Source organism: Struthio camelus, chromosome 1, assembly GCF_040807025.1.
Source record: "Struthio camelus isolate bStrCam1 chromosome 1, bStrCam1.hap1, whole genome shotgun sequence".
In the NCBI taxonomy this organism is placed as follows: Eukaryota; Metazoa; Chordata; class Aves; order Struthioniformes; family Struthionidae; genus Struthio; species Struthio camelus.
In genome coordinates this window covers 26,042,811-26,286,603 of record NC_090942.1, presented here as the reverse complement: position 1 = coordinate 26,286,603, position 243,793 = coordinate 26,042,811, and the positions used below count along the sequence as shown (strand labels likewise).

Sequence of the window (243,793 nt, the reverse complement as noted above, 5' to 3'; positions counted from 1 at the left end):
ACATGGTAAGGCCAAACTAAACTGAAGAGGGGTTGTGACAATGAAATAGTTTAGTTTTCACAAAAGAAATGAAAGACCTTTTGACAGGACCCAGAAGATTATGACATTTCAATTTTGTATTTGGGTTTTACTGGAACAGAAACTGGAACAGTTAACTTTTGTTTTAAAAAACAGACAAAATGCAGGATGTGAGACATTAGAAGCAAAAGCGATTGTTCTTAGAAGAGGAATGCTTCTTTCCCCTTCTAACTGCCCTTACAGACTGGTCCTTTCCTTCAGATTTGCTGCTTTAATTCCAGTAACTCAGTGACTGTCTGGCTTACAGCAGTTCCACACATTCCCACTGTTTAGGAAGCTCTTTAAGAAATGTCCTCTGGTCATATCGGATCCCTGGCTTAGTGGTTGCGCCTTCCTCTTCACAGTAGTTCCCCAACAGGAATGCTCACCACTTGCTATCCCTCTCCTCCCCTTCTCATTCTGAGTTCTGAAAGCTTTTCTGAATTGGTGCTGGGGGTGGAGGAAAAGTGCCTGGTGGGAGGAGGATGTCCCAATACATGGAACAATTGGTGAGCCGAACAGGTAGCCTCCATTGCAAACGTTTGAGCAGGCACTGAGTGACTAGGACTAAGGTGATGATACTGTTATTCAGTTTCTTCCTACTGGTCATTTCCATTCACTTTTGCTTGAATATGAGCAGCAAGAAAGAACTGCAAGATGATACCGCTATAGAGCACATAAAGTGCATTTAGAGCCCTTCAGCAGGTAAAAGACAGTGAACAGCTCTGCTTGCAGCAAGAGTGCATGAGAAAGTAGGAAAGTATTTCTGCAAATATTTTCCATATAGTAAGCCTAGAGAATGTAACTGGGGAATGAAAAGCCAGTAAGAAGGGCCTGGATCACCTAAAACGAGGGACAATTCCCTGTGTTAAAAGAAAAGAATGATTTTGAGGGCAGACAGAGCTGACATTAGAAAAAGTATGTAGGAAGACACAGAAGAGTTTCTTCTCCTGAGAGCGGAGAAAGGAAGGACCAAAGAATTAACTGATCTATTTCTTCCTCCTGACATACAAATTTGCCTTTTATAAGACATTGGTCTTCAGCTGCTTTTCCTAACCCTCATGTCAAGCAGACAACTATTACAAAAAATAGTATTTGTGTTTCATTGTCATCATTCTGCCAAAAGATAGTGGTAAAGGCTGGGATACAAAGGTATCTCTCTAAACAAGTAACTCAGTAGGATCAAACTTAAAACTTTAGGGAAGCTGGGGTGGCTTCAGCACAATCTGATTCAGATCTGATGATCTGAATATCAAGCTTGCTGCTGGCTAAAAGGTGAAGTCCTGTTCCACCCCCCTGTTTTTCCATGCTCTCTTACTCACGTTCTCCTGCTGTTTAGCTTGTACCAGTGCTGGCGCCCACTGGACTTCTCCAAGAGCTGATGCAACTCACTAACCTGGCAGAAAACCAGCCCAGCTGCACAGTTTTTTCTCAGGGAAGGCTCTGAGAAGCACAACCACAAGGGAAGAGGAGACAGAGTACCAAGGAAGGAAAAGATGAGGAGCAGAGGTAAGGAGGAGAGGCTAAAGGACAAGCAAGACTTTCCCCTTTCAGTGGCAGGCAGTTACTGGACTGGCTGATACGCCCACGGAACTGAAGATCTAAGGGCATCTTTCTTGGCGCGGAACATGAAACAATGTCACAGCGCTTAATGAACTGCTAAAAATTTGCAGAGTAAAGGTCTAAAATGGAGTGTACGTCCTTTGGTCAGATAAATGAACGCATCTGCTTGTGTAGTTGAGATCATTTGCTTCCATTTACATAGCCACAAAAGATTAAATAAATCAAACAATAATAAAAAGCAAAACAAAAAGAGGAGCCTCCTCTAGAACTTCTCTTCCATTAACATCAACTATTTTGCTTCCCAAGGATTTGCAGAGTCTTCTCTTCTAGCCTGCCTTCATTGTGAGCCAAGAACAAACAGTCAAGCCAAAGTGGGATTAAGGCGTGAATCCTTTTTCTCTAGAGCGTTCTTTAAAACAAAATTACAAAGTCATTAGGGCCTACAGGGCTCTATGCATGAGAAAAGGGGATAAAGTCTGGGTTTTTCCATGCTGGGTTTAATTTAAATTTCAGTAATTGTATTGAATCTTCCAATCTGCAGAAGAGTAATGAAATATATTACTCCTGTTTTCTTCACTCTGTTACTCTGTGCCAGTCTTCTTCATTCACTGCTCGTAATGGGACCACACACAGGATTAAAGACACATGTAAATCTGATTGTAATGTGGATTGAATTCAGGGTGAAATGAAAAATCATAGAGGGTGTGGCTTGATAGGCTTTCTTCAGCACAGTTTAATAGATGTTTTGCTTGCATATTTACAGTGCTGTTAATGCTTATTGTTCATAGACCTTATATCCTGTATTTAAAGTCAGTGGGAATTTATGGCCCTTGGCATAGTTTTTGGCAAGCTGGAAAATAAAAAAGAAACTAGAGTTGACCATATACAATGAAAATTGCATACAGGTCTGTACTGTCAAGGTGATAAACATGACTGCAAAGGCTTGATGACCAGTTCATTTACAAATCATCTGTTTGAGCTTATTTTTCATGTGACCTTATTTATCACTGAAATGGTTATTAGGATTCTACAGTTTGAAATTTGAATCTTGTTCTAGAAAACAGCAATTCTCAATAGGTTTTTAGACATAATTTCTCCTTGGCAGACTTTATATAGTGAAATTATTGGGGCAAAATGGTTCTTATTATACCAAGTCCCGATCTTACATGCACTTACACATAGACTTAACTTTATTCAGAGTTGCAGAGTGATTCATGTTAGATCGCTGAGTGAAGTTAAGCTTGCACATAGTGGATATATTCAGCTAGCCATAAATTCCTGCTAACTTTCTGTGCCTAGTATTTTCCTTTTGGCTAGCTCCTGGCAATTACCTGTCCAGGTCACTACTTAGGCCATCTGAATTACTCTTCAGTGGTCCCTAGCTTTCACGCTGACAGAGACTTGGGCAAAACAGAAAATGTGGGAATATAAGCTTAGCTGTTTTAAAACCCCAGTGATGGTGAATGATGCACATTACATGCCTGCATGGCATATTGGCTAAGTCCTTTCAGATCGTAGTCTCTTGCAATTTTTAGCAAGTTTCGTGATTTTCCTCTCCTTTTGTCAGTGTCACAGTACCTTTGAACACTTATAGTCTATTCCAGATGATGCAGATGTAGTTGGGATTCTGGCTGCAGGCACCAGAGATCACTCTTTGACAGTCATGGTTGGTTGTTTTTAACAGAAGTGATCTCTGCAGGACCTGAGCTCCCTTGCTTTATGCAGAACAGGACAGCGGCCGCCTGCTGTAGGCAGCATCCAGGCAAGAAGTCCTGAGTGAGCAGCAGAGGAAGGAACACAGCACGGTAAGCAGGCCAGAGAGCCCTGAATCTGTGCAGTGGAGGCAGTCATAGGAAGGAAGAGGTCCAGGAATCTTAAACAGAAAATTAATCCCAAACAGAAAATTAATCCCAAATTTGTGCCACATGTGCGACAGAGGAGAGTTGCAGCTTTCTGCTGAGAACTTTGAAATATGTACATATACCTGTGAGTTTACATATAAAATAGCCACCAGCTATTTCTGAACTTACAGCTACTTACCTTCTAAAGTTTTTTCAATAGTATGTACTGAAGTACTTTCTTATGAGTATGGGACTGAGGAGGCCTGACTCTGACCACTCATATCCTTTTCCTAACTGAGTAGTTAACGTCAGGGGAATTAGTCTGCATTTGCAATAATCCTACCTTAATTTCTGTAGTGTCAGAATGCATTCAAGTAAGCCAGTAGACATTTAAGCCCAGGGACATGTTGGAAACCTGATGAAAAAGATGATAGGAGTCATGTTCACTGCACTCTAGCTGTGATTGAGCTAGAAATAGGAAACCTATTTACAGCTTAAGAAATGTGCATTACATGCTATTGTCAGGAAAATAAACCACAAAACATAAGGCAGAAAAAGCTAGCTCGCTCCTTGAAACATCTTGAAAAAGTGGAGAAACAGAAGGCTGACCTCCAGAAGTATCCAGGAGGTGGAGTGATCAGTTTGGCTTCTGCTGATCTCCCTTCCCTCTTTTATTTTCGGAATATCTGTCTTGAGGCAGTAAACGAGTAAAAGCCATCAGCTTGTTCTGAAAACTCTGGGCCTATGAGGGATCTTGGGGCTGCAGGCAGGATGAAGTGGCTCTGAGACAGGTGAGGAAAACATAAAGTTAAAACTCCCACTTATGAACGGGAGGGAAAAATGGCGTAGGACAGGAGAGAGTGCATAGCTCCTTGCTGGGCTGAAGGTAACTAAGGGAGTGGGGTAGAAGAGGTACAGAATTACTTTGGTCTAATGTGGGGCTTTAGGAAGGGCCTATGATCTCCGTATCATGAGGCAATCCTTAATCCAAATCTTTATAAGTGATTTGATCAAGTTCTCCAGCAATAGCATGGGAAGCTCTGGCTAAAATCCCCTCACTAAATATTTGGGAGAAATTGACAACCCCGCAAATGCCAGTGGTTATGGGCCCAGAAGTCAAAGCGTGCCAAAAACCACAGGACAATCTCTTAAAACAATAAAACAACTCTCCTGTGCTCTTCTCCTCTGTTTATGGGGTGACTATAGCTCCCAGGCTGGCTGTAGTGTCTCTGCACTACTCCTTTGATGTATCACTCTCCATTGTACGGCATATTCTACCCTGAAGTCAGCTGCAGGGAGCCCATGGTTTTCCATGGTGGCTTGGTGGCTTGGTGGCTTGTCAACTGCTTTGCAGCACAGGCTGGTTGGAGCAGGGCCTGAGGATGTGACCTGGTGTGCTGGAAAGGAGGGAACGTGAGCAGCATGTCTCTGGAGACACAGATGGCAGTTTCTGTGTGGATGGAAAGCTTTCATCACTGGAGAGTAGAGGCAAGTTTTGTACTCCTTTCCTGCTCAGGATGGCCTAGGAGTTAAATTCAGACAACTCCCAACAGGGAAGAGTGATTTAAATAGCAGCAGACAGAGAACTAAAATGCAGTGTATATGACAGCTGAAGTTCTGCCTGAGTTGTTGAATCACTTGCACAGCCTTTTTTTATATGTGCAAATTGATGGCTTTAGCTCAGAAAAAAAAGAATTTGAAAGCTGAATGAACACCAACAAATCAAACATATATGTGCTGTTGTCCTCACTGCTGTATATAGGCATCTAAATTGCTAGTGCTGCTGTCACTGTCGTATTGTGTAGGTTGGCCCAGGATTATCATAACTGACCAGCACTCTTTTCTCACATATAAGGCAGTGCTGGAAGAACTCTTTCTTTTCAAAAATAACTAAGAATAGAGGATAAAATTGCTGAATAGAATATAGATATTTTTAGCAAGATGAACTTTATTATATGAGAAGTTTAGGTCTATAAAGATAACATTGAGTCCCTCAACTGTTCCTATCTGTCTCGTCCCTGTCCTGTGTCGGCAGGGGGAAGTAGTAACTAAGATCTTCTGTGACTTAGATACCAAGTGCTTTCACTGGAGTATTTTTGTCTGCCCTCCTTTCCTTCCCTCTTTAACATTAGTAAGAAGTTTTTATTTATATACTGCTATGAAATATTATATATACCATGGAAAATTACTGACAACTGCTTTGTCAGAGATACTTAGGAAGTAAACCTGCTTCCTTTTATAACATTTTTGTTAATTCGGATTATAATATTGCAGGTAGCGCTTAGATTTTTACTGTCTGTAAGATATTATTATTGTTTCAATTAGATTCATTGCTGTAACAGCAGATTTCTAAAAACTGCAGTGATGGTGGCTTTGAGGCATGCAGTGTGAGCAAGGACACCTCTTGTTCCTGATCTGGATCTCATGCTGTGTCTCCAAACCCTGTGCCTGCTCAGAGCTAACTTAGCCCCACCCTCTGTGCAGCCCAGCCTTTATTTATATGAAATCTGTGGTCCAACTGGCTTCAGATGGTGTGTGTATGTGCGTGTGCCTGCCTTCTGAGTGTGTGAGACGAGCTGGGATCATGAGCCAGGGTTGTTCCAAGTGGTTTTAATCAGCAGCCCATTAGAGGAGAATGGAAAACTTCTAACAGGATAAGAACTGAGTAAGTAAACATAACTTTGAACTCGCAATCCGGACAAAACAAATGCAAAGGGAAATCTTCATAGCCTGTCAGTTTTCAGATAAATGATCATTTAAAGAGAGAGAGCTGTGCATGCTGACAGGAAAGAGGCAATTTAAAAGGACTGGAATGAAGGAAACTGTAAAAACAAAGTGGGAATTGAGAATGCAAGAGAGAAAAAACAGCAAACGATTGTTCACAAAGTTGGTATACTCTCTTATTCTTTTCAGCTGTGGACAGGATATGTTAAGCTTTAACCTCTTGCTTTCTTGGATACTATTGCGTGGCTGAATAGTTCCTTCTGCCAAGTTAGGGGAGAAGATTTCTCCTCCTCACCTGTTTGCCTGCAGGTCTGTTCTATAAAGAATGCCGTATAGAAAGCTCAGTATGGCTTTTTACAAACCCTCTTGTGACACTGTGTTGTTTACTGCTGTTCACTTCTTGTTTTTTCACAGGTTGTTCCTGTATCCCTCATGGGAAGGTTCTTACAGACCTCTGCTCCTTTGGAAGCTGTGACTTCTTGCCAGGCACCATGAAAGAATTCAGAAGTAGAAATGGAGAAAACTGACTAGTTTTGGAAAATACGTGCCTTTGCCTTTTTTATCCTGGCAAAAAGAGGCCACTTTGACTGCATCTGCAATGTGCCGAAGGGTGAAGTGAGGACGGTGGAGAGGCCATGGTTTGTGGACAAGTCCCCAGGTGTCGCAGACTTTGCCGCCCTCGTCCCTTCCTTCTTGCCTTAGTGGTGGCCATCTGTCTGTTTTGCCAGACCCTGAGTCCTCTCATGACCAGCAGCTTTCTTTCAGCAGTTGTTAATGGGATTTCACCAAACAAACAGACTACAACACAGCAAGGAAGATATAAGGAGGTCTCCACAAGCACCACTCACTGCTTCCTCCCTGTCAGTAATTCGCAGACAGTGAAAAAGGTAAGTCAGCTGGAGCAGAGTGCTGAGCAATTAGCATGGCTAGGGACAGTGAGTCTGGCAGGATCATATAAGTCCAGCTAAAATTAGCCTAAGATCTGAGATCTGTATACAAACAAATGAGTGATCTAATGACCATGGCATATGTTCAAGCACATCTCTGTAACTAGCTCCTCAGCATGGTGTTATTAACACATAAATCCTAAAAACTTTTGACTGAAACATTGCATTACTGTGTGACTCCAGGGAGATTTCAGTTTGCTGCACAGACTGCATTTTATTTTGGCTTTAGGAATCGGGTCAGAGACTTTATAGTACAGACACGTAAATCAAGAGCCAATGGAGTTTCATGAAAGTGACTGAGGCTGTTAATTAGCACCGAAACTGCAGTTGCCCTGTTTTAAAGTTATCTGTTGGCCAGTTTTGAACTTTACTGGGATTCTGCTGAAAAGCTGAAATTAACTGCATTTGGAAAAAAAATAAAAATAAAAAGCTTTTCACCTTTTCAAATCACACTGTTTGCTTTTAAATTCCTTGGCCCACAAATTTTACTTTGTCCTTAGGTTACCTGACCCCATGTTTATTTTGTATAGAGTTCCTAAAATGGGTGTTAAAACCTAACAGATGCATACACTGTTATTTTAGTTGGAAAAATGTGGTTTGTTAAATGTTCCAGACTGAGGTAGTTATTTTTACTCTGGAATCTGTGATCAGCACTAGCACAAATGCTTCAGGTTTTCTTCAGTCCTGTAGAGTGTTGCTAATAGTGCAACAGAGATCTTATTGTAAAATTATCATTACGCTGGCATTTGATGTACAACCGTATCAGGACTATAAACATTAAACCATGACTTCACTCATTATGGACAGCATCCACATAAAGATTTCTAAAAATAATAATAATTTAGAAGGCTTCTTGCTTGATTAGACAGGGCTCAGTCTGAAATGTCAACAATATTGATTTTGGGAGGGCAGCTGTAAAGTGCATCTGTTGCAAAAATTAAAAACAGATATGCGAAATAACTTTGGTCTGAACTCTTTAACCTTAAGTCTTTAAAAAATGGATTTTTTTGTTGTTTTTGTGAAGGTCGGCGAGATTTTTCTTACGACTTCCAGAAATCTACTCCGTATTGCATTTGTCATAATTGTATATTTTAATGACCCTTTAGTGACTAGGTGCTCAGATTTGGGTTTGTTCAACTATATGACAAGAAGAATTACAAATTAAAGGGAAATAAGCACATCTGACAGCGTGGGTTGCATTGTTTTATGACGTGTGACACTTACAGTCCATTCCTTTTTCCTCGTTGCTGTTGAAACATCAAAGAACATTTCATATTTTACATTTAGCTGCTTAAACTGTGTAAATTGGTGTAATAAGGGCAAATATTGGTTAGCATGTTGTTTGGCTGAAAATATCTGTAATTTCTACTTTCCCAATTTGTATGAGAAAAATGCAGATTGACATTAAACTTGGCATGCTGCCTGTTTGAAATGAACAGGAAACTTATATTCTTACAATATGCTGTACTTGCTGCCTTCCAGCATGGATGAGTGGATGTGACTATGCATGTACTGAACCCATAGTACAAATTTAAGTGCATGTGTTAACCCCGTTAGGTATGTTGTCCAGTCCAGTACTACTCTTAACACATTCCCCTTCAAGTTCTGAAGACCACCCATAGCTGGCTTACTATTTGTCTTGAGAGTTTCCTCTAGAGCTTTATGAACAAAATGTCTTGCACATGCTGGGATGTTACTCCCAGTTGCGCTCTCAGTTTCCAGAGAATATTCTGCTGGTTGTATGAGCCAAATAATATTCTCAGGGAATAGACATGACAAACATCTCTAAAAAACTCTACCACTTTGCTTTGAAAGTCTGTTCTTGAACTGCATACGTTTTCTCATCCATTGCTTATTCAGTGGGTGAATTCAGCTGAATTGTTATCTTGTTTATTTTGTTGGGTACTCAGTAACATCTAAGACAGATGTTATAGTTGAAACTTTACTCTCTTGTGTTTTACAGTCACATGGCCACCTACAATAGCTAGTTTGAAAACAAGTTTTCATTAAAGCTGCTGGTTTAAATCTTCATGTGTAAACCCGGACAAATACTGTAAAATATAGTCCAAACAGTGTTCATATTTTTAACAAATTAGTCACACATATTCTTACTCTATAAATAGTCAAGAAAGCAAATTTGTTAAAAAGAATCTGATATGTAGTTAAATAGTAACTTAAAGCAAACACTGCAATGTGTTTCACGTAATCAGAGTTCATGCATAAGGTTTAAGGAAAAGAAGACTGTGCTGGAGGTATCATTCTTTAGATGATAACTGCTGCTTCTGGGATTTGAGTCATATGTTGCCTTATGTCAGGCTGTTGAATCTCTTCTGAGTGGGTAGGTGCAGGCTTGATTCTTGCTTCCTTCACAGAAACAGTCAGTATTGTGTTGAGTGTGGTGTGAGAATTTGGTTATATTGTTATTGTATGTGCAAAATCCCCTTCCAGCATCTGATAATTTCTGCGTTCAGGGTACGCATAGCACAAATGGCTCAAAAATAGAAAAAAAAAAGCTGGTATTGCATCTATTATGAGACATTGGGGGAAGAGGAGAGGGAGGTTTGAAAGAAAGTGCAGCTTTGCCACTTCATCTCCGAGTTTGAAATCTATCTTATTATCTCGAACTTTCCCTTCCAAAAACATGGAAAAAGCATGGGGCTGGAAATTGCCAGTTTGGTCGGTAAATGTGTCTTTCACTACATGGAAAAAGCTCAGGGATGGAGCCATTACCATCAGGCACATAGAGCAAGTTTTTGTTTTTTAACTGCAAAAATTTAATTCACAGCCTGAAAAACCTGAAAGTTCAGCTCATGGTACTTCTCTCTCAGGTATCACACACTCCAGTTTTTTAAAGCTGCTCGAGACCTAATCCTTTAGACTCATTTTCACATGCATAGAGGTGAGTGTTTTCTAGTATAAAATTAAATGTTAATATCTGTAGCCTGGAGAACAGAATTCTTATTTAAGAATCTCCACTTAAGTTTAGGAATCCAGCTTCAGAAATCCACTTTTAACTCCTTGCCCAATAGTATTTACCAATTTTTTATGGTTTTTATTTTCAAAGAAACATAGAAACATAAGAGTTAAAAATATATACCTCCAGCTAGCTTTTATTTTTCTGTTTAGCATCTGCCTGATTGTCAATGTTGAGCATACAGTACGGCACCCTGAAGGCTGAAGTTCATGTGATGTTTTGGAAAATGTAATCGATGAATTTTCCTCAACGCTTCCAAAATAAGGAATGTAGGATTGAGGTGGATGGCCTCAATACTATTGTAGTGAAGAACTTAAGGTCTTTAATGACTCTGTCCTCACAAAACTCCAGTGCGATGGAGAACCGATGTCTATATTGCACGATCCTTTGTCATATAGAGTTGGCAGTCTAGGATACTGGAAACAAGCTAATGCAAAGTACATGTAGTGGAGCAAGGACCTCAGATCACCCATATTCCTTAGTCTGCCATTCTGGACCATTTTCATTTTGTACTGTAGCTTTTGTATTGCATCCCCACCTCCCCACCCCTTTTAAGAGATGAGGCAATAAAAGCCTGACAGGAAAACATCACATCCAGCTGCATCCAGTCTTCAGATTCTACTAGACAGACCTTCCGCCTGTATGAAAAGACTTGTGAATATATATAGTAAAGAGGAGAGTTGGTGCTGCAGCATCGAAACTGAAACAGGTATCAACAGAAAAAGCCTGTACAAGCTCCGTGTGTAGGTTTGCATGGCACAGTATTGTGTCAGAAATACCTCTGGTACCCAAGAGATACATAACCTTTGCACTCATCCTAACTAATTTAGCTCTGCTTTTCAGCTACTTCAGAGGAGAGCTAATTAGCTGGTCACAGCTGTGTTTCCACTGTCTGAATTAACTCAGCTAGAGCCAGCTAAGGTGTCTCTCCCCTTTACTGCATTTTGTCCAGTTAGATGTAATAACTTTGCAGTTGTAAGGATGCAATGAGACAGTATTGTTTATGTGCTAGGCAGTGTTTTGGCATACTAGTTCTCTAACCATGACCAATGTACAAGAAAGCAGAATGTTAAGGTTGGCCTTGAAGGAGATCATTTCATGGATATACACTTACAAGAGTCTCTCCTTATATCCCCTAGCCATCTGGTATCACCTGCGAAAAAGGAAACAAGACATGCAGCTGATTATTTGAGAATTTAATAAGTAGGTGATGCTGGCATCCTATAGATGAAAAATAATAGGCAGGGTGTCAATAAGCTGTCTTCACTTTCAAGGCCTTCAACCTGCTGCTTACATTTGATATGACAGATATATCTCCAGGAAGACCTGTAATGAGCAAATAAGGTGGCTGAACAGGAAGAATGAGAAACTTATCTTTATGACTGCATTCTGAACAAATAGGATAGGATGACATTTACTGGGAATGGACAGTCTGAAAGATGCAAGATAGTTGTAGCTTGGATGTGGCCATATCTTAGAGACTATGTAGAAAAAAAATGGAGAAACAGAATGTTTTAGTCATAACCAAGATCTAGAGGAAGTTCCAGCTGAACATCTTGTACAGGTTACAGGCCCAGGCAACTATACTTGAGAATCAGCAGTGAAATTACCAAAGAGTTAAGGAATTGTTAGCAGAGTTTTGGAAATGCAAGGTGGAATTATTCTCTCTTTCAAGGTCCACTCTACCTTGTCAGAGCCAGACATCCATACTTCACAGTCAATTGAAATAACTGCCCCAGGGCAAAATTAATCAAAACTTACTGCAGACATTTAAAACAGATCTGATGAGCTGCAGCCTCTAAAGACATATGTCTTTTTTTTTCTGCTGATGTTTTGGACGTAATATGCTTGCTGTAGTCAGAATGAGAAGGGAAGAAGACGGCAGGAGAGGAGCGCCATGGAACAAGGCACAGAAAAAGGAGAGGCACTGGCTGGGGTGAGATGTGGGAGGCAGAGTATGGAACTGTGCCTATAAAGCATTAGTATCCTCAGAGGTCTCAGAAGAGATAGTGCACGTAGCGGTTGGCTTGCATTGGTGAAACAGAAAGGAAGATGGAATGGAAGTGGAAAGAAAAGAAGACCAAGACTGTAGTGGGAACAGTTGAAATGTAGATGTAAGAAAAAGGAGAAATGAAGCTGGAGGATGGAATGAGAAGGAATAATTTTTGCTACTATGCAGAAATCAAGTGTGGTGACAGCGCTGGATGGAAAAGATTACATTATGCATTATATGGCTTGATACATTTTTGAAGTAAATTTAATCTTAAAATAGGCATTTATTTTATAAAATACACTACATGGATGAGAACATTCTTCTCTTCACAGAAGAAGAAAGAAAGTGGAAAACCTAGCTATTATGTAACCTCAGTTAATAAAAAGCAATTGACAGATAGTATGGTATCAGGAACTGATTTCATTGAAATGATACTACATTCACAAGACAAGGGATGCACCCTGCAAAAGTGGAACATATATATTTTTTTCCTTCTCAGTATAAAATGCAAAAGTTACTGAGGAGACAGCTATTTTTACTGCACTGATAGAGATATTTTGGTGATAAAGAGCAAAGCTATTGTGATAGCAGTCAGGAAAGAGGGTGTGGTGAAGACTCCTTACAGGAAGGGAACTTTGAGAAGGATACATCAGCAACATGTCCAGGAAGGGAAACATAGGTCGATACTTCATTGGAGTCCTTTCCTCGAAATTACACATTGTGATAAGATGGTAGGGTTTGGCTCATAGTCTGTTCCTAGTACAAGGCAGTGGATTCCATGATCTGCATGCAATCATAAAAAAAAAAGGCATTTTGAAAAATAATTCTGTATTTCCAGCTCAATGTGCTGGTGATGACTATGCACATAACTCCAGTTTTGCTCTTGGACTTATGAAGTCATCAGAAATGAGCTATCGAAGTAGGTGCCAATAATTTAGTTGCTTGTTCTATATTTTTTCAGCCATTTCATTCTACAGCCCAATTCTTTCTGATTAGGAAATCTAGCAATAGATAAAGCCAACACATTTAAACATCCTCTAGAAAGTGAAACAGGAAATTAACTTCTCTGTTGCTTCCCAGTATAGGAGATATATGCATTTCAAATACAACAGCAGTAAGAACAACTATTTCCATGCGCTGTTATGCAAACACTGAAAAGAATTTAAAAGTCATATTTGGAATTAATAAAAGTCTTTACAGTCCTGTAAATGAGCCACTTAGGATATGAGAACCACATCTAAAGCTTTTGTTATCAATCTTCCTATTAATGATACTTAACATTAGTGCAGTAGTGTCTGGGAGTTCCACTCATGGATTGTAGTGTTGTTGCGCTAGGTAGTATCTAAAGCGAAGGTAGATCCACACTTCCTCTGCTGGCTTTCTTCCAGCTAAATGGGATGGAATTTAGGCAGTTCTCTGCCTGTGAATATTGCTAATGATGGCAAGTGTTGTCTGTGTAAGGCTAGTTCTCTTTCACAGTATTTCTGTTGCGCTCCCCTGTCATGCAAAGGGCTTTCAGTTGGCACAGTAGCACTTGTATCTCTCTCTCTTGCAGCAAGCACCTGTAGAAAGTGGTGGGGAAAAAGTGAAGGTACAGTCAAGTTATTTGAAGCTATTGGACAAGACTCTAGCAATCTTGGGTAGCTTGATAAAAGAGAGGCTGCCTGTAAACTGCACAGGGACTAACGCAACAAGAACTGGGTAGCTGGAAAAGATGATGCACAGCTTTTGAGTTCTTCCCTGAGAGATGCTCAGCCAAACTTAGGTTGGGCCATTATTTCAGGAAGAAGAATTTTGTTTCCAAAGTTGAAGTGATGGTCAATGAAATTCTATGGCAATAGTTCAAACTGTATATTTGCTTACTTGCCAAGCAGAGACAATGCATCAATATTTATGGAATTATGTAGTCTTCCTGGAATCTGAAAAAATGCCAAGGAACTGTTTTTCTCCCCTCAACTTGAAATATCTTTGCTATTTTCTTCTTGGCCAAAGCAACAACAGTAATTACATATCGTGGAATTTAGTTACTGACCCAATTTTGGAATTTAAATTGGAACAACCCAGAAATTTTGTAAGGAAAAGGAAAGCTTCAGAAACTAATACAATCTATTGTATCTTTATACATTCATAACCTAGAATTGGATAAACTGATTTAAAGGAAAATGTCAAAACATTTTCTCCTTAGTAGCTACTTGGAATTTGCAGGTAGACAGACCTAAGAAGTACAACTCAGATATTAAATATCTATTTTCAGTCAGACAAGGATAGTTACGTAATTCTTGAGCTTTCATATTATATAAACTACATTGTTTATTTGGTTTGTTAAGGCCTCCCAGGAATATTTCATTTGCTAGATCTTTCAAAATTCATAATAGATTTTATGGAGCTCTTTTAAAAGGCCACTGCATTATTCGTTTGTGTTTTTCAGATTATTATACAAGCTGAAAACAAAATTACAAAATTAATTTTTCTACTTTTTTATTTACTTGAGAGTCCGTCATGATTTCTTTAGACTGGTTGTTAAGGCTGTGGATCATCTGTGTAACAGCCTATTGCACTAAAATGAGGTCAGTGACTCTGCTAAGTACAATGGTTTCAAGCTGTAAGAGCAGGTATATCATGTCAAAGCTGACATTTGCCTCATCCTAAATCATACAGGAAATCTCAGCTTTGCTGTAAAGCCTCATTAATTTCAGTGGAGACAGCCACACTATTCACCAGATAAGACACGGGCCACAGATGTTCTTTACTAATCTCTTTCACATAGGTGTATTGAATTTGTAATAAACTGACCTGCTTACAAATAACCTGAAATTTCAAATTGGGAAAGAGGAAAAAATTGATTTTGTCATAAAAACATTTGTTCCTTAACACTTTTTCACAAACATTGCAAATGTTATGGATCCATTTTTCTAATCTAAGCCTGCTGCACATTGAAGTTACATGAATAGCGAAAAAGTCAGAATCATAACATGACCAAATATACAAACAGATTATTTTAATCTATTGTACTCTGCTTCTTCTATACCAACTCTCTGTCCAGACTGCATTTTTATGGTTGAGAGAAGGTTCTATGAAAAACAACAGACTTCTATAGAAATATGACTGTTATTGCTATGATACTGGAAATTCTGAAATACTTCTACAAGTAACTAGATCAGCATGGTTAGTGATGTAAGGCCTTTTCTATAGAGCTTCGGAAAAAATTGTGGAATCACTTGGTACAAACGTGAAGTTGCCCAGAATCTTGTAATACTCTGTAGCTAATGGATAGTTTAAAAAAAACCAAACAAGCAAACTCAACCTAAATTGCCCTGGCTTGGCAAGAAAACAGAAAGAACACGTTACATCTTGTAACCTGGATTGCAAATAGCTCTGAAAGGAAAGGGCAGAGAAAATAAATCTGGCAATGCTATACATGGGTCTGAACCAAACACCATAGATGGTGTTGAGCTACACCACGTTATTGAATAGTGTCAGATTAAACATCAGGTCAAGCTGTTAAATTTAGCAGCCTGAATTGTCTCTATGCCCCAAAGATCCCATCGTCTCTAATTGCTTTTTTGGAAGGCTAGTGGACGAAAGCGACTCTTGTTTAAAGTTTGGACAACAGGAGCGTGGGAGGGTGCACACGGGAGCGTGTCCCAGGCTAGGCCTGCTTGAGTCTTCCTAGCTCTGCCCGAGGAGGTTTTGGACACCAGCAACCCCAACGTTTCTTCCAGCCGTCTCTGAGCCGTGTGTCCTAAAGACAGCTCTCCAGGCCATCTGGAGTAGATTACGGCGTGCTCTGTGTGAGAGGGCAGTCGTAAACCCTTCGCGTGTGCGTCAGAGGCGGGCTGCTGGAGGAAGGCTCCTACGCAGCGCCAGGAGCTCTTTGCCTTTATTGTTTTGTGGAAGTGACTTACATCATCGCTATTACTTGAACGTTCTCTTTTTTACTACTGTCAATGTCACTAATGGGCAATAACTAGCTACCAGTGATTTTTTTTTTTAATGAATGTTTGCCTGAGAGCTCTAGCCCTCTCTGGCTGACCGTGCCGTTTCTTGCCCATCTCTGACATTGTCATCAGCCAGCAGGCAGCCCCCGGCCCGGCCCGGCCTGGCCCGGCCGGCGCGAGGCCACCAGCCCCTGCCCCAGCGACAAGGCCGAGGGCGGAGGGGACGGATGAGGGAGAGGCGCGCGAGGGCAGCTGCGAGGGGCTGGCGGGCGAGGAGGCAGCGCGGGGCCCCCAGGAGAGTGGGGTCGCCCGCTCGAAAAAAGAAGGTAGGCTTTCTTGTTGGAGAGCAGAGGAGGAGTAAGAAAGGACTCGAAGCTGCTAATTAAGATGAAAAGACGGTATTTCTGGGGAGGAGAGAGGCCGTTGACATTGTGAAGAGAGCTCTTACGTCCCGCTGTGGCCTGGTGAAATAGGTGTGGTCTGCGAGGCAGGGGCCAGGATGAAGTAAGCCCTATGAGCTGTTCTCGGAGTATCTCTCTGAGGAGAAAATAAAAATGTTGCTGGGTGCTTGAAATAGAAGCTAGTAAAATTTGTTTTAAACAAAATGCTTAAGGAGTGACGCTGCAGGAGCTTTTGCTGTTGCAAAGAGGGGTGTTTTAGTAGCAGCCTTTTCAGAGTGATTCCCAACGTTAAGCATGCAAAAAGCATGATAACCAAAATATCCACTAGTGCGGAGCGGGGCACACAGGGTCCAGCAGTGTCTAAGGCAGGACTCTCACTCCGCAGAGCAAACACCCTCAGTCGCACCGGGAGGGACCTGAAGGGGACAAGGGATAATTGCTAATGAACAGCTGGGTACTGAACGTGTCTTGGGCTCCAGCCCCTCTATTCGCCTTGCGTGTCCTTAATTCACCCTGCAGTGTTTGCCAGCACGACACGTGTGAGATAGATAGAAAACTGGATCCGCTTGCAACATAAAGCTAGAGGTGTCTCTCTTTGCTGACTTTCTTCCATGATGCAAGCGAAATGGAGAGTAGAAAATATCTGGCCGAACTGCCTCTAATGTTACGCAGCATTTCTCCGGATGAGGCAGCAGCAGGAGAGAGAGGGAGCACGAGGGGTTGGGGGCAGGGCGAGGGCTGTTTTTAGGAACAGGGAGGGAGGGAGAAGACATAGGAAAATGGGGAAGAGTGACTGCCGGTGGCTGCTGGAGTTACATGAGGCAGGAAAAAAAAAAAAAGAGGAGAAGATGGAGGGGCAAAGACAAAATGGGAAAGAATAAGCAGGATGTGCTGTGGTGTGGAAGAAGTGTTTTAAGACATTTTAGCGTTGAGCTTACGGCCAAACTAACATGTTTTAAAAATACTGCAAGGACAAGAGAGGACATCTGACAAGGTTACGTAACATAATTCCTGTGACTTGATCATTTGCTATTTATGCTTCTTCCTACCGGCATGTGATCAACATGTATTTGAACATCCCAGTGTCTAAAGTAGCTTTGGGTTACACATTTAGCAAATACACACAGAAGACTCTGGCTGGCAGTGTTGTGGCTAGATAAATTTCAGTCTCTCCTCATCAATTACGCTGATCCTTTTCACAGAGGATGTGTGTTCCAGAATAAAAGCAGAAGTGGCATTAGAGATTCAGGGCTTTAAAACAGTGCATACTCCTCACCGCCACAGAGAAACTTACACTTTAGCCAAGTGTAACATAAAACTACATCCTGGACTTGGCAAAGAGTCTGCTGAGAGAGTGCCTTTATCACTAGCTCCCAGACCTATAAACAACTGGACACATCTTGAATAGCCTTTGTTTATATCAAAACATCTGTTACTCTTTTCAGTGTGGTCTTCTTTGCAAGAGTGGTGGTGCCTCCTTTGTGTAGCACTTCCAATGTCCAGTGATAAGCTTATTAAAATTAGAAGTCTTGGCATAACTTTTAATTTTTAAAGTAGATATTGGTGACTACTGCTGGGTTGGAATTCATGCACTTGCCAAGAACTAACTTCATATCCTGAATTAAAGCCCTTAAATGCTAGTATGTTTCAATAGAAAAAGAGAAATACTTTTCGCCAAGAGAAAATCTTGTTTGCTAATGACAAATGACATTTTTATTGCAGAAGAACAGCTAGAATATTTCAGATATTAGTTACCTGTTTCCCACAGGGAACATCCTATTTTTATGCCCTGTGTAACTCACACTGGATATACCTACCCCCTTTCCTAAAGAATTAGCTGCAAGGTGAGAGAATTCCCCAGAATTCACTCTTTTCAGACCTAAATGTCACGCTCACACTATAGGTCCAGTCTGTAGGACTGTTTCTGTGTGTGTGGGTGGGACGGCTCACTTCCCTTTTTCCTTGCAAGAAGCTCATATCTCAGGTTATTATGGGGAGGAAGGGTTTTCTCTAAAAGTTGTTGTCACTAGGCCCTTTGTGGGAAAGACACTGAATGGCAGACAGACCAAGAGTTTCTTAGGATTCATTGGAGACATCATACACCTTTCTCCTTGCTGCTATATACATGTCTCTCTGCCAGTCCTGCCACGGACTGGATCATGTAAGACTAATAGCCTGTGGAAAGGTAATAAGGTACAGACAGGAATATACATAATTTTCAAGAGGCACAGCAATCTACAGTACTATTTAGGCTTCCCCTGCATCCTTCTATCTCAGTGTTCTTCTTTCCCTTAATCATGCTGCATATTAGAACTTAAACCCCTGTGCTTACTGTCTGTGTAGGACATACGTTCCTTGAAACAGCTGGCATGAGACCCATCAAGCCCTCTCTGCCAGGTGACCCACATATCAGCCTCAGACCATGGTCAAAGTCACCTGCAAATACCATTACCAGCTCACCTGGGCAGATTGGTTTTCAGCCCAAGATTTTTCCATGTAGGAAAGACTGTGATTTAAAAATTGTCCATTGTTACCCTAAGCTATGAAATCTTTCAAATGTCAATCTAAAATAAAGATAGAAAAAAAATGGAGAGGGCAGGCAAAATGGAGTTTGTGGTCAGAAGTTCCTAATATAAGAAGAATTCTTAAATTGTACCAGAAATATTTCCCAGATTGTCACAGTAAGCTACTAGCTTCTTTTTGTGAAAAATAACAACCATATATTATAATCTTGAGAGGTGCCTTATCTTACAGCTGTTGTCTTTGTGTTGTGTTTGCTGTTAGATTGAAGACTCCATTCTCCAGTACTATGGAAGCCATACCAGAAGAGCAGTTCTGTATGCTCCTCCTGCCAACAGTAAAATCGAACGTCAGATCTGTCAGCGCATCCTGGCACAACATGGATATACAGTTACAGTTCTTGAAAACAGGAGATTGACAGAAGGGCCCAAACATGAGGGCCATTATCACAGTAAGAATGATGTTAATTACTTAATTCTTTAATTACCAAATGTTAGCTATTGATCCAACATTCTTCCACTGAGTTAAAACTTAAAATGTCTCAATATGAATTAAGATTGCAAACCAAATTCTAGTCCTTCCCAGTTACGCAGCTAGCTTTTCACAAAGATTCTTCCATTAGATGCTTCTTTCTATTAAAAAAAAAAAAAAACCACAGCTGAGTTAGTACTGAAAACTAAATCAGATCAGTTCTGTTCCTGATGACTTTTCATACCAGCTTCATCAGTATATTCACTTGGTGATTTCCAGTAGAACATTGCATGACAACAAATATATGCTACATCTGGTTCTTTTTCTTATGCACACTAACAGGAAAGCTATATGCAGAAAGGTAGGCTTTTTGCCTGGGTAATGTTTTGATATTTTTATAATGTATATACTGAGCACATTAGAGAACACATATAGAAGAAGGGCATTTTTCACTTACAGCTAAAGATGAGGGGAATCTCTGTAGATTCTTAGTTCCTGCTGAAATTCTATCCATAGTTAAAGCAGGCTACTGAAGAAACTTTTGTCTCTTGCACAAGAGATTATATCCTTGTGATGTAAAGTCATACTGTGGAGCCTCACAGAGGAGCTTTGGACACCAGTTAAATACACACTGTGTTTAAGTGCTGTTGGACACACCTTAGAGATAAGGACCAAAACTGCAATCTCAATTTGATATTCTTTTGGAAGCCAATTTAGGGACTGGAAAGCATTAGAAAAAATATACAGACCACTGTGTCAGCTGAAAAACTGTGTTTAGCTATTTCTCATAGTAAAGAGAGTGCCACTTGTATCTTTCTAACTTCAATAAGTTCCTGGGGTTATCAGAGAACATCAGTTTTGCTGTATGCTTTAACCAACCTCAGTAGTTTCATAAATTAAAAACATAATTATTTGGCATGCTCAAAATTCCACCACAAATTCAACTTTCTTCAAGAAACTTTCTTGAAAATGAGGTTCATGCGGTTTTCCTGTCAGGCTGCACTGAGAATTAGTAAATCGTCTTCACTTCAATCTCTTTTATTTCAGTCTGGTTTCACAAACATGTCTCAGCCACTCCTTGCCTTGAGTAATGACCCTCACAGAGTGACAAGACACAGCATGTCTGCAGGTTTTGCTGCTGTCAGATGGGCTTCAGAGAAAAGGTGCTATCTCTGGAGACCATGTGCACCATCTCTGACACACTTTTGTTTCAACTGGCTGAGGAAGTGGTAGGACTTGGAAAAAATACTATACTAAAGTTACTACAGTGGCCAACTCAGGTTCACATTCTGCAGCACAGGTTTGTTTGTTACTCTCCAAACACTGCATCTGCAGAAATCAAGTTAACTGTGGATATTTTACAGGCTAGCACCAGTACTTCCTGCAGTATTTTTCTAGTAATAAAAAAAAAATAAAAATAAAAAGGTTTAAGGTATTTTCCAGGACCATCCTACAGGTTCCAGCATATGTTAGAAGTATTGAAAAAAATCAAATGCTTGCCAATTTAAGGTAAAGTGTAAGACTTCACTGATTCCATTTCATGGCAATGTAGGTCTGCTTTTAACTGTTCCCTGTGTTATGTAAGTGCCTAGCTTTTAAAGTCTTGTTTTAAAAACAAGAAGTAAGTAAAAGAGCATGTCTGCATACCAAACTGATGATCTTTTCTTAGAACTAAACAAGTTATGCTCAAAGTTGTTTTTCTTTGCCATTAAATGATGGGTTTCACTGCTCTGGATGGTATAGTACTTGATACACCATACTTTGGAGAAAGGTATTTTGAGTTATGTTTTTTCATAATGTTTTCCTAATAGGGTGCTATAATTTATAAAAAATATGTTCCTTGGAGTCTCTATTAAAAAGATATAGATAATGGACTGAGAAACATAGATCATGAATGTTGTGAAAAATCTATAAAAAGAGTCATTCCTTCTTACTTGGTATTATTTAGCTGCTCTGTTTGGTGCTTTTATTTCTGTGCAGTTTCAGTGCAGGCTGTCTTACTCATGTATCTTTCAAAGTTCACTCAAATTTCTAAAGGATTTTTTGTTTAGAATGGCAGTGAGCCAAGAGACTAGCTGAAGTCATATATGGGAAAAAAAAAATCACTACAAAACATTCCTAACTTTTTTGTGCTGTCTGATTATTAATTTTGGGACCAGTTGAGCTCCCATTTGAAACCCAAGTGTGGCAGCTCTACACGCTGATCCTCCACACCTGGGCTGCAGGCACTATTTTGAGTTCATGGCTGCCATAGAGAAACATCAGGAGAATGTAGAAATTTTTCGCTTCTTAGAGACCAACCAACATTTTGAGTTCTGGAAACTGGAAATTAGTTGGCTAAAAGGTAGCACGTACCATCTTCTTTTCAGGCAACAGGATTGTGGTTTAGGGGTTTCCTATGAAAAATCCATGCAAATACTTTCTACAGTAAATATAAATTATTCAAAACCCGAATTTTTCACTGAGAGTTTTGTCAATAAATTCTTAAGCAGATTTGCTTGAGCAAAAAGTAGCTGTGCTTTCACTCTTCCTTTGCAATTAGTCCCACATGGTACAGTCCATGAACTGATGATATATGCTCTAGTCCTGAGCGGTTTTGAGACTGCCTTCTTCACCATCCAAAAATTAGCCCGTTTTGATGTAAGTTTGAAAACATCTCATTGTGCTGCTGCACAGGAGACAGGGAAGTGGTACTGTTTTATTAGCAGGTGACAGGATAGCCAAGTTCTGTGATGAGCTGGGATTACCACCTTGGACATGAAGCTACTGCTAGGGGAAGATCCATTTAGGCATGTTCAGTGTCCCCAGTATGTCTGGTAACTCCATAGTAAAACAGGAAGTTCAAATCAGGTCAGATGATAGCTGATCAGATAAATATCAAGTTGTAACTGCAAGCACCTCTATAAATGGCACACTTCTATTTTCTAGTTAGGCAAAAGATGGCATGCTTGGTATTTTCTTCCTTCCTTCCTCCTCGTCTCTTCCTCACATTTGAGAATCTGCTCACGGAGGCATAGCATCTGGGACAGGTTGTGTGTTTGTTCCAGTCTCGGAGCAGGTTTGGAAGCAGTGTCACACAGCCTCAAGGAAAAGAACAGAAGGATTAGAAGAAGCAGTGAGAAAGCCCTATACCTCCAGGCTTTCTCCTGGACGTTTGCCATGCTGAGCCGCACAAGTCACAGGCCTTCCTTTGCCCAGCCCAACGCAGAGCGGTTCTGCTCTGTCAGAGATGAGTGGGATAAACTACTGTCTGGCTTCAGAGCACCCTTAGTCCTCCTGGAGTGGCAAACGCTGGAGAAGAGCCTACCAAAGATTTTCCAGAGTCTTCTGCCTTCTTCCTTTTCCTTCCAGTCAGATAATCTGTCATTTCAGGGTCACAGCAAAGATTATTAGGGCCTATGGCTCTGGGATGCCCTGCCAGCAGTTTCACACAGCTCTCCAGCTCTCAGAAATTGATGTGACTAAAATGCATTTCTGCCCTCCGAACATAATTTGTTCCTAGTTACTTTCTGCTGTCTGAACCTTCCCTGAATTCCACACCCTCCCCACATTATGCCTTCTAAGATAAATATACTGCTTAAATCTTTCCTGCCATAGCAATCAGGTTTTCTGTCCTTTGCTCCATATGGTTGCCTTATTAGTCAATGGTGACCCTCCCTTAATAGGCTTTTCCTTTATTTCTCTATTCTTCACTTTTACTGGTAGTTAGGCAAATCTCAAAAAAGATATGCAGGCTCCAAAAAAGATATGCAGTTGTATGCTACAAATTTGACCTATCAACTTTAATTCATTCTATAGTAGCATGCAAAGTTCTGTTGTTCCAGCCTCTAGAATTTAAAAAGGTTTTGTATATCCTTAATCGTGGCCAGTGAGTTTCGCCATGGAAAAAAGTGCGTCTATTCAGGCTGTTGGCAAACCAAGTGCAGCATATCATTAGATGTTCCCTACTGCCTTAGAATGTTAATTTTAATAATTTATTGGAAGTTTGTGCAATTACAATGGATGACTTTTAAAAAGAATCATATACCATTTCCTTAGTATTGATTTTACAGCATCATTTCCTATTTTTGGAATACTAAGTGAAGTATTTAAACTTTACTGTGGCTTCTGCTTGCACTTTGAGTGACATCCACTGAAGATGAAATTTTGGCCAAGCTGTTAAAAGGATGGTTGCCGTGCATATATGGATTTGGGTGGTTTTTTTTGGTGATTTATTGTTCCATAAGATAAGTATTGAATCCAGCTTAACTCTGGTCGATATTTACTTCTTGAGTCAATAAATCTTGATATTTATTTCAACTGAAATCAATACCAGCTTCGTATTGTATTCATTCACTTGAGATTGTTCAGTGAAGATCATACTCTATCTATACTTTTAAATTTAAAAATATTGCAAACAATATAAGGTCTAAATTTATTTCCTTTTTGCTAGCTTTACCAGTATGTTTTCACTGAGCTCTGTTCTGCTTTCTGCCATGTTAAGGACGTGCTGTGTTTATGTTCTTTTGCTGTGTAGATTAAGCCCTCGTTCCAGTAACCATGAGGATGATCAGGCTTTTTGCAGCTGTGGGAGCAGTGGCTGGGTGGAGCTGTTCTGAGAACAGGAAGGAATAAGTGAGACAATAGACCTGGTTGAGCAAATCCAAATGGCTCCTGGCTCTTCTCTTTGTGTGCTAGGGTCAAGAGATCTGTCTGGCATTTAAGGTGACATTAATGCCATTGTTTCTCATGGCATACTTAAGAGTTTTATTTTTACAGTAAGTAGTGAATAATCCCTCACTGTGAGGGCAGCCTGAACGTTTTCATTTTGCTGTAAAACGCTGATTTGAGGATTGTTGAATTGTTATAGCAGATATGGCTACTGCTGGCTTGCTCCTTGGCTCTCTGGATACAGCGCTTCATTGCTTCCTTGCACCTAGCAGTTGCCTCCCGGGGAAGTGTGAAAAAGCTGCTGTATGGGGAACATCGAAAAACGTGAACAGGTAGCAAGAGAGCAGAGCAGGCTCCGGTGTTCAGCACACATCAAGTGCTGCTAGCTGAGGGTTTCAGTCTATGGCTGGATGTTGTATGACTGAAGAAGCAGTGGAGAGACAGATGATAAAAAATCTGCCTTACCTCTCCGAAAAAGCAATTTTCAAGATCATTCTTTGTCAGTTTTTTGTTTTGTTTGTTAGCTCCTTATGTATCATTTGAAAAAATTGCTCTTAAAATAAAATCTACATTTTTCACAGAGAGAAAATAACTGTGTCTGTCCACTTCTAGTCACAATAGGCCTAGAGGGCAGACAAATGTTACCACACCAGCATTAGAGATGGAGAAATTAGGATAAAAGCTGAATCTTGTCTCATGCCATATGACTCGCTGTCAGAACTAGGATGAAAACACATGTTGCTTGCTGTTAATCTTTATGCTATTTCTCTAGCATATTGTATCTGCTCTAGTACGCCTGACTATTCATACTTTTAACCAGAGGCTAAATCAGCCAAAGAATCAGCTTAATTGCTGACATCTGGCCAGAGCAAGGTAGGAACTTGCAGAAGTGCTACTTCATAAGCGCAGCCAGTAATACTTTCCTCGGGGCTGCTAATTAGTTTAGTGAATAAACTACAGCCATGGGTTTCAGAGGCCCCCAAGGCCATGCCTGGTGACTGTCAGACATTTACTTTTCATTTTCCAAGACACTATATCAGCAAAAGTAGTGATAATTAGAGGAGGGGATAGAAACAGGGGGACACAGAATTGCTCTTAAGTGAACATAAACACTGAGAGTACTGTGGGAATGGAGGTACTTGTTAATGTAAAATATGAAAAAGTCTGCTGCCAAGGAGAAAGGAATAATCCATTCTTCATGTCCATGTTAAATAGGACATGAAGTAACGCAACAAGGAAAAAATTAGATTTAATATTAGGAAAGCTTTTCTAGTGGTAAGGCTAGTGAGGCAATCAAATAGATTCCCTCGAGCTGTGGAATCTCTGTACTCGGAGATCTTTAAGTATTGGATAGAGAGATTTTATTGAGTGTAGTGTGTCCCCTTGTGGGGTAACAATATGGATTCACAGACCTTAAGTCTATGAGTGCCCTAGAGGAAACGAGGCAGATAAGAAACTGAGTAGGGAAAACGCAGTGATTTCTAAAGCACATGGAGAAGTTCCAGGTGCAAATCAGCTGTGACTCAGGGCTTGAACTGAAGAATAAGGACTGTGTTGCTTACAGCATCTTTTTAAAATGCAAAATATACTCAAAAATACAAATCTATGAGAAAATATTCCTGACAGGTGTGGGGAAAAGGGAAAGGATCATAAGGTCAGTGATGCTTAGAGTATAGCCATCTGAAGTTTGAGGAGCTACCAAAGAAAAAATGTACTTCTCTGAAATAGAAACAGCTTTAGTGGGATCGTATGTAAAAACCAGTTCTAAGGGAACAAAATCTCCTCTCTTAGTGAGTGGAGTTTGAAATACATTAACAGGAATACGTAACATGAGTTCTAACTTTACTTTTATTTCTTTTTTTTTTTTATTCGTAATTGTCCACAGTACAGTTAGAAAGAGATCCTACTTGCTGTTACAACCTTAGACAAGTTTCCATGAAATCCAACTAACTTTAGCAAACAATTATAAAGAGTAAAGGCCTCAAGGAAAATTGCTGATGTGTTCTGTAAACATCTGGTTGCCATTTTCAATTACAAGGACCAACCCACTGAAGGAAGTAGTTTAGTTTTTTTGGAACAGAAATGAGACACTGGGGTTTTTGTTCTTTTTCATAGCAGAGAGTAAAGGAAATGTCAGGAATAGAGAGGTCACTAGATGCTCAGCTTTTATAAATACAAAAGTCTCTGAGAAAATTAAAGAAAATTGAAATCAGGTTCTGAAAGTGTAAACAACCCTGTGGAGGTAAGGTTAAATAAGCAGGACTGGTGATCTTAGCAAGCCAGCAAAAGCACAAGATCCATTCTGTCATAAATAAGTCATTTAAAGTGTTGTGCAAAATAATAATGGTGAGGCTGGCCACAATAGTATTTTGTGGGTTACAATATGCATATCTTCAAACCTAGCAGCTGTAACTTCTTTTCCAAAAATCTCTGGTTAACTGCTGGTACAAATGTATAGCTGACAGTATACAAAATAGGTTGGTTTCCTAATGCAAAATATATGTCATTTGAGTCCTGTGCAAAGCTTTGACAAGTAAAACATACATTTCAGAAGCATTCTTTTTGTGTGCCGTTCAGCAAGGAATTTCCTGGACAAGCAAAATACTTAGAAACGTGGTGATCCTCAAAGCATAATGAATTACAAGCATACTTAATGTGTTTGTTAAATTTGTTCAACTTCTGTAAAATGAAAGCTCAGTATACTTTGAGGGAAAAAATATATATCAGAAACACACATCACTTTGGTCACTTCTTAATTTTGCTTTTAGCAATTAAGTCTGGCTATTTGCCAGTTTGTTGAAAGTGGAAGCCTAATCTTGTGCCACAAACGTTATTGGTTTCAGTACAAGACAGATGTGTTTCTGACATGCCCAAATAAATGCTGTTCTCTAATAGGATTCAGTGGTTTCTTGTTACGGAATCTAAATGCATTATATTTTTTTCTGAACAATATGTGTTCTCCTTCCTAATTATTAACAGAACATATTCATGTTTTCTGGCAGAAAAGCACACAAACTATTTCTTTGTAGAACTAAAATAAACACCCTGCAGAATTGTACTAAAGACTGTTTCAAAAGCACTCTTTTCCTTGAGAAAAGTAAATTCTTTACTGGTAAAAAAAAAAAAAAAAAAAGTGTGAGGACATTGAACTTTTAGCAAGTTAAAAACAAAATATAGCATTTATTCGTAAAGTTACCAGACCTATGTTTCTTTGAAAGTTTTTTTTAGTCACATAAACAGAACATACAGTCCAATGGAGAGTGCTATGTGTTGGGCGGACTTAGAACTTACAATAATTAAAATATTTCAGCTGTTTGATTACACAGTGAGCTAAAATTAAATCTTTGCTGGAATAAACTATGTCATGTTAATAGAATCTGAAAAACACCAGTGTCCAGGCAGATAGACACGTCGGCCAAAGGCAGCATCAATGTGTAATTCTACTGAAATTAAAGAAAAATGAGGAATTAAGGTAGAGGTGTACAAGCTTTATAATACACTAGTAATATGCAAATCCTTTAAAAGTAGTTTGAGGCCATGTTTAGAAAATGTTGCCTATAGGATAAGAAGGTAGCAGCAGAAAATGGTTTATTCAAGATATTTTTAAAATGTTGCCCTCATTCAGTTTAAGAAATGAATCCTGGCTTAATAGGGTTCAGGCAGAGACCCTGCTTTATAAATACATATGTCTATTCCTAAACTAATATAGGTGCTGAGAGAACGACAATAACTCTAGCCAGAAGCTTGCAGGAGTCTTGTCAGAGCAATCTGTCTAAGGGATTGTTGCGTCAGTGTTGCCCAGTGTTTTGGCTGCTGGAAGCTGTATACCCTTGTTTGTTGAGCTCGCTGGCTCTGAGCCCTGATCACCTTTGAGAAGTGTGGTGTCTTTCATCATTATGCGCCTGTTTTAGGTAGAAACATTCATATATCTCTAAAACCAAACCAATGTTTTTTTTTACTTTAGCTACCAATGACTTTTATTGCTTTTGGCTAGCAAAAAGCTATGTGCTTTATATGCTGCGTAGGCCTTTATAGTAATTTGCAACTAGACCGCCCCAGTTCTAGATTCAGATTCCAGCTTTTCCAGCTGCAATCACTTCCAGCTGACAGCTCTTTTGAATGCTGCATCTCCAAAATGTTCCAGACAGCGAAAGTGCAGGAACCACCCACAGGTTAGAATGTGTTTCTGAAAGTTTCATGCACCATATTGCTGATGCAATGGCTTATTTTTCACAAAATGGAAACCTTTGCCTTGTGGGGGAATGATTATTTTACCCTTCTGATGTTTATTTTACTCCCTCAAAGCTGACTTTTCAAAGGAATATTGAATATTCTCTTACTCGAACCCTGAGGTTGTCCATTTGGATGCATTCCTAGTTTGCAGAGATGTTGAAGAGAGATAGAGCTTCTCTGACTTTCTCAGAAGTCAAAATGGTTTGTCACGATAGCTTTCAAGTTTCTGAAAAAGTTATTTCATACAGAAATGGAATATCAAAAGTGATACCTCTTCTCTGATTATGAAAAAAGAAATAAAAATATAAATAATTTCTGTCATTTTTGGCAGGTGTGTTTCCTTACAAAACAATGTCCATTTTTGATAACTAGAAAGTAGGACAAAATATGGAAAGGACTTGAATTAAAAGTAACAATGTAGTAGGACTTGAAAAGAAGACTAGCAGTCTTACTGTGTGGAAAGAGTAAAAAATATATCCTTAAAGTATTTCCGCAGTGCTGGCTCACGTACGTAAAAGTAAAATACATTCATACTTTCAGAGAGGAAAGGGCAGAAAGTCTGCATGGTATGCATTTTGGAAAGTTTGCAACAAATGATTCTAGGCATTAAAAGTTTCTATAACATGCACATGTTGCAATGACTTTATTTCTGATATTTGTGGTAATGCTTTCCAAAACAAATGTTTAGCTATAAAAAGGAGTGTCATTTTTAATTTATAGCAACTATTAAAATGTGTATGTACAAAGAATATGCTAGGTTTTCTTCTACATTATGTAAATGCAAGACGAATCTGGCCAACTCACAATTATTTTACAGTTGGACTAAAGCTCTATTGATGAGATTTTGGACAAAAGACTTCAGTGTAAAATGGTAAAATACGACAGAATAATTTTTTCTTTGTATGGAAGCAAAGCACACTGTTTGCTACAATTCATTGTTTTTATTTTTTTTTAAACAGAAGATAGATATGTTGATATGTATCCTATTTTAAGTACTTTGTTAAATAGGCAGACAAGCAAAATCAAAACAAGATCTAGCTATTTTGGACTGCATCTCAAAAAGTACTTAGCTGCCTAAATGGTAGTTAGACACTTAAATATATATTTTATATATATATGATTTATCATATACATATACATACATGCATATAGATATAGATATATTTATACCTGGCTCCTAGCAACTTTATAAAAAGAAAAAAAGTCCTCAATCCAGTTTTTACAAGCATAGTGAAGCTTGATATCACCGCAACCTTTCTAGAAGTCAGTCTCCAACAAAAAAATAATGGAGGTAATTTTCTGTGAAGAGAGAACTGAAAACAGGGGCTTTACATACACAGAATCTGGCACATGTTAATCCCTTTTTTCACTTGGGCTGAAGTGTTATGGCTTTAAAAAAAATGCTAGAGGACAGCTGGAGAAGGATCTTAGAATAGGAAGAAAATAAAGCTATTCTCAAGAAAGTATTGCTATAGAAGTTAACTGTAGATTCCCCTTTATGATAGGATGATGTATGAGTTAGGAGAAAGTAGCAGAGTGTTTGTTTTGTTTTGTTTTTCTTCTTTGCCCAGCTCCACAGCATATCTGATTTACATCGCAAATACTGCAGTGCACATTTTCTGCTGATCTAATAATATTTTTTTTTTCCTGTTGGCTTCCAAAAGTGAAAGGTCTGACCCTACATTTTTTTTTAAATGTTTTGGAGGGATAATTTCAACATCTACTATAGAGTTCATGTTCCATGGGCAGTCGACACAGCTGTCATAGTAATGTGTCTGTATCACCTACTTTCACTGGCCCATAGCATGCCAGGTAGGTAGTGCTGCAAGATGGCATAGGATGCTGCAGAGAAAGCAGTGTCCATGGGGTGCTGTTGGAAATCTCCCTTATATTAGCCACCACTTAATTACTGTCACCATGGCTTCTCTGGCAGTGTCTAACTCATAAATAAAGTGGGCCCATTCCTTGATCCTGAGGACAAGTGACACTTGACATGGCTCATGTCCATGAATGTAAACTCCCTTTTCCCCTAAATGAGGGTGGCCTCATCTCTGCTAAGTTTTGGGAACTGTCACTGGCTTGAGCTGTGACTCCTAGACCGTGCCTGGGCATTGCGTGGCCACCCAGGGAGAAGAAGACAGTTAACCAGAACAAACAGTTGCAGGCCAGCACTGTTTAGTTTAGTTGTTGCCTCTCTTCCTGAGTTTCTTCCTTGTAATATTCTGATAGTTTCCTCTAGTTTCCTACCTCTCAGGTATGAAGAGATCATTAATTTATGCTAGTACAGACTGTCTGAGTGCTGTAAATGCACAGAAGAGTTCAACAGCAAACAAAAGGCAAATGTGTAGTTCTGAACCACTGGCAAACACATCAGAGAAATTCAAACACTCAGGCCTGTTATTTCAGTGCAGCTACCATTCAGACTGTTAAAAATATATATCTTTGTTTCTTGCAGAGGCAATCAAACACCATACTTTTAGCATTGCAATTATAACCTTAGTACATTGAACTAAAATGAAATGGGATGTTAAAACAGATAAAGAAACCTACCTGTTTCTTGGGTGACCTTACCATGAGGCTCCTACGTTCCCATGGAAGGGGGGAGAGGCAGTTTTCTTGGCTCTAGCACAGTTCTTGCTCTTTAAAGTCAAGGATGAAATCTCATTGCTGTCATCATCAGAGGCCTTTCTCTCTCCCAGGTTTGTCACGTTTTCCGTCCTGTTGCAAAGAGGATGGGTGTTGTAGAAGGGTTGGGGTAAAGGGAAGAAAGGAAATTATACTCAAAACTGGATGTTTTGTTTCCTCTCATACAACCCCTTCTTCGAAGGCACTACTGCCCTTTGAATATCTTCTCCAGCCTCTGGCTCTTTCCACTTATCAGGTGCTCCTTCCCAAAACACTGAGACTCTTCCTAGTAAGAGTAGCAGGACCAGCAGGCTTGGTCATAATTTGGTGGAGAAGATGCCTTTTATTTTTCTTGTAGCTCCTATGTTCGCAATCATCCATTGCATTCCTTCCAGTGTGTCCGATGTTCTTCCGAGTTTCACCCAGGCAAGGTAAAAGAGCTTCAGGCCTAAATTTATGTGGGTGCCTTTTTTCTGCAAAAATCATTTGGAGTTTTAGCAAAAGTTTCTGTTACATAACTTTTTTTTTCTGTTGACTTGACTTCAATTAACTCTACCTGTTCTTCATCTGACTCTATATTCTAGCCAAGTGGAGGTTTTTCTGTCCCCAGTGTGTTTTTTATTGCTGTATGTGTTTCTTTTCTTCCTTTTTCACTATGCTCTATGAACTACAGAGGTAACTACCTGACATCTTTAAACTGCTGCTTTTCCTTATACTGTTTGAAGTTTAAATAAAGCTACTTTAAAACAAACGGTGGAAAATTTTGAAGAACCTTGTAAATATCAGACCAGAGCAGGTATGTATGGCACACAAAGAGCAGCATTAAAGAGCACAGTCAGGTACTGAAAAGCTATGAAATACACTCTTTGCACCTTCCATTTGACTCACTTGCTCATGTTCTATCCTTCCATTTCATGACTATATGCTGCTTTTTCACATGACTTTGCCTCAGGGTGCACAGGGCAGGAGCGCTAAATTTTTTCCTGGATGTAGTCCCAAGAGTTATCTGTCAGAAAAAACTTGGATCAAGTAGCAGCAAGGGTTGTCCAAAGGGAATTGTATCATATAGAGTCTTTCCTTGGCACAGATCAGAGTGGAGCTTTTTTTCCCTTTCCTCCTTGACATGGAGAGAGGAGAGCCCTCCTCCTCACTGCATGAAGCAGAGTGGTTTTCACTGCATGAAGCAGAGTGGTTTTCCTGTCTTCCCCACATGGGATGAGTTCCTCTGTCCCTGCAGGAATGAACGCTTTCTCCTGCCTTCCTGGCCTTTGCACCTCCGCTACAGCTTGGAGCTGTGCCCTTCCGCCCGTCAGGGAATCAAGCCCTCCTCTTTCCCACCAGCACAGAGCAGAGAAGAGTTACTCTGGTGCCATTTATACGTTATGTGCACTTATTTTCACTGAACTGCACTGTTTAAAAGAGATGTGAGTTAAATCAGAGGTTGGATGCACATGCAAAAATCTGGTGATGTTTTGATTTCTTTGGTCAGTGCATGGCTTACCACCATCTCTCCTGCTCAGCTGCAAACGCTGTTTACAGTGCCAAGATATCATTGCAAATTTTCCAGCACCTGTAACAAATGGAGCATATGGACAATAACTTCCTTAACTGCATAGCTGCCTTCCCCATGAGCTTATTCTTCCCAGTCCCGTCCATGTATCTCTCAACTGCATGACCCTCCCTGCATAGACTCCTCTCCTAGTTTTCACCTGGTTCCTCATCCCAGTCCATCTTCAGTACACTGACTCTCATCTCTCAAGCTGTCATTTCTGTCAGACAGTTTCCTTCACAGTAGGTAAGGAAGCACCCACAAAGATGGGTTAGCTGAGCTTGAGTAGAACTATAAGCAGCTAAGTATATGCTTGAATTATGTACTAAGCACTTCTGTCCCAAAGAAGAAGGTTAGGTCTCAGTCCCTCAATACTTCCATGTGTGAAAAAGAAACATGTCTAGCAGTTTTGACTGTGGTAACCTACCTGGTGTATAAAAGTATGTATAGTGTTAAGAGTTCCAATATTTGGGCCTAGACAATAGTAAAATGTTGTATATTTATATCCTTGAGCAACTAGGAATATAAGCCTTTTTAGCTTGCTTACGAGCAACGCATATCATGCTGGATCACTTTGGTCTTACTGAGGCTTGCTATGCAGGAAGTACCCACGTGTGGAGAGCATAGCAGCGTAATCAGAAGATTCATCCAAAGCGCTGAGTGTAAGCATGGAAGTGAAATAACAGGCTTGAGTGTTTGAATTTCTCTGACGTGTTTGCCAGTGGTTCAGGACTACACATTTGCCTTTTGTTTGCCGTTGAACTCTTCCGTAGCTCACAAAATATTTAAATAGCATATTTTCATAGCTTGAGTTCACAGATTATTCCATGAAAAAACCTATAGGTTGTAAGAGTTACTGTCAAGGGTAGAACTAGGGCAGAAAATTATTTTTTGCCTGTACTGACCCTCCCTGATAAAATAAGAACCATGTGGTGCATTTTTCTTAAATACTGCAATACCCTTCTACCCAAATCAGACTTTTGACTGTATATTAGTTATTTTTATTTCCAGTATTTTATTCATTCTTTGGTTGCACAGAAAAAATGTGGATGTGGTTTAATAATATTGCAGTTATTTTGTGCACTACCTTTTGATGTTCTATGGACAACCAGTTATCCACAGATTGAAAAACAGTGCTTTAAATCATTTGCTGCAGGTCTGCAAATGCCTCCATGGTTGTTTCTTATAATGAGGTAATTTGTTGATTGCAGAAAGGATTGTAAATATATTGTGTGAATGAATGTGATATAAATGGAGAAACATTGATTGTCCTGTCTCTTCACCATTCTTGTATTTATGTCTGCAATTTATTTCTTTTGCTTCTTTTAGAGAAAATCTTCTGTGTTTTACTAGCAATTAGCCCAGTGAGGCAGCCTTGGTGGACTTGTTAGGTAGGTCCCAGGCAGTTTTGTAGTCTGAGACCAGGTAGAAAAAGAAAAACATCTTTTCCAAATTTGAGAAGACTTCTTTGGGAAGAAATTGGTAACTCTCGGCTTGCTACACTCATATTGTTTACTCCTGTACTTTTAAAATTTCTGCTTTGGGTTAAAAAGAAAGGCAACCTTGCAGCCTGGCCCTTCCTAAGATAAGGAAACAATAATAAAATAACTTTCTACTTTTTTTTTTTTTTGAATACACGAGTGGAAGCACTATGCCTCCCTATTTGAGGTTAGATCTAACATAACGCTGCAGTATTTGCGGAAGAGGTACAGAATAGTCAAGCAATACACTACTGCCTTTATGAGTGATGCACTGTTAGGACCTCGAATAGCTATTTCATTCCCTAAAGCTGAGCTCAGATGTGACTTTGCATTAGTTCCTGAGCACACGGCAACAGCTATCCAGGGACGGATGAGCTGTCCTGGGAATTAGACTGATTCTACTTGCTTCATGCCGGCCTCTCCTCCACAAAGAATGGTTCCCTTGGCACTTCAGATCCTCTTAGTTATAGGGCAGCTGAGTCAAAATAAAACCCTGATCGTCCTCCAGAGGGGTGAATAGTGAGTGTCCTCAGGATTCCTGCAGCCTTTCCCTGGCAGCCAAGAGACTTTTCCTCATTTACATAGACATACAGAGTATTTTGTGAATGAATTGACTGTATCCATCTACCTTAGCCTCATACATAGAGTGTTTTTTTTATAGTTGTAATACTTCACTATAATTTATGTGCGAAAAGATTTCAGTCTAGTTTGTCTAGTTAAACAGGTGGTTACTGCTCTGGACTGTGCGTTACGGGAGAGTACAGTCAGTCTTAGCAAGTCATATGGAGCATGCTGTGAAAAACAGCAAGAGGTTTGCACATGGATAGATGAACAGCTGCCATCGAGAATAGTACAGAAAATAATCAAAACCCTCATCATCTTATCCTAGACTATTTTCCTTTAGCATAGTGAGCATTTCTTCGTTGTTCTGGCAGTGAATTCAAATTGGTGATAACTGTCAACTATCAAGAGCCACATTTTAAGAAAACGACTTTAAAAAGTATAATACCTTAAATAAGCACTTTCTAAAGGGAGAAATTCCTGCACACCTATGTGTGAGACATTCCTCCAGGGAAAACCTTACAAATGAAACAATGATGATAACAACATTTAAAAGGGCAGATTGTTAACCAAGAGAAAGTATTCAGTCCAACAACAAGTGGTATTCTAATAATCACACAAGTGCAACAGCCAAGCAGCCATAACCAGAAATAGATTTCAAACGATATTTTTCCCTGGAACATTATCAGTGAAGCTCAGATCATCAGAGGTGTAGAATTCTCACATCACCAAAAAGCATCTCAGAGCCCTGTGCTGCTCATGTGAGATGCTGGTAGGCAAAAAATCCAACCCGGAGTCCAAAGTCAAGCAAAGAGGCAGTAGCAGTCTTTCAGCAGCAGCCTTCTCCTGGTAGCTCTTTAACTCTCGATGAGCAAACTATCAGCTCCCTATAATGAGACCATGTTGCAGGGCTGAAGCCTGCTCCATAAGACAAACTACTCAATCGTGCTTTAAGTAAGTGAAACAGTTGGATCTGAGCGCAAGCAGCTACCTCCAGAAATGCGCACCTCCTCACCAAAATCAGTTTAATCTGTGCTCCCTTCATTATTCTGCTTTAGCAGAGGATTTTGGCATTTTCCCCTACAGACTTTGAGGAGCCATGATGCATTAGGCACTAGGCACTATTACATTCATCATAAATTTATTTACGGATCAGCATTTCAATACGCCCAGAATGTATTTGAATAAAGTTTACTATGTCAGAGCTTGGAAGAACACTTGTATATGAAAACCTTCACTTCAAATCCCAAGCAATTCAGGGTTGCCTGGAAATACGCTTCAAGAAGAGCTGAGGGGGATTTTTTTTTTTTTTTAAATATATTCTCTCTGAATTTATGTACAATCCAGCATCTCGCTTGACAGGGTTTCTATAGCCTCCTGAACTGACTTGTTCCAGTACTTCATCCTTACAGTTAGAACATTTTCTAGATTCTTTACTGCAAATCAAAATGCTTACTTTGTATCCTAACTCCAGTGATCAAAGAAAACAGTTGATTTTGGATGGGTAAAAGTTGAATGATCTTCATTCAGCAGAATGATCTTCTATCACCCTGACTTCATATTGGAGAAAGGACGTCCCAAAACATCAACATTTCCTTAGATCTTTACTCATAGTTCAACTGTTCCAAAGCCCATGTCATTCTTGTAATCCTCTACTGAAACTATGTTTTCCAAAAGTGAGTACAGTCTTACTGGTGGGTATGACCAGCACCAACTGGAGTGGAATGATTACCTCCTGTTCCTTGTATATAACACCCATATTCATGTTTGGTTGCAGTTCTGAATGTCTGCAAAGTTATGATTATAATGAAAAAAGTCTTTGTTCTCCAGAATACATTCAAACTGCAATACTAATGGGGGAAATTCAGCACTTTCAGTCCCAATAAATTTTTTCCAAAAATTCAAGTTATTTTTTTGCAATGGTATTATTACACTGTTGATTCATGTGTGATTGATGAACTTAGTACTTTTCTGCAGTATTGTTCTGCAGTATTGTTCATTTGTATCTGTCCATCTGACTTCTTCCAAATTATGGAGCTTTGAACTTGTCTTGAATTTCCTCAGGTTGAATTTGGACCGTTTATCAAAAAGATTTTGAAGTCTGATCATGTCTTCCAAAGTGCTTACATTTCCATTCCACTTGGTGTCATTTGCTACTTAGAAATATACTTTCTGTTCCATCACTCAGTTCATTAATTAAAAAATGGAGCAGGACTGAATGTATAGTCGTACATCCTTTGAGACTATACTCAAAAAAAAAAAAAATCCACTGTTAGTGTAGAATTGATTTTTCAAATAGCTGTGCACTCACATTATAGTTGTTACATGGAAAAAGTGTCAAAAGACTTAATAATAAAGTAAAACTGTTTCATCATGGCTGTTTCCCCTTTGTCCACTAAGTCAGTTACTCTGACAGAGCAAATTAGACTGGTTTGACATGATATGTTCCTGGCAACATGTTCCTGTTTCTTATCATTTTATTGTCCTCTAGTGCTTATAAATTGATCATTTTAATGTTGATGGTACAAGAGAGTGCAAAATTGCAAATTGCCTAGAAATTAAAATAAAAATAAAGCTGAACAGCATTTTAATTTTCCAGGATTAATGACGTGCAGAAAGATATTAGCATAAAAATGAAGATTATATTAGATTTTCAGACTTATTTTATTTAAAAAATCAGGATGATGACACTAGTACTGAAAAATGAAATTTCTGCCTATGCTATTGTAATGGAACTGTCTCATTCATTTCTCATTAAATATAATAATATTTTTCTGTGTATACACATAAGAGATTAAAAACTCCATAGAGTTGCATACTTAGCACATACCTAACAGGTTTCCTTGCAAAATCCAGCTTCCAATGCCATAATTTATGGGGATAACATTATAATTTCAAAGTTAGGAACAAGATACTTCATTTTAGAAATCTACTTTCTCCTTCAAAATTATTGAAGTTGATCCATGGAACATTTTTGCTTTAAGCACAAAAAACCACTAAATCCTACAGCTCTTTGTTTGTTTTTGTTCAGCTGATTTATGATATCAGAAGACAAAACTCTCTGTAGAATATTTTTATAGCAAAAGTAAATATTTTTGTTAGTCTCTGCATTGCTATTTCCATCATTGGTAAAAACATATTTGTTTTTCTCCTTAGATCGCTATCTTTTGAATTATTTTTCCACATTAACCATTTTAATTATTCCAAGTATCAAGCCAGAGTAAAAGCCAATGAAACCACTGGAATCTAGATTAAAATTATAATTTGTACATTGTTTGCATTTTGACCGTTAAGTTGCATTGTGTGTGCTGTCACTTCCGTTGCGAATTCAAGTTTATTATGGTCTTGCTATATTTTTTACTGAGCTGTAACTTGGCAATTTCTAGGCTCAGTGTATGCTTGAATGTCACAAGGTTAGCTACATGAACTGATGCTGCAGGTTTTACACGGCTGTGCATGTGTTTAAATCTGCCTCCATAGGCCACATCTGCCCTTAACTTTTCCTATGTCTGATGAAGGTCTGGGGAGAACCTGATCTCTTAGTGATGTAACCCATCTTGGCAGAGGCCTCTCATGTAGACAGTTATATCAGCAAAATGACACTCTCACTAGGATCATTTGTGTCAGTCAGGAGGCACTGAGGAGTAAAGAATTGACAAAAGACAGGCAAATAAAAATGTCATGCTTCCAGTATAATCCATGTCCGCATGAGAATCACCTTGCCTCTATAATAAGCTGTAATTCTGTGGGTGAATGTTCCTTGTGCAGGCAAGCTCTGTACCATCAATGGGCTGAACCAAAAAATCTTGGCTTGAAAGATGCTTGGAGAGGGCATGAGCAGAAAATTGCAATTCATCATTGCAAGTTGCCACTCTTCTGCTTGTCCACTGCAAATGTAAAGTAATACAAGGCAGCAAAGACCATCTCCCTGAGGTGGGTCTTCATATTGTTCAGCTGGTCTACTACTGCTACATGCTGAGCTCCATTGATCTACCTAAATAAGGCAAACAGGATTTCACTAAGCATAGACAAAGCCCTTTTTGTGGGAAACAGTTCACAAAAATTGTTAGTAGTATTGCTTTTAATTATTCAGAAATGAAATATCTATTTTAATGTCCCAATTCAAATATCCTCTCAAAGCCCACTTCTGGTGTGCAATCTGCAAGAAATTAGCAATTTGCAAGATCATGATTAGGAGGAGGAGTAATGTAGCCATTATTAATATTTTTTCATTAAACATCTCTAAAAGCTTTTTGAAGCATCAAGTTTATCTGTACAGCTGTCTTATTCCTGCCACTTTTGTTCTTCCTTTCTTGTGCGTTGTTCTAACTCACATATTGTATCTTGCTTTATTTTAGATGTAATCTCTGTGAAAGGGATCTTCTTTTGTGTTAAAATACAGTGCCTGATGCTTTGGGATCCTTTGCCTTGGTAATGTGCTATTACCACAATATGAATAATAATAGCTCCTCTTTACTGAGTTATGGTTTTATAATTATCACATTTCTAGAAGGGAGACAGGCTCATGGTCTCATGATCATAGATGTTCATTTTCGTCAAAAAGCTAAACTGTAAGGGATGACGTGGGCAATTAATAAGCTATATCTGCTCACAGAAGAGTCTGCTCCAGAACTAAATAACTGTTACAACACATGCCTCTATCATTTTGGTTTTCCAAGACCATTTTTTCAATTGTAGTTGATTCAAAATGCATTGATATATTTAAATAGAAATCAGAAAGCTCTGTCAGCCTGCATCTGAGAGACAGCACTAGGTGTACATCGTTTCGCTAATGGGAAGTCTCCTGTTTTCTATAAATAGGCATGTTTCAGTTCTGATTGTTCTGTACTGAAGTAACTGGGTAGACATCTATTTACCCTAAACAGAAAACACAAATAATGGCAGGCACTCAAACCAGACTGAAAAATTGTTCCTAGAAGTTAACTGTTCTACTTCCTGGGCATTGGTTCAGAAATGAGTAAGGTCGGAGAGCCCTTTTTTTCCTTTTTTTTTCTTTTGTACATTCATGTCGATCACTCTGCTGTGTCCTAAAGGCAAATGATACACAAGGCAGTGTATATTTTGGAGTCAGGGGTCAAATTCATCCCTGGCCAGGATGTGTAACAATAAACAAGGGAAGGAAATGAACTGCTTCTGGGAAGCTGAGTTCCCTCCAGCACCCTTTCAATTTGCACACAGCCAGACATTGTGCTTTATATGTAATTATAATGATTTAGTCAAAGGTGTTTACCAGTCAAAGGCATAACATGCTGCTTATCTGATAATTACATGGCTGGTCAGGACCATCGAGTAGGTTCTTAACACTGTCAATCTTTTGCACTAAAACGAAGTGTTTCCTCATATTTTTTTATACCTGCAGTTTTTTTTTTTTTGTTTGTTTCACAAAGGAGCATGTAGTGAGTCTGCCTTGCTTGAATTTCATACGCCTTAATGCAATTTTATGCAATAATACTGATTCTTGTAAAACTGAAGAATTCTTTACAGTAATGGATAGAGTGTAACTGAAAGTTCTGCTCTAGCTTTTTGAAGCACTGCTTATAAGCATTAAAAAGGTGCTAGTTATTTTCATAATCCTGAATCTATTCTGCACATTCCATTCATTACTGTACTTAATGCAAATTGAGTGTTAAATCTCCTTAAGTGAAATCCTCAGCCTGCCTGGTGTTTGAGAATGGCGATCAGTATGGGAAAGAATTACATTTTGGAGAGGGAAATCAGCCAGAATAATATCTCTGTAGCTGTCAGTGGGACCAAATTTAGGGGATAATCTTATAAAATTAAAGGTGCCACAGATGGGTAGCATAGAAAGGAAATAAAATGTATGTAATCTTCCCAGCCTTGGAGGAAATGAAGCAACCAACCAATCACTGTAATAGCTACCCTGAAGAGAGAGATGATTAAATGCTGTACCCTGCCTTAGATGCTTTACAGCTTCTCTGGCTACCCTTTCTGTTTGGCAGTTTTTGCTTCTGACTGGCACCCCATCCCTGAAATGATTTCCCATTTATTGAATCTATTTATACTGTCCTGAACAGTTACAACGATTCTGTTGATTGTTTCAGAAATGCCACCATCTCTAAATAATCTAGATCTCTAAGGCTGTATTCAGAAGAAAACAAGTGACTGCTTCAGGTGGCTGACCAGGCTAGTTTGAAGCTACACTGGGCATCATATGCAGCATGGGCAAACTCCTAGACCTATATATATCTTCTAATCCATAATGGTGTTTTTATTGATGCAACTTAGTTTTGGCTCTTCTTCAGATAGTCACCTCTGATCAGCTCCAGTGATACTTGTTTCCTGATAATAGAATCCCATGGTCTCACATGTCAGCTTCCCCGCAAAAAAGAAGAATTAGTAATGAAGAATATAGCTATTTTCTCATTACAACTCGATTTCCGCATGTTCACCAGTTCTAGAAGTTGGCAATCCAGTGTCTAATATTTAGGAAGCAGCTATACCCAAATTCAGGCTAAGAATTACTTCCTGTAAAATTTGCTTCTCAATAACAGAACAGAGCTCAGAAGATCGTACTACATATTGTGCATGTGTGCTACAAAAGGAGTTAAGGAGTTCAGAAAAAAAGGAACAGAGTAAAGCAGGATAATGTTATTCAGCTTGTTCATCTCTAAATGCTGTTGTCTCAGGCAAGACCCCACGGGGCTGGACATCAATAGGCATCAGTAAGTGCCACGGGTGTAATAGGAGGTGCCAACTGTGAAACACCTAAGTATACTTCCAAAACTTGAACTGTGATATGAGTATAATATGTCTTTTGTTCCCTCTGCCACCTGTGTAGCTGTTGATGTATTTACCACCCCAGTAGGTTGCTGTTCTACAGGATTTGGCTCTAATCATTTTCCATTCAAACAGCAATTGCATGATGTTTTCTTTCTCAATATGCTTCTTTTCTGCCAGGTGACATGAGCCCTTGGGATCTTCTGATCTGCCTGTCTTCCAGAAAAACTGGTGGTAGTAGCTGCTTTGAAATAGATGACTTGCATCATCTAGAGTTATTCCAGAAGGTACATGATTATGTGTTATTCTTTATGGGAATGAGGGGACAGATCTACCCAAAATTTTCAGCACCCGCTCACAAAAAAGGAGTATCTGATGCTGCATTTTACAATGCAGCAACATGATTTAACAACTATAAAACATTTTGTCAAGTTTCAGACCTCCTGAAAGATACTTATGACATATCAACATTTAATTCTTCTTTATATCACATCCAGAGATCAAGAGTAATTTCTTATTTGGATGTAGTCTGATATTTTGGGTGTAAACATTTCAATGTAAACACTGAAAATTGTTACAACAAAGTGTCACATTTCACTCTTCTCCAACCTGAACTTGGCCATCCCCACACAGCAGGTCATGCAGAAAAAGGGTCTACAGAGGTCAAAGGAAATTTAAACAAGTATGCCATTGGAAAAAGAAAATTTAGAAATGGGGGGAAACAGCTAGCAAATGCATGCAACTCTTTCTCAATAACAACTTCAGCAGAAGATAAAGCTGGACTAATTCAGGCTTCACATCTTATATCATTTTTGAGTTTCATCTAATATATTTACTCCATTGTAAACATAACTCAGGCACCTCTCCAGGCAGTGACAGTGCCCCTACAATTGATAATGTGTGAACTGGACTGATGTCCTCATCCAGGGCCTTCACAGGAGTTGGGTTCTGCTCTGGCACAACAATCTGCTTATTCACTGTCCAAAGCTTCACTGGTGCCAATATTTACTTGTATTTTCAGGATTGCTTTTTTTCGCTTGAGCACGACGTGGGCACAATTTATATTACTTAAATATGCACATATCTAAATAAGAACCTCATCTGGTGGTGAAAATATATGTGACTTGCTTAAACTGAGGTCTTTCTTTGTTTGAAAACATGTGACCAAACTGTGGATACACTTTGGCTCATACTTCAATAAAGTGGCACTTATTGTTGTAACACCCAAAATACCGTCTCTGATCTATAGACTTGGGAGAGACAGAGGTGCTTTTAAAAGTGATGTAGTTCAGCTACAAAGCATATTCACAGAGATTCAAAAGAACACTGTGTGTCCAGAGGACCCAGAGCTGGGAGCACATTTAGGTCCCCTGGGGCAGAACACAATACCTCAGTGGATGCAAAACGAAATTTTTACAGCAGTTCAAAATACAGCAGTATTTGTTAAAAATATTGAAACTTTGGTTGCAGGTGAGTTCAGATAATAAAGCTTCTCAGGCTTCTGCAAACCATTTTTTTCTCCTTCTACTGATTAATATTGTATTTGAGTTTGTAATAATCTGCAATGTAATAATCCTCACAGCACTCTGCAATGTCTAGAAGTTTCATACATGGATAATGGAGACATAAGGTGATCAAAGGAGTTGTCCAAATTCCCTCAGGAAGTCTAAGCACAGCAGGGACTTAAACCAGATGGCTCTAAATATTGGACTAACATTACTGTCTGCTGGCATGTCCATAAACCGTTCTTTGTAGTAGAGTCTGGATATGGTTTAGCTACGTTAGCTTGCCATTGTGCCCAAGCACAGAAATTCAAGAAGCAGAGCTCTTTAACTCAGGTATGGACCCAGGCGAAGGTGATGAAGCTGTGTGGAGCTGCAGACGGCTTGGCTGCTCCCGCAGTGTGCTCCTCTTCACTCCTCCTTCCCAGGCTGTCACAGCACACGTGGGATTGCTCTGGGTTCACCCACTACTGCAGGCATGCTGCATGTGCTATTCCTACACAGTGAGAGACAGTGATTGGTAACCAGCAGAGCATGAGGAAGCTGCAGAAATGGGATGAGGATGAGAGAGAGGCATAAGTCTGAAACTTTGTTGTGTGATGGCTATGGAGGAAGAACTTATATTTTAAGTTCATTATCCCACACTGCAGGGATGGAAAAATTGTAATTCCCTACTGACACTGACACAAGTATTTTACATGAGGTGTCTCTCCCTGATAAATTAAACGCTGAACCATTTAAGGCTCCAGAAGAAAGAACAGTTTTAAAAATGAAATTTCTAAAGCTTCTCTTTTTTATGTACAGGTGAACCTAATTCCAGAAATTCAGCATTTCCTTTGCAGAACAGAAGGATTATGCGAGCTAATGACAGCCTTTTCAGGTAACTTTCTAATTCCTTAAAATCTACATACATGGTGAAGGTCTTTTAGTATAAGTCTTAATAGGAGGTCTCCGACAGGAGACAGTCAAGCTCATACTTCCTTTGCGTTTTTAGTCATGAGTACATAGAAAAAAGTAAAAATGGAACAAGAGTTCAATTTCAGACACCATTTAAATGTAATTTACAGTTAAGCAGTATATATTTTCAGCTTAAAACATTGCATTATTTAGCCATTGCATACTGCAGAAATAATTCAGACAGTAAGTGTCTTACTTTTGGACTGTCTTGTGTTAATATAAAGTATTGGTGTTTACACTACAAAGCCATGGGTTCAATGTAATATGTTTGTTCAGCTTTACAAAAATGTTGTGGCATGGAGAAAGAGTAGGAGTGGGAGTTTGGTTCCCATCCAGACATAATTTACTGATAAAAAGCCTTTGTATATTAAGATCATCCACCAGAAAAGTTTAAAGGTTATGGGCCAGTTGCCAGAGAATTCTAATTTACTATGGGTGAGATTCAGCTTCGAAGAGAACCTGGACAAAACTCTTATGCGCTGTATTACATCTATTTAAACTGCAGAGAGACTCTCTGTGATCTCACTTATACCACTAAGTATCCAGCAACGGTGCTATTTTGGATTTATGATCTAACTTCACTATATAAACTTTGCTTATAAGAAAGCCTAGTTTATAATAGTCTGATAACAAACCCCCCGCATTTATTACTTTAGTTTTTAGCTATGTTAGGCAGGTTGTTTGGTCTGATTTTCTTTCCTTTTATTTTTTCTCCTTTTATATATATGCTATATTTTGCACCTAAGGTAGGATTCATCACATTTTATTTAACCATTTATAAGTTAGGTATCTAGTCAGATTGCACCAGTATTCTAGTCTTTCCTTAAAGTCAGTGGAGAGAGAGGGGCACCTTCAAAGAATGATTCATTTTGTCCTGGTAAGTGATATATTGTGTTTTGGTTGAGTTCATCATAAGTATGTCTTCAGTGATGCATAGTGGCTTGATTCCCTTGCACTAGAATGTGAATTAGAAAGCATTCTGATATAATACCAGTTTCAGACAAACCTGAGCCGATTTCTAAAAATTTCAGGGGCTTCAGGAATTGCTAGTTCCTATTCATGTTGTAACAGGCTGCCTTTGAAACACACTGGTTTGCCCTGATACTTGGAGAAAAGCCATTTGCAATAGTTTTTCTTATTTTACTACCACAAAACCACAAAGACAAGGGCCACTCACCACACACAGAGCTTTCCCCTTAAAATATGCACATTTCACTGGTGTCCATAAACTGTGGTACAAGCCACTCTGTGTATGTGGTATGTCAAGCTGTCCAGTAGTCTCTCCTCTTTAGGTAAAGGCAATTTGTAAGCATCTTATTCCACTTCTATGTTATTACTGTTTTCCCAGCCAAGGACAAAGCCTTCCTGACTGACGCTGAAATCCCCTTGAAATCAAGGTTGTTATGTGTGCCCAGCACTAGGGGTCTGAGGATCCTGTTCACTCCGTAACGGAGGATTATTTTAGTTTGCTGAAGTGCGGACAAATGTCAGAGGCCCCAGCATTCAGTAAATAAAGGCTTTAATCAAAATTAACAGCCGATTTTAAAGTAAAAGGAAATCCGTCTCTTAAATCTAAGTGTCTCCGCATCAGTGTGTGCCCTAGGGATGGAGGTAGTGAGTTAAATACAGGGGCTTATGCCACTTGAGACTCTCCAGTGAATCCAGGACACCCAGTGGGATGGGCAGATTTGGCAAAGACCCCATGTCCTTCTGAACCACCAGCTGGAGGTTCAGAGGGATATCCTAAGATATCTTAGATGGCAATAGATGTCTGTACGTGGGTAGCTGAATCTAACAGTTGGTATCTAAGCTCTCATAATTAACAGAGGTCCAGTATGGAGTTAGCAAAGTCCAAAGAGTATTTAGTTTACCAGCCAATACCGGCATAGTTAAGAAATTGCCCTCTAGACTACACTGACTGTGTCAGCTGTAACTATAATAGGAACTTAGATCCTGGCACACATGGAATAGTCTTTGTATAGACATCAAAGCGTTAAGTGTCTTAATCCAGAGCTTAATCCTATGCAGTATCACTGTATATGTGATATCTAATTTACTATGGTTGAAATTAACCCATCGGAGGAGAAATTACAATCAAAAGGTGAAATTATTTGATTTCAGTGTAGTGGTCAAGAGGAAAAAAAAGGCATAAATTAAAGCAAACTTTAAATAGATAGTCTCCATCCTCTCCCATCTATCAGACATAGCCATCTCTTTCCACTTCATTCCTTTGCTTGCATCCTCTTACAGATCTCTCTGCCCAGCAACAGCAGAGTTGCTAATTATTAGGATTTGTCAGGTCTTCAATTTTAAACTTATTTGGGGGAAAAACAGTTTTCATCAATATTTCCTCTGTATCAGAGATTATTTATTTTCATATCAGTGGTATATTTTTGCTCTTGTGTCTTTTGAGTCAATGGGGATACTCTCCATTTCCTGTTGAAGAGGATCAGTTGGTTTGTTATTGCTGGGTTTGTCATTTAGCCAGCCCCCCAAGGGTCAAGCAATTTACTGAGAAAGAGAAGACACCAAGTTGCTGCTCTGAGAATTATATCATCTAGTTAAAGACACAATAAGTCATGGAAAGGAATACCAGGGAGCAAGGCTGAGAGGATAGGATAACTGGATTTACAATGGGTATGACTGCGTAGGTACTGATAAGCAGTGGGTACTAGGGTAAACTCTTTGAAGAAATTATTCTATCTGTTGATATTGGTAGACCAAGATTTTTGTTGTGAAACAGCTGAGCTGTTTGTTTTGTATTTAAGAAAGTATGCCCTTATCCCTGTTATATCAATATGGCTGCTGTGAAGAGAATGAGTTGTAGAGAATATTATGTCAGTGTTTGTTTCTTTGTTTCAGCTCTGTAATAGAAAATCTTTTTGCCAGACTGAAAATTTAGATTGATTCTTTGTGTATGGGAAAAGGTTATGGACTTATCAGTAGTGATGATTCCTTTTTAAGCGGCAGGAGAGAAGCTAGGGAGAGAAAAAGGATAAGAAAGACAGACTGGAGGATGAGGAGTTTAGAGGAGCAAAAAAGAGCATGCGTGGGTAGATTGGATGGAACAGGAGAGTGAAAGAGAGGAAAGCAGTTGCTGGCAAATGGACACACATGGCAGTGGGTTTGTGGTGAGGCATAAGAATGATAATGTCTCTTAAAATTCAGTGTGGAACAGAATGATGAACGCATGCTGCTCAGGCTGAAAAGATTAATTTCATTCCTGCTTTTAGGCCAGGAGTTTTTAACCAGATGCCTGTGGCCTGCTCCATGTCATTATATGGGGTTTGGGCCTCATGGAGGTTGTGGCATGGCTGTTGAACGACCAACGAAAGCTCCTGGCATTTATTGCTCTAGTTGGCAGAGCTGCAGCTGTTGTGGAAACCTATGAATCAAATTTTCCTGCAAATAACCCACACCTGGAAGCTCTCTGAGGTTGGAGAATGACTGGCAAAAGATTTTCAGGTTTTTAGACTCACTGCCCCACTGCAGGTGGGGTCAGGACTGGACTTGGTTGGTACTACTCTGTCACCTCAGTTGATGGAGAGGACTAAGGTCCACAAAGTGAAGAGAAACCCAATAGCCTATACTCAGTTTAGGGCACAGGAAAGACAATCTGGTGCATGCACAACAAACACTGTCTTTCACAGGTTTTGCCCAGGAGAATAGTGGGAACGCATACAGCGTTGAAAGTCTCCCTGATTTTCCTGTTCCTAAGCGACCAGAACGAGTCTATATTTCTGTATAAGGATTTGTCTTGCTTCTTTGCCAGGGCCCAGCCTGTGCCATTCATGGCTGTTCTTCTTTGTCCTTCCAAATCAGTGATTTTTTTTTTTTTAAGTAAAACTTTTCTCTTTATGTCTCCCTTATGGGTTTCTCTTTATTAGGGTCACTAGTCAGATGCTTTATTAGTGTCTACAAGTCCTGCATGCTCACTTGCTAACCTGTGAGCTAACAGCGTTTATCACATGAGTGAATTTGGGGTAGACACAGTCCTAGTAAAAACGGTTGGGCAGGAGAAAGAGGAGGAGATGGTACAGGTGTGTAACTGTGATCTCAATATGTGATATGTTTATTGTCTGGTGCTAACTGAGGAGCTAATGCCCCTCAGCCTTTCTCTCCCGCTGCCTGGCAAATCCGCACCTGCCTTTCCCCAGTGTCCCTGAGTTACTCTGGAGCTAGCAGGCAATGTGATGACAGAGGGTAGGGAGGAAGCAAGGGCACAGTATGGTCACAGAGCTCATCATGCTCCTTTAGCATTGACTACTTTATTAGGTGGTAGCTAGCAGCACACAGTGGCAGGGGTGTTACTTGTTTTTCTTTTCTACTATCTTTGGTTTGAATCATGTTGCCATCTGACATCAGTAACTGAGGCTGAGAGACAAGAGTGGCATTCCTCCTCTTCTCCCACTGTCCTAGCGCTCTCAGCTGTGGTTTTGTAGCAGGCAGTAAGAGTAAGCAAGTAGCTAGCTGTATTCAGCTTGCAACACTGCTTACAGCTGCTCTCGCACACAGCTGCTGTGGCTAACTGTCACCCCTACTTGGACCTTGGATCCAGGAATCCCTGTGGAGCCACCTACGTGAGAGAGAAATTATAGATGAAATTTCTGTTTCAATAATTCAACATCTCTGCAACAGGAACATGCTTCTTTAAAAAGGGTTGTGCTACTTTTGCCAACTGGTCCTTAAAAATATCTGCACATGAGAGTGATCAGTTTTGTGTCCATTACCTTTTTGCTAAGAGCCTCAGAAATGGCCAACAAAATCAGCGTCTGTCTTTTTTGATGTTAATTTGATTATGAACTACTTAGGGCAGGATGTTCTCTGTTTTACAACAGGGTCAGATCCCATCTGGGACAAAAACATACTTCTGTAATAACAACTAATATGAGGAGACAGAAAAGAAGTAAAGCAGCTAAATGAATTTAATTAGTTGGCCTTCAGTCACATACTATTATATCTTCTACTTTGTTACTAGTACAGAATGATAGTTGTGGGTGTAATCATATAACAGCCAACATTATCACTGAGGCACTTCTTCCAGTGTTTTATAGCTTATCTGTGAACTTAAGTTCTAGTTTGAAGGCTGCATGCTCAGGATCAAGCCCTTTTGGAAGATTTTGAAATAACCCTGTCTTTTAACTCTGAGGATGCTTTAGGAATGATGAAGCAAAGACTGTATTCAATACATACTGTTTTCCACACATCTGCCAAAACAGAGAAGCAGAAAGCATGGTAAATGATTAATCTAAGCTGAAGCTGTATTGGCCGACGTTTTTAGAGGGGAAAATAAACAACATACACATCTGAAAATGATGTGCTGTAGTGTGGTTGTCTTTCTCGCTCTGAAACTTCACAGATGTTTTCTAGACATGGATTCCAATTCACAGTTTAAATTCATTTCTATCTAGATCTGTTTTGCTATATATATATATGTATTTTTTTTCTATATTAAATGTATTTTACGTAGTCACTGTCTAAATTTCCAGCAATAACTATTAACTAATCTCCATTCTCAGTATTCAGTATGGGATACTTTGAGGTTAACTGTATTAGAGATGGAGAGCTCATCGCAGTTTTTGAATATGAAACCCTTTTAATGACAGCTAAATTAGTTCTCAGTAGTGGCTAGGCTGTTGAACATGCAGAAATGTGTACATCACACATGAAGCTAAAGGAAACGTGTAAAGATCATGACAGGAGTGTTAAGTATCAAGCAAGAAATCCCATTCCTGTGAAATTAATGGAAATGCCAGGACTTCACTGGGGCCAGGATTGCCCCTAGGCTTCCTAGCCTCCTTGACATACTCAGCACCTCCTTTTGAGTTTCAAAGCCATCCCTTTTCTAAATGCATAGGTTGTAAAACTCTTGAGTGTTACAGAGCAACCTTCAGGCATAATGTGTAAACCATAGGAAAGTACTAATCTTTGTTTTAGAATCTTTTCATCAGAGGGGTCAAATATTTAACAAAAGGCAATTAAATGGAAAGGGTCTGCTTTCTGTGACAAGTCTGCAATGACCTCAAACCACAGATGGATAGTAGTTCAACTAATACCATCCAGCCTCTGAAATCAACACTGAAAAAAGTGAACTTTTAATGGTAATCACTTCCATGGTTATACAGATTAAAGCAGGCTTGCTATGCATGCTGTACATGTCTGAGCAAAAGGTACTGGATAGTAGGCTTTATTTAGACCATAATTCCCTAGAGCTGGAGGTGCTCAGGAGCCTGCCTAAGACTCTATGAAAGCTTTTTAAACGCTTCCTGATGTGGATCAATTTTTGCAGCTGTTTAACATGCCTTTCAAACCTAAAAAGACTGGAAAATCACCTATCTGTAAATATCTAAAGAAGAATTAGTTGTAAGCAATCCAGTTTATCCAATCTCTTTCAGAAATAAGCTCCATATGCTCCAGCTGCCCACACTAGTCAGGCAGATGAATGATCAAGGTGCAGGATGCAGTATAAAGTTCTTCCAACACACCCAGAAGCCCTTCCAGTGAGCAAGCCTGGAAGGCAGGTAGCGAGAACCTGTTATCAGGCCTTTGCGAATATTATTCTGTATCAGCAACTGCTGAGAATTGATGCGAGATGATTATTATTCTCTCCTTTTTTTCCAATATTAAAGAATTTGAGATCCTGCTAGAGACAAACAGCCACTATGAAAATCTAGGAAGAAGTTCAGAAAGTTTCTCGACAGATGGAAAATCTCCCATATAGTTCCAGAATTAATATCCTTTCCTGTTCTAAAGAGATGTTTTTCCTGCTTAAAAGAAAATCAATCAGAGGAAAACTCTGCAAGTGTAAATTTTTTGAGCTTACAATGCCCTATATGAAAAAAAATTAACAACCTACTGAGCTCAGAACAAAGCACTGCACCTTAGTTCGGTTTCATCCCATCTCCGGTTTTATGCTTCATGAAACAACCATGAGCTTCCAAAAGTGCCACAGTTGCTCTTGAAATGTTTCTAACAGATCTGACAGTTGATGGGCAGTTTAGAAAAAAAAAAGACCTCTTTCCCACAGAGACAGAAGTCTCAATCGTTCCTTGCTCCGCATTTTAAATGTATCACATAAAGGCTCTTTCAATCCTGAATGAAGTAAAAAAAAAATTAACAAACAAAACCATACTGTAACCCTCCTTGCAACATCCATGGGTATTAAAACAAAGGATAAAGAAGAGAACACATCTAATTTGTTTTCTATTTCCTTTTCTTTCAATTCAGTATTACTTGCCTAGTTCAGCAAGTAGGAACGTCTCCTGTTGAGTTAACTACCTTTGCAGATCACCACATGTTCAATTAACCTAAGTATTCCATTCGCCAGCAGTGCCTTTATACGTATGGCAACGGCCATGTAAACAATTATCTGGCTGTGCTCCAGGAAGTCTTAATTTGTCCAAAAGTGCTTCTAGCTATTGGTAAACCTTTTGCTCAGCCACATGTTGTTATCTCTTAAATCAGCTATTCTTTATTGTGCATGGGTTGCATCTCATGTAACACTCAAGAACTCTTGGGCCAAAGACAAGTAGATAACTTGGGAGCCAGAGAAGGGGGGGAAGCAACAAATCATAGCCTTGATAAAGCATTTGAAATGCCTCTCTCATTAGATATCAGTGTAGCTGTTGTTGCTGTCCATTGATTTGTTTTGATTCTGTGGTACTCCATTAGACTGCAGCTGAAAGGACAAAATCTACCTCCAGTTCATGTAAAAAAGGGGCACTCCAATTTTTTTTTTGATCTATAGGTGGTGACTTGCTTTGGTGGATCTTATATCTCTCACGTATGTCCCCTCTCGGGGGACATTATTACAGTTGTATTCATTGATTACTAGGAGCACATTTACCAAAGTAAGGGATTGTCCTCCCTCGTTAGCTCTGGCTGATGATGTGCATGCTCTGTGTCATCTCAAAGGAGCAAGTGTCTTGTGACATCTCACTTCCCATTTCTCCTTCCAGCCACATTGTGGTGGCTCCTTCCCAGGAGGATGCTAACAGAAAACCAATAGAAGTATATAAAGCATCATACAAAGAGGATGATATGTAGCATGAGGAATAATTTAGGAACTTTTCCTCTTTTTTTTCTTCTCTATGCTGATAACTGAGGCCCTGAATTTGTGTAATCTTTTCTTCTTTGAGAGAGAGCAGGTTTTCATTTTTTTCTTTCTTACCCCAAGGCCATTTTCCAATGACTTACGATAGTACTAAGGAGCTTCTGCCCAGTTGCTTGAGAGTTTCAGGACAGTTCTGTTTTTCATCTGTCTCTTCCCATTGTTTTTTATTCTGCTGCAGTAAATGGTTCACTAGGTAGTGAAAAATCAATTAACATCAAAGTAATCCTTTGTATTTTCTGAAAACAGCTAAATCTCTGATTTCAATCGGGGGTAAATATGGGTACAAACCTTATTTCATTCTTTTCAGACTCAGGCTTGTGAGCTAATACCATGTTGGTTAGTTGTTGCCCTAGCAACACAATTAAAACCATACTTTAAAAAGAAAAAACATTTTCTCCTTTCTCTTGAGTAACAAACTGAACAGCTATTCTCTGCTATCCTATTCTTATTTTAATTGAAATATTGGCTTTATTTTAAATAAGAAAATTATGTTTTTTGTGTTTCCCTTTTCTCAACATCACAGTCATTTTAATGAAAGTAATTCCTGAAAAATGTGCATCTTTGACAAAATACAGTTTTTCAGATCTGAACATTTTCAGATAGCATGTCAGATAGCAAAATACAGCATTTTCAGATGCTCAGCTGGGGAGAGAAGACCTGTCATTCTTATTCTTTGCATGGTTCTGTTAATGCTGTTGTGCAGCTATGGCTTAATGTAAAAGGTGTATATGTTACAGAGAGCTTGGTCTGGAACCACAGTTGTGCTTCCTTTCAGTTGTGTTCTGTAGCCATCAAGGTAGGACAATCTATCTCTCTTTTCTGCATCCCCTGGCCAGTACTCAGAAGTTAGCCTGGATCACTGGCATGGACTTCAGTGGGTTGTGTGACTCATGGTTGGTAGAGCAGTGTCTTGCTGTTTGAAGACCTACTTTATGAGTTTTGATCTCCAGAGTCTGTGCTGAGCTCTTCCTGATGGATGTGTTAGTACCAAAATGCAGTGGAACAGGGTGCAGTTGTTTCTCTGACTCTGTAGATACTGCCACACTGGAGGATTGCTTTTTTCTTTTTCTTTTTCTTTTTCTTTTTCTTTTTCTTTTTCTTTTTCTTTTTCTTTTTCTTTTTCTTTTTTTTAACCAACGTAAAAGTAAATCAGTAAGAGATCTCTGAAGTCATCCATGTACTGTAACATGCCTGTATGTGTTTTAATAATTCTGGTTTTGCTTGAACACCAAAGCTGTATAATCAGACTTTATCCTCTGGGATTAGCAATTCCAAGTAAGTAGCTTAGTTTTCCTGTAGAGTCAATGAAAAAAACAGATCTTTTCAGAGGGCAGTTCAGAATCTGTATTTTTCTTAGCGCTCTGAGGATGGGTTTCTCTCTGCATTGACTAAAGGTGAAGGCTAAAAATACTAGTTTGCTAACACAGGCACTTCAGTTAGGTAGCTAAAATGACACACAGGAATCGGTGGAGTGGGACCTTTGAAAGTTGCCGCAGTGAAATGCCGTTGTCTTTTTACAGGGTGGATATGGAAAAAAAGTAGCACTTGATTTAGTAGGTCTGCTCCCTGCACATATTCAGAATCAAGTCTGCTCAATAAATGACTCAGCGTGAGTTTATTGCTGTTATCACTACACAGCCACGTAGACAGACAGTAGTCGGTTTTGTCTCTGTACCATCAGTAAACAAAGTTCAAATAAATTATAATGCATAATGCACAGACACAAAGATGCCACTGAGTGTATAATCTTATGAGGTGCTGTATTAAGGGAGGGATTTTGATTAGTAAAACGTTTACTCCTGCTGAGTGGTGCATGGAAGGCAAAGGACCAGCTTAATTTTAGATCCCAGTTGAGCTTGGAAGGCTGAACTAGTCTGATCTGATGAACAGTAAATAAACATAGACCATCAAAATGATATTTTAACAGGAATTGTATGAAAATGAATAGTTCTTTTCCTTGAACGTCTGCTCACACCTGAACCAGAAATACAACTCAGTTTTATATTTAATATCATGCACTGAAATGGAGACTACATGCATTGAAAGAGAAGCTATACAAATAACTTAATAAAATTAGCAAAGTGCATTATAACATTAAAAAGATAAGTAACGAGGTCTGGGAATAATGTGAACAGCCTGACTTGTTCCTGACTATTACTTAAGAATTTGAAATGTCTAAAAGTGAAGTGCGTTAGAGTTAATGAAAACCACCCTGCATGAAATAATGACATAATGTAAGGGCTTTGTACCGGTTTATCAGCACAGTAAAAACAGAAAATACATGCAACCCACTGATTGATATCACATCACAGTTTGATTATTATTAATATTCACATGCCTCAGTAATCTGGAGGACTCTGGTACTTCAGTCCTGCTCCCACTGGCAAAGCTTTCAATGGCAAAACTCAACCTCTTGTAGATTTCAGGAACCAACGAAGTCTATCCTTAAACTGTGAAGCTAGAAACAAGAGTATATTGTTATTTACTGAGCTGAACTGAGCTGACTTCATGATTACAGCAGCAAAGTCCCTTGGTCCTTAGTCAGATAAATGTCCCATCAACATCAATTGTAATTAGGGCAGTGTGAGAAACACATCTTTTGGTATTCTTCTACACCTAGGAATAAAGGATTTCTTTTTAGAGGAAGCGGGGAAGGGAATGCTTTTTCATATGCAGTACTCGTGCACACACATATAAAGTGGGAGTTATGGCTAAAGCTCTCAGCTTGCAGCTGGAAGGGGGTGCTTGGTGGGTATAAATCTCTCTGCTAGCAAATCCAAAAGGGTTTATAGTCTGAGCACTGGTAACTTTACAATTTCAGCTGATTCTGGTAGCTCCTCTCTGCCTGTTGTGTTTTACGCATTTTGTTCTTGCAAGAGATTCCCTCTCCTTTGGATGCCCTACTGAATTTCTTTTCTATTCCCTTGGAACCTTTTCAGAATTGCACCTCCCAGTTGCCACCCCAGAATGCTCTGGTCAGCCTGGGCTCTCAAAGGCCAGCACTGCAAGCAACATGTCTCAGAGTTGGAAAAGCAGTGAAAAGACACATGCTGCCCATCCGTGGTACTTGTGGAACCAGACCAATAGTGCACAGCTGTAAGATATGATACTACTCTATCATGGACTGTTTGTGTTTCATAACGCATTTTGTTAAGAGTCAGGGAAGCAGAACGTAGACTCGAGCAGAAGAAGCACTTGCATGTATCATATCTTTTATACTTTTTGTTTTTGTAATAGCCAAGCTTGTACATGCTTTGTGCATGAACACCTAAGCTCTTTTGCTGAGGGCATTTAAAAACCTTATCTACCTAGTATATAAATACAGGTCCATGGACGCCCTTGAATGTTTAGGTCTCCTGCTGGCTGAGTCATTTCCTGTTCCTATCCTACCTTACTCCTACCACAGACACATATTCCTTTGCAGAGAGACCTTCCATTAAGTGAGGCCCTAAGAAGTATATGAGAACGGGCTGTCCAAATACTGCTTCTTCTATTACAGTATTACATAAATTTTCTGGTCTGGGGCCCTACCATTTTTCAGGGGAAAGAAAAAAATCTCTTTAAGATGGATGTTATTAAACTCACTTAACAGATGGCAGAACTGAGGCCTGGAAAGGCTACATCTTGCCAAAGATTACACAAACATGGACGGAGAGCACAAGATTCCTGTGTCTTTTACCACTAATCACAGTCTTAGAGACCCATCATTTGTATACTCATTCTCTTATTTCATTTGTTATGAGGTACATTGATATTTGGAGTTCTTAACAGAGAGAATAATAACCTAATTTGTCAATATACCCAAGCGTAGCTCAAATTTCCCCAAATAATAAGCTATAGGTTTTTAATAGGTTTTTCCTTCCCCCTGCCCCGTCTATAGCTGATTCTTTTTGCGCACGCTATGCGAGCACTAGGCCTATATCTAGACAGCCATGTTACTCCCAAATGAAAGTTAGCTTGGATAATTCTTTTATGATTAGCTGATTTATTAAGTGCTTTTCCTAGTCATAATTTATCATAATATTTGGAGTCATAGCTTGAGACTTTCCTCCCTGAAAGCATTCAGTACCCACATGTTAGTGGCCCTCTATTAAACTGAAGACAGTGCTTATCATAATGCAATCTTTTCATAGATTTTTTTTTCTGACATCACCACAGATCAGTGCTAATTTTGGATACTTTGATTACGCAGCTCTGTTACTTCAGCTTCTTGAATTTCTTTAATATTTTAGCCTCCACTCTGAATGTCCTGGGCTAGTAATGATTGCTTTTGCAAGAATTACAACATGCCCACAATGCATTTACCCTTATGTCCTCTCAGCCATAACTCCTTTCTAACATAGTTACTTTCTATGTCTGGAAGTTAAGATTGAAAAGTACTGAAAGCGTGAAAAAGACTTGATGTAAAGTGTTCTTCCAGCTTGCTTGGTTTCATCTGTTGTGTTACTTAACTGGGGAAAAAAGGCAATTATTTTCTTCTCTAATTTCTATATTCTTATAGCTCACTTTCTTTTTGACAGATGTGCAACAGCACTTCCATGATGCTATGTGTAATTATTATTACTTTCCAGGAATCAACTATCAATTCCTCGAGACCACAAGGACATGCTTAAAGCTCAAGACCTTTCTGTCATCATCAAAGCATATGTGCTAGTCACATCTTTAACACCTTTACGAGCATTCATGCATTCAGCTGGTACTATCTGGCATCCACCCAAGAAGAAGCACTTTTCTGTAAAGGTAAAACACTTTGTTTCCTAATTGTTCCACTCTTTCAGGCAAAGTGTGGAGACAAAAAACCAGATAATATGGTTCTTCACTTTCCCCCCTTCCTTATTTGCAGTCTCCAGCTGACAGTGAATATTCTCCTCAGGTACAGCTTTCATTTCTCAGAAAGGGTGGGGTTTAGTTCACAAAAGAGGGAAGAGCCAGCTTACACAATGAGGGTTATGAAGGACCCCGGGGTTTGATTGCTTAAATGCCAATTTCTGTCGCTGACCTTTGACAGCAGTTGCAAGGTTGGAGTTTTCTCTAAAGCTGCCGTCCTGTAATGCCCAAGCGTTGACAGTGTTGTAAAAAAGGAAAGTAAATATTCAAAATGGTTTGTTTAGATTTTTTTTTTTTAGGTGCAGTAAAACAGAATCGAAGAGGGTCAGGGCACTTCCAAATAAGAGGAAGGAAGTATACCAGGGAGAGGATTGGCTTCCCATGGTCTCTAGGTTTTATGAAGATGGATGTTTCACAGCTGCTTTAATTGGATTAACTCTGGACATCTCCAAGTGGCTGGAGAGACTCCTTTCTCTCTAATTTGCTCAGCGGTACTACAGACTACCAAGTGTACTTTACCAGTCGTTTGATCTTTCAGCAGCTAAGTGTGCTTGCAGCATGGCAGCTCTTCATGAAGGAACTACAGTTCTGTGGCTTCTTCTTTCCTTTTGAAGGAATAAGATCACAAAGTAGAGGTGATTTCTCAAGGTCACGTAGCTCAACTTCTGCTGCGGCACCTGAAGATGGGTCCCATATAAGCTTCTTGGGCTAAGAGCTGGTCTTGGCTTCAAATAAGGGTGAATGTTGTGATATCACTGTCAGGACTCTTTTGATGGTGCCAGCCCTTGTAGTGTTCTGCAATTTGAGCTATTTAAAAAAGTGCCTAGTCTAAGCTAATTATCTACCCTCTAATTCTGGTTATTGGAGAAACAGACATCTCTAGAGAGCAAATCATCCCACCGAATTTAAACACTAATTTTACAATGAGATTAATTTTCTGCTAAAAATACCTGCTCCCTTCCCAGGGCTATGACCACCTTAGAGAAGGTGCCTACATTGTAGATGGCCAAAATTAAGGGAGATGAGCCTGCATCCATTTCTTTCCCTCTTCAGAAGCTATGGAAGTCCACAGAGACATACTATTTTGCAATTCCTCTATTACCCTTAGGAAGGCCACTTCCCCACTTCGAAAGCTTGGATTTCAGTTTTGGTTTATGTTTATTAAAATACCACAATGTCCAGCAGCATCACTATCGTTTCTGAAGTAGGAACACTTTAAAGGTGAATAGTCATTAGCAAACGTGATATAGCACTGGAAAATAATCCCTTCTGAGAGCAGTCTGCTGAAAGGGATGCCAGCTACCATTTACAGAGCACTCTGGCAGATGAAGAAGTGATAAAAATGATAGATTGAAGCAGCAGCACATATACAGTAGTTTCAATCTAGTTACTGCTTCTGTGCTATTGTAACTTCCACAGCTTAGGCAGACTTGTCAAAATGGAAAGAATCACACAAAAATTAGGCACCAGAGAAAGTATGTTTGTAGTGATGTATAGATTTAAATATATATTAACAAAATGATGGAGAACAGGATGTGTAAGGCTGTCTCTAAGCATAAACTGTGCACCCTATAAAGATCTTAGAAGAAGTCAGGATAGGAGAAGTGAGATAGTCAGTAATCTAGCAGTCGGAATTTACTGATAGCCCTACTGGGAAAATCATATTGAGGCTTCTGCACTTGGTGCAGAGGCATCAGGCAGGAGGTGCTAGAAAAGATATTCTCTGTCAGATGTTACTTGTGAGGAGGTTTGAATTAAATCAGATCCATTATGTTTATAAGCATTCAATTTCTGTCAACTCTAGTGTGAAGGAAGGAAAATTGTTCATTACGTTATGAAGCTCTAACCTGTCAATGGTTAATAAAGACAGAAAGGATCTCTAAGACTTGTTCTTGCACTGATTGACAGTGGCCTATTAGTGTCATGGGGAACTGAACATGCCTCCAGAGGAGACTTTGGTCTTGAAAAATTTACTGGTGATGCATTTTTCTCTAGAGTAGCTGACTGAATTAATCTTTTAAAATGAACAGATGAGAATAATTTTCACCTGCTATATTGCCATCACAGATATGCTGCCTTCAGTAATGTTGCAAAATAATTCAGAGACCTGTTCAGTGTATAGGAACCTCTGATCAGCAAATTTTCTCATACCAGTATAATTAAACCATTATCAATAAGAAATTGATCCACAGTTGTGGTTGACTTTGGTTACAACTTTACTGTCACAAACTCAGTATGTTAAGTGTAAAGTTTGATCTCCTACGCACAAAAAAAGCCTTTGTGGTTGCTAGAAGTAACCAGAATGTGGTGAATATGAAGGTGAGATTTTTAAAAAGATAGAGGTGTATCAGAAGATCCCCAATGATTTAGAGAAACGGTGTAAAGAAAAAATAGACGTTTTAAATAATTAAATAATACTGCAGTACTCCGCTGCTTCCTTTTTTAGTAAATTATTGTGAATGATTTTTGCAACTTAACTTTACTTATCCTAATCATAGGGACAGGACTTCCCAATGACTTTTGAATAAGCATTGGCTAAATGGCAATTCAGGAAGACTTCAAGTGCAGCTTGCTTACCAGCTGCTGAAGTTTTCTCTGGATTATACAGATTTTAGTGTCTGTGTTCAGAAAGCAAGCTAAGAAAAGAAGCTGATTTCTAGGCTGGCATGAGGATTTTGTGTGTGGTCAAGTGGTGGCAAAAGTGCAGCTCCGGATTTGGGCCCTGATTGTGACGATGCAGGAAAGGCAGGGGACAGAATAGCTTTCTGCCACACAAATATTTTGATATGAGACTTGTATAATGGCCTTATTTCCTTGAATAAATTTGGATAGCCTTATTTTAGACCATTTGTCCTTTGAAAAATTAATAATAAAATAAAGGCTTTCTAGGTAAACAGTTGCATATGGTACAATTTAAGGGCTAGGTCTCAATAAATGTGAGCAATAACTCCCTTCATATAAATGGACGTTATGCATGTGTATTGAGCAGAAGCCTGAACCCTGAATGATCTTACGTTTGATAGAAGCTCATGTGTGAAACCTTCATTTCTAATTAATTATCTCAAAGTTTGACAGGCTATGAAGTACTCATCTCCGTTGCCTAGCCATTAACCTTTCCCAGCCTGTTCCCAGTTCTTAACAGAGGAACACAATTTCATAGACTTCTAGTTTTCCATGTCCTGCATCACCTGGGGAGAGTCTCTGTGCTGCAGACAGCTTTGCACTGCCCCTGCTCTGGCTCATTGTCCATTTGTTCATCCAGAATAGATCATCAGGTGCATCTTGGGTTTAAAATCCTTGACAGGTGTTCTTGCATCACCCTAGATGTCCCTAGCTGAAAATATGCTCTTAAATGATTTTCAAATCATGCAGTAAAGTGAACATATTCAATTAAAGCTGTTTGCTATTGTTTAAGCATGCTATGGTATAAGTCGCTATGACTGTCACTGAAATTCTCTCTCTTGTGTAGTATGAATTTGAAAAATTGCATCAACAAAACCAGGCCAGGACCTGTCCAGGAAATAAGTTTTTTAACATGACCTGAAGATCTGGCTTAGACTAAGGACACTGTGAAATTTAGCTTGCAGTATTGCCCTCTCGTGGCCAATATTAGTATTACTTCAAGTCACATAAATACACATAAATATCCACAGATATTTAACGTGAAATAGAATTCAAACATTCATGCAGATAAAGAGCAAAATGTTTAGAAATAGCAGAAAGACTCCAAATTTTTCCCTTTGTTTTATTTTTGAATTGCCTACTATCTTCTGTCTTTTAGCAGGAACAAATGCAAAAGAAAACTACCATCAGCTCTTTTGTTGGATTAGATTAGAGGGTTAACTGGGAATAAAATTAGATTTGTGAATTAGGTTCTGTAAAAATTTATCATACGCATTTAGACGTTCTTGTAAGTAGCCTATGTAGAGAGTGAAGTTCTCCGGGGTTCCCCTTCCTGGAGGACAGAGCGTAACAGAGATGCTATCTCTGTTTTCTGTCCTCATAACATCTAAAACCCTATCTTTTATTTTTTCACTAATACCATATAAAAAGTGTATAAAAAGGAGAGATCAAAGACCTGTTTAGTCTAACATTCTATTTCTGGCAACAACCAAGAAAGAAAGCATTAAAAATTGTGTATTTTGTGCAAAGTGTAAAGCTTTTGTGTAAAGTGATACTCCCCCAGGCAGACTCTCCCAGTTTCTGGCAGCCTGAAGTATAAGGCACACTGAACTGGAAGTGGAATACGTAGCTTTATATTTAATAAGCTCCAGTGGAATTTTCTGCCATGCAATTTTCTAATTGATTTTTGAATCTATTTATGTGTTCGATCTTCTCAACAACCTGGAGCAAAGAACCTCCTCTGATTAGTTATGTATTGCATGAGAAAGAACTTTTGTTTGCTTTAAAAGTTCTACTTGATTATTTAATTTATGTCACTAGTTCTTATCTTAAGAGAAGGAATGAATAGTTTTTCTTTCTTTACCTTCTCTGTGTCTGTGCCAGTCTGTCATGCAGCACACAAAGAGAGTTAAAATTCTTCCTGGAGTTTTCTTCTGCTCTCCTCACTATAAGCATCCTAGTTTCTCTAGTAAGAGTTCTTTTTTCACTATCTATCTCTAGACTGATTATTCCATATAGGAAGTAGGTATGTCAGAAGTAAGCCTTTTCTCTCTTATCCAGGCCGTTAGCTCTCTGCTCTTCCTGGTCCTCAGATTTTCTGGCTCCAGCTCTTCAATCCAGGCAGCTCTGTAAGCATGCCTCTCTGTGGCTCCTAGGTTTCCCGTTCTGATTCCCCTTCTCATCTTTTCCTTTTTGCTTTCCAGATTGCCTTAATCAAGCGGAATGAGAGCAGCTTGCTCTATAACATGGCATTCCCTAAAACGAATAGAAGTGCAAGACGGGGCCCTTGATTTGTAGTGCTGCCTCAAGTACTTAGTCCTAAAAGCGGGTTTCTTCTCTCTCCTCCCCAAAGGAGACCACGTTTCAGATAGGAAAATAAAACACTATTTTTAGCGCCTAATGCATTCCTTTCTCCTCCTGTAATCTGACATGAGGCATATCTTTGATGGCAGCAACCCTGGCCAGCCAGGGTCTTTGATAGAAATAAATTCAAATTTGGGGGAAATACCTACTTCTTTGAGGATATTAGGACTCTGTTCTCCTGGAAGGAGCTTGTTGTAAAGGTCCAGATTTGCCTCTCTCAATGAGTTGAGAAATGCTGTGAGTAAATCGTCTTTACTGTTCCAGTGAGAAGTCAATGCTGGGATTAGTAAAACATTCTTAGTTCAGTCCCTAATTTAGGGACTCAGAGACCCTAATTTAGAGGTTACTGAAGCTAATGAAAAGCTCGTCATTGACTCCAGTGATCTTTGAACTTGGTCTTAAGAGCAAGTTTGCTCGTGGCCTTTTCTCCTTTTTTCACCAACTAAGGTTTAGAATAAGACATTCAGGGACAACCACTGAGATGAGTGAGTATTTGACCACTTACTTAAAACCTGAAGAAAAACAAAGAATATCTTCCATGTAAGTAAATGAAAACAGTGCTAAGGAACAAGATTTGTTTGGCCTGAGCTATTAAATAACCTTCCTTTAAAATAGCTTATATAAAGAAAAAATATGCATAAGTAGGAAATTTACTGTATAAACTAGCTGAGTAATGTCCTGGCTTCCTCCTTTATCAAGTGCCATGTCAGAGGTTCAGAGAAATGGTACAACATAATAATAAATCAGGGATGGAATAAACAGAGCTGCCTAAAGCTTGTACTATAAACTTACTTATAAATTGCTGCACTGTTTTCTCTGTGATACATTCTGGAATCATTGCTTTTGATTATGGGAACATTTTTCTTGCATTACACATCTTACAACTTTTTCTATATACTGGAGAGACAGTGTGTAGGTCTGTCTATGCTAGCAGGCAATACAGGGGATAACTCCATTGCAAAATATGTTTTCTCTGGCCTTCTGCATGGAACCAGTCTGTATTCTTGGAGGCATCTTAGATGTACAGATAACCTCCACATATGTAGTCAAAAAGATTCTTGTTTGTGTGTAAATGGATGTTTCTGTATATATAACAAATACTTACACCCAAAAGTATTTGGACTTAGTGGGGAAATATCACCAAATATAGATCTACTGAGAAGAAGAATGTGCAAAAATGAACTGATAATACAGAGCTTATACTGAAAAAGTTATCAGAGATTGATTGGGCTGATTAAAATGAAAACTTCTTCAGCTATTTTCAAAGAGAGGAGGCTACCTTAAGTTTTTTGAATCCCTGCAGGCCCAGCCAGTCAGAAAGACAATGACAATTCCAACTGCATAGCAGAACAATGTGGAGAGGACATGCTCATTATTTCAAGAAGAGTCACTTTTTGTAACTGAAGGTCATGCTTTGGTTTCCTCAGAAGCAAACATTACCCTCAAATATGTTATTGATAACCTTGTTGTCTAGTTTTGAAGGACTCAACCAGGGACCAGCAAGGTCCTTTCAAAATGTATTCATACAAATCCTGTAGTATGATGCACCAGATTCTAAAACGTAAATATCAGCTCCCATAATCTTTCATCTTCCACCTCCTAGCCTCTTGAGGTGTCATGTGGTGAGTTGAGAACTCTGTGAGTGAGTTTAGCTACATCCCCAAAGGTGAGATACTCTTGCAGGAAAAAAAACCTGAGCAGTTCATGTAGTTTAAAAAAAAATCAGGTTCGAAGAATTTTATTGATTTGTTAATGATATGTAATTAGCTGGCAACCAGCGGACTATACACTCAAAATTAATAGCAGTAATACCACAGATAAACCACAATACTAGACACTTTAAAAAGGTTAATAAACACCTATAAATTTCTAAATATCCTTCTATGTGTAATCCCATGAAGTTCTACTCACAGGCACCCCCCACCTGGTTTTGTGCACACCCAGTCTCACAGGCAGCGCGGGTTGCAAACATAGCCCCCCTCTTCTGGGGGTGCAGGTTCCCAACTTGCACATGCCTCTGGTTGCACCGATGGGTGCTCCAGCTTTATGCATGCTCAAATCATGTGTACCCATGTAGGACCCATGCCAACGCTATCTTCTAATGCACATGCCACTGAGAAAGCCCCTCGTGACATGACACGCGCACCCTACAGGTCTGTCCCTACTTGCTGCACTCTGTACCTCACTGCCTCAGCTGGATACAGGTTCCTCATGGATAGGCAGCTCTGTCTGATCTAGGCAGAAGTTGTGATGCCAGTAGGCCAGCTTCTGCCAGTGCCGGACTACGTTTTGACTGCTGCTGTTCCCAGTCCAAAGTCTTTCCCCCTGCTACAGATTTTATGCTCCTTTTATATTTTTTTTCAAGCTCACTCGTTCCTTGTTTCAAGAATCACTTTGTAATTTCCTGCTTAGAGTTTAATGCAGTCGATGCAGCTTTCCTCTCTAACGTGATTAGTTTTGGGCAAACAACTGCCTAGACAGTTTCATATATTCCAGTCACACAGGTTTTGTTATCCCGGTGATTTTGTCAAAGTTAGGCTGTGTGAGCATTCCCAGTATATACTTCTTACCTGTCTTCAGTGTGTATTCATTTAGATTCTTTAGATTCATTTGTAATCACTGGAGGGACAGAGCAGTTTCAGATTACAATTAATTTCACCATTCTGAATGACCCTTGGATGACATAAATCATGCTTTTCAGCATGTGTGTCCTGCAATGAAGTATAAAAAGAGTCTAGACATTTAGTTGATGCATAGATATATGCCATGCAGTCTTCCAGGGTGGGATTCCTCTCCAGATTACAACATTTAGATGTCTTCATGTGAGCTGTGCCTCTGAACTTCTATTACAATCAACAGAAAACTAGTCCATGCAGTCAATAAATGCAGTAGTTTTAATTTTGCATTTATTCCCATCGCTAAGTTTAATTAAGGAGAATCTTACTGTTTTGTCTTGTCGTGAGGCAGGACTGAGCTAGAAGGCAATCCCAGAAGGATAGCCACAGTTTGTTTTTACTACAGTAAAATTTATTAACATCTTCTACAGAGTATTAGAAGTATTGGAGTAGTCCAACCCATGTAGTGCACATGCTGTGTCTGTTGCTCAACACACTCGGAACAGACCTCTTAAAATAAGGGGTGGCAATAGAAGGGACTGGGATACTGCTGGCTAAATCAATTCTGTACCTTTTCTCAGGCAAGAATCCTCAGCTAATCCTCAGCCAGCTGGCCCAGACTGCCCCAGAACCTCTCTTGAGAAATGCATTTGCAGGAATCATGCCAGAGGAGTCTCTTCTTAAGGGATTGCTACAGTAACCATAACATCTAGCCCAGTGGATGGCGCACTCTTCTGCTCTCCTTGTGTCCATGAGTCTGTGCACGCAGGTTGAAAATGGGAATTCTGTTGTCAGTTAAATTGTATTTTTCCTGTGTATTGGGCCTTAAACTGTTGGTTCAGGGTATTTTTTGAGGAGTCGGTGGAATCCATGTCGCTGAGATCATAAGGCTTATTTTATTTTAATGCCTGCAGATTTTAAAAAGTGAATGTCAAAGTGGAAGGGGAAAAAGCGTTTTAGAATCAATGTTGAGTTACCCAATTAATTCATTTTTTTATCAGTAGCTTACCCTAAAGCAAAAGTAGTTATCAGATAGCTAAATGTCAGTGAGTTAATCTTAAGAATATTTATGTTTCTCGTTCATTCTGCCTTTAGAGAAAATGTGTGCTTGATCCATGTCATTTGGCTGCATTTACACATTTTCTAAAAGGCATTATATAAATATGTGCAACATACCGGTGACTGTATGCAGCCAGCACGTGGATGAACACTTGTAAGCTCCTGAGAAATTTTGTAGTTCTCTATACAATGCTGTCATTGTACAGTATAAATGTGCATGTGTGCATTAAGTTTTACAGCCTACTAAAATTTAATCTCTGTTCCTTTATTCAAAAATTTACCAGCCAGAGGTCAGCTTTCTCCCAGAGTAAATTCTTGTGATTCTCACCAGATTTTTTCCATTCTGTCCTCCTTTTGGTATTCAATTCTGCTTTTAATCAGACTGTCAATAATGAAATTGAACCTGACTGGAGCAGGTAGTTTATTTCCTTTGAAGGTGAGAGAACAAACGTTGGCAGTGGTCACGTGAAGTAACCTTTAACTCAGTGAGTTAATATTTTGCAGTTGAACACAGATATTTATAAATCTTTGTTGGGCAGTCTTTTAGGAGAACCTGAAGTTCCTGCAGATTTTCATACTTTATCACCCCAAATCCATATATCGTACTTTTTTCTCATCAGTTGCTAAGAGTTCTTTAGAATCCTTAGGAGTCAAACTTAATCTGAATCAGTTTGAATAGGATTTTTTTTTATAAATTGAAATAGAACCTGGACTATTTATTTTTCTGATGTCTTTGTTGGTCCTTAACTAAACTGACTGTATGTTTGTTTTCAGTCTTTGGCTTAGAATAACCATTGTCCTAAAGCCTGACATCTTTTATTGAGGACCTGTTGAGCAATAGGTTTTTTCAAATCTGCCTAAGGAGAGCACTATCTAAAATGCGAGTCCTGGGAGGAGCCAGCATAATTTTTATGCCTCTTCTGTTGAGAACAGTTTGCTGTTATAGCCAGCAACATGCTGTGAGTGCCTTTAGGGCCAACTAGCCTATCTTCCTCGTTCTAACTAGAAATATATATGTTATTTATCTGTTGTATTGCATGTGCCCAGGAATTCATTTACTTAGGGGAGCTTATCTGCCTGTCTTGTCCTTCCTCCTAGTATTCTCTATCTCTCTTTGTACAATTCTGCAGCTACTTATGCTCCCCATGCAGAGAAACAACACATCTTCCCCTTTAGATCCTCAGTTCCCTCAGTACTCCTCAGTACTGCCAGATTTAGGAAATTAGAGAGGAGCTGCAAGCTAGTGTAGGAGTAATGTCAGTAATATCCAGGATCTGTCTGAGAATCTTCATCTTCTTAATTTTTGTACTATTTTGTGGGAGATACACAGCTTTGGTGATCCTAGTGCTGGGGAAGCTTATACTCCTCCTCAGCCTGTTGTGGCAATAAAATAAGAGTGTGATCTGAGGATATGCATAATCTCTTTCTACATAGCAGTTCCAGAGCTCTTTTACCCTGAAGATTCATGGAATTGCAGAACAAATAGGAAATGTTCTATGACATAAAAATACAGTGTGATTAAAGATTGCAACATAATGCAAATATCCAAAGGGCAGAGCTGAGGTTATATGTGCAATCATTACTTTGTAATTTCCTGGCAGTAAAAGTTTAATTTTATAATCTTAGTAATATGCAGGGTTGTTGTTGGTTTGTTTTTTTTTTTTCCTACTGGAATTTCAAATAGCTTTGTCAGAAGCAGAAAAAAGAGTTGCGGGCATTGCAACCTTCAGCCCACATCTGTGCATGGGACACATTTCTTTCAGTTAGTAAAGCTTAGGAAGGGAACTACTTGTTAGAATAAAACCAGAGGTGATAAGAACAGAAAGACAGCCAGGCCAACTTCCTACCTACCAGTTTTTTCCCAGCATAGCAGGATGGAGTTACTGGCACTGAAGAGAGCAAAAGGTAAAGGAGGACCAGCTCATGTTAGCTTCCTTTCTCATAGCTGACTGATACAGTATCATTTGAAAACAGTTTAGTGTGGAAAGTGCTTATTGCATTAACTGCAATATGCTGCCTGAAAAAAGCTTGAAACCATTCATCCATGCCAGTGCAGACGAGTATATTTGGCAGTATTTGTGCTCCCAAGTGGAAGCTCCCACACTGTCTAGAAAATTCTTTGGACACTAGTGTACAGCAGTATGTTATAAGGAGATCTGGTGCCAGCACAGTGAACGCATCATGCTGTGGATCCAGAATATCATGTTAGATCTTCGTACGGACTTCTGCTAAAGGCCAAGCTTTGTTAATCTGTCTGCAATGAATACCTGATCATGACTGGGGAATCAAAGGCAAGTAGAGAGATCAGTCCCCTGAGTTGCTGCCTGCGTGCTTCAGTTGTGTTACCCTAGCAGGACAAGTAGGACTGGATGGTGGCAGAAAATATGTAATGGCTTTTCTAAGTCAGTTTAGTAGAGCATTTCATGGAAATGATGAGAAACTTCTTTTTTTTCTTCTAAGTAGCAGTACAAAATATCTTCTGTGTGTACCATACGTGCTTTATCTCTGAAGACAGTAATTTGACACAATATAAATGTATCTGTTTGGTAATATAGTACTACTAAACTATCTAATAGTTTTACATAGTTTAGAAATTAAGCAGTTCTGTGATGTGTGATAACTAATGGAAATACAGTTCAAATGCAGCCCATTTCTCTTATTAGCACAAAAGACTAATGCAACAAAATTGCCCCTGTGCCACTCCTCTTTGCAGCTCTGTGTTGCTCCAGTTCTGCTTCACTGAATCTCTGTCTCCAATGATGCAAAGGGTGAATGTGCATGATGATGAAAGCAGCTGAGACAACAGTTATGCAGGCCTGCCTGTGAACATGTCACTGGGAGGATTCATATAGCTAAAATCTTTAGCATATGCAAGATTCCCATCAAAACATAGGCTGTGGTGACTGATCATTTTTTTCAACATCATCTTTCTTATATGTACTGTTTAAAGCAAGGATTTACAGTCAGAGTTCAAGTGCACAGCGTGTTACTGTGTGTGCTGTTACCATGAAGTTCTACTGCTGAAGAAATTCGGTGTTGTAGTTTCTGTTGTGCAGAACCAGTTGAAAGCAAAACATAAGATTAGACTGTGCGTCAGTGATATTTTTAAAGCCATTATTACAAAGTTTATTTATCAGAGAATCACAGAATCACAGAATGGTTGAGGTTGGAAGATGAGAGATCCATGATCTCTGGAGATCATCTGGTCCAAGCCCCTTGCTCAAGCAGGGTCATCTAGAGCAGGCTGCCAAGGATTGTGCCCAGATGGCTTTTGAGTATCTCCAAGGAAGGAGACTCCACAACCTCTCTGGGCAACCTGTTCCAGTGCTCAGTGACCGTCACAGTAAAGAAGTTTTTCCTTATGTTCAGGTGGAACTTCCTGTGTTTCAGTTTGTGCCCGTTGTGTCTCGTGCTGTTGCTGGCCACCACTGAGAAGAGCCTGTTAAGATGCTCTTGACACCCTCCCTTTACCTACTTAGACACATGGATCAGATCCTCCCATCTTCTCTTCTCCTGGCTGAAAAGCCCCAGCTCTCAGCCTTTCCTCACATGAGAGATGCTCCAGTCCAAATGATATACTTATGTGTATTTATTATGATATACTTATTTGTAAACAAAAGGTCATTCTATACTGGAATGCCCTGTGGAGCTTTTAATGCTACTTTTCATTACTGTGGAAATGAATAACACTAAAGTTGACATTCTGAAGCAAGCTTTTTAATGCATTATGTTAAGCATTGCTTTAGTGTAAATGTTCAAAAATGTATGTCAACTCTTTCACAGCTGCAAAGGTTTTTTGAGATGTTCTTCAAAAACAGTTCTCCTCAGCAAGCCTTTAACAACATGAAGGAAGCTGTAAGCAAACTCCTCCTGATAACGGAGGTCTTCAGTGAATCATCTGCCTCAGGACCAAACTCTTTCAATCAGTAAGTATCTTGCAGTGGTCATTGCTATGCTGTTGTCAAGATAGCTCCTTAGAGCAGAATCACAAAATTGTAGAAGATACATGACTCTTAAAATAACAAAATCCCATCTATTTCATACTTAACAGAATGAAGTGAGGACATGTGCTGTATTTAAGGAGTAATGCTCTTTGTTGTCCAGTGTTTCCGAAAGGGTTACGATGAATACATAGGACCATATTATGTGTCCCAGTTAGGTGTGTCAGGCAGCACAAATGAAGAGAAATCACTCACAAGTGGGCTGGTACAAACATATAAAGCTGTATTTGACTTCAGCGAGCCCTCTGTTATGTGTCAACTAGTTAAAGTCGGAGTACACCCAGCCTGTTTTGATCTGGCTTGGGCAGGAAATCTGAGCAACAGACAGTTGCAAAATACTTGGTAAAATGTACCTCATGAAATATACCTAGGCAGCAATATTCACTTTTATTTGAGTGTTAAATCTTTGTGATCGCTTCTATTAGGGTGTTAATATTACTGTACATAGATCAACATTTATATGTTCTGTGTTTATTAATTAAAATTAATATTTGTTCTATATATATCACATCTCTGATATTTTTATGGCAAATAGTAAATATGTTGTTATTTATTATGTTTTAGAAGTTTCAGTATTTTGTAAAGGTATTTGAGAACCCAGCTGTTTTAGTAGCAGTAATATGAAGCTCATTTTTTGGCTTATGCAAGTTGGGAATAAAGCTTACACGGTGGATGAAAAGGGTGAAGAGGAAGTGAGGAGTGTAACAGGAGTAGATCTATTTTGACCATGATCCAGACTCCAGTATTTGTTTACCAACAGGATGGGTGCCCCTTATGTATGTAGCACCCCAAGAAGTGCTTAGAGTTCATGGCCCAGGCCTTCAAACGTCCCCACAATTACAGCACGGGTCCTTGGGTTCAGCAAGCCAAGAGTTTTGCCTGTTAGACATCTACTGCCCTCCAGATGTATCTCCAAAGTATTTGTGGGACCTCATTCCCATCAAAAGGCATTTTCTCCTCTAATGTAGTTCCCCTCCCTCACTGCTTTAGAAGTCAACCATATAAATAGTCTATAATATAGCACTTTTTTCATCAGCACACAATGTGATTCTATCTCTGTTTCAGGTTGCTGGCTCTTCCCAGAAATCTTATTTAGACTGTGTTGCTTGCTTTCTCTGGACATTTATGTATATTTTCAGTCATTACAGCATATATTTCACAATAGTAACTAACCTCACTGAGTCTGATTCCTGTTATACTGTATTTCAGATGCAGCCAATGTTTTCAAATGCTGACCTTTGATATTGGATTCAACACCTCCATATACCCAGTAGTTCTTGAGGTAAGCAAATTCCACTACATTTCTTATAGACTTTTTTGTCTCCAGGACTGCCCCAGATGTTAAAAGTTTACAAAACAAAAGAAGGATATTGCTTGACCCAAAAAGCTTTCACCAAAAACAAGACAGCAGGGAAACCTCTTTGACAGTTGCCGTCAAATCTCTGAGTAATGTCCAAGTGCATTAATATTAATTATGCATGGAAGTGGAGAGCTGCTGTGGGAGAAAGGTTATTAAGGGACAGAGTTGCTATAATGAAGTTCACCGCATTCAGACATGTGAACCTTTCAGTTTTAGCATTACAGGACTATCACCCCATCTGAACATCAGCTAAGCAATACTGACAGGAAGCACTGCGTGCTAGGAAAGTTAGGTATTAACTGTGCCAGAACATAGCTGAAGCGAAGAAGTTAAAATACCACAAATAACTTTTAATAGAAGTTAAAGGTCTCCATGAATTGTGCAGTACTTCTTCAATCCATGACCTGCTTTGACCTCCTCTGTCCTCGACTGTTGGACCTGGACTGTTCTTGAAAGGGCATAAACTCACGGTGCCATGTTTGTACCACTCCTGTCTCAGGAACAGCCCAGTAAGCCGCAACAATTAAACTACTTTCCGGCTGCTTTTCATTAGTCTTTATATATACATAAGAAATGTATAATAAAATATGTATATAATATCTTTGTCCACATTTGTCTTACACAAAAAGCTAAAAAAAAGTGTGCATAAATATATCCTGGGAAATTACAGGAGACAACTTTTTAAGGTAATCTTTGATTAAAATCTGTTCAAATTACTAATACCAACAGTGCAGTCAGTCTCTTAAATGCTTCTCAAAAGCAAGGCCCTTTAAATGCACGGGAGAAATGGACTCAGGAACCATGAAGATGATATCCTTAATTAGTCTGAAGAGGTGGTTTTAGCTAGTATAAGGAATGTGACACGTCATACTAATTTAATAACTGTAGATTGTAAATAAATTATTTTCTTCTATGAGTTGCTTAAAAACCTAAATATAAAGGAGAACGATCATATTTACCTGCCTGTAGAGTTGTTTCAACCGTCAGTCATAATATATAAATTTACAGTAAATCAAGTGTTCAATAGTTTCCGATGAAATACTAAATAATTACTGTAATAAATTAATAGTTGTTAATTACTAAGCATTAACTGACATTTTACTTTCAGTAGTGTCCCCTAGAAGCTGAAGTATGTGTACATCCCATATGGATTAAAGTTGCATTTATGTTTATGCTAAAATACAAATTTATTCATATTTTATAAATATGAGTTTGTTCTTTGTGTTTATATATCGTAAAAATTATATCTTCACCAGTAATAACTCCTAAATACCTGAGTACTGTAAGGGATATGTTAATATTTGAGCTGACATTTTAATTTTTTCATTAATTTTCAAAGCAAACACACCTAAGAATAGCTATCTTAAATGGGAATGCAATATTGTACTCTATCCGCTGGAGGTCAGCAAACATTACGGTGTGTAGCTGTTATAGAAAATGTGGTTACACATTTGCTATATTATAATCCTCTCTTATTTGTGTTATTATGACCTTTTTGTATAAATAGTTACAGTTTGACATATATAGTTATGGAAAGACTGGACTTGATATACGTACTCTAAATTACTACCTTGTTATTCCATTAGGTGCATGAAAACTTTGACTTTCCAGATGAAGATGAATCAAATATTCAGGACCAAACTTTTAGAGAATTTCTTTTTGAAGATACTTTTAAGTTTCTTTTATCTAATGAAACATCAACTTCCGATTTAATAGAAGCTTTACAAAATATATATGAATCAACTGTGAGCAAGGTAGTTAATTCCACTTTTTTCTTATTATTAATTATTTTAAAGTATTTCATTCTAAATTGCATTTCATTACGAAATCATTGATGCCAGCTTACGTAATCAAATATTTATTTAATCACAATGCTTTGTTATTGAATTCTGGGGAAATCATGAGAAAAATTGAAATTATTTTGGCCAATGGAATTTTCCTAAGCAAAAATTTCACTCTCACAGTATGTCATTCACCAAACTACAGTACTTTACTTTAAAGCTGTATGGAAAGCTTTAACAAAACCATTTCCCTGCCTGGATAATCAATTTCTGAAATGATCTTTTTTACTATACAGGTTTGTGTGTTCCTGTAAACCTAGAATATATTAACTGAAACAAGCAGATACATGATCGTTAGAATTAAATTTGGTTTCTTACAACATTGCATCTCATTTTGAATGCCAGATCCAATTACAAGTTTTTTCCCATTTATAGGGTTCTGCATTATACTTGCATCACTTGTGAAATCTGTTTCTGACAAGCTGGGAGCTTCCTTAGCAGCCTTTCTCTCAATCTGAGCACTGGTAGGGGGCATTTCTGAAGAGCCTCCTGTTTTCAGTGCTTATAGGGATAAAATTATCTGTGAGACCACTGCCAGATACAAACAAAACAGGCTCACGGGTTCTCAGTTTATGGCAGGATAAAGTGCGAAGCCAAGATGTATACACAGATACCATAAGATCACCTAAGTCTTTTTTCCTTAGGATACCAGACTACACTGCCAACTCTACGCTTGACTTTCCATATTTTGTATATTCTCTTCCCATGGTAATTCTAACACTTCAGGTTCTTTTCTACACAAAACTAATGCAAAGTCTACTTTACTGTAGACTGTAAAACGGGAAGACCTATCAAGGAGTTCATGTGTCATGAATCTGAACAAGGTTAGACCAAGTTGAGAGCTGCTACAGCTTGTCCCTTTGATCACCAAAGGGAGTGGGGCTAATGAAAGCACTTGCTTTCTGTGTTTTCATGAGCAAATGTTGCCCTTTCTTTCATAGGATGGAACCTACCAGAAAGGAGATGAACAATGTTTATCTTTAGAAGATATAAATTCAATTAGTAGTTTTGTAAAAGAGCTGAAGAATCTTGGACAATTTGAGCTGGTAAAATAAACAGTTTTGCTATATTTCATACATATTTAATGCAAATCTGTTTAACATTTCTCCTTGATTGCCTTTCTCTGCTATCACTGGGACATGCATCAAGCTGGATGGACAGGGAAGCTGCTGGGAGGTGGAGGCTATGCTAGTTTTATTTTGGAGTGTTTATGAAAATAAAAGAGAGAAAGAAATAAAATAGAGAATTGGGGTTGAGGATACATTAAAAAAGGACAGCTAAAGCAAAAAGGGAGACCAGAAAATAGAAGACAGAAAAAGAAGGAAAATTATACAAATGATCATTTAATGAGTTGGTGAGAGAAGAGAATGACAGTGAAACAAAGCAGGTGCAAGTAGAAGGACTGGAGAGAATTCACTACTCAGAATCATGATCAGAGAAAAGAATGATATATATGAAAAGGAGGCAAAGAAGCAGACGTAATATGTTATATGCCTTCTCCTTCACACTTTAAGTGAGTTCATTTCAGGAGAAGAATGAAGATTGAGGAATAAAAGCCAGTGCCCAGGAATAGACACTGCAGTTAATAAGAGAAATTGCCATGAATTGAGGAGCACTGGGGAAAAGAAAGATCAGCAACTGCATCTGTTGTTCAGAAAGTCTTCATGATACCAAAATTTCTTCCTCCTTTGATGAGCATCAAGTCTGGAGATTGATGAGCAAATCTATGAAGGGGGCTAGAAGGGCAAAGAAGTTACTGGAAGATGGGAGAACAGTGTGCAGGAGCAGGGCATCTAGGCCCATGGGAGTATGGGAGCAGGGAGTTCTAAAGAAGTCCTGGATGTCACAGGAAAGTGCAAATATAAAAGGAGCTGGCTGAAGAGAAGAACATGCTGATATTAAGAGGCAGAAAGGAAGGAATGAGTTTGTAGTGTCTGTAGGGAGACTTTTTTTTAGAGAGAAATGGTTGTCTATGTCTGAAAGTCCAGAGGCTTTGCTTCCAAAGCGTTAGATTTCCACCTCAAGACTAGTAAGTCTGATTTGCAAGGATGGGCAAGACAGTTATTTTCTAGATATGTGGAAAAGAATATTAATATAAGCATGTAGCATATAGATGCATAAATTGCATCTATACAATCTCTTCTTACCCTTTATCACTTCTTTGGAAAAAAAATATCATCACTCACAGTCCCTAATAAATGTCTCTCTTCCCAGCTTTTCCCATCTGCTGCACCCAAGATCCAAACTGTGCTGCATGACCTTTATCACATGGTAGACCCAATGAGGCGTCTTGGTTCAGTCTTTACTGTACATTGGTTGCTTTCCAGTTTACTTGAACAGTTCCAGTTCATGACAAAAGAGTCACATACAAATCTTGCAGAATGGTAAGATGGCTATTACATATTATGCATATTTTCTCAATAGATATAAATTGGAGTAGCTCCAGTGAGTGCCATGAAACTTAATCCTTCAGTAGATGCAGACAGATTTACAGGTCTTGAGATGAAGGTCCATTATCCCATTATGGAGCACTCCAGCCTTTCTGCCATTAAAGTTCCTGCTAGGTTTCCACAGAGGACACAGCTTTGCCCCGTTGTTTCTCTTTCTAACACAGAAAATTCTGGATTAGAGAATTATTTGGAGCTACAGTAAAAACATTTCTAGGAAGTACAAAGTGAATTAGGTAGGTTGTTCCTGAATAACTGTCATTAGGAATGTTTACTAGTCAAATTTTACCAGATGATTTTTTTCCTAACAAAATTAGAAGTGTTTACCAGAGTTAAGACTGTCTTTTAATTTATTGACCAATTAAAGGCAAAACTGTGAACAAAGAAGCTAAAATTTCAGGTGAAGATTTTTCCAAAAGAGATTAATGATTCTGAGTTGCTCTAAGATATCCATGTCCAACAAAAGACAATTCAAAGGGCACCCATGCTCTAAGAACCTCATTTTAGCTCTATTTTAAAAGCTGAAACATATTGTGATGACAGGCTGGATCTATCGAGCTTCTGGCAAGAGATTTTAACTTTCTTAAGGAGGGAGGGAGAAAAGAAAGAAGGGAGGAAGAATAGGAGGGAGGAAAGGAAGGAGTTAGGAATGAAGGGAGGGAGGGAGGGAGGGAGAAAGGTGGTGGTATACTATATATGTAGAATGAAATTTGAAAAAATATGTTCTCCATGCTAATTATTTCCTGACTAAAGATACTTCATGCACATTTATGCCATACTTCTTCTCTGGCTACAGACATGTATTATAACCTTTGGACGAACACGGGCTCAGGAACAGTGGCACATTAGAAAATATGTGTGCTCCATTCCACTGAGTCTCAAGTTAGAGGTGCAAACAAAATCATAGCTTCTGTTCTGCTTGGAGAATGCTATAGTCACTACATAATGTGACTGTAAGACTTCTTTAGTTTTGATTTCATTTCTCAATGAATTTGGGTGTAGTTTTCAGCAAGTCAGTCACCTGTATCTTTGTTTGCCTAGTTATAAAGTGGAGATTATATTTTCCCACTGTGCTAGGTAACTGTTTATTAATGTTTTGAAAATACAGTTCCATGAATGTGTGAAGTATGATTGTTGTTACTGCTGGCCACACCATGAAAAGTAACTCTTAAGATGCAGCTGCTTGCATTCACGAATAAGCCCTTGCCCTTTTGCCAAAATAGTTAGCTTTGCATATCAAAGCATACCAACTTTTAGCAGCTTTCTGTTCTAATCTAAGCTATGCCACTCACTCACTTTGAGCAAGCCCCTTGGCTTCTTTTTTCTTCTTCAAGTTGAACATAACTGTATGTGTATGAATATGTAAAAGTACCATGACCCTTCTGCACAGCATAGGCCAATATCTGCTTGTTTGCATTGTATTTTTTTGCCAACACTAAGCTAAAAAAGACGTTCTGTTCATGTGTTTTGACATCACTAAATCACAAGCTCCCACCTCGATAGTTGCATGTGTGTGATGAAGATGCTTGTGTTAGATGGGCATGTAATTATACATAATTGCAAAGAAGAAAACGGTGAGTAAAGCTTGCTCCCCAAATAACTCAAGTAAGCATTGCCTCTGAGTTTTGATTAGTCTTTCTTGAGATTCGCAGTATAGATGAGTCTGTGTACCAGGACACTTTGCCTGAATTTCTTCAGTTTAAGGCCAAGTTGTTTGACTGGGTTATTTAACTGTTCTTATTTCATTGACTGTGCAAAATTGCTATTTCCATTTAGAAAATCTGGTGATTTGCATAGCTAACTGTCCAACCAGATAAGCATGGATACTGATGGAAAAAAACAGTGACTTTTGACTTAGGTTTTGTACATTTATACAATTCACTGATTATGAATCCACAGGATGGAGACAAGATTTAAAGAACATTCCTGACCTACCTTTCTCAACCTATTTTACCTACATTACTAATACTGAAACCTTCAATGACATTAGTGAACTCTCTGAATTTCTTCCACAGGAGAAGCAAGAAGAGTTCTAGAAACTCATCTCAAACTATAATGAAATGGTTAAAGCCCAGGTGAGAATGACTATCTCATAGATATTGATATAACTTGTGACAAAGTTCCTTGAAAGCGATGAGGAGGTATTACCTGATATGTACACTGAAATCAATTTTCTGTTGTTTGTGCACTGCTTTTGGACTCTATGTAGTTTCAACTTGTGATATGACTAAGAGGTACGTGATTACTTGTCTCTCAGAATATGGGCTATGAAGTGCATACATACAAAAAAGTACATACCAAAAAGTATGTTTGACTCTTTCAGACAGGGGAGTAGCTTGAGTTAATCAGAGTTGTGAGAAAGACTAATCCATCTGTGCTTGCATAAGAAACAAGTCCAAACAGGTCAATAAAGCTGTAAGTGCTTTTATAAGAACGACTGATAGATTTGAAAAAAAAAAATGACAGGCTGCCAGTACACAATCCCTTCTTTAGATCTAAACAGAAGCAGCAGCCCTCAAACTGAATTTAGACTGAGAATAATTGCTTGGATTTTAACTTGGTCATGCTTATCACATGGGCAGTTTGAGAAACAAATATGATTTGGACTAGGGAAGAAGAGGATGACAGCAAGGAAGTCTGAGATAAGATCACTAATCTGCAAAGGGAAAGAGAGAGACAGTTGGTAGTAAGTGCCAGGAAACGAATCCCACTCTTGAGCCTGCAATATTGTAGTTATCCTTTGAGGATCAGTACAAGATACTTCATTCACATGAATGCCCTCACGGAAACTCTGTGTCTGAAATCAAACACTGCATCACAGAGAAATTACGCTGACAATTGATAAGAAAGAAAAAAGTCATTAGTAATTGTATCTCACAAAATGACCTCCTATGGCTTCTAGGTCCCCATTTTCAAGAGTGACCTACAAAGCACCGTGAAAAGAAATAAAATTCGTAACTCTACCGAATACTAAAAACATAGACTCAATATTGAATTTATAACACATTATAAACTGCACCAACCACAGCTAACATATCTATCAGATGCCCCAAACATGTCTGGTTTTTTCCTATAGATATGATTTGATCTTATGAAAGATATTATCTATCTCTACATATCTTTCACAGCTTACATCTTTAAATCATCAGAGCTACATTAGTATTGCTGCTGTCAGTCCTTTAGCTTTCTTTTTAGTTGAATCACAGAGACTCCTAAAGGACGGGTTCACTGTCAAGAGAATGTGTGGCACACAATATGGGTCTCACAAAAGGTGAATTCACAAACATGCACCCACCCAGAGTACCTATCATACAGTCAAGTTCATTAGAACTAATTGCAAAGTGTGTAGGCATTGTGCTGCTGTACACAGGAGGAGTCCTCTACACATAGGTCCTACAAGATACTGACTAAGGTAAAAGAAGGGGCCACTCACAGGTGAAGGTTCCTTGAATAACAACGTCTGGAGGAAAGGGTTCTGCAGAGTCAGGGGTCTCAGCCGTTCTCTGCCCGAGGAAGAGTTTCATAACTAAATCATTCCTCAGTCCTGCTGACTGAAGGGAACTTAGGGAAAGGAAAACTTGATGGTGCTGGTGATTAAAAAGCGAAGTCTTCAGTAGAAATGAATACATTTGTTTGATTTTCTTTCTATAATACTGTTTCTAAATATTACATTTTGATACTCTGACATAATTAGATAGATTAGAGTTATTATCCATTTCTTAACATTGTCTGATGACAAGCACAATCTCTTTGCAGAACTGACATACACAGGTCACACAGTTCCTTTGGGAGCAGGGTCCCTGCAGTAGTGGTGACTACCACGCTGCTGTGGTGTCCGTCAGCTAAAACAAAATCTGGAGCTGTCTACAGTTAATACATCTTCTTTTCACCTTACAGTAGAGTTTGGGACTGGGCACTATCAAAAGGAGCACAAGAGAGAAAAAATGTATTTGACAGGTGTTAGCCATTAACTCCTTGGCCAGCAGAAACAGGGATGTCAAATGACTTATAACTTGGAAAACAAACTCTCAAATAGTTTGTTAAGCGCCTCCTTTGAAGGAGGTCATGAATGTGCATGAAATTACGGTGGCGTCTAGACAGTGCAAACTCAGAACTTCATGTTCATACACATACAGACATGTACTGATCTGCCAAGAGCCAGCTGCTTCTTTGTTATCTTGGTGAGATAACCTAGAAATCAGTATTTTAGTATAGGGCAGTTTATATTTTACCATGATTTACTTTAACATTCCTTACAGCAGTTCCTATTGAAACATTAGTGATGGCTGATTGCACAGAATGATATTCCCGTCTCCCTCTCCTGTTGCGGAGAGTGAACTTCTGTCTTTCAAAAATTCTACCTGGATGGACAGCAGGCATCTAGGAGGAAGCTGTTTTATGAGGACTTCCACAGGAAACACAAGGAGGAAACCTATGAAACGTTAGTAAGAAAGAAATGCTACTGGTCTTATCAGCCAGAGGTCCAGTACATTGATTGGAGAGAAGCCTTCCTTATGCTATGCTCTCAAAATGCTTTTTGATTAACTATTAAAAAAGTCTGCTAATTTAGCAAACTGGGAGTCACTCACATGTTAATGAATAGTTAACACTTGGCTTGTTCTTGTTTTTTCACTGAGAATACATATTCTGGATATACATTCTTTATTCTATACACTGAGGATATATATTCTAGATGTTAATCGTGTGATTTGTTTTGAATTAGCAAACTTAGATATACATAGGTGAAATAATACATATGGTTGGTTTGTTCCTTTATATAAAGTCACGCTAACCTCAGTACGGCTATTCATCATGACACAGGCCTTCATTTATCTTTAAGACTTTTTAAAGAAAGTCTTACTTTAACCTTAAATGTATATAAAGAAGAAACATATAAACAGGTAAGAGTAGGGTTTGGGTTATTTTATTCTTGGCTATATCAACTCTCACTTTTACTGTTTCAACTGTTTTTTGAAATTTAGTTCTGCTTTTCTTTTCTTTTTTCTTTTTTGTTATATCCTACTGTTTATTATGGAACGTATGTTTTTGGTCACATTTATTAAGGAAATATGAGTGCTGGGAACAGGAATCCAGAAGGTTCATCTTTCCGTGGAGAATAATTACAATACCACGTGCCATGGGTTGCCATGTAGACATTTTTGAAAAATGTTCCTGTTCGTTTCATTCATGTAGAATATGTCTGCTATTGAATTGGCAGGAATTCTTCTCCAGAAAATGAGAGTGTTAAGGGGAGTGGTCCCTTTGACTTAAGGAAGAATCAGGAAGGTAAGGGATCACAATGAGATTGTTTATGTACTCTGTGTTTCCTGTTTTTACTATTTCTGCTAACATATATCATTTAGATTACATTATTTTCCTAGTTGTTGCATTCCCTCTGGCTTTTTACTACAAGTAATAAACCAATTTCTTCCTTCTTTGTGTAAGTTGTTCTACTGAGCTCAAGAGCAGTGTTCATGATCCTAAAGTAAGGATCTCACATTGAAAAGAATAGAAGCACACTGTATTTTTATAATTACACAATGAGAACTCCTTTTCCTATAGGACTGTGAGTCAGGCATACAACACAAAATTATTAATTGTTTCTTTTTATCTTTTAGCATTGCATTATTCCAGTAATACTAGAGAAAGACGATGCAGTTATGGTAAGTAAAAGTCTTTCTAGACCATCAAGGGGAAAGAGGAGAGATTACTTCACTTTACCAATATCTTGGTTTTTTTCTGCATAAGGTTTTAGTGACTGGAGTGCCCGTGGGCTGTTACATAAAAAAAAGGTTTTTTAAGTAGTAAGAACATTTGTGAATCACTCCATAGTGAGACTATTATGTCAAGTAAGCCTCAAGCACAAAAGTTAGATATTGTTATGCATGCCTATTACGGCGTATGTTCCAACACTCAATGATTCCTTGCCTCACTTCAGTAAACTTTTGCTCACTTGATTTTCTAAGAACTTAGCATACATTTATTTTTATGGAATAGCCTTTAAACTTGACTTGCATGAAGCCCTGCATTAGGCCAGAGTCTTCAGCTCCAAGATGGAGTTTTAAAGAGGTGCTTAAGAGATGAAGAGTTGTGTCTAAAATATCTGTTTGCATGCCTTATATTAAAGCAGTGCTGCTGTCTTTAGTGGGAGCAATGCTTTTCGCTGCCTTCCTCATTGATAACAAGGAGTCACTGTACAAATGTGCAGCAATTGCAGTGTAGAGGAAACACTCTTCTACCCATTTAGCCTGATTTTCTCTTTGTTACTGAACTTAAGAGTTCCTCCAGGAACTCCTCTGTGTCAGGCAGAGGCCAGAAATGTTCCTGGGTTGGCTGATTGGCATCACAGATTATATAGAATTTTATTTTGAAAATTCTTCAACTGGTTTCATTCTTAAGCTAATAGTGAGGTAAGTGAAAGTTTCTTAGGTAAGGCATGTGGGATCTGGGGAACTGTTTGTACTCACAGATTAATACTAAAAAGTATTAACTTTCTGTCTGTCTACTTGTGAGCAAGTGATTCCCCTGCAAATCTAGCCCAAATTCTGCTCTTGCACTGGAATAATTTCCGTTACATTTTAATCTATGCAAGAGAGTACTGAAAATGCCCTTGCTGCATTTCTGTAGGCTGATATTTACTCAGCTATAAAAGGCCCACACAGAACTTCACGCATCCTTTATGACCTTTTTAAGCCATGTTTTAAGCCACAAGATTTGTTCAGATATTTTACTGAAAGAGTTTCCTGGCTGGAGAATTTTCTAAAGGACCCAATTTTAAACACATACTAGAGAAAGTAGTATATATAGAAAGTAAATTCTGAATGTGTAATTGTACAGTAAATCTGATTCCAATAGGTTGGATTAAAATATTTGTCATAAGTGAGTTGCCAGCAAATAATTATTCTCAGGAGTCACTTGGCAAACACTACAAAATAAAGGGTACATCTGAGCAAATAGGATCTGATTGTGGAGACTTCATACACAGGGAAGTAGCTGGAATTTGTTGAATTAGGAATTTTAATAAATCATTCTTTCAGCTGTACTACAAATGACCCCTTGGGTCTAGCTAGCTCCATGTGACTTGTTCTTATGAGCAGTGAGAACATGTCTAACATATTTTGATTTTTCCTGGCAATTATACGTGTACATAAACCCTGTACACAGACTGGTACCTAAGTAGGTTATGAATTTTGTCCTTACTCTTCTTTAAGTTTCAGTTAACCAGTTGGAGACAGGATTTCCCAGACCTAATCCTTACATTTTCAAAGGCTTACTCAGACTTTCAGTTCTGTACTCTGACTACAGTCACTGGGCACTGAATGATTAAAATCCCTCCAGATCTGAAAGTTTCTCTCAAGTCTCCATTAAGACCTTGCAACAGCACTATCAGTCTCAGGGTAACTGGGCATTTACAAAACTTGCCATTGTACATATTATCAATCTGCCAGAAGTTGCATGTTACTCATAAATGTTCATACATTTCACAGTTTTTTCTTTGATGCCTTCTTGGAACAGATAAAGATACCGTATCTCATATCAGGCAGATCTTCACCAGTCCACAGCTGGACTTGAATCCTCAGTTTAACCCAAAGATCAAGGAATACTACACAGAAGTCCCATTTGATGTGGTAACAGTGAAGATTGGAGCAGAACCCTCTAACTGTCAGTGCCATGTACACCTTGATGAGAAGAAAGGGCCAAGGTATGAGGGACAAAATATGCCTCTAAAAGCTAGAAGTATTCTTAACTTTGGAAATATATCAGAATATTTTAGCATTGTTTTGTGTTTTTAAACACATGGAATACGTATAGATTAAAATTGTCACAGGAGAATTCAACATGCACAACACTTCTATTTAATTGTCAACGTCCTGCAAGCAATGACAATTTGTTGTGAAACCGTAACTAGACTAGCCTTACAGAATGCACAGTTGCTGGCATCTGATCCAGATTTTCTAGTCACTCACAGCTTCAAGACTGTGTAGGAATAGACTGTGATTACACTGCACACAGTAGGGCAGCGGTGAATTTGGGTTTTCATATTCAGGCCTTGATTTTGCACTGTGGCCTAAGCTACTGCCTGGCTGAGCTGCTGTCTCAGCCAGCAGTCTGCTTATGTGGATCAGAGAAGGGGAACTGGAACCAAAAGAAAAAATAAATTCATGTATACTCACTCAAAATGATCTCTTTTCATCAGAATCATATTATAAGGGAGTGTCCTCTGCAAGAGTTGCAACTTGTTCTATCCGTTAGAAAAGTATAAAGGTGGAGGATAGGCAGGAGAATGAAGTAATCGGTAAAATATCTAGGGCTCCAAATGTACAGTTTTGCTTTATAAGATATGCAGGATTGTGTCTCACTGGCCTCAGCTGTCCTGGTAAATAAAACAGAGCCAGGGCATGTTTTTGAGCACTGACCCACAATCATCCATGTTGTTTAATTGCTCCTGAGATCCCTGGCACAATTTTGGCTTTTCCAACCAGCTCTCTCACAGATAAAAGCATGTGCCAGACTGTTCCCAGTAGGCATTTTGGACATGACCACCCTGTTTCTGGATGTTGAGAGGGACAGAAAGTGTTTATTTTTCTGATCAGTTACTTCAGAACCACAGAACAGTCTCTGGCCCTGTTCCCTTAGTAGCCATTAGGAAGCAGGTAAAAGATTTCCTTGCCAACCACTGGAGATTTAAAAGGGGGGTGGGGACAGTGATTTAGTTGGGGGGAACTTCCTTAATCATTACAGAGCTAGAGTTCCTTGATGGCACAAAGGGCCTATATGACACACCATCTTTTGCCAGACTATGAAGCAGATACTTTGACTTAGAATGTCTACTAATAATCAGTCAATCAATGCTTTTCAATGAACAGTTATTACTGATCTAATGGCTAATATACTTCCTGGAGTTTCAGTGAGAAATTATTCCTGATTTATCATTTAACATTATAAAATGTTAGAATGATTGATTATTCTTTACTAATTCTTTAAAAAGAAGCTCCCATAAAATTCTGCCACCTAACTTGCTAACAGCTATTACAGCCAAGACAGATACATGCAATACAATGAAAGTCTGCCAACAACTTTAGAGAGTTCTTCCTCCTAAAAGAAAACCAGAATAACAATACATCTTTTTTGCTGAGAAGTAAAAACTTTGGATTTTCAGGTGTTTTCTTCAGCTTTTCTCATTTCACTGCAAAAGGAAAAAAGCCCGCTCCAACTTTGCTCTTGCCTGTCATGCTGAACAGTTTGTCTGGGACAAAATCACGCTTGGCTAGTGAACAATTTCAAGGGCTAGCTGACACTTCTAAACTCATCTGTTTCCTTGCTGATTTCACCACGGGCTTGAACCTGCCAGGAATTACTGTCCCTAGTGGCTTCATTCACAGGTTTCCTGTCGGAACTGTTGCCACTGATGCTGAAGATGTTTTTACTAAATTTCACGGCCAGTATTTTGTCTTCCTACAAGAATTTTAAATTGTCTTTACAAATCATATTTTACCCTGTTTTTCATCTAAAAGCATATGTATTCGGTAAGAGAAAGAAAATGTTAGAAATAGAAGCCTCAAAGATCAAGGTAAACTTTAGCAGCCATGGACAAAGCAGTATGAATATTTGCTTATTCAGTATTGATTCCACTTTTTTCTTGTTTTGTCTTGCAGCATTGCAAACTACCCCCTTGGCCTTGGGTTGAACAAAGTCATTGTTCTTGTAACAGATGATTCGCAACCCAACCCTCAGATTGTGAGCAGCTATAAAATCGCAATTTATCGAGAGGACCGTCCTAGTCTGCCTTTATTTGATGACTATATGATGTGTGGTTTTGTGCAGGTATTGTCTGTATTTTCTTTCACTTTACAAATTTAACTCATTTCTATTCATACAGTGGTATAAGTTAGGAGAACCTTGGTCAAAGCTACTGCAGGGTAAGTTTTGATGAGGTTAGAATCTGATTTCTAAATCCTGTAATTGTATGAGATAACAAGATGTACACAACTTTTGGCTATACACGAGTTCAGCATAAGTACCTTTCACAGTCAGCATGCATTTGAGAGCTCCAAGTTAAATAATTTTTACTTTGGTCAGCCAAAACCTTATCTGTCAGAGACCTGTTGCTTATTTGTAAGACAATAGTCCCTCAGTACCATGTGGCAGACAGACCGCTTTTTTTTATAACTTTCTATGCCATTGGAGCCATGGAAATTCTCCTACTAACAGACATATTTATAACGGTATGTTTGTCACAGTTCAAGACAAATGATACTAGATTATTTATGAATGAAAAGTGTTTATTCTAGAAGACCAACAAATGCAATGGAAAAAATCCACTGATGCTTCCCTAGGAAGGGATGACTGCAAGTTATATCATCTTTGTCTGAAATTAAGTGTGGGTATGCAAATAACACAGTCTCAAAAAAATAACAATCTGTAGGAAGAGGTGAGTTGCTTGAATAAAAAAAGGTGAGAGTCTGTCTTATAGGGCGAAGGACCCCTCCTTATTCTCTGGGGGGGGCGGGAGTGGGGGGAGATGGGGCTCAAGCTGCATTGGACACAGTTTTGGACACAAATTTGGAAGTGAATGAAAGAAAGGAACAGTGAAGCTTTCAGTTAGTGAAACTGTGGTGATGAAGAGATTCTTCATAAGATAGAAGATATGAGATGCAGGCTTGAGCAGAGCTGTTTGAATTTTGAAGTTTGAAGACTAAAGTTGATACTTTATAGGGTGGGTGAAGAGAAGCCAGATTCATAGGAGGAAGTGATGTGGTAAGATAATTGTCAAGGGTAACACTTTTGTCTGTGAGATTTTAAACAGACTGAAATGTTTGGTAGGTTGATTCTAAAAATTAGAGCATCCAGGGAGGAATGTGTTTCATAACAATTAATTGTGCAGCCATGTTTTTAAAAAACAAATTGCTGAGACTGTTTTTCATGTTTGTGTCAAGCCTCTAATCCTGTCTTTATTCATCTTTATGAAGATCTTTATTTATCAATATATCCTTTCCATAAAACTTCTCCTCCTTCTGCTGCTCCTTTCAATATAGTGCAGAAGCGGTTACTGTTAGCTAGGGTTGGAGAAGGCAGAGCATTTTACATGATGGGACAGATTAAGAGGGATATTTTTCTTGTGGAGAAATAAGCGCTGAGGCTTACAACAGGAGCCAAAGAGATTATAAATGCTGATAACAAATTGTATGTTGACAATAATTATCTCAATCTGCGAATCAGAACTGTTAGAGAAAATACATGTAGTAGTCAGCCTACTGACTTCTGATCTGAATTCCTGATTATGGTGCTATCATCTGGCACATTTATTGTCTCTTCACTTACTCTTACAAATTCCAAAGGTCAAGGACCATCTTCCTGCTCTGTGTACTGGCTCAGGACTAGATCTACTAGTTGCTACCGTATTACAATGTTATTAAAAACATATATACCTAAGATTTCAATTCAGATGTACAGTGAAGAGACTGACACCTTTTGTGTGAATTAATATGAAAAGGAGAGCAGCAGTAGTTGGAGCTGCTATTATACTGCTAGGAAAACACACTAGCTGGGAAGGTGGGAGGAAAGCCCGTCTTCTCCCACAGTCTTGGGCATGTATCTGGATACGGGAACAGGAATTCAACCTCTTACACATACTCCCACACCAGAGTTTACACTACTGTTAATATTTTATGATAACATTGGTAAGGCTGAGTATGAATCTTTGAAGCACTGTCAAGGTATGGAGATCTAGAATGATTAAAATGAAAAGTATTTTAGAAGTTTCTTTTGATTGACCTCAGCTTTCTGCTCATATGCGAATAACTGCTCTCTAATTAAACATAATTGTTGAGAGCTAGGGAGGGCTTCAAGAGTTAAGAATAAAAATGAGATGAAAAGCATTTTTGTGGTATCTAATGAGGGCAGTGAAGATGCAGTATGAGATTTTAAAATGGCAATTTTTTAGGTATGTTAAAGGCAAACTTATCAGAGACAGTACTGCTACATTTTCAAAAACAAACCAAGGCTGGAGCTGGAAATAGAAATGGCATTCTAAGAGACTCAGAAGACTGCCTTTTCCTCATATTTGCTAGAAAAAAATTACTCCCTTTGGTTTAGAGTGTGATGGTTTTTATCAATAGAAAACTTATGCCTTAAATGTCATCATTACATTCTACTTTTCATACCAGAGAACGTTATGCACCCTTGCAGGGTGTGTTAATACTCCTTGATCAATGGCACGAGTTCCTGTTCTCTTAGTAACAAGACACCTGTTTCAGGAGCAAAAGGATAAATACAGCGTGAACTGATGGTGTCTCCTTTGGACACTTGACTGGGCACAACTGGGATCACACATTGGGAGAGAAAGGTCACTAACCGTGGTGTGGTCCTTCTCACAGAAGGCTGCAGTTAAAATTCTAATCCAGAGATTTTTTTTTCCTTATTTTCTTTTATGTTTAATCCCATTAGGATATTCACGTTTCACTGCAAGCTGATGCCATAAGGAAGGTTGCAATAAAAAGACAGAGCTAGGGATGTTGTTTCCCATTTTCTAACACCTCTCATTCATTTAAGTAATCCTGGATAAATTTCAAGGCTATTGAGTTAAGATGTGTGAGGTTCCAAGCCTTGCAGCCTCTGAAAGGACAAAATTATTGTCCTTTCTCCTTTTTGATAGCAGTTATATCTTCATTAAAACCACATTTGCAGGAGATAAATGGTGGTATCACCATAGCAGCTTCAGAAGAGGCATTATGTGTTCTGACTTCTGGCAGCATTGTTTGGGCTGCAGTTGGAAAGGTTATTGGTTGGTGCTTTAACTTAATTTCATGCAATTGTTCACAATATTCAAAGTAAGTGTCCTTGAGAGAAGCGGTGCAATTTCATTATACCCTGTGAAGTTATGTCACCAAGACGGGAAGAGTACAAAGCAAGCAGAAAAAAACAGGCAGTTTTTAAGACAGGGGTACCAACATTACCCTCAAGTGAAAGAGCCCAAAGCTACTTACACATTTTAACAAAAGACAAAATATTTTATTTATTCTTGCATTGTCTGTTATCTTTAAAATGCAAAATGCTTTATCTGTGTATTACTTGAAATGTTTGAATGCTACCTCTTTCATCGTCAACCTTTGCTTGCCTGCAGTCATGGAAAGTAACCTGTGATGTGCTTAGGGAATATTCTTTGACGCTGAACATACCTGCAGTGTCCTGCTGTCCTATGTCAATACTTTTTGTGTAGTTTAGTGATAGAGTTACTGATCTTTACTATCTACTTTATATCTTTACTGTAGTCTTTAAGGGGTAAGGATGAAAAGGCTCTTTGCAAAGGAAGGCGGCTTTTTTTTTTAAATATCATCAAAGTAATTTCATTTTGTGTGTCATTTAAGTTATGAAAATACATTTTTTTTTAGATTGAGATAGGAATGTTCAGAGTAAAAAGTGTTTTTACTTCATTTTAACTTGTGTGCTAGTACAGATAGAATGTGTTTCTGTTGCGGAATGAAAAATGGCCCACTCTGTTATAGAGCTATTAACCAATTTATTAACCAGCAATAGTATTCAACAGGTTTCAGATGTCAGTATAGGAACTAAGCTACTGCACTGTGGGCTCACCAGCAAAATATATATCCCAATCCCCCCTCCCACCCCTGCGCAATCACTCACGAAAACGTGGGAGAGGGCTCTCAACCTCGAGCAGTTACCTCAGGCGGCGTCCCGACCCAAGGGGAGAGTTCTTCCCCTGCAGAGCCACAGCTTCCAAGGAGAACCTGGCTCAAACTTGGAAAGCCCTGGCCTAGTTTTATACCCTAAATCAAATTGGGGTGTGGTCAACAATGTTTTGGGCTGGAAAGACCCTGGTAACAGGTGATGTAATGGCTCTCGAGAATGTTCTGGCCTTTCAACTCTGCCTTCTCAGCACTGTGTTGGTGGGAGGAAGATATTGTGTACCTGCCAGCGAGGACGTACACTGTGGGCGGGGGTCATCTAGTCGACCCAACGTTCCAGGTCTCACTGGGGTTCAATGAATATGAGATAGTACAGATAAAAACTGCATCAGTTCTAGAAACACAAATTAATACTCTTTACTTTGTGCTTTAACATAAAGAGTTGCAAATATTAAATAACACCCACAAAAAAAGTCTTATGAGAAACAGAGAATTTGTCCTGTAGAAGGACAGGCTTGAAGCACAAAAGGATCTTCTATATTTCCTGTTAGCTGCATTAAGTTCAGTGTGTCATCATCGCAAACTATCCATCTCTTCCATCCTTTGTACGTTGTGGACGCCGACTGCAGACATGCAGGTTTTGCAGTCCTCAGTGTGGCAGCAGCTAACCCTTGTAACATTGACTGTTTTACTTGAAGACACACAGAAAGCATATCTCTGGAACTGAATATACTGCCTAATTATATCAGGAATGAAATTATATCTTATCTGCAAAGTTAGTTTACTTCCCCATTGGGAAAAAAAAATCATTATAGACGCAATCATGCATTACATTCTTTAGTCTTCTGTTACCTAGAGCTGGTGAGATTTTTTTACAGTGCTTTTGAGATTTTCAGAAAAAACAATCTCAAAATTGACAAAAAATAGTTTGACTCCCAAATTTTGTTTTTCTTCTTTCTTTTTTTAAAGTTTTCTCATATAGAAAAAATATAAAGAAAAGCAGATGCTTTCTTCAAAAGAACGTTTGGATGGAAAAAAGGATTTCTTACTGAAAATATTTATCAAAATAGCTGTTAATCTGGAGATATTAGCTGTGGTGGAGTCCAGTATGGTAACTGTTTTTAAGGAGGGGAGTGACTGGGACCAGCAAAAGGCCCACTCATTATAAGAAGTGAAATACTCAAGCCTCTACTTTGACTTTTCTTCAGAGATACTTATGAAAGCATAGTATGACAGTCATTTTTCCAGGAGCCATGCCAGCTTAAGCATGCCATCCTGCTCCATGCCTGAGGCTACTCATGAACCAGATGGGAGAACTTTTTTTTTTTTTTAAATGGAGTTATTTCTAGGATAAGATTCCCGGTCCCTCCATACTAGCACACATGCTGGCACAATCGGAAGGGGTAGGTGCAGGGGCAAGAATGAACAGCTGGGTGTAGAAGAGTGGTAGTGGGTGCTGCGTAAGCCAACTTTTTGCTTTCTTTGTGAAATAAATTCACATAAAGATATGGCTTTAAGGCATTTGTGACTGAAAAATTAGAGCTGTAGAGAGAAACCAGAGGCCTGATTTCAAATAAGGAGGAGCTTCATGTCCAGAAACTGAAAGAGCGATTTAGTGGTGAAAAAACACTATACTATATTTACATTGATATTAATCTATTAAATAAAGCATAAATTATTTCGGTTTTGTGTGTGCCTGCAACCACTCACCAGGAACGACAAAGCAGTGTTCACGTAACCGAGAGGAGCCCATATGTAGAAACCTGAATACATTGTTAATTTGGAGGCATTTCAGATGAAAGTAACAGGATGATTACAGAGCTGATATGGAGAGACTGCCATACTTATATGGAAGGTGAAGGCTTACGTCTTTGGCTGCTGTACATCAACATGATTCAATTAATTTTGGGGGAGCAATTCCAAATTACTGTATTTCCTGATAGAAATACATGGCTAAATCTTGTTCCATTATGTATGCCAAGCAATGTCAATGAGTAAATTCACTTGCATAGCAGCTGCTGAAATAGTTTGTTAGTTCAGAAATTTTCACTAAATATTCATGGTCAAATAACAGCTGAGGAAAACCTGAAAACTATTTGAAGGTTTTTTTTTTAAATATTTAAAAAGGAAGAAGATATATAATCATCATCCAGGGTAAGAAAAGGTTACTTAGATCCTTACAAGCATCTAAATGCAGGAATACAACATACTGCTCCTAAAGAGCATACATACAAAGATACAAAAGGAAGAGGTGTAAATCATAAATACAATGAGTTAATTCGCAAGTAGAGGGTTAATTTCTGTATACACTTCAAAACAAAATATTTCATTAAGTCAGCATATACTGGCTATTTCAAAATCATCTATACCATTGGAAGGAGAAGGCTTACCACATTTTCTTAATTATAAGAAAGACATTTGTGATGATTTAAAGCATTGCTTTGTAGATGAGTCAGAGGAACAATTCACCGTTATGATGGATCATATCTAAATTTGTACTGTTCTATGCTGAATTCATTTTAGATCTCAGGCTCAGAGAAGTAGCTGTTAGGCTAGTATCTTGGTCAATGTCCAGTAGCCATTGCTTTAAAGGAAGGTCTGAAAAGCTCAACAGAGCATAGATCTGCTCCTCCGTTGGAGTAATTACTGTGACACTCTGAGGGTTTTCTTAGGACTCAGATACTCACTTTCTTCACTTATATTGCTGCCTTCGTGCGTAATCTGCCCTATCACCTGGTTGGTTCTTGTAAGCACTGTTCCAGGTCAGACATCCATCTGCTGGGCTCTGACAGGCCATAGAGAACAGACAGGCAGAACTAGGACATAAGATGGGAAGAACCAGCAAAGGATCAATTTAGCTGCGCTTCTGCATTTTTCTACATGAAAATTTCCCTTAGAGCTTCATCCTGTATCTTAATAGGCTATGCCTGACTTGGAGCATCATCCTGCATTCTGGGGATGTCATGTTACAGAGTCCAGCCTTTGAGGCTCACATCCACCTTGGATCCTCCTGACTAGAGAAAAGCATATACTCTTCCAGCTCATTGAATTTTGCTTACAATTCTAGTTTTATACTAGCTGTGCGTAATCTTGTCTATATAGCTAAGTATCTGTTGTAACATATAATGCACAATTAATCCCATATGCTCTACAGGGAACTTCTCCAGAAGTAACAGTCAGAGACTAAAGAGAATGGATGTTTCTATGCAGCATTTGCATTTGTCCTTATTGCAGTGGGTGCCATGTTTATACACTGGAAATGGTCTGCTACATATATGACTTTGATGGATAACTTGCCATCAGTGAGTGCTTTTAGAACAGCCACTTGAATGCTGATTCAGTGATTCAACAGCTCTGAGCTAATAATGACTGAGATGACATCAACAAACTCATTTCATTTATGATCAACAGCCAGAGGAAGGATTAGGTTGCTACAGTAATTAGCCCATTAAAAGATACTCTTTTTTAGGCAGCTTTCAGCCTTCCTTTCTCATATGCTACCTTCCCTTGAGCAGCACTACTGTAATAGAGAGCGATGATCCTGCTCTTCCTCACCACTGAATGTATTGACACCAGCCAGCTTTGCTTGCAGCACCTCCTACCTCAACAGTGGTGGTTTGTTCTTTTTCTTCTTCCCCTTTCTTTCCCTCTTCTGCATGCTTGCATTTCAGCACAGCCTTCCCAGGATCATCCCACCATCCTAGACACCCAGGTGAATTATCAGTTGAGGGATTATTTTGCTATTATTCTGCCATACAAAAATGTCATTAGTATATCATTAAGGGAGGAACAAAACCTTGAAAGATAAACCTCGATGACCTGACAGCAATTCCATTCTTTTACATGTTCAGGCTGTTCTCACCCTTCATAAAATTGTTAATGTCCTCCTATGGACAGATTATAACAACATGATGGCAGCTGGTGAACAAAATCCCACGGGCGGTGGTGGAGTGTGTGTGACTGGACATTTAAACCTGACAGATACCTTGCAATACCTGCTACCTCCAGTGCTGCAGGATGCCAAGAGAAGTATATACAATGTAGATCAATGTAGATACCATGTTTGATCCCATCATGACTGCTGGTACTGATTGGGCTAGGCCTAGGTCTTACGATTCCCAGTCTTTAACCAGAGAATGGAAATCTTTTTCTAAATAAGAGCAATGAACCATTATGGGTGGCTGTGAATGTAGACAGACAGTAATAGACATTGGGAAAGCAATCCTGCTCTTGGGAAAACACTGTACTCTGGAAAAAGCAGATCAAAAACCTGCTTTCTTATAGTTCTTATTTGCTGTAGGTTTTTCTTTGTTTTAAATTATCTATTCAAATAGATTTCAGCTTACATTTCTTTTTGCTTTTATTTCAAATGATTTTGAAATAACACAGGCCCAATAACATCACTGGAATCAATTACATTTTACTAGAGAATTGGTAGCTGTAATTTCTGCAGAAGATTCTACATAACACAAACTTTTATGTGTTTATTTCTTCCTATTTCCTCTTCTTCTCTGCCTTCTCCTCCCTTCTACGCCCGTATCCCCCAGTGATTCTTCCATGCATTCCTGCACTGTGGTCCAGCTTGGGCAGGAGAGGTACCAAGCAACCTGACGGACAGACATTTAGTGTCTTTTATGGAAAAGAGACCACTATGTGCTTGAATCTCCTCAATCTGAGGTCAGCTGCTTGGGAGGAATCCTGATCCAGCATCACTAACCACACAAAGATCTTTTCCTTCTGGCTAACTCCTACAAACATGAGAGCGCTGCTGCAGTCAGGAGCCTGAACAAACATAAACAGTTCCTAGCATGTAACCCTGAGTCAGATGCTCTTGACAAGCACCCTATGTACTGTACTAATGATTACTGCCTGGCTCTGGGCACCTCCTCCTCAGTGCCTGGGGACGCTGAATCACCTCATGAAGGCACCTGAGATGTCTGGTGAGAAGTAGATGGTGGTTCCCTTGGGGACTCTTATTTGCTATTTAGCAGCTGTTGTTTCACCTTGATTCTTTAGGGAACCTAGCTTAGGCCATCTGAATCACCCTGGTGGGCCAGGTACATATTTTTCAGGCTTTGCATTGCCCAAATTAACTTCCTTAAATTAGGGCATCAGAATCTAGCCCATAATTTTTCTGTGCTGCCATTTTGAACTGTACGATATCAGTGTGCTGTAAGAATTAATTCTGTAGGAAAGTGTAAAGTGCTTAGAGATCTTTGGATGAGCTGCATAAGGAAGAGAACCACAAAGAAGGAGCTGAGCAGTTCTCCTTTACCAACTTCAGAAAGTGCAGTGACATGTTTAAAAGTACAATAATAGACGACGGTGGGGAGAAAGAAAAGGTCATCCAAAATTTCAAAACCTCACTGGAATATTTAGTTTATATTTTGGGTAAACGGTTGTGTCAGTGTTTGTATTCTTTCAACATGCTTGATTCTTGTATAGAAAGTACCTTAATTAGAGGTAATTTGCACTGGATGACAACACAGAAATCATTGCAGCTGTGATCAGACTGCCAGTTTGTAACTCACAGACAAATCAATACATGTGTTTGGGCAAAGTATTTCCAAAATATTCACAATAATGTTACTGTGTGTTTCACATGCACCTGAATTTTTACATATACACATTTCAGTTTGTGTTGGAGCAAAAGTTGTAACAGTAAGGTTAAACTTCAGTAGATCTATGTGGCACACTAAGACTCTGTGGTACTTCAGTTACATTTTTGTGTGTGAATGGTGGCACTTGTGAAATTGCTGGCATGACTGTATAGTGCTGTGGAGGTGCTTAGGCTGGCTTTGATCAAACCGATGCAAGTAGAAGGAGCAAACAGGGTTAGGGCTGCATAGCAGCCAGGCCAGTCGAACTCTTTTAAGTTATTCTGGTGTCACAGTTTCTAATACCTGATCTTATCCTGTCTGCAAGACTTTCTGTCATGCCAGGTAGACATGCCATAAGGGGTGCACGGTACAACTGTCTACGGCAAGGTTTAGGGCACACAAAGGTTGCACAGTGCTTAGCATGTAGTTGTGTGTTACTCAGCTCCTCCAGTCCTGGGATTCTCCAAGTAGACTGTCATCTGGACTTGGCAACAGCTTCCATCGGCATTTTTTGATGTGTAGAGTAGTAGAGTAGGTGAGAAATGTCCTTAATACAAAGCCCTTTGAACAGGGTAAAGACTTCCATTGACTTCAGTATACTTCGGATCTGACTTAACTATACTTATTTCATTGGAGGCCATTGTTAGGGTCTGGGGTCAAAAACGGGTTTGCAGAGAAGATATTATGCCTGCTCTTGCATCTCCAGAAATAATAGCTGTACTTTGATCATCTCAGCTTCTCATACCAGTGGAAATTGTCTGTAACATTTTGCCATTAGTGAAGTAATGGCAAAGTAATGTCAAGTAGTGGATATAGGTTGTTATGAAGATGATATAAAGGGAAGTATGACTAATGAGTCATCATAATGACTCGGTAACTATTCATAGTAATTCAGCAAGTCTTTTAATAATGATTTCATAATTCTGATTTGGTAAAAGAGAAGAAAAAAGGGTAGTCAGCCATATGGCACAATGAAACATTGGAGACTGAAGTGATTTATTACTGGGCTGCATAGACTAACAGTTCTTCTAAATTTGAAATTCATATCTTTTGTCTCTGTACATTATGTTGGTAAAGAAAAAGAGGATGTCACATGATTGAGATACTACCCTAGGTTGCATCATCCAGCATAAAGATTTGACCAGTTCTTTTCTCACTGAAACAGCCAATGCAGGCCACCATGGCACCAAGAGTAGGTTACTTCCCAGGGTTGCTGCCCAAAAGCAGAAAAATGGGAAAATACCATGTCTCAGTGAAAAATTGGAACAAGATTGAGTCCTGAAGGTTGTATCACAATATAGGGCAGTCATTGCATTCTGAAACTGTCCCAGACAAACTGCGAAAATTGGGTCATCCTAATTTAGAATCTTGAGAAAGTATCTTGTGTTTCCTTTATGATGGAAAATCATAGAAGTGTTTAGCCTAATTCATGTCTCTCTCCAGTGCTAACCAAAGTAGCTGCACCTAAGTCACAAGAGCCACAGATATATCTATGGAAAACTTGTGGGAAGACAAAATAGAAGCTTCTTTTAAAAGCTCAACAGGTAAATAAGGAAATCAGTGTCCTTGATTGTTATACTTTGTTCTCCAGGACTTTGTTGTTATTGTGTTGTTATAGTGTGTCTATTGCATAGAACCAAAATGGAAAGTTGTTTTATTTCTTATATGATTAATCAGATTCCTTTCTGTATAGAGTTATAAATATCTAAAACAGTTTTTACTCTTGTATCTTGGTCTATGTTGTACATATTTAAGATAGTTAATGTGTGGCTAATCATAATTTAATAGATCTGGTTTCATATTTATTTAAGAATTTGTAAAAAACTAACAAAATGAATCATTGGGAAGTATCTACTAGGAAAGAGGAGCCTAACACCAGAAGGACAAGCTTCTGCCAAAATTATGAACCCAGTATTCTACAGCTCTTGTTGCTTTTGGAATCAAGGTAGATATAAAACACAACCGCCAATGTAAGACAAAGAGTGACTCAGATTTGAAACACTCACTTCACTTTGTAAGTATCTATCTTCACTGCGAAAATCAGATTCGGAGTATATATCCATTGTTATTTCATTAGCCATAAGATCATCTGTATCCTAAGGAAAACCATTATCCTCTTTACCTATCCCTCTATAGTGTTTCAAAGCTGAAATCCAGGGCATTCACTATTGACTGTTCAATTACTGTATCCCTTTCAGTTCACCTCTAGTACTGCTCTCAAATTAATCAGAAAATGTAAAATAGTCTGTTGAATATTCCCCTGGATGATACCACAATAGATGTGAAAGAAGAGCTTCAGTATGAAGCTTCCTAAGTGTTAACAGATCATGAGAGTTGGCAGCAACTGCTGTGCCAAGTATCATAATCTGCAAGCAGAGGGCTGACAATTCCACAGTGATGAGAAGGAGTGTTTGGTGTGTGAGCTGTGGTCACATTTGCCTTTCAAGTAATTTGGGCCTCCACAACACACTTTGTGGGAGAAGAAAGCTAATGCAGCTGCCTTTGCTAATCAGTCAGTATGACCCAGCCCCTCGGGGAAGCAGGCAAAAGCACATATGTATGGAGACACACAATCCTTGCTGATTAACAGTGAAAGCTGGTAAAGTTACTCTCTAAGCCTGTCTAGCCCATCAGCTCCAGAAATGTAATTTAGATGATTATCTACGTGCCCATTAAACCTTGTGACCCATTGCTAGTCTGTTTGAAGTTTGCCTGCTTAAACTTGCTAATAGAAAGAATAGAAGGATTAACTCAGAGGTCATGAAATAAGAGAGCAGCAAAGATGATGACAAAAGAGCAGAGGAAAACTTCCTACTGCATGCATTTGATAAAGAGAAAGAACTACAAAAACATGATCATCTTAACAGATACTTTATGGAGCAAGTGAGCCGTGTGGAATTCAAACCCTTTCATGTAGGTTATGGTGCTTTCAACCTATTTTGTTTAGCCATGCAAATAAAGTTGTACCACCTGTATGATAAATCTTGTCAAGATAGGTGTTTGCAAAACATAATGCAACATACTGTAGCAGAGCTTGGAATGTCTCTTGTTTGAGAGATGGTCCTAATTTCACTGTGGGTTACAGTGTGCAGAAATAAATCAATAAACAATTTAAATCAGTCACATTAGAGAAGTGGTAGTCAGGTCAGAATCGAGGCTAGCCTTTTTCTCTTAGCCAATAGCACTTAAAGGTGAGGACTTTTAGCCATTAGAGCTGCTTAAAGGCAATAAAATATTGACACAGTGGAACTGTTTTTGTGTTAGTCAAACTGAAACAAATATAAAAATGTATAATGATCTGTTGCATAAATTGTCACAAGATGTTGCAATAAAAACAGTAACCAGTTCAAACTAAATTCATATAGAAAAGGTGAGAGTCATTATAGAAAACAAAATGGAATGCATGAATACCTAAGTAAGTGCATGTAGGTTTGACTAGCTGCTGGGATAAAATGATCCTGACCTTTCAGTGGAGTCTGAAAGCCATTTGCCTACTTTTATGTAACTTTCCAGTATATACCACCATCTTTGGAATGCACGCTTGGCTTTTTGCTGAAGTTACAGTCAGCCTACTTGCTGAAAAACAAAGGCTAGAGGCATATCTCCCTATACTTCAGAGAAGACGAAACCATTTCACTAGTCCTATATCTGGTTCCTTAAGTTTTGTAACATGAGATCTGTTTATTCATTTGCTATTATTATCTGTTATCTTTTTTTTTATTACTGCAGTCTGCTTTACAATACTTTTGGTGGATTCCTTTTTTTCCACTTTCTTAAAGTGATTTTTGTTGATATAGTTATGTTTCTCATTTTGTTTTATTGTGTTGAACAAAGCATATATTCCAGCTGGAGTCTCTGTACATCTCAGACTCTTTCATTTGCACTGAGAACTCTATATGAGAAAGATAACCATATGCTATTGGGAAAAATTGAAACAGTGTTCAGTGCTGAGGTTGTTAATTTTAGAACTTCAGATTTTTATTTTTTCAATGTTCTTAGTCATTTTGTGGCAGATACTGGAAACTGAGACAGTTGTTGCTTTGAAGCTAATGCCTGCCTATACCTTGTAATGAAATGCGTGAATTTTAAGATTCCACTGCAAGCATCCCATGGAAGCTGCATTGCATGTCAATCTGGTTAAAAGTATTCAACATTAGTGTTGACCACAGCTGGAATCTTCAGTTGGAAACTATCATCAGCCTTCATCTGCTGACCACATCGGCAGTAGTTCTCACCTTGAAAAATATCTTTTCCCAAAAGCTTTAGGAAGGACACAAACTTCTATTGTCCATCCTGAGTCCTCCATTGGACATCATTTACTTATCTACTTGCAACCAACTGCTTCAGAGGGCAGAAGTTATTCATAAATCTCATTCCATCAGTGCTGTCTGAAAATACAGTAGATGCCAATGTCTTCTGGGAAGCCTTGTAGAAAACAGATCAAAGGCTTCTGGAGTTTATTTGAGAAAGACCAGTTGTGAGTGGCTTAATGTCTGAGCATGGCACGGAGTGTGAAGCACGCATGACAGTGAGCCAAATGTATACAGAGGTCCTCTAGGCTTCAGTAAAGAATTCGAGTAGCGAGACTGGCTCAGGTTGGCTGATGTCTCATCCTGTCATTCTATTGTTCCTTTGCCTATAAAAGAGCATTTCCCCCTATATCTAATCCTCTCTTAAAAAAAGGGAAAATTTCTTGTCAAGGAGATTATAGAATACAGCCGCCTTTGTTTACATAGTGAAGGGCTTGCTGAAGATACTTTGTCTTCTCAAGACCATTTGAGATAAAGGGCCTATCAATCAGAGCTGCTAAAATACAGCAATTGGGTCATAGGATTGCATATATAGAAGAACATTCAGATTTTAGGTGTAGATAGGTGGGCTTATGTAGGCCTGTGGCAAGTATCCATCATTAAAGCAGCTTAATTTTTCTCTAAAGGGACAGAAAAGCAAAAAGGATAAACCTGATTAAAAGTTAAAAAATGCAAAATGTTAGGTAAAGTTTTCATTGTAGCAGTATCCTTTATTTCCACTAGTTCTATAGGGTTTTTGTAAGGAAATGCTCCACGGGACATCTTCTTTAGACATTATTGAGAATGAAAAAATAGCAGCAAACAAAGAAAATATAGTTTATATTTGTTATGGTTTGTGTTTCTATTGATGAGTAATCTATAGCCTCATTGCTAGTGAGACATGGTATTATGGACTGCTCTGTCAGTCACTTCAAGATCTGATAAAGTTGCTGCTAAGATTTTTATGGGTGAATTATGTTAGAGATTTCTCTATGCATCCACTGGTTCCAGCTTTGTGTGGAAACAAAGACTGAGGTTCAGTCTTATCAAACTTAGAACAACCTGTCCCTTAAGGAATGGATAACGTTAAACTCTTAATAAGACAACTAATACCCTTTTGTAGGCCTTTCAAGATGAGATTAAGATCTCAAGATTATGTCATGGAGATGTTTGGTATCCATTGATGATGTTTCCTAAGAAGCAAAATACTTTTTTTATGTTGCTGCACTGGATATACTACACAAATTACTGATGCAAATTGATAGAAAACTTCTGTATCTGTTGATCTGACTACCCATCTCATCTCCATCTTTTCAGGAAAAGGATAGATAGAAAACAATGGTTATTGGGAATGGATTCACCTATGGTCAAGATCCAACCACTGCTTCTTTAGGAATAAAGTTACTTTAGAAAAAGAAAGATCAGGAAACCTTCTAGGGACTGCCATGTAAAAAGGATCCAGAGAGAAAGAGGACACAATTCAGTTATGTGGATATGCGCATCTTGTCCCATCAGGAACTCAGGATCATCATCTCACCCTGAGCTGCTATTTACAAAGATGGGACTGTGTCATACCTGTAAGTGTCTAGTATGCTGAAGATCATCTGTGTACCTTAGCACACCAAGTGGCACCAGACACCCGTGTTTCAGTAGCTGTATCGAACCCTGGATGTTTTTGACTGGTCACCTGATAGATGAAAATAATTCCCATGACCTGTTTTTGCTATATGAATTCCTCCTATGAAATATGTCGTCAGAACTCAAGAGCCCTGCTGATGTTCCTCCCGTTATCTCTCTCCACTGGGCCATACCTTTCCAGATCCATCAGTCCAGTGCTTTTTGCAGGGACTAAGCTCCAGAGGAAAATTAAATAAAAGATAGAGAAAAAAAAAGCTTGAAGAATTTCATTAAAATAAAAATATTCTTAAGTAAAATGATTATATAGTTTTCATAACAGCATTATCAAGAGATGCAATGGTTGACATAGGGGTTACATGATTTCCATTTAGCGGTTGTTACTGCTTCTTTTTTTTTTTTAAGATGGACATTTGGTGCTTTGGAATTTTATTGTGAGAGAGGGTGGATTTTATGGAAATTGGTTCTGATGTTAGCAAATATCTTTGGGAGCTGCCAAGTAAATTCTAGGCAAAAGAGAATGCTAATAGAATGCAGAAACTGAGCAACAATATGGTAACAACAAAAAGACCCAGAAAATATTTGAGGAGCGCTTTAATCCTCATGGCTTAATGAGGTTTCAGATGAAAAACATGAAGATTTAGAGCCTTTTTTGCAAGGAGGTATGCATGCTTCACTTCACACACTCTGGACATTTCCACTGAAGTCAGTGGGATAACTTGCTTTGAGTAATACCATGTGTCTCCCTCTTTGCAGGTCCAAAGTCTTAAGTAGAATTTATTAAGTCTGGGACATGTATAATTGTTCACATTTGTCCAATGCTAAAACAGGACAATCAGTACTTATTTATTCCTAAAATGCAGACATATTTGTGATGCCTATCAGTGCTCATCACTTTGGTCATCTAATCTTTTTGCACTTTTTCGTGATGACTTGCTTTGATATTTATCAAGAATGACCTGTTATTTGAATAGGAAAAGGTAATACTCACTTCCATTTTATCGAACAGCTTTCTATATAAATGTTTAATAATTCATCAAGGCATATTCATTGATGACAAAATGATAAATATCCACATCCAATGATAATTACCAATATTATAGATAGATATTTTATCTATCTATAAGTAGCTATCAATAAATATCAAGGAATTGCTTACATATATATGGGACCTTAATCCTCTGAATGAGTTTTATGCTGAGATTTCCTGAAATCTTTACAAATTGATGGGACATAGTAATGTGCCTGGGGTCCTAATCAGAACTAAGAAAGAGAGAAAATACTCTCTTACTCTTTCATTCTTTTTTTTGTCTTTCTGTCTTTCTTTCTGTCCATCTGTCCATCAGTAACATTTGTATGAAGTTTTATTTGGGAAAATGTTTGTGGAAAATGCCTGTTAGGCCCACAGTTGATGCCCCTTCGCAATGGAAAAAACACTAGTCTACAGTAGTTGTTACAGTAGTGAAGTTTGAGAAGAGTTTTGAGGAGGAGGAAACAGGTCAAAAAGGAAGAGGTGATGAGAGTAAGAAAGGAAATGAAGGTCAAGTGTAAATAAGAGAAGGAAACAGTGAGATTTCTCACTCATTATTTCTCACTGATGTCTTTGAACATGAATGGCCTAGATTTGGTGATAGGAGTAAGCGATATCAGAGTAGAAAAGGAGGACAAGACAGAGAAAAATTAAATTTCTGTGGTTTTTTTGAAGTGATTGAATCTTTACCTTGTAAGCATCATACTTGGCTAATTATTCAGAGCTCTGGCTCTGAATACCTCCTACTTGGATAACTAGTTGTAGCAAGTGACGTGACACAAGTCAGAAGCTGAGATTTGTTTGCATAAAATGTTTATAAATAAGTTTTGAATGGTAAACAGTAATAAATAAATCTACTTGCATTCATTTGTGAACAGAAGAACAAAATAAACAACGAACTATAGTTACCTTGCATGCACCTTTAAAACTTCTTCCTAAAAGCATTTTACTAGCAGTATTAATTCATATGCTTTCAAGTATTCAGTAGCTATCTTACAGAAGACAAAAAAGCATATTATTCAGTGAAAGCTTTGCCTAATCAATTGATGATTGAGGCATTTTCCTTTTTTTATAAATAAATTACCTTAAAGTTTTGCGCAATGCGCCTTACGTGTTTTGGCAAATATGATTTTATGTTTTTCATTTCCTAAGTTCTGTAGTAAACGCAGAACTTTTACTTGTCAGGATATTCATTTATATTATCAAATCAACCACTCCTGTTACTGTTCCTTTTTGTTTGCAGTTGAATACTTCAAGTTTTCCCTCAGCCCAACCTTTATATTCTTTGTACTGCATGAGTTAACAAGTCAACTGAGGAGTAAACACAGCACTTGGAATCCTGTAGCTGATTGTGTAGTGAGAACAGGGGCTAAACTGAGGTCTTCATGAAGATCTGGAAATCCAACTATAGATTTTAAGAAAAATTATGCAGCAAGAATTATTATCAGCATATATATTTGTGGTTGATCTTAGAAGAACATCAAAAAAAAGTGCAGACAATGCAGGATGTGCCTTTTAATCTCTACATTAAAATTTTCAGAGGGTGTGGAAAGAGAGTTTTTTTTTGAAGTCAGAATTCATATTTTATTGCTAAAAACTTGCAATCCACATGAAAGTTATAGACTGGGACAGTCATGAGTATCTGGATCTGGACTCTAATTTAGAATCTGAATTCCCATGCTCCAAAACTTGAAAGGAGTGTTTAGTTGGGCATTTTTGGCCTGACACTTCTCTGCTCCTAAGTACAGTGGGATTTGAGTACAATCCCATTGTTTGGTAATAAATTGTACATATCATTTTTTTGACATCAATTCTCAGGAGACACCTATGAAATGCTCTTATAGTAGTGGAATGTGTAGGCCTGTTGAATACTAACACTAAGGATCTGTTAGAGATACTGGGTTTAATGGGCCACTCTACATGTCTTTGCTTTCCACTCTTAGCTAATTCCTTATTGTTACATAGTCAATGATTACCTGGCTCTTGCTCTGTCTCATGGAGCTAGTGACATTATCCACCTCTCCCCTGTCAAACACTCTTCTCTTAAAGTGCCAGCTCCTCCATTTCTCAAATTATCATTATCCTGCTTATAAAACAAGTTAAACTCTTATCAGCTCTCAGCTTCCACTTTGAATGAAGACTGCTGCTTTTGCTTCAGATCTGAAGAAACTAGAAAGCTTGTTTTTCTTTTCTGATATTTCAATTGGTCTGATAAAAGGTGTTACATCTAACTACAAACCTTGCTGAACTTGGTAGACCATCATGGTGACAAGTGGCATTTTGCCCACTGTTCTTAATAAGAGGAACCTGCACATCCTTTTAAAATGTTTTGATGACTTATCTGTATGAACTGTAGTAAAAATGCTGTGTGTTCATGATAAAAGTACAATAATGCATTCAAGATTCCCACTGTCCTTTTTTGTAGTATTATTAAATATATATTTATCATATGTCCACTAGGAGAATGGAATCTTTAAGGTTCCATGTGATCAAAAAAAAATGTCTGTCAACATTATAGGAACATAACATATGCTGAGCGAATGATGATTCGATCTTCTCCCAGAAACAGAAATTCATTCTCAGCAATAAGATCTCTGCTCTGAGTTAAAAGAGTCAACCCGTATTTCTTCAGTTTGAGCCAAAACCACTCATTTAACTTTAAAATGCCTCTTTTTGGTATTCTATCATAAATGAATCTCATGGCTTATTTCAGGGTGTTGTTTACAAGCACACAACTGCTGAATTTCTCTCTTATCCTGGTGGAAAATCTGTAGAGGTAGCAATTAAGACATTACTTGGAGGATACTGCTAGTGTGGCTCAAGCCATGCACTTAAGCTCTGGTATTCTGCAAGCAGCATAACATTAAGCTGCATAAACACAAACCTTGGACTATTGTATTAGAGTTAGGAGTATGCATGTGAAGTCCCTTCCTGTGGATGTACAAGATAGGTCTCTGCCGTGCACATAATGTATGCCACAAAACAAATGGCAGGAACATATGACTGAAGAATTTATTTATGTTTCAGTAACCTTGAGATCAAAATACTCTACATGGGTTACAGAGACCAAAGGAAAGTACTACAGTTGTCTCTACAAGCAGCAAGTTCACTGAACGGAATAGAGATGCAAGAAAAACATCTATAGCAGTAGATCTCAGGCCCTAGCAGGTGCACATATCCTGGTATTTCAGTATTTTATTTCTGGTATCCAAAACTTCTTGTCTGTACAACAGTCATTAGCTCTGCCACTGCTGTTCCCTATTCATTTGTGCATTCTCTGTTCCACTGTAACATTTTGGCTGTTACAGTGGGTTAGAGAAGCTAATGCTTGTACTTAGAGCAAAACTAAATGAAATTCATTACAATACAGAATTATTGTATTTTGTCTCTCCTACCTCAAGTTTTATGCAACTTAAATCTTCTCCATTTCGCCCTCCTTTTTCCTTTTCCCTTCACCTTTTTCACTTTTATTATTTCCTTTGAGAATTTTGCTGCATCTTATTAAGAGGATGTAGACTAGTTGAGGGAATGAGCTCATTTTGCTCTGAATAAGCTGGTGTTCAGAATGTTCTACCTCTCCTTAGGGAGTGAGTTCAACATTCATCAGCTCAGTCACTGAGAAATCTTGTGAGCTTTTAAGTGAAGCACATGTAGGCTTCATACCCATGAGCCTTGCTGTCGCACAGTGCTAAGAGGAAAGCAGGTGTCATGAAAGCCTTTAACTTGCAGATACATTGCATCTGTCCCAAGCAAAATTGGAAGATGAGTATACAAGGTTAGAATATCATCTTGGTCAAGTAACAAGCCACAGAACAGAGTAAACCACTGTGCTGATGCCCTTTTTCCCTGTTGCAAAGCAGGGTTACTACGCTCTTAACTGTAACACCAAATCATCTAGCATTTTAGGGGCTGTAGGGAAACCATCTACCAAGGACTTGTAGAGCTAGGATGTAAGAATATGGTGTGTGAATCTTTGGCTGGGCAGCTACATTAGTTGTCCACTTTATTGGACTGTGCAATAATTACTAGACCACAGGGCTCCTCTGCAGTTTGGCATTTTGCAAGGACTAAGCCTTTCGGCTCTTACCAAGTCCGCTTTCTCCTGGTAAAGGAAGAGGAATCACACTGAAAGCTTTTAGAAGCAGACAATTCCCAGTATTGCTTGCTCTCACAATACACAGAGAGAGAGCAGCTGGTGTTGTAAGGCAATGCTACTCCACTGCTCCCACCCCTAGTCCTTTAAGAGCAAAATGTACAAGACATCCATGCTGAGGAGCAGCAGCTAAACAGCAGACAAATCATTGCAGATCACAGAGGGAAATACTTGCATTATATATCACTGTGTAGCCTTTCTTAACTTGCAGTGGGCAAGATATAATGCCCCATTTGGAAAGAATCTGTGCTGAGGTACAGAAGGTACTCGACTGGCAGAATCCAAACCTTCAGTCCATTTGAAATATATACATTAGCATGTACTGATTTCAATTCTGCACCTAGTTTTGGCCATACATTTCAAAGGGATTTGGGCACACGACTAGGATGGATTTTCAAAACCAATAATGAACATCCAGAAGTCTTTTGGGAATATGTATGATGACCAATACATATTCCAAACTACATGAAGGCAAACTCAGGCTGTGAAACATGGGCCTTTGAAACTTCCGTCAGAGAAATTGACGCTATACGGCACAAAAAGTTTGCATGTCAGAGACGGGAAAGCGATAAGAGGATGGCAGCACAGGAGGGCTTGGCAGAGTTTATTTTCTTTATTTTACTTACATTCATGTGTTTCTTTTCTGATAAGTTGCATGCTTTTCTGTATTCCGTTATAAACTTGTAGTTTTTTTCTTAAGCTATATATTTATATAGCTTATATACATATATATATAATCATTGCAAGCAAGGACTAAGCTTGCATTCAGCTGTTGCTGCTCCGATCTGGAGTAAATCCACTGAAGTAACTGAAGCTATTGCAACTGAGTACAGACTGTAGGCTTGTGCATTTTGCAGAGCATCTGGAAACTCTGGTAGATTGGAGCCAAAAACATAACTCACTGTTATTGCTGTGATTATGTGATGATTTTGCTGTTGAGAAAGTGGGATATTATAAGCTGTAATCTTTTACATGCAAGCCTCTGGGAATTGAAAAAATTCTGTCCATAACTTTTGTTTGTCTCTACCTTGGATAAGGTTGTTATATTTAAGACAAGGTAAAATGTATTTGTTAGACTTTCAGTCCAGTGCTAATATATTCGACCATGACGAACTTCTAACACATTACATAAGCAGTTCAGGCATTCAGATCAGCTTCCAAAACAAGACTGAGGGCATTGTAACACCTGACCTTGAGTCAGAAAAAAATCCTGAAGGATCGAAGGGTTCATTCACTGTCTGAAAGGCTGAGACACTCCCCTTATGTAATTTAGCTGGGAACCTCAGAATCCCCATTTGAAACTAACACAACAGCAGAATGGAATGAAGCAACTGAAATAACTTTTTATATGCCTGTGATTGTCTTTAGGAGTCCAAATAAACTTGACAGATATTTGTTGCTTTGAATGTTTGCAGCCCAAGGTCTGAAACAGAGTGGTTTCTTTTCAGTTGATGAGTATTTCTTGGTCCTTGGATTTTCAGAAAGTTCTTCACTACATTTAATACTTTGAATTATTATATGTAATTAAATTCTCTATGGAAACAAACACAGACTAAAGAAAAATAGGAGTTCAGCAGGGGGCATAAAGAACTTTCATTCTACACCTTGACAATTTGTACAATAAAAAGTGAGTAATTCCTGTGGAAATTAATTTACATGTGGAATAATTAGGTTTAGAAATACTGACTTGATGACTTCTTTGGCTTTCAGAGGCTCTACCACTACTTCGGCCATCAGGTGTCCAAAGAGATTTTTATTGAAGGCTGGGGTCAGCAGATTTTAATTTTACCAGTTGGGTAGGGGGGAGAGGATGGTTTAGGTAAAATGAATCTTTAGACCAAACTTCCCTCTGCCTCCTCCAGCCTTACCCTAAAATAAGAGGAATAGCAGCTCTCAGCTTCTTTCTCTTCTGGTTTCTGGTCCAGTGGTTTCCTATCTTCTTTATTTTGAATGACCTTCTCCAGCTGTTACTCAGTCTTTCTGCTCCACATTCTACTCTCTCTATTTCAAAAGAGTCAGATTTTACTTATGCTCCTTATAAACATCTGTTCTCTAATGAGAGAATAATTGGCTTCTTGGCCTAATGCTTCACTGGTGAGATGTGTGATAAGAAGAATCATGAGGTGCACATGACCTGAATATACTGAGTGCTGGTGATTCAGCTGTGTCTTCTCCTCCTGAATGGCTGTTATCCTTCATGAAAAGCGTGACATAATCTCAAATAATTCTAGTAACTCCTGTTGATGCCCTTAATAGTTTTGAATTGATGAATCTTATTCTGGTGGTTATGCTGGGTAAAATATCTGACTAGTCAGTTTTCAGAGAAACTTTCCATTACCAGTTTATGAATTTAGTTCTCCACTGTCCCAAATCTGTATAACTGTCCTAAATAAACAATGTTTGTATTTTGATCTTGTACAGCTGGTTGATGGATCATTATACAAAGAAGTGGTTCCCTATTACCTTGGATATCATGAGATCCTAACTTCAATTAATGACCTAATAATAAACTTTCAATCAATTCCATTCGTTTGGGATTTTATCCAAGACAGAATGTTTGCAACATCAAGCAGACATTCGTATTTGTAATTATCTTTTGGACTAAATTATCAGTGAAGGACAGTGATCGCAGATGGAAACTTTAGGAGGAATTTCAGACACATTTAAAATTATCAAATAATATAATAAATATTGTAATAAATATAATAAATATGATTAAATTACTGAGAAGGTTCTGTAGATTATTCATTACAGAAGAAGTTCATAGACTTCACTGGGAAATCTTTGACAAGGGGTGTGCTAACCAACAAGTGGGATGCTCCAGCTTTCTGCTATATCACTTTTAGTTTCTGCCATTCAGCTGTTTTGTACTGACTCCTCAGCTGAGATGCAGGGACTTATTATGTAAATTTTCCTGGACCATTTCAACATGACTAAGGTTGGTAGACTGAAGTACTTGGAATTTAAACTAACTAGGAACCCTTGAAAAGTGAGTTATCATGTCTCAGCCTGCTTTGACCCACCTGAAGTCTCTTCCAGCCTTAGTTATAGCATGGATCTATGGGTGTAAGTTCCATGGACTCTTTAGTGCAAATGCTATAGAGAATATCTCAGACACGTTGACCACTCCACAATTCAGGGTGCTAGGAGGGTGGTAGGCACGTTTTAGGCCAGAATCCATCTCTCAATACCGTAGTTTTCTTTTGTACTTTTCTTCCGCAAAACACTGCGTTCTCTACAGGTACATTGTTAAAGTTTGTCTTTTTTCACTATTACTTAGCTAGGAACAGTGGATGTGGCCAGACACATGACTGCTTTCCTTCTCTTATTCCTATGAATACAGTTTTTCTCACTTCCTTTATGTGTGCGCCCCACAGAGCAGAACAAAGAGTACTGCTAACTTCCATTGCAGCTATCATAATTTCACCTCTCTTCCAAGGTCTTACTTGGAAGACCTTGGAGATTACTGTAACACTTTCATTTTACTAAATGTTACAAATACGATTTTGTGCCTGCCAGCTGGTGGAGCTCATCGGCGTGGTACTGAACAGGGCTTCAGAAATAGAGCAAAATGTAAATTCATTTCTACCCTTTTAAGGAATCTCTACCATTACTCTGATAATTTGGAGGGGAAAGTTGGTTAAGGTCCAAGGGCTTTCAAACTTTCCTTCATATTGCATTTAATCAAAAACTCTGTTCAGCAGAATTTTATTTGCAGTCATATTTATATGAAAGCAATTGGAACTAGTAATTAGTATCTTATTTGAATTAGTAATTTTCAATTTTTCAATTTTCAATTTTTAATTTAAATTAGCATAAATAGTCTGGAGTTTTCTATTATCAGATCTTTTGGTTTAATATCCTTTCTGGTTTGAAATCCTGGATTCAATCTTCTAAATCCTTCTTGTTACTTCAAGGAAAACTCATTCATGCCATTGTCTCTTCCCTATTGCACTGCTTTTGATTAATTTTGTGCTCACATATCTGTAGAGAATTGCATGTTTTTATCCTACAAAATAGTTCCTTTCTAATAATGGTTAGTTATGTATCCATCTATGAAACAAAGGAAGGTCCTACCAAGAAGAAGCAAGAAATGCAAAACAGATAACTTGCTAAAGAACATTAGTTCTGTTCCTTTCACCGATCATTGTTTCTTAACGTTTCTCAAGTAATAGATTATGTGTCTTCTCCCAAGCTATTTAGACATGTTGTGGAGTGCTCTTCACTTGAAGATTTTAAAGAGAGGTTAGTAAAACTCTTGCAGGTAAACTTGATCTTGCTTCAGTACTGGAGGATGAACTAGATGACTTCATGGGTTTCTTTCCTGCTTTGCATGTTTGTGATTCTCACAGCTCACTTCCTCTTTGTAAAAAGCTGTACCATGCTGCAAGTAGTCTGGCCTAAACTGGAAATAAAAAGGAACTATTTTCAACTGCTAATGATTTGCTCTATCTATATTTCACATTTCTGAGTTTGAGAAAGTCTTCTCTTCCCATTCAGTTTTAAAGCAGTGAAACAAATATAAACATGTAGGTTCCAGAAAAGCTGGGCATATCTTATCCGGGTTTTTGCTAATGTGTGAAAAGCAAAACAAATCTGGTTGAATGTGAAAATAAAATTTGGTCTGTGGTTACATACACACGTGTTCATCTTAAGCATCAATATGTTAGGCTGCGTTTTTTCATCTTGTAACACTCTTTGTGTTACAGACTTTACCTGCACACACTACCTGCTGCCTTACTGATGCTGTAATCCAATGAAGGAGGGCTCAAGGTATCCTTATTTGTAATAAGTAAAAAATCGAATAGCCCAAATTGCCAAGTCTCAGGCGGCTATGTATAGTCTAGTTAGCAATAGTTTTCCTTAGGTGTTTTTCCTGGCAGTCAGTCTTTGTATTAATATTTACAAAGTAGCCTTAGAAGCTTTGGCTTTTCTGCCTGAATAAGAATTCAGAAATAGCCATAGAGATCTAAACATGTCATCTCTGCTCTTCCGTGTGGGAAGATCTATCTGGAGAAAGCTATGAAAAGCCAAAATAGCAGCGGACTTTGTTATTCAACTTTGGTGTTTGGTCCAGATAGGCAGAGTGGCAATGTCTTTAGACGGGGCATTTTCACAAGCCTCTTGAAGGCATGAACCCAGAAAAGCAGAGGTAATACGTCAGCACCCTTTCTTTAATAGTAGTTTCCATCAGAGCTTTGGTTGGGAACAAAACTCTTCATTCCCTGTTTTTCTAGGTTTAGTAGAGTTTGAGTGCCTGGCAAACCAACTTAAGGTGAGGCGTTATAGAATAGGTGCTTTGTGACAGGTTCATTAATAGAGGCCTTTGCTTGAAAGTACACTGTTTCTGAAAGAGAAAATGGAACATTGCAGTTGTTTTATTCTGCTTCAACAATTCTGCATTCTGTGGTGGTTTTCAGCAAGGAACAGATGGAAAACTGAGTCACGGATTAAAAGTAAACCAGGCTCAGTAAGAATTTGGTTACTTATTTTCTGGTTTGCAATAAATTAAATGAATGATCATCAGTTTTAGACAGGAGCCCATAAAAATATATCAATCCACAGGAAAAAAAATATGGAAGAGTATAATCTCTTAAGAATGCATTTTGTTATTCCATAAAAATCAAGAAATTGAAAATGCTACAATTATCCAGTTTAGCTTTAAAGCTGTTTTTCATTATTGTGACTTATTGCCTACCATCAACTGTTTCCAAAGCCCATGCAAAGCTCATACATTCTTTGATTGCTTCTGCTACAGATTGTGAAAGAAATCACCGTATATTGTTGCCTATTAAGTTTTATATTGTTAGCTGTAGAAAAATATTAACTGTATTTTCTGCTGCCTACTCTTCTGACAATAGGAAAAATGGCAAGAATGATGTCTATTCCATCTGTGCTTCATAGCAAGCTTAAAAGAAATTCATTTGATCATGAGTTGTCAGAGAACTAACATGGTACTTGCGGAGCTACCCTATGCATTTCTAAAGGATGCTCTGGTGGTTGCAAGCTTATGTTGACCCTCTGTGCCAAATATATGACCCAGTCCCTGCTCTCTGCAGAAGTGAAAATATGGAGATGGGGTGGAGGAGAAAGATTTCTGTGACTTGAGTAGTTTTCTCAGATTGTGTGCTATGGGTGGGATCCATCTCACCTCACTTCTGTTTTCAACAATGTAGAGCTCTACAGCTGAGCTTCCTTGGATGCCTTTATAATCAGTGGGGGAAAATGAACAGTTTTAAGGCACAGTTCAGCTGACCTGTTTGAAATAGCTGTTTTAGTTTTCTGAGTGGCTTAGCTGCAAAGATTTAATGTCTATACTTCTACTTATATTTGATCAGATGAATCCTATGCTGTATAACTTTCACCTGAGCACTCCTGACTCCTGTCTGTGAGACAGCCCATGCATGCAAAGTTACCCGAGTTTCTCGTTGACAGGAGGCACAAACTCTATTAATAGGATGTTGCTTGCATCCACTAGAATATGAGTATTTGAATATACTCATAGTTCATGCCTGCTATCAGAACTGTGATGCTGCTTTGTACCTACTGAGTATCAAGTAGACAGATATGATGTTCAAAAGTTAAAGACATGTAGGATGCAAAGACGTAAGATATTCTGTATACATATAGTTCACCAGAATGAAAGCATATGTTCTTAATGATTCAACCTATGTAGGACCTGACTCTTTACCCACTTTTTCATAAGGCCTATAACAATACAGGGTCAAGTCCTTGCAGAGGTAGTGTGATTTTTGCATAAAGATTTTTTTTAGAAAAGGAATTGAAACAAGAGAAATGAAGAAAAAAGTGAGGATGAAGGAAATTAAACAGTGAAACCACTTTTCCTATAATCATTTTCCTTGACAGTATAATTTATTTTAAAGGTTTTTTTTTTTAATAATGTGCCTTGAGGCATATCCAGGGTTTTATCATCTGTTAGGAATGCAATTTATAATTTAGATAAACAATTTAGAAATAAACTCACTAGTGATAAGACTGAAGGCTCTATCTTTAGTCTCTGTGAAATCAAAGTTTAAAATGTTCCTACCTCACCTTATGAAGTTTTAAAGCTTCCCTCCGGTCACATATTTTTGTCACTGTTTCCTACTTTTGGATGTGAAACACATTCTAACTAATTCACGAACAGTTAAAATTTAAGAGCTGGTCTGTAAATATTATGGTCTATTTTTAATATTTTGAAATAGAATAATATGAACAGCATAGCAAATTAACATACAATATAAGGGTTCAAAAATGTACTGACTTTTTTCTTTTCTTACTTTTAAGTGTTTAAGTCCCATCCTGCCTGTTTGGGCTCTTAAAAGAGTGTTCCTTAACATGTAAATGTCAAGGTTGACTGGAGGTAAGGTTCATCTGGAAAAGCCTTCTTCCTGGGAAGGAAAAAGAAATGGATGGTGTCTCTGTGTCTAAGTCTTATAGGTAGGTGTCTGTCAAAACTAAAAAGAGTACCTCATACACTTAATTTTGGATGTGGGTTTTGACCCTGTCACTTGCTGAGCAATGCAGGCCTCTAAGAAGTATGGAAACTTACTTTATAGTGGTAGGGACATGGATTCATTCCATTCAACTTGATAGGAGCATTAACACTTCATTAACTCTTGGGGGGAGCATCTGTGTTAAGGGGAATAGTTACATTAGGTTCTCTCTGTAGCCAATGGACACTGTTCTGGTTCCTCCAGAAGGCTATTCAACTCTAGCATGATCTAAATCAACTTCTGGAGCTGCTACTTTCTGTCTTTGACTAAAGATGCCCATAGCATCTGCCTCCTAACTTAAATGATATCTTTAGACAGGAAGTATGGAAAAAGCATCAACTTATGTAGCAAAATGTGCCAATTTAGCTCCAATAAAACTGGAGAGGAGTAAAAATGTAATCTTGGGTCAATTGCTAATCTGTATCATAAATTATTATAGTTAAGACATTTAAGATCGCTTTGGATTTCATAGTCATGCTAGATGTGTCCATATTATCTCAAGTCCCTGTATCTGCAGAGCATTCGAGAAACCCCTGGACACAATGGAGAGAGAGGTATTTATCCCATCCAACTTTGAACATCCCTCTCAGATGCCTAAGCGAGAACATTAGTCCCTCAGAATCCCCCACAAGGTCAGTGGAGAAAGGTACTCCTCCAGGGAGTGAGTCAGAGGACCTAACACAAGTTATCATTACAGAAAAAAGCTTTATCTGAAGTCAACAGCAACACAGTTCTCCCTCCTCTCAAGGGTCAGAGATCATGGTCACTTTTAAAACCAGCAGTATAGTTTACATGATGCTAAGAAAATAAGACATTCACTGTTCTTGTACACTGCCTCTCCATAATCTTTGCAGACTGTCCTGCAGCTTCAGAAAATACCTGCATGTTTCCTAGCTATTATCTTTGAAAGGGAGGCTCTTACGGAAAGATACTACGGTGGAAAGAAGGCTCTGCTCACGGAATACAACCAATGGCAGAAATGCAAGTGGTTGTTTCTACACCATGCTGAATACTTGGTTTTCAGCCCAGCAAAGTACTGATATGAGTGCTCAACCATAAACATATGAACCTAGATCAGGAATATGTGAATGGGAATATTTAACTCCCTTAGTAAAAGTGTGTATATGGTTAATGAGAATAGGATGTTATCCTGCTTACTAGCTCCACCTCCTTTCACAGAACTGGGAATTTTTGTCACATGTCAGCTCTCTGTTCTGCTGAGGGCATTACATCTATAAAGTTGCTGATATATTGTTACTTAGTTGCTCTTTATAAGACAGATAGGATTGCCTGGAGCCAGCAGTGCTGTAGAATAAAAAGACAATTACAGACCCTACCCCTCCATTATGTGGCAAACTCCAACCACATGTAGCTTTTCTTGGTCAGGCTATTGATTAAAGTACTGGGCCATATTTTAGGGTGGAGAGAGAAGTTTTTCAGATATTTGTAATTGTTAAAGGCCACTTTGTTGGTAGTCACTGATAGCTAGGCCCTTTGCTATAACTGCAAATATATTTGCAATAGATTTTTATTAATTAGGTTTCTATAATGGCTTTTCCCATTGAAAGTCTGTAATAAATCACATTTTCTGTCGTATTATACAACTCAGAAAATTGTTTATAAAGGTTCTTCTGCAAATGGAATTGCCATGTACATTCCCCAAAAAAAGCAAACAGAAGCTGATATAAATAATCACACATTTTTGTGTTTTGTATTGCTAATACAAATATCTTTGCATACCAGCACTGTGACTACTAATGAGACTTAACTGTAAACTGCAAGTACTAAATTACAGCTACTTGTTCAGCTGAAGCTGCAAATTATCTAACTGATAGTGAAAATACTAATGACATCAAATACAGGACTTGTCAAGCTTGTAATCCTTCAAATAAAACTTGATTCCGACAACAGTAGTGCAGTTACTAAAAGTAGGAGTTGTGAATTGCATCTACAGCCAATAGTTGAAAGATTTTTTTTTTTTTTAATGTATGAAACGGTTGGCTACAGTGAAGCAGAATCCACATCCCAGACCAACTCCTAATTTAGTATTAGTCACTTTCCTTAGCGCACTAGAGTTTTTTATTCAAACCACTTGAACTCTCATCAAGCAGTACAGAAAGGGTTTGGACTTGCATCTCCTGCATCTCAGGATTACTCATTAGGCTCTTAGAGATTACAGAGATCTCCTCATAGCTGCGTTCTCCACTGTGCTCAGTCTGGCATATGAGTTCCCAGATTATTTACTAACCAGGCTCTGCAGACAAAATTGGTGGAAAACATATATCTCACTTGAATCTCAACACTATCTGGACTCAGATGGTTGTATGCATGCCAAGCTACAGCACTGTAAGTCCTTAGGGTGCATGTGGGCCTGGAGCAAACGCCCTGTGAGGAGACGCTGAAGGAACTGGCTTATTTAGCCTGGAGAAGAGAAGGTTTCAGGAAGAATTAATAGCAGCCTTACAATATCTAGGAGGAGGTTGTCAAGAGCATGGAACCAGGCTTTTTTTGGCACAGCAGGAGAACAAAAGACAATGGTCATAAACTGAAACAAAATGTGCTCTGATTAGATGTGAAGGAAACATTTTTCACTGTGAGAACAGTCAAGCAGTAGAGCAGGTTGCCTGGGGAGCTGGTGCAGGCTCTGTCTTTGGAGGTTCTCAAGACCAGACTGGATAATGCCCTGAGCAACCTGGTCTGACCTTGTAGCTGAGTCTGCTTTGAGCAGGAGGTTGGACTAGAGACCTCTGAGGTCCCTTCAACCTGAATGAGTTTATGATTCTGTGATACTGTGAACTGTATGAAAGAAGATGTACATTTTAGAGAGGTATAAAACAAATCAGATGTGCTCCTTTGGCTGTAGTAAATCATTATGATGTGAAAGGTTAATATACATACATATGTGTGTGTGTGTGTGTGTGTGTGTGTGTATGTATATGCATAGGTTAATCTATTACTATTTAGAAGTGTCTTTTCATTTTGAAATTTTGTCATTTGAAATCCGAAGTAACTAATAGAGTTTACAAAATATGAACGTTACCACAGATGAACATACCATAGTCTCTAGGTAACCCATTTCTGCTTTATGAGCCTGAAACACTTGTGGGAGTATCATAATTTTCCAGAGTGCCACATTATGCAAACAGATCTCTGCTCTTAGTTGACAGATGTGGAGCAAAAACATGTGGTCAGACAGCCCCTTGGAGCTTACATATGTGGATATTGAAGGCAGCAAGTTATTCCAGACAAAATCACTATAAGGTTATGGTCAGCATACTTTCTCTCCACTTGTCATTTCTTCCCTCTCTGTCTTTTTTTTCCCCCCCGATAGTATATTATGATTTAACATTATATTTTTATGATATCATTGCTGTCTGAGTAAAGCGTCATGTGAAGGAACTTGCATGTCGGAAAAAGTGACAACTAGATCTGAAGAGTTGCCTTGTTGAAATAAAACTGCTATAAGTAAGCTATATTTCGTAGGATACAACACTGAGTATTCAGGGATCTTTTACCTTGCGTTAATTCCTGGCATTTGAGGCCAGGAACTTGACTGTGTTTTGAAAGGCCAGAGATTACTTTTCAAACGGCTGTACTTGCTATGGAGCAATACTCATTAGCCTTATGTATATCTGGATCTTTGAGATAGTTGCAATCAACATCTGCCACTGAGGTCAATCAGGAGATAAAAAAAAAAAATCTTGGGAAATACCCAGCTCCTTGTGAAAATATGGTTATCAACCAGCTCACTGCCAGTGGACCACCAGCACTAACAAATAATGATAGCACCTCATTAATAATCTTTCATTTTGGTTTTACCTCTGAACTAATTTCAGAACTTCAGTCTCTTACTGGAGGGTAAGAAAGGCAGAAAATGACTAAGGCAATCTTTTTGCTTTACAAGAAATGCCTTACACTGCGTGCAAGTTTCATTTACATGAAGCTTTGCATTTACACTCTGCTGCAAGAAAAAGTGGTGTCAGTCCCCAAGATGCTGAACTGGGCAACGTGAAGGCAGTTATTGGAGGCTTTGGTTTGGGGGGTTTCTAGCTGTATTGAGGTCATTTGTGTGACCCACATATCTTTTCTTTGCTGAATGTGTTAGATGCTGAAGTCCATTAGCTTAAAAAGAAGGTATTTCTCAAAGGTCCTGTGAAGCCTGTTTGATCACCCTAATCTCTGTGTGATGATGTGGATTGTTTATGAACATTAATGATTTTGTCTTTATATGGACATTTTGCAGTGCAAAATTGTAAGCTAGAGTTTATCTTCTGCATGTTTTCTTTTTAGTGTGTTCTCTATGGAGTTAGTAACACAATGATTTTAGCACAGCAGCTGATCTTGAGTTGTTTCCTCCTATGTAACGGTTCCAACATGATAGGAGGCAAATCTAATATTCTAATATAAAGACTTTGCAAAGTATTTCCAAATATTCTTTAGCAATTGTAAACGATTATTTAAATGATTTTGTTCAGCTGTCATAACATTATGGCAAATGGAGAAAGCCATGCATCCTAAGAAAATAATTTGCTGTTCATTTAACCCATATCCTTTCCTTTTCTTTTTCCCCTTTCTGACCATTCCTCAAGCTTTCTCCGTCTCCTCCTCATATTGGTGATATGAAAAGAAAATAACTGAAAAGAAATGACAAGTTATTAAACACAAATACTTTCCTAGAAGTGTCCTCCCCTGACTTTGTCATGCAGAACTGCCATTTTTTTGAGAGAGAGGGGCATTAGCAACTGAAGGGTAAAGATCAATGAGGTAGAAAGGGAACAGCGAGATTATGCTACATCTGTGCGTTTCTGTAAAAAAAAGAATATAAAGTTTAGACAACCTCTACTATAGCTGTTGTCAAATGGTGGGAAGGCTGTAGAAAAGAGAAGGGAGGGAAGAGAGAGTTAAAGGCATAGAGAAGTAAAAGTAGCATAACAACGTCCTTACACTAATAAGTAATTTAACCTTTGTTGAATTATTTCCATGTATCTAATATAGACTACAGTACACTTTTATGATATCTAATCTATGCTACCATAATATACTGTAACCTACTATTTAATTTAATATTTACTGGAAGGGATCCCTTCTGTTATCTGAGTCATTTTGTCAGTGATACATCTTCTAATTCTGATTTGGATAGGAAATATTTTAGTTTTGTTTGACAGCCAATTCTTCAGAAAGGCCATGGTTTCAGTGTCTGTGGCAAACCCTGGCAGTCCTTTGCCGTATGAAAGAGAGCTGGCACTGGATAGAACCTAGGTTGTCTGTTCACTTTGGTGTTCGCTGGGGTAACCACTGGGATATCAGCGCTGAGTCACTACTAGGAAAACACTCAGAACAAAATTCCTGTTGCAAGATGTCCCCTATCTTACTGAGGAAGAGTAGTAACATGAAAAAATAACTGGTTAGCAGCTAGGAGTATGGTCAGGCAGTGGGCTCTCTATGAGCTGAAGTGTTCAAGGGTTTAGGCAAAAATATTTAAACAAGATAATATTCAGTCCATGGTTCCAGAACTGCTTACAAGACACTATCTGTAATCACGTAAGCCTAGTAATCAGAAAAGCAATACGGGATGTAATGTGGGAGGCCTTGCTGTGGGATGTGAATATACCCATGCCTATTTTACTGAAGAAAAACTTGTCTCACAACTCCAGAAACCAGAAGCAAGCTGAATAATGCACCTGATATGAGAGCATTTGCTGCAAACCTTTTTATTAGTGGACACAAGGGAGCTAAAGACAAAACATCTCATGGGTGGACTCAAAATATGTATGAAATGTGGAGGAGTCTTTAGCTCTATACAGAGCTATTTCTTTGAAGTGCTTAGTCCTGGATATTGTGGATTGGGTCATTGCTGGGGACTGCAATATTGCCCAAATCCAAGAGTAGCCTCTGTCTTTGCAAGAAGAACTGTAATTAACTGGTTTATGACATCTGGGAGGAAACAACCTCAGTCACCTTGATTCAGTTATGTTTATAGCGCTGCCGTGGCTTCATTAGCTGTCTGTCTACCCACTGTTCCCCAGACCTTAAGTGAATCACAAGAAATCTTCCAGATTTCTGTCTATTTGGGAGAGTAAATTATTATAAAATCTGTCAGTGTAGTTCAGGGGAAGTCGGATGATTAATAAACTGAATTAAGTGCTTTATTATCACTTGTGAGTGAGCCTTAAATTTGGATTTTTTTTTTAATTTTCTCTTTCCACTGTGCTCCATCTCTGTATCAATGCGGTATCAGTATTGAGCAGAATTGAGAGTAAAACTTCCGCTCAGCGTCTAGCAGTAGAATAAATATCGTCAGTAAGCACCTTATTCAGTTTTCAGAAGCAATTCGTTGTTTTTTGTAAGTGGGACTGTGTTCAAATAGTGGCTGCTTGATTACTTTGAGTGAATGAAAAGGATATGAAGAAGTAAAGTGCTGTAAGCAGGCTGTTGCAGAGAGCAGGGGTGAATGCTAACTTCAGTCTGCTCATTTGGCACTAACTGCATGCAATCTGTTTCTGTCCATGTGTGAAAGCTACCTGCATGCAGTCTGCTGTTCAGTAGGCCATCAAGCTGTAAGGAGACTGTATTTTCAGTCTGCTATGCACCAGAAGGCAAACTTTTAATCAGCATCTTTTGAAAGAGATCATGATTAATAAAAATCCATGAAATTCACTTCTGTGATTATAGCAGCAACTGTGCTGCAAATTCATCAGAGTTAATTTTTACGCCACTATAGTTCGAAAAATAAATTATTACATGGCCAGATTTGTAGATGTTCTAGGAAAACAGATTTGTCTGTCTTTCTCCTGTCTCCCAGCTGTGTATATTAAATGAGTGTCTGGGGATATGTAAAATTTAGTGCAGGACACAGTTATTAGACAGCAAGGAAAATATTTTAATTCAAATGTACTTTTGAATGAAATATGTATTGGTTTTCAAAGGCAAATCAGTCCTTCATTACTTCGTTCTTTTCATGGTAAGCCACAGTGTGCTAAAAAGGGAAGTATAAATAATAACCAGATACTGTCTGTAAATGCATTTATCTTTTCTGTTTTGTTACAAACTGACTTCATTGTATGAATTCTCCAAGAGACTTTAATCGTAGGTGATGTTAACTGTCAGATTTCCTGATTTCCTGATTTTTTACCATTGTATTTTTACTGAAGCTTTTAAATGAACAGGAAGAAAGAAAAAAACACTTCTTAAAGCTTCCTATTCTGTTCCTCTCTTTCACACACACAGAGTGAAAGTCTCATTCTTCCCTCCTCTGGTACTGTAGGATTATACAGCTCTTTCTGAATATAAACAACTTACATTTGAGCTATGGATAGTATGCAATGGAGATTTCCTATCCTACTGGAACGAGTGCTGTCCATATATTCTCTCCTTTTACACAGAGATTTCCTCTAGTGTCATTTACTCATTCTTGGTTTTAGCCTCTACATTTCTTTTTGTATGAAACAGGTCTCTGAACTGTGCATCAGTAATAGATTTTCCAATAAAATATTTACTGGTCACAGTCAGGATTCATGTAAATGCTCTCTTTCTAAAGTATATCTTCCTAAGGTCTTTGGGCCTATCGCTAGACTCAGTGAAACAAGCAGCCTGGTGTCTTACTAAGAAAAGGGTCTGAAGGTCAGAGAAACCTCCAAGATGGACTTTGGAAGGAAGAGTTTCTAAGTAAAATAACACTAGGGCCAAAAATAATCTGGGCAACCTATAACTCCCTTAGCACAGCAGTATGATGTAGATGACTGTTAATAACCTTCCTGCTAATATGCAGTCAGATATTTTATCTGCTGAAGAGATGCCTGTAGGATGTACTAACTTTTCCATAGAATCTACTCTATAGTATGGATTAGGGGAAAGTGTAGAAAAAATGGGATGTCCCTTGCAGCATCAAGGACTGGTTCAGAAGCTCCAGGCCAGAGGCTTGGCACACATTTCCAGCTGTTGCAAACGTCCTGGGAGATAGCCTCCCTCCTTTCAGTCTTTCCAACCTTTACTGAAAGCCACTTTAAAAATGGAGCCAGATACAGATGCAACTGTCAGGCTGCTGCCTCTGGGGTTGCCAGCCATTGCAATCTACTTCCAAGTGAACTGCTGGGAAAGTGTTAAGGTGTTGGGGATCATCCTTGCTCCAGAACAGGGGTATTGCAACCAGTGCACATCTGTTTCAAATGTCCCTTTTCTCCTTGGCACCATTCAGGTGAGGAGCAGCACCCACTGAGGTCTTTCACAAAACAGACAGCCTCAGGCCCTGGTCTGGCCCCACTGCACACTCCTGTGTACTTCTGGTCATCTGTACCAGATTGATATTTTCCAGTGCGGTGTGGATATTGAGCAGGCACACTGGCCCCAAACAGCTGAGAGGCTCTTTTGTGCCGCTGGAGAACAACCATAGGTCTGCTCACCAGGGGTATTACTTTTCAAAGAGGACGGTATTCTGTTTTTAGGAGTTGGCCTGAATGACCTGGGTGTTCAGCATAGCTGCCTTCAGGAGCTGGCCCTATATATTATCTGCAATAGCAATAAAGACAGCCAGCATCAAAGTGCATGACTGTACCAAGTCGGTCGTGTGCAGGATCTGTTCAAACACGTGCATCAGTGCAAGCTGTAAATATGCCAATGGAAACTTGTATAAGTGACTTCATTTACATTCTCTGTACCATCCATGGCTCTGATGATTATTCCAAAAGCCAGTATGCCATGGAGAACAATTTCTGTGTAAAATAGCATGTGCACTAACACCTTAAACACTAACCATTGTTAATCCACCCTGCAGTCAGGTCATAATCTAAATAAAGTAATAAATATTTTTCATTTTTTATGAATATATTTCTTTTATTTATTATTTCTGAAAATTACTTTGTTTTTGTCCACTTTCCTAAGGTAACAAGGCTTTTGAAATCATGCTGCCAGTCCATCCATCCCTCATTAATGCCTTTTCAAACCACTGGGCCAATTTCAACTAAATTTTGCCTAGGGAAGGAAATCACAAAGATAAGTTACACATTTTTTTTTTTTTTTGCACTTGAGCAGAAAAGAAAGAAACTAAATCAGTACTCCTCCTGAACTGGCTGGCAGAATTAGGTTCTTTTGCATTCTGTTAGGCAATCACTGGCTTGCTAGTTATGGATATTTTGCTGAAAAAATCAGTATTAGAGAGAGAGATTTAAGCATCCCGAAGACTAATGAAACACACAATGTCCAAGCAGTATAACTAGGTTCATTATGCGTTACATGGGAAGTGTTAGTGAGGTAAAGCTTGCAGGGAAATATTTATTATCTTTTACTAGAACAATTGATGCATCGGGAAAAAAAATAGATGTGCTGGGTACAACCCTTACTTGTATTTGAAATAGAAGAGTTAAGCTTGTAGAAATAAGATCTACAAGAGCCAGCACACTAACTGAGGAGTCAGATGTATTGCCCAGCAGCAAATGATATGGAAAGGAATGTATCTTAAGTGTACCCTTCTCTGGGAGTTACGCATCCAGTCTTGGGGTATGAGAGTCTTTCCTCCACTTTGAATTGCAATGTACTCTCTTAGGGAGTTAAGTACCTTCTTCAATCTGTACTTTCTCACATAACAATTAGCACAGAGCCTGGTGGTTCGCCTTTCATCCAGTTTCACTCTGCATTCTTAACACACACCTAGCCTGTGGGAGGAGTAGGTTCAAGGCTCTTTACAAGTCAGTATTTAATTATATGTACAAAGCAAACCCAAAGGCTTCCTCAGGAGAGGCTGAGAGAGAGGACTGCCCAGAGAGGCATGGGGAGCTTGAATTGAAGTCTGCTGCAAACCAAGTTAAAAGAGGGACTTTAAACTATGTCTCCTATATCACAGAGGACTATTCTACCTATTACAGTGTTATAAAAGGGGAAACATCATTTAATGTTTTGTGCAAGGCACACACCAGGTGGCATGTCCTGAGAATACCTATCAGATCAAGCACAGTGCATAAAGGAATATCTGAATTCTGTTAGGGCTAAAGGGCTGAGTAACACAGCTCTGTTGGGATATTGGTGGTTTTGCTTATGTCCAATGGAAGAGACTAAGGCACTCAAGAGACTGGTGGCAGGTGAGCGAGGGTTTTGAGAAGATACGTTTTAGATGTGGGCTCCAAGTCATCAGCCCAAGTTTATATAGAAAATAAGAGGCAGAGTTGTGAATTGAGCATTTTTTAAATTCATTCTTTCTCCCATATCTTTTCATATATTCTGGATGTAATGATAGCTGGCTAATCTGAGTTCTTCTACTGCTCATCATGCCTGTGATAAAAGGGTCTCAGTTTAAAATCAAGGGGACAGGTCTGGAGCCCAGGAGCCTCTTCCACATATGAAGATGTACAGTACAGATTCCTTTGCAGTATTAACTATGAATGCCATATACCCCAAGCATGGGGGGATATGCAGAATGCTCCTTAAAAATAGTGAAAAGGTTGTGGGATGTCCCAGCTAATACAATGCATTTTTAGTTATTTACCAGAGAAAACAGTCAGGAGCACTTCTGCACTTTGTTCAGAAAGAAACATAAGTACATAATATTTGCCATGGCTATCCTATGAGATATTTACTTCTTGCACTGTACTGGTGCACTGGTGCACTGGTGCACATGCATACTGCACATCGTATTCTCAATATATTCTCCATTTTCAGATATGGAAGGGGAACTAGAAGTAGTAGAGGGGAATGAGGAGGACTAAGTAGGAATCCAAAACTGATGCAGTTCTGAAAGTCTCTTGGTCTCACTTTTTTGAATAAAAAAACACCAAACCCTAAAATAGCAAAATCCCTTTTTTTTTAATCTGCTGTTACTTGTTCCTGTGTTATCTTCATTTTGGGGGAGGAAGGAACATTAAATTCTTTTCATTCCTTTTTTTTTTTGCTTTGTCTTTTTAGTTTATAAAGCACACAAGCTGGAAATCATGACTGTTTTTGCTTAGAAAAAATATCATTAGTTGCATTAGAAAAGCATACTTGCTATGCAAACTTAGTTGAAAAAACATGCAAATTTTAGCTTTTAAAAATGAAAAAGATCTTTTTTTGAGGGGGGTACAGTTTGAAATATATTCCAAAACTTATGTTTACAGTGTTTTATTTTTAGGAAAAATGGATTTCGTATTCACCTGTCTTCAACTACCTCTGCAGCATGTCTGAGATGTTGAGAGTCATAATTTACAAGTTTCTACTGGATTAGGAGTTATGTTTTGTTAATTCTCATGTGAATATTTTTGTTGTGATGTTAACAAATGTAGAACTTTGAACAGTTGACTATCTGGGAGCAGGAAGGTAGATATGAAGTCTAACTCACATCAAGTATACAATATAAGATACAGTATGAAATGGAATTGAATCAAAACCCTTCATAGATTGAAAGGACCCTTTCATATTCTCCACATACATCATGAAAAGATATTACAATAATGATATGAAACTTGCAATATTTTCTGTTGGTAAGTTGTGCTCAATCATCAAAATGAAATAGCTTTCTTAACTTCTCTGAGGTTAGCATTCTCAGCGCAGAGGAAGCCACTACTCATCTGCTCTAGTGTCACGATCAAATGTATTTGTCTGTGTCATCTGCAAGTGCTTTGAGACAGTTGCGTTTATAGATAGGCACCTACTGGAATCTTCAAAAGCTCTTTAGCAGATGCTGAAGATACCATCGTGTAGATATGGCATTCTTTCATCACTGATTAGAGTACTGCACATGTGACATCATTCCCATACATTTTCTAGATGAAAATTTGTGACTGAGAAAGAAAACCTCCCACAATACGTGATAGACTTGTATTGCTGAGACACAATAACAGTCACAACAGCAATGTGAATAGCGCTAATAACAGCTTGAAAGCAATATAGACTGATAGCTGCTCTTTGTCCACATTTCAAGTCTCTGATGTCTCCACCATGCCTTGACAACATAGCCAGTATGTCAGCTTTTCATATCCTTCCCAGTCTCCTACTCATGTCTGGCACGGCATGTTCCAACCCTGTGAGTTCCCTGACTCTTTTTCTAAAGTGTTTTTATGGCTCCTGTCAGATCCCTGTGGAACTGAGCACGAGTCTTTTAATGTGTTTTTCCTAACAATGTCTTTGGGGTCACTGGGGAAATATTGTTCCATTTTTACAGATGGGACATATTACATTCCTTGCGAAACACTGGTTGCAATTTCTTTCCTTCAAAATATAGCTGCAACGCTGGGGCATGGTACTCCATCAGTTCACCCCATTAATCCTCCACTCTCTGTTTAATGGATTTGTGTGTCTTTTGATGTAAGCAATGTCTTCATCTATATCTTAGACAGTGCTTGATGAATAATAATAATCATTGTGTCCTAACCAAAAGCATCAGTAAACTGAAATTTCTAAGGAGACTGCCCTTCTCTTTGTCAGAGATTTCTAGGCATGTTTTGCATACTGAGGAGTTTCAGTTTAATCAAGTTAATTTAGGGTATATCTGAACCAGCCCGAACCTCTGAATCTTTGGAGGTTCATCTATCACTGAATAAAGCAACTAGCCAGAGGGAGCCGGATGAATAGAAGTCAATTTGCCAACTGTTCCTTCATTTGTTACTGCCATATTAATAAAGTTGATAGAGTGGAACTAATCCATCTGCTCACAATTTATTCCCTAGCAATAAGATACAATTTCACTATTTTATAAGCTCGTTCTTTGATTAATTTTATTATAATTTCTTCCACAGCATCATTTATAATCATTTTTATCTAGCTTTGGTTATGTGTAAAGTGGTAGAAAAAGACAGACTAAAAAGAGAGATGAAAGGACTACATGATAGAGCAGGCTCAGTTTAAATCAAACCAGATCAAATAAAGTGCAGTCAGTGAGCCTACAAAGACCTACAGAAAAGCCTCCAAAATTACCGCTTTCACATGAAGCTTTGTTCTGTCGTGTCTAAAATGTAAACAGAGTCAAAGGAACTAAAGCAGCCGTGGCAACATCATAAAGCGAGGCAGGGCTGAGGTGCCTCACAGGAAACAGGCTGGCTCTCAAGCCATTCAGTGGCTGTGTAACTCGTTGGCCAATGGGCAACACTGGCTGAAGGACCACAGGTTCGGAGCAGGATGGGTGCAAAGGCCTCCCCAGATCTCTGCCAAGAACTACGGAATGAGATTTTTCTCATCCTCTAATTCCCAGATATGCTTGGGTTTAGGATGTTAAAAGCATGAAGGATTTTGTCTATGTGTTGCTAGTACGTAAGGCTAAAATGAATTCCCATGAGCTTAGTCATATTTTTGTTATTGTTTAGTTTAAAAGTTCTGATATGCTGATTGTTTATTTGTTTTCAGTACTTTGTGTTGGGTGCATTCTCTGACATGAGTACCTCAGCAGAAATGATCTGTTGTTCAAAGCATTGAGCCCACCATTCCCATTGAGCGCTAGGAGTTTTAACACAAATGCAAAAAGGACTCTTACTGAGAAAGCTGAGTGCAGGTCCTAGCTACAGACATACTGGGTAGGAATTTCCTAAGCGTTCAATTTGTTGACAAAAGTCTGCTTCCACCGAAAACAATAGTTTTAGAAACAGCTTTGCGGGGACAGAGTTGGATTATTTCAGAAAAGTTCTGAAAATCCTACTTGCCTATTTTAAAAGTCAGCTTACAGCTGTGGATGTTAAAAGTAACTTCATTTTCTTCATGTGGCGCACTGCCACTCTGCTGGAGCACTGACACTTCAAAAGAATACAGAAGAATTTTGTATGACTTTTCCCAGGAAAATCGTAGACTTCTTCCTTTCTCACCTTTTCTATCTTCTTCCAGTTTGGAGGAAGCTTTTGAGGTTAATCTGTACATAATTACTGTGATTTGAGAGTAATCATTCTTTCATTATGGCCAAGGTGGTAAAAAGGTACAACAGCAAGTACAGATCCAGTAACAGCTAAGCCTGAAATGCAAATAGTTCTTTAAATCTAAGGTGCAGTTGCAACTACAATAGCATTTAGCTATGGTATTCATGCCATGATATTAACTACATGACTGTAGGTCATCTTTATAAGGCTTTCATTTCATTCTCTCTCTCTCTCTCACACACACACACACACACGCACATGCACAGAAGCATGCAAATGCACGCACATCTGTAAGAGTTAAGACTGGTAGAATTTTTTTATATTTATACACATGTGAGTGAAAATATGTATTATGTATATAATTGAGAGGAAGTACTGAATGGTTGTTGAAAGCTGAATTAAACAAAATTCTTATTAAATCAGGCACCTAGTCTATAAGTAAATGAAATAAAACATGCATTGATACCTCCAAAATAATAATTTGTGAAAGCTGTAGAGTAGCATGCTCAAAAAACTGTGTGATCTCTTTATAAAGAATAAAATTCATTCCCGTTATGAAGAATCAAATACACTATAGTGTGATTTGAATAGAAACAATTCTCTTTTCACACAGCAGATGGACTTCAGAAAGGTTCACTCTCTAAGTATCAACTGACGTTGACTGAAAGCTGTCCAGGAAAGCTTTATTCCTGTTTTATTTGCTAGTGTCCAAAAAAGCTTCTGTAAAGATAAAAGAAAGTACTATTAAAATGACAAATCAGGCTTATGAACAGTCAGTTCTAACTGCACTGAAGTATGTAATGCATAGGAATTTTTCTTCTGATTTTAGTCCAGACATTTCAAGGATCTTTTTATGTCTACCTTCTAAAAATGAAGGTTTGCAGGGAGAACAGACATAGAGGAAGAACTATCATTTAAGTTTACATGTCTGGCTCTCATCTTTGCTATGAATGATCATTTGTAAACATACTTAAGATCACAAGATGTTTCATCTTTGGGTAAGGCAAGAAGGATGTCATGTCGCTGCAGCACCTGAAGAAAACTTAACAAATCTGCAAGTAGTTAGTAAAGCCCTTAAAGAACTGTACAACAGTGGAGCTGCAGTTAATCTACAACTGCCACGGTTTCATTTGTACATTATAATAAATATAGCGATGATGATAAAAGATTGATCTCCCACAAAAGATGAAACAAACACGGCTCATTCAGGTATTCACAATCTCTCATGACCGTATAATTTTAGATGGCAATTATGAATTAAACACAGGTAGCGTCCTTTGATATTCATGGCCTGCATACTTTGAAAACACGTGTAAGTCAATGGGAATAGGTGACATAGTCTGGACTGCAAATCGATTGTGACGAGTAATAAATTAATCAGGCAAAACTGCTGTTAGTGATATTGTCTAAGGAATGCAATTAGAATTGCAGAATTTTTTTTTATTTGTTTAAACACATACCCTGTGCAGAGGTATGAACAAGAAAATCCCTGTTAAGTTATTTTATGACACTTTGTTGAGAGCAATGACAGCTTATTCAGGAATTTGGGACTTTCTTGTGAAGCCCTGTGCAAATTGTTTTATTGCAAGGTAGGAGCTTTCTGATGTTAATGTTAGTTTAAGTAATACTGTCAAATAGCTGTACAGTGTGTCCAGACCCAGAGGCTCCAAGACAACATCACAGTTTGACACTAGAAGAAATTGTGCCATTCATTTTGTCGTATCAGCTTTCTCTACTTATGGAATGAGGCAGAGAACAGGACAATCCTACAAAAGAGCCCACAGATATCTAACATTTCTCTGAGTTTTTGTGCACAAAGATGACCTAAACTTTTTGAAGTCAATGGGAGGATTTTTTGACTCTTTTTTTTTACCATGGAATTAAATGAGATTAGATTAAGTATGAGAAAAATGTCATCTTGTTTTTTGATTAGAAAATCAAGACACACCAGTATTTACTGAATTTCAGAATGGATTCATATCTCCCCCTATATCAACGGCACAAATCCTATTGACTGTCAAATTTCACATTGACAATATTAGTGAATAATTATCATTTGCTCATTGTTCCAACTGAAACACAGCAGTTGCCTAATTAATGATATCACTTAAGAAAATAAAAAGAACTGACTAGAAATTGGCATACTTAAGTGAAGATAAGACCAATAAGATTAGGTGGGTTTTTTTGGAGGAATTGCTTTTTATTCCTCCTTTCAGTTTCAAGAATACTCTTTCTTGAAATGAAAAACTCTGAAAGTATGTTTCCATTTGTATAGTTTATTTGGATGCAATTAAAAGTAGTAAGCATGCAATTTTTTTAAAAAAAGCAAGTTTTGAATTATTGAAAGCTACCATGACTACTATTTAGTTTAAGCAGAAAGGGCCTCATCTGCATTTTTTCATACAGTATTTGAAAATACAAGCACATTAAACACCATTTGCCATAGTTCGATTTTCATCCTTTGTCATCCTCCTTTGTCATCAAATTTTCTTTGCTATTTTTAAGTGCCTTTTACAGTTTTTCCATTTTAGTGAAAAAAATCCATTGTGTTATGTTGATCTTGTGTTATGTTGAGCTTGGCATGGAAGTGAGGGTGAAAAAAGGAAATGTGAGATGTTGAATGCTATGCTTTAAACTAATGGTAACCCTAGAAAGCTCCTGTCTTCTGAAGTAACAGCTGACATTAGCACCAGGTCAGGAAGTAGTGTATGGAGGAAGATTTTTGCAAAGAAATTTGAGGTGAGGTTTGTCTGAACTAATGCAGACATAAACCTCTGAATCATTCTAGACTCTTTTTACAGTCAGTGGAGAAAGACACTTTCAGAATGTGATTCATTTTATCCTAAAGTAGACATCTAAAACAGATCAAAAATGTGTCCAAGGAATGCCTATTTCTCTGCAGAAATTATAGAGGAAACCTAGAATGAGCAGCTCTTTGAGCCATATATACGGTAGATGTCTAAAGTTATCTAAAGAATTCCCCCAAGTCAGAAATACTGTGATGTAATTTATATCAAGTCAGGGGATATTTGAATGTTATAGCCGTAAGGCACAAAGATGATATACTCCGTTACTTAAAGGGTAAAAACCCACATGTGCTAAGACTTACTGTGATCAGGAATCACCTAATTACATGAACATTTCCTTTGAAATTGCTGGGACCTGGAGGTACCACACAGAATCTGACCTTCAGAATGCCTTCCAGAAAGAATAATATTCAAATTTTATAAAAGCCAGTAGCAATTTTCACTTGCAAATTTTAGGAAAGTTAATGTTAAAATGATTAGTATGCCAAAATTTTACTTCCAATTTCTAGGCACCTTGCATTAATCATTTTATATTTTACATTTCATCTAATGTCTTTAAAATATAGCAGAAATGATCAAATTGTGGGAAGCTGTGCTCCTTAATGAAATATAAATGCCATTAGCAGGCTCTAGTTCTTTAATAAACTCCATTGATTCAACAACCAATCCATATTCCTGTATGCAAACATAACCATAGACAAAATATTTTTATGTTAATTGTGGGTTTTAGTGAACTCTTCTGTAATTAGAACATCGAAAAAAAGTCAAATCCTTTTCTGTAAAGAAAATTAATTAAATGGTATATATTTTGGCATAAATATGACCATTATTTATGTTGCTGTGATGGTAGTGTCTGAAGTTTACTATGGAATATATCTTATGTGAAGACCCAGTCATAAGATTATATTTATATTATATAAATATTATATTGTATTTAGATTGTATTTGATCCTTTCCTTCAGTACTCTGAATAAGTTTTCCTAATCCCTGTATTAGCTCAAACATTTTTCCTTTGAAATTTTTCTTGTTTCCTTCTCTTTTTCTCAATCTCTCTTTCTTTATGTACCTGTATCTCCTGAAGCTAATTTGGAGTATTTTATCACAGAAATATGTTCCATACAGCTCTAGAAACACATACAAAATTACTAAGTGTGAATAAGAAGAGATTATATGATAAGTAGAGGCAACATGACATTATAGGGATATTATATATATTTACCTTAATAAATTTTCTTATATCTTTGGCAAATGTAATATCTTCTGTGTTGACTGTGGATTTGGATAATTTATTACAAATCACCATGTATTTGAATGGAAAAAGGATTTTAAATTTCTTATTAAAAATATATTGAAGAGCAAAGGATAAATGAACTGCAGAACCAACCCCAAAAATATTATTTCCTCTTTACGTGTCCTTGAAGAGGATTTCAAAGGCATGGGTGCAGGGCTGTCATTTTCACTCATTTCATTTTAATTCAGGACTGTGGTTCTCTTATTCGTCCAGAGGAGTCCTGTGGCTTGCAGCCTCTGTCTCATGAATACCTCTCTGCAATTTCACAGACGGTGTTTAAGACTTGTGAAGCTGGAGACACAAAAGGTTGGTACATAATCTTCCCCCCTCTGAAAATTACTCATGCACCTGACCAAAATGAAACTACAAAAAATGTGTTTGCTCTGCTTAATGCACATGCACTACCCTATGTGCAATAAATGTAAATGATTGCTTGTAACAGTTACAGATTTATTAAATCAGATTAATTAATATGACAGTTTTTAATTTAACATGTTCCTAATCAGTGATGTAGCACTGCTTGTGTTATTGTCATGTAGCCTTCAAAGTGCATTGAAATTTTTCCATCAAAACTATTTTAAAGGAAAACTGCACTTTATTATAATTGGAAAGGGAGTGTCTACTTAAAAATAACTTTTGAAAAAGAACGCTTGACATTTTGATCCACTTGTATTTTTGTATTTCTAATTCTATGTATGAAACACACAAACAATTAACAATTTCAAATGAAACAAACAGTGAAATATGAGTTTTTACAGATAGCAATGTCTTGAAGTTTAAATATCAGGATGGACAAATCAAACATTGTGGTTGAAATGACTGTTGTTAAAATAATAATTACACAACAACCAATATGAGCAAGACATTTCTTTGGTTTGTGAGAACACAGATTAAAATAGAATGATAGATGCATACTGATCTTTAGGTCACAACTGCATGAAAATTTATGCAGATTTCCTTTGACAAATATGACTGATCCACAGGAGTACTCAGGTATGTAATGTTGTGCACGGCTTAAATTGTTGCTGGATTAGACAACAATTAATGGTATTCCATTCTTTATTAGACAAATGGATAAACCAATAGTCTTCTATAGTCTAGTAACAGAAATGTATTTTTTTAACTTACTACAGATAGGAATAGCTTCTCACAGCAATAAATTTGCACAAACTCCTGGAATAATCAGTACAAAGTAAAAGGAATGTGAGTGAACTGCTTGAATGCATCATTCCATATGAAATATAGAGGCATATATTACTGCTATTCAGTGTTAAATGAAGGGAACACACGAAGGGGACACTGTTGTATCTGGTAACATATTTTCATCACACAGCAATTTATGAGCCACAAAGAACAACAACCCAGCCCATGCTACTAAGTCAAGACATAAGGCTCCTGAGTAGAAAGTCTAAACTAAATTGGCAGAGGAGTTGTCTGGGGCAGACAGTCCATTTCTCCCGATATATAACATGATTCTTTCAAATACTGCATCTAGCTAAGTGAGGCTGAATATAAAATATTTTCACAGCCTTACTGTGAATAGTGTTCATATTTAAAATAGAAAGAAATTCAGGAAACTCAAAGGACAGGTCTAAAAGGAAGGGAAGAATCATTTCTTCTACTAGAATGAAGATTGCGATGAAGCGTCTAATGTGCCTAGAACTGGGATTTACAGTAGCTGGCATTAACAAACGGCTGTATATGTAGTTCACAAATTCATACTGGAAGTGGAAAGCATCACTTTTTGTGCAAATTCATTCCAAATTTGTAACAACTGAATGACATTTCAATCCTGACAGTGAGCATTTTCCTAACACCTTTTTAAATTCCCAACTAAATCAGCAACAGCATCTCTTTTTTTTAATTGGCCAGATTTTCAGAATATTCAAGCAATCTCCTATTTTGTCCCAGAAGAGAACCCCAAAATTCTACAGAAGTAACTCAGTGTCATATGTTGTGCTTAAACTAAGGAACAGCTTAGCTGTATAGGGATACCAAGGTACTATCATAGCAAAACAGTGCAAGGCTTATTGGCAAAGTAGTGCAATAAATTAAACTCATTGCCCTTCAAAACAGTGCAACTCTTTAAAGGATTGCCTTCAATAACTGTTATCTACGCTGGCAAAAGTTTGTTATATTAATGCATACATAGGCAGAGACTGAGGCAGGCCAGCAGAGAAATGAAACCTTAGCTCCACTGAAATTGATACTAAAGCTTAGAAGTCTGCCTTGCACTTCAGTATGACCAGGATTTCATGCTTCATTTCTAGTCCTTTGATATAGTGTGGAAACAGTAATTCAGGATCTAATCAAAGGAGGGGCTAACTGCCTCCAGTCCTATTCACTCTGACAACATTTTTTGGAGGAAGCCTAGCATTTTACCCATACACATCTGTTTTACCTATTTCTTTCTCTTTTTTCTTCAATAAATACAAAATATGAATATTGAACAGGAAGAATTTCTATCTTTCCATCTTCTTGGGACCGTGGACCAAAATAATGACAGCCTTTATAGTGACAAAAATCCTTTTTCCTTTAGGAAAAAAAATCTTTGAGTCAATGGGTTTTGAACCAGGCTATCACAGAATAATTAGCCATCTAGTCAGTGTTGCTATGTTATTAACAATAAGATTGTTAGCAAGTGCTAACAGTGTGGTTGGCTTCACAGAAAGAGAGAGAGATGGTTGATAAATACAAGGGTAACCCCCAGTTGTGCTAAATTCCTCCTACTGAATCAGGCTATTGAAGTCCATGGAAATTTGATAGGCAGATAATTGCAAAAATCTGCTGTTTAAGAGATCACAACTTCACTTCTAACATTTTGCCTCTCTGCTGTGACATGCATGTTTTGGTTGTATTCAGTTGTCCACACTTTCCACAACTGTATCCAGTATAACATAATTCTGCATGATCTCTCTCTTTGCATTCCAAAGCGCTCTGGATTTAGGCCCAGCAGAGACATAAGCCAATGCTTAACTAAAGGAGTGACTCCTTAGTTATAATTTGGTTACAGTGAGTAAACACAAGTTTAGACATAAGTCTCTGCAGGCCTAAGGCCATTTTATTCCCTACCATTAAAATGGTATCCTTTAAAAAATATTGTTACCTTTTTTTTAACAAATGCTGCAAGAAACAAAATAAAAATATTTTTATACTTCAGCCACCAGGAAAACATCTTTAAAAAGTTTTAGGATGCCAAACAGATGCCAAATATAAAAATAAACTAGTCATAAAGCAACAAACTATTTTCAGCATAAGTTTAAGTTAAATATTCAGATTAGAATTGTCAATTAGATTTTTTTTCTGTATATATGGATAATTCTTCGCCATTATAAAAAAGCTTTGATTTTGATCTTTCATGCAAAATGTGTGTGTTTGTGGCTATGATAATTAGACAGGTTGAGTAAAAGTAAAAGAAACTGAGAATACTCCCCAGAAGAAACAAAACACCATCAAAATAAGAGTACAGCCTTTATTGATTAAGACTTTTTACCTTGAGGCTAACAGTCATATGCCTACTTAAATACAAGATAAATAGTCCCAATGAATTTTTTTTAATGCATATTTGTTTTTATACCATTTTAGGAGAGCAGTTTATGCAAGTACTGGCAATGTCTAATCTCATATAATAGGCAGATGGTTGATGTGTGCAACTATTAAGCCTCTTTTATAAGCTGAAGAATCCAATCTACTTTCATTCTTCCTGTGGAAATCTTTATATTTTTAAGCTTTCATGAAACTTTATTTTTAGCAATTTTTTAATTTGGGGCTAAACTTCAACTGACAGCAACTCTCTCTTACTTATTGTCCTTCAATGAATTCTAGGTGCGCTCTGCCTTGCCTGTTAGAATCAGTATTGTTTTAGGCACTAAAACACAGGCTAACTGAAAGTGCACTGAAAGCTGTATTGGTTGCTACTACCAAAAAGACTTGTAATTGCAATAGAAAATAAATTTAATTTCCCAGCTAATATTGATTGTTTGCAGTTTTTCACTGTTCATTATCTTCCAATTTTACATATAGGATTCATTTTATCTGTAAAAAAATCTTATTTATGAAGGTTAGGAAGGCACTGACTATTGTGAAGTTACAATAGGGAAAGTTTATAATAATTAGTTTAAAAATACATAAACTTATGCATTTTTAAAATCTTTGTTGAATAAAGCAACTTAAACTATTCTGTTACTGTTAAATGTCAGTGCTTCCTATAAACATGGATTTGTCTTCGTACATCATTGTCTTGTCATTTTTTTGCATTTACCACTGATCTTAAGCATATGCCAAAGAATGGATCTAGTTCTTCCTTAATATGCCTAGAATGCTATTGATCACAAATCACACAAACTGTCTGAAAGAAGCTTTTCAATAGGCTTATCACTTTCAGTTGCCAAAGTTTACATTTTTATTGTTCAGATGTTTCAGTTTCTCAATATTGCTTTTATATGGTTCTGCTTTTCCAGTTTACTACCTAAAAACAGAGCAGCTCATAAATGTATGAGATGTTCAGAAAGTTCCATATGATGAGGAATCTCAAATGTTGCAGCCATTGCCAGAACTTTTTTATGTATTTTCTTTGAAAGAAAAATTGCTATGTCAGGAAAAAAACTGCCCTGTTTTCACATAATTTTTAAATATAAACCACTGCCCAAAACAGCTTTCAGATCATTTTTGAAGATCTCTATGGTAGTGATATTCTCTGAATCCAAAGCCTAAACCAACCCTACCAACCCAATTCTGACCCTACTCTGTTCCTCAGAAAGCTTAAGGCAGTAAAAGGTATTTACATGATGCCTATCACTTGCAGTTTTCAGTGTGTTCGTAAGACTGCTGTGAAACTGGAAATTACCACATATTGCACATAGCTATATATTCCAAATGGGGCATGGAGGGAGCTCAGAGGGAACTAAGGGCCAGATCCACAGAAGGCAATAGAAAACTTTCAGTGTCAAAGCATCCCTGGCTCCCAGCAGCGGCCAGGATACCACAGGCTTGCATGAAGCCAGGGGGAGGGCCTCCATGAGGAAGGGGTTCACAACACCCAATGCAATGATGGGGGTGGGGAAAGGGCTGCCAGAAAGAAGAATTGTCCTAATTTAGCCCTCGGTGCCTCAGTGATCAGGATATTCAGCTGGAAGAGTGCTCTCTGCTCCAAACCTGATTATTCACTTTACACCTTTGATAAAGATGCACTTTAATCCCTGGATAAAAAGTCTATATCAAACCTCACCCAGGGACCAAAGCTCAGGTCTCTCTTCTTCCAAATAAATTACCATGTTACAATCATGCTATTCTTCTGTCCCAATGAATTTTGAAACTTTAAAGTGATCCTCAGCTGATGAGAGGAGTGGGGAATGTTGTCCTTAAGGACAAGCACCTAAGTGTCTAGACTTTTATTTAGTCCAGTCTCCCACTTAGTTGCCCAACATCAAATATAGCTGATGGGATGGCAGGGGAGTATTTTCTGCACTGAATAGAATATGCTAAATAGCAGTTGGAGTTGCATGGTGTTAGCACTATGGGCTATATTCTGCCCTTAGGTGCATGAGTGGGCTCCAGTGCAAATTAATTCTTGATAGTTTTATTTAAGAGGACTCTTTTATCTGGTAAGACAACTCACACTGCTATTTACCAAAACATATTTGTTTTTCCTCAGTTCAGTTGCAGGTTACCTCCCTGAAAATTTTCTTGCTCCTAAGGTAGCATCTGACTTCTTCAAGGCCTCTAGGAGGGCTGCTTCACTCACCCTCCCACTCAGCACTCGGCCAGATAAAGGCTGATAAGCACCAGTCTTGTTTTCTGCTTGTGGCCGCTGTTTGTTGTCAACATAGCAAAATACAGCATGAGCTGCTGTCTGATAGCAAGGACAATCACAAACTTGAAGGCTAAATCTACACTGCAGACATTGGCTGGTGGAGCTCTCCTGGCTGGGCTACAATGAGAACTGAACTGTGCTAGCAAGGCATAATAGCATTGATATAAGAATCTGGTGACCTGTGTCCTTTTCCTTGTGTAACTCCTTTAATCACAGGCCAAAGCAGATTTTACTGGCATACCTACATAGACACTGGGAGTTCTTGTGAGCACTGTGCACTTGTACGGGCTAGAAAAAGTGTTTCTGGTGTCGACCTGAGTATAAAAGCAACTCCCAGGTTTTCTGTGTTCCTTCAGAAGCTAAGTCCCTCTGACTTCCAGAAGGATTTTGGACTTAAACAACTTTAGAAAACAAGAACAACTAAACCATTTATCTTCAACCTTACGTTGAACTTTATGTAACAGATGCCTAAACCCACTGACTTTTGGTAATCCCATGTTATGCTCCTAAATTACAAAATTATTTTTGAAAGTAGGAATTAGGCTCTAATAAACCATACAGGTTATTCATCTCACCTAACTTTCACCGCCTTTAATGTATTACTGTTGTCCAGGCCAATTGGCTGGATTGTCTCAATATAAAGAAATGAGAATTTCTGAGAGAAAGTTATCCTCTGTCTTGCTTCATTTTACTATCAAGGGGCTCTCAAAGTCTAGCTTTGATCAGCTACCTAACCTTTTGATGATAGATGAGATGAATCTTGTCTTTAGATACTTCTGAACTGCAAATGTTTTCTTATCCCATTCTTCCTCCCTCACCCCAGCCCTTTCCCCTTACTGCATCCCTTCTGTTTAGGAAAGTTGAACTGCTACAAGAAAGGTAAAATGAAACAATAAATGAACGCACACACACCCACCAAATCTAAGCATTCCCAATTCCCTCAGAAAAAAAAAAAAAAAAACTCTCCTGCCTGCTAAATGGAAAAGGGTTAACACAAAAGAAGGAAACAGACTCTTCAGTGGGAGGGGAAGGGAATTAAAAGTATGGAAAACCCCGACAACAAAATACTTGAAAATATCTCACTTCCTCCATAATAAAGCTACTCACAGAAATACAAAGGAGATGCTGACACCACTTTACTGTTTTCCAGGGCAATGGATTGTCCCTTGCCTCAGCTGCTCTGACAACAGGACCTGTGACTGGAGGGAAATCACATGGCAGCCACACGGCTGCCAGTATGCTGTGCTAGCCAAACCTGAGCTCCAGCAGTGCGCGGAGGGCAGAAGGGTAGGTAATAGATTTTACATTTGAATTCATTTGTATTTACTGGGGTATTTAGTGTCCTGAAGTCTTAAAAACAATTTTATGATTGGTGTGTTAAAAGAATCCTTACTTGTAATTGGAAAAAAGTTTGGATAGAAATCCACAGGGATGAAAAACAAGTGTTATCAATAATTTAACCTCATATGCAGTCATACTTGTACACTGCCATTTAGCATAGACCTTAGGTCACACCAGTGGAGTTTCCAGACCTAAGGCATACATGGTTACTGATTAAACCTACTGTGCTTGATAGTGGTGAATGTATAAGCCCTGGGAATGAAGAATGGATTTGCTTTGTTGTTACAGTTTGTCTTATACTTTACATGCAAGTTCGGTTTCCTGGGCTGCATACCTAATGCATGGCATTGCTTGTGCGCACTAATCTTACCGAGTCTTCTTGCACATTGTTTTCTTATAGTGAAGCTTCTAAGGTGATTGCTTGGAAATACACGATCTCCTTAATAGGCATGGTATGACTGTAAAACAGTTGAGAGAGATCTGTTACCTGAGGCTCAGGTACATTACTGAGGATACAGGTATCCAGAAAGTAAGTAATTAATTGTTATAAAGATTTTTCAGTGTATTGCCTAGGTAAAAAATAGTAATTAAAAGTGACACTGTGATAAAATCTGAGCTAATTTCCGTATAGAAAAATAATTTTAAAAAAGTCTTTCAATTAACATTTTCTCCTTTTCTGATCATTTCTCATCCTGCACAAAGTCCTTCATTGCCATTTTACTTTATTTCTACAAATGTTTTTCACCATTACTACAGACCTTTGGGTTTCTCCTACCATATTTCTCTTACAAAAGTATAGGTTTGTACTATGGGGGAGAAGCTGGATTTGCCCCCTATGTACAAAACAAACATTTTTGGATTGAGCGCATCAAAAAATATAAGTGAGTTTGCCAGCTTTTTTCTGGTTTTTAGTTTACATAGATAGCAGGCTGCCTCAGTAAGCAAGCACCCTTTTATCAGAGAATAAATGGATAGAAAAGGAAAAATTTGCCACTATGGATTCCCAGAGTAGTGCTGGGAGGATTAGGCTCACTTTTCCACCTCCTGAATCTGAGCACTCACGTTCACCAGTGTGAAAAATAGGATGTTCGTTAAGGGTGCAACTCAACATATACAACCCAGTACATGAAAGTTTTTGAGATTGTTTCCTTGATTCAAATTCTGTTATATGTTCTGAATCTTTGAAGTCACTGATCTATGCTACTGTTAGATGAGAACCAGATCCTGCTTGAATTACACTAACATACTATTAGAACAAATTTTGTAAAACTAACTGCACTTGCTTCCCATTCTGCTTCTTTTGCAAAAGTCTCTCTTCTTTCTCTAATAACCTTCCTGGGTCTGTAGAAATCTGCTGGAACACTACTCTTGTCTTAGCACAGATGTTCATTTAACTGGTTTATTCCTTGAAAGTCATTCCTTTTTCAAATGTTATCCTTTTGGTAAATTTTTCGTATATCTCTGCATTTTTAGTTCCCTGATTTTTTTTTTTTTTGTTACATTGCAGTGGTATTAACTTCATGAATCATTTCAGAATAACATTTATGTTTCTTTCACCAAAATATGTAAGCACAGATCTTGGATCACCCCCCTCACATCAGTAGAACTTAAGAAGTCAGAGAGGCTTTCTTCATACATAAATCAGATGAGTAAAATGGTCCTCAGCTTGTACAATAGGATCCTGATTCTGTCTGTAGTTAAGGCAAATTTTAGGGTTACTTTACACAGTCTGAGCAATGTAATAGAAAAAAAATTTTTTTTCAGGAGCTCACTGAAAAAGGCTTTTGCCTATCAGTTACGCTGTATGCTGTTATGCACTTTTAAGCAAACTAGATCTTTTATAAGGTAGTTATTGAGCAGATAGTAAGGTATAATTCTTTTGATTAATATATTTTTATTATACAAGAGATCTTGGTAACCATCTTATATGTATTTACAGTTCCTCATTTGTGATATTAGTTTCAAACCATTATATACTTTGGCTTTAAGCACTACAGAGGTCACTGAATTCTATCCAAATTAATGACATCATAGTTTCCTTATTAAAATAAGTAGAAGGTTTCAAAGCTGGAAATGTAAGCAGACTGCAAAAAGAACATGAGAGCAAAATAGAACTGCAAATCAACAACCCAAATGAGGATATTGAGGTGATGTAGAAGACCATTTGATTTTTATCGCCATTTGCTGAAGTAGAGGAGAACAACAGAGTTCACTTGTGTCCATTTCTCAAAACGTGCTCAAGTAATCCCTGTATCTCTGTATTCTGGTGTTTTGTATTATGCCATCACACTTAACAATATTCAGCTTGTATAACTTTGATCTCTGGAGTTAAAAATCCTTTACCAATGAGTCATGTATCACGATCTACATTTTACAGCATCAGAGGTAATATTATTCCATCAGAACTGGAAGTAAATGTGAGATTTCCCAGTCTCAAATTGGGAGATCTCCCAATGGATCTCAGTTCCATTCTCTTACCACCAGACCACTCAGCGTTTGAATTCTTGCTCCAAGTTCATCCCGAACTAAGGCAATAAGAACTCCATGCACCCTACATAATTAGCAATCCGCCCTCTGAATATAGCAGAGATATGTGTGTCTATAGCACGGTTGGATCAAATTAAATCATGTCTTTCATCAAAATACTAACACTCCCAATCACTGAATTTGTCTTTTGAATGTCCTTCATAAAAAAGTTCAGACTCATATGAATTTGAACAGGAATCAAAGGAAAAAGCAAGTAGAGGTATTTATATATCGCATCTGTCTTCTCTAATTTTTGTCCTGAATCAAAAATATGGATTGGTTTCAGGATGCTGACCTGCTGGGCTTCACTTCTGATGCTAAAACATCATAAGACAACTTTGTAAACATCATAAGTGTCTGTGATTATGTCTTTTCTTTTGAAAAAGAGGTGTTAACCTCTATGCCACTGTCAAATTCCAGCTATGATAACCACAAGTTGTTTTCTTATACTCCCTTTTAGTTTTATATGTAAAAAAGAAACAAAAATACTTGTCCCTAATGAACGTGAAAGGAAACACAATAAATTAACCACTGCTGTGCTGTATCCTTGGTGTGGATGAATTTCAGCAACTGATAGAATAAGATGGAAAGTGAATATGAAATACAGCATATTGAAGACTAATGGCACGTTGAAGTGCACTTATTCTAGTTTTCCCATGTTTCATAGAACAACAGAAAAATGCAGCTTTCAGATATGTCCCTTGTTCATTAATTTGTTTTATGTATTTATTCATGTTTCTGAGATATAATTATGGTCTTTCAAACAGAGCACTTCTTTCCTAATTTAGCTATAAATCCTGCAAAAAGATATTTCTTAAATTTTGTTTTCTAACTTCAGGCTGCTTTTATGTCTTGTATTAAAATGTGTTTGTACTTCAGAGCTCATCTCTAAAATTATATACTCCTTTTCTATGACAGAAATTAATTTAACCTGGATATAGCTTCCAATTGGTTTTACATCTTCATTAACTATTTGAATTTGTATGTATGTAAAACTATGTTTGAGCTTGAGCTGTTTCTGTTTCATAAAAACATAAAGACCACCTGTAGTGAAACAATAACACTCAAATTGGTGGAGACATGAGAAAGGATACTCTTTCACAAAAACAGTTTATAAGAGATCTTATTTTACTTTATTGTGTGCTAGCAAGACTAATCAGTCATACGTTTGTATTTCAGACACAATAAACAGGAAAATTCTATAGAGTTGAGTCTAAGGTGACTTCTGGCTGAGTGTGTTTTGGTCACTTTAATATCTGCAGTCCTTTTTCTCTGTTTTAAACTCTTACTATGGCCAAGAAGATGCAAGTTATATTGTTCTGTAAATACTAGTACTTGAGGAACTACAAATGTATGACCTAAATGAATCAAAGAAATAGGTAATCATAATTTAAAAATTACATTAGTATTATAGTGACTCAACAGATCCACTGTAATTGTGGTTAATGAGCTTTTGCTGTAAGATTTATACAATTCTGTTAAGGCATAATGCTGTGATTTTTGTACTAGAATGTTTTTAAAAATAGGTGAAAGGAAAGGGATTACAACAGGTAATTAGTTGTCCAATTAGCAGTATATAGAAACCTCAATAGCAGGGAAACAAGTATTTTGTTTATCATTCAAAAATGATTTAGTCTTATAATAGTTTAGTCTTGTAATGAAGTACCTTTGAGTCATATTTAATTAAGAACAGGAAATATGAAAAGGAAATATTTGCTGAAATACTTAAAATTCAGCTGTTAAAACAGGAATTTTAGCTTACAATTGCTTATTAATGTTTAGAGTTAAGTAGTATTTTGGACTTACAGGTGTTTCCTAAGTGTGATTAATCTGTAATAATGGGTCTGGTTAAGACCACTTATGCTTACACAATCTGTTGAAGTCTGAAAGTTGTAATGAATTTTCCTCACGCAAATGTTTGCAGCAAAAGACACTGAAAACATCTGTCTGCATGAAAGTGCTCACTATGTCTAGTAAAAGTATAGCCTTATGTGTGCCTGATCCTTTAGTCATCCTGCAGACAAATCCCCCATTGACTTGAACAGCGCATGACTAAGCCTTGTGCCATACTGTAAAGGAAATGAGATATGGCATATTCTATAACACCTGAACCATCATTTTGCTCATAAATGCTGCAGACCTAAGTACAGAATTATCAACAGAGCTTTTGGCTCAGATAGTTATTAAATACTATATGGCACATGCAGAACTATAATAAGCTGGTGCAACTGAATGATAGAAATGTTGCTATAGCTACCATACACTCAATTACATTGAATGATTATATTCTGATTCATTGAAGCTCTTGGTTAATTGAAGAATACAAGCTTTCTTCCAGGGGCTATACACTGCTTACTTTAGCCTTTGGGTCTTCCAAGCATTTGCTGAAAATGAAGTCAGCTTGCAAAGTGTGGATGCTTTGAAAGATGCATTCCGATGGCTCACATACCACAGTGAAAACTTGCTTAGTCAGCTCTGCACAAGGGCACTTTGCAAAGCTAATGTTTGTTTATAGCTACTGTGCAGTTAGGATTCCCTAGAAATCTCCTTCCACCTGGAATTTTTTCTAGAAGAAAAAGAAGAATTTGTCTATTTTTTCTAGGATTTAGAGAACTCTCACAGCATAATTGGAATGATAGTTCAGATCAGATTATTGGGTATCCAAAAGTCCTTGATGAGTGGATGTGCGTGTGTGGCTATGATGGTGATGTGCTATGCATGTGAATGTCAGGCGACCTGGGATACATCAGATTACACATTCATCTTTCTATCTGAGATCTTCTCTGCTGGGCTTATGGGAGAGCAGACCCTTTACAATCCCAGCATGCACAGTCTATGGAGTGTTACTACTGGTATCCTCCAGTGAAGAAAACAAAAAGACTTCAGAGTTGTCCTTCAGGGCAGGGCAGTAGGGAGAATAGAGTGCACATCCTGCAGTCCTATCTTTAAAGACATGTTTTTCCATGAGGCTTTAATTCCACTGTGAAAGTAGTAGCTGGAGTGAAATAGAATTGCATGATGGAAATGATATGGTAGGGCCCATACCTTTTCTGAACAGTCAAAGACTTCTTGACTGAAAGTCAATATGGTTGTTAGAATTCACTGATATCTTTAAGAATAGTCTACACTTTTGATCAGGCTTTCTCTACACCTACAGGTCCCCTTTGACGTGTTTCTCTTTGCCTGACTTACTTACATCAGGTGTTCTCACAGCAGACCTATTTCTGAGTCTATTAGTTTAACTAGTGTAAGAACTTGAATTCCTGACCAATTTGATGTTGCCATCTGTCCTTCTGACTCATCCTGTTCAGCCACACCTTCTCCCCAAAATATATATATTCACACCCAGCTGGACATCCAGGCACTCAGTAGCATTAGCTATCCAGCTTAACCTGTTTCCTGACCTGCTTTACCTCCTGACAACAAGCTCACTTAGAGTGAAAGGTAATCTTAAGAACCTTACTGCTTCAGAGATAGGCTATGTACATTTTCCTCAGTCTGGTGATATTATTTGAAAAAATGTATCGAGGTCCAAATTCTTTCAGTTGTATTGACAGGTCTGAAACCCATCTGTTCTGACTTCTGGCATCCCCTTCATGTTTTCAGAACATGAGGACAACAACAAAAATAGTGTTGTAAATCCCAGCTTATATTTCCTGTAGTGCCTAGCATCATGGCATTTAAGGACTAGAACTGTCACTGGAAAAAATGATCTTACATAGCTTGTCTCTCCTGGTACTGATTTTCTAAATGAGTGTGCATGGTGCCCTCCCACTGACAGTTTTCTCCTTCAGATCTTGCCAGCTGAGTGCCCCAGTGCAGGCTTGAAAAACTCACACATGGATCAGCTGATGTGTGTGGATGTGTAGAAATTTTAAAGTTCTACAACACTAAAATATTCAATAGAGTAAATGGAGCATATGTGAGAGGGTTGTTTTGCTCTATTTTTGACATAATGAAAAACGGAGAAAGAGTCTGAGGATTCAAATTTCAGTCTTTGATGCTCTGCAATATCTGAGACCTTGAAAATCTTTAGAATGACATGCCACTGCTGGATTGCTGTAAAATACACAGTATCAGCAAAACAGGACCTCTTTGCATCATGTCCCTTGGCCTTCTGTCATACTGATGGAGTTTCAAACTGTCTTCAGGCAGCAGTGCTTCCTTATCGTCACAGCACACCCACACCAGGACTCAATTCAGAGTCGTTGCCACCAAAATAATCCTCTTTTACCTTCTGAAACGGCAAAAGGACAATTTATTTGCAAATATGGCCGCTACAGCATTCATTAGTATGTGTGTTACTTTGGTTTAAATACTAATTAGTCACTTTTCTGGAAGACAAGGTAACCAAGACACATTGTGTAGGAACAAACCACATGAACAACTGGAGGAAGTACAGAAGGAAGCTGCAAGCAATCAAGAAAGGCTCTGTACTAGCAATCAGAAGTAAATATAGACCTAAGTAAAAGAAATGAGCAAGAAGGATGAAAAATACAGAACTATAACTGTGCGGCTGTAGCCATCTATAAATTTTATTTTTTGTCTTTGTAACATATAATATGGCTTTTTGTTAATTAAATCAAATATATTTTGCTAAAGGAAAATAGCAGCATAGAGATGACAGGACTGGAGAACTGGTAGCTCACAGAAAGATTTCTTGAACAGTCTTGAACAGGGTTTACAAACCCCCAGCCTAGCAATATTCTCTTCTAAGCATTAGGTTCTTGCTGTGTGTAACTACTAAAAGTAAATCATATCTTTTTTTTCCTATTCAAAGATTCTTTTCATAGGTGACTCAACTAACAGAGGAATGATGTACTATCTAATAGAAAGAGTGAATGAGACTCTTCAGGAATGGCAAAAGACTCATGATGTTAAATGCTATCATAATATCAATGAGGGGAAAACATTTATCAGTTACTCTTACTATCCCCAATTTTGGATGAGTGTAAACCAGAGACCAACATTTGAGAAAGCACTCAAACAACTACTGCAGAGGTACAGTATAAACTCTGTTGCTGGCTTGTTTGTATTCTCATTCTATTCACAAATGTGTTTAACATCTTTTACAATTAAAGTCAGTAAACAATTAAGCATAATGTGTGCAGACCATATTGTGTGGTTGAAAAATAGCAGACAATGACATCAGGCATCTGATCAGGATGTCAGACACAGTTCATTGAAATGTAATGCAATGCAGTTAAAATGTTTGCCATCTGTTCTAAGCCAACATGTGTTGATTTTTTTTCTGGGTTTCAGATCACGTCCCCTTGAGAACACAGAACAGACCGTATTAATTGTAGGTGGTGTTCAGTGGCTTAATTCTAATCACCTGCAAATTATTCAAAAGGTGTTGAACAGGTAGGTAATGTTATGTACTTAATGTTATTCTAAGTCAAGTCTTGATGTGATAAATTATGAAAATCAATTTCACCAAAAATTTCAAATACAAACATTTCATTCATTTTCTCATGGTTTCAAAATCAATTGACTTTGAAAGAAAAAAATGAAGGGTCTTTTGATGTGTCTGCAAGTAAAACTCATATATATTTTTTTCATTTCCAAATAGGGAAAATCTATCAAATATCCTGGTAATTATCAAATCCATAGGGATGGGCTTTCACCTGCCTGTGGATGGAATACATTCTTTATCACAGGTAAGCTACAGGTATATTTGGAGTGCATTTTCATAGAAGACTTGTCATTTCAACAATAATTTTGCTGTCTGGTCAAAATATGTTACCACCTCTGCTGAACAAGCCTTCAGTGGATCAAAGAAAGAGTAATGTTTGTATTTGCTAATATCGCTTGCTGATGCAGATTCAAACCAATTAGCCTTAATTCATCTCCACCATAATTGGAGAGCCGTTAGAGATGTCATGCTCAGTCAGCTATTCCAAGAACTAGAAAAACCTCCGATATTAAGCCTAGTGCCACAGTTGAGAAATTCAGTTGGAGATAAGCAGATTGTTCTTTGTACCTCATAGAGCACAGACCCTCCTGAGGCTTCCTCCATGGTTACTGCTGGATCAGATTCACTGGGCTAACTATATTGCACAGCTCTCCATAAATCTGTCTTAACCAATCTGTTAAGCCAGAACATTACAAAGCAGCTGGAAAGTACCAGTGAGTCTAGCCAGTTATTTATATGTTAATAGGGTGTTAGAATCAGTTCAAATCATGTCCAAAATTCTCAGAATAACAGATGGGTTCATTTTAATATATTGTGTAACTCATTCAATATTTTTATTTACAATTTGGTGAGATTCTCTGTTTACAACACAGAATACGTATAAAATGTGTGGATGAGACAAAGCTGGGAAGTGCTCGAGGACAGAACAGAATAAATGTTGGCTACCATGGTTTCATATAACAGTCCAACTATTCATAGGTGTTGAAAAGAGAAAATAATTAGCTGTCACAGTTTACATACAATACTGTCACATTGGAGACTGCCACTCACCTATTTTTGCGATCATAACACATTGCTTTATTCAGTGTGTGATTTACTGCTACTCTCACCGTTCTTTTAGCTACTGAAACCACCTTGCTAGATTTTTCCCTTTCTTTCTTTTAAGTTACTACTATCTGCCTTGTCTTCATTGAATTTTTTCTTACTGATTCTACCTATTTCCCTAATTTATTTAGATGTGTAAATTTTGGGAAACTATTTGGGAAATAGTTGAAATCAATAAGAATTGTTTTAGCTCCTATCATAGCTTTCATTAGAGCTAAGTCCTAGGTGGAAGAAGTAGAATTTTCATCTAAGGTAGGTAAGGCAAGAAGAGAAAAAGCATTGAAGGCTTCCCAGGATTGCCTTTTTCAGTTTCTTGCCCAGTAAATTCATAGAACTCGAGAAAGCAGCTGCGGGGTGTACCCAGCATTCTTTTTCTTCTCAATGTCTCAATCATACGCCAAATTACCCATGTCGTTTGGGTGCTCTGGACTTGTGGATTACCCCAGATGATACTCTCAAAGCCTTTCTGTCTGAAGCATCAAATACACTGAATTGACAATTTTATAGCTAGCCTTTTTTCTATTCCTAGCCTTCCAGCAGTATCTTGAGAAATAATAAACTGTTCTTCAGTATAGCCGTTTCAAAGATTCCCATGACGCTGCCCTACTTTTTAAGCAACAGTCTCAATGACTTTGATTTGAAGTTGAACTTGTCTTTTACAGGGAGATTTTCACCATTTCTTACACAGACGATTTTGCAATAGGACTTTTTTTTCTGAATTATACCTCATATTAGCTAAGTACATATTAAAGAAACAGTTACCTAGTAATTATATTTTAAGCAACATTGAAATCTTCCTATTAAGGAAGCTACATAACTACTGAAAAGTAAGTTACAATTACTGGTAATTAGATTTTTAGTTTAAATCTTATTTAAATCAACCGAATTTGTTGTGTAAATAAGGGAAATTTTTGATGATTTTCTTATAACCATTTCTGTGCTACAAAAACCATTTTAAGAAACTTATGCAGATATCTACAAACATCTTGGAGTGATAGCTATTTTCATGAGTGAACTTACAGTAATTCATGTCTGGTAAATAACATAATTGTTTTATTCAAAATGCTCTTTTGCTATTCATTTCAATGGTACAATGCAACCTTTAAACGACTGTCCTTCTGATACTGCTTTAACATTGCAATGTTTTGTCTGGAATGCAGACAGAAGTGCAAAACTTATGGAATGAAAACTTAGTTATTCTGGATACAGCAAAGAATTATGGTTATGAAGTTGTTGACACGTTTGTCATCACAATGGGACGCTACAAAGAATTCCTGCAAGGGAAGTGTGGGTGTCATTTCCATGAGGTAATAGTTTACATTTTTATCATTCTCCATTATTTAAAAGAGATTTTAACTTCCTATTTCTTAGAAACAAAAAAGTATCCAACAATATTGTTACACATGACTCAAAGTTAGGCCTGAATAAAAGTCGCAAAGCTTGCAATAGGTATGAAGGTACTTGTCACTTAGTGTTCAGAGCAGAACACAACCTGAGGACTGGCTACATGTGATGCAATGACAATTCCTCACAGTAAAAACAAGTGTGCTCTTCTGAAAAGTAACTTGTATAAAAAGGATATTGTACGGTTTCCAGGTTCTCATATTATTTGCTGTGCATTATATATTCCTACTGCTTTTGGATCTATTCAGTTTATCTGTTTATCATGCCTCATCCACACAAGTGTTTGTCTTAAGCCTTCCTGCCTGACTACAGTCTAGAGCTGGTCAGCAGACTCCAATCAAACCCTGATACCCTCCGATCAAAGCCCTGATACATTTGAAATGGAGCTTAAAATAAAGACCCATCTTCCTGCTGTATATTTATTTTCATGTGTCTGAGAAACAGTTATCTGGAATAGTTATAATAATTGACTATATCAATAGAAGATGATAGGTCATTCGTTCTCATTAGTGTGAGTAGTTCTGTTTTCTTTTTCCTGTGAGTATCTGTAGAGATTCTGTGTTCCATTTTACAATCATTGGCAGGAATGAAATAGACGCTTTGTAAAATATGTGTTAGGGCAACTGAGGACTTATTCTTCTGATGCTTCAAAGTTCTGGCTGGGAATCTTCACCAGATACTACAAATGACAAGCGTCCATGGATTAAATCAAAAACAAATATGCAAACACATTATTATGGCTAGGCACAAAATCAACCTGGGGGTTGCGAAACCAGTGAAAGTAAAGAATTTGAAAAAACAAGATATTTAAAGTTCTGGTTCCTTTAGGATGTATTTTGAGTATGTGCTGTGTCTTTTCATATGACTGCCTTTCCCCATCAGCAAAGGAGCGTTTTGATTTGGTTTGGTTTGCATTTCTTGTACCTATATAACAAACGAGGAAGTGCTTCCTGGATTTAGTGCAGGAAGCCCTGAATAAAAACAGAGTGTTATTTCTGGTTAGTCAACTAAGCAGGTATCTTCTGCTGTAAGATTGACGGCAGTAGTTCCGCATGTGATTGATAGTTAAAGAAGCATCACCAATGCCACCATTACCTATGGCACCAGCTTGTTGGTACAAAAGACCAGTTCCTAGGTTCCTGTTATGAGTGATTAGTCCTCTGAGAATCTGAACATTTCACTGAGGCATTTGCCCTAGAGAAGAACCATGAATAGCACATTACTCTCCTTGGAAACTAGGAAAAGTTTTGAGGAATAAAGGGGGCTCCTATCCTTCCAGCTGTTTAGCTTCTGATTTCTAGTAAAAAACGTTTCTTGCATGAAAACTGAAATTATGCATTCCTATATCATCAGTAATCAATTCATAATCATCAGTAAGCAATACTTCAATTCGTGGCTGGATCTAAGCACAAAGAAGCCTTCTGGAATCTCTATAGATGATGTTTAGCACAATAATAACTTTCTTGTGATGCTGCAAGAATCGTCATTCATATGAATTAAATATGGGTTGTCTATTTAATAAAAAGCTAAGAAACTGCCCCAGTTTATTCCATCAAATTCTTTTAGGACCATAGAACTTAAACTATCATATCTTTCAGGAAGATTATATTTCTTCTGTGCTATCAAAAGAGAGATGAGAGATGCAAGTTCCTTAATAGAGAGAAATAAAGAATGAAATTTACTCCATGAATGAAAATGGAAAGAAAAGTACAATTACAGGAAAAAGAAGATGCAAAAGATGTCTCTTTGAAACCAAGAGTTAATGGATTTATGCTATTTCATGGTCAGGTGGGGGATTTGAGTCTAGGAGCTGCCAGTGGAAAGAAATCTCAGGAATTTAATGAATAATGGCAAAAGTAATCTGATGTATCGTGTAGGAGACAGGAATCCATAAGTTATTTCTTATGGAGAAAATCCTAGATTTTTTAAATTAGGATCATCAAAAGTATGTAAATAATAAAAAGGACTGTCTACCACACAAGTGAAATGTTAGCATTTATTCCAGAATGATTTGAGGAATTTGTTTTCTATCAAAACAAATTATTGCAAATAACAAGAGATCACCAAATGTTTTCTGAATCTCTCAAGAGCAGAATAAAAGCTATTTGCTTATTTTGCCAAGTCATGCCTGTTTTTCTGTAAGCCTCACTCTTAGCCAAGCCCATTCCCTGGACCCGGTTATGCACAGGGCTGGCATAGAAGCTCCATAGACTTTCATGGCCACAAGGGTGGGCCATGGAATTCCACCAGGAATCAGGTGGAAGCACTAGTTTTTGCTGTGAAGAAATGTCAGGACGACTCTGATATATTTTCCTCAAAGTTTCGTGAAAAGCGAGGATCTAAAAATTGAGTTTCCTTCATCAGACACATGAAATCTGCTGTGGCTAATTGAACCTCGGAATAGTTTAAGACAAACAAACTGGAACACATGGTAACAATTGTAAAATTCAGACATAGATTCCAGAGCGTCCTTGTGGTGCCTGCTGGCCAAGCTCTTACCTAGTAAGCATGACCATTTTCTTGTAGCTAGTGGATTATGTTTAATTCTCTCAGCCACATCAGTCACATTTAAATACAGTAGAATAAAAAAAAATAATAACAATAAGGCTTTGAATATTTTCCTTAAACATCACAAAAAAAGACACAGTCTCAGAGACGTAACTGTCTATCGGATAATAAATGTGTTTTCAAAGCACAGAGAGGAAAGCAACCAGCTGCCTTTGGCTGGGACTCTGTTCCAATACGGGGGTCACTGGTACAGAGCACAGGTTTGGGAGCTTTATCTGACCTGTCTGATCTCATGTAGTGAGTATAAAAGTCACAGTTGATTCCCACCTCTGACTCCTCAGCAGCTCATATGTTTGCAGCCCATTGCTGGGGCCTCTATCTTCCTGTGGGACCAAACCCAGCACACATGGTTAGTTAACTGATCCTTTAATCTACTCTGCACAATACATTAGAGAGACATGAACACAGCTCAGTCTAAATGAAGCTGGGAGAGGGGGAGTAAATCATGGAGCAGATATTTATGCAATGGATAATCAGTCCTGTGGAGTAAATGCCTCCCTCCATTTCACCCAAACAGTTATACTGACCCTTTTTTGTCTAGAACCCAGATGTTGTTGTCTTCATGGGTCATTGCAGATGCTCACCATTTCCACAGACCTTTTGAGAGAAATGAAGAACTTCAAAGTGAAATATTTCAGATGCTTTGTATGGAACTGGGTGGAAAACAGCAGGGCGTGATCAGTCATCAGCATTTTTCACACACTCCTCCATCACTTTGTATGAGCTCATGTGCAGATTTGGCCTTGCTTTTCAGCCTAAAGGATCTTAACAGAGAATATATGTTTCGGGGAGGATCAGGGAAGAATTTGACTCACAGAGCTGTTGTTAATGAGGCTTCAGAGGCCACTGTGCCTGAAAGAGGCATAGATGTGCCCGGGAGAATCCATCAGCCACCAAAAAACAGACTTCGTTCTTGAGAAAAGTAAAAAGAAACTCCTTTAATGCTTTTCATACCTCGTTAGTTTTAACAGTTTTGTCATCAGTTTATTTCCACATCCTGGCAAGTGGAGTTCCATCGAGCGCTGAAGCAGTTTGCACCAAGAAAATGGCATTTTGCCTCTGAGGCTAGAGCCAAGAACACTGTGTAAAACTGCAGAACTTTTCATGTTTTATGAAGCCAGATGAGAAGGATTAAACCCATTGCTTTGTACTTTCACTTTCTTTCTCTTAAAAACGACCTCCTAAGCTCCCAGAAGATAGCACCCCTCTGTAAATGACATCTGAACTAAAGCACAGCTTTGTGGAAATGGGGGCTTGCTGCACAGTCAGAAAACAAAAATTGAAATACATTCAGTAGTTCTCATTTAGTTCTTGCTAGCTGATCGAGTAGAAAGCTATTGCCCCTATTTGTCCTGATAAACTGAGTTCCCACCAACACATTTCAGAGAGCCTCAGACCATCCTGATAGCATAGAAATCTGCAGCTCTGTAGAATACAGTCTTTACTCAGATTGTCAAGGGGGCTGAACTCATTGGGTGATTAGACTGATCTGGGACAAAAATAATCATGCATAACTTTGGCACTTTTTGCCCAAACATGCTTCTAGTTCTATGCATGCACACAAATATGATTTTTTTAATTACCTCATTCTTCTCAAATGCTTATGGAGAAAGTAGATTGGCTGGTATTTGTAAAGACTTTATGCAACCTATTTTTTATTCAGATTTATTCCTTTATTTAATGACAATGAAATAATGAACACAACGTAGAAACTAATAACCTTGAGATTTTCGTATCTTAATCAGTGGTTGGCTGCAGGATGAACATTAGATTGCATTCCTTAGAGATTATGCCTAATAGGAATGTGGTTTGGGTGATTGGTTCAAGGTGTCATCATTTCGGAACAGTTACGTGATCTAAGGCATTAATTTAGAAAAATGAACCTGCAGTAATTGCATGAAAACAAATAACTGCTCTTGGCTTAGCTGTATCAAATTGATCATAGGATATATTAATTTTCTACATGGATAATTCTTGCTCTTTTTTAAGTTCAGCCAGCTCCCTCATAGCCTCTCTGCCCAGTCTTTCAAGCCTTTGCCTGTGTTTTTCCTTCACTCACAGTTAATTTTGTGAGTTGCTTCTGTCCATTTATTATGAGCTTCATTACATACGAACATTGTTTCTGAGTGATTGCTAAGTGACCCTGAATATACCTTGTATTTCTAAAAAGCTGCTATGCCCTTGCATAAATATATGCATTAAGAAATGCAATCAATTCCTTCAAGTGTGTCCTGTGATTGTTATGTCAGCAAAATTGAAGAACATTAGAACTCTGTCAGGTCAGCATATTTTTTTCTCTTTTAAATAGGTTAGCCACCTGGCACCTCTTTTGCTATCTCTAGATTTTCCACTGCCCAGGTAGGGGTCCTCTGCCCTGCATCTGTATAAGGTTCTGAGGTTGAGTCTCTCTTAAAGTTGCTTCATTCAGCATCAGTAATTGTGTACGCATTGAGGTCAGGCCTTGAACATCTTGCAGTAGACCCCCCAGTTATGAGGCTCCTGAGGAAGCTACGTTTTACTTTCTCTCTCCAGGCCAGTGGACATTTGATTATTTGACACCAGTTGAGCGTGGTAATCCCAGGGTTTTACACATATCTGGGAGTCCAAGAAGGAAGGTTTTTCTGCACTATAAGTTACTGAACCACACTGTGGTTATGTCAGTATGATACACCAAATGTCCAGGCTGGGAGAGATCTGTTAAAATGCACCATAACTCCCTTCTTGGGGAAACAAGGCATTCCCCACTTTTCTTTCCAACATTGAGCTGGGACAACTTGCATCAAGACCTGAGAGCTAGGAGATTCTAGCAGAGCTCACAGTTAACACACGACATAGGCCCCTCAGGTACTTGCGATCAGAGCTGGACCTGGGCTGTGAACTGCAGAGCGTGGTCTATATTTAAAACTTCCTGCAAGTCAGGGCTGCTTAGGTGCATTTTTTTCCGATAGTAGATGTATAAGCAAGTCAAGCAGCATGAATTTAACAGGTTAAATCAAATTGTCTTTAATGAAGATAAGATGGAGTCTAATACATTGAAGACATTACAGAACCAACCAAATGATTACAATGTGGCTAAGCATTTAGTTTTCAAAGCTTAAGTGAATAGGATCTTGCACTTTAATTAGCATGTAAGACAACAGACTGACCCACTATAATAATGTTTGTAAGTAACTTGCTGCTCAAGGTGAGAGTATCAGCACCTGCTTTGTGGAAAACTATCTCAACAGTTGTGTGCACACAGCTGTGTATCCTTCTAGGTGCATGTAGAAAACATTCACATATGTCATTTCTTTTGCAGGTGGTGAAATCCAATCCCTCTGAAGAAAGTCCTCACATAACAATGACTTTATCAAGGCACTATACACTGGGGAAATATATCAGCACTCAAAGCAAGCCATCACAACTGCAGGACTTTGCAACAAATTCTCATTCCCCATATCATGTCCGAGGTCCAATAAATCAAGTTTATTCTGAAATCCTTCTCAGCAGGCTCTGTGCAAGGAAAAGGGAGCTTGTCAGCAAATAACCTCTCTTGGATGAAGCGTGAGGCATGCCACTACCGGTGGGACAGTCGAAGGACCATGGTGAATTTATAGCACACTTCCTTGATTGGCTGCACACATAACAACAAAGCTGGAGACATGTGGCATTTTTCCTAAAACTTTATGAAATCAAGATGTGCCCTGGCAGATCTGTGGTTTAGAAAAGGATGATGGAGAAATGCAAAAGACAGAAGAGGGGAAGTTACTTGAACTGTTGCCAAGTGCTAGAACAGCTGTAGCTCAAGCAACTGTGTATTAATGATAGTAAAGAGAGAGACATATATACACTTGAAGTATTTGGAACGGACTGCTTTAGCTCTTCAGCAGCATCTATTTTTTCTATTTATAGAGTCACTGTAATATTTTAGTGTATTTAGAAACCTCTTACATTCCATTTTAAAGTGTTTTATTTTATGTGGATGTGTTCCCTTTCAATATTGATCTTTTCTATTTTGACACTTGGTTTGCACAGTTTGAAAAAGTCTATTAGCGTTTTACTGAGGACACTAACTTTTGAACTCCAGTGTTTTTAGTGAAACTACATCCCTTCCTGCTATCTTAGATGGAACAGAAGAGATATCTACATTATTTTTTGCATGTTCTAATGTAGAAATTGGTTTCTTAGACTTGAGACTGATTATAACTTTCTCGATGTCACATGTAAATATACTGAATACCTTAATATACCCTTATTTATGGTCCCAGTTTAGGAAAGTAGTCATGTTCAGGAAGACTGTTTAGCATGTGCTTAAGTGTTTGCCTTGGCCTATAAGCCAGGCAAGTATTCTCCTGCATGGAGGTGCCCTTGTAAAAAAATTTTTTAAATAAAATAATTACCAAAGTATAAAGCTAGTACCATAAACAGAAGAAAAATCCCCTTTGCAAGCACACATAAAAACTTCATAATCTGTTTTTTAATTTATCATGAGAAGGAGTACATGATGTGGTGGACGCTCTGCATCTCATGCTTGGCAGGGACAGAACTTCTCCAAACACAAGTTTCATGCTGTAGTCCAGCTTTATCACCAATGTTTCCACATCTGCTCAGGGTAAAAACCCACTGCAGGGTGTCTGCTGATCCCTGGTACAATGTTGGTAGCACTCTCATTCCCAACTGTGATAGGAAAACAAGTGTGGCAAAGGCTCAACAGTAGGGTGATGAACTAATGGCCATAGGGAGTAAAGCCTCCTGAACATATTCACCCCAACAATTATTTCTGTGCTTGGTCTCCCTGTCCCTTTAGCATTTTCCATTGCAGCATGCAGGCCATGTCATGACTGGGAAAGGCTGCACAGTCCCCATCAGCACTGTGGCTGTAGCTAGCTCTGACTACCTGACTGTGAACAAATACTTTTAAAAAATCTGACAAAACTAGGTCCTGATGTGCTTTGATACAACCTTAAATGACTTAAGAGGAAGCGATGTGGCTTTGTACCATTAAAAAGCATTAGGAACTGTTAACAAGGAAAAAAAATGAAAAGAACATTTCAGGAATAAAAATACAGGTCTGCTGTCAGGGAGTTGGCATTCAAATCAGCACTGTCCCACCCCACGCACTGGAAAGGGGAGTCAGAACCAGGAAAGTCAGAGTCTAGTGGAGGGTCCACTGAGCTCTGTGGCATGCTTCTCCCTACATGACTTCTTATCCAGCCCTTCACTAGCTTCTACTGTCTTTGGGAAAGGAAGAGACAAGCAATATCAATGAAGAAATGAATTACAGTGCAGAACCAATCACTATCTTGTTAGCCTTAGTAGTACAGAGAAGCGCTGCCCTATATAGAAAAAGGAGTAGAAATTCATGACATCACGTCTAGGATTTGCCAGAGATCCTTAAATCCAACACAGCCTGTATCCCCAGCGCAAGTATTGTGAATTCTTGCTCCTTAGGATAAGATATGTGAGGACATGATGGGAAATAGTTGTGCAGTTTGATTTAGATACCTAAATTAGGAGTCTGGCTCCCCTAGATGGTCAGAGTATCCTCAAAAAGAGGGTCTGGCATTGCTAAATTTTGAGACCTCCCTCTGTATTGACAAAGCTCCTAATTTAGACAATTGCATTACGTTCAGTAAGACAGTGTGAATATCTCTTTCTCTGTCATACACTGCTGTTACGCTTATAGCGAATGTCCCTGAACTTCTTTATAAGGTTTTCCCTGACATGGAGCTTTACATGAAAGATGGGTAAGGAACTGTACCTAAATACTAAAAATGCCAGCCTTTGGTTATGAGCAGTATGGTTATCTGAGGAATATAAAAGTATACAAATGACGTAATATATAATCTCAGGATCTGGAACTCTAGCAGAACCCTAAATTTGAAGGATTTAATATCATGCCATTAATATCAGCACATGCAAATTCCAGCCAAATGTTTTTGATATTAAGATGATCAATGATAGATGTATTACAATTCTGATTTTGTTAAGTTTTTTAAGCTCATTTAAATCCACATGCTGTTGCTGTTATTTTTTGTACAGAAATGTTCTTAAGACATGAACTGGGCTTTCTGATTTTTTTAATCAAAGACTATTGCTAAAGCATCAGCTGTAATGATGAAAAGGAAAGAGCTGACTTTGTTATGCTGTAGCTGATATTGGTGAATGCGCAATTCATCACTTCCAGTTTCATCACAAAGATGGTTTACATGTGCTGTACACCCAGATGTCTTAATGTTGTTCAAATCTTAATATTTTTTTCAAATGTAGCAAGTTGAAAATTTCCTTTACGCTTTCTATTTTTAATTATTCATATGTGTTTGTGCCTATGTGTGTGTGTGTGTGTATGCGTATGTGTGTGTGTGTGTGCAAGCCATTGGTACAATTTGCAAACTGATCTTTATTTAAATGCACCCTTTGAGTAAGTTTTTTCCATCACTATATATGATCTGTATAGCCTTAGGACTAAACAAAGGGAACGAAGACTAAATCTAAGGTACCAAGACACATTTTTTCATTATTTGACTTTAAAGTATATCTAGCATCTATTGCTATGTGAAAGAAGAGACTGAGATTGAATCACATGGAAGCATCACTTGTTCATACAAATTCAAATTTTTAGACTAAGACAATAAAAGAATTACTATGTTTGAAAGCATGTAGTGTTGTTATTAATGTTTTACTCTAGAATGTCCATATCTACTATCACATTTGCATGAATAATACGTAATTTAGGGTTTTTTTTCCTGTATATTTACCTTAGTCTCATTACTTGCCATTAAAACAACAAAGGACTTAACTGTCAAGATCGGTTACATCTCCTGATATAGCCATGAATTACCCTAGAATTGGTGGAAGGATGGAAATAATCGGGCTGGGGAACAAATTTCAACAAATTTTGCTCAATTTCTGCACAGCGTGTGAAGTTTAGATTGGAACTGAGGTTTGCTTTAAGCTACAGGTAGCAAGCCTGAAACTGTGCTGCCAAAAAATAAATACACTTGCATACAGAGCAGTACTCTCAGCTTTTATTGCATCCCAGAAACTTTAGGTAAAGCTGTAGCATGATATGTCAGTGTGCAATGAGTTGTAACTCATTGTTGAGTCTCATACAACTCTATAGATGCTGCACAGAGATTTGGGTGTCAGCCTGGCAGGATAGATGGCCATTGTGATCAAGTCCATCCTAATGAATATCTTTAGAATAACTGGCAATAATAAAAAGGATTTCCCTATTTATAGGGAAATGTCTTGGCAGCTTTGTCATGAGAGATGCTGTATTTCAAATAGCCTTATTTGACAAGGAGCTGAAAGAATGAACTACAAATACTAGTTTTACACCTGGTATTCATTTGAAAATGTTAATCTTTAGAATAACCTCTTTCACACTGCTAAATTCACACCGCCTTTTACTTTATTTTTCTATTCTCTAACATACTAAAAGGACATCAAAGTCAATTCATTTGTTTAGTGGGTGGGGTACTGGGGCATGCAATTATCTCAAGGTTGAAATAACTGCTAATAGTTATGCTTCTGTTGCTATGCTGAGCCAAAGAGAATGCTTTGAAGACGCAGATATGTATGATATTAAGTTGACTGCAGTCCAGGGATCTTTCAGATTACTTTTTTAGAGTAAAGCAATTTTTTTAGAGGTGCGGTGAGCTGTCTGGCACAGAGTCAAACTCCTAAACAAGTCCTTGTAGACTCACATGAAAAATATAGTCTTACCTTTTTGTTTGCTTGCTAGCCTTGCATCTGGCTTATTTTACCTCACTGTTACAACTGGATGTACCTGCTGTACTCCACATTAGCCTTTCTCTCAGATAACCTGAGAAGCTTTTGCTCTGTCTAAGAAGCAAGTTCTGGGAATCTGAGAGGTGACTGTTGCAAATAGAGGGTGAACCTTCAAAATATCAATATTAAGGTCTTAGTGTTTCTGTCAATTCCAACAGCGAAAAGTTGAGTGCGGTGGGGGTAGATCAAGCCTCTTTTACGGGACAATGATCTTCTGTGATGAAGTCAAAACAGCACTATTGTGGCAAGCACTTAGAGGCAACAAGTATTTAGCATTTCAAGGCACTTGCCTTTTTCAAGCCAAGTTCCACTGTCATCTTTACCTGTGTAAATCTTCAAAACACCAGAACAGTCAATGTATAATGCAGGCATCCCTAAACTCATATACCAGTGCTGGTACTGATCCCGCAGCATTTACTGCTACCTTCATGCTATCCATCGAGAGGAAAAGCCCTATCTGCACAGTAAAAAGATGCTTCACATCTTAGCATGTAGTTCAGTGGCAGTGAAAATAGGGTTGTCAGTCTAGGCCAGTATCCAAGGCAGTGTTCTAGAAAACTACTCAAGTCGTTCACCTGAGTGGGCTAAAGTTCATGCTTCCTCATCACTGCTGTATTCCTGGCACCTTGCCCACTATATCTTAGTTCGCTCCTAAGCAGGGAGTTATTCCATTCGCTTCTCTCAGGCTCCATTTTCCTTTGCTCACTCTGTGAAGGAGATGAAGAGAGTGCTTGTGACTGCTGTAAAGGCAAAAGGGGAAGAGCAGCGGTCCTGCAGGACCAGTTTCTATCATAATGGACTTCTTTTTCCTGATTCATTCATCTGGCTGCTTGGCCAGCTCCCAGTCAGCCGTGGGCAGCCCTTCCTGCAATCCTTCAAGCATGTTCAACAGCCTTGTCAAGGTGCATCATGTAAGTAGCCCCGGATTAAAGATAAAGTGTGCGTTTAAACGAAATCTGGACTGAGGTATTTGAGAAATACAGCACCCGCTCAGCCCAGCATCTCCTTGATTTGCACTGAAATTGAACTGCTCTAATGAGGAGCAGAATTCAGTTCCTTTCATTTGAATCTCAGATGCCAGGGCCTTTTCCAAAAGCTTGACAATGTTTTTCCCTCTGCTTGTTTGCATAAAATATAGGCAGGAATCCTCTCTGCCTGCTCCTGCCTAACATATGCCTCATTATGGGCATGAAACTCCCATAGTTGGTGGTGTTTTTAAATACTGTAAATTTTAGATTTATCTTGAACAGCAACAGTTAAACCAGCCAGTGTCCAGCCCATTGACTGCAAGCACTATCTGCCCCAGTGCTCTGTCAGGATGTTAACAAGATTCTAGGTAAGGACAAGACTGCAGAGCCAAAAACCTTGGGTGAGGAATCCAAATGCCTCAGCTGCCTCCTGGCAAAGTTAGAGCAGTTGTGAATAGCTCACTACAGACCAAGTGAATGAAATGAGGGTTGTCAGGAACTCTTTAAAGTCAATAAATTCTATAGGATATTGCCAGGGCTTGAAGATCAGATCTGTATTTGGCAGGGTTTCTCACTTACCATGTTCTGAAAATGTCTTTTATCTTTTCATTTGTAATTATCATTATCAATCTCCATATTTCCTTTATGATTCACTGGGCTTAAGGAGCTTACAGAAATATTTCTACTCTGCCTGATATGACTGTGCAGCCTCCCCGGATGCTAGTCAAATTGTCTTATAGTCATAAGATCAGAGAAGTTTTATTATTTCTGCAGGGATTTTTTTGCTTTACTTCCAGATATCAGCTCTAAAGATTCTGTATATTTACAGTTAATCATCTATGGTTGTAGTCATAATAGTTTTTAATGCCTCCAACACATTCAAAGTAACCTACTGATCCCTATTTATCCTAATAAGATGCCAAACATTTTAAACCTTGAAAACCTGACCTTGCAAGTTATTAGAGACAATGTAGCACCAGCCTGATCAAATCCACAGCTATTTTCTGTTAAAAATAAAGAATCTGATTCACATCTTCATACATAAGGATGTGTTGCTGTCTCCTACTAAAATTTTTATTAGAGTGATTACAATTTGAACATGATTTGTACTGACTGACATCTTTTTTATCATCTCAGGGCCTTTGCTAAGCTCTCTTTAGACAAATGGTGTCTACCATTTGGCTACTGTAAGATCCTATTTTCCCACCCTTTGTGCACTGTGTCACAGAATCACAGAATCACAGAATCACAGAATCGTTTAGGTTGTATGGGACCTCTGGAGATCATCTAGTCCAACCTCCCTGCTCAAGCAGGGTCACCTAGAGCATATTGCCCAGGATCACATCCAGACGGGTTTTGAAAATCTCCAGCGAAGGAGACTCCACTACCTCTCTGGGCAACCTGTTCCAATGCTCTGTCACCCTCACAGTGAAGAAGTTTTTTCTCAGGTTCAGATGGAACTTCCTGTGCTTCAGTTTGTGCCTGTTGCCTCTTGTCCTGTTGCTGGGCACCACGGAGAAGAGGCTGGCCTCATCCTCTTGACACTCCCCCTTCAGATACTTGTACACGTTGATGAGATCCCCTCTCAATCTTCTCTTCTCCAGGCTGAACAGGCCCAGCTCTTGCAGTCTTTCTTCATAGGAGAGATGCTCCAGCCCTCTAATCATCTTGGTAGCCCTCCGCTGGACTCTCTCCAGCAGTGCCATGTCTCTCTTGTCCTGGGGAGCCCAGAACTGGACACAGTACTCCAGGTGAGGCCTCCCCAGGGCTGAGTAGAGGGGCAGGATCACCTTCCTCGTCCTGCTGGCAACACTCTGCCTAATGCACCCCAGGAGACCATTGGCCTTCTTGGCCACAAGGGCACACTGCTGGCTCATGTTTAACTTGTTGTCCACCAGCACTCCCAGGTCCTTCTCGGCAGAACTACTTTCCAGCAGGTCAACCCCCAGCCTGTACTGGTGCATGGGATTATTCCTGCCTAGGTGCAGGACCCTGCACTTGCTTTTGTTGAACTTCATGAGGTTCCTCTCTGCCCACCTCTCCAGCCTGTCCAGGTCCCTCTGAATGGCAGCACAGTCTTCTGGTGTGTTAGCCTCTCCCCCCAGTTTAGTATCATCAGCAAACTTGCTGAGGGTGCACTCTGTGCCTTCCTCCAGGTCATTAATGAATATATTGAACAAGACTGGACCCAGGACTGACCCCTGGGGGACACCACTAGCTGCAGGCCTCCAACTAGACTCTGCGCCATTCACCACAACCCACTGAATTCTGCCATCCGGCCAGTTCTCAATCCACCTCACCATCCACTCATCTAGCCCACACTTCCTGAGCTTACCTAGGAGGATGTGATGGGAGACAGTGTCAAAAGCCTTGCTCAAGTCCAGGGAGACAACATCCACTGCTCTGCCCTCATCTACCCAGCCAGTCATTCCGTCATAGAAGGCTATCAGATTGGTCAAGCATGATTTCCCTTTGGTGAATCCATGCTGACTACTCCTGATCACCTTCTTGTCCTCCACATGCCTAGTGATGACCTCCAGGAGGAGCTGTTCCATCACCTTTCCCGGGATGGAGGTGAGGCTGACAGGCCTGTAGTTTCCTGGCTCCTCCTTCTTGCCCTTTTTGAAGACTGGCGTGACATGGGCTTTCTTCCAGTCCTCAGGCACCTCTCCTGATCTCCAGGACCTTTGAAAGATGATGGAGAGTGGCCTAGCGATAACATCCGCCAGCTCCCTCAGCACTCGGGGGTGCATCCCATCGGGGCCCATGGATTTATGCATGTCAAGTTTGGACAAAAGATCTCTAACCTGATCCTCCTCCACCAAGGGGGAGTCTTCCTTTCTCCAGCCTTCCTCTCTTTTCTCCAAGGTCTGGAATTCCTCAGGACTGGCCTTAGCAGTGAAGACGGAAGCAAAGAAGGCATTCAGTAACTCTGCCTTCTCTGTATCCCTTGTCACCAGGGCACCCGCCCCATTCAGCAGCGGGCCCACGTTTTCCCTAGTCTTCCTTTTGCTATTGATGTATTTGAAGAAGGCCTTCCTGTTGTCCTTGACATCCCTTGCCAGATTTAATTCCAAATGGGCCTTAGCCTTCCTCGTCGCATCCCTGCACGCTCTGACAACGTCCCTGTATTCCTCCCAAGTGGCCTGTCCCCTTTTCCACATTCTGTACACTTCCTTCTTCTGCTGGAGTTTGGCCAGGACTTCCTTGCTCATCCAGGCAGGTCTCCTGCCCGCTTTGCTCGACTTCTTCCTCAGAGGGATGCACTGCTCTTGAGCCTGGAGGAAGTGACGCTTGAATATTAACCAGCTCTCTTGGACCCCTCTTCCTTCCAGGGCCCTATCCCATGAAATTCCCCTAAGTAGGTCCCTGAAGAGGCCAAAGTCAGCTCTCCCGAAGTCCAGCGTTGCAATCGTACTCATTGCCCTGCTCCCTCCTCATAGGATCCTGAACTCCACCATCTCATGGTCACTGCAGCCAAGGCTGCCCCCAACCTTCACCTCTCCAACTAGACCTTCTTTGTTCGTTAGTACAAGGTGTAGCATTGCACCTCTCCTCGTTGGTGTCTCCACCACCTGAGTCAAGAAATTATCATCAATGCTTTGCAGGAACCTCTTTGACTGTTTGTGCCTAGCTTTGCTGTCTTCCCAGCAGATGTCAGGGTGGTTGAAGTCTCCCATGAGAACCAGGGCCTGTGATCGTGAGGCTACTTCCAGCTGCCTGTAGAAGGCCTCATCGATGACTTCCTCCTGGTCAGGTGGCCTGTAGTAGACCCCCACAACAGTGTCACCCATGTTACCCTGCCCTTTAATCCTTACCCATAGGCTCTCCACTTGCTCTTCATCCACCCCGAGGCAGAGCTCCAGACATTCTAGCTGCTCCCTCACATAAAGGGCAACTCCACCACCTCGTCTTCCTGGCCTGTCTTTCCTAAAAAGCACATAGCCATCCATGACAGCATCCCAGTCATGTGAACTATCCCACCATGTCTCTGTCACTGCAATGAGATCATGGCCCTGCGACCGCACACAGATCTCTAACTCTTCCTGTTTATTCCCCATGCTGCGTGCATTGGTATACAGGCCTTTCAGAGAGCCAGTCAAGCATGCAGGCTTCCCAGAAGAGGTGCAAGAGGATCCTCCACAGCCATGTCCCATGCTGTCTCCCCTGGTTGTATGCACCCGCTGGAGGCATCCTGACTTGAGCGGTGTTTTACTGACTCCCCTGCCACTATACCACTCCCCTTCCCCCATCTTGCCTAGTTTAAAGCCCTCCGTACCAGGCTGGCCAATCTGTTGGCCAAGAAACACGTGCCCCGCTTGGTAAGGTGGATCCCATCGCTCCCCATCAGCTGTTGATCTTCAAACAGGGTCCCATGGTCATAGAAACCAAAGCCCTGTTGCCAACACCAGCGGCGCAGCCAGCTGTTAACTTGGAAAACTCGTCTACTCCTCCTCCTGTCCTTTCCCCTCACAGGCAAGACTGAGGAGAAAACGACCTGGGCTCCCAGACCCTTGACCACCATTCCCAGAGCTCTGAAGTCCTGTTTGATGGTTTCCAATTTGCCTTTCGTGTCATTAGCACCCACATGGAAGATCAGCAGAGGGTCGTAGTCCGACACGTGGACAAGCCTTGGCAGTCTTTCCACAACATCTCTTATTCGAGCCCCAAACTGTGTCTTCCACAGTTATTGTAAAATACATACATACAAGGGGTTTTACTGCTGATAATAAAAAGTTAAATTATTTCAGGTATTAATGCTCCACTCATCGTTGGTTCCTAAGTTCTACATTGTGTCATTGCTATACAGTATCAAAGAGTCAGGGCCAAGTAACCCTTTAATGCTTGCTATCTGCATGGCTCCTCACTCTCCAGGACAGTTCAGCACTGAAGCCCTGATGGAATTATCAAAATAGCATGCCTTCAGCTATGAAAAGCATACAACAGGGCTTGCGGACAAACATGCCTACTGGGTCAGGCTCAGCCTGGAAATCAAGCATGACAGCTTCTAGAGATTATCAACTTTCAGGCGTCATGACCTGGACTGCTCCTCCCTAACTCTAGGCATTTAACTTAATTATGAGAGCATCTTAATTATAAGTGTGGTCACACCAGGCTCCTTTGCACTCAATGCAGGAAGACCAAGAGCTGGATTATTCTCCGGAGATATCTATTGCTTTCTACAATACTGCTTACTGTAGGAACCCAAAGTAACAGTTAGAAGCCTCTGATAGGAGCCTAAGGTTTTGAGAACCGAACCTAAGCTCAATAGAGGAGTGGCTGTGGCATTCACATAGCAGGTAGAAGACGAGTTTTCACTTCCTCACTCTGCTCATCTGGACCAGGAACTTGATCATAACCCTACCACCACCACTACCATCTGCTCCTGAAACTGCCCGATCATTTAATAACACACTGGATGAGGGGAAAACAACCATGAGGGTAATTCTATAACCTGGTGAATAGAACATTCAATGTAATATGGCATACATAGATTCAAGATCCTGCTCCATATTTGGAAAACTGAAGAACAAATCCTCTATAGCATTACAAGGGGTGAGGTTGATGTCTCTCTTTGCATGAGATAAACCAGCCTGGCAGGCACTTAAATCCAGAAAAGAATCTTTGGTTTAGAAGTCTGATCAGAGAGACATATGTGATTAGTATCTGGGAGCTCCAATTTTAAGCATTTACTTCTGTCCTGGAATTGTATGGAGAGCCTAAGAATCTAACTTAGAGTTATTGACTCTACCATGGAGTAAAAGCATCTAATAGATGTTAAAAACCTGAGCCTAGCACCTTGGCCATACATCCCATTGTGGCTCACAAACATACACACACACACACACACACACACACACACACACACACACATGCACTCTCACTGAAAATTACTGCCCCATTACGTTGTGGATATATCTGCTTACATAGCTGGTCTCTTAGCCAGTTCAGTCAAAATTATGCAGGCTAGAAAAAGAGTGTGTAAACTAACCTGGGTCATTTCAGATGATTTGGGCTGGGGAGCTATTACATAGCAGCCATTCCAGCAGGTGAGTGGTAACGTCCCTGAAGGCACAGGTGGAGAAAGAAAAAAAACAAGGAGCTGGAGGTAGGATGGAGGTGACAATATCTCCACAAGTCACCTGCAGACAGAAACAGCATCTGTCCCCAACATAGGCATCTTCATGGATTTGTCCTACAGTTCCTGGTGTTATAATGCCTGACTTCAAAGAAATATCCTTAAATTAATATGAATAAATACCTGCTACAAATACAAGGACCACAAATAAGACAAAAATGGTCAAAATCAGGAATATCTGAAAGTTCTGTTACACCTAAATGTGTTTAGTGAATCCCTAGGGACTATAAAGAATCTATAAAACAAGTTAATACCTGTTCCTCACACTTTTCTTAATTAAAATTTGGTAAAGATGCAAGTCATTTTAATGAGTGATCTGTGGCTCCACAGGAGCCAGTCTGAAGTAGAAGCTGTCTCAACAGCACAGCACAATTTATGCAAGGCAATCACCACATTTTTATGGGGCATACCTCCTTCAGTTCATGCCAACCCTAAACAGTGGTTTATTTTTTTTCCCCCTGGGATTCTCCGAGGGACAGAATATCAGCCATTTGGGGTCACAGTTGTTTCTAGTCCTGGACTAGCAGCCTCCAGAAAAAGTTGTGCTTTGACCAAGTTCAGTAATGCTAGCGCTAGGCCATGCCTTGCGCCTACTCCTTGCCTGGGCAGAGACAAGGACAAGGAGAGGTAAAACACGACCTGCAATGGAAGATAGCCCCAAGTACTTTGAACACAAGCTGACTCAGGTGCCTTCTCACTCTTCTCAGGTACACTAACCAGCCTGTCAACACTCAAAATAACATAACCACTGTTACAACACTAAGGAGTAAGGTCCTATACCTACCAGGAGTGAGTCACTAGACCGTACACTGTAATGTTGCAAAAGCAAAGCGACCGAAGGATGTGTGCCAGCCGAGGACAGTACTTACATGCCTAAAAGACTTCTTACACATCTTCTTACACATCTAAAAGACAACTTTTTCTGAAGGGGTGCTCCCTGCCTCAGGCCATTTTGGAGGATAAGAGCTTGCTCTCTCCATCATAACCTCAGCAGTGCTTCCTGTGGCTCCACTTCTATGCAGAGCAGTTTCCTCCTGGGGGGGTGGGGGAGCTGGGATAGTCCTGACCCTTGTCCCACACCCTGGCCACGCATTTTCTGGGATGTGTGTAAGTGAAAGTACCACACTGACAATTTTTGTTGCCTGCTTCAAGGAAAACAAAATGATGCTGTTGCCTCTGTTTGGCAAAAGAGCATGGAGGTCTGGGTAACTGAAAGCAAGTGAGCATACTTCACGGGAAGCTGATGGGGAGAAAACTCCTTTAGCACATTTAAGGTTTTGACAATATTTCAGCCACAGACAAATTGCTCAAGTGAAAAGTATGACTAATATCCAAGTGGTAGCTCACATTTAAAAAATAAAAACTGAAAGAAAAGACAAGGCCTGATTTACAAGGGTTCTGGCAAAAATTCTGTGACACAACACTGGCATGTTTTTCCCTCATTGTTTCTTACAATCTTTCACCAGCTAATAATGAAGGATCTAGTCTTATGCTTTTTAGTTCTAGTCCTAGGAATATTTTGGACTTTTAATCACCACACAAACATATTAATGACAGTTCAAACTATGATGAATAGACAGAAATCTAGGGTCCTCTCCTGGCTTGCTCATGCACAATATCTTATTACTTTTTAAGGGAAAGAAGACATTCAGCAGAAGTGTTTAGCATCTGTCTAGATCACTGGCATCTTAGGTTTAGAGACAAATACCTTAACAGCACCTAGACAAGTGCTCCATCACGGTATCACAGTGAATTGCTATTATGGTCCTATTTCCTGGATCCACATGCATTTTATGCTTATCTAGCCAAGAATCCAGATAATGCTCTTTGGTATTGATGTCTTCCACATACTTCCACCATAGAGACATGCTATTGTCTCCTTTTCCACATGTCTAGACTGCTTCCTCCAGTTGTTTACCTTTTTATTTAAAAGATTTCAGATGGTTAGAAAATGACAAACCTCCAAAGCACAAAATTCTTCAGATCTGCTCATGCTTTACACAGATGCTCACACTGCTCATTATAAATATGAATGCAGGCAAGCCATTCACGGACAGTCCTGTCTCACTTTGACCAAACCTAAAAATAAATCTCTTTCAATTACAAAAGCATTCCTAGCTTTTTCCTTTTCTTCCCAAACCTTGTTCTGCCTTTCTTTGAATATTCCTTCATAAAACCTCTCAGCCCTTCTTTTCCACTTCCAGCATTTTGTCTTATTTCTCACAGGGTTTCACGCGTTCCATTTCTCCTTCACCCCTGCTTCTGAACAGTAAAACAAGCTAGTTTTTACAGTCTCTACACACCACCCTAGTTTGCCTACTAGCTTTCAAATCACAGCTAGTGAAGCTGCGATCTCTATCAACTTTATTTTGGTGGACAAATACTGAAGGCTTTGTAAGCGGGCCGGTGTGTCTCCATGTTGCAGCCACTTTCATAAGTAAGTATTACAGAATACTTTCATAGCAGACAGAATGGGGAAGGTATGCAGTCTGTTTCCTCAAAATATGAGAGAGAGGTGAACAGCATGTTTACAATAATTTCTGCATCTCAGCAAATCTCTAGGCTCAGCACACCTGTGCTGAACTATGACTTCTTGTATTTACAACTGTGTGACTAAAATCTGTTAGTCACTGAAAGATGTGAGAAGAAGAAAATTCAGGTAAGGTGGGAGTGTATTTCAATTTTTCATGTTCTCTTCTTGTTTTGTTCACCAGCACAGGAGTTTCATCAAGACTTTCTTATATACACCCTTTTTCATAGGAGAATGGCCTGCTGACGTCAAAAATAAAACTAAGGAAATTAAAAGACATAAAATGTGTCCTACCTACCTTTTCAACTTCCATCCCTTGTGCCTTTATAGGTGAAATTACATAGTGAATTTAAACAGTTATGTCTTCCTTCTTTTTAAACTGGTCCTAATTCAGTTTTGGTGAATTGGAGAGACCCTGGCTTTAAACAGGTGGAGTTGTATTCCTGTAACAGAGCAAATTCTGGATTTTAGTGAATAAATTGCACCAACTCTCACACTCACACATGTGTAAGTGGTCTCAGGAGCCTTATTGTAAAGCAGTCTACGCTGTAACACATCACCTCTGCATACAGCTTGAAGTGTCTTATAGCATACTTCTATAAAAAAGTCATTTCCATAGCTGCTGACCACTTTCTGGAACTCTCAGATTCGGCAGCAAGGGAGTAGTTTTACATCTGACTTTTTTTTTTTTTTAATAGTTTGCTTATTTTTGTAAGGCAGGTAAATTTAGAGTTAAGATACAGCCACTTTATGGTCATAAATATTACAATGAAACTTTGTTCTCTGCTACAGGGATCTGATTCAGTAGACACTTATTTTTCTGCTTAGTTTATACAATGCAAATTTAGCCTGTTACAGTCTGATTCAGCAGACTGCTATATTTATACAGTACAGATAGTACCATTTATTTCATTTAAAGTATTCACGGATATAAAATGGAGACCATATGGAATACTTGCAAGATATGGGCTTTTTATTTCCAGATCTGAGAATATGTTCCTCTCCATTTTAAATATATATGATTCATTCAGCTCTTTGTATTTAGGTTTCCCATATAAATCTGCTTCATCAAGTTTTGCCATTGCCAGTTCCTATAACAGTAGGAAAACAGTATCCTTACTGATAAAATTAACTGAAAATCATTTACTTATTGTCCTTCAAGTTTAGTTAACATTTTTGGTTTGGTTTTGTCAAAATATTTTTGCCTTTCATTTAGTGTATTTGCCAGAGGAAGAACATTAACAGAGACATTGTGGTTGTCATTAACCGTAGCATTTTCAGTTTCAAATACAGATATAAAAATATAAATTATTCATCAATGCTTCAAAAATATGATAATGACATAAAATTCATTACAATAAAACAAAATATACCGAGTTCTCTTTGGTTTCTCTTTGCACCTGAGTCACATACTTAAGCTTCTCCTACAGTCATGAAAGCCTTTAATCACATGCCTAAAATGTTGTACTTCAAAACAGAGGTCAAGTATCCCCAAGTTAGTTAGACTGGAAATCTTTCCTGTCAAATCAGATCTGTTATTGGCAGGCATATTATGATCACCTGAACAGCCTAAGGGTTAGATAGATAGACATGAAATGCAAAGAGGTGCTGGAGCTGCATGCTAACCAAGTCAGCTTTCTGCCGATAAAAAGAGGGAGCCCATATCACTTTCCTCCCCTTTGTCCCACCATACATAAAAGAAGTCTGATGCCCTGGAAAAACCAGGCTGAGGTAGAGATAACAGTAGTCATTTCCAGAAAACAGGCTCATTTTCCGTTTTCTTTTTTTTTTTTTTTTGACGGGGCCTGTTGTATGCCATCATGTTTATCCATGAGTAAACGGACTCCTATTGATACTCTCACAGATAACAGGGTGTGGTAGGGTGTGCATTTCAGCTACAGTGGGTACATGTTCCAGTAAACCACAGATAATGGAATGTCTGACATTAGTAAGCAATTCTGAGTAATTATATATAACTTACGCTCAAATTTCATTATCTAAATATAGTTTCTAATCAATTCTCTAAATATATCCATAAATATAACGCAAATCAGCAACAGTAATGAAGCACTTGTTAGGCTCTCATATACCAAAGTACCATGCATAGCTGGGTTAGATTGATGACAGAGAGAGTAAATTCTAATGTAATGGCTTAGTATAATTAAGAAATGAAATAGAATAACATTTACACAAACTGGAAATTAAAGAACTTGATGGTGCTGCCTGTTGCCCTTCACTAGCTAAAGGGCAGGAAGGTTCTGAATCATGAGATAACTGAATTTTCTGAGCCATAACGGGGTTGCAAGCATTTGCCATGAACATATTGAAACTATAAAAATATGTCTAATTTCTAGACAGAAGTCATTAAATTGGTGTTGAGGCTGTAAATTTATTGTTCATTCAAGAGGGAAACGTAATACTGTGTGCGCTATTAAAAACAGATATTTATGACACCACAGCACTTAATTTTACAGCTGTGTTTGTGAGGTCTTTATGCTTCATCTGGGGAATCTTTTGCATACCACAATAACTGCAATCAGCAAGGGTTCCCAACCTGCCAGGCTCCAACTGTGTCCTCTGCAGGACAAGCGAGGAAAGGCAGGAGTGACAAATTATCCAGATTCTACCATCATGGGTCAGGATTAGCCACCACACTTTGAAGTAACTGAGATTCTTCTTTCAGAGTTTCGGATGTTTATGGAACCCTGGGATCGTTTGGACGCTCTGGGGCAGCATAGCTTCAGACACTTGGCACCATCCTATCCTAATAAAGGCAGTCTCTGGCCGTATTAAGATCAGAACGGAGCTGGGATAAAGGACGCTTTGCCCTACTCTTGGTAATGAATCCCAACACCGCCATATGTTTAAAGCTGCCCGTGACATGCTACAGGATACCCTGTTCCACTTATGTGGGGGGGTAGATCCAGGTGCTAAACCCCTGCACTGCTTTGTAGCTGTTGAAAAGAATTGAACAACTCAAAACACAAGATTCAAAAGTAAGCTTTCAGATAAATAATTATCGTCACAATAAAAAGCCGTCAGTGGGAAGGGCATAAGACACAAAAGATGTGAACAATGTGAACCATTCCCTGCTATCCGCACTAGCATTAACTTTCACACGTGCTAGGTATGCGCTACTACAATGCTGCTAAGATGTCAAATCCCAACTACCTTGATAAGTCAAAAGTTTAGCAGAGAGCTCAGTTAGTTGGGGACAGCCTAAACCCTGTAGACTTTGGCATTTTGCCTGTGGCTACATACATTTTAAACCACAACCACTGTGACTTATGTAACCGTGTATTAATAGCACAGCTGCAACGATATAACATGCATACGATTTCCAAAGCTGAAAGACCCTCTATCACAATGGTGCTAAAAAGTTCAAATGGGTTCAAGTATTCCAATCCTACGCCTAGCCAAAAAAGCCTATTAGAAAGACAGAAAGAGTGAATTGATGAGGAGATGCAGTAAGAATAAGGCTCAGAGAACAGATAACGTTGGCAGATTAAAATCAGTATCAGCAGCAAACTGGTGCATTTTGGAAAAGATCTAGAATGCACAGGAAATGTTTACTGTTCAGAGATGTGAAAGCAATGCATTGATGTAGTGTGGTGCCATCTAATAAAGCACATGTATGCCTAGAAGAGTGTGTGCCATCTGACGACTGGAAGACACATGCCAGAACTAGAGAAGAACTGACAAAGGCAAGGATAACAAGGCCTATCATAAGAATCTCTCATAAGAAAAGAGGTGGAAAGGTACGTGGAGAACAGAAAATATAAATAGAAGGTGATATGGTAAAGACATCAAAGATCTTGAATATCATAGATCTGTATGTATTTCACAGCAAGTGAACAATGGAATAGAAAGTTTAAAACCCAAGAAAACAATTTTTTTTCACAAAAAAAAATCTTATTCACAAATTAGATTTTCACAAGATATCACTGAGACCAAGGATTTAGTAAGATTTGAGGATTTGATATTTAAACAGAGAATAAGAATATGCAGATTTTTCCTAGCTAACTCAAGCAAAAATTTTGGAAGTGATATTAAACCTACTAATTTGAGACAATCTGTAATTGTTTGAAATTAAAATGAACCTTTATAAAGGGGCAGACTATCTTCTTGCTAGGGAGTTTCTTGTCCCTTCCTCTTTAATATCTGGTATGTTCAATAACAGTGAAGAGAAGCAATTTTACATGGGCCCTGGGTTACCCAGAACATAGCTATATCTTTTTTTTATTTTAGATTTATTTTTCGAAACCAAAAAGTGGTTAAGTGGGAACAGAGCAAGGTTTATTGATGGACTGAAGGAGAAATGCTGAGGTAAAAGAGATGAAATTAATACATTGAAACAGGTAAGATCACTGAATTTGAGAGAAAGGGTGGGTAAGAGATGCTCACAATCCCATGTCTGGGATTTTTAAAATGTTGGGATGTTTAAAATGTTGTCATGTAACCTGAAAGATTACGAGCTTGAAAGATCAGGCCATTCATTCTTTCCCACCTCACCAGATTGCAGGAGGCAAGTGATTACTGATGTCCTCTGGTTGTCAACACATTGCCATTCTCTCTCATTTCTTTCTGAGTTCCCTGCTTCTGAAACTGGCCTTGTAGGTAAATTCACACTTACAGTGTAAGCAGTGTGATGACTGGATGAAACGTTTTACATATTAGGCTCACATCAGTAACTCTATGAATGAGAAAATAATAAATTGAGTGCCTGCCTTGTATGATAAGAGCAACAGGGTGGATTCCTATGTTTTTATCATTATCCTCACTTAAAGAATATGTAACTTGCTGGAGAAAGTAGTAAACTGGACATGGAATTAGCAATAAAAAATTGAGTTTCCAACTGCGGTGATTATGATGTGCCATCAGCAAGTTAAATATCTCTCTGAAACTCAGTTCTCCCACCACAGGATGGCAACGGTTCTGTAAGTATGAATTATACCAATATTATGAGACATACCAAAATTATTACTATAAAAGCACTGTATGCAAAGCACTAACACAAATTAGCAATTGAGACAAGAATATAGTATGAACTGAGTGTTCCAGGTTCTTATGCTTCCAGATAATACTGCCTCTAGGGAAGCAACCCTCTTTCCTTCCTTCAGCTGTTGTATAATTAAAATACATGTCCTGCTTGTGAGTGTACTGCTTGCATGCACACACAAATGTGCATGCACGTGCACAGGCACGTGTGCAAAAATGCACCCACACTCACATGCACCTACACACCTCCCCCGCCCCCCACAAACACACAGAGTAACTTATTCTGCTTATATGAAGAACTTCTGAAAAAAGCGGGCTTCCACATATTGTAAAAAATCCAGTTATATTACACCCTCTGGGGAGTCTGACACTGATTTAAAATCTAAGTAATACCTTAAGAGTTAGAATGTCCATGTCAGAGAACAGAATTTGCCAACAATACTTTGGAAGAAACCTGGATCTACTTCCAGCATCTCCCAAAATATAAGTAGATCTCAAGTGTCCATGTAAAAATTTGTAAGTCCAGGATACTGTCTCCAAATTTGCAACCACAGGGAACTGCAGACTTCAAAGTTAGTCTGAGTCTTCTCTTCCTCGGGCCTGGTCTTCTGGCAGTGCATCACCAGTAGAAACAGATTGCCAGGAGATCTGCTTAGCAATTGCTTTAGCAACTGTCAGTGAAGTCATTCGTTCCAGGAAACTAACGTGGAGATTGTAATAACTTTCTTCTGGATTTTTGGTAAGGAATGGAAGAGATTGTGGGAGGCTTGCCCTTTTTTTTGCCTTCCAGATCCACTTCTTCATTTCTCATACTTCCATGCACATAGTAAATGTGTTTTTTATATGGTGTTGTGCAGCTTTTATAAAGATAATGCTAAGGGGTAGCTTTGGAATTATTACACATATTTGAGAAGCCTCTATCTGCCATCATGTAATTACTGCATGCACTTTAATTGCTGTCCCTGTCATTTGTGAACTCAGTGTGTGAGATCAGCAGTGGATGTGTATACTTTAAGGCTATACTTGTTAAAAAACAAAATAACACTGAGAGAGCATCAATGATATGAAACCACTGGGCAAGGGGCAAGTAGGATCTTAGGGTTTGGGAGAAGGAGTATCTCTCTTTCTCCCTCTAACTTCCCTCCCGCTGTGAATCTGATTTTATTGAGGGCCTTGTCCAGTAAGATTTCACCTCGCAAGGAGATGCTCCAGCATAAGGGGCATTGTAGGAAGAATATGAGGACCCCTCTCCTGAAGTACGGGTTTTGTTGCACATCATTCCCTTCCAGGTGGCTCATTCTCTTGCTCACTGAGGGTACAGTGCTCTCATAAACCCCAGAGGTGCAACAGCTCTGCTCAGGCATCATGATTTGCTGGGGAGGAGGGTGCAAGTAGGGCTTGCCTCCAGCCCTTTCCCACTGCCGGAGCAGGGTGGTTTATGCAAGCAGCACTGCCTCCAGGTCAGGGATGAAGCTAGGGGAAGCAAAGAGGCACAGGAAGGCTGGGCTGGGTCAAGTGTCCTAAGGTACATTTTGTAGATGCTGCAATATCATAGTAGTGTCAGTGCCAAGCAATCCCAGCAGCGTGTAGAACTGTGCAGTTAGAAGCGAGATACCCCTGTGGTATCAGGGTATTGCCCAGAACATTTAACTGATACATGAACGTATAGCAATTCACCAGCTACTGACAGATAAGCAGTTGCGACCTTTACACTTACTTCTAGGCTCTGCTGGTACATTATATTTGGAACCAACTGGATTGCTCTCTTTAGAGAAGGAGTTTGTCACAGCCAATGTATACAAGTCTTGATGACAGCACCTAATGCTGAAATGGCTCCAGTTTCATCAATGCATAGACTCAGCACTTTTCAGGTTGCCAGGGTTGATGAATGTCATCATGCAACTAATTATTGAGATGGATTGAAAGCATATTTCTTGAATTAAAAGTATACAGTTTGTGCTTGGTCACCAAACATGATACATTTCATAGCTGAAGGACTAATCTGATTTAGAGACTACAGGAGAGTTTTCTATCTAGAAGATGGGTTGAACAGGCTTATCTCCTCTCAGCATTTTAGGATATGGGGATAATTAATTACTTGGTTTATCAGTAGGACCCTTATATATAGGTGAGATAGTGTAGTTTGCTGGGTTGTATTGATTTTATCATGCCTCTACTGAGCAGCTGCAGCTCCAGGAGAAGGAACATCATTTGAACCAAGCTTTCAAAAGTGGTGACAGTTTTAGGAAAAGTTAAGAGCGTTTAGCTTTGCACGTATTTTGTATCTAGCAAATAAGATGACACACTTTGAATATAATGAGAACATTAGCCACTGACTTCTTTTTAAAAGATAACAGTTATGCCTTCCAAACATATTATCTATCGAGTGATCTGCTCATTCACACAGATTCTGCGCAATAGTAGCTTTCTCTATCTAACAGTGAATCCAAAAAAATACGCCTCTGTAATCAGCTCTGTCAAGATTACATTAGTAATAATAATTAAACAGCAAAATAGTAAATGTCCAGTCAGGAAACACCACTCAACTTAGCCACATTTCCATTTTTTTTAACAATAGCTTCTTGTCTTCTTTTTAAACTTGAAAAATGTTAGCATTCAGAAAGAATAGCCTAAGAAAGCTCCACCTTTGACAGAGAAAGTAAGATAAGCAACAAGCCCATTTTATCTTCCCTGATTTATAGTAAATTTTGATCACTCAGGCTTGACACTTGACCTTAGCTTGAGTTCTGGTTCATTGTCGCTGTATAACACTCATAGTGCTGTCTGTAATGCCTAGAATTAATGGTCTACCAACATAGACAGCTCTGACACACCAGTGAATCAGAATTGCAAAGATTTGCATTCTGATTTCCCTACCGGAATATTGTCTTAATATGTAAGTAATCTAATTACAGCAGCTCTATTTGTGGAGTTAAGCACTACTCACTTTAAGTAATAATAGAATTTAGAGTGATGACAAGCAGTTAACTTGGTGCTCCAAAATTTTTATTCTTATTCATATGATCATGCAGTCTGTTGAAATATCAGTGCATCCTGAAACTTTTAGAATCTTTTAGTGAATTTCAATAAATTCTGACAGATCAGCAAGGGATTCCAAAATATTGTGTTCTCATCTCAGGTTTTCAAACCACATACCTTGCAGCTTGCAAAATAATTTGTTTCCCCCTCCTTCACCAGTAGCCAGCCAACCTGTATGCACACACATAGCTCTGGACAAATAGACATTCCCCTGTATGTGCTGCTTTTTGCCTGGACAGGAGAGTTTTGCTGGAGGTAACAAAAAAGAGAGATCACGTAAATGGAAGACTGAAATTTAGGAGGCAAGGGGAAGGCCTGGTGAAAGGAAGAAGCTAAGGGATCTGGTGGGCAACTAGCCTGTAACAGCCACAGGAGGTGTTTGGGGGCTATGGGTTATGGCAGAGGGTGGAGTAGTTTTAAGGGAGATAGTTGGGAAGAGAAATTGTTGAGGCGGATGGGGGATTAGGACACAAATATACAGTAATCCAAACGTCTTTGAATCATACGCTCATGGAAAAATATGTTTTGCTAGAGGTCATTGCTAGAGGTTGAACTAGACAATCTCCAGAGCTCCCTTACAGTTTATACTTTTCAACAATTGTACAGCCCTCTAAATTGCAAGTGCTTCACTTTGCACATGAGTTAATACAATCAAAGGGCTTTCCTGGCTCTTTAGTGGTTATTGTAGCAAAAGATGTGGACAATGATCTAGAAAAAATCAGATCCCAGTACATGGCAGACTGACAGAGAGATATTTCATTTATGATTTGATAAATAAAATGTGATACAAACAGGATTAGAGATTTTGAAATTAATATTTTTCTATTTTAAATATTAAGTAAATTGTTATTAGAAATATAAGATTCTGCAGCTTCTAGAGAAAAAAAGTTATATATAAGCATTTAGGATGAAAGGCTCTAACTAATTTAAAAGGAAAAAAATACAGAAGAGAACTCAGTTAAAAGAACCGCCAAGAAGAAAAACAAATCATATCAAGATAGATGATAAATGCACATAGCAGATCAAGAAGAAGAGCATAAGAAATACACTGCTGTTCGATCAGGGCTTTGAACTAACTTTAGTGGGTGGAGCCAGGAAGCAGCAATGAGGATAAAATGAACCATGTGTCCTGAAATAATTAGATAATTCTCTGACACAACGTACATAGTTTTGCTGATTTAGGCCTGTTTCGTGGCCAGTTCCTTGTGTTCCAGTGGGTCCTCCATCCTTTTCCCTCAGTCTTTACGAAGTTCCTTTGCAACCACAAGCAGATGTTCTCCAGACTAAGATTTAGAACAGAGGAGCAAACTGTGTTCAAAGGTTAAAATAGCTCCTGGGTCATATGGAATCTGCACAGAACTGGCGGTGTTATGGAGACCCTTTAAGAGCAGGCAGATGAACATGAAGTAGGAAGGAGATAGATCATTTTATATATCTAAATATACCACAGTCTACAGTCTTAAATTCACAATAGTACATTGATGGGGAAAATGAGAGGGTGAACAAGACATTTGTGTGATTATTTCTGTATGTGCTGCACTCTTAAAAGTGTACTTCTGTCAGGTGAGATGATTTATTTTGCTCTTCACTTAGAGCTCTTGTCAGTCAACAAGAACCATTTCGCTAATTTACAAGTGTGTCAGATAAAAGCCTTTCTAGAGCTGACATCTTATCCATATCATTTTTAACACAGGTGTTTTTCACTCCCATAAAGGGAAGCAGAAATATAATGTGATCAAAAAGGACTTGAAAGCTGAGACTGCCAATCTCAGCTCTGGCATCAGGTTGATGTGCTAGCCAGCTCATCAGGTTTTAATGTAATAGCTAACACGAATAAATAATAATTATTAAGTTAGCAGTTGATAAAAGAGCCTCAATGAAGTTAGAAGTACTGTAGGAATGCTGCCCTAACGCATGTTGACACTGAATCTGGGGCCGGTTAGTTAATATTGCTAAAGCTTTAGGGGATTTGAATACAAGGTGTGGGAAAAGTTGTTATTTCTTAACATTTCAGTGTTTTATCAATCCGTGTACTCTTCCTTTGCCGTCTCTCCCTCCCGTTGATCGGAAACAGGGCTGCGCGGACAAGCCCCGCTGCCCCCGCCGGCAGCAGCCCCCGGCGCCTCCTCAGGTCCCCGCGGCAGGGGCAGCGACGCGGCGCGCTGCGGGGCTCCCGCCGCCCGTCGCGGCCGCCCGGCCCCGCGGAGCCGCCGCGGCGAGGGCGCCCCGACGCGCCCAGCCCCGCCGCGCTCCCCGCCCCGGCCCGGCCCCGGCCCCCGCCCCGGGCCCCGGGCCGCCAATGCGCGGCCGGGAGGGGCAGAGCCGGGGATGGAGCCCGGGGAAAACATCAAACCCAACTTTCTCACCTTGGAGGGAATAAAACTCTGCCAATGCTTCCCCTCCTGCCGCCCTCCCTGCGAGACCAGCCGCCCCGGGAGAGCCGTCAGCCGGCCCGGGCTGCCTCCCCCGGCTCCCCGCCGGCGGCGAGAGCAGAGTGAGGGGGAGCGACTCGCCACGGTCTCCCTGGGTCCCTCCTGCCTGCGGGCCGGGAGGCGAGCAGCGGCCCCGCGGGCGGCGGCTGCCCGGCGGGGCTCCATGCGCCGGCCATGGGGCGCGGGGCTGCCCTCGGACGGCCGCGCCGGCGCCTGCTGTGGGCAGCGCTGCTGCTGGCGCTCTGCCCCGGCGCCGCCGGCGGCAACTGGATGTGAGTACCGGGCGCGGGAGGGGGGCTGCGCCGCGCCCGGCCCTGCCCTTCGGCCGGCGCCCGGCGCTGACGGGGGCCGGGGCGGCGGGGGGCTGCTTCTGCAGGTGGCTGGGCATCGCCTCGGCCGGCGCGCCGGAGAAGCCGGGCTGCGCCAGCCCTCCGCTGAGCAGCCGCCAGAAGGACCTGTGCAAGAAGAAGCCGGAGCTGGTGCCCGCCATCCGGGAGGGAGCGCGCCTCGGCCTCCAGGAGTGCCGCAGCCAGTTCCGCCACGAGCGCTGGAACTGCCGCCCGCCGCCCGCCGCCCGCCGCGGCCTCCCCGCCGCCGCCCCCGCCGCCGCCTTCGGGCACCAGCTCAGCAGCGGTGAGTGTCCGCCGGGCCGGGCCGGGCCGAGCGCGGGGGGCGCCGGCGGGGGCGCAGCCTCCCCCGTCGGGGCGCCGCTCCCCCGGGGCGCCCGGCCCCGCGCACCGCCCGGCCCGGCGCCGCCGCGGCGAGAGGAGCGGGCCGGGCGTCGCGCCGGCCCCGACCCGCGGGCTGCTGCGCTCCCGGCGGGCGGGACGCGCCGGGCCCCGAGGGCGCGGGTCCCCCTTGTCCTCGTTGCGAACGGAGCAGAGCGGGGCCGTCGTGACGGGTGGCGACCACAGCTGCCCCGGGAGGCTGACAGGGCCGTGCAGGTACACGAAATCCACGGAGTAGACAAAATCTGCCATTGTCTTTCCAAAATTATCGCTAGTTATTTTAATTTTTACTTAATACAGCCTTGGATGACAGTGCCTGTACCTAGATCTCCTGAACTGTGTTGAAATGTTGTTATTCTTAGACTGGCTGGCATTTTTATCACCTTACTTATGTCATAATTACTAAATCAGCAGGCAGTGACACACAGCATTTCAAAAGGGTCGCTGGATTGCAGGTAAAAATCTGCTCAGTGCACCAAGTGCTATGTGAATTACTTTAAAATATATCACACGCACTCAACTAGATATTACTCAGCTCAGCAAGTTCAAAGCGGCTTTTATTACATGAACTAATAGCGCAATTGCTGAAATTTACACTGAAATAGGGACATTTTGTTTGCATTAAAGGGCAGTTTCAAAGGCCTTGGTCCTGCAAGTTTCTTGAGTGTTGTGCTCGCCAAATCCAGTGTAACCACTGATGCGAACTACGTTAAGTATTGCAGTACCTCATTATATCTTTGTGTAATCTTCACTTTATACTGCAATACCGCAGTGAAGAAATAAATGTTAACCAAAAAACATAAAAATAAGGAATAAAATGTGATACACCTTTCAAAAGAAACAAAACAAAACAGAAACCCAACCCTGTGAATAGTTTACCCTGCTGCATGTAGCCATATGTACTGCATGTTACTCCTCCCATCTAATCCTCCCATCTGTTCCTAGAGACCCTTAAATGAGTGACACTGATTACACAAGAAGCTTCATTCGTATGCTCTGTAGAAACATTTTATTACGGTACCAGCACAACAGACTAATGAGACTAATATGAAGAAGAGAAATGAGCAGCAACTTTCTTGTCAATGAGTAGAAACTTTAGAGAATGGAAATAACAACTTGTTTTGACAACAGTGAAAATAAGTACAGGGAAATTTTAGCTGCAGTTAATTGCCCAGGTGTTGATTTTAGGTTTGCTTAGAGGGCATGCTGTGCTTAAAACTGTTCCAAGATTTGTGCCACTGTATGCCACAGGTCTAAGAGAATTTGGCTAGCTTAGGAGGCCCAGACAGTTAACTCCATGATTTTTCTGTGGTATAATAGGAACACTATAAAGGCTTTTTATACTACTGTCATTCCCATGGCTAGCTTATTACAGGAAAAACACATGGCCTAAATATTCTTGTGCCATGCCGATTTCTGACTGGTTTCAGATTCTTGTGGCTGTTTGCAACCTTTGTGAATTAGAATAACCTCAATGTTTGCTAAATTTAGCATGAGGTAAGTTCTGGCCCTGTACCAGAGTAACCTAGGATCATGACAGCTTTGTGTTCTTCCTCTAAGATCTGAACTAACTTCTTATTCGAATCAGTATCAATAGTGAAAAGCAGCATGGAGAGTAAGGCTTTTTTTTTTTTTTTTGATTGAAACTTAGTTTGCTTGAAAATTTATGTGGCAAATAAAATAAAGCGCCCAACTGAATTTAGAAAGTTACGAAAAATCACATCATATAAAGCAGCCAGAAACAGTGCAGTTAATAGCATAGTCATATGAACAGGCCCTGAAGTCTTGTTTAGGTATGAATAACAATTCCTTTAAACAATTTAACTGTGCACATCAAGCCATGATGGCTTTAGACTTGTAACTATTCCCTTTTAATAACAGTGTGGCTTATAATATTGGCTTTTACCGCTCAGTCATGGAAGTTAATCAGAGGAAGTTATGAAGTAACATATTCATGCATTCTTTTGTAGGCACAAAGGAGACTGCATTTATCTATGCAGTGACAGCAGCAGGCCTGGTGCACTCTGTGACACGATCATGCAGCGCAGGAAACGTGACCGAGTGCTCCTGTGATACCAACCTGCAGACCGGCGGCTCGGCCAGTGAGGGCTGGCACTGGGGCGGCTGCTCGGATGATATCCACTATGGAATGTCGTTCAGCAGAAAGTTCTTGGATGTGCCTCTCAAGAACATAACGGGCAAGAATGGGAGCGGATTGGCAGCAATGAACCTGCACAATAATGAGGCTGGGAGGCAGGTATGTATTACCGTTTCAAGAAATGGGAGCAATTGCCTGTTAGGTTTCGTTGCTGAAATGGCATTAACCAAATGAGGCCTGTCCCTGACGGCAGGTACGAATGGGGCCAATGGCAAGAACTACACTAAGACCTTCAAAGTAAACGTGTTCAAAGCAGAAATAAAAGCTATTTTTGAGTAACATGCTTCACAGTTTATAATAAAATCCACAAAATAAGAATTAGATCCGGAATACTAGTCACAGTAATCTCCAATATCTATTCTTAACCAATATCAACTTTATCTAGTATCTTCATCACAATGATGCATGAGGATTTTTTTCTGTTATTATCTGTTATGTTCCGTTATTATCATCAGCTGCATTTTTAATTCTCTCTGAGTGAGCAGACACACTTGACATCAAGCATCATTACCCGATTGGGAACCACAGCCTGGAATCATCTTCTGAGAGTAGAAGGCAGAAACATTCAAAGAATGTTTCTAGATTTAACCTTTCTTTTGAAAGATGGGATAGAAATGCCATTCCCTTTTTAAAGTAGCCTGCTAGTTAGGGTGCTCATCAGAGAAGTGAGAGGAGACTTGCTTCAGATAGGTGTTCTTTAGTCGAAGACAATTCAAACCTACAGTCGCAGAGGAAATGTTCTTATCATCCAGTGGTAGGGTGGGGGTGGATGAAGCTAGATTCCCGTGTGCCATTCTTCTGCAGAAGATGAAGACAGGACCAATAAATGGGGACAGGAACAGCCGATACAGAGAACTGTGACTCTGTAATCTGGTGACTACAGCCTGCATCTGGAATGGCAGAGACTTGGATTCTGGTTCTTTAAAATTAGTTTCTCTGCTTTACCTCATGAGTTTTTAACCTCATAAGTGTTTATTGTCTCTCTGTGGCCCAGTAAATCTGCTCTGTGACACAGCTATAACTGAAGAGAAGAAAAATGGACTCTGGTTTTGGCCTCATTTTGGATCATGCATGCTGGACCCCATTTTAACTCTGTAATTTCCTGTAGCCAGGAGCAGCATCAGTGGGTTTTACTGAAAAGAACTTTCCTGTCATCTGTAGACTGGGAATAGCCATATTAGTCAATCATATCATAAGAAGAGCCAAGGTAGTACCATTGCAACATATTTTAAAATAAGCCTATTTTCATGGTTTGCAAGCAGATATAATATATTTAACTAAGTAATATAGTGGGAAAAGTAGAAAATCTTTCAGATGCACAAGCCTTTTTTTAAGCCTGAAATAGAAGAAGCAAACTTTAAAATTAAGTATATGATGAGAACATCAGTATTATTAGATTAATCGGTCAGTTAAATCATGTCCAAGAAAAGACAGTGGTATTGTGTAGTAGGGGATGTTAATAAGGGAAACAGGAGAGTAAGTTGTTTCCTGAGGGAAAGAGCAAGAGGTTATTTATTGCATTTGTAGAGGGAGATACTTGGGGAGGAGTCTATACTCTCCACAAAATAGTATGTCTTCAAGTTCATGATTTTTTATACACAGTACAGATATGAATTTTTATTTTAATTCCCGTATTTGTCATTAGAATGTGTTACATACACACTGAGACTCCTATCATACTACTCGGCCAAGAGACTGAGGACAAATTCCGAATTTCTGGAAACTAGTCAGACAGGTATGAGGCAGTGCCACTTACTCAAGTTGAGGCAACAGTGAAATTGAAGGGAAGCAGACTGCCAGGCTCCTGAGGAACTTAAAAGAGAAACAAGAATGTGATTTCTGAGTTTAGGTGGCAGCTACACAGACCTTCTCCTTGATACCCTCTTCTCTCCTCTGCCTCTGGGTTGGTGTAGCTTAGCAGCAGCTATAGCTTGCTAATCTATGGTCTGTAGTGCTAGTACTCGCTTATGGTCTTCTGCACCATCCTCATGCTCATCACTCATTCCTGCATGTGCTGTGTTAAAGCTGTCTCCGGCAGGTGTGCCGGAACAGCTGCTTGGGGCCTTGCACCATGAACCATATCGGGGAACTGTGCAGCTAAGAAAATGAAAAAAACAAAAAAACCCAAGCCTACCAACCAAACAAAAATACGGACACCTCACCCAGAAAAGAAACTTCTTTTTGGTTTTATTTCTCTAAAGTTTGATCAGTTCCCTGATCTCATCTACAGTGGTCACACAGCCAGTTGCGCCCCCTATGGTATGGGGACAGGAATGACTAGCAAAGGGGAGGCATACGTTCAGCTGGTACTGCGGCCAAAGATAGCATAGTTACGTATTTTCAAACAGTGAGCTAAAGGTGCAAGTCGTTGAAGGATGTAGTTAAGTGAGGCATCATTTTCCTTGAATAGTACTTTTGACAGGATCCAAGTTATCTTAGATCCAAGTTATATGGATGGAAATGTGAATTCTGGGTTTGGCATTCACATCCTTAATTTGATATAGCTGTAGGATCTTCCATTACTATTCACATTGATTGGTACCTCTTACTATAAATAGCTTCACGAACTTGATGCTTGTGACTAGGCTGTCAATCATTGTGAATGTAATAGGATCTGGCCCAACAGAAACCTTAAGGTCCTGAGGACCTTTCAGGATTTCAGGTTTTTCACAATACTGAGCTGTGCAACAAAGCTCTGGAAGTACACTGTCACCAGCTCATTCGGTGCATGCATGGTATAAATGCTTGTTCCTTTTTCATGACACTTTACTTTTTCTTTTTTTCAAAAAAAAATGCACTTCAAGCTTGAAGGACCCAAACATCTTTAGCTACACTGGTTTTGCAGTAATGGTGTATTTGTTGCTCATAATCTTGCAAGAAAATATGCAGAGCATTTAGTACAGCTTCCACGCATAAATATTTTGTGACTTAATGGCAAGCTGTAGGATAAAGTAAACATTTTTACTATTGTCAAGAGTGAAGGGGAATGTTTATTGTTGGTAGTTGGGATTTCTAACAACAATATTAGCTGAAGTAAAGTTTAGGAGAGTTCTTGATTTTTGTGGTTTAAAAATCCTTAACTAGAAGATGTTGGGAAAAGTTGACCTTTGTATCTTGGAGCTTACAAGAAGGATGTTTGGCAATATATTTTGGAGTCCTGTGACCTTTTTATAATGAATACTATCATGTTCCTGATTCTATTTTGTGAGAACAGTCTTCCAGGGACAGTATTTCTGTGTTTGTTTGGAGTAGCTAATGGCACTGGTATGTAGAGAATTCTCTTGTTCCTTTCTTATTTCCATATAAAACCTTATTTTATACTTCTACATTTCATAGTTAAATCTTCCACTTAAACACAAGAAAACACTTCTTTACTGTGAGGGTGGTTAAATACTGGAACAGGTTGCTCGGAGAGGTTGTGGAGTCTCCATTCTTGGAGGTATTCAAAACCTAACTGGACCTGGTTCTGGGCAACATGCTCTAGGTGACCCTGCTTGAGCAGGGCAGTTGGACCAGGTGATGCCTTGCAAAGGGACCAGAGGTCCCTTGCAAACCCAGCTATTCTATGATTCTGTAAAATCCAAGCTATATCAATTTTGAAACAGTAAGGATCCTTTGACTGAGTTGACCACAGTTTAGGAAACTAGCCGGAACCTCGGGAGATCCAGATTTCTTTCCTTCTTCTGCCCAGGATAAATGGTCATCATCCTTGGTAAAAGGGCTTTGGCAATGTAATGTTCAGTGTAGTTAGATGTGCATATCTGAGTTGGCTCCTTATATATAAGGGTGAAGGTGGTCAGGCGCTAGCACTGAGAGGCTCAGCAGCCAGGGTACTGAGCAGAACACCTAAATCCATGGTAGGACAGGCTGAAGAGAAAGGTCTCTCTAAAGCTCTATTTTACTTCTGGATTTGGACATCCTCAGGTTGCAGTCAAATGCCCCTGTGAAACTGATCCAACACCCTAAACTTTACCAGATGTTTGGGAATTTGTTCATTAAAGCTCACATGACAGCTTGAGCTCCAGGGCCGTGTTTTGTGATCAGCCAAAGCAACATATCAGCTCCCAGTGCCGTTGGTAGAGACAGGCCAAAATGCGTTGGAGTCCAACCTGAAAACTTGCTTTGTTAATTCTAGCAGCTGGCTAGCAATAGCCTGGGGTCTTGCACAGTTGTGATGACACCATAAATCATTTTAAAACAGATTGTAACAAAACCTCATAGAAGTTTGAGCAACACAGAATAAGAAGACAAATATTTGTAACTGCTGTGGACAATCTCAACCACACTCAACCGCATTTACAGTGCTTGCATTGATCTGATCTTACATGAACATGTTTACTGCTAACATATACTGGATTTTTATATTTTGATGCCAACTTAAGATTCCAACATAAGTTCTTGCTCTTGTTTAGAAACTCTGCCTCCATTTGGTTTTCATTAATTTCATCCTCAGAGAAAGACTCTGAGCGTCATCTGCTAGGCTACTTGCCCACATCAAAATAACTCACTCTTAACACCTAATAGACACATCCAGTGCTCCCCTAGACATATTCCGTATCATTCTGCTTCATCCAGATTTTACAGTGCCTGATTCTAGCAGGCTTGGAAGTACATTTTTTTCCCAAAACAACGTTATGTCTTTTTCCCCTGTTGTTTCTTCCCTAATTAGTACCCTGGCATACTGCAGTGAAAGCAAGCGTTACATCTGTATGACTTATAACACAAGTAGTTTCAAACTACTTTGAGATTCTAGTTACTTACTATGATACAAATAAATAGTAGTAGAAAGTGGAAAATATTATTAAATCCATTCTGTTTGTAAATTGTGTATAATATTTACATTCCTGCAATGTGTTTCCATTTTCTTTGTCATTTTATTGACTCATCTGTATTCTAACAAAGACTTTCTATCCTTGGATCTCAAATTCTCGTTTGCCTCAATCAATATTATGCCTTAATGATGCAATTCTGGCTCCTCAGTCATTTCCTTATTGATAGATTCTGAAGATACGATCATGAGGTCATATCTCTCTATTAAGGAGAAACTAGGCTGTGAAGGAGAGAAGACGAGTATCTGCAAGAATTATTGCCAATTGATTTGCCACTGAAAAGAGTCTGTATGTACTCTGGGGAGAGGGTCTGCTTGGTCCAGTATTCTTATTTCTTCCAGGATAGGGAAAAACCTCCAGTCCCAAGTGCAGTCCAGAGGACTTGGAATATCTTATGCTTTATTTCACCAGATGTAGTTTTTAAAGGCTAATGGCTATTTTAGGTTAGGGCATACATTTGCTATTTCTTGCTAATGTTCTTTAAATGCTTTTCTTGTTTGTCTTTCATGGTAACCTCTACCAACAAATAAATGCTATTCATTCACCAAAGAAGATGTGACTCCAAGCAAACACTTTGGTCATGTGTATTTTTACTAATGTTTGTCAAGTTATATGCAGATACCAGCTTGGGCTTGTGTCAATATCTGCCAGGCAGAACGTGCCAGGAGGCCTCCATTCCCACTGAAATCCATGGATTTAACCACGTTGGGCTGAGTCTCAAACTTCAGTCACCATATTTACCATGATGAAAAGTCCCACTATAAAACATAGGGTAGAAACAACCCATTTTATCTGCTCCTTGCCTTGACTAGCTCTGAAACTTTGAGGATGACATTTGTACTGTCTGAGATACAAATAAGCAGCCTGGGATTCTTTGAGTTTATTTTTGGTCATGGATAACAGCAGTGGGTCAGTGGGGCTCTGTAGGATTTCAGGGCTTTGTTCTCGTTGCAGATTCAGGACTTAAGAACAGGCACCAATGACACTACTTTCTCTAGGAAAACCAGAGGAGCATGTTAGATGCCTTTATTTTCTGGGCTTTTTTTTCTTTCCTTTTTATAAATGGCAGTTTGAGGAAGATGTAGATTGACACTGTTAAATATTTGTGAAGGTTGTGGAGGAAGTGAATGTTTAGAGTGAATTTTAATAAACAATGTGAAGTTGTGTCTTCTTTGCCTCCCCCCACTTAGTGGGAAGTAGTTGTTCATCCGTAGAGGAATAATTTGCATCTGTATTGGTCTTGCTGTATGAGAAGTTTCAAGAGAAACTTGCTCTTACTATTAGTTCATTTAAAATTCAGTCTTTCTGTTACATTCCCCAAAAGCTGATCCTTTAAAACAATCGCATCCATATATAAGTTCATGATTGCCATTATTGTGGAAATAAAATATGAGGGAAAAGTTAGCTGAAATGGAAGACTGCAGCATGAACTTTCCACACCATTAAACAATGGCCTATATGAATCTGCAAGATGACTACAAAGATGTGGTACAGTCAATGGAAAGGTAAAATGAAAAATGATTTTATGATACCTTGTCCTTTTGCTATATTTGTGCATGTGATGGGTTTTTTTTTTTTTATAGACTTTTCCAGAGTATAATGTGAGATGTGCCACAAGTCCAACTGTGCAATTGTATACTGTGAACTTTTGAGACGGAAGCATTGCATTCATTGTCTGCTGACTATTTGAGTTGCAGTCCCAGATAGAGAAAGTTACTGCTTGTTTACAGATTCCAGTTCTTTGGGGCTTGCTCTGATATAAACTGTGTCAAATGTTTTAAAAGCTTAATGCAGGCTGCAGGCTGCTTGTTGGTCAGGTAGTTGTTGTTCAGTCCAGTGCTTGAATCTGCAAAGGCATTGAAACATAGTCCATCTAAGGACATTTTAATGTTGCTAATAACTGTGATAATTTTTGGTAAAATATTAAAAGTGTGAAAACTGATATCAATGCAACTATGAAAATGTGTTAAATAGAACCATTATGCAATGAAAAAACAAACTGGAAACCCATGACAGTACTAGTAAGCCTCAATTACAAAAACAAGGCTTGATCTCATAAGTGAGAAGCACCTGATTTATTCCAGAAAACCTGAATTGAAACCACCTCTGCTTAGCTCCCTCAATGGTGTTTCCTTGCAGTCCAGAGGGGTGAGCACCACTTGCTCTCTGCACCAGGACTCCCAGAGGTGGCTGGCAGGCTCTGCACTGGGATCATGCAGCACTGAGGTGCCACCTCCAGCTGTTCTTGTGGCTGTAGTCACAGACTGTATTCTGAATGCCTAGTGATCTTCATGGTGGCCTCAAGGCATGCTTAAAAGATGGTATAAACATGCCCATAAATCTCTTCCAGCTTAGGACCGATGCACCATTACCCATCCTTTCCATGATTCCCCTCCTGCTATTCCCCACAAGGAGCATTTGCATACCAGCTGTGGGTGGAGTGAGACAGGACACGTCATTTCAGGTATTTAGGAGCTTTTGGAAAGAAAAGCCAGCCAGAAATATAAGCTCCCATTATAATGACTGGATATTGCCAAGTTATGGCCATTGTAAACTGCAGGTGCTTCGCACTTCTGAAGATCAGGCTTCTCACACAGGCGGTCCAGAACTGAAAGCCTGATTCATTAAACATGTTCTCCTGCAGTCTGGCTTCCCCATCGGTGTAATGGCAACGGCAGCAGCAGCATTAAGTGCTTGGAGATGTCAGGCAGGATGCTTAATGAATGAAAGCTACCTCCAAATGTTGTTCTCATTTCGTTTTCAGGCTGTCGCAAAGCTGATGTCAGTGGATTGCCGTTGTCATGGTGTTTCTGGGTCCTGTGCTGTGAAAACTTGTTGGAAAACAATGTCCTCCTTTGAAAAGATTGGCCGTTTTTTAAAGGATAAGTATGAAAACAGCATACAGATATCAGACAGACTGAAAAAAAAATTACGCAGGAAAGAAAAAAGCCAGCGAAAAATACCAATCCAGAAGGAAGACCTGCTGTATGTAAACAAATCGCCCAATTACTGTGTAGAAGATCATAAATTGGGGATCCCTGGAACTCAGGGAAGGGAATGCAATCGCACATCAGAGGGGCCTGATGGCTGCAACCTCCTCTGCTGTGGGCGCGGATACAACACTCATGTTGTCAGACATGTGGAGAGATGTGAATGCAAGTTTGTCTGGTGCTGCTATGTACGCTGCCGAAGGTGTGAGACCATGACTGACGTGCATACCTGCAAGTGAGATTAAGTACAGAAAGCACAGCCGAATCATCTTGCACTGTTTTGTACAGATAACTGCCACACAGGCAGTAATTATTCTTACCATGTGGGAGTACAGGGGATCAGCCTCAGGGGGGACGCGTACTGCCAAATAAAGGGTAGTCTAAACATTTTGGCTTATGAAAGAGCAATTAAGTGAATAGCAGCCTGCACACACAGCTAGCTAAAACAGTGAAGAAAGATTTCCGATGACACATTTGAATATGTAGCTCCATGACTAGGGAGAGATCTAAACTTTCCAAGTCTTTAACAACCACAACATGGTGAAGATCAAGGTGGTTGGTACGTACAGTGGAGAAAACTCAAGATCTTGTTAGCCAGAGACTGAAGAGTCAAGAGGGCATGTAAGACTTGTTAGATATAATCCTTACTTCCATATTTTTAAGAGTGGGACTAGATGGATCCACTAGATGGTTCATTTCTGCAGGCTGAAAAAAAAAAAAAAGATGGAATGTCGTGCTGTTAACCATGAAGCATTTGCTTAGCATCTGCTTCTTGTACAGACAGCCTTCTGCATAATGTAAAGAAAAGGATCTGGTACTCAGAAATGAGTGTGAACACAGTTGAGCGCTGGCCTGGATGGAAGTGATGGTCCATTCAGGTGGAGCAAACGTTGCCCAGAAAAGAGGGGCTACTGCACAGTTTGGTGAATATGAATGGTATCCCAAATAGCAAATTTTAAAGATTTTTTTTTATAGGATGTCTTTCAAATGCACAAAGAACAGGTCTGAGGAGAGACAGAAACTTGGTATCGGAAGGAAATAAAATCCCTTGCAGGCATTTCCTTAGTATCTGAATGCACATTTTGCTAGTCAGCGAACTTTCCCCCCACTACTGGACTGTGTATAATAGAAACTGCCGTGTTCAACCATCTTGATGGTGATCACCATCATTTTCATAGTTTCCCTCCACATGCCATACAAGATTCATCCCAAAGAAATTTGTCATTAAGTGAAAGAAATTTTAAAACATGAATTGCTTTCTCTTTCATATAAGAGCAGAAGCTAGAACATTCACTAGATTGCATCCCAACTAATCATACTTATAAAATAAGTTCAATGCACAATGTAATTTATGGATTGGCTCACACTACTAAAATATTTAAACTGTTATTGATAATATTTTCTCCTTCCCCCATGTTGGCTCAATTTTATTTTACATCTATGAAATGTTGTTTATTTTTATGCAATGATTTAAAGCCTGGCTTAAAAAGCATCACGTGAAAGGATTTCTGTTGTTTAATTGTGCAAAGACATATTTTTGATAAGACAAGAAAGTTTATATTTTGTAAATATTTAAATTATGCAAGTTATGTAAAAGGTTCCCAGAACTAATGTGATAAGATTACAGCCTTTGACATTTACTAGTTAGATCTTTGTTACTATTGTAGCAACATTTAATTGATTTTTATTGCATGTGCAGGGGGAAATTATTCAGACTATTACATAAATTTTTCTTACCATCAAGGTGGTTTTAACTATTGCAACTAATACACTTACTGTGACACAGTGATGAGAAACACTTATCTTAATTTTCTAAATGATCAATTAATTAGTATTCTACATATATTTTCTGTTCTTCTAAATTTGTTTTACATACAGTGAATTTCTGGCTCCAGTGGTCAGTGGCAGAACTCCAGTTGACACTAAGAGAACTAGGGTTGCATCCATGCACACGCTCCATGCTGGCAGTCAGTTTTTAGAAAGAAACCAGCTTAGACATTTTGGTTAATGTTTTCAAAGTTACTTGGAGGAATACATTTCCTAATTTTCATTAATTTCCCCATGAAAGATGGTGATCCTGTGTCAATCTTCATTACAAGTTTAGGTTGGGAAGAATCAAACAAAAACTGCTGTGTTTTCTGTACTCTGCTGTCTTATGTGGAGTATCTTAGGAACACCAATTCAGTGAGCAAGAAGTCCTTTACCTGTCGGTTCCTTTTTGGACCATTCCTCCACATTTGGCCAATCTGTCTCTGTTGACCAAGCAAGATGAATATTCTCAGGCCACGGCATGTGCCATCTCTGGGAAAGATGCTTATCATCCCAGTAGCTACCACAGGAGGAGTCTGTAACCTCCCTGTGAAAGCCTGAGTGGTAAGAACATCTTCTGGTAGAAGTCCGCAAAGGGAGAGAGCTCTGAGCCCCAGGGTGTTCCCACCTTTGAGCAATGAGAATGAACCCGCAGTCTCCACAGGCTGTGCCAAAGTACCTGGCACCTGAGGCTGAGCCCTCTGTTGTCAGAGGGATATGCAGAGGATTGTGGGCTCAGGCTTTGCAGAGTCAGCATGGGTTGGGATGGGCTACTGGTCACAGCAGATTTGAAGGTATTGTAGAGACTCCCTCTCCCCAACACAGGGGCTGACAAGGAAGAGGCTATTGACTTTGGAGGCGTAGCATTGTAATACTCTTATATAGGTTTGAAACTTTCTAGGAGCAAGATACATCTTTTCTCTTTAAAAATAGCTACATCTCGCTTGCTTATCTGAGATAAGCCATTAGATAGCGAGATTAGAAAAATATAGAAAGAAATTCACCGTTTGCGTGGGGGAATGGTCTTATCTCAGTCCGGTTCCTTCACCCTGTCCTTGTATGTATGGAGCAGCAGTTTGTGAAAAGTAGCAAACCTATGAAAAAAATGCCACAACTTTACTTTTTGAAGAAAGGATAATTGTAACCTCTTCTTAAAGTGAAAATGATATCTGCCTATTTGAAAACAGAAATGAGTGCAAATTGGTTGTGTAAGTTGTATCGAGTAAAGTGCTGACATACTCAGAGGAGTTACTGCATTACAGTTGGTCGTTTTGATCTACGTGCTATTCCGTGCATGCATCAGTAACTAAAGAACAGCATCTTTTTCTTGCCTGTTGGAGGCTGCTCGTCAAAGGATGTGTGTTAAATGGAGAACGCCTCCATTGCTATCAAAATGTCTCTGTTCTGGGCAGCACTTTTCGGTGAATGACAAGTATGTGAAACGCGTAAAGTAAACAGCAACAATTAGGACTATTCATTCAAAGGAAACAATTTCTGAATGAGCTGAGATGCTTGACTTCATTGAAGGATGAACTTTCATGAGATAGCAAACTTGATTTTAGGGAAGTTCATCATAGACAAAAATTGTCATGGCTATGTCATGTAAAGTGCTGAAACAGTACCAACTCAGTCCGGTGGCTAAAGTTTGTTAAAAAAAAACAGGTAGAAGGATCATTCCACTGGGGCAAACTTTGTGCCAAATGAGGCATTTTCTGTCTGAGCCCCTCTAACTTAACATATGTCAGGTGTCACTTGCCCTCTTGTCTATAAAGATAAAGCCATTTTGAAATATGTTGAAGTATGAGGATGAAATAAACACTACTTTTGTTCTGGATAACCTGCAAAAATCATAATTGTGAATCCTTTCCTGACTGTACCCAGTTTGTCCTGCCGGCCAATCTGGAATGCCCCAGCTCAGTTACAGTGAACATGGAACCATGATTTTATTGTACATTTCAGGCATGGATTTTTCAATAGCAATTTTTAGAATTTTAGAGTTTTTTTATGCTTTCACAATTTCCTTTGTCAATGAATCAGCACAGGCCAAGTGCATAAATAGCCCAGATATAGCTCAGATAGATAACAATATATAACTGAGAAATAGGGATTAACACCCATACATCCACTAAGCATAACTAAGGGGGGCAGTAGTATTGCTCTGTCTATAAAATGGGGAAATTGAGGGGAAATGACTCATTCAAAGTCACTTGCTAAAGCAGTGGCAGACCTAGGTTAAAAAAAAAAAAAAAAAGGCAGGCCTCCTTACCAATCTAATGCTTTAGCAACCTGGTCACTGCATGTTTCTCAACCCATGCAGCTTGAAAACCGTGGTTCACCAGTTACGGCCTCATAGTAACTATCCTAATAGTGACTACTGGACCTGCCCTGCTGTAAGGGGTACAGCCTAGACCCCAATAGATCCCAGTACTGTCTTCAAAGGCCAGGCACAGTTGGCTAAAATAATCAGTTGGCTAAAATTGCATTTTCTATATACGGACTCCTGTGGTTTGTATTTCTGGAAGTCAAACACACTTTTTTCCTCCACACAAATGACAAATTCATCCTGAAGGGAATGGTGTCTGTGAATTCCAAGTTAAATGAATACTATAGATAATTTATGCTAAAACATATATGACTGTCCCGGAGTCTGCTGCTACCCGGATTGACAACTGTGTAATTCCTTCCACTGATAGTTCTGTTAAATAATTAATGGTTTTCCCAGCAGAAAATGAAATGAGAATCAGTCCTCTGGCTGCTGTGTCAGCTCTGCACGGTTGAAAATGCAGTGATAGGAACATGGCACTGCAATTCATTTCACAGATACCAGATAACACTGTCGAGGGATCACTCGTCGCTGAGGCTGGAGCCAGATCCCATGGCTGGCTGCAAATGCATTGCTTTTGATGGAGGGTGGCTGTCACTTTGCTCAGCAAAGAGGTGTAATAAATGAAGCTTTTAAGGGTTAAGACAGATGGAGAGACACACGCGTAATTTAGTTGCACTAATTGAACTGGAGAGAGATCCAGGGATTTGTTACAAGGTAGTGCCACACATCTTGTGAAATCTTCTACTGAATCTGAGTCTGCAAGCACAAATATGACTTCATCATAGACTAACTGGTCAGGATCTGTCTCAGAGTTTGGCTGTTTCATTTTCATCTCAGCTTTGCTATGTTTATGACTATACAGTCTAACTTGAAAATAGCTGCACATTTTCCCTGTTAATACTTCAAAAATCACCAGCATATTGTAACTTTGATTACATTTAAATATTGAGTTATGTATGCATCAAAATATCTTTACTAAAAAGCAGAAACTTCTGATTGGCAAGACTTATATAATCATTTTCCTCACAGCTCTGAACATTTGTTTTGGGAGAGAATGAAAAACTTTTCATGACTTATTTCTTTTTTCTAGAGAAAAGCATGACACTATCCTACGGGTTAAAAAAGAATGCAGTATTTTCAATGATAGGATGATCGTTGTGTCTCCTGTCAGAAGCAAGAACATGACTGACAACTAAAACAATGTCTCATTCTTTTGCATAGCCTAACCTGCCCTATAATCTGAGAAATTAATTTGACACTCTATTGTGTCTCAGTAGGTTCTAAGTAACATTTTGATGTTAAACATGCAGACTTTTTAGAGGATCTATATTTCATTAAGAGAATCAACATGTAGAGGGACACAACGTCAAGATATTATTCAGTTCCAGTTTTGGATGTGTTCATTGGATTGGGATCGTTAAAAAAATTTCTTGCTAGTCATTGATTGTGCCAGTGGGAGCAAATATAGAAGTCACTGGAAACTTAAAGACCTAAGTCATTACATTTTATATTTTTGAAGCTTTAGGCTGTAGCTTCATGGTGGCCTGTCTTTGCCTGCCAGTTTGGTTGCGAGTTGTCACTGTGCCTATCATCCCCTGCCCTCACCCCAGCCTGTGGATCAGCGTAGTGATTATAGTTCACAGTAATACTCTACAAACCTTAGATTTGGCCCAGTATGGAACAAGCAAATTAGAGCAAGGACACAGCAATAAGAATCCAGTGGGTTGACCAAGAGTAGTAACTCCTTGAGCTGCCAGCGCTGTCAAAGTCAAAATACTGTCACACTGTGGCTTTACACTTCTTGGCATTGAAAACTCCAGGTTGCTGGTGAAAAGAAAAAAAGAAAAAAAGAAAAAAGCACAGAGCAACGATCACTGGCCTTCTGAATGTTTGACACATGTTCTGCAGATAAAGCAGCTAGTGAAATAGATCCATCTTAGTGACTTGTAAGAGATTTAAGTAGAACTAAACTTTTGGGATTATCCAATGATACAACTACCTGTAGAAATTTTATGATCTCATAATGTTAAATTACGTCTCACAATGTTAAGTACCAGTATAGGAGAACTCTCGGGAAAATAAACAAACCACATACAGTAAAAAGGGTTGGTGCTTCAGGGCAGGCACTTTTTCCATCGATCTAGGATTTTACAGTCATACAACTGCAGCTACCCTCTTTAAGCCGCCCTCCTTGCTTTTGGTCACTCAAGACTAAACACTAAAGTAAGACAGAACAGTATTCTACTCTGGAATTTTTTTTTTTTTTTTGGAGTAACAAAATTTTGTCCAGTTAAACTACCTTGAAATATTGATTGGGTTCAGTGTTTTTTCCATTTCCTTATTGCTCAATAATTGCAATGCTAAGAAACTGATCTAAACCCTTTGCATTGTAGTGCAAGATCTACAAGAGAAACAGAATTAAACAGCTGCTTTGGGATACTGCCAGGGATCAGAAATTTATTGTGGAGGATGGAGTGATTTCTGTGCAGTTTTTACATTGTACACAATGTGGCTGGACTATTGCAGTGCTCTACACAGATCCCTTCCCCTACATACACACATACAGGAGAAAGTGCATGCCCTGAATAAGTAGACTGTGTTCATTTCATTTATTAACGCATTACAAAACTTAAGTCAAGATATAGTTTTCTGCATTGTGCCATATGTGTGAGGTGCTTTAGAGGTATCTATGAAGGGTTAGATATAAAAGCCATAAATTAAGGCACTATCCACCAAGTTTTCCAGTTCAGAGCAATGATTCAGCTGCCAAGATCTGGGAACATAATGCTGTACTGATAAAGACGATGGTGATATATTCAAGGTCGAGGAAGATAATTAGCCAGAGGGAACTGCTGCAGCATTACGGTAGGAAAAAACATCTGCAGACTACGTTCCACAGAAGACAGCACTCCCTTCCACCACCATCCATCACATTCAGAGGAGACATGATTCCTTCTCAGCTAGGAACGCCTTTTTTTCTCCTATCAGTGATGCTATAGCTGTATCCTGCTATGGCCAACACCCTAAGGAGGGAATAGACATTTTTGAGGGTACAGATGATTACAAGAATAAGAGATGTAAAAAGGATAAAAGCAAGATTAAAGGGCTACACCTTCTAGAACAGAAAAGATAGGGCTAAGAAGAACATAAAAATACCTTTTAGCAATTAGGAGGAAAGTGATCAATTATCAATGTGAACTGGAGACAGAAGTAACACTCCTTGATTTTCAGCAAAGATTTGGCTGTTATATTACAAAACCTGTCTAGAAGGATAGTTGAGAACAGGAAGAGACATCTAGGGAATCTGTTTGTAGAGCTTAAAAACAGGTTGGAAAAATATTCCTTTTTTTTTTTTTTTTTTTTTTAAACCTGCCTCGATGAAGGATGTATTAGAACATATTTGTAAGGCTGAAAGGAACAGAAGCAGAGAGTAAGAAATACAAAAGGTTTTAATCTAGTCTGGTTCTGTGGACAGTGATGAGATAATCAGAAATGCACTGAAACCTCTCAATTAGATCACCTTCTCTGTTGTCATTCTTTGTATTTTGTATTTTCGCTCAAGCAGACATGCAGCTGCTCCTCCAGGGAGGCAGCAGCAGGAGGGGGCTGAGCCCTGGAGTTAGCCCCATTTGGCACACTCCTTGGAGACCTAGGAGCAGAGGCCTCAGCTCAGGTACAGTACCAGAAGCTACTGTCACCTTGTGGTATCACTTACTAGTTCAAGAGCTGGTTTTGCACCTTCCTACTTTGGCTTCAGAGTTCCCATCTGGTCTTCCAGGTCTCCTTTTCAATTTTCCTAGCCAGGCCCCTTGTGCCTAGCATACAGTGTGGACTTAGCTTGGCTTTACAGAAGTAGAACAGATGGGGATTTCTTCAGTAAAAAAATCCCTTCCTAGGTATTCACACCAATCAGGTCTCCCTTTGCATTGACAGTAGCCCAAAGCAAGCATGGCCCAAAGCCAGTAAGATCAACAGAACCACAGCCTTAGACTGTTGTTTCACTGCATAATCAGGTTGGATGAGGAAGGGCAACTTCTTAATCTCAATCTAAATAAAATACGTGGCTAATACTAGTCCTTTACTAAGAGCCCGACATTTTGAACAGGTGTAGTCACAGAAATTTCCATTACAGTATCACCTGTAGATCTAGGATTTAACATTACAATTTGGCATGATACTCTGGGATGCTGGGAAACTTTCCCAGCTGTTTCCATTCTGTGCTCCACCCTAGTCATAGACAGTCTAGGGAGGGACTGTGCTCCTTCCCATTTGTACACAGGAAATGCAACAATGTGTGTTGGCAGCATTGCTATTTTATTTCCCCTGCTGAATTTACCCACCTGATATTGGCCTTATTTTATTTAATATACTCATTCTTGAAAACTCAGTACTGCAGGTAATCCAAACAGTTTAAGAGACATTATGTAGACACCAAGTGTTTACTAGTCATATCTCTGCTTGAGGGCAGTAAGTGCCACAGTAAGGCTGGAAACCAAAACACGCCAAGCAAAGGGGAGCTTTTTCCTGAACGAGCACTCAGGAAACTAAGGCTGTCAAAGCCTCCAGTCTTTCAAGAAGAAAGTTTAATCGGGAAAGATGCTAGTATCAGGAAAGACAAGCCAATGCAGATACCCCCTTCACCTTCTTTCTTAGGGATCATATTGTCCATATAAAGCAACACTAGTGCAGCAATTGAGAGCTGTGGTTTACAAAGAAGAAATCTTCAGATGGATTAAGTTGCATCCTTTTTGCATCCTCCCCCTAACTTCTAACAGCTATACTTTTTAAGGTAAACATCACCTGCATCTTTCTCTTTCCTTCCTTGACTCTCCTGTCCTCAACAAGTCCAAGATTTACTAGTAACATGCTGCAAGTGTTCTCATTACTTTGGGCAGGAAAATACGCATCCTGGATCTTTAACACACAGAGGCAGTTTCACATAAAGCTGCCTGTATAAAATATCTTCACTCTCACAGTGGATAACTTCTTAGCACCGGCCGGGAGACACCTGACAGGCTGGAGAAGTAAGTGATCTTTGGGCTTTTTGTTTTTTGTTTTTTTTTTTTTTTTTTTTAAACTTAAATGAACTAAAGAGTCTTGCTTCTTAAGAGTAAGCATCAGAAAGTTTACCTCAATAGGGAGATGCAGCAAATAACACGCTCAGGACAGAAGAGAAGAGATGGCATGACTAGAACTTGTGGCAAGTCAACAGACCAGGATGACGGACAAGCAAAGAGCAACAAGGCCCCATTTGCATGGCCACTCCAGTATGAGTTTGTCTTACACATTTAGAGAGTCTTTTAAACAGAACAATGAGATGATGCAGCTGCCTAGAAGTGGGTCACTGAACGAGGGAAGAGGAAGAAACGTTAAAAAAGATCAAAACGACAAGAATCAAATGATTTAAGAATGGTTACAAAATATTACAAAATGTAACTACCATTTCATTGCTTTAAAATCAGTTGCAAAAAGTGTTGTGGCAGGTGCAAATAAGGGGTTAAAGAGTCAGAATGTATTTACTTTATTCTGATTGCTAAAAAAGAAAAAAAAAGAGTACAAGTTAAAAGGACATTCATTAGGGCTAAAGAGGTCTGGTTTTAGTTCTGTTTCCTCTCCACTTATTTTGTAGAGGAAATCTGAACTTTGTAGCTTGAAAGATGACACATATACTTATTGGCATTCAGAATCAAAAGAACGAAGGCAATAGTTCAGGGAAACTATTAATGCAGACAAATGGTTCTTCTCTTAAGCCCTGCCAAGTACTGCATCTTCACAATTCTTTCAATACTATTTCGGACAACAGCATAACCAATACTGGAATATTCACCAACATAAAAATGTAACTTTATGTTAAAATTCCAGGGCTTATACAGTGAGTTTTCCAGAATAACCTAACATTAAGAAATAAAAGTTATTTTCCAATTAACAGAAAGGGAAACTTTTATTTTACTTGATGATAAATATCTCCATGGTTTTGACACTTCCTCCTGAACAACAACAACAACAAAAATACAGTTTCACTGTATAAGGTGCATTTATTGCTGCTCTACATTAAACTTGAGGGAAAAATCACATTATTTAACAAGCTAGTTAATCATAGAGAACAACTCAAAATGCAGTCTCACTCTGATATCACAGGTTATTTATTTGAACTAAATGACAAAATAATTGTTTCCAATATTGCTTGAAATTTTTAGTGCAAACAATTAAATTTGTCTCAGAAGACATTGACAATAATAGTATTTTGAGTGGCACTGTTTACAATTCACACTGATTCCTGAAAAGTCCTGTTTCTTTCATCCGCTGGTATTTGGTAAGAGTTCTTGACCATTTTACCAAAACTGACCACGTAAACAAAGCTCCAACAGATTACACCCAATTCTGTGTCAGTTCTTACTCAGTGAATATCAGCACTGTCAACTATACCATCTAATTTAGTTTCAGTAAAAATTCAGGTTGGCCCTACTAAAAGAAACAGAAGTTTCTGTAGAAAGGATTTTCTGATAGCACTGATATGAGCTAAAGAATAAGGCCACTTCAGTTTGGTCCATTTTTTTCCATTAAAGAAAACGGTGAAGATATCATCATCCATCAAGTCTGAATGCCATACAATGCACAACCTAAGATATAATGCTTTCTCTAACATCTCACTGTAGGTACAAATTACTTCAGGTCACATTAGATGTAACACAGGTGGTAAAGTTGCATAATTGCATACCCTGAATCAGTTCTTACTAGAAGACAGCCTGCTCTCTAATATGCTCTTTGCAATAGGAAATTTATTCCTGGTGCTAGAATTAAAATGGGAAGGCATTCCATTATGCATGTTTATTACACGACTAGCTAGTATTGCTGACCAGCCGTAGGTAGAATTGTTGGTTAGGCAGTTGTACAAAAATTGTACAAGATAGCTATAGTACTCTCGCTTAACATGCCAAGTCTCTTCTATAAAGTAAACACTATTTCCAAGTTAAATACAAATTCTTCCAACCTGTTTTTAAATATCACATACACTATTTAAATATTTACTGTTGTTCTTCCCTTAATAAAAATAATTTATATTGTGCTTCTCATCAGTATCAGTACTTCTGTAGCATGTATTCTTCCTTTATTGATTACTAGGTTTTGGTAGGAGACTGCAAAATACATTTCTGGAGCACTTGGTATTAGAATAACCAAATAGCTTTAATAAAAAGTGATGTTGCCATTTAAAGAGGCAGAAAATAAAAAAAAAAAATTAAAGCTCTTCATAAACTTATCACTAAAATCTACATATTCCACAAAGGTTACATACTCACAGCAACGTTACGCTGTTAGAGGACAGTACAACATCTGTCAGGATCTGTTTGTTTATCATTGGTATATGGAATTTATTAGCCAGTTGATCTAAGAGATATTATTTACTTTAGGCAAACTAAATGCTGTGCTTTTAGGAAACCTGCTTAGAAATGATTTGATGTTTCCTTTTTTTTGGACATATTTACAAATTGCTATGTGTGTCAGCAATAAATAATTCCAATATTCAAAATGTCAGTGCTCATGCCCACACCGACAAGATGGTTGCATGCTTTAAAAATATTATTTACAGTACAGTTTCCTTCATAGCCCTCTCCCTAATAATAGCAGAAAGTGCATTTTATTCCACATTCTTTCCTTTTGTTTTATTTTAGTCTTGCTTCTGAGGGATGCAGCCTTCCATCTCAACAACTTCTGGCCAGCCTTCATATTTGTTTGTGTCCTTGTTGTTCTTTATATGCTATAAATAGAAAACATCAATCTACCATTAATATGAAGTCATTTATCCTATTGCTTTAATGCACAAACTGCTTTAAAAGACACCTCTATTAATCCATGGCCTGATAATAATAAGTTAAAAGACGACATCAGTATTAATATCTTGTGCTTTGTAAATATCTAATACAACTATGGCTCAGTATTCTCCAGTTAACGTAGCTTGTTCAGACAAGTGTACGGTGTTGAGTCATGCTATGGAAAATATTCTTAAAAGATATTATGAACTTTTATTTAGAAAAAGAAATAAGAAAAAGACTAGCTGTATTAGAACACAAGCCACTAGGAAAAAAATATGCAAGAATGATAAATTTAGGTTTACAAGGCACTAAAACGAACAGTCAGATTTGAAGAACGTTAAATAATATCGAATGGCAAGCTTTTTGAAAATTAAGGGTTCCTGTTCACCGAGCAAACATCTGCAGTTAGGTAACATATTACTACCTTCAAGAGTTTGTTACTGCTCCTGCACTCCCTGTTCCCACTCCCTCACAGAAACAGACAAAAGAGAACATACTTTACTTGTTCTCCTTCACAATCCCTTAGTGCAAAGCTAACTCTACTGATAATTAAAGGCAGCAATGCCATATGTTGAACTGCAACAGCCAAGTGTGGCTACATGTTTTATTTCACAAGTTTCACTACAGCAACGATCATTTTTGACAGAAGAGCACAGTGGATAGCTGGGAACACCAATACCTTAACTACTGCTTATCTGTCAGAGGTCTACTGTTGTTAGTGTGTCTAAAATATGAACTTCAGGCAACCTTTTCTAAATTCTTTGTTAAACTGGATTCATTAAAAAGAAAACTAATCTAGTTATAAGGGTAGATCTTAGTATCTCATTAACATTTCTCTAATCTGGGAATCACTAAAGGATCTTTTCGCATATTTAAAAGGAAGAGGCTAGTTAAGGAATTCTTTAGAAAAACACAACACTGACAATATGTGCCACTACTGCATTAGATACCGGTGTTGAACAAACTCATGGTATTCATCCACAGGCTATGGTTTTAATATAAGGTAAGCTGCTAAACTCCAACAAATTATAACATCGCAGACCTGTTCAAATGGGCTTTTAGTCTTAATTCCTTTTCCACCACAAAAGACCCAGTTGTCTCTGAAGCCAAGGTTAGTAATGGACGTGCTTCCCAATTCAGCAATCAGCTTCCGTGCTTCCTCATTAAGCCTTGAACAAAACAGAGAAGTTAAACACATGAATAAAACATACATCCTCAGAGCTTTCATTGTTCAATGCACCATTCAGCTTTAATCTGATTAAATATAGTTTAAGTTGGTCAACATTAGGCAAGATCTATCTTTTGAAATCAGGTAATTCTAGTTTTGAAATCATCTGATCTAATGAGCTGTGCCCTCTAACATTATAACCTCCATCAACTAGCATACAAACCTATCAGCAACCAAAGCCACAAACCATACCCTATGAGAACTTACGCATACAACTTGAGTCATTTTAGCAATTCTACAGGCAAAAACAAGCAAACAAACAAAAAAACCCCAAAAACCCACACCTTTAAATTAAAAATTGTTTGCAGGCTTAAGCTAAAGTCTAGATAAAATAAAAGCTCTTTCAGGTTAAAAGAATGACCTAACTACTCCAAAAAGGTTCTAGCTTGCTCAGACCAATTAACTTAAGAGTCAAAACGTTCTCCCACAGCACAGCTTGTTGCCTGCAAGTTCAAATGAGATAATTTTAATATAGAAGAGAAAGTTATTCTGTGGAATAAGCTATCATTCCAAAACCTCCAGATAGCCTTTCTTTACTTTCTGCCAGCTATTATTTTTGTCCAATTACTAAACAATACACAATTTCTGACTGTTACTACTTAATGAGATACAGTTGCACAAGTCATTCCAACCAAAATGATAAAAATGATCAAGTTATTTTTAGGAGTTTGGGAGTTATTTGCACCCTCCACCCCCACAAATTTCCAGAATATTAGAGCATTGTATGTAGAACAGCTTGCATCTTTAAAAAAAACCTCTCAAAATAAGATTTTTCTTTTAAACATCCTGAATCTTCAAAATTGTAATTGTTCTCAAGCACTGGCCATTTATGATTTTGGTATTACCATCAAGAACCGGGGTAAGGCTTTTCTGCTCATTTTCAGTAATAAGCAGTAGTATCTGGCTGCCAGCAGATGGGCCAAACACCTTCCTGTTAAGCTGGTATCACAGAAAGCTTTCAAAACTATCACACAAGCTTTCAGAAATATCCATGGAGACATGATTATTGAAATAAACTAACTGTACTTTTCTAAAATATCAGAAGAAAAACAGCAGGCAAGGAAAAACTAACAAGTCAAGAAGTAGATACAATAATAGTTTGTAGATTAAGCCTTACGGATAAAGAAACAACCACTTTTAAACTGCTTTCTTCTCCCAAAAGAAGGGAGCATACAGCCACTTTTAACCATTTACTGCAAACATTGCACATTGCAAATATCGTGTATGGCAAATTAGGACCCTGTCATAGGAAAGCTGGTCCTATATCAATCTGCTACTGGAGGAAAAAAAAATACAGACCAGATGAGGATGACAGAACAAACGAAAAGGTATAAAAATGTAGAGAACATCTTAAAAAATTAAATATGATTAAGACACTAAGGGAAAAGGAAAAAAAAAACTTATACATTTCAACTGTGAAAAGAAATCCTTTGGACAAGAGGATTTAAGTGAAGAGTAGGTAACAATACAAATTTCTACAATAAATTTTAATCTCTATTAAGGATGACCAAAGGGCAGGTTGAAAATAATGCTTAGAGAACTAGGGATTCTTAGGCTTATGTCTACATTAGTAAATTAAACAGCTTCAGTCTGGAACAGTTCTGAACACTGAGGCCAGCGAGTTGAGGCAGACCACGCACACGCTAGCAAACTCTCAGATTCCTGAAAAGGAAGGCTATGGGCAAGAGCTAACGCAAACAGTCTCCGGATTGTTCTAACAAACAAATTCTCCTCTGGAGCTTTTTGAGGAAGGTGCTAGATGGAACAGACCAAATTCATATCAGGATACATTCTAGCAGTCGCGTTCTGTGTCTGGGCACATCTGAATTTACTAGCATAGACTGAACGCATTACCAGGAAGAGCAAAAATATGCCCTTGACAGTATATATACAAAAAAGGGGGTGGGGTGGGGGATAAATTCTATGAGAATGGCTAGAAACCTATAGGGTCTTCAAATCCAGGTAGAATAAGAGTCTGAGTTTAAAAAATAAATACAATATCCTACATCCAAATACATTCTTAGTAGCTATTAGTAAACAATCTGCTGGACTCATCATTAGCCCTACCACTGTCTTCTTGTTTGCATCAATAGCAAACAAAAACACCAAAAAGAGATCGCCTCCAGCCCCCCAAAATAAACAAAAATCCATGTACGTGTATTGATATGGCAATTGCAAATTAATAATCTATTAATGTCCAGCCTATTTAGTTGTTCAAATACCAAGGGACATTTCAGCTAATAAATCTAATTTAATAAGTAATTTATTGTTTCTTTGTCCTGAGGGAATCACAAAAATATACACCTCACATTCCTTTAAGTAAGTACATGCAGAACCCATTACACCTGGTTAGTTTTGCTTTGTTTTCTCCAAACCACAAGAGCCTTATAAAATTAATCAACAGAAAGCAGTTTCAGATCCATCTTACTGGAAAAGCAAAGCTTTATCAAAAGTGATTGTTAAAAAATCCTATTTTTCAGTACAAAACAGCATCTAAAAGTTTAAGCAATATTTACTGTATAAATCAATGACATACTTGGTTGCACCATCATCATATGTTCCCATTAACACTATGGTTCCATCCTGGATGGACTTCAGGAATTCAATAAATGGTGCCACATCTGAAAAGAGAGAACAAAGAATTGCTTACTAATGAGCAACAATGCCATATTTAGACATCCACAATGTCTACTTAATTTAGAGACGTTCCTTAAAAATAGTATTTAGAAGCATAAGTTTATAAAAAGATCTTAAGTGAGAAAAAGACAACATGCTCCAGAGAAAGAGCACTTATATTTTGTAGGAAAAGTTTCATGAATATTGAGCGATGATATAACGATCACTCCTTTCTATTTTGAACTACATGATGTTAATAAACCGAAGATGCTGGCACTTGGAATGGAAAAATACTCCCATTACCAAATTAGGCAGTGGAAGAAAAGCTACCAAAATTAAATAATGCAGTAATGTGTTCAGCTATAAAGGGGATTTATGATCACCAAAACCCTCCCTTACTATTACAGTTTATGTGCTGTTTTGGCATAGGCAAATACAAGTGGGATAACTACTCAGGAGCACAAGCATGCTTGCGCTCTTGCACACAGATCAGCCACCTCTCCCCCTAAACTATCTGCGTTTGTTTTTAGTTGTACTCTCCTCATAATTACAAAAGTAGAGGTAAAGCACTCCCATAACAGCTTCAGCCAGCACAGAAAATGCAGCCTGCGCAAGGAGAACACACACGCACACACAAAAAGAGCGTTTTAGCTGTTCTCTCCAGCACGCTCAGTTAACCACACCTACCTCCTCCCCACATGTCAAAGAATTTGGTGTCTATTGGTTCTCCCGTTTTACCTGGAGAAAACAAGTATTTGGTGTCATAGAATAGCCAAAAATTAGTTTACAGACAATATGCCCAAACCCCTTTTAATGACACTTTTGAAAACTTTCAGAGAAAATGCTGCAGAAGACACCCATATAAATCATCAATTACCACATTAATTTTTATGAAGAGCGCTCCTTTCCCAAACCACTAAGGTGTGGTAAAGGTGCAGGAAAAAGCAAGAGAGAAAAGAGAAGATGGAAACTTCTAATTTTATTTCAAGTGGAATATAAAAAAATCCAAAACCAAATAATATGGAAAATCCACTTCACATATCTACTTTTGATTTATTAACTTCTTTTTGCAAAAAATAGAGAGTGTACAGTTTTAGGTACTGACACATCAGTGCCACAGGGAAAGGAAGATCAAAATTACACGGCATGTTTTGCTGCAGACTGGAGATTCTTAGTCGATTTAGTTTAAACTTTGAGAACAAATGGAGAAGAAAACGGATAACATAACATGCCGTTAGTATTTGACTTTGTTCCTATGATGTCTACAATGGCAGTTTTTGACGGAATTTAGGGTTTTGTTTTTTATATATACATTCATTTAGAAGACAAACAGGAAGACTGACAGCTATCTAATATGAAGGTAGGAAATTTAGGTTTGAACAGACTGAGGCAATTTAGGAGGGCAAAATAGGATTAGGTAAGTATTGTTCAAGTCATATTTTAGATGATGTAAACCTGAGTACAATCCAAAAATAACATGAAGTTATATTCCAGTGAAATGACAAGTGCAACCTCAATGCTACCGAGCAATTACTTGCTACACATTAAGGACAAACCTGCCAGTAGACATCACATTTCAACTTTCAAGCTGACATACTGGTAAATTTGTTTTTTTTTTAACGAAAGTTCAGAATCATGAACACAATTACATAACCACAGACATTTTTAGGGACCAGATCTGTAGACATGGAACTAATAGAATATACTGATCTCCAGGCTAGGGAATAATGAGCTGGACTTCCCATGTAACAACAGATAAAATTTTTAACTAAGTTTCACTGAAAATACTGTAAGAGAAGAATTTAGTCTACAGAATTCTGTTAGTGGTGACAGTGTAGAAGGTCAAAAGCAGCAGCATGCATCTCTGGTCACTTTCCATTTTATATGTGCATTAGGAAAAGAAATACCTGAAAAAGTCATCACAGCACTCCACATGACTATTTTTACCACGTATTTTTAGAAAAAGAAGAAGCAGCACTGAGTTTTCCCACATTATAACTCTGTGCTAACAAAGAAGTATAAGCATTAAGATCTGATATCAGTCTCAGCATAAATCTGCTGAGTACCTCCTTTTCTGCTTACCTTTCATCATACCTTACATGGCTTAAAAAGAATTTCAGAAAATGAAAATGAAGACACACTGCTCATTTAAAATATCACTTACCATTGACCAAGGCCACATTTATTCCTCTGCCAACATTGTTTTTAACTCCACTCATTAAACTGAAACAAAATAAACACACAATTTTATTTGTGAAAGGACAATCTTCTGATATGAAATATTTCATTTTTTATCTTGATTTTTAAATAGGAACAATCAAATTGTAAGACATGCATACTTGAAAGAGCACACGTATATGATTACTTAAACAAAACAGAATCTCCTAGAACTAAGTTAGGTGCCCTCATGGGACCACTGAATTGAGAACAGTAGATCAAGTATCCCCAGGCGTGTATCCATTTCATTTGATCATTTAATCATCTTTTCCGTAAAATAGCTTTAAGTAGACTCTCATATTTTATACAGCTGGAATGTTCATCTTATTTTATGTTTTCATAAGTTATTAAAATTAATAAGTTTCTTTTATAAATAGAAAAACATCAGGTAGACATAAGAGATTTTAATAATTTCAACCAACATTTCAGCTTCATAAAACTGTTATGAGTTACTAATAGCATATTTTGTTTCAAAGTATGCATATATGAAAAATGCCACTAAAAATAAAGTGCTATTAATGCAGCTAAGAAAATTTTTTGCAGTTAAAGAGCCTGAAATATAAATAATATTTTGAAGGGGCCTAGCCCAGTCATGTAACCAAGACTTACTCTTTTTTCATAAACACAAGAAGAACTGAAATGTGTTAGTAAGTTTAAAAGGTAACCTAAGCAAACTATTTAAAGTGAATACTGCAGCATCATGCTAATACACAAGAAAGGCAAAGCAGACAGCTATTTTCATCTATCATAGGAAATCTAAATCCAAGGGAAATAGTTAATACACTGATAGGACCTAAACTAAAGTTGAGCATAATCCTGGAGTACATTTATGCATTCCCACAAAATTTCTGTAATCTAGAACAACAATTACTTCATGAGCTACTGGGAAAGAGCTACTGGGAAAGGCAGGTTTGTTAGTTAGGGTGCCCTAGATCGAGGCGGGTGTACCACTCTGCTGAGAAGCAGCTTAGAAACCCCCCACAACCCTCTTTTATGGCACTGTCTGAAGGACTGTACTGTACGAAAATCTCTGTTCTGCCTCCATTACACAGGCCCAAATATCCCTGCCATTAATGCTTCAAAGCTAGACATTAAAAGGTTGACATAAACAAGGAGTAATAGGAATAAGGGTTGAAACTATGAACATAATGAAGAAATCCAGCTCGGATGCAAGAAAGTGTTTCAGCACACAGGTGCAAGCCTTATCAATTTCAAACACGCTGCATCAGACGCTTTAACCAGCATCTAACCCTGAGCAGCATTGCTGTAACTTCCCCAGCTTGTGCTGGGAAGAAGCTGCAGATTTGTACAACATTTATGTTTAAAACTTTATACAGGTCATTTCTGCAGTGATCACATGATTTTCAGATTCAGTTGGACCATTCTGGCTTTAGGACGTATGTTTTGGAAGGACTGTAGCATCAGCTTTCCCATGGTAACTCATTAGTGATGGGCTAGAAAAAAGCAGCAGTCTATCATGGAAGTAATACAAAAATCTTCCTCTCTCTGATGCTATCTTTTGTGTGTAGGATGAGGACATAAGCCAAAGTTTACATGAATGGAAAATTCAGTAGACAACTCTTTATCAGGAGCTGAATCAGTACTAGCTTATTTCAGAGAAGGCATGAAAGACTATCAGTTGATTGTATTTTTTGGTACAATAACTTATGCTTTAAATAAGTAGCAGAGATGAAAGAGTCCACGTTATTCTTGTTAGTCTTCCAAGTTATACCATCTGCCAAAAATTCTGAATAAAAATAAAACCCTAACTCAATAACTCTTGAAACAGAAGACTGGCAATTTTCTGCTAAATTGCAAAATTTAGTTCTGGTTAACAGGGGATTCCAGAAGTGTTTTAGCCACTGCAGGAGCTCCATATTTTTCCATTAATGCAACAGAATCACATGGCAAATAAAAACTGAAAATATAAATGAAAAAAAGCTATGAAGTTCTAAGCGCATTCCTTAGCTCATATAAAATGTAGTGGACATTTAACATACCAAGAAGAATAAGAACTTCTCTCCATTTTAACTACAAAATTCTCTGTAAATAAACATAAGTCAAAATAGGGCACAGTACTGGGGGGATCAGACACAGAAACACACACATATACACACAATAAGAGTTAGAATTCTATACAGGAAATATTTCAGATTTCTCCGTTAAAACCAGTTTCTAACCTTTTCTATACTAAAACCTTCTACTGCTCTGTTATTGCTAGAAGAGAAGTATTTACACAAACCAAAGCAAAACTACGCATTTTACTTTTCAGTAATAATCTCTGCTTCTCTTTATTAGGAGCTTTAGTTTCTGATTTAAAAACTGGTCTCAAAAAATTAAAAAAATATATATATATAATACCAATACAAAAAGAGTATTAGTTATTAAGGAACGTGGTGAAACATTCTACCGCAAGATTACTGCGCCACAAACACGACAACGGCCTCCTAATAAAACAAAACCTGCACTGAAAAATTACTTGTAAAGAAGTATGACAATATTGTCCCTTCTTCCAAATCCATGAAGCAGCATCAGCAAGTTTTAATATTTTGAGGATGATTAGATGATTACAGTATATTTTTTCCTACTTTGGATTATGTCCTTCCAAGACAGGAGAACAAAGTAATAACTAAACTAAAAAAACAACCCACCACCCACACACCACCACAGAACAATTTGAAGCACTAGCCAGCAAAGGACAGGCTAGAGAAGTACTAATAGGCAGTTTTAAAAGGCAAATTATCAGGATGAAGAGATACTGCTAATGTGCTAATGGAGTTCTTCAAGAATCAGGTTATGGATCTTTTTTAATATCAGTAAGGACCTGAACGTTAGTGCGTACAATGTGTTGGTTAAGCGACACAAACTGAGAAGTATTGTGCAGAGGAAGATAAATTACCATGGAAAATAACTGGAATTGACTTCAAGAGCAAAAGAAACAGCATAAAATTTGTGTCTAGTAACACAGATTACAGCAACATGCACTCGGGGTTTACAAGCCTTCAAAAACTCAGCCAAAGCTTAGAACTTCACTGGATGACAACAACTGAAGAGCCAAAGGACTGCTATATTCTAGGTGGACACAAACTACCAATGCAGAACGGCCATGGAATAGACAAACATGATGCTACAATGCCTCAGATCAATTACTTCCAACAAAAATTGCAGACTATTTGTGGCATTAGTGCCCAGTAACTGGGGTACAAGCAGCACAGCGTACAATTCTAGCTAAAAGAGAAATATTCAAATGGATGAGCTACTGGCTGGCTAGGGGAGTAGAAAGCATATCAGATGGAAAAAAAAGGCTTGAGTAGGTCTACACATATAAGTAGAGACACATATGCATTCACTTCTCTTGCACTTCACAATAGTCATATCGGATATTAATGCTGACAATCAACACACGAGAAGTAAACACAAGGAAGGCAAAAGAATACTCAGGCCAAACATTGCTAGGCTGCAGAACAACAAAATGCACGTAGCTCACAAATAAACTTCAAAATCGGATGATGGTTCTGTCATATCAGAGCCGTACAATTCTGGGAGAACCTTCCAGCCATCCAGGTCTGTGCGGGTGCAAGAGGACTGGGGAAAATACCTGCTGTCAGGCTGGAATTCATTACCCTTCTCAAGGAGCTATCTGACACCACTGCCATAAACAAAGGACTGGTAACAACAACCCCTTGTAGGCCCGGGTCCTAACTGTGATAAGGCCTGAAAATAAAGAGGAACAGTTTCTATGAACTACTTTGTAACACAGAAAGCAGACACACAGACAGTCTTGTAGTTTTCAAGGATTAAAACATTCATCACCCAAGAAGGGGGAAGAGTCATTTTAGCAGCTTTTTGGAAGGTTTGGTTTTGAAACAGAAAGGAGCACAGCCAAACGTGTTCTCCTTTACCAGGCCGGGCTACTCATTCATTATTTGACCTTCACTGATCAAATATAATATACATGAGACGCAAAACACTGATAACAGTACTTCAGTTATTTAATCAGTACTTCAGTTATTATTCATTTATTGTTCAGGAATGTGTGGCAGATAACGAGAAAAAATAGCTCAGTATTACACAAGACAGAATACTAGTAAAATAAGGAACTTCCCCCCCCCCTTTTTTTTTTTTTTTTTTTTTTTAACTATTTCTGGAACGATGGAGGGAATGATTAATTTCTGGGCCTGCTTGGAATAACCTCTACTGAGCTACCTTGCTTTAAGTTTTATCAGGCAACAGCACAGGGCACCAGACTAGGATTCGTGAGACTTTTGGTTTTGACAGCAATGACCAGCTCGCTCTCCTGACTGTTGCACTTCTTTGATGTGCAGCGTAAAATGAAGATGCTGAGATTTACCTCTTATGGGAATCTGAGCAATCTAGCATTTAAAAGAGATATTTATTATTACCTACATCCGTGAAGGGAGTATTATGTAACACTCCACTAAATCAACTGTCAGTCAAGTTAATACTTTGAATGGAGGTACTCATACTATGCTAACCTCTTTCTCAGACGCACAAAAACTTCCACACAATTTCAGATGTCTGCTTCGCTTAAAACACGACAACTATTTTTCTTAACTGCGAGCCATTACATTTTTAAAGAAGTACAAAAAAAAAAAAAAAGGGAGAGAGAAAGAGGGAGAAAAGAAGATTTTAGTCTCGTTAGGCAAACCAAAGTAACTCGAAGAAGAAAAGAAATCAAATTCACTTTTGCTCCCTTCTGGTAATTCTATGCATATAAATTCAGGGACTGAAGTGGCTGGGCAGTACTTAATAATAACAGTTTTGACTAAACAGTAACGTAATCACCCGAATTGTACTTCTCTACCTAAATCACGCCAAGAAACTCAGGTCAACAGTTTATTTGAACAATAAAAAGAGCTACCACCCAGGAAATACATTCTTTCATAGTTATGAGATCATTTTACATCCTCTGGATAGTCTTGTGTGCTAAGTTACTACGGGGTGTAATGCTGCAAATTCCTCACAGGAGGGCAGCAGTTCCTCAGTTTTAGAATTCATCCAAAAATTTACAACCAACAAATTTCGCGAGCTTTTAAAATACTAGTCAAATGCATTATGAACAAAGCAGATCATATAATATTAACCCAATTTTCTGGTGCATGCTTAAACAAACATTTAAAAGTCCTCCTCCGAAGGCATTAGCAGAGATTTTTGCCAAAGCAAACAGTGAACTTAGGATTCCAATAGCTGTGTGCCAATATGAAAAGAAAGAAAGATTTCTTGCCAGCAACCGCCTTCATCACTTCTTTAGTGAAATAATAGAGGACTTTTTTTGGACAAGAACAATTTCCCAGTGAGACATTAATAAAATCACAACCCCACAGTTAACATATTTCTTTCACCCTTTAACTTTTAATCACTGAATCACTCTATGTCTTCACAGACATTAAGCCTCCTAGCAACCAGAATGAGAAGCTGGCAAGTTCTGCAACACCAACAGAAATAACACGCAGAGAGATTAGGCAAGACTGTCCAAGGTCATAAAGTGGTAAGAACGGAAACAACCTAGTAGCTTTTAGCTACAGTTAGTGTGGACCGGGAGCCTATGGTAGCTTCGTCCGTGCTCCCTGACTCCACAGGGAAGTTCTGCTGCAAATGGGGTTCTACACAAATGTGGTCTTACACCCTCAAAAAAGCTCAAGCGAAGCTGGCCTTGCATAAGAATTGCTTGAAACTTCAACAGTGCTGATGCTTTAACTAGTAAAGCAAAGAGGAGATAATGCACATGAGTAATTGTCAGAAAAATCACCCATTTTGACACCACTACAAACAAAACTGCTAATGTTAACAGTAAAAATAGTCTTGTCTTACTCTTATGATGTCACTTTAATTATGGAATACAGTGATGGAAAACCTAATTCAGTAGATCAGTTACCCTGTTAGCTCTGTTACATGAGGTTTGGATGCTCATGAAAGAGTTGACATTTGCTCTAGAATTAATTAACGTTGATTGCTGTATGTGCTATCTGAATCATACTGTACTAACAGCACGGCTGAGAAACAGCTAAACTGGAGTATTAAAATATGAATGGAAAGCAAAGGCTGACTAGTGTGGCTGATACTTAAAAACGTATCTAGTAGTTCTGATAGTGTGTCTTTTTTGCCTTGTGACATCCAAAATTGACTGGATAGATTGTATTATGCGAACTCATGTACTGTGGGGTGATAAGGAGCAGTGACAACCTAAGAGCAAAGAAATACAGAGTTTTAAAATAAACACTCAGTAATCCACATAATGGGAATATTAAAGATATGCAGCTAAAAGCTCTAGGCATAGTATTGTTGATACTGCTGCATTAAAAATACTGTTATTAGAAATACAGGACTTGAAGGAACTGATTGAAAAAAGATGCCCTTAAGTACACATTACGGAAATACTACAAAAAGTGAATTTCATTTCACAGTTATTTTAAATTTAGCAACTATAGCTATCAATTAAATAACTACTAATCATTAAAATATTACTTTTTCCTTTTGAAGTCATCCTTTACAGGTGGAAAATGTTTTGTTATTAGTCCTATGGAAATAAAAGGCTCAAAAGATGACTTGCAAAAGACAATTCCACAGTCCAGTTCTAGCTGATGACATTCAATTAGAAGTATCAGGAGTAATTACTTAAAAATAAAATTCTTAACTGAATTACTATTAGACGCACAAGAAAAAGTTACTCAGGCAAGTCTACTCCTCACCTTACAAAGCCTGACTATTCTGCAAGTCTGTAAACCTAAAATAAAGCATAAGGTGTCTTGCATTTATTAAAGTGGCATACACTTCAGCATTTTCTGCAGAGGATCAAATGTGTTTTATATTACAACTTGATCTGTGATAATTTGTTCATGTGGTCATTATGTAGGCAAAGCAAACTTACAAACAAAAAAATCATTTGAATTACTGACTGTGCATGCAACATGATCCAAGACATCATTTTAAAGAGATGCTTACAGATAACACGTAAAAATACTCACACATTATCTTCTACACAAATTTTAGGCCCAACTACGTTTGCTGCTCCACTTGCCATTTTGAATGCAAAGTGCTTTTCAGGACAAGCTTTAGAAATCCCACATTTGTATCTTGGAGGTTTTGTAGCTATCAAAAGGAAACAGGACTTTAAGGACAACAGTACAGGTAAGCTAATGGTTAAATAATTAATTAGTTAATTTTCCACAAGAACTCAAACAGAGCAGAGGTAAGCCATACTTCATGGTGCAGTTTCACAGCAGCTTAAACTAATCTAGGTTCCTGCAGTACTTCTTTACTCTACTCCCTTGTTCCCACCCCTTTGCTTGCCCCCTAGCACGGTCATCAAAAGCCACAAAACAGAACTGTGCCAAAATGCTGGCAAAACCATTTTTTGCCAGAAATTCAGGAAAGGTAGGGAAAGAGGAAAAATGGTTTTTGATTGCATTTTAAGTGTAATTAAGACTTTCCTAACTATGAAAATCCAACATTCTTTCTGTCTTTAGTGAAAGCAAGTCCCAGCAGTAACACATGCACATGAATACTCACAGCGTGCAGCTGCATCCAGTGCTGATCTAGCTAAAATGCAAAAAAAAGTTTGACAAGATTTTACTATGTTATTTACTGTAAAATAACCTACAAATTTTAAACCTTCTCGTACATCTATAAAAATAGATTGATTAAAGTATCAAATAAAAGTGAACATTATGTTCTGAAGTAAGACACAAGCCTTTACACAGTAGAGGAATGAAAATGATCAGGGACCATGTTTTGAGGCACTGCCTTAATTTACGGCTCTCCAGTGAAGACAAGCACAGAGAGAGAGATACAAAACAACAAGGGGCCTGTGGAGGTGTGGCTATTGGAGTGAAATGAATTCCTTTTTTACAACCTGATTTTACCCAACCCCGCAAAAGTACAGACTAGAAGCTTTACCAGAATTGGACTTCTTTCACTAATGCTGGAAGTCTACAACTCCAGTACATCTGAACCCAGTCATTTAAGACTCCCTTTCTTTGGACAGGGAGGGTCACAAGTGACCTCATCATGCAGATGCCTGAGATACTTAACAGAACCTGTCTCTTCAGTGATTATTAGAGATGCCTATGATGACTGGTTCAGATGTGGATGCTCACATGCTCACACTGGAGCCTGCAGTTAAAGTAATATGAATCCCATCCATGTGCCTAAAATGAGGCTTCCTAAAGAGAAGCCCCTTTCAAGACAAAGTTGGTTCAAAATATGCCCTGAATTTTAAACCATTAAGTTTATAATCGCTTTTTGTGTAGAATTTGGCACCTCTGAAATGTTCTGATTATTGCACACTCAATTGTACATATCAGTTACATAGTTTACAACTCTCAACTAAGATGGTAAGTAACAGTAAACAGAAAATCAGGTAAAACTGTGTACAATTGCAAGACAAGATACTAAGAATGTACGTTAAATATTTCATATATGAAAATAATCAAAAGTATATACATTAAACAAAAAATTATTCTGAAGTGCAAGAGTCTAAATCAACCTTATAGCAAAAACAATTTGTTACTCTTGATTACGGCTCAAAATAAATATTAATAGGTATCTAGAAAAACAAAGTCACCACTTACCAAATATGTGTCCTAAGTTTGCATCCATTTTTATTTCAAAAACTTGAGATATGACATAAAATGTCAATAAAAATATTGCTACAACTACTACCAACTTTGCAGCACCTATTGAGAAGCAGAGAAAAAGTTTCAAAAAATTATTTGCAAATGATAACATTAAACTTTACCAAAATTAACTACATGAGAAATCTCTATCAGGTTACATTAAGGTGAACTGCTTTCAGAAACAGGATGAAAAATTGTGGGACTTGCCAAACAAAAATAATCGACAAGAAAAGAACATTGTAACGTAGGGTGCAACTGAGTCAGTCTATCAGGGTGCTGCATCAAACACATACGCTGCTCCCAACCATGAAATCTCACCTCCCTTCTTTCTCCAAGCTTCATGCTTGTCTGACCTCACAGTAAACTAACTCAGCTCAGCAACTAGGAGAAAGTACAGACTTTTTCATGGAAATCCAGCTGAACATGATGAACTAAGCTGAACAACTGGCTGCTCTCCAAAGCAGAAAGTCCCATTCCCCCCATCCCACTTCCTTGGTTCTTAGCCATACGTCCCTGTTGCTCACTGTTCATAAATACTCCCTTTCTATTTGTCTTCAGACTGAGATACCTCTATTTTAATGTGCGACCCAGACTGAGCAATTATGAGGCTGTTCATATACTGCAGCTTGGCTGCTTTGGTTAGTCAAGCCCGAGTTTTACATTTAAAACAAACAAACAAACAAAAAAATGCCTCTCTGCCTCCTTGTTAATCAATTTTAACTCCTGATCTTCAAAAATCAAGTTAGCAAACTTTTTTTTTTTTAAATTATCTCTTCTTTAAAAAGCAGTAGCTTTCCCTTCCCCCTATTAATGTGTTGAGGAGGTCTCAGGTGGCTTTAAGCTTTACAAGCCTAAGTTTCTTGTGGTGCCGAGAGGTCAAGCCACCTGGCAAGGAGAAGGGCGGGAAGGACACAGTCAGAGGGATTTATAACTGAAACAGAAACTCAGGTATGCTTAGTACCACCATGAAGCCTGCTGTTCCAATGACACATTTGCCATTTTCTAACATTATTTTCCAATAGATTTTACACAATACGCTGCACTCAGTTTATTGTAAATTACTGCCTGTCTGGAACTAGAAGTGATTATTTTAAGTCATATTTAGGTGAAGAGCCATCTGATCAACAGCCCATCTCCCTGTTTCACGCCGGTGTGTTAAACAGCTCTGGGAGAAGTGACCCTACAGAATGCTTGTCTTTCTTGGATTACCAGCCAAATAAATTATTCAGAAAAGATCTTATGTACTCCTGCAGAGGTCAGACTGGGCTGAGAAGGGCTGTTTAGAAAACCTTAAAATAGATAGATTACTCAGCTTTCAGAAGGATGAGAGATGTTTGTTAATCAATCCTTCCAAAGGGGGGCGGGGGAGGGGGCGGAAGATAAGTAGATAGAAAGAGAGGGGATAGGTCAGGAAAGAGCCATGCATGTGTGAGCACACATGCATTACATAAAGAAAAAAAAATACAAAAACAAACTTAATTTAAGAACATTAAGCTGGGACTCCAAAGACAACTGCATCTGAAGGAAAGTGAATGACAGGTAAGCGCTAAAGAAAACAAGTAATCTGAACTTGCATTAAAAAGCAGAAAAAAGGTCTGCAAAAGTAACACTACTTAAAAAGACAAGATGGTACCACAGTTTGGAATGTGCCATATAGCAAATGGCACTTGGAGAGCACGTTGTTTGGGTAGATGGTGGAAGAAATGAGTAAGAACTCAGTACGAGCGCTAACCATTCCTCTACTTAATATTCTGAGCGTTTCAGTACAATTGAATGGGCTCCCACTAACGGAGGTGAGAAATATTCTCCTAGTATTTCCTGTAGTGTTTGCTACAGGCTAAACACTCTGTATGAACTGTCGTATCTTTTTGTCTGTAAGTTTTGGCAACAAAATCAGAAGTTAGATGGAAGAGAAGAAAGATCTGGGAAAGGTTATCTTCTAGGTGATTTGTCCAGCTTCTAAAAATTATAGTATTTCCCCAGCGCTCTATTGGCTTTGCTTTCCCTCTAATAGGTGGCTCCCAGCTACATTTACTGCAATTAACAAGACCATATATCCATTCTTGAGCTTTCCTAACTACCCTGAATGATAATTTTAGAAGCAGTGACAGAAATCAGAACTACTTTCAGGCAGCTAAAAAGGTTAATGTTTAACTCAATTGGAAAAGAAAGCGTCACCCCCCTCTACAAAGGCCAACAGTTATGCCTCCTGCAATGTAACCATACAACTTTTTAATTACAGTGTAAGGTATCAGAATGTCAAAACTGTTCAATTGCCGTACAAATGCAACAGGCTATGCTACTGCAAGGAAACTTCTAAATTAACATTTTCTTACACGATCTCTTTGGCAATGTAATATCGTAAATCTTACAACTCCTATATACTTTCAAATAAAATCAATTTCTCAGACATTGGACTGAACTTGTATGTTAATACAAGTTCTCACAGCTTTCAAACTCCCACTAACCGTTCCAGAAGCTTCAAACACTATATTATAATGATGCATGACACTTCTGGTTGGGGTGTGAGGTGAGGAAGAAATTGCTTAAGACATAGCAATTAGCCATTTTCTTATTCCTTCACCGTCTTACAGAATTGCAGCCAAAGTTGATCAAGTCACGGCACCTTAACTAGTCACTGAAGATAGTTAAAGTGCTGTAACCGACTGCTTGCTCTCAGACCATTCCCAATTCCAAAACGCGCTTCCTTAAAGCTCAGTAAAATGGGACAGCAACGTCATAACAAAACCACTGTGCATATTTTAAAACTTGGTATTACTGTCACAGCTATCCTTTACTCATTAATGCTGCCTACATCCTTTTTCACAAGTTACAAAAGTCTGATTTCACTGAGTGCGCTTACCTGCTATTCTCATGTTTAGTCTTCAGCCAGCTAATGACACTACTGCATTAAAAAAGAGCCACCTAGGAAAAAGAAAGCACACCATTGTGACTACCGTCAAATATAACCATTACTGTTGTTTACTCAGCTCATCAAAAAAACACCACAGAATTTCTAGCCTACAACGTTAAGCATGATTTTCCTGAATACTTAACAACCTTGATTTCTTAACGCTCAAACAGTGAAGGGAGGAAGATTCAAGACAGACATCTGACATAGTGCTTTCATTTGTAACTCTATGAAAAAAGCAATCTGAAAAAAAAAAAAAACATGATTTCATCAAATCTACTATAAATTCAGTCCACTTTCAGCCTTTGATCTGTGATGTTTTAGGTATTTGACAGCATTGTATCCACACAGTCTGATTTTTTGAAGCACTCCTTCAAACTCCTAATGACTTTTGTACGCAAGCTGCAACTGGCAACACCCCATATCAAACTACACTGCGAACAGAAAAGACAAATCCAATACTTCAATATGATATGTTAATAATGCATTTATCACTCAAAGCAGCATCCAGGAGATTCATGCTATAGTCAATGGTGCTAAAAGCAGCAGCCCTAAAATTCAGACCGCTTCAGAGGATAAATAGGAAAGTTCGACCTAAGCAGCAAACACTGTAAGCCCAAAAGCTTCTTCTTGAGAAGAGCTTGCCACCACACAAAGGCATAAGGTACCATCACCCACACAAGCCCTCTTCAAGCCCTCTGCTGCTGCCCTCTCCTGCTCAGTACCCCCACACACCCCAAAGCTGCAGCCAAGTCTTTTGCCCTCCACCTCCAGGACTACCAGTGCTGATGACACTGTGGGTGCTGCAGGGAGTGGGGACATCTCCTGCATTGCCTCCCCTTACTTCCAATCCAAGAAGCACAGAACAAAGAAGCTGACCACATGCAGCCACTTGGCACCCTCGGCACTGATATGGTATCCAAGCAAACCAGGTTTGGCAAACACCCTAATCTTTACCAATGCAGCATAACATATCCATTAGAAGCACTGCATTTAGTTTTGTAAGTATATATTTATATTTTAATATACAAGTGTATGTGTGCATATATATATATATTCTTGTCTATATGTCTATGCTTATATTTAAAGTAAATTAAACATGTAAAAAAAATCTCTAGATGAACTAAAATAAGATTTTGCTTGGAAACGGAACAGTTCAAGTAGTGTACTATTTCATTTCCTCTGTTCTTATCATAAATAAGAAAGAGCTTCCAGTTACTTTCAAAATACATAAGCCATTCAAACAAATAAAACAGCCTGTAATCAGTACTTCCCTTCTGAATTAAAAACAAACCAACCTGTTTCTGAATTTTCATGTCACTATTCAGACTGACAACTACTTGTATCTAACACGGGTAAAAAAAAAAAAAAAAAAACCTCTTAGCATGCAGTGATCTTGCTGGATCATCCACACTAGAACTGAATTTGAAAACATGCAAGAAATCATCATTCTAATTCAAGTAGCTGTCCCAGACCCATTTATCATAAAAACTACAGCATCCCTAATACACTGTCATTCTATGCCATGACTGTGAAAAAAACATCAATAAAATTATCTTTAAAACTGTCTGAAACTTAATTGTTCTTAGAAGACAAAATTTCAATCATTCAAGAAGATTACCCAAATTCCTACGCTGTTTTAGCTTTCTACGCTGGGGAGGGAAAAATTGTATTACACAAGCAACCTTTTGCTTCACTTGAACTAGCATCTCCAAGTTCAGAGATTTGTGTCCAGACCTTCTTTGCTAAAGACATGATTGTTATGCTATACTGCTTACAGTTTCAAGGAAAACGCTCAGTAGAGAAGTGAACAGGAGAAACTGAATATAGGTACAGAAATATTTATTTCTGTTCCCTATGAATCTAAAAATAAATATCAACAAAATTTTAAGAGCAGAAAGAAATGTTTTTGAATGCAAAGGTTATATACTACAAGTGAAATCTCGTATTATAGATAATATTCTTCAATGAAAGACAAGTATTTGTCTAGATCAGGCAAAAAAAAGAAAAAAAAAATCTGCCAGGGCATTTTACATATTATAGATAATGCCTTACTTCTTACAGGCCTGCACAAGCAGAAACCACAATATTAAGCTTGCTTTCATTTATGCAGAGGTCATTTTGATTTCAGGAGATGTATCTTCAAGTAACGAGAATATTAAAAAAAATAACTAATTGATGTGGCAAATTCCCTTTTTTTAAAAGTGGGTAAACAGAATTAATCTAAATGCTTCCCTCACCCCCCTCGAAATATATAAACATTAAAATAAACACATTCTGTAGTTTGAACAATCACTAGTTTGTTTTAACAGCTCTGGAAAAAAGAGGGATTTTTTTTTTTATTTGACTATAAACAAAAACATCAAACGAACTCAAATGCAAAAAATGAAACAAGAACATGGAAAAAAAAACCCAAATCAGAAACTGAGCAAGATGAAACAATCACAGCATCCAATCCTGAGTGCGCAATGCCTTATTGTAACTCACGTATTCATTGATCTCAGTGAGCATACTATGTTGCAACCATCGAATATTATACAGATCAGCTGCATTTTTAAAATCTGAAATTTTTCTTGGATTTAGAAAAAAGTAAAAAGATACTACACCTCAACTTGAAGGAAACATTTAAAAATTATGCAGAGAGTCTGTTTCTAAATTACTATATACTGAATTTTATTAGAAAACAACTATGGCATTTGATCTAGAGAATAAGTACAGGAGTGCTAAAGTACAGGTGCATGTTGCACTGGATTTTCCAACTTCAAGAAGGTTCAGTTTATGAACACCAAGTCCTTTTACAATACAATACCTTTGATTAAAAAAAATTTAAAATGATCTAAGACAGAACAGGAATAAAACAGACACCACAAAACCCCTTATAAAGGCTTATAGACATCACTCCACATCCTTAGTATATCAGACCTTGTAACTACCAAGTCAGAGTCTTTGGAAATACAGAGGTGATATAAAAATGGATTTTGGAAGTTCAGCTAGTGCTTTATTTAGAAGCATTAAAAACAGGGAAAAAAAGCACTATCACAACTCAGCTTGTTCAGACTCAGATGCACCAATATACTAGCAACAATATTTACTCAGTTGCTTTAGGAATGGGCTTAAAAACAAAACATACAATTTTTCCTCCTCTTTGACACAATGTCCCATCAAGCAAGGATAGCAGAATTAGAACCAAAATGCCTTCATACTTATGAATGTCCAATAATAAGTGTAATCCCTTTACTATATTAGTATGATTTATTTCTGTCAGACAGTGCAACAAGTCTCATATTTATCACCTGCTAGTCAGAAACTGATCCAGCAGATTGAGCCCATAAAGAAGGTCTGTACACAGCACTTTGATGAGTACAGCAGAACCCTACACAAAAGCAAAGGCAGGGAGAACAACAGTAGACAGGTGACAGAAGCGATCAAGATCCACAAGTCGTAAAAAGTAACACAGCTAGATTTTGGGAAGCGTTATATCATATGATTATGAAATGGTTTTCTGTTTGTCCTCCCTCCCCCCCTTCAGATTGCCTTCTTAGTGCAGGACTTAGAAGTGTATCAGTCAGGTATAAAACTGGGACACGGGGGAAGAAACCAACAAATCCCTTGCATATGGTATCAAGTATCTGGAAACAAAAAGCTATCCACAGAACAATCTGAAACTAGCACCTTCAGATGCCAAGTTCTCTTTCACTTCACATACTTCTCTACCTTGACCTCAGCAAGGCTTCTGACACCGTCTCCCATCACATCCCCATAGGCAAGCTCAGGAAGGGCAGGCTGGATGAGCAGACAGTGAGGTGGATGGAGAACTGGCTGGATGGCAGAGCTCAGAGGGTTGTGGTCAGTGGCACTGAGTGCAGTTGGAGGCCTGTAGCTAGCAGTGTCCCCCAGGGGTCAGTCCTGGGTCCAATACTGTTTAACTAATTCGTCAGTGACTTGGATGAAGGGATAGAGTGCCTCCTCAGCAAGTTTGCTGATAATACAAAACTGGGAGGAATGCCTGATACCCCAGAGGGCTGTGCTACCTCTCAGAAGGATCTGGACAGGCTGGAGAGATGGGCAGAGAGGAACCCCATGAAATTCAACAAAGGCAAGTGCAAGGTCCTGCATCCCTGCAGGGTCCACGTATAACCCCAAGCACCAGCACAGGTTGGGGGCTGACCTGCCGGAAAGCAGCTCTGCAGAAAAGGACTTGGCAGTCCTGGTGGACAACAAGTTAGCCACGAGGCAGTAAAGTGCCCTTGTGGCCAAGAAGGCCGATGGGATCCTGGGGTGCATTAGGAAGAATGTTGCCAGCAAGTCGAGGGAGGTAATCCTGCCCCTCTACTCAGCCCTGGGGAGGCCTCCCCTGGAGTACTGTGTCCAGTTCTGGGCTCCCCAGTACAAGAGAGACATGAAGCTCCCGGAGCAAGTCCAGCGAAGGGCTACGAAGATGATGAAGGGATACGGAGCATCTCTCCTATGAGGAAAGGCTGTGAGAGGTGGGCCTGTTCAGCCTGGAGAAGAGAAGACTGAGAGGGGATCTCATCAATGTGTACAAGTATCTGAAGGGTGTCAAGAGGATGGGGACAGACTCTTCTCCGTGGTGCCCAGCAACAGGACAAGAGGCAATGGGCAGAAACTGAACCACAGGAAGTTCCATCTGAACCTGAGAAAAAACTTCTTCACTGTGAGGGTGACAGAGCATTGGAACAGGTTGCCCAGAGAGGCTGTGCAGTCTCCTTCGCTGGAGATATTCAAAAACCATCTGGACACAATTGTGTGCAATGTGCTGTAGGTGACCCTGCTTGAGCAGGGGGGTTGGACTAGATGATCTCCAGAGGTCCCTTCCAACCTCAACCATTCTGTGATTCTGTGAAAAGAAAGTCGTTATTTCCCTGGGTGGAATATTGGAAGATGAATTGTGGCACAGGACTCCAGTTTGCATCTATCACGGACAAGGATACAAGTGTCTTTATAGCCAGAGTGAAAACGAGTTACAATCACCATAGCCAAGTATCTACGTGGCACATACGTTCACAAGATGAATGTAACTGTGAATTACACACGTTCTATTAAACTCGTAATATTTCTCATTTGCCAGGAGGAACCTTGTGCAACTTTTCATGAGGCTGTTAAGAGCATGGTTTGCCTTTTCCTGAGATCTCCCTTGGCAGTAATTGTGTAGACACGTGTCCTCTCAGTGACAGCCATATCAATTGAAGAGATTTTTGAGCCCTGCTGCCTATCACTGCCAAGTTTACATAAGCCAGCATTTAGGAGAAAAATGAGAGGCAAAAAAGTTCAGAGGTGATCTCACACCTACAGTAGACCATGTCCACATCCTCAATACTTTCAAGAGCACAGATACATTAGGCTGTTGTGGCCTACCTATCAGTAGGTGGCTAATGTTTTCCTTTAAAGCCTAGATGATGTTAATCTTCAGCAGAGATCAGACAGCGAACCATGTTCATTTAATGAGATGATAAAATTCCTGTAGGTAAAGTTGCTAATTACCAAATAGAAGCAAACAAAGAAGAGGGGAATGCTTTGTTAGTTAAACTGGTGGTAGAAAGTTCTCTGAACTGTCTGAACATACTGACAAAAGAAGTTGGTTCTGCTACATTAGTGAATTTAGGAATCGTTCTTTGAGTATGGATCAGTACCTAGGCTGATTGATCCCTCAAGAATAGGAAGGAAAAAGGTAGGCATTTTAGCGAACTAGAGAAGACAAGAAGATATATGTTATAAACGTTTCTTTTGAATTTCAGGATGTTGTACAGCTTAATGCACGAAGCTACACTACTTCATGCTGATCACTGCAGAAAAGTGTTATTTATTCTGGCTACAGAGTAAGAGGGAGTGGGTGTGTGGAAAGACAGTTGGGAGTTGTGGTTACTGGTTGCTTTTTCTACTCCACCCATCCTTGCGAACTGCATTTTGTCCCAAGGCAAGGGCAACTTCCAGATGTTACAATTCCAAGTCCCTTTTCAAGCAGCAACCTCCATGATAGCCCACAATGCTACACATAGGGTAACATAACAAAAGTAGAAGAAATAAACAGAAAAGAGATAGCAGTTTACAAAAAAGAGAAGTGTGCTATCCCCCCACCCTTCCTTCATTACCATTCAATTTCAGTTGTTGGGGGATTTTTAGTTTGCTGCTCCATTTGTTGATTAAGTTGTGTGGTAAAAGGGATGACAGATTTAACACAAGTGTGACAAATTTAGTATATACATCCATATAACTGCTACACACATTCTGATATATACTAAAACTATCCAGCTATAATCAGCAGAGCAGTAGATATTTGCTTTAAAAGAAGTGACCTGTATCTTCTCAGGGAACTCTGCCAGGTACTTCACATAGGGAGTTTCTATTGTAACTTCATTTAGGAAAATTATGAGTTTACAAACCTGCCAAGGAAATCATCTTTCTGTATTCTATTAGGATATACAGTTTCTAACATGCTAAGATTAGCTTCTTTTTGTGCTCATGTATTATGATCCTCAGGTAAGCTACTTTCTTCCTAGAATCAGGATGTGAGGAAATTCCTTTGAGGTAAGTAAAATAACTGGTTAAAAAAAATACTCAGCTCTTATTAATGTTGTCATACTGAGATGACACTGAGCGAAGTCCAGATTTCTGTCTTGAGCTGAATTCCATTCAATTCAGTCAACTCCTTATTACCCTTGCTTAACGCTCTTGCCCAGAGATCAGTGTCATGGAGTACATGAAGCAGGGCACATTTCACTTGCACACAGCCTGTGCCCTACTTACTGTGGTTTAAAGCTTTATCCACTCTCTGTGGGTATAAGCTTTTTTTCCCCCCCAATACGACTGTAATAAATATTCTTACAGATAATGTGAAACATGCAAATTAGTCTTTTTCAGGCCCACTTTCCCAGGACAACAGTTTTTCCACTTGCTGTTTGATAATTTGCACAGAGAATACTTATAACACCAACAGATGAACACAAGCAGAGAGGAGAGGCAAGAAGGTCAAGATAAATTTTAATTCTGACCTTAATACATTGGAAAAAGATCCTCCCTCCCCAAAAAATCAACAATGAAATTCAATAAAACAGAAAGAAATACACTTCCAGAGGACGTAAGTGCAGAAAAAGGGGCAGCAAAAATGAAGAACAGGATCCGAGAGGGTATAACAACTCTCTAATATTAGAGTCAACAATCTGGTACTGTTGCAAAAACGGAAATGCTCGTTGTGAAATGTACCAATAGGATTGCTGTGCTGTGTGGGGGAAAAAAAAAACACACAAAAACAACTATTCTGTTCTGCCTATGTGCTATCCAGACTTTCAATCAAGATTTCTACATAGTTTTTCTAAATTTTTCTTAAAACATAATCTTAAAATGGAAGAATCTAGATGACAACTAGATGATCTAAATACAACAGCTAAAGGTATCAGGTTTGTTTTGTAAGAAAAGTCTGAAAGCTAAAAGAGAAGTAAAGAACGGACACCCTTGTCATTTATCTCTAAGGTTTAACTGATGCTTTGAATTAAATTTACAAACGGGGGGATTTTTTTTTTTTCTCTCCTCAACAGGATTTACCATACTTTCAAAAATGGTCAAGCAATGTTATACCTGTTTTATCTGCTGTATTACTGTGTGTTAATATGTACCAAGCTGCACTGTACTCTTTCTGTATCAGTATTAGATAAGCATTCCAAATTACTTAATACAAAACTAGATTAGGTTGATCTTCGAGGAATGCAGTTTGTGCTGCAAACACATACTGTGATCAGCAGACACATTTTTTCGGTCAGAGAGCAATTAAAAAAATGCCAGTTTATCTTTTCCTACCTAATGAAGGTGCAATCAGTGAAATAACATTCTGTTTAATCCAACCTCTTGTAACAGTTATCCCAGTCTATTCTTCCTTCAAGAAGTTTACAGTGGTGGTGGTTTTCTGCTCAAAATTACACAGTGAATCAGATATTTCAAGGATAGCATTAGCTATTCCTATCTGAGCTCCAGTTTTAAACCAGTAGCCTTGCCAACCTGAATTATATGCCAGTCTAAGGCAGGAAAATAGCCACAGACCAAACAGCTGAGACTGCAGAAATCATTCGGAATCTAACTGGAGCAGGAGTCTAGGCTTCTAACATGACTGGTTTTTTTCAACTACAAGATGCATTTCCTTACCTACATCACTGTTAATCTTTTTGTTAGATTACTCAGTTTTTTCCACTGTGTTTACAAATTTTGTTTAATTTGAAACTGAATTTCACTGAATGGCAGTCACAAAAAAATTACATCTTAAAAAAGAATTATTGTGTTTCAATTTTATTGTATAATCACGGACCATTTATGTCTTCTGATATGAGTCATTTTTCCCCTACAGGCATTCCTATAGCCATATAAATTCCTTGTGGTTATGAAAAATGTCACACAGGCAAAAGGTTTGTCCACACAGAACAACTTACAGAATTGTGGACATGTATTTTTTCCTCCTCAGAAGCAAAAACTACCACGAAGTGCAACTGTTAACTTCTCTTACAAAAAATGATACCACCTGAACCACATTCTTCCATATACATTTAAGATTCAACTTGGTATTCTGACAACACTGAATTAGACCTGAAAAGCTTGCACTGTTAATATGGGATTTTATTCTACTTCTGCCAACAACAAATGAAACTCCGAACAGCTTATCCTAAAATTAGAAATAAGATTGTATACAACAATAGCAGAACTACCTACGTTGAAAATGCTGGTATTATTATTTACTGGTTTCACTTTTGTTTTAAGAAAGGAAATACACATGAGAAGAAAAAACATGACTCTGCACAAGTATTTTGATACTTGATGTGCAAAACAAACATTTCCCAAATGACAAATCAAATTACTGACCATGCAAATGTCTCCTCTCCCCACAACAGCTCTTCCCAGTGGCATCAATCCACCAGTTCACCTTAGGCAACACACAAACTAATAATCCTCACAACCAGAAAAATTCTCCTCAAATCTGAGAAGCCCATGATAAAAGTACTAAGGCATTCTTATCACTAAGAATGAAACTTAGTCCACCCTTCTTTTGCGAGTAAAACTGAAGACGACCTCACAAAGCACCCCATTTCCAGATGTTGACTTCAGAGAGGGAATCATCTCAATCCATACTTTGAAGCGTGTTACCAAATACTACACAAACTTTACTGGTCAATATTAAAAAATAAAATAAAGTGAAATAAAATGAGAGACAGAGACAGATATTTAAGTTAAGGTCCCTAAAACCATACTACTTAAAGTTAACACACTGCTGTTTAAATACCTGTTAAAGAGAATCTTAGCCCTGACTTTTTTCACAGCATTATGGGGGGGGGGGGGGGAACACATACAGAGAATATAAGATAAATAAAAACCTCAAAAAACAAATTGCTGAACCTCACTCACCCATTTCCTTTCAAACTTCATCACAGAGAAGAACATGTTTTCAGTACAGATAAAGTTTTCAGAAGTTCAGCTGGATGATTAGTTGAATAGACAATTCTCACAATAGGGAATTAATGAACAATAACCTAGGCAGGGAGGAAGGGAGATTAGCATTTTTTTCAGTCAAATGATGAGCAAACTATTTTGTAACAGAGCACTGCTGCAACTACCACCTGCTTGAAAGTTCATAACCACTAATTTGTTTTCTGTCTTGTTTTTTGTTCTTTTAAGAAGCAAATCACCGCTTTGATTTCATAAGATGGCCAAAGTTCCTTCAGTCATTCCACGACAGCAAAGAATAAATAGTTTTACAACACGTTTATCGCAAGATCACCAGGTCCCGCTGAAAACAAGATACGGCCATAAGACAATAGACTTATGTTTCAAATGTAGGATAGTATTTGTATATTTATATCAATAAAAATATGAAGCCTGTTGTCAGAACAATGTGTCACTATCACACATCTTATCCTTATTCCTTATACAGGAACTCTCAACAGAACTATCATAAAAAAGTTACGGGTCTGAAGAACAATTAGCATAAGAGTAATTGACTAATAGTAATACTGACTAGTAATATTACTAGTATTAAATACTTTGATGTTACCACACGTGACCACTGCAGAAATTTATTGGAGGCTCTGGTTAAAGCACCTCACTTAACACAGGGGCCCATTTTAAATAAGGGTATCAAGAAAGTATGCACAACAGAAAAGGAGTATTACAAATACTTACTCTGCAAGACCAAATTTATGGCAGAAAAATTGGTCTGTTCTCCCAACACTTTTCTGCTCCCCAAACGTAACCAAATTCTAGAGAGTAACTTTAAGATATTAAGAGTTCTCCATTTTATGGATGAGGTTCATATACAGCACTGAACACCATATTTACCACAAAACAGAGCTGCCTATTGAGGCTGCAGACAGACCAGCCACATGTGGAACTCCTGTACACTTCACAGGGCAAGGAAAATATCACAGCTACCCATAGCAGCAATGGACACCACCATAATGCCACCTCCAAAAGAAAAGCAAAACAAACGTTATGATACCACCAACAACCATTTAAGCTTTTTGAGCAAAAGAGTCAGCAAGATCCAAGGAGGCTGTGTGGCAGAGAAGAGTTGTAACTTTTCCTCTGCAGCAAGCTGATCTCCCTAGGAAGCTGGGATCTGCCTCTGGGGAAATTCTTCCATGGTGGTTGCTGCTGCTCAAAGCAGTGTTGGTATCTCTCCCTCTTCTTGCTCCAAAGGATACAGAAACCCCTGCCGTACCCCGGAGCCCGCTCTCATCCACACACCTCCCCTGTGAGGTAGCACTGGCTTTGGCCCTTTGCTGGTTAGAAAGAGCATGCCGCTGGCTGAAGGGAGCACCCTGCAGAAGCATCATGCTTCAGCTCTGGGGAGAAAGGGTAGGGAGCAGCACAGCAAGTCCAACACGCACAGCGGCCAGGCTAGGCCTTACAGGACAACACACAGTGGGATCATATTGCACATATCAGACTGCTGTCAGTGACTCACAACCTCCACACTGCTCGATACAGCTAGAATCACAGTACCCCTGTAATACAGGCGAGTCATCATTACTAAACCATATTAGCACTGAACAGACAGACTATCATTTGTGAGAGATGAGGTGAAATACATCTAGATATGGGAAGGAAGTCAGTCACTTATAGGATACTTAACAGCTCTAGAGTGACCTGCTTCCTCTTCTTCAAGATACAACGCAACAACAACAAAAACTGCGGACTGACTTCTGAGTCCAAAGGGTCTACAACAAAGATCCATAACCTACCCCTTGACTGGGCACAATCTTCCAGCAAACAATAGCAAATACAAATGCCATAAGCAAGAGGAATTAATTTCACTGCAAAAAATAATCTAAACGTAATGTATGCTTTTTGTATGATTCACATATGCACTCCGCATTTTAATAATATTTAACTTACGAAATGATGACAATAACTCAAATCCAACACGGCCATTTTCTGTCCTTTGCAATTTTAAAGTGTTAGGATCATCATAGCTTTCTCTAATGAAGATGAAATTAAAGTTACGCTGGATAACAAGATACTGCATGTCATTCCCTTTGGAGAAACTGTCCACGTGAAGTAAATGTAAACCAATTTGAAGAAGATTTTCCCTGAATGACAGAAAGGTGCTTTGAGCTTACCCCTGAGAGTAATACCTAGTTAACACCAAGCTGATTCACAAGCTGATATTGCACACTGTAACAACCCTCTACACCATGCCTCTCTGGAATACGCTACTGGAAAAAGCAATTCCCCAATTATTACAGAGATTCTTGTAATAAACTCCTGCCTGAACCTGAATGTAGTTCCAAAAACATTCAGCAGCTCCTACTATCCTGATAAGTTCTGATAGGTCTCCCATAGGTTCTTGCTTCTTCCTCCAAATCTCCTCCATACCCTCTTGATACAGAGCCCCAACAAGAGCTGGAGAAAGCCGTCTTTCATTTGCAGCTTTATCTTCAAATGAAGAGATAAATTATTTTTGTATCATAAAAATATGGTATCACATATTAGGAGTAAAAACAGTTGAAGAATAATACCTAAAGAATAGCTATTCATAGCTCACTGTAAAAATTTTCGAAATTTGTGGATAATATCAAGATGCAGGGAACTACAAACAAATCAAAGGAAAGAATGAGAACTACAAATTATCCAACTTCTTTTTTTTTTTTTTAAAGAAAAAATTCCTTAGGTCCTTTCATAATCCATATCCCACTAAAAAAGTCTATATTTGGGTTCATGGTTCAGCATCGATTTTTAGAAGACAAAGTGGGAAGGCAGGAGCATCTATTTATATGTTATAGATGTTTTAACATCCATATTGAAAAATCTGGTGTTAAGAGATGTTTCATGCAGCAATACCAGTTTAAAGTTATTTCCCTCTTGCCACTTTTTCCCACTCTCATGTCACTAGGCCTCAGGCCTGGATAATACTACAAAGCATAGAAACTTGGGAGACACGCTGATCTCATCTGCCAGGTTGTTGCTGCTGCCAAAAAAGAGAGTCACACTAAACCTTTTCTCCAGCCCTGGCCACATGGTTTTGCTCACTAAGCAAGAAAAAAAAAAGCTAACTTAGTGAAAGAGAATGAATACATTTCTGCCAGTCTAGCAGACAACTTTCAGGAGCGGTAGGGAGCAGAGCACAGCACCATTAGGCTGTTAGATTTGCTCAGCCTTCTCATGAAGCCTCACTGTCAAACTAGGTTTTCTGATGGTATTGCCAATTATATTTTTCCTGAAGTAATCCTGAGAATTTATAGACTGCCTCGGTTTCAGATAAATATGATACTTCCCAGAGAGATCCTTCTAGAATGCTAAAGAGTTGTAATTAATTCCAGTGCTACTGACAGCAAAATGATTATCACAGGGTTGTACAGCAGGCCACTGGCAGAGAAAATGTGTGATTTACAATAACTAAACCTTAAATTCTAAACTTCCTTAGCAGATTTTAGTGGAAAACTCAAAACGGAATATCTATACCATTTATACTAAGCCTTAGGGAGATACTGGTGGCTAACATAAGTGATAAGGCTTGCAGTCCTTACACTCCCAGGTCACCCCTTTGATTTCATAGGGAATGCGGATTGAAAAAAAACAGAAATCTAAACAAACAGATTCTATCTGAATAACCCAAGGCTTAAGTAAGAAGTTCTCTGTGTCTGCTAAAGATTCATCTTATGGACACTTTAGGCTATAAAATAATCTGTAAGCAAAACGATATATATTTTTGTGACTTATACTGTACCAATCCATCTTGTGATCTTACAGGAAAAAATCCCTCTCCTTATGCTAATCTTCTGGAAAAAAAAAATTAAGTGTTCAATTACAGTTCACATTTTAAACATTAGCTTGGCAAAAATTCATTAAACTCTCGAACTTTTTCTATATTATACCTCTTTCCTTACAGTGCTGAGAGAATTATCATTAAATGTAGAATTTCAATGCCCTGTCCCACTAGGGCTGCATCTAGAGATGCTGGGCAATAACATGTGGGTAAAGCCAGGCTATTTCCTCAGTTAGCTACTTACTCCACACTCTTACTAGATGAGATAGTCAGATCTGTTGTAAATAGACAGAAAGAGAAGCAATGGCTGCAATAAAACCACATACCTCCTCCATCCTTAAGTGATTGGATATTGTTACACAATGCTAAGCTATTAACTTGTAAAGCGTCTGTCTTCAGGCTTCAAGCAAGTTTCAAAACTTGTTTTGCCAAACAGACAACTATGCAAGCCAACAGATCAAAAAGACTTCTTCCCTCAAAGAATCCCTCTGCGGCCAGGGGTCATCCTGGGCCTAACGAAGTGAGTTGTACCTTGATTACCCTCACAGGCTTTAAGAAGGGACAAATATGCACAGGCGTTTCATTTTTTCTAAATAATTCTACTGTTAGGGTTAAATAATACTTTGGTGGAGAAACAGAACTGCCAGCTATGTTCACCTGCAACAGAGAACCATAGATTCAAAGCCTGTATGGACTTATGGGGAACACAGAATAATACAAAAAAAAAAAAAAGCCATGTATATACAAAGATGTTTTTAAAAGTCATGAGTTGCTACAATATCGTTTAATCCCATTTTAAATTTGAGAAAATTGAAAGAAAAGGAAATCAGGCGAGTTACACAGCCTGTCTGCAACTCAGACAAAACCATAACTGAAGATACGGTAGCACTTACCTACAGTAATGAAAAACAGATAAAAGGATTATACGTTTTCCTACATCACAAACATCAGAAAGTAGAAACCAAAGAAACACACGCTACTTCTACATCTACCTCCCCGCAGATCTAGACACGTAGCACTTTCTCCTTGTCCGTTTCAGGACGGTCCTCTACAACACTGTAATTTAACGTTTGAGTTAAACACGGGTTGATCCTTTTAACTCCCCCGTCAGCGATGCCCATGATCCACTACTCAACAGTGCGCAACGAGGGAACAGCAAAACCAATCAGAAAGAAATACTTATACACGTATGTACATATACACATATATACATATACACACACACACATATATATACACTGTGCTACTACTTTGTGGCAACAGTAAAAGACTGACTACAACAAAAACAGCTTGCTTACCTACCTACACCGGGGCACTTAACCACACGGCCAGGTGACCCGGCTCCTCGCCTCCCGCTGCCTGCGCGGCGGCTGCCGGAGCCGGAGCCCCAGCCGCCGCCGCCGGCCCCACGCTCGCAGGTCAGGGGGTGACGAGCGGCGGAGCGGCCCCGAGGGGGCAGCAGGGCCGGGGGCAGCCGCGGAGACCCCGGCCCGCGGCCGAGGGGCGCGGCGGGAGCGGCTGGGACAGCGCCAAGAGGCAGCCGGGAGCGGCGGCGGGGGCCGCGGCCGGCTCCGGCGGCAGGGGCCGCCCGCGCCGCACGGAGGGGGCGCAGGACGCCGCGGAGGACGCGGCTCCCTACCTGGGCTGCGCTGGGCGGCCGCGGCGCTCGGCGTCCCCGTGTCCCTCGGCGGCCGCGCCGGCTCCCCGGCCCGCCCGCCCGCAGCGCCCGGCGGCGACGGAGCAGGAAGCCGAGCGGTGCCCGCCACAGCTGCGGCGGCAGACAGAGAGGAAGGGGCGAGGCGGAGCGGCGCGCCCGCCCCCTAGTGGTGGCGGACCGGGGGCGGCGCGGCCCCGCCCCGCAGCCGCGCCCCAGCCCGGCCCTCCCGCCCCGCTGCCGCGCTCCCTGGCGCAGCGGGCGGCGGGTTGGCGGCTGCCCTCGAGGCAAAAAAAAAAAAAACCCGATAGACGCGTTTTTTGGGGGCGGCGACGTGAGTCCTGACGCCCATCACTAGGTCCGTGGGCGAGCCCGCCTGGCCTCGGCTTCCTTCCACGTCCGCAGGGTCTTTCTGCCCGTCGGGGGCTGAGGCGCGGGGGCCGGCGTCGCCCCCCTCCCTCCGCTGCTCGGCCACGCGCCCTACGGCCAGGGCTGTGCGCATCGTTTCTAGCTGCTGTTGACGCTGGTGCCTGCTGTAGCAGCGTTTCGCAGGGGTGACAGCGAGTTCTTCGACAGCTTAAGGAAACCCGACCTTCTAAATGTGTGACCTCCGTCACGCCCGCAGGTCCACCGCCGTCCGTCTGGCTACCAGCCCAGCTCAAACAAGGGGGAAAAAGTGTGCTAGGTACCTCTGAAAATCAGCCTTAAGGCACCTAGTGTCACAGGCTAGGAGGAAACAAGGGCTAGAGCCAGGATTATATTGGTTTTCCGGGCCGTCTATCCCGTGTCTGTCGCGGTGGGTGAGCTTCTGAGTCAGACTCATAACATGGGTGAAACTGGTTGAGTTTTAGGAAGTGGGCTTGTGGGGGAGAAGGATGAAGAGTTTGCAGATAAAAAGCACGAATTTCATCTTTTCTTTTATATTTTAAGCCTCTTTTAACCCAAAAGTTATTTTCTGTTGCAAAACAGGGAAGGTATTGTCTACTTTAAAAAAACACATCTTTTATTTAACCTTTTTGATCAGTAGGACGGAGCTGATCTAACTGAGTTATTGCAAAAGAAAGGAAAAGGCAATCCCTCTCTCCTCTTTGTCTCCACCAATGCTCTGTGGCTGCTTTTTTTTTTTCTTCTTTTCTTGAGGGGAGGCACTGGTCATCTAACTCTGTCGTGAGCTGGTACAGGGAGATAAGCTGACAGCAGACTAACCGTTTTATTTTGTGGGAGAGAAGTTCTGTCGATGTAACTCCCTCAGCCGGACTGTTGCTGGGGTGTGTATAGCAAGTACTCAGACTGCAGATAGCCACGTTCGGTCAGTTAGATTATTGTCAAACTACGAAGGGAACGTTTTTGCAAAATAGGTATGGTAGTTCTTAGTCACAGCTAAAATATAGGGAATATCACACATCGTCAGAGTCAAATAGACAAAAGGAAGTTTCTTATTTTAACCACATCTGGTCAACAGATCTTTCTTTTGACAAGCTTAAAATAACATACTCTGCTACCAACGGGCCCTTGGTACAGAATGGTTGTTTGATCATCAGTCAGGTAATTTCTTTATTAAATTCTTGCAACACACTGAAGATTCAGGCATACTTTAATCTCAGAATTAATGAAGAAATACACAGTGGGTGGAGCATTACTCAAGCAAGAAAGAGTTTATAGCTTTTATTTCTAAGTATTTGATATAGATATATCTTAATTTGACAGTTATTTCGGTGCTTAACATATGAAAGTCCACCTTGTTCTCCTGATTGCCTGTCAGGTCGCGCTACCACGTAACAGACTAATAAGGTCAGCGTGTTATCAGAGGCTGGCTTCTTTGATAAGTAAATATTTGCTATAGAAGCAAACATTTTCAAGAGATTACATAAATAGCAATATCAAATTATTAAAAGAGGAAATATTGTTATCTGCACAGTAACCAACACCTTAAAATACATCTGTATCGAAGTCAAAGAAATAAGGAAGACTTGAGAAAGGCCACAATTAAATAAAGGTCATTATTTACCTGCCTGACTGAACGGGTGCCACAACTCACACAGGGAGTAGACGCACGTTTCTCCAGAAGTTCCCCAGAAATATGGCAGCTGGCAGGAGCCCAAAAAAAGGGAGTATTCAAGACCTCACAGTGTCTTAAGATGGCTCTGAATATTAAGTATCTCTTCTTGCTATCGTTTACGAGGTTCTGCAGAATCTGAATTGCTTTGTGCACAGTGTTGTGATCTGAAGTTAGGCATCTATTACTGACTCATTAATAAAAAAGTACAGTAACACTTTGATAAATCATACTATACCTGAACATGATAACAGTACAAGTGCAGCCTTTGCACAAGTACTTTTTATGATTTGTTGCTCCGTAGCGAAGTGCTTCTACATTATGGTTGTCACAGCTTACTGGCATCACTGGGTGATTTTTAAACAGCAAGTGACCCTGATGGGATCACCCTCGTTTGATTCCAGTGTGCAGTGCTCTGATCGTGCTCTGATCACATACAAGCATCACGGTGCCAAAGATACCATTTCTATGCATCACCAAAACTCCCTCACAAAGCGGTCGGTTGTGCTTCACGTTCCACTGGTTGTAGGTGGTGAGCACACCTTACTAGCTACAGTAGATACATCCCTGTAAGTACCTTCCTTAATGTATTCTATTGGCTAAGCAGCACCTCCCTAGGTTTGGTATATCTAAAAAGGCCATCAATTGTATATGAAGCCAAATATGAACAAAATTATTAGAAGAAATGTGCCCGGGCAAAGCAACAGTAGCCTCTATGGGTTCGGCTGAAAGAAATCTGTTTACATGATTTACACTACTAATTCAAAGAATCATTTGTTGTTTGTTGAGTCTGATACTCTTTTGCCTGTTGTTTATTATTAATGAGATTAAGCAATTTCAATTTTTTCTAATTTGTCTTGTAATGAAATGGCTATGGCCATTAAATATAGAACTTCCATAAAAAGTAAAAATGAAATCTATCTCTTTAGGGTTTTTTTTTTTTTTTGCTTCTTACTCGCTTGTGATGAATTTACCATTTTTGCTTCTGTAAATTAAGAAAGTCAGTAATAACAAGGATACCACATGGAATACGTTTCATAACCACATAATGAAATTCTAAATTTATAATTTTTAAACCAAAAATTGTTATATTTATTAAAAATTATAAAGCAAAAAATAGCTTGTTTGTATCCTTCAACCGTTAAACACTAAGAAAAAGCTCCACAGTAAGCATTTATTTTGGTTCTGTATTTTGCAAATATCAGAAGCCAAAGTTCCTTAAGAATTGAGGTGCTTTGGGTCTCAACAAAGTTGAACTTCACGGTTGGGCCTATCACCATGATAAGCTGAAAAAAATGCCTAAGCTGAAACTCACATCTTTGAAGAGTTTCTTTCCTAGTATCTCTAGCATTTGACCTGAACTTACTTTCTTAAATCTCTCATAACTACTAGTTTTTAATAAAAGAAATTATGGCACTGCACTGTTTTTTTTTTTTTTAGAAAATGATAACAGTGCCATCATATAATTACAAAAGGTTAAGTGAAGTGATACCTGAGTTTATTTAGTGCACTAAGACTAATGGAGATTAATGTAGTAAAATACCAAATCAAAATGCTTCCAGGTACTTCATCTTTAGGCTTCTGACTACTGCCTCTGGCAATAGATATTCTACTAATCAGTTATGATTTTCTGATCTGGTATCAGAGCAATTCCTGATGTTTTTTAAAAAATACATTTTTTTGGTAAGTATAAATTTGACATTTATATGCTATAAATTAAAACTTTTGCCTCGGTGGACCTTTCCATGGAGTTTTGAATGAGCCAGCCATTAGACTACTGGCAGACACCTAGTTCTCTTAAGCATGGAAAATTTGTGGTATAACAAGTTACTTCTCTCCATGCAGCAGCACAATCATAGAAAACACTTATCTTGGCATCTAATACAATAAGTATTACATTGCCTAAAGTAAAAAGATGCAAACCCTAAGCATCTTTTATAAGTTATTAAAAAAAAGAAAAAAAAAGAAAGTGAAGAAAGTTGCTTAGAGAATGCTCCAGGCAATTTGCCTTGAAGCAAATGGAAAATGTGTTTTTCACCAAGTTGCAAGTCACTTGAACTATAAATAGAAACTAAAATGTAAAACTACAACATGAAGTGACTTAGGCTCTCTCCTCTTTCCTCTCCTTTCCTCTTCCAAACAAGCAAAAACGTGTATGGAAAAGTCATCTCTGAAAGACCATTTTATTAGCTTTCTGGCTGGTGTCAGCAAGCTTTATATAAACAGAATGAGCCTGTGTCTGAACAAAAATGTATTATTCAATATGTGCCCTATGGTGTAGCAGATATTTGCAATAGATATGTTCTCTCTTTAGTGACCTCTCCCCCCGTTCCTGTCAGAAGTGAGTTTACAAGCAGCCAAAACATCAGATTTATGATATGAGAAGTCTGAGTGACAATAGATAGAAAAAGCAGGAAGTAATTGAAGGATCTGAGTCCAGGCGAGGACTTTAAACACTTCAAACCTTTCTTGGTGCTGATGTGCTAATCCGGATCAGTATTTTATAGATCTCCCCTTTTTCTGTAATAAGTCAAAATAAACTCCATGTCATTACCAAAGCATTACCAAACTTTCAGGTCTGTTTTTTTTTCTCTTTATTTTGTTTCATTTTTGTTCAAGTTGAGGACTTATGGTTATAAAAGGAAAGTCCATGTTCATCTGTAATGTAAGTGAGCAAAATTCCACTATAGCTAACATAATTGCAAATGCCTGAATAATACAACATTTATGCCACAGAGTTTCTTACTACATTTTCCTACCTGTGAGTGCATCTAGTATTATTTAACTCTATAGGCATACGATGGTAGAGACCAAAGTCTTCTGTAAATTTTAAATGGAGGATAGGGTAGGCAAAGCTTCCTTGTGCTGTTTGTTAAAATACCTTAAACCTTACACTACTAGTACTACTAGTAGTGCACTAGTAGTAGTATTTCGTGTGTTATTAATTCCTGATGAAATGTAAGGTTTTTGATAAGTCAGGCAATCTGGTACCAATGGGGTCAGGATATTCTGTAATATAAGAAAGAAGTAGACAACGGTGGCCATGTGAGACTCATAGATGTTTGTCTTGACATCAGGTACATCCTAAGTATTAGGGCAGATGCAGTGAGATATTGCTGTTTAAGGTTTTATAAGCAATTTGTAATGAGCTGATGGGGGCCTTCATCCCCTGCAGCAGTAGTCTCCCACTAGTATTGCTTGCTGCTTCCTCCTGGTGCTGCTGTGGGGCTCAGGCTCGGCCAGCATGGAAGCTTCGCTGGAAAGAGCTCTCAGCCCCTCTTCTGCTGCAAGGGCACTGAATCTGTTACACAGTTGCAGATCTGCAAATGAGGCAGGAGCTTTCTTCCCGTTGCCTGAAGTCACAAGCTCGAGCCTTATCATGATTTTTTTCCTCTCTCTTCTGCAATTGCATGACGAATGTACTCTATTTTTTTACAACTCAGATAACAAGGGTAATTGATGAACAAGTTCTCCACTGCCACCCACACCTTAGCGCTTAATAAAGCTAACAATTCCTGTCTTACCAACACATAAGCAATTGTCAGCAGTTGTCATGTTTAGGCTTGTCTAGCAGAATGGAAAGAATCCTATTTTGTAAAGAAATACGCAGGGTGATGGGGCAAAAAGGCAGGGCAGCTCAGTAAATATTTGGAGGATACAGCCTGTATAGTAGGTGGAGCCCCAAGGCGCTACTGTAATACAAACCATTATATCCTATATACCCAGAAGGAGAAGGCAGCCTCTGTAATTATGGATTCTGTCAGCTCACATGCATTTATCACCAGCATGGAATGACCATACTCTGTCTTTCTAAGCCTCAAGTGATGAGTAATAAAAACAGTGCAGAGATAACCATTCCATCCCTGCTGTCCTGCTTGGCTAGACCACAGAAAATAAATGCCTCCTTAACTTCAGATTCATAGGCACATTCCTGAAGAGGGGATTGACATTCCAGTTCTAACTACAAAATGTTACAAAACTGGTTAAAGGACATCTAACTGATTTTGAAGATAAAAAGAGAGCTTGGACAGCAAACATGATGTTGTTTCTGTAGGAAGTGGGTCCAAATACAGCTGGTGTCAGACCCAAGGCATTATTCAGAGACCAGACTAGGCTGCAGCATTACTCAAATAACACAAAAAGCTGAACTTTAATAAAGGGATCCCTGACAACTGTGAAAACTGCAGGAGCAGATACCTGGGGATGCAGCAGCATCCAGACTTACCAGCTATAAACTTACACTGTAAAAATAATCTCTTCAAGAACCAAGGGATACAATACTCTGAGTACTGAAGCTGTGGCAGTTTGGACAGGTTAGATGGCTTTACTTTGCAATTACACTGAAAAGAATCAGAAGGCTGTCCTGGAATGACTTGGAAAGTGTCAGCTCCTCAGGTAACCCATATACCCTCTGATACTGTTCACGTGTCATCTTCCCACTGGTATTATGCTTTTACGAAGATCTCACTACTATTGCTGAGAGTCTCAGAGTAGCACAGTAACATTCCTAGAAAATCATAGTGAAATGCAGTTAGGCTCCTGCTCTGTCTGCAGCTAACCAACTCCTATCTCAAATGTTCCTTTTAGTCCAGCTGGGACAGAGGTTCAGCCGTGTAGAGGGTTCTGCGGTGCTCACGGATGAAACTAAAGCAGCAGGAAGCTGCTGTTCTTCTGGTCTTAAGCACGGTCGTTTTCTGAGTTCTGTAGTTTAGGAGAAAGAAATTATTTCTTACTAATTACTTCCTCCTACCAGTGAATTGACATAGCCGCTGAGACTTAAATATCTTTGAAAGAGCCTTGCCTCAATATCAAAATAATATGGTATGACAAGCAGCTGGTTATAGTACCTATCTTACTAAGCAAGTTGTCGTGTCAGAACTGGCACTTCCTATTTGCAGCAGGGCACACACTCTATACATCAACACCTTTAACTGTTTCTCACGCTGCTGGATTCAATACTGTAAAAGCCTAACACCCTATATTTTCTGACAAAAGAACGATATCTTTCCATGAATTTAAAAAAACATACATTCCCATATGTTGAAAACTACATACAGCTTAAATTTTCCTTCGGATAATGGCACCGACAGAATGGTGTTTCAAAGTTTTGTACTATACAAACAATGTAAGAAAGAAAGAATTTGTGAGATACAGGAAGCTGCAGCTTGGAAGTAATTCAAGGAAGGTGCCAGGGCTGTTTCCTACTGTGCCTTTTGCTGGGCTTGTTTGTTAGGCATATGTTCCTGTCTCAACTGAAGTATTAGTTTGCAGATTTTCCAGACAGCTAAGCCTTCTGAACTTTCTTATAACAACTCACCTAAAAAAAGCAGAGTGGCTCTCCTTTCTGAGGATACAGGCATGAACTTCTTTCTGCATGAAATCTGGACAGTAAGCCATGGTCTGTGTTTTGAGTCTACATGCCTATGGGGAATTTCATTAATTATAGAGGATATGTGATTGTACAAGTGCCCACCTGTGTAAGAGCACATAATTCCTTGCATCGCTTCAATAAAGTCCTAACAACCCTTTCTAGCAACACTCCTTAAAATCTAATATATGAGTAATTTTGTTACTTATTGTTTGTATTTGCCTGATTGTGCCTCCTACTTTTTTTTTTTTTTCGTCTTTATGATATAGCTTTTCAAAAAGAAAGTCTATTTGGTACTTAAAAAGAAAATGAATTTGTCAAAGACTCAAATTCTAAACTGAGTCTAAACTCAGCTGAATTCTAAACTACTTAGAATCAATCTCTTATCCTACAAACTGAAACAGAATGAAGGGAAAGGAAAGGAAAATACTGGAGGAGTGGCAGTCTGTATGCTATTGCACAGTTTCTAGGCACGACATGTTGAAGCTAAAGTCACTTGATGTATATTCTGTAGACAGAAGTGTTACTGTAACATATTTTTGTTATAAAGCAACTTTCCTTTTTAAAGTACTTCATTTCTGTTAAAAATGCACTGAAGATATTCCTCCTGGTATGCTATTTTAAATTATCCCTAAATAATTTCCTTTTATAATACTCCAAAACTTGTTGATCAGATAAAGTCACACATAGTTTTCATAAAATATTAAGAACAATTAGAAGCAAGTGGTCATCTTACAGCTGTTGCTCCATATTGTTATTATCTCTATCCAGTGATGGATATTCTACAGTTTCCCTAAGTGATCTATACCATTAGTCCCCTATCCTTATGATCCTAATGTTTACTGCTTGTCTAACTTCGTTAACTGAGTGCAAGATTATTTCCTCCTATCTCATTCACAGTGATGACAGAGAACTGTACATTTTCTTTACCTTTGCTATTAGCCTTTTATGTGTCTGAAGACTTTTTGGTGTTTTCTCTTAATCTTCCCTGAATGAAACAATCACACTTCCTCTAATTTTTCTTCACAGCTCATTTTTTCCGTGCTTTAAATCTCTTTCTCTTCTCTGTATTACAATGTCTTTGAAAAGGGACGCCCAAAATTGGCTACAACAGTCCTATTTACGCATTACCAGCATAAAATTTATGGCACACAATGTTCCTGCATGATGTTTTTCCGCTTTCGCTACGGTAATATTGTTGACACATTTTAGACTTTGTCTGTGTATAACCCCTACATCCTCTTCTGTAGAACTGCTACTCTATAGCCAGTTTCCAATACTATATTTATACAGCTGATTTTTCTAACTTTCTCCTATATGTCAGGCGTCAAGATGATTTTGACGTTAAATCATGTTCTCTGAGGTCCTCACAGGCTTTTGCAGTTTTGTGTTATCTGTATATTTAACAGTTAGACTATTCCATTATCTGGAGTGTTAATGAAAATAGTGTACTGTACTAGAACCAGGACAGACCACTGTGGACCGCACAACATAAAATGTATTTTGACATTATCCTACTGAGTGCAATTTTTCAGTCAATCTTGTACCCACCTCATAGTAATTTCCTCTAAATCTTGTGTTCCAATATTGCTCATGAAAATGTCGTGAAAGGTAGAGTCCAAAACTTCGCTACCATCACAGTCTATGTCTTCCACTGTTCTTCTGTCTGCATGACCTGTTCCCTTGGTTTGGCTACTTCTGAAATAATTTTATTCTTTAGCATGATAGGGCCTCTGATGATTATCTGAGGAAAGATGTTTGGTCTCTATGATATCTGAAGTAATATTACTCCTGCAGCTCCATGCACTTCACAGCAATTAGGCAATAACTTCCTACCTAACAACAAAACAGATTCAAAATCACAGAATGCTCATTATTTACATGTTATTATTTGTAGATTAATATAATTAGAAAACATTACACTTTTTGAAAGCTGCTTTTTGAAGAGTAGATTTTATTTCTTGTAGCACTGGTAAAAGTTGTCTAAATGAGCACAGATATATTTACAGAAACATATACCAGGATATCCATAGGAAATCTTTCCTGCCTGTATTTAAGACTAATGTGGTATTAATGTGTATCTTTAACCAGAGGCAAGCCTCCATTCAATTAATTGTGCAAGAGCTGTTTTGAAGCTAAGCACAATTGTGAACACACTGATGAAATGTAGCAATAGAAAGCAATTGATTATTTTTTGGTGGCATTGCGCTTCACTTGATACAATTTCTCTGTATTTGAGGCTTGAATTTGGAACTTCAACTTCCGTGAGAGAGAGAGGTTCCTGGAGTAAAACCTCAGAACCAAATGTCACTGAATGTTTAGAGTGCTTTGCTTATTAATCTGATTTTGCCAGACCTCGTGAGAGTGCAAAAAATCCATAAAACAGCTTTGTCCTCTTCCA

At 38.9% G+C, this 243,793-nt stretch overlaps 3 protein-coding genes across 8 annotated transcripts; 2 read left to right on the top strand and 1 right to left on the bottom strand.

The window, feature by feature from the left end:
- The first annotated feature begins 5,985 nt into the window (after positions 1-5,985).
- CPED1 (cadherin like and PC-esterase domain containing 1) lies at positions 5,986-157,179 on the top strand. 4 transcript variants are annotated; one of them, XM_009687314.2, is made up of 24 exons: positions 5,986-6,126; positions 6,600-7,072; positions 19,223-19,409; positions 41,468-41,574; positions 43,594-43,669; positions 54,799-54,955; positions 56,431-56,599; positions 69,130-69,272; positions 70,557-70,629; positions 72,294-72,461; positions 73,490-73,594; positions 74,763-74,932; positions 77,011-77,070; positions 80,214-80,281; positions 80,614-80,658; positions 82,511-82,697; positions 84,652-84,820; positions 130,933-131,050; positions 137,707-137,843; positions 145,204-145,424; positions 145,686-145,787; positions 145,996-146,083; positions 148,104-148,250; positions 154,214-157,179. In XM_009687314.2, the coding sequence occupies exons 2-24, from the start codon at positions 6,821-6,823 to the stop codon at positions 154,439-154,441; spliced, it is 3,177 nt and encodes a 1,058-aa protein (XP_009685609.1). In that variant the 5' UTR covers positions 5,986-6,126; positions 6,600-6,820; the 3' UTR covers positions 154,442-157,179. The 4 variants fall into 4 exon arrangements, with proteins under 4 accessions (XP_009685609.1, XP_009685613.1, XP_009685611.1 ...); XM_009687316.2 differs by lacking the exon at positions 5,986-6,126 and adding an exon at positions 6,182-6,347; XM_009687317.2 differs by lacking the exon at positions 5,986-6,126 and adding an exon at positions 6,182-6,494.
- Positions 157,180-178,674: 21,495 nt separating this feature from the next.
- On the top strand, positions 178,675-193,145 carry WNT16 (Wnt family member 16). The gene is made up of 4 exons (XM_068932290.1): positions 178,675-179,066; positions 179,171-179,427; positions 181,493-181,779; positions 189,274-193,145. Exons 1-4 carry the CDS (start codon positions 178,969-178,971, stop codon positions 189,736-189,738), a joined length of 1,107 nt encoding a protein of 368 aa, XP_068788391.1. The 5' UTR covers positions 178,675-178,968; the 3' UTR covers positions 189,739-193,145.
- Positions 193,146-199,644: 6,499 nt separating this feature from the next.
- On the bottom strand, positions 199,645-234,088 carry FAM3C (FAM3 metabolism regulating signaling molecule C). Of its 3 annotated transcripts, XM_068932276.1 has the most exons (11): positions 233,954-233,992; positions 228,456-228,580; positions 219,006-219,067; positions 216,098-216,202; positions 215,037-215,066; positions 214,493-214,616; positions 207,454-207,512; positions 205,977-206,027; positions 205,210-205,294; positions 202,488-202,614; positions 199,645-201,390 (listed from the first exon to the last, which is right to left on the bottom strand). In XM_068932276.1, the coding sequence occupies exons 3-11, from the start codon at positions 219,016-219,018 to the stop codon at positions 201,301-201,303; spliced, it is 684 nt and encodes a 227-aa protein (XP_068788377.1). In that variant the 5' UTR covers positions 219,019-219,067; positions 228,456-228,580; positions 233,954-233,992; the 3' UTR covers positions 199,645-201,300. The 3 variants fall into 3 exon arrangements, with proteins under 3 accessions (XP_068788377.1, XP_068788368.1, XP_009685616.1); XM_068932267.1 differs by lacking the exon at positions 228,456-228,580 and having other exon boundaries at positions 233,954-234,088; XM_009687321.2 differs by lacking the exons at positions 228,456-228,580; positions 233,954-233,992 and adding an exon at positions 233,617-233,733.
- Positions 234,089-243,793: the final 9,705 nt, after the last annotated feature.

Coding starts and splice junctions, on each gene's coding strand:
- WNT16 (XM_068932290.1), top strand. CDS start 178,969: ATGGGGCGCGGGGCTGCCCTCGGACGGCCGCGCCGGCGCCTGCTGTGG. Junction 179,428..181,492: donor CGGGCACCAGCTCAGCAGCG/GTGAGTGTCCGC, acceptor ATTCTTTTGTAG/GCACAAAGGAGACTGCATTT. Junction 181,780..189,273: donor ATAATGAGGCTGGGAGGCAG/GTATGTATTACC, acceptor TTTCGTTTTCAG/GCTGTCGCAAAGCTGATGTC.
- FAM3C (XM_068932267.1), bottom strand. Junction 214,617..215,036: donor ACTGGATGCAGCTGCACGCT/GTGAGTATTCAT, acceptor TCCTTTTGATAG/CTACAAAACCTCCAAGATAC. Junction 205,295..205,976: donor CTTTGACATGTGGGGAGGAG/GTAGGTGTGGTT, acceptor CTCTCTTTTCAG/ATGTGGCACCATTTATTGAA.
- CPED1 (XM_009687314.2), top strand. CDS start 6,821: ATGGTTTGTGGACAAGTCCCCAGGTGTCGCAGACTTTGCCGCCCTCGT. Junction 7,073..19,222: donor ATTCGCAGACAGTGAAAAAG/GTAAGTCAGCTG, acceptor GTTTGCTGTTAG/ATTGAAGACTCCATTCTCCA. Junction 80,282..80,613: donor CTTAAGGAAGAATCAGGAAG/GTAAGGGATCAC, acceptor TTTATCTTTTAG/CATTGCATTATTCCAGTAAT.